General features: G+C 45.4%; 1 protein-coding gene across 1 annotated transcript; it reads left to right on the top strand.

Annotated features, from left to right (window-relative positions):
• The first annotated feature begins 107481 nt into the window (after positions 1-107481).
• Positions 107482-219118, top strand: LOC138540775 (vitellogenin-A2-like). Its single transcript, XM_069641709.1, has 35 exons — positions 107482-107521; positions 111354-111374; positions 112084-112235; positions 114054-114305; positions 114649-114810; positions 114906-115054; positions 116879-117029; positions 118386-118543; positions 118630-118795; positions 121704-121829; positions 122755-122973; positions 129959-130182; positions 130485-130582; positions 130922-131046; positions 137128-137229; positions 138217-138336; positions 138425-138614; positions 138747-138840; positions 142100-142285; positions 153982-154129; positions 155946-156171; positions 156305-156477; positions 156826-157278; positions 160054-160104; positions 164587-164712; positions 202187-202399; positions 202511-202653; positions 209762-209900; positions 209990-210125; positions 210504-210690; positions 212411-212499; positions 213904-214001; positions 214097-214256; positions 215552-215713; positions 218923-219118. The coding sequence occupies exons 1-35, from the start codon at positions 107482-107484 to the stop codon at positions 219036-219038; spliced, it is 5355 nt and encodes a 1784-aa protein (XP_069497810.1). The 3' UTR covers positions 219039-219118.
• Positions 219119-288358: the final 69240 nt, after the last annotated feature.

Below are 288358 nucleotides of genomic sequence, written 5' to 3'. Positions count from 1 at the left end.
AATATGAGCAGGGTTTGGTTAGAGTGGGACAAATGTGGAGGGAGGGTTCCTTTTTCACCAAGGAAGAATTAGCGGAAACGCAGGCCTTCACCATCAGGCCCCTTCCATACCTTCAGCTAAAGGGTGTGCTAACAGACCGCAAATGGAAAGATCACATACAGCGCCCCTTGACTGCATTTGAAAACATACTGAATAAACACACGGGCTCCAAGGGCATCATATCAAGCATGTATGAAGCACTCTTAGAGAGAGGACACCTCCCCGAGCCCAAAACCAAAGCTAAATGGGACAAGGAACTTGGGTGGGAGGACAACCAAGAGGGATGGGATGCCATTTACAAAGTGGTGTGGAAATCCTAAATAGTGATGCAATACAAGATGCACAACTGCAGGATATTAGTACAATGGCACCTTATTCCGCAACGTATGGCAAAAATGTATCATGGTGTTACCCCTTATTGTTGGCACGGATGCACACAAGTTTGCACATATTGGCATCAATGGTGGGCTTGCTCCCGGATCCAGCTGTTCTGGAAAGAAATCCTGGGGTGGATACACAACATCAAGGGTATACAAAGAGTCCTTACCCCCCTTTCTGGTTCTTTTCGGAGTGGAGGAAAATGAAGACAGATACACGCTCCTCCCACACATGCCAAGGAACCTTTTATTAGCCACCTGTGTCTGTGTGACAATAAAATGGAAAGCATATTCCCTCCCATCAAAGGCTGATTGGCTGAACAAAGCTAAAGAAATTTATGAAATGGAAAGCCTTACAGCCATTGTAAAAGAAACTAACACTTATATAGATCAACAATGGCTTCCGTTCCTCCAATTTCACAGGGAAAGACAGGCCATATGAGGAATATACTAACTCTCGAACAGCACTAACTTTTCTGTCCACGCCACGTTCTTAATTGAGTGCATTACAAAACAAACCCCAGTGACAGAAGATTGGCCCCAGCTCATCTTGGTAAAGCATAACACCAAACGCTAAGATAAGAGACTGATCCACCACTATATATCACCACCTTGAAATGCCAACGCTCTCCATTGATGATGCAGCCACATATCTCTGATGCGGTTCTGATTCCAGCATATTCAGCAACTTGATCACTGACTTTTGCAAAAAGGCCCAGGAAGGAAAAGGGAGGGGGTGCGGGTATGGGAAATAGGCTTTCTGTCCTCTTTATCTTTCTCTTCTATACTTGTTTCTTTCTGAATAATCTTTCTCAGTCCTACCTTTATCTCTATGTCAAAGCTCTATGGAGGACTGGGTTTCTATTTTTCGTCTACTCACTTTTTGAAAATTAGAAAATGTTCTCTATGTGATCGCATTGGTCAATATGTAAAGTGTTTTGGTTGACTTTTTCGCTTAGGCCGGTTGGCCGATGTAACTCTTGGTCGCAATATAAATATATATAAAAAAAAATAATAAATAAAACCTACCGCAGAAAAGTCATCCTAGAAGCCCTTGTAGACAGTGCTCTATAAGCGTGAAGCGGAAATTGTTTATAGTAATTTTGAAGAGACCACTAAAAATATTAATTGGTAAATTGCAAGCACTACTTCGAAACAAACGCAACTTGAGCATAGATACCTTTGGCCACATCTGATACAGGTGAGTGGAGTCCCACCACCAACACAGAGCCATACTTCAACAAAGAATCATACAAACAACAACAAACTAACCAAATTGCCTTACATTGGAGTGGACGAGGATAGGAAAAAATACACAATACCATAATGGAAGAGGAAACACTGCTTTCAGAAATATCCCCATCAAACTTAGATGTCACTCTCCAATCCACCAGACCAACACGTCTCAACTACAAATGGCCTTGCACATCAATATGCAACGTTCGCTAATGCTAATCAAAAATGTGCCACAATTCCTCAATCGGTATGTCAAAGGCAAAGACAAAAGAAAAATGAAAATACTACAAACTATGGACTCCTGTCCAGTGCGCAACTACACTGGAATACGAGGACATTCCTTAGCCTGTATTTCTGAACCAGCTTGCAAAAGCACCTTGCACCATATTCAAATGTTAGCAACCCACAATTCAAAGAAGTAGAAGGAGGGCACTACGTAATGTTTCTGTTCCTTGATCGATCTCAATTCACTTAAATTTGTTAGCGAAGTTTTAACCTGGGGCTACCAGTATTTGTATTTGTATTTATTTATTTGTATTGAGCATCGGGGCCCTAGGGCAGCTGAGCGCATATCTTGCATACATGTTATACATACATTGACATTGTACATAATGATATTTACAAATTACAGTTTACACTATTGTCTGGCGGCAGTCATGTGAAGGTCCTATGGCATAAGGACCAAAAAATCATAAACAAAGAAAAATCGAGTTTGTCCACTCTATTAAGACTAGTGCTCTCAGTTTGCCCTAAAGGAAGGGATTGTACGCTTTCGCACTGTTAGTTCTGTATATACGTAGAAATTCAAATTATACTGTATCATTTTCTCAAACAAATGTTTATTTCACATCTTCTGATGTTTCTTTGCTCCTGAATATTTTACTTCATATTCGATGAGGACAGGCATAAAAATACTGGTTAGAATATTTGTACATTTTGCCAATGCATTTCGGTTATTGAAACCTTCATCAGGGCCGTACAACGACTTAATTATGCCCAATAATTCACTATGTCAGATCAATAAATCAGCATGTTGTAAGGAAGATCATTCAACAGTGATTACAAGAAGAAACACATGAAAACACACATACCGGTTCCAAGTTGTGTCACATTGTTCCAACGGTAAAGTTATAGTTGAGAAAAAAGAAAAATAGAAAAGAAACCATTTTCTAAAATCAGTAATATGACTAGCATTGCAATCAGCGGTTAAACATTGAGGTAATCTGTTTAAAATGTACCTTGTGCTTCAAAGGATTCTCAGACTCGTGAAGGAAGAATCCAATCTGAGTAAATCTTCCTGTTAATGTTACGTAAAAAGTAATCAGAATACAGTCTATATTGTCAACACGCAGAAACCTCAAACATGAGATAAATGCTTACCATTACTCAGCAACTAAACGCTCTCTGCCGGTCAAACGCGTTTGCAGAGGCGCAAGCGCGAATGAAACAAGAAGTATTTATGCGTTGCCATGGAGATCCCAAGGCGTCGCGTGTAAACACGTACGCCTTGGGTCCCACCTCCGTGCGAGCACGGGAGGTGGGATTGTCGCCATGACAATGCTGTGCACTGTCACAGTGAAACTTAGCATTTGTTAAACGAATACCGACCATTATGAAAATGTTACTGAGAACAGAACGCATGCGTTTTCAAAGGCAGTATTTAGTGCTGCAATGGAGATCCAAAGGCGTCGCGTGGGCACACGTACGCCTTGGGTCCCACCTACGTGCGGAGCATGGGAGGTCAGATTATCGCCATGACAACGCAGTGCATTGCTAAAGGGAAACTAAGCCATTGTTAAACGGATACCAACCAATATAGAAATGTTAGTGAGGACAGAACGGATGCAGTGCGTCATCGTATTAACTCGTGATGACTGTAGTATTAGAAAAACCCAATGATTATGCTAATAATGGATGATGTTAAAACGAATGCTAGGTAATTGAAGTGGGTAACATGAAGATGTCTGGGTATGGGTATATTAAGTACCCAAATGTCTAATAAACGGATAGTGGAAGATGGTATATCCATAAGAGGAATCTTAATTGAAGGAAAGATGTAAGTGCTCATCAACATCTATAATAGTAATACTTGTGATGGAAATGTATAGGAAACGCACGCAATGATCTGGTCAAAGGAATCCGTACTTTTGCGACAGATCGTGGTGCGGTATTCGCAGTCAGTGACTTTTATTTCCACATCCAGAAAATGTATGATTTTGTTCGAGTATTCATGTGTGTATCGCAATAATCTTCAATAAAGATTAAGTTTCCATCAACCAAGTCTTATTAAGAATCTCCCCTACAGCCAAATGTTAAGGGTGAAAAGAATAGTCACCGCGTACTTAACCAAAGCAAAACAAACAGAGTTCAAAGACCTCTTGGATGACATATCCTCTGAAAAACACTGGCACACAAATTGTACAACTTCGTCATTAAAATGCTGTCCAATAGATAATGTTGCAGCTACGAAGCCGCTGACTGCTTAACCGGCACAGCCTTATATGGGAAATCTGACAACATAGTGTGGCTAAGCCTTGGGCCTGCTGTATCCAGAAGAAGAGTACTTAAATCATACAAATACATACAAACAATAGCCAAAAGCGATCCCAACAGCCAGGACATTTTGACGAAAAAACGTATTGGACACATACTACCCAAACAGAAGTTGTGTTTTACAAGCCTTGCGCTTCTACCAGGTAGCCCAAAACTTCTCATACAATAACAACATTACACCAAATGAGAAAAAAGGTAGATACAGAGTGGAAAGTTGTGAAGGCATCCTGTGAGACTTACCAAATGCAGCCTAATTAATCATATGAAGTTGTCCTTAAAAAATCCTCAACACAAAGAACTGTACTACATGGCTCTACTGCAGCTTTTCAAACCATGGGGAAAAGAAGATTTACTAGCCACCTACACCTCCTATGAAGATGCTTTCAAAGCCACTGAAAGTACAATTACAGATGAAAACTTTGCATGCTACAAAACCATATTGGACAGTGAACGCCAACAAGAAGAACAACTTCAAGTACAACTAACTGTAGACACTTCTGAGAGCAGTGACCATTCGCAAACAGGCAGCCAAGAACCACTTGGAGAGCCACTCATAGCATATGAGGCCAAATTACCCATGACAGAGGTAACCACCACTATGCTTCTTTATGAGCACTCTACAGAAGAGCTGGAAGTACTTCAATCCCAACTAAAGGATGAACAGCGTACCATTTTTGCAGAAGTCAGTAAACCCACTGAAAATGGTATACAGCACGAAAGTAAAACTTGCACCTGTGACAGCTATGCTGTATTTAAGTGGTGAATCTGGGTCAGGTAAAACATTCTTAATAACATTTATCAGTAAATACCTCCAACAATTAACAATCAACAACCTTTCTGCAGTTATAACCGCCCCCAGGTTTGGCTGCCTACAACATAGGTGGAGTCACTCTACACCGATTGCTACTCCTTCCAGTAGAACACCAAAACAAATTAGAGCACTATAAACTTTCAGCAGAATTTGCTATGGAGCGACGCAGAGTTTTGAAACAAATGAAAATGCTCCTAATAGATGAGGTGAGCATGGTCTCCAACCTAATGTTGGCTTTGATTCACCTCAGATTGCAAGAGGTACTCAAAACAGACTACGAAGAACTCTTTGGAGGAAAACATATCATTGTTTTCGGAGTTCTCCTTCAATTGACACCAGTCAAAGGTGAACCTATCTTCAAAACCTTAGGACACAAACAGTGCCGTAAAAGTCTTGGAAGCATTGGGAATGTAAATATTTGGCACCATTTCCAATACAGAGAACTAACTCAAAACATGCATCAGTCTGCAGACCTCACCTATACAGTCTACCCTCAATAGTAGATGCATCCATGAGCTATACGGGCATGTACTACTGATATCCTGGAACAATTAGCTCAGATGAATGTCAGCTGTATGGCCTTAATGCCAACTCTACCAAGCTGTGCACAATTTAATGCAACAATGCTGCAAAAAGAAAAACAACCACTAGTGCAAATTCATGCCACAGACAAACTGGACGTACACAGTATGACAATACCTATGTGTCAACAAGGCAGAGCACAACTACAAAACTTGTAGAACTCCATCTCCAACAACAGTGCTGGAATGGTGAAATTCACTTTAAACCGACAAGAAGATCCACAGGAATGTCTAATGTACTTACTAGAAATACTGGAAAGAAAAAACATACTTATATATGAAATCTTTCACATTTCCTACATGTGGAAACATACATGCACTCTTTGCAACTATGTCATTCAAAGCAAGTCCCTAACAAATTCTTTGTGTATGTATCAATACCTAACTGTGACTCCATTCCATTTCAGCAACTGGTGCAAAATGTAAACCACACCATGTGGTGTACGTCGTGCAATTCTGATATTCGGTCGATGCTACATATACACTCACATAGACAATATGTGATATTAATGCTCTTAAGATACAATGCCGACGGTACCAAAAACAACTGCAAACGTACTGCCTTCACACACGGACAGATATCACTTGGCAAAAAAACTTCACGACTGAAGCCATAATCTACCACACAGGGGACTCCATCAATGGAGGCCACTATACTGCATACATTAGAAATCAATCGTCATGGTGGGAATGCAATGATACTTCCATCTGTCCAAAGCACAGACTACCTGCAAATCTTTCAAATGCCTACTTAATATTCTTGAAGCCAGAATGTACTCATTGATGTACAAACCTACTCTACCTTACTCCCCAGCACCAACCAGTACCTTTGCAAGTGGACACAAAATGTTTTTCCTTCAAAACTATCGACCTGAAGCAACGTACCACACTGGAAGCATTGACGAAATGCACTACAGTGTGTGTTGGACAATTTTATCCCTAATGAACCCAAGGAGCACAGTCACACAAACAGTACGTGTACACAAAGCACAGTATCAGTATTTTCCACTGGATACTTGGACGGGAAAGTGCTAAGTATGAGGGTTCAAACCTATCCTCAGTAACCTCTAAAATCACCACTTAGGCAAATCAGTCACCAGCTCCTAGAGAATAGTCATACAACTCCAACACATATGGATGTATCACCATGTAAATCTATAATTGGACAGTACCACTTCAACATGTACACAAATTTTCAAGTAACCACAGGAATGAACAAGCTTCTCTACATACCCTTTATGAACGGGACACTGTAAACAGTTAGAATATGCCACGTGGTATCTAACTGCAACCTGAATACGAAAATGTTATTTGCAGCATCACTACTACCCAACTCAACCTTCAACAACTACTGTGCTACAAACATAGCGTCAAACACTTCCAAAGTATGAGAAGTTACAGTACGCCAACAGGTACGTAACTACCATCAGAATTCTGCACTAGCACAGAACTATGTCATAATACTTGAAAACCACCAGCAGCAACCAAGCGCATAAACAAACAGTGGTACAAAAAGGAAGCCGGTAAACATTTACAAATTACCACCTGCTATAGAACGCCACCCATCCTACCAACATGTATAGTTCAGATATCGTACACCATTACATTTCCTCCTACGTCAAGAGTAGACCTTAAAAAGTTTGGTAATCACTCCAAATGTCACTATCATTCATTGTGCACCATAGCAGCAATGAAATTTCAAAGTTTTTTTTTGAATCCAACATGGATTTTTTTTTCACAGACCCAATGATTATGCAAAGAACCACAGGAACTGCCCTGATTGCACAGTCCCTTGGTTCAAAGCATAGTACTTAGGAAGTACTAGTTATGAGGGTCCACAAAATAAAGAAATGTTTGCTATGTAGTGGACTGCAAACTAACAAAATACCTGCGCTAACATATTCTGTTCTCTTTTCCCACAGATAATGCAGCAAACAGTATAACTCCATACACAAAACAGAGTGCACGCCTTCCTCAATCCAAACAGTAAGTCTGCAACGATTGCTATTATACTTCTCTACAATATCCACAGTGCAATAAGTGCACTTATTTCTGCTATACACATACCAATACCACCATTTACAATGCACACCTATATTACACTATGCAGCTTGTGCCTACACCCCACACACTTCACTACACCCTGTACATTGTAGGGCCTCCAGCCATACACTAAACATTGTACACCCTGCCCACTATTGCCGCTGCACTGCAGAACTATACATACACACATCTATCCACGTACCACTAACCCCAAACAACACAGCCACCTATCCCTTAGCCACTACAGTTGACATTGGCTGCTATTTCTTCCACAGAATACATAATCTGTTTCCTGCGTACACTGGTCAGCTAAGCCTATCATAAGTGCATACACTGAATTAACAACACTACAGTAACATACCCTACAATCTGCACAATCACCACAATACATCTTCATGCATTGCTGCAATACATCTTCCGTAACTGTCGTAAATGCTGCAACATTTGGCTCCTTGCTTTCCACCGGCAAGGTCTAGGCCATTAGTTCATTTTCATTGTTATGTACACCATTTCCAAGAAACGTATCCAACCCATCTTTCACTACAGCGCATAGATCATAGCTCCCCAGCCACATTGCAACCCCTTCTTACTGCTTAACCTTTTAAACTTCTGTTTCCCTTTTTTATTGTGTAAAGGAAATACCATTTAAAGCCCTAACCTGCCTCATAATGTTAGATAAACATTCACACTAACTGCTTTCCTAACCTGAGCAGTAGCCCCAAACAAGGTCATGTGGCACGACACCACACTGCGTACGATGGACCACCCACCCACGTCTTCTGAAGTAGCGAACACAGTCTGACATCACCCACCATTGCCTCGTAACACACTGCACATATAACTGGTCCTTACCCACTGTAAAAGCACATTTTATATATTTTGCCATCTGTGCATTCACGGCACCATTTGTAGGTCACCATTATATCCATTTGTACGTAGCACTGCCTTCACCGTAATGACACTACCAACATCCGTAAATACATGCTACAATCGAAACACGTTGCCGGCTGATTCCTTTTTTTTTTCCTGCATCATCGCCAGAAATCGAAACCTAACATACCTCTCCTTCAACAAGACATGCGCTCAATATAAAACAGACTTGAGTGGAGAAGAATTCTAGAAAAAAAAATACATAACTTACACTGCAGTTCCTCCGTCCATGTGCCCCAAAGATAGTCTGCAACAATCACATACGCCGTACACTGCAATTTCACACCCACTCAATAGAAGCATGGAATTTACCAAAATGATATAAGTACACCTTTACATCACACGTGTATTACGGTTAACATTTAATAACGTGCTCCTCAGTATGCACATTTAAGAATGTACCTTACTGCTCACTTTCTCTCTGTACATTACACATACCTTTGTGACGGCAGTAAATAAACGCTGTTACACTGCCATGTGTCCACCATCCTAGTAAATTGCAACTGTCATTGTACTTTCTTTTGCTGCCATTCTTCCCCATCCCTTCCAAATGAAGACATACAAGGCAAGTCGAACATGGAACTAAAGCACCAAACCTTCTGCACACTCGTACACTGCTATATTCCCTGTTCTGCCCTTGGTATGCCCTTTCACACAATTACTACGTCTACGCACCCTCACTGTACTGAACGGTATAATGGCCACAGGTGCATGCAGCGGTCAACCGGCACACAAACATCACCAGCTCATATTTCATTGACACTCTTCTTGCCAAAGCAGCTCCTCCATTCTCCAGAAATCTGAGGTGACACCCATTTGGTTTCTTGTTGTATTACTTTCTTTTCAGACACACAGACACATTGTGCCATGGGTCCAACTGAACTCGCTACCACTGTCAACTTTTGTGAAAAGGAAACACATGAAAACAGCCTCTAGTCCCAAACGGTTTCAACACATTTTCTTGTGTGCAGCCATGCAATCACAGTATTACCTACAAACCAGAGACCAAGGCAGTGGGTTAACATATGACGCTATGCACTAACGCACAGTTCATGGTCCATCAGGAAGGCAGCCATTCCCACATGATCCTTCCCGCAAAGTTGTGTCCTGTTCGCTGCAACTAATACCTGCTACTTACATCGACTCTCATTCCTTTTTTTACTCAGATATCTTGCACCTTACTGCGCGTGCCACTCCTTCCACATCCAATAGACGGCTGGTGGACCAACCATTGGAAGATTACCATACGTAATTTCTATTCCATCATTATTATCTGGGCCAACTGATATGGCCCGGTATGTTCACTTGGGCTTCCTGCTATACGAACCAACCTGCAAACATTTAATATGTAAGGCATCCCAGAGGCACCAGATGCTACCTTCTCTACCTTTCAAAGAAATTATATTCTTCCACACGGGCCACCAAGCACCACTATGTACTCCTTTTCCCACTTTGCTAGACGAGAACAGAAGTACAGAATTGCACAGACGGCATTGGTCACTGGATTTTGTTTGCAAAATAAAAGAGCGGTGAATGCACCAACTGGCATGTTGTTGGTTACATTCTGTGGAAAAATAAAGCAATTCCAACCATTCACTGTATTCTTACTAAAGTATGGAATGTTCTGGAACCGTATACTCTGTGTGTGCATGTCCACTTTTGCTTTTGTTTATGTTGTTCCTTTCCAGAGCTAGGTGCTCACATGACAGAGTGTGTTACGCTTGGCATGCACATAAAATAAATAGTTGGAGTGCACGCCATGAAGATCGACTGTCCACAAGTAAAGTCACTGACAGCAGTGACTGCTGCGATGGTGCATGCGGCACACAGGCATAGCTAACGGAAGCGATGCATACATTAAAATTTCACATGCTAAAAGCTCCAACCACGTACGTTACCCATCTCAACAAGTACGCCAAATAAAGGTAACAGTCAAATGGCCTGCCATCCTGTATATGGCTGGACTTAACAACGATCATGATGTTGTCGGCTGCAAATGTATGTGTGTTGGACTGTACATTATCCATACTTTACATGTGTAATGCTTATTAACTCTTGTCATGTCGCCCTACCTTCCTTCACTCTCAGAGTACAGGGTATTATGAAAGGTATACCATACTGTACATTAATTGTGGCATCTCAGTTTGTGAATGGCAACAAGTCCAATGACGTACACCATATTGAAGTGCACTCTGCACGCCGCTTCTACTGGTGTGCCAACTGCAAAATTTCTTCCACAACCATGCTGTGACAGTGAGCACCCATAGGAGACATACATATTTCCAACCGTGTGCGCTGGAGTTACATATCGGTATAAGAACTGACCCAAAGAATGCAACATTCTGAAACCTACTTCCGAACAATGTCCACATTGTTATGTTAAAGGCCCGTAGCCATTCATACACGGCATAGGCGCTTGCCACTCCCAACACAACATGGTATACCGATTACAAAAATCTCTATATCATCTGCAATACACTCCCCATCCCCAATAGCCTCTGAAGGTGTCGCCTGTGCACATACCCCACTACGCTTTATATGTTAGTATCTGCGTGCATGGTCCATGTTGCAAACGTTATGCAGTAAAACAATCCTTTCATGTTCCACTTTCTTACTACACTCCCTGAAGCAAGGCTCCGTTCACGGCCACACCACTCCTAACGTAAATGCTGTCTTATCTCACCAATGTTCCTTTACGAACTGCACCATATCCTCCACAGTGATTCTGCAAAGGTGAGGACCTTAGGACACTTACATAGTTACATGTGTATTGTATGGCACAAGGTATACTTATAATAACTTATGCAAATGACCTAAGGCAAAGTAAAACTACTCTTTGTACATATGTCTGCAAACCACATACCATTATCACAGTACTCCCATACATAGCAGCATTGCGTTGGGTGTTTGTAAGGAACAGCCTACTCCTTCCTTCGCCACACCCACTGCAAAGCAACAGACACATGCATGGAAACATGTGACCACTTACTTTTTCTGTCCACAGGTACATATCGGTACAGTAATGAACCCAATCAAGACAACTGTATGTTACCTACTTCCAACCAGTGCCCACCCTGTTATGTCCAAGGGCCATGCACACAAGCCAGTATGGGTTTTTCAGGCACAACACAGCACTCTGACTGCAAATATCCTCATAGTGTCTCCAATGCACTCCCCATCCCCAATGGAGTCTACCTGCACTCACCAAAAAATGATAGTCACTCTACAACTGCCCACTGATAAAGTATATGTGAGTACCTCAGTACAAAATCCTTCCATGTGCCAATATCTGACTGCCCTCCCTAATGCAAAGCTGTGCCCAAGGCCTAGGTTCTTGGGTACATAAGCGAAGGCCTACGGCCTCCATTCATGCACCCAATAGCCTACTCTTTGAACACACCCAGTAAAATGCAATAGAGGCCTGCATGGTACCATGTGGTCACGTACCTTTCCTGACTACCGGTATGTATGGGTACACTAACAAACTCACACAATGCTACATTCTCCAAACTACTTCCAACCAGTGGCCAGCATGGAAACATCTGACCACTTACCTTTTCTGTCCACAAGTATATATCGGTACAGTAATGAACCCAATCAAGGCAACTTTTTATTACCTACTTCCAACCAGTGCCCACCCTTTTATGTCCAAGGGCCCCAGCCATGCACACAAGCCAGTATGGGTTTTGCAGACACAATACTACATAGCACTCCGACTGCAAATATCCTCATATTGTCTCCAAAGCACTCCCCATCCCCAATGGAGTCTCCATGAACTCACCAAAAAATGATAATCGCCTCTTCAACTGCCCACCAATAAAGTATATGTGAGTACCTGCATACAAATTCCTTCCATGTGCCAATGTCTGACTGCCCTCCCTAAAGCAAGATTGTGCCCAAGCCCTAGGCTCTTGGGTACACAGGCGGCCCATGCACCCAATTGCCTAGTCCTACTACACACCCACTGGAAGGCAATAGAGGCATGCATGGTAACATTTCCCAGGGTGCTTTCCTGCCTACAAGTACATACAGCTACACTAACGGACCCAAACAATGCAACATTCTCACGCCTACTTCCAACCAGTGCCCACACTGTTACGGCCAAGAGCCGTAGCAATGCCACAAGGCAGTAGGGCCTTTGCAGGCACAACACAACACAACATAGTACACTGACTGTAAATCTCCTCATATTATCTCCAATGCACTCCCCATCCCCTATACAGTCTGCCTACACTGACCAACATATGATAGTCCCCTGTGCAGCTAACCACCAATGCAGTGTATATCAGTAGCTGCAGGAATGGTCCATATTGCAACAGTGTGCTGCCAAACAATCCTTCCATTTCTCCATGTCGTTATGGCCTCCCATACAGCAATGGAGTGAGCAAACTCGGCCACATAGTGTTAGGAAAGATTTCATATTTGAATGTAATTTTCCCTCCATGTGTTAACTCCCAAAATTTTTGCTGCTGTTTTGCACCCTGATCTAAACTTTGCCAGAGAAGCACAAACCTCTGCCGCACTCCTCTGGGCTTTCATTCAATTCTTATGGGGAAACTGACATGCCCTTAAAACAGTCAGTACTGGGAGACTTAGCTTCCCTTAGTCCTTTCCTCATGTTGCAGCTTTTGTGCAACATGTAACAAGAGTGCAATGTAGCTTACTTTACCACACTCTTGGGTCTCTAGTCATTCCAAAGGCCCTAGAAACTCTCGCTGGACTTATCATGAACTGTGCAGATGTATCACGGACAGGACTGGTGGCAGCTATCGTTTATCCTATGTTTTGAACCCTGAGCTGGGGGGAAATCCACCGAAAATTTGCACTATTACCGCCGGCGGGAAATCCGCCGGCAGTAAGAGTGCGAAAATTCCCCATTGAGCCCAATGGGGAATGGGGCATTCCCGAATGGGCTCAATGGGGAATGGGGAATGACATTACCGCCGAACTCGTGATCCGGCGTTATTAGCGACATTATAGACTGGCTGAATACATTTGAGTATGCATGAGAAGTTCAACAAGTTGACAATGCTGATAAAATTGCCTGGTTACTTAGCAGACTGCCCCATTCTGGCTGCAGTGCCATTATGGAAATGTAGAAAGCTGAGAGAGCTGATTTTGCAATGTTGAAGCAAACTCTCATTTTAAAGTTTGGAAAGACTCCTGCCCAATACTTTAAAAGATTCAGAGAGTATAAGAAAAAAGAAGGTGGTACTTGGGTAGGTTATGTAACTGAATCCTTAAAAAACTTGACTGGCTGGGTCGAAGGTTATAAGGTTTCTACCTTTGAAGGTATGATAAGTCTTGTCAAGATAGATCCTAAGAAGCTAGCCATTGCAGCAGATGTATGGGTGTCACATCGAGTGTCCCATAAGGACAGGACTCATCCTGGCAAGCAGGAGGAAGGGAAAAAGTCCAAAGATAAGGAGGGTGGGGAAACTGATAAATCATCTTCCCAAAAGGGCCACAAAAAGAAAAATAAGGGTAAGACACAAGAGAACTCACAGGGTAATGGAGGTCCGCCTCGAAAACAGAACTCTGATTATAATAAGCCTCCCTATGTGAACAGACCCAATGGATCTTGTTTTGCTTGTGGAGCAACTGACCACGTGAAGGGGGATCCCAGATGTAAGGTCAAAACCTTGGGGGTCCACTCTGCTAATCTGGCCTCCTCTTCCTACGAGGAAGAAGAGATTTCCAGAGCATCCTTCTCCTCAGACTCCTTCCCCAGTGGTATAGAAGCTGAGGTAGTTTTGGGGTTCCTGGGAGCCTAAGTCTCAGAGGCTTATGCTAGGATTCCAGATAACACCAAGCACTACTTTAAGGACAGTGTGCTGATCAATGGAGTAGATACTCGAGCTCTTAGGGATAGTGAGTGCAGTTGGACTGTAGTGGATTCTACCTTGGTAGACCCAGAGGAAGTTGCCAGAGCTACTCTGATGCCCACTAAGTTGGCTGACGGCCCACCTCTCATGTTCCCAGTAATACCTGTAAATCTTACTATCAATGGTACAGCAGTCAGGATTCCAGTGAGCATCCAGAGGAGTGTCCCAGGAAAGGTCTTTTTGGGCAATAATCTCAGAGCTTTAGGGCTTGTGGGAGATACTGCTGACAGACCCTGCACAAGGTTTCAAACAAGGGCAGTACTGGCCAAGACCAATGTCCTGCCCCAGCCAAAGGGGAAACCCAAGGCTAAAGGAGTCAGAAAACCAAAAAGCGGGAAAGAGAATATTCCCCCTAACTCGCCTACCACTGAGGTGGAGGTAGTTGGTCAATCACCCGGACCTGACGAGAAGGTGGTGATGCCTGAAGTATTTGACCCCAATGACCATCCTGAACTAAACGATTTGTTAGTAGAGGTGGTCCTGACAGGGAAGAATTCAGTAAAGGCCAATGTGAGTGCCCATCTCTGGAAGGCCTAAGGAGACAGGCCTGTTCCCAGCTTGAGGGTGAACCTCCTGGGAAGCATCAGATTTATTTGGAAGGTGGGATCCTGTATAGTGAGCCTACAGAGTCTACAGAAGGAGACCATAGGAGGTTGGTGGTTCCTCTTGCTGTACGACCCTTCCTCCTGCAGCTGGCGCATGAACTGCCCCTTGCTGGTCACCATGGTATTAAGAGGACCAAGGAAAGGTTATCCATGCACTTCTACTGGCCCAAGATGGGGGTGCAAGTAGAAAGTCACTGCAGGAGTTGTGCCTCCTGCCAGTTATCTGGTAAAAGTGGCTCAACAATCCAAGCTCCATTGGTACCACTCCCAGTTGTGGGGGTACCATTTGAGAGGGTAGGGATTGACATTGTTGGTCCCCTGGACCCCAAACATCCTCAGGCAAAAGGTTTATCCTGGTGCTGGTCGACCACGACACCAGGTATCCTGAGGCCATCCCATTGAAAAATTTTACTGCCAAGTCAGTCACTAAAGCTTTACTTGGCATCTTTACTAGGGTTGGCTTCCCTAAAGAAGTTGTGTCCGACAGAGGCAGAAACCTTATGTCTATGTATATGCAGGCTATGTGGAAAGAATGTGGGGTCACCTATAAGTTCTCTTCCGCATACCACCCCCAGACCAATGGTCTGGTGGAACGGTTTAACAAAACCTTGAAAAGTATGATTGGGGCTCTTGAAGAACCTCAGAGAAGAAAATGGGATCTTCTTTTACCATGCTTACTGTTTGCCTACCGAGAGGTACCACAAGAAGGTGTTGCCTTCGGCCCCTTTGAACTTCTGTTTGGTCACCCTGTACGGGGACCCTTAGCCATAGTCAAAGAGGGATGGAAGATGCCCACTTCCCCTATCACTACCAATGTAGTAGACTATGGGCCTCATCACGACTTTGGTGGTAACCCTTAAATCCGGCGGTAGCGCTATTACCGCCGGATTTAAGGGTCCGCCAAAGCAGGACTTCGGCGGATTTCTCCCCAGCTCTGAGCTGGGGGGAAATCCGCTGAAAATTCGCGCTAGTACCGCCGGCGGGAAATCCACCGGCGGTATTAGCGCAAAATTTCCCCATTGAGCCCAATGGGGAATGGGGCATTCCCGAATGGGCTCAATGGGGAATGGGGATTGACATTACCGCCGAACTTGTGATCCGGCGCTATTAGCGCCGGGGAGTTTGGCGGTAGGGCTAATACCGCCCGCGCTAATAGCGTTACCATTACCGCCCAAGTCGTGATGAGGCCCAATGTGTTAGGGCTCAGAAAAAGGATGGTACTCCTGATGGGTCTGGCTAGTGACAGGTTGAAGGCAGGACAAGCTCTGGTGAAACATTGGTATGACCAGAATGCTTCACTCATCAACTTCACACCTGGTCAGCAAGTCCTGATCATGAATCCCATAAGGCCTAGAGCTTTACAGGATAAGTGGTCAGGCCCTTACAAAGTGGTGGAGCCCCTGGGTGAGGTCAACTATGTAGTGGACCTTGGAAGGTCTGGACAGGCTCCAAAAGTATTCCATATACATAGGCTGAAGGCTTTCATCCTAAGAGTTGAAATCGCAGCACTGCAATTGGCTTCAGATATTGAGGAAGAGGAGTCTGAACCTCTCCCTGACCTTTTTCAATCAAAGCAGTCCTTCAGATAGCTCCTTTGAGGGTGTCCGAGTGGCCCCTCACCTGACTTCTGATCATCAGGCTGAGGTGAAAAGTTTGCTTAGGCAATTTTCCAACCTGTTTTCACAGTCCCCTGGTTTGACACCTTGGTGCATACATAACATAGACACAGGAGACAGTTTACCTACCAAAAGTAGGGGATACAGAATGTCAGACAAAGTACAGTCTTACATTAAGACGGAGGTCAACAAAATGTTGGATCTTGGGGTGATTGAACCCTCTAGTAGTCCTTGGTCCAGCCCTGTGGTTTTGGTTCCAAACACAGGTACTTCTGAATTGAGGTTCTGTGAGCATTACAGGGCACTTAATGCTGTCACCAAGACAGATGCACACCCCTTGCCTCAAACAGATGAGCTGGTGGATACCTTGGGTGCCTCCAAGTACCTTAGCATGTTTGACCTCACTGCAGGTTATTGGCAAATAGCCCTTGCAGAACATACCAAGGAGAAGACAGCGTTCTCAACTCCAGAGGGTCTTTACCAGTTCAGGGTAATGCCTTTTGGGTTGAAGAATGCACCTGCCACTTTCCAGAGGCTTGTGAATCATGTGTTGAATGGGTTGGATGAATTCTGTCTTGCATATCTGGATGATATAGCAGTTTTCAGTGCCACCTGGGAAGACCATGTGAAACACCTTGGGATTGTGTTACAGGCTCTTCATAAGGCCCACTTGACCATAAAGGCCAGTAAATGCCAGATTGGACAAGGCTCAGTGGTTTACCTTGGACATGAAGTAGGTGGAGGGAGGATAAATCCTCTACCCAGTAAAGTACAAGCAGTACAAGACTGGCCTACCCCCACTACACAGACCCAAGTGAGAGCCTTCTTAGGACTCACTGGCCCTCATTACGACCCTGGCGGAGGTCCATGGTGCAATTTGCACCATGGACCATGGCGCAGAGCTGCCAACTCCGCCATGGGGGTTGGCGGACTTACCACCCCATTCCGACCTTGGCGGGGCGGTAAGTCCCCAATCCCCATTTACCCTTCCCCATTCCCATTTTTGCCCCATAGGGTATAATGGGAGTGGGGAAGGCGTTAATTACGCCACCGTAAATTACGGTGGCGTAATTAACAACAGGTCCCGTAGCGCCATGGATTTTTCCGCCCGGAAAAACCAGGCGTGAAAACCGCCATGGCGCTACGGGAACTCGTAGTAAAGCGGAAGGGTACGCCATGCATTACGCTGGCGTAATACCCCTTCCGCCAGGGTCGTAATGAGGGCCACTGGGTATTACAGACATTTCATGGCAGACTATGGCCCCATAGCTGCCCCTCTGACTGCTCTCACCACTCCAAACAAACTAAAGAAGGTAACTTGGACTGAAGAGTGTGAGAAGGCCTTCAATAGCTTAAAAGACTCCTTGTGCCAGGCCCCTGTTCTCAGGGCCCCTGATTACCAAAGAACTTTTATTGTGCAGACAGATGCCTCTGACACTGGCATAGGAGCTGTACTATCACAAGTAGATGAGAAGGGTAAGGAACACCCTATTGGCTTCATTAGTCGCCATCTTAAGGACAGAGAGCTCAGATGGTCCACAGTAGAGAAAGAATGTTTCTCTGTTGTGTGGGCCATACGGAAGCTGAGGCCCTACCTCTATGGGAACCACTTCACTGTGCAAACTGACTATAAGCCCTTAAAGTGGCTAATGAACTTGGAGGGAGAGAATCCAAAGTTGCTTAGGTGGTCCATAAGTCTGCAAGGCTTTGACTTCACTATTGAGCATAGGCCAGGTGTCCAACATAGCAGTGCAGATGGGTTGTCCAGAATGTTTAACCGACCTGAACAAGAAACTCATCCAGGGGTGGATTAGTTCCCCCTGTCCTTAGTCTGGGAGGGGCGAGTGTTAGGAAAGATTTCATTTTTGAATGTAATTTTCCCTCCATGTGTCAACCCCCAAACGTTTTGCTGCTGTTTTACACCATGATCTAAACTTTTCCAGAGAAGCGCAGCCCTCCACCGCACTCCTCTGGGCTTTCGCTCTGTTCTTATGGGGAAACTGACATGCCCTTAAAACAGTCAGTACTGGGAGACTTCGTTTCCCTTAGTCCTTTCCTCATGTTGCAGCTTTTGTGCAACATATAACAAGAGTGCAATATAACTTACTTTACCGCACTCTTGGGTCCCTAATCATTCCAAAAGCCCTAGAAACTCTCGCTGGACTTATCATGAACTGTGCAGATGTGTCACAGACAGGATTAGTGGCAGCTATCGTTTATCTTATGTTTTGAACCCTTTTTTGCCATGTTATCCGCGCTTACCGCGTTTGGCACAAACAAGTGGCCTGGCTCCAAAATGCCCATGCCACGTGGTTCTTTGTCCTGTCCTTTGGCCATATTGCCCCTTCACCTTCCCCCAGGTCGAGCCGACCTGGGTCAGTCCTTATTTGGTCATGCACTTTCCCGCAAAACCCAAAGCTTTCGCGGGCTTCTGCATGCCTTGTGTGTGCCTCCAGGATGTGGGCTGGGATGTCTGTTCCCAATACACATCCTGGGTGCCAGAGAGTCTGGCGTGTCCTGAATGCCTGGGACCACTGTGGTCCGTTATTGGTCCACGTATGGAGTGAGTGTTTGTCAGCAGATCTCCCATTGGGTCCTCTCCATTTTGGCGCAAAGGGAACTTTGGATAAGAGGAGGCCGAAAACATCACTACCATGTCGATCTCCTGAGTTCACACCGAACAAGAGATAAGAAGCCAAGTATCCTGCAACAAGAAGCCGAGTCGAGGAACCGTTGGTGACCCGCTGGAAGGTTTGGCACCCTGAGCCCGCTGTCGTCCTGCGAGACCCCTCTGCATCTGATCGTCCTAGAAGGTCTGCGAAGGCGTTTTGACCCATTGGAATAGTGGGACCAACTATTCTCGGCACCTTCATCAAACCCCGCTAGTAAGCCTCTTCGGAAGTATCCCTAGGCCAACCAGTGGGCTGACCAGCTTACATGGGACGTTTGCTCTGTCACCGCCACCATTTTGGGGAAGCTCTCGAAACTTGGCCTACTGCTAACTCTGTGTCCACGGCACTCTCACACCGAATTTCGTACACTTGGCATTCCCAGGTCTGAAGTGAGACGAGTGCACCCAGACCAGAGCAAACGTGGTTGCCGTGTTGCCCTGCTGTGGTAACGACCTGTGCACGTTCACTGCATCTGTGACCCCCTCGACCCTGAATCCTGCTACCGCCGAATCTACACGGTGTCGAGACATCCTGCCTGTCGCATCCGAATCTGCCAGCATCGTGAACTGAACTGGCGAAGTCTGGGTCTGCCTGCGCCAGAGACCGGTGAGTAGTCCATACCCCAACCGGTGGACCCTAGCGCAGGAACCCATTTCTTTTCTACCGCTGTTGCGAAAGAGCGGAACCATCCCGCACTCTCACCCTGCCTCTGCCCACAAGCGGAGGTCTTGTTTGAGTAGTAGGGACTTGTTCTTCATCGCTTCATCCACCTTCCGGAACTGTCAGAGACCCTTGAAGAGACCCTATTTCTTCCACTGGCACAAGCGCGTGCATGTACTATTGAGCATAAGGCTCATCTCTTTGTGGAGCTTGGACTGCCTCTTAGTTAGGTGAATTTCTGATGTCGAACTGGGTCTAATGATTACTTGCACTGCCTGTTTTCCTCCCCATCTAGGTGGTCTACATATTTCGTGCTCCTAACTCCTTAGACCCCTCGGTCTTGTATATATATCGTATTGATTGTGATGTGTTGTTTTACTTTAGTTTTATTGTGATTCTTTGCTATGGTCGATGTTACAACGGCCTTGTAATAAATGTGTCTATATTTTTTATATAACACCTGTCTGGAGTAATTTGCAAGTGTACTCGCTTTGTGTGCTCATTGAGGTATTTCAGTCACCCTCACCCCTCTTGAGACTTAGTCTTGACCGCCGCCATCGCTACCCTGATTGGTCTGGATTTTCCAGAGGTTACCCTGTTCCAAGAAACTAGGCTGGCCTTCTGAACCTCTGCCCCTCCAGGTCAGAGTTCAGAAATTCGTCTTAACACATACCTAACCTCTAAGTGCCTCACTGCTCTCCCATGCATGGAGGCATTACATTGTGCGTGTGGTGCCCAAGCCCTAGGCTCTTTCTACATGTCATACCCATGCAGTAAAAAGGCAACGCCTTACCCACAAACACTACAAGCCAAGTCAGACAAGCATGGGCACATTTTACCACAAACCCACCACCGTAAAACAACGCAAACGCACTAAGTCAACATAACCACCGGCAGCCGTAGCATACAACACAAAACATTGCTAATATCTTCGTTTCGCCCTCGTTCACCCAGCCAATCTTGCAAACCATGTTTTCCAATGCCTTTCGGCGCGCCACTATCCTCCGATACACCATGGCAGCGTTTCCCAAAAGCACGGCATACCACAGGCCAATGAGACCGGTCCCCATTCAGTCTATGGAGAAAAGAAAATGTGGGACTCCCCGATAACTTTGCCCCCCTGCACGAAACTTCACCCAACTTGGCGAAGAAATTCAGGTCCAGCCATATACCTTTTTTGCAAAGTTTGGTGAGGATTCCTCCAGGGGGAGCAAAGTTATGAGCTGCCAAAAAAGTGCTCTTCCTATGAGTTTAGCAACTTAACCATAACTACACCACTGCTACCGCAGGCCGTGTAATATATATATATGTACCTAAGAGGGGCCTACCATCGTGTGTCCATAAAGAAAGTGATGAGGGGAAAAACACCTTTCACAGAAAATATGGCCTCATGCCCTTTGGGTTAGGCAACGAGCTGGCAGAGATCCAATATTTCATTAACAAAGTGATTCTAGAACTCCTCGACATCTGACATCTGTGCAATTGTTTATATTGACAACATCTTAATCTATTCAGCGTCTCCCATTGAACATACCAGACACATGACAACGGTCCTAGAAAAACTGGAAACATTTTCCTTCCATGTAACCGAGGTCGAGTTCCTAGGATTTATCCTATTACTGTAAGGGATTAAGATGGACTGGGGAAAGGTAGACCCGATATTACAATGGCCAGCTCCCTCCTCCGTCAAGATGGTTCAAAGCTTTTGGGGCTTTGTCCGTTTCTATCAGCATTTCATTCCACAGTATTGAGACATCATGCATCCCATCACATCCCATCACATCCATGTTCCGGGGTCTTTCCAGTGTAATGAACAGGCTCAGCACGCATTTCTTACTCTAAGGCAGAGGTACACCTCTAACCCGGTTTTTCAACATCTAAATCCGGAATTCCCTTACGTAGTCGAGAACAAGGCCTCACAAGTTGCTATGGTAGCTGCTTTGTACCAAAGAAACTCCACCAGACTCTGGCATAACATTCCATTGGCTTTTGGTCAGCAGAAATGAACTATGCTATAACCAACAAAGAAAGACTGGCAATTGAGGCAGCATTCAAAGAGTGGCAGCACTACTTCATCAGCGCCAGACACCCTATTACTGTCCCCATGGACCATCGAAACCTACAATACCTGAAAACCACTTGCACCCAATGTGCCAGACAATTAAGATAGGCACTGCTTTTAGCAGAATATGATTTCACCATCTCTTAACGGCCTGGGGTCCGGAAAGGCAAAGCAGACTCTCTATCCCAGTTAGGACGGGGAAACGAAGGAGCGGAAAGAGACTTTGCTGTACCAGAACCCATGCCGAACATCCCAATCCACAAGATCACGGGAACAATAGATGCACCATCAGATCGGGCCACGCAACTACACGATTCCAGTCGATAAGCCTTTACACCAGAAGAATTGCACATGTGGGCTACCATACACTCTGAGAGGGAAATCAAAAATGGGCTACCCTACCATTGCAAATGGCTGTACATACCTAGACCTGCAACACGTACACAAAAATTGCAAAACTACTACGGCTCGCTTCTAGGCAGACATTTGGGAATGACAAAGACCATGGAGAAAATCCAATTGCATTATTGGTGTACCACACTACAAGAAGATGTGACACAATATGTAAACACATGCCATGTGTGTGCACAACACAAGACACCAAAGAAAGACCACAGGGGCTTCTCCAACCACTACTGATCCCTCCCGCTCCATGGCTCACAACATCACTAGAATTCCTCAGGAATCTACCACCTTGCCATGGTTTCAACACCATTCTGGTTGTGGTTGACATTCTGTCAAAAATTACGCACTTCATACAGCTCAAAGGGTAAGTAAATGCTACTACATTAGCGCACACCTTTTTACAACAGGTGGTCAAACACCACTGTTTCCCATCTGCAGTCATTTCTGACAGAGGGAGTCAATTTGTTTCGCGTTTCCGGAATTTTCTTTGCGCATTCGCCCAAATAGATATGATATGGCATTTATAACGTGCCCATACACAAGTGTTTCAAGGCGCGACGATGCAAGGGAAGGGAAACAGAGGGAAGAAAGAGACAGTGATCCTACTAGGCCAGGTGACATTCAGATTGCGCAAGTGCAGGGGAGGTGGAAAGGGGAAAAGTGCAGGGGAAGAGCGGGGGGCAGTGCCGTGCATAGGATAACAGTAAAATAAATAAGACAATAAATAATTAATAAATAATGTGTGGCCAGCTGGTGGCAAGTGCATGGGTAAGTGCAGACATCAGGTGTCAAGTGCTAGTAGGGGCTGTAGGGATACAGAAACAGTCCCTGAGTGCAAGGGATGAGCAGGCGGGCAGTGCAGGTGTGCAGCTCGTGGGGAGGAGACCTGGGCCCAAGATCAGAGGGTAGCCAGGTAAACCAGTGCAGTTTCAGATTCAGCCAGGAGATCAGCAGGGGAGAGGAGGAGCGAAAGTAGAAGCAAAGAAGAAGGTCTTGAGGTGCTTCCGGAACCGGAGATGGTTCTCCTCAAGTTTCAGAGAGGCAGGGAGGCTGTTCCAGAGGGAGGCCCTAGCAGGAGAAAGAGATCTACCACCAGCTTGCTGCTTGGAGAAGCAACTAACCCTGTGGGAGTTGGAGGCCCCATGAGTGAAGAGCCAGAGAAGGAAGATATTTAGAAAGAGAGAGTTGAAGGTATTAAGGCCCCAGAAGGCCTTGTGGACAATGCAGAGGGTTTTGAACGTAATCCGCGCCGCCACTGGGATTTTGTGCAGAGATTTTAGCCCTGGAGAGATACGATCCCTGGGCTTGAGGCCAAGGACAAGTCTTGCAGTCCTGTTTTGAATGAGTTGCAGAGGGCGGAGAGTAGAGGCAGGCAGATTTAGAAACAGGCTATTGCAGTAGTCCAGCCTAGAGAGAACCAGAGCTCTGGAGACAGTGAGCTTCTGGGGGAAGAAGAGGAAAGGAAGAATACCTTTGAGGAGGTGCAGCTGGTAATGTGACTTCTTAGAGACAGGAAAGGAGGGCGCAGGTGTGCCGATGAGGAGAATCTCGGTCTTACTGACATTAAGGCAGAGATCATTGGCGCAACACCACTCCTGGATGGCGGACAGACAGTTAGAGATGAGAGAGGGAGAAGAAGTGGCAGAAGGGAGCCTGAAAATGAGCTGAGTGTCATCCGCATAGCACTGAAATTTGGGGCAAAGAGCGGCCATGCAGTGGGCAAGAAGTGCCAGGTATTGGTTGAACAGCCATGGAGAGGGATTACACACCTGGGGAACACCATAGGTAGAGATAGAGGTAGAGGAGAGGAAGGACCAAAGTTGGACCTGGGAGAGGAAGGAGGTCAGCCAAGCCAGGGCCGGATCAGTGATACCCAGGTTATCACGGAGACGGTTAAGCAGGATGGCATGGTTGACCGTGTCAAAGGCAGACGAGAGATCAAGTAGGATGAGGACACAGGGGGTGTTGGAATCAAGGTTAGAGAGCAGGTCTTCACAGATGTTCAGGAGAGCAGTTTCATGCTTCTGGTAGCTCTGAAGCCAGACTGATGGTCATGGAGACAACTAACAGATTCAGAGTGAAGGTTGAGCTGCGAGATGACCAGCTTTTCCAGGAGTTTGCCTAGGAAAGGAGTGATGGAGATAGGATGATAGTTAGCATGACAGGAAGGGTCGACAGAGGGTTTATTTAGAAGAGGTTGTACAAGGGAATGATTCAGGGGTGATGGGAAGACTCCAGTGGTGAAGGAATGGTTGCAGAAATCAGCCAGAGCAGGAGCCAGGGTGTCAATTTGGTCCTTGATGGTTTTGGAGGAACAGGGCTGAACCTGTTTTGATGAGACTTTCATAGATCGGACTTGTCTAGAAATCTCTTCTAAGGAGAACAGGGAAAAGGCAGATAAGGAGGGAGGAGAGGTGGCGAAGAAGGGCCAGAGGAAGAGCATGGAGGAGAGGGAGGAGGGGAGAGGAAGAGAGAGAGGACAGGATGTCCTGAGTTTTGGAGATGAAATGAGACGCCAGGGCAGTGCAGAGGGCCTGGGAGGGGACAGAAGAGGTAGAGACTGCACCAGGATTGGCTAGCTCCTTGCAGAGTTTAAAGAGTTCAGACAAGTTGTTAGATGCCGCATAGACGCTGCCTGGCTATGGGCTCTCTTCTTGGTGCGATGGAGAGCCGGTACTGCCTTTGAAGTAGGCGGCAGGCCAGTATGTCAGAGGGTGTACCGGAAGGACGCCATTTTCTCTCAGCCACCCTGCACTTGCATTTAAGGGTGACCAAGTTGCACTTGGCTTCGGGCTTCAAGCGGATCCTCATGACAGGGGCAAGAACATCGAGAATATCAGAGTGGAGCATGGAAAGGGCTGTGTCAGGATGTGAGTCAGGCAAGAGGGAAGGGGGGGGTGAGAAGGTGGCGGCAAAAGCCTCAACTGACACACGCTTCATGGGTCGGATAACCGAGAAGGTAGGTGGCAGCGCTGGAGTTGGCTTGGCTTGAGGGGTAGAGAGGGTGAGATGGGAGGAAAGGAGAAAGTGATCACTCCAGGAGAGAGGAGTGGTGAGAGGGATCGAAAGGGGAAGGTCTGAAGAGATCAGCACATCCATAGTGTGCCCTGCAAAGTGAGTCGGGCCAGAGGGGAGAATAGAGAGAGAGTTGCAGAGGTCACGAAAGAAGCCAGTGGGAGAACAGGAAGCATCCAGGTGGATGTTGAAGTCTCCAAAAAGGAGGAGTTGAGTGGTTGAGACCAGGAGGGAAGAGGAGGGAAGAGGAGAGGTCCGCCCACTCAGAGAGGAAGGAGGAGGTCTGACCAGGTTGCCGATAGATGGTAGCCAAAGTAAGGGAATGGCTAGGAGAGAGAGAGAGCCTGGAGACAAGGCATTCAAAAGAGGAGTAAGCCTGTATAGGAATGACAGAGGCAAGGATCCACTCAGGGAAGATCAGGGCTACACCCCCTCTGGAGCGGTTGGATCTGGGCGTGGAGAGGATCTTTAGCCATCAGGGTGGAGAGTGTCAAAGCTGATGACAGAGCTGGCCGTGAACCATGTCTCAGTGAGAGCGAGGACATTGAGGTCAAGTTCCTCCAGGAGGCGGCAGATGTCAGAGGAGTGTTTGACAGCTGAGCGAGAGTTGATAGTGGCAATATGCAGAAGTTTGCCATCCTTGAAAGACTTCTGGGGAGGGGTACAAATCAGTAGTATGCCCTGCAGAGGTGTACAAAAAGCCAGAGGTGGGGCAGAAGAGCAACGAGAGGGCAAGGTAGCCAAGGAGGAGACATCAGAGGTAGGCAAGGAAGCCATGGAGGGCAGAGAGGGGACAGCAGGAGAAGAAAGGGAATTGATGAGGCACAAGAATGGTTGTCTGTCCAAAAGCCACCATCCTCAAACCAATGGGCAGACAAAAAAGACTAACCAAACCCTAGAACATTACTACCACTGTATGTTCACACGCACAGACCAAGATTGTCCAGACCTGCTTTGGATAGCAGAGTATAGATATGACAATACAACCGACAGCTCCACTGGTTAAACACCGATAGGTTTCCTCCATGGAAGACAACCACGCACCTCTGGGTACGATTCACCAGAGTCCCTCGAAATACCCACTGTACATAACTTGCAAGAGACCATCCATCACACTATGCAACTGGCCATCAATCATCTACAACTAGCCAATGATACGTACAAACAATTTAAATATCAAAACAGAGAGCCTGTGCCTGCATATCAAGGTGGTGACCGAGTATGGTTAGCTACAAAACGCATTTGGCTAAACGGCCCCAGAAAATACCATCCACAATACATTTATTAATTAAATTTGTGTAGCACATAACGCAGGTCCAGAAGGATAGTGGCGCTTAGACAAGGCAAACAACGGGCAGCAAACCAGGAGGTCAGATCAAGACAAAGGTTAGGTAGCACAGGATTTTAGGAGAGCAGGGCAGTTTTCAGCCTTTGCTTGAAAGTAGCAGGAGAGGGACATGATCTCAGGTCCAACGGTAATGCATTCCAGATCTTAGGAGCTGCGCAAGGAAACTATCTCTGATCCACACTGGAGAGTCTCGTCTGCAGTATTTCCAGGAGGCAGGCATTATTTGACCACAAAGCTCTGTGGGCAGGAAACAATGAAATGCATTTAGACAGATATTTAGGCACCTGCCAGTATAAACAGTTGTGCATAATGCAGTACACATGAAAAGAGATCCTGCTACAAATGGGGAGCCATTGTAAGGCTTTCCTGGCTGCAGTGACATGGTCTGTTCTCTGTAATCCCTCAACAATTCAAACAGAATTATTTTGCATAATCTGCAAGTCGGTAAATTTGCATTTAGAAATACCAAGCAATAGACTGGAACAATAATCCAGCAATTTCAGGTGATACAAGGTGCTGGAAACAAGGCTGATAACTTGTGCTTTCATAGTAAGCTCTTGGTCTAGTGTGACTCAAAGAGTCTTGACCTTAGACTGGGTATAAATACTACAGCCTTCATTTTGAAATAGCCATATATAAGCTAACGTAGTTGTGGAGTAGTGCCCAGAACCATGAGTTCTCTTTTGGAGTTGTTGAGTGCAAGCTGTTTAGCTTGCATCCATGTTTGAAATCGATCATAGGTGGAGTTCAGAGTGGTGGAGTCAGTGACATAATTCCCTGTGAGGGGGACAAGGCCTTGCGTGTCGTCTGCAAAATGTGCATATATAATGCCTGCTTCATCCAATTGTTCAAACAAAGGAAGCACGGAGATGTTAAAAAGTGTAGGTGACACAAGAGCCCTGGAAAACCTCACATGTTACAATGAACTCTTCTGCCGGAGCATCCTTAAAGAAAACCATGGCCTTATGATCTGCCAAAAAGGATTTTAACCACTCAGTGGCTGCTGAGAAGAAATGCACTGCACTACATAGTCTATCCGCCAGTATGGGCCCCATAGGCCTCTACACCATCAACAATCTTGTCAGGCCTGTAGCAGTCAAATTAGAACTGCCCGCCACATTACATATTCACCCAGTGTTCCACTTGTCACTGCTAAAACCGGTTTACCCTGGAACCCGCACCACCCAACAAAGCCACAACCCCTACAGGTCGAAAACAATGAGCTGCAATATGAATTATGACAAATCCTAGATTACAAAAGGGTGGGTCACACCAAACATGATCTAATGTACTGGAAGGAGTATGGGGCCCTGGAGAGGTCTTGGGAACCAGCCGCAAACATCCACAGCCACGATCGGTAGCTTGTTAGCACAGGGACCACCTTAGAAAACGCCAGCCGGGATCTTCGGGAGAGACCTTAGGGGGGAGTGCTGTCATGATCACCGCTCGTTATGGGGGTTGGACCAGTTGGCTATTGAATAAAGATCAATCTAAGATGGCCGCCAAGTAGAGAATGACCCATTCACCTAAGATGGCCTCCACCCGGGACATCATTCTTTAACTATGGTTTAAGTTTCACACACCTTGCATGGGCCCAGGGCTATATAAACCCCACCCTGGGCGAATGCCAGTGCTTATAGATGGTTTTAGTGTCTCAGTAACAAAAGCGCTGGTTGTGCGCCAAACGCTTACCATTCTTCATGCCAGTTACTTCTCCTGAATCTCCAGATCGGCTCCTCGGATCTCATTGTTGCCAGTGAACATTTGCTGCGTACAGCACCTGAAAAGACAAGAAAGCAGAGGTCAGTGCGATAAGCATGCTGCGTGTACCAAGACATTACCTGAGAAGGGCGCAATGATCCTTCCTTGAATCTCATGGCATTCAGCAACCATTTGTCCCGATACCTGATTAGCATCGCAAATGGCAACGACGCACTACGCACTACACAGGCCCTGAACTTGATGAGACACTGCATGTCTACAAGACAAGCACTTTGATAGCGCAGCTTGAGACAAAAATGCCCTGTACTCCTTAAGTCACTGCACGCCTACAAGACAAGCTCTCTGATCACTCATTGAGAGAGCACTCATCTGGATGTCAGCATTTTGGGTTAAAGTATCTTGCCACATCCATACCAAAAGAACAAAAGAAGGACACTTAGAAAGAGGAACACAGTTCAAACCACAAAGTGCAATAAACAAACCACGCATGAAGAAAAGAATACAGTTAACAACACGGACAAGACCAAAATCTGCCGGGAGCTAGCCAACCCTTCCGCAGTCTTGTACTTCCCTCTTCCTTCCCAGGCCCTCTGCAATGCACTGGCCACACACTTTGCCACCAAAACTCAGGGGATCCTGAACACCATTGTTACTCACACACCTAATCCATCCCACACCCCGATGCCTCCCTTGGCCATTCCCCCTCCCACTTCTGCCTTCTCCTTCTTCACCCCTGTCGTTGTCTGCTCCATGAAGGCTTCTTACAGACAAGGTCCCCCCTGTTCGGCCAGAACTTTCAAGGACAAAATTGGCTCTCTTGCCCCTGCACTAGCTGATGTCTGCAACCACTCTTTCGCCACTGGCTCATTCCCTTCCTCCCCCAAGAATTCCATTGTGCGCCCACTATTGAAAAAGCCTTCAGCAGACCCTACATGTCCTTCCAACTACCACCCCATTTCAATCACCGCCTTCCCTGGGAAATTGCTGGAGAAGCTGGCCTTGTCCCAACTCAACTCGCACACTGAACTTGTCTTTGGTCTCCACAATCATCAATCTGTATTCCGAGCATCCAGAGGCACGGAAACTGCTCTTCTGAACACCCAGGAAGAACTGCTTGCATCTCTGGACTCCAACTCCCCAGCTGTCCTCATTCTAATTGATCTTCTGCCTTTGACACTGTCAACCATTGCACCTTCATACAAAAGCTCCATGACACCCCTGGTATCTTGGAACGGGCACTGGAATGGCTGAATTCTTTTCCTAATTGACTGCTTCCCCATGTCATCCTGGGCACTTTCTCCTCTCCTACTTCTCCACCGGTGGTGTCCCCTAGGGATCTATCCTCCCCACCTGGCTCCTTAATATCTACCTTGGACTGCTGGCATGCCTCATCTCCTCCTTCTCCCCCAAATTCCTTTGCTATGCAGATGATGCCCAACTCTTTTTCAAACTTCCTTCTGACTCACTCGCACCTTCCTTCATCCCTGAATGCCTGCCTGCCATCCAGGACTGGTACTCTTCCAATGATTTCTGCCTCAATGCCAGCAAAACTGAGATCCTTCTGATTGGGACCCCTGCTCCCTCCTTCTTCCCATCTCTCTGGCCTCCCACCTTGGGCTCTCCCCCTGCTCCTTCTTCTGAAGCCAGAAACCTAGGAGTCATCTTTGACTCCTCTTTACCCTTCCTCTCTCACACACAGGATATTGCCAAGAAGTCCTACTTCCAACTCTTCCTTCTCAAAGGAATTGTCCCATTTCTTACTTTCCCCAGAAGCTCAATGTTTCCTGATTCCTGGTTCTCTCTAGGCTTGCACTCTGTGACCCCTTCAGCTAATCCAGAATAGAGTAGCAAGATTTATCCTTGACCTTAAACCCAGGGACCACAGCTCTCCTTCCCTAATAAGCCTCCAGTGGCTCACGGTTGCTGAACGGATGAAATGCAAATCCCTCTGCATCATCCACTAGGCTATCTGAGGCTGGGGACCACTTTATCTGCAACTCTCTCTCACCAAATACACTGCTTCTAGACCTGTTCGCTCCTCTGGCACCAACTCTCTGTGTATAAAGCGTTTAGCTAAACAGAGGGCAGGAGTCCCCCGTCTTTCCTCAGCTCGATCCCTCCTCTGGAACAGCATCTCCCTCCCACTGCGTCTTGGACATGACCTGCTCAAGTTCCAAACACCATAAGACTCCTTCCCTTCTTCCTTCCTCTGCTCCTCTGCTAATCCCACAGTTGCTTTGATTTGTGTCTTGGACCCTTATGCATCATCTGCGACTCTGACCATTCACACTCAATCTCGCCAGCTTCTGTCTTTCTTCAGAACTTGCCTCGGCAAATCCTCAGCACTGTAGATTTGCACTTTCCACCCAACTCGGCTCCTGGCCGCATAGCACTTACCTTACCTTGCACTTCATCTGCGGATCACCCTTGAGCACGGACACAACAGCACCTACCCCATTGCCCTCTTCCTTCTTGCACTTGCACTTTCTGAATACTCACAAGGCATAGTATGTTTGGCCATCCTTTCCTCTTCTATATTTTGTGTGGTTGTATTTAATTGTATTCTATCCCATGTTCCCTCCCAGCTGCCCTGTGGGTGCTTTGAAACAGAATATATTTCCTGTATTAGCACCTAAGAAGCAAACAATAAATAAATAAATAAAAAGTGTGCAGTAATTAAAGCACAAAAGAAGTGAAGAGATTTTGCCGGCCACAGTTGCACTGGATTAGCATTGCCAGTAATGTGACTGGCAAATTCTCCAGGGCATCAGTATTTCCATGGTGATTCCAACCCCCAATGGGAACCTTTGGGTAGACATGTAGGGGAATAGTGCATGCATATACTAAAGTAGTTCCTTCTTCCATTAGGGGATCATGTTGACAGAAGCCAACCCACGGGCAATCCTCTTCGATCCCAACCCAACTCCCTCTTGCTCTAATTCTGCATTACGCGGTTACAGCTCATTGTGGTATGGGACAAATCCACTAGAGAACCATACATTGGTAGTGGGACCAAGCCTGATTTGCATATGTTTTTCACTTTCTGTAATGGCTTGGCATGCAAAAGACGATTGTCTGGAGGGTTGCCCAGAGTAATTTCCAGAGGTTCAAGATCAATTCTAAACCTTCTAGCAATCACCCCTTTGTTTTAGCTGTAACCCCTGAGTGAGACAGGTATGCCCAGACCCAAGCTACTACTCACTGATGACAGCCAATAAGGCCAAATCATGTCTGGGGATGTTTGTGGTCTCATGCAGAAGCAATGAGACCTAGCAGTTTGGGCTAGACTGCCCCTTCAGGGGTGGAACCAAGGCATATTTCCATATGGTCTTTCCCATTCTGTAACAGCTTAGCAGCTGAAGAAAGATGGTCTAGGGCGCGCCCAGAGCAATTGGCTGAGGTTCAAGATTAATCCATAACCTTCAGCCATTACCTCTTTGTTTTAGCTGTGTCCCCCCGAGTGGGACGGGTATGCCCAGACGTGGGTCCTGTGCCTGCTAGGACTAGAGACTCAAGCTACTACTCGTTGATGATGCCCAGTAAGGCTGAAACATGTCTGGGGATGCTTGTGATCTTGTGCAGAAGGGATGTGACCAAGCAATTCGGGCTGGACGGTCCTTTGGGGGTGGAACCAAGCCTGATTTGCATATGGTCTTTCCCTTTGTTTAATGGCTTGGCAGGCAAAGAACAATGGTCTGGAGGGTTGCTTAGGGCAATTGCCAGATGGTCAAGATTAATTCGAAACCTTCCAGCCGTCATCCCTCATTGTTTTTGCTGTGTCACCCCAATGTGGGACGGGTATACCCAGACATGTGTATCGTGTCTGCTGGGCCTAGAGACACAAGCTACTCCTCACTGATGACACCCAATGAGGCTGAAACATGTCTTGGGATCTTTGTGGTCTTGTGAAGAAGGGATGTGACCTGGCAGTTCGGGCAGGATGGCCCCTTTGGGGGTGCGACCGAGCCTGATTTGCATATGGTCTTTCCCCTTCTGTAATGGCTTGGCAGGTGAAGAACGATGGTCTGGAGGGTTGCCCAGAACAACTGCCAGAGGTTCAAGATTAATTTGAAACCTTCCAGCCATCACCTGTTTGTTTTTGCTGAACCAGCCAATTAGTCAGACTAAAATAATACTCATAATAATAATCATAAGAAAAATAATAATAACAATAATAATTCAAAGAATAAAAATAACAGCATTTGTTCTTTACATTGCACTTTACTTAGATGATGCACTCCTTTAATTTCCCCTTTTCCTTTGATTGTGTGCAGCTCTGCCTCCACACCAAAAATCATTTATAATTATTTTGCAACCCTTGAAGACTGCTCTTTTTTATTTAGACCCTCACCTTTTCTACAGCTGTCGCTGCATGAGTGGCAGCAACAGCTTCCATAAAATCTTTGCTCGCATTACGCTCCCCCTTTGCTCCTTTGGACTGCATTTAAGTGATCAAGGGTGTCTTATGCTGCACTGAATACCAAGCAAATGGCTCTTCTTGTGGAGAGTAGGTGGCTGACTGCTTTCCTCAGCTGGCTCCCTCCTATGGAACATCCTCCCACTGCCTCTATGCCTTCAGCCGGACTTCCTTAAATTCTGTAAGCTGCTCAAGACTTTCCTCTTTACCTCCTTCCCTTATTCGCTTCTCTGCTAATCCCACTGTTGCTGTGATTGGTGTCCGAGCTGAAAGGGGCCCCTAGTGTACCCTGACATCTATGGAAACAAGGCGAGTCACCACACACGATAGATACGCCAGACACAAGGTTGTATTCCCAAAGCTAGGGTTTATTGCAAAGCAAAAGTCTCAGTTGGCCAACTCGGTCTCACGCGCCGCGACGTGTATCTCTAGACCTCGAGGGACGCAAGAGAGTGAATTACGTACATCAGTTACATATATACAAAATGCATATCAAGCAATCAGCTATGACATGTTTAACACCCCCCTTTTATTGGGTTTCTTTGAACTTGGTGTGATGATGGACATCTCCGACAACTATGACACCTTCAAACATCTATTCTAGTAACAATTTGCAATCTGTGAGTGCGAAGGCATCTTTCAGTTGTTGAATAGAACACAGCGCTTCTGTTCTCGGAAGCGAGCTACATACGGGGGGGAAGAGTTGCATTCTGGACCTTGCTATGTATTAGGTGCTATTTGTGTCCTGGGAGCTGACACGCTCTAGCGGGCTCAGCAAAGGGGGGCCGTAAGAAAAGCATAATTCAAGCCTTTAGCGGTATTATTCTACCATATTCTACCACATATAACCAGACTGGCTGGCAGCTGCGAAATGATTAAATGCCCTGCAGCTCTGCTTCAAGGCTACATTCGGGAGAGAGCCGGGCATTCTTCCTGGCGCTGCCTATGTTTATGTTTCAACAAACTCTTGTTATCCTCTCGGCCCTGCGGCCTTGTCCTTTTCACATACAGACAACAATGTTTTACAGTCGAGCAGTGTAAGCGGAAAATATACTGTGAAGCAATAGGAACAGAAAGCAATGAGCAATGGTTAGAAAACAAAATGGCGATTCTTGTTACATCAAAATGGCCGTTCATTGGCAAACTCGAAAACCTATATTCTGTCATATCGTGTATGAGACGGTTGGCCCATGGCCACCAAAATACGTTTGCGGTCACAAAGTAGAGGTATCCATTTTTCTAGACAGACAAAACCTCCCTTGGCCGTATGCCAAATGTCTCATCTATTTATTGAAACCTCCTCTAGTGATGATGAGTCTGAAGTACTTATGTCTGAATTTTGCATGCTATCGTAGACATCATCGTCTTCATCAATATCTATTGCCATCATCTCTTTTACTGCTCTCATCTCATTTGGGTCTGGGTCAGTTCGATCATGAGGTTGTTTTTTCTTTGTCATCATATGCATACATCCTTCCGTACATCCCTCAGTTACCTCAGCGCAAACTATGGGTAGACAATGTATACAACAACAGCACGTCAGGAATATTCCAAACACCACTACTAATATTGAGATCAACTTCCATCCCCGAGAACGTAGTATTCCCCAAAACCAAGATCCTATTCCCCAGCTCCCTTCTCCAGTAGGGAGTTCAGAGCTTAGGACGTGCATTTTCTTTATTGCTTCAAAGATCGTGGGGGAATAGTCATCGACATAAACGCAACACGCTGATCCCACTATTTTGAAAATTCCCCCACGATCAACCAGGATCACATCGAGAGCCATTCTATTTTGCAGCGTCATTAACCTGATTCCTCTTTCTTCCAACGTCATGTTAAATAGTATATCTGTTGTTGTGTTTATTGTATTTTTTAGGATTCTGGACAGTTGCCTTATATTATAGGAGTTCACTATCTGCCCTAAGAATGGAATGAATGATTTTGCTACATCAGTTGCTATTAAAACACCCTTGTCAGTCCTTTTGACTCTGGTTCTGGATAATCTGGCCAGGGCTGCTGTTTCTAAGAGGACTACTCCTGGGAACAGTAGCCCTAGGTAACATGTACCTCCCCAGTTTCTGGGCAACCAAGGATATGCTCTCTCTCCACATATAAAATAAACTGGATCACCTACATATACTGGTTCTATTTCCCATTTTAATACCACTGTATTCATGCAACCAGTATATGTTCCGACTGAAAAAGAGCCTTTCTTTTTTAGACGAAAAGGGACAGTTCTTGGGCTATAATTCACCGTGTAAGATGGGGGAATTGCATCTTTGTCCCCTTCTGTTCTTACACGAAACGGCATTACAGATGTTTTTTCTGGTGGGGACAATCTATCTCGTCTATTTTGTCGTGTTATCTTTCGTGTACTTTTCCTCGTGGGCTCTGGGGCTATTACTTGTGCTTTATGGAAAATGGAACAACCCACCGGCTTCATTATTATTTCCTCAAACTCATTCATGTTGGTTCTGTCTAATTGACCCGTATTACTCTCATTCCATTTCCCATAGAAAATTGCACCTAAAGATGCACTACATGCAGAACTTAATGGTAGTGGCTGCACATACCACCATATTCCTTTCCCAGCATGCTGTGGTAAATGGGCACATACCCAGCAATTTGATTTCTTCAGAATTGCATGTGTCATGTTCATGATCAATAGCAAAGTGTTATTTCCAAAACCTTCCCTGTGTCTTTCTTCCATTGGGGGCAGGGTATACCTGAACCGGGCTTTCAGTAGTGGATATATTCATTATTGGTAAAAACATTTCTATTAGGGCTGTCGATATTGGTGCTACCACGCTCATAAAGCACATTATTATTGTCAGTACCAGCATACAATTTGTTTTACCATGCATTTTTCTTAAGCTTACAGTCTTTATAATTGACTCATTCTCAAGAGTGGTGGTGCAGGAGGAGGCTGGAACCGGTCCCGGCATGTTTCTCGTCGTCCTTCTTCTTTCTTATCACAGTTCGTTGTGGATATCTCTCTTCGTCGCGCTTGCTCTGATGTTAATAAGTTCAATGGAATTGTCACAGTTCAGTTCTGCCTGTCCTTTTTTTGCCTGGATTCGATTATTCATTTTTTGGCAAGATCACTTGTCCTTCCTTATACTACTCAGAGGACCTTTGATCAGTTATCTCATCACCTTAGTATCATGTGCGCCCAGCTTGTCTGTTCTGGTTCAGGACACATGTACTTTTTATGATCGCACCGAGGAGCCGCGAGTCTTGAATTGTCCGACTTGCACAATTCTCACACTTCTCTCCTCTACACCTCTGGTTCCTTCTCCGTCCATGAGCTGAACCAGAGGTTGAGATAAACACCAAAAAGAACTGCGGATCACTTTGTCTTCCGAGGCCGCAAGTTGTATCACCTTGCTCCTGGTATTGTATGATCCGTGAACAGTGCACTTCCAGACTCAGGCTCAAAGTCAGCCTGTGGCGCTACTGCAGGTGCTGGTGTGCGCCGCGCCGCGCCAATGATGCAGATCTGTTCTTTGTTGTGCTGGTAAGTGCTGGTGGGCGCCAAAGGGGTACACAATTTATTTCTGCCGGTATTTGCAAGGCAGATTTTGTGTCGGCCAGCAGTGATGTCGATTCTGCTGGGCAACGTTGGGGCACTCTTTGCCCTTCCCCCTCTTTGGCAATCGTCTCAGGCTTTGTTTCGAGTTTCACTTCTCGTTTTGGCAGATTAGGCGGCTGCTTACTGGCAACAGTTTCTTTCGTTTCTGGGACCGCTGTCTCTTTCCGGTCATCAGTGTCAGGCAAGTCTTTCAGTGCAGTTGGAATCTTCTTGGCATGGGTGGCATGGATCCACGACTTCCTTCCATCCACCCGTATTGCCGTCTGTGTTGCCAAGAGTACTTGATAGGGCCCGCGCCACCTGGGTGCTAATGATGACTGTCTTTCAAAATTCTTTAGCAGCACCCAGTCTCCTGGCTCCAGCACGTGCCCCGGACCGGTGTATCTCACTGGTAATGCCTCCTGCACCTGCTTATGAATCAAACGCAATTTCTGCATTAAAAGGCCACAATAAGTACTAAGCACAGGATTTTCTATCTCACTAAGTTGTTTTGGCTGTGGTGCGCACCATACATTTGCCAGCCTCCCATCATGATCTCGTACGGGGAGAGCCCAGTTTTAGCTTGTACAGACGTACGCATGCATAATAGTGCTATCGGTAATGCATCCACCCAACTCAACTTGCTTCCCCCACAAATCTTGCTAATCTTTGATTTAAGAATCCTGTTGTGCCTCTCCACAAGACCGGCAGAACACGGATGCCTTGAACTATGGAATCTCTTATAATCTGAAGACCAGCACATATCCGTAATACCACTGCGCCCACAAAATGTGGTCCATTATCAGACCATAGGACACGGGGCAAGCCAAATCTGGAAAAGTACTCCTTCAACATTATTTTTGCCGTGTACATTGCTGTGCAGTCCTTCAAGGGATATGCCTCCACCCACTTACTGAATGCACAGATCACCACCAAGACGTATTTTAAGTTTTGGCACCTCTCCATCTCTATGAAATCAAAATGAATCACCTCAAATGGCATGGAGGGCGGGCCAAAACTGCCTGTTGGAGTCAATGTTCCCTTCCCTACATTGTGTTGCAAACACGTGATACAGTTCTGCACCAACCTCTCTCCATTCTTTTTTATGTTTACATTCTGCCAACCTGTAGAAAGGTGCCGTATTATTTTCTTCGCACAGATGTGCGTATGGCTGTGGGCCATTGTGACCATTGCAGTCACGTACGAATTTGGCAACATCCAGTTTCTAGTTCCCTTGTCCACCCAACAACCCTCCATATCCAACTCAGCAGATCCCTCTGCCCACCCCTGTATTTCATCGGGCGTAGCTTCGGCCTGCATTTCTTTGACAGTGGCATTTTCTATCATACAGGGTACTTCCTCCGTCTCTACCGTCATCAATTTGGTATTCAAATCAGTGGCAGTTTGTTTCGCAATTCTGTCTGCAAACGCGTTTCCCTCTCCTACTTTGCATGTTACCTTTTTATATGCCTCGCACACTATTGCTAGGCGCTTTGGAAACGTGAGTGCAGACAGCAATCGTACAATCAAAGGGCCATGTTGAATTCTGGCACCATGTGATGTCAAAAACCCTCTCTCAGCCCAGAGTCGACCAAAGTTATGAACCACTCCAAAAGCATACTATCAGTATATATATTCACATTCAAATTTTCAGAAATCTCGCAGGCTCTGGTTAATGCTATTATTTCTGTGACTTGTGCTGAATTATAGGGAATTCTTTTGCTTTCTACAACGCTCTCTAGGGTAGTGATAGCATATGCGGCAGTTGTCGTGCTATCTGGTAATTTAAAACATGAGCCATGACAAAATAACTCTCCATCTGGCTCTTTCTGTAGGATATCACTTAAATCAACTCTCCCCTTGGTTTCTTCCTCAGTGACCATTAAACAATCGTGGGGGGGTGATTCATCCTTCCCAATTTCTTTTATGGTTGGTGGCATTAATTCTACTGGATTCAAAGTGCTACACCTCATATTTTGAATATGGGACTCGAACAAGATAATCTCATATCTTGTCAATCTAGCAGAGGTGAGGTGTTGCGTCTGTGTCCTATTTAATAGAACGTCTATGGCATGTGGCACCATCAAAATTAAAGTGTGCCCCAATACCATCCCTTCCGTTTGTTTCACTGATGCAGCAGCCGCTGTGACAGATCGCAAACATCGTGGTAGTGCGCGTGAGACAGGGTCCAGCGCAGAAGAAAAATAGCCGCACGGCCTATTTCTTCCACCTTGTTCCTGTGTCAAAACCACCAATTCACATCTTTCACTTTCACACACAAATAGTCTAAACATGTTCTCATAATTCGGCGTACCCAAAACTGGAGCCCAGCATAATGCAGTTTTCAATCCATCAAATGCTTTCTGACATTCCTCATCCCACTGCAAAGGCATAACCGCATCCTTTCTAGTTAAATTCACCAGCTGCTTCACAATTAACGCAAAATTACCAATCCATTGTCGGCAATATGAAGCCATGCCTATTATGGCTCTGACTCCTTTTTGTGTCTTTGGAATAGGCATACAAGAAATACTTTCTATGCGTTCTGACGTTAGTCTTCTCCCTCCTTTCGAAAGTAGGTAGCCCAAATAGGCCACCTCCTTTCGATTATATTGACATTTCTTCAAACTAGCTTTATGGCCATGTGCCGCTAGGTGTGACAGTAGTAATATAGTGCTTTCTTTACAAATCTCCTCTGTGTCTGCAGCTAGCAATAGATTGTCTATGTATTGCAAGAGTACACACCCCACGGGTAATTCCAGCATGTCTAGCTGCTCTTTTAATGCTCTACTGTAAATACTTGGACTTTCCGTGTAACCTTGTGGAAATCCGCGTAAATGTAAATGATCGTCCTCCTAATGTGAACGCAAACAAATATCTGCTGTCCTTGTCCACTGGAATACTGAAGAACGTGTTTTTCAAATCTGCTACACTAAAGTATTCTGCTGAAACAGGTATCATTGTCAATATTGTAGTGATGTCTGGCACTAGAGGAAATTGTGGATCTACTACCTTATTCAATGCGCGCAAATCATTTATGAAACGGTATGGTACCTCATTGCCCCTTTTTAATAAACCGGAAGAATCAGGCTGTTGCATATACTGCCTGTAATTTCCTCGATTACCCCTAATTTCACCAAATCTGTAAAAATACTTTTCAATCCTTTCTCACCTTCAGCCGAAATTCTGTATTGGGGTATTCGCGGTAGGGTAACACCTTCTTTCAAAATGATCTTTACTGGATCTATCTTTAAACATCCTACATCATTGTCATGCATTGCCCATATACTGGTTGGTACTTTACTTAGTTCCCCTGGTAACGCTTCAGACATGAATTCTGACAAAGGGGCATCGTGTGGCCAAATCGTTAGGAACACTCCGTCTGCCGTGCAATGTATAACGGAACCTAGATTTTTCAACAAGTTTAATCCCAACAAGTTCTCCCCACAATTTTCTGTTAAAAGGAAAGGACAATGTTCAGTAAACGGTCCTATGGTAACTGGGACTGGTTTGGACACTGGGTTTATGACTGGTGTACCTGCGAACCCTGCGGAAATATTCTTTTGCCCTGACAGTGGTATATCCGGAACCAAGTGATGGTCTATTGAACACTTCTGTGCTCCTGTATCTACAAGAAAGCGGTGCTCCTCATTCCCGACTCTCATTTCTACGTAGGGTCCTCTCTGATTCACGGGAATAGACACTGGTTCCGACCCCTGTCCTGGGCGATCCTATTGGGGAAATAACACATCGTCCGATGTGTAATCATTACTATTACTGTAATATGTGTTTGGCTGTGTATCGAAAACGTTCCCACTCTTCTCTCTATTTCCCCCACTCTGGTTTCCATACTGCTGATTTTGCTGTCCCTGACTCTGGTTTGGGGCATTTCGGTTTTGGCCTTGGTTTTGATTACCTCCGTTATTGTGATGCTGCTGCATACTATTCCTATTTGTTCCATTCGCTCCTGGGTGTCCTCTATGCTGTCTCCTCTGACCAGACCCATTTCTATTCTGTAGATGCGGACATTGCGCTCACCAATGTGACATTGCGCTCACCAATGTCCTTCCTCCTTACAATACGCACACTGATTCGGTCCCACTATTCCCCCATGCATATTCGAATTACTCCTTCCTTGTGCGTTCCCTCTCCCTCTATTATGTCCTACTACTTGCTGCATTAATACCCGTGTTTTCAGATTTACCCTATCACTCTCTTCTTTTTCTTTTCCCGCAGTCACTCTGCGCTCATAATATTGAGCCATATGTAATACTTCGCCCAACGTTTTTGCTTGCCATGCACTCTCTGATGTCATTATTAGATCCTGAATTGGAAGTCTTAACCCCCTCACATATTTGTCAACAAATAATCTCTTTCCCGCTTCCGAGCCCACATCCTGCCCACTGAAGTCTGTGAATACTTCTTCAAATCTATTAAAATAATCTGTAGCCAACTCATCCTTGCCTTGTACACATGCAGTCAATTTGTCCCATTGAATTCTTTTCTCTGGGACAATTTCTTTTAACTTCTGCACTATACGTGCTGGTAATGCCAGCAGGTTCGCTCCTGGTGTCCCTCCAACCGCTTTATTCCTGTCTTCTATTATCAAGTCCGCCCATGTGGCGCCAAAGGCCGTTGTGTCATCTACCTTCCTTATTTGTTTCCATATGTCTGCTGGCAGGATCACCGGGAATATTAGGTCTATATCACCCATGGTAAGCACGGATGATTGTAGGCAGGACTCTACTTCCTGGTAACACCCTGCAGGATTCTTTCTTATATCAGGAATCGACATGCACATATTGGGCGGTTTAATGGGCTGGTGTTACCTGTGCCGCTGCACCACCCACTGCGAGAACCTCCACTTTGGACACAAAGGTAGGTGGGACCTCTCTCATAGGAAATGCCCCACTTATCGTCCCCCCCTCTCTTAGATGTAACAATATTCCCAGATCCAACGATAGGGCTGTTTCTCCTGTCCCTCGCTCTAGTGCTCTTCTATATACTGCCATTATTTCGGGCGGGCTGGCCTTATCGTTTTTTATATCTTTTTCTAATAAATGTTCAGTCATTTACTGTAGTGCTTTTCTTTTCATGGGCATGGAATATTCATCAAATATCTCGTATATCTCCATTGTGGGAATACTGGGATCCGACATCCATCTAAACGCTTCTCGTATACATTCTTTTAATTTGTCGCCCCTTTGCACTGACGACATTGAATGTCGTCGTTGTATATATGGCTCTACAGTTTCCTTCCTATTTCTCCCGATATCCCTACTCCTGTACCCAGGTGTAGCAAACATTTCGGCATAATGATATGATATGATATGATATGATAGGTTATTTATAACGCGCTTAATACCCAGAGGTTTCTAAGCGCGGACCCAGGGATCGAACCCATGTTGCTCCGTGTCATCTTGCTTCCAAGGCAAGCACGTTGCCGTTGAGCTATCCTCCTGGGACATTATCTAATTCATCTTTAAGTTCAAAATGTCCATATACATGTTCTCTCACTTCTTCATCCCTCTCCCTACAGCGTGCTAATGCATTCAAATCTAACAATCGCTGCAGTGGTAATTTCCCAATTAACTGTTTCCATTTCCCCACCAAATATTCACCCATGCATTCCAACACTACCTGTCTTTCGTTGCTTCTTCTGAAGTCATATATCAAAGCCAATGTTGTCGTCCCATCATTCCCGTCTATATACATCTCTGCCTGTTGCTGCAATTCCACCTTCCTTTCTTTGCTGATTGCGCTGCGAGTTGCCTTCGTGCATCCCCGTTGGTCAGTCTCGCCTCTTGCCCCCGTGGTTTCAACTTCAACCCCGGGAGGAACGGACGGTACTGAGTCTGTGTCTGAAGCGGGAGGTGCGGATGGGACAATGGGAACAGGGAGTGTCTGTTGTGGGCCTGGTTGGCTAATAGGAAGTGTTACGCGCGCGGTCTGTGGCTGTGGGAGGGCTTGAGCTACCGGAGGGGGAGCTTGAGCTGCGGGCGGGGTCTGGGCAATAGCTACTGATGTGTCTGGTCTTACTTCTGATCTTGGGCCTTGTTTTGTATGGGTCAATATATTTTCTATCAATTCATCTGCTATATGTAATTCCCGTTGTAGATCTTTTCTATATTCAACTGGTCTCGCCTACCTGCCCTTCTTAGACTCTCAGTCCACTACTCCTCTTCTTTCTCGTCCGCTACTTCACCTTTTGATTTATGCCTGCACGCATGCTTCGCTCTGCTTTTAAATCGGAGCATTGCTTCCTTTCTCCAGTCTTTAATAGTCTCAAATGCTGCAGGACGTGCTTTCTTTCTTATCAACACCCTTTCCAGGTTGTCTATCCTTGCTATCTCAAAACTACCATTAATCGGCCACTGATGGTCTTGTTGCTTTCTGGTTTGCCTATGCCAAGTCTCACAGAATATTATCGCACCCACTCCATACTTCACATACATCTCATACGCCGGCGTTCCCCCAGGTGGTACAATTTGGCCATCTTCCAAAGACTGTCTACCACAGCGGAAAAAACATGCTAAGGTGGACAATACCCCAGGCATGTTTCAACCTTCCCCCTGGTTAATCAACCTTATCTAGGGCGTTTGATTTTGCAAAGTCAACTCTCAACCAATATCAGGATTACTTTGAATCGGGGAATGACTCACCTGATAAATCAAGTCGTCTGTATACTGACGCACTAAAGGACGTTGTGTCTGCGTTTCTTGGCTTCCGCCTCATTTCGGGACCCTTGCCTCCTTGTTATCTAGCCAAGCATGTCGATCAGGGATCAGATGTGTGCAGATCTGCAAAGGAGTCTCTCATCACTTTTACAGGGCGCACCGAACACCTCTTGATCCCGGCTCGATCGTCCCGTCCTCGCCGTTCTCCGCCATACTCAATTACAACGTTATGCGATGGAACAAGTGGGGGAGGGTCCCTATTCGGGCGCCATCTTGAAAGGGGGCCCTAGGGGACCCTGACATCTATGGAAACAAGGCGAGTCACCACACACGATAGATACGCCAGACACAAGGTTGTATTCCCAAAGCTAGGGTTTATTGCAAAGCAAAGTCTCAGTTGGCCAACTCGGTCTCACGCCCTGCGACGTGAATCTCTAGACCTCGAGGGACGCAAGAGAGTGAATTACGTACATCAGTTACATATATACAAAATGCATATCAAACAATCAGCTATGACATGTTTAACACCCCCCTTTTATTGGGTTTCTTTGAACTTGGTGTGATGATGGACATCTCCGACAACTATGACACCTTCAAACATCTATTCTAGTAACAATTTGCAATCTGTGAGTGCGAAGGCATCTTTCAGTTGTTGAATAGAACACAGCGCTTCTGTTCTTGGAAGCGAGCTACATACGGGGGGGAAGAGTTGCATTCCGGACCTTGCTATCTATTAGGTGCTATTCGTGTCCTGGGAGCCGACACGCTCTAGCGGGCTCAGCAAAGTAGGGCCGTAAGAAAAGCATAATTCAAGCCTTTAGCGGTATTATTCTACCATATTCTACCATATAACGAGACTTGCTGGCAGCTGCTAAATGATTAAATGCCCTGCAGCTCTGCTTCAAGGCTACATTTGGGAGGGAGCTGGGCATTCTTCCTGGCGCTGCCTACGTTTGTGTTTCAACAAACTCTTATTATCCTCTCGGCCCTGCGGCCTTGTCCTTTTCACATACAGACAACAATGTTTTACAGTCGAGCAGTGTAAGCGGAAAATATACTGCAAAGCAATAGGAACAGAAAGCAATGAGCAATGGTTAGAAAACAAAATGGCGATTCTTGTTACATCAAAATGGCCGTTCATTGGCAAACTCGAAAACCTATATTCTGTCATATCGTGTCTGAGACGGTTGGCCCACGGCCACCAAAATACGTTTGCGGTCACAAAGTAGAGGTATCCATTTTTCTAGACTGACAGAGCCCTTATGCATCCTGAGGGCCCCTGACCTCCCGCACCCAATCTGCCCAGCTCCTGTTTTCCATCAGCAGTTGCCTTGGCACTCTCTCAACTGTGGGGTCTCGCACTTACTCTTAACGTGGCCCCTGGCCATGTAGCACTCAAAAACTCAAGCACTTCATCTGTGGTTCACCCATGAGCCCTGACTTCCCCAGCACTTACAACCTCTTCTCTCTTTCTTGCTGCACTTGCACATTCTGAATAGTCACAGGGCATGGTAGGTTTGTCCTTCCTTCCTTTTCCCTCAACTGCTCTTATTGAATATCGTGTTTGTAATGTATTCACTCTCTTGTTACCTCCCCCATCCTGTGGGTGCTTTAAAACTATATTTTACTTGCTGTATAAGCTCCTAACATGCAAACAATACATAAATAAACAAAGAAGTGTGACACATCACCCTCAGTGCAAACCAACAAGCATGTCAGCACTTCAAATCAAGACAATAAGGATTCTGCATAGTAGAACTTTTGCTGATGGGTAGTGATCTTGTGGCACTTAAAGTCAGGACAGTGATGTCAAGTGCCACCATTACTGGTGGTTCAAGTTGAAAACCACTTGCCCACACCAGCATCCTTCCCTACTTAGTCAGGCAAGGTTTTGCCTCCTCTACTAGCTGCCACACAACAGTGACTCTCCCAGAAATACCACAAAATAGCAGTTCCCCACTGAACAACCCCCTGATCGACTAGTCCTCATTCATTCATTGATGTACGCATTTATTTAGTTATAACAACATTCATGATGAGTAAATATATGCAAATAGAGCATAAAACAAACAGTACAATTAAGTGTGTTCTCTGTCTGTCTGCAAGCACGAGTGCCAGTCAAATCTGTTCATAATCAAATAAAGTGAATGTCACTTAACAACACTAAACATCAGGGGCAGGCAACATACAGCTCAGCGGATGCAACTCCCTAAGGAATGATAGGAGTTATGAGCTAAACATTGGGTGACTTCCAGTTTGAGTAAAGCAGATGTTCACGTTGGCAGAACAACTACAGATGGGAAGATACACCTGGAGGATCTCATTGAGGAATGTGATTGGTTACCCCTTATGTAGGACTAACTATAGGATATACACAACAATTGACATTGAGATAGAGACAGGGTATTGACAGGGGTAGCTGCTGAAAGGTAACCTAATAATCTGTCAGTGTAATATAAAAACAAATTTATTGTGTAACAAAATACAGGAGAAATTCAATTAATTTTTTAAAAACACATACAGGTATAGTAATTATAAAATACTGACAATAATCCGGTATAGTGCAACCATTTGCATCAGTGAAATGGAAATCATATGTGCACACAGTTGTCGATTTTTTCAAAACTTAGTAGAGGTTCCCTACATAAATGTATACCAACACAATAGTCAAACAGAAGTTGTGTACTCTCTTCAGTTTTTGCCTGTGCAACAATCCACAAGTTACAGTCTCAACATGTTTCTGTTCTTTTATACTCAATATGGAACATTCGTCAGGAGATTTCACCAAATTTGCTTCCTAGCCCTGCTGTGGTTATGATTGCCCAGCTGGTGTGTATCTTTAAAATTAGCTTGGCCTGTCAATATAGAAACTAATGAAATAGAGTAAGCTATCATGGCTTGAATTCCATTTATGTTCTGACATTGAACACTGAACTATAGTCAAAGGGTGATTACCTTGGCTGGTTCTTGTGGGGGCTTACAACGCTGGTTGTAGTTGTAGGAGGACTGTTTCATAGTCATGTGGTGCCTGTTGCAAGAAAGCACAAAAAGATGCTTATATATCGCTTTTCTAGTGCTTCTCTCTCTACCCTGCTGCGGCGAGAAGGACACAAACATTCGATTTCCATGTGTGTGGTACATTACAACCACCTGCAATGCGGATGTAGAGTTTAATAGTATGGGTAGCTTCTCCGGGGGGCTTGGTGTATTAGGTCTTTGTAGTGCTAGTACAGGTTTGTGGCCTTCAGTCCTGTCAATCTATACTGGAAGTCCATGATGTAAAACATCATCTTTTTAGTCACTCGAAAGTAGATACCTTATGTTTGGAAAGCTGAGTACTGCAATTACTATGGACATATGGAGTAACATTGATTATTGTTACCTTGTTAATGCTGTGGCAGCATTCAGTCCTGTAGCCAAAATGTGCCCGCTCCAAGGTATAGAGCGTGGTTTGCCTGTTCGTGCTCCGGTATATGATCAACGCTGTGGAGATGTAATTAAACCGGACTCAGTGAAACTGTATTGAAAGGTCGCCACATATGATGTTGAGCGTATGGCTTAGGCGTTCAAAGTTTATTCATTACCTCAAGTTCCATAAATGCAGCGGTTGAGTCGTAATCTTGATCGCAAGGTGCTGCATGGATCAGCTGTCTCTTGCTCCAGGATTCGTGTCTCCTTTAGCTGTCAGAGTGGCGAGGTGGCAGCAGAGCCACTGTACTTCTACTCGTAGACTCTACCTGGCCGGTTGTCTAGGTGATGGAAATGCAGACCGGCGTGTTAGTCCGTTGTTGACGGTCCAGTGCAGTGTGTTTCACAGAGCGCCATGTTGAAATTGTGTATTCTTGCTTGTAGAGCTGGAGATGGCATGGTATGGTCTGGGAAGGGATGATTCTTTTGCTGGCAACGTTGCGAGCAACCAGTCATGCCCCTATTAGTCTTGACAATCTAACTTGGATAGTGGCATGCGCGAGGACATGGGGCTCCAATGGATCAGTCCATAGTTGATGCTAGCGTCTAGGGCACTTATCGGAGCATTATGTACAGATATTGGTTACAAGCTCCTATTGCCTTAGGAATTTAGGTTGTTCCCTCAACAAGGGGTCTGTACCCCCTCTGTGCTAAATGTTTTGCAGATAAAAAATCTTTGTGGATAAAAAATAAAAAAATTTTGCTGAGAAACACGCCCCTTTTGGAGGGATGTTTATAATTATGCCTCCTGTGTTGTGTAGCAAAAAGTTCAAGTGAGTTATCTTTTTATTTTGTGCCTTTCAATGGATTCATTCAGTCCTCTGATGTCACTTTTCATGGTGAAAATCATTACTTGCTCCCTCTTGAATAACCTTTCTTCAAGTTGGACTGAGTTCTCACCTTTCAGTACTAGTAGTACAGTTCATGTTAACTCTTCGTGACCATGATTCTTCATTGTAAACATTTTTCAGCAATGTTATTGATATTGATATTTTATTTCTATCGTGCTCGTACACAAATGTTTCAAAGCGCGACAAGACAAGGGACGGGAACAGGGGAGAACAAAACAGCGATATTACTAGGCCCAGTGATATTAAGAATGCGCAAGTGCACGGGAGAGGGGGAGGGGAAAAGTGCATGGAAGAGGGAAGGAGTCAAAAGTGCGAAGCAGAGAAGAAACAGATAAATAATAATAAATAAATAAATAATAAAGGCAACAAACAGTGGTAGTGCAGTTAGCAATTTGCAAGTGCTAGGTTTAAGGCAGCAGACAGAGTAGGTCTGATAAGTGCAGGAAGAAAAAGGGGGGGAGGTATGGGTACAGATACAGATCCCAGTACAAGGGGTGGGCCGGAGGCAGTGCAGAGGGTGGCCAGGTGCACAGTGCCAAGAGAGAACAGATCAGCAGGGGAGAGGGAGGCTAAAGACAAGAGGAAGGTCTTGAGGTGCTTCCGGAACCAAAGATTGTTCTCCTCAAGTTTTGGAGTGGCAGGGAGGCTGTTCCAGAGGGAGGCCCCAGCCGAAGACAGAGATCTACCCCCAGCTAATTTCTTTGAAAAACGACTGACCCTGAGGGAGTTAGAGGTAGAGATCGAGAGGGGAGTTATTTGCAGAGGGATAGCTAAAGGTATTTTGGACCCAGGCCCTAGAAAGCCTTGTGGACAATGCAGAGGGTTTTGAATGTAATCCTTGCATCCACTGGGAGCCAATGGAGAGATTTCAGAGCTGGAGAGATACGATCCCAGGGCTTGAGGCCAAGGACAAATCTTGCAGTCCTGTTCTGGATTAGTTGCAGAGGGCGGAGAGTAGAGGCAGGTAGATTTAGAAAGAGGCTGTTACAATAGTCCAACCTAGAGAGAACCAGAGCTTGGGATACCATGAGCTTCTGGGGGAAGGAGAGGAAAGGCAGAGTACCTCTGAGGAAGTGCAGTAGGAAGTTTGACTTTTTAGAGACCTCAGCGATGTGGGCAGAGAAGGAAAGGGTGGAGTCAAAAATGACCCTGAGGTTCTTCGCCTCACAGGTAGGGGTAGGAGGAGGGCCAAGGGAAGCCAGCCAGAGAGTCAGGGGAAAGTATGGTGAAGGTGTGCCGATGAGGAGGATCTCAGTCTTGCTAGCATTCAGACAAAGATCATTGGTGGCACACCAATGTTGCTTTGTCTGTTTTATTGTGCAAACCGCTGCAGTGTTCAATAATCAGAGTTTTTATTTTTCTGTGTGTTTTGCCAACGTATGGTAGGCCTCATGAGGTAGATGACGTGGTCAGTGTTACAATTCAAAAAGCTCTTCTGTTGCCATTTTCTATTGGTGCCTATATCTATCTCTTTGCTCCTACTGGTCAGTTTGCATACTCCACAGTTGGCACAGGGATGTGTCCAATTGTGGGTTCCAAAACCCATAATGCGGTAATGCTCTGTGTGGGGGTGATGTTGGTTCTTAATTTGCTGCTGCTCACACTATTTCCAATCGACGTGCTTTCCTTATACGCAAAATTTGGTGGCTGGATCAGGTTCTTAGTTGTTTTCAAAAATGTTCCAATGTTTTAGAATGATGTTCCTTATTCTGAGACTTTGATTTGTGAAAGTGTTGACACACACTATTCTATCTTCTTTGGATTTCTCATTATTTGTTTCAAGCAGTGCTTCTCTGTTGTTATTGAAGGCCTGTTTTTCAGCCTTTTTAACCTCTTTTTCTTAGTTTGAACTTTTTGCTACACAACACACGAGGCATATTCATAAACATCCCTCCCTCCAAAAGGGGTGTGTTTCTCAGCAAATTATTTTTTATCCACAATGATTTTGTATCTACAAAACATTTAGCACAGAGGGGGTCCATACCCCTTATTGAGGGAACACCCTAAATTGCTAAGGCAATAGGAGCTTGTATCCAATATCTATACATAATTTTCTGATAAGTGCCCTTCACGCTAGCATCAACTATGGACTGATCCATTGGAGACAAAAAAATAAAGTTCCCGTATGTGGTGACTCCCGTCCTCTGCACTCTGTAAAAGGCTCACATAAGAGTCCTAGTCATTTGGGAAATGTTTTATAAGGGATTTCTACTTTCTTTTGTCAAAGAGAGGGATTTTTACATTTGTTTTGAATAAGCAATGTTAAACATGAACATACAAGTAATAATGCATATCCATATGACTTCAAATACACAAGCTATTTTATCAATCTTCAATCTTTTATTGTTGGCCCAACGCGTTTCGTGAGTAATCACTTCCTCAGGGGCAAATCACAACTAGTTTTCACATATTAATATCTGCATGAAGAATTTTTAAATAATACCAATTAGTATACATCTGTATTAATGCTTTGCATACAATATTTTAAAAAAGGAAAATATATTCAGGGTAATTCATAGATTTCAGCTCAGAGGCAGCGCACACGAGCAGCGCAGAGAGCTAGCGTGCGCCAGCCGTGTGCGATAAACAGCATTCTGGCGCACAGCGTATTCATGGAATATCAAAGCCATTTTGAGCGCTGGCGCAGAGAACATCCCAGAGTGCCAATTATGTCCCCAGGAATGCCCCTTGCGCAAGGATAAGGCATTGAAATCCCCAATACAGCGCAAAGGGCCGCGCTAACCCTGGATCAGCAAACAGGGCCGCTACACTGCAATCGCACGAGCGGGAACGTGTATTACTGGGGTGTGCTGGAATTATCACACATGATAGGGCTTGTGCGAGCGGGGTATGTGTATTTGTGTGGTGCGTGGGAAGTTTCACACACGATAGGCCATAGGCGAGCGGGGTACGTGTATTTGTGGGGTGGGCAGGCAGTTTCACACGCAATAGGCCTTGGGCGAGTGGGGTACGTGTATTTCTGGTGTGCGCGGGAAGTTTCACACGCGATAGGCCTTGGGCAAGTGGGGTACGTGTATTTCTGGGGTGCGCAGGAAGTTTCACACGCAATAGGCCTTGGCCGAGTGGGGTACGTGTATTTGTGGGGTGCGCGGGAAGTTTCACACGCAATAGGCCTTGGGCGAGTGGGGTACATGTATTTCTGGGTTGCGCTGGAATCATCACATGCCATAGGCCTTGGGTGAGCGGGGTACATGTATTTGTGGGGTGCGCGGGAAGTTTCACACGCGATAGGGCTTGTGCGAGCGGGGTAAGTGTATTTCTGGGGTGCGCAGGCAGTGTCACACGCGATAGGGCTTGTGCACGCGGGGTACGTGTATTTTGGTTTGTGCAGGAAGTTTCACATGTGATAGGGCATGGGCAAGCAGGGTATGTGTATTTGTGGGGTGCGCAGAAAGTTTCACACGCGATAGGCCTTGGGCGAGCGGGGTACATGTATTTCTGGGGTGCGCAGGAATCATCACACGCGATAGGCCTTGGGCGAGTGGGGTACGTGTATTTCTGGAGTGCGCAGGAAGTTTCACACGCGATAGGCCTTGGGCAAGCGGGGTACGTGTATTTGTGGGGTGCGCAGGAAGTTTCACACCTGATAGGACTTGGGCCAGCGGGGTACCTGTATTTTGGGGGTGCGTGGAGTTCCACATGCGATTTCGCTGGGCGAGCAGGGTACGTGTATTCCTGGCGTGCCCCAATGCGAATTGGCAGTGTGTGTCCTCCCAGGTGAGCCCTCTCCCTCCTCCCCAGGGCCTGCAGGCAGCCCACAACACAGGGGACTACCCTGGACCCCTGGCCATGCCCCGCAGGCAGCCCATCCACCCTGGCCATGCCCCCCAGCCAGCCCACATGTCACCATGCACAAGTGAACACCGACACATGTCTCCCTGCAACCCCACCCACCCAGCAGTGACGGGTACCTGCCAGCAGGCCCCGACTCATGTCCCCCTGCACCCCCACCTACCCAGCAGTGAGGTGCACCTGCCAGCAGGCCCCGACTCATGTCCCCCACCCACTCACCGACCCAGCAGTGATGGGCACCTGCCAGCAGGCCCCGACCCATGTCCCCCAGCACCCACTCACCCACCCAGCAGTGACGGGCACCTGCCAGCAGGCCCCGACTCATGTCCCCCTGGACCCTCACCCACCCAGCAGTGACGGGCACCAGCCAGCAGGCCCCGACTCATGTTCCCCTGCACCCACTCACCCACCCAGCAGTGATGGGCACCTACCAGCAGGCCTGACTCATGTCCCCCCCACCAGCACCTCATGACGATCCACAATCATGGGCCTTATGGCCACCCAAACCACACCCCAAGCCACCCCAGTCCAAACACACAACCAGGTATGACATCCACCCCACAATGAAATCCCCATCGCATGATACATCCCAAATGGCAAGTATGCACATCAACATATTTCCGTCTCACCCACACAATGGGTGCATGTGATTGAGAAAACACACATTGTGACATGCATGAAACCAAAGAGAGAATACCACACATTGAAGTAGGAAATAAAAATGTACTAAGCACAAAAGCAAGGGAATGAAATGAAACACACAAAAAGGGAAATAAATAATGAAAAGCTGCATGTCCAAAATATAAACCAAAAATGCATGATAGCAAAATCCAAAGCAATCCAAAAGCACGTGTCCAAAGTGTCAGTCCGGCAAAACAAATCCAAAGTGCAAAAACAATAAAAACCATTGATCCATGGAAAAAAAATAATAAGAAGCCAAATCCATTGTCGAACTATTTACAAAGTACAAATCCAGGGTCCATGTGCCCAATCATTGAAATGAAACCTATAAAAAAAAACATACCTAATGAAGAATTATATACAAAAATGTGGAGCATTGTCCAAGCGCCCGAAAATAAATAAAAACAGAAAGGAAACCTAACACTAACTAACTATATACAATGGTGGCAGGCAAGTCCTACGGCTCACTCTGTGATGTCCCGGGCCAGGGCATCATCGAACTCCGTGTCAATGTCCCAGAGGCGGGCCTCTGCCCTGGCCCCGAGGTCTCGCAGGAATGCAGTCATGGCCTGTTCCAACTCCCTGCGAGTTGCCCCGAGGCACTCAGCCCGCCTCAACGCCTGGCGCATGGAGAACTCTGCCCTGACCATGGTGAGCCACGCCTCTTCCACCTGCCGCCGCTCCGCATCTATCCGCTGGCCCAACCGCTGCCACACGGAAGACACTCCCATTCCAGGGTCCTCCTGCCCTCTGGCCAATGCCTGACCCTCTGATGTTGATGGCCCCGAGCCATCATCGCTCCCACCTTGAGCCTGCTCCTGCTGCTATCCATGTGCCCTGTCCAATGATGCCTGCACATCCTCCATCTGCTGGTCTCCAGTTGGTGGGGTGTCCACCCCTGTTGGACCTCCGACTCCTGACTGTGGCAGGGATGGAATCTCCACCAAGCTGGCTGTGTTGGTCGGGCCAGGTCCACAGGGGGCCCTGGTGGAATCTGGGCCGGAAGACAGCAGGGAGAACGACTGGCACATAGTCTCCACAGAGGAGGAGAGGGCCACCAGAGTGTTTGACACGTGTAGGAACCCTTAGACCATGGCCCCTCCCAACTGTGCCACGTTCCCACGCAGCTCTTCGTGATGGCGTGCGTGGTCCCCCCAGGAAGCATGCACGTCATCACGAATGACACACATGCGCAATGCGACACCAATCAGGACGGACCCCATACGGTCATGGGACTCCTCGTCCGCAGGTAGTGGAGTGCCAAATGACGTGGGCCTCCCCCCTACCTGCGGACAGGCCTGAGATGGGGCATACCTGCTGGTGCATGGTGGTGCAGTCACAGGGTCAGGGACAGCGACTTGCACAGGCCCCTCTGTGGTGACCTGTGCTGCCTCCTGCCCCTGGCCCTGGACTGCACCACTTGTACCAGTGGTACTACCCCCACACGGCCCCATGTGCGGCTCAGTAGCAGCCTCCTCCTCCTCTGTGGAGACCACCAACCTGGATGTCTCTGCACCGTCTTCCGCCATTGCAAGCCCCTGTGGGGGCTCACCCGGCCCTTCCGCTACAGCCGTAGTGGCAGACGCGGCACCAGTCCCCTCACTCCCGGATGATGGCAATTCCTGGGAGGGTGGCTGGGCCTTGCGTCGCCGCCCGATGGAGGCATCCCCGCCGCTTTGCTCCAGAGTGTTGTCTCCGCCCTCTTCTTCACTCGACGCTGCGTAGAGGGAAACATAGAACACAAGCATCAGGGTACTGTACAATAGTCCCCTAGACAGGAAGCAATAACACATGAGTGGTACTGTCAAACGTCACTTCCATCCTGTCCCTCCAGAACACATGAGTCAATGCAGGCAACACACATGCAGAAACAGTCACAGCGCATGCAATCAACATCAGCATCCACGTACAAGGGCCTCTATTGACATAAAGGTTTGGCTTCAAACTCACATGCATCATGGCTCATACTGATCCCATGCACACACATCACCGGAGGGTCATGCATCAGGGCTCGTACACCACAGACACAGTGGATACAAGGGTGACTAGACTGCATAAGTGAATCAACACATCGTCAGGGACATGTCTCATGCATCCATGGTGTTTCAAAGTCACACACGCTTCTCAGACACACAGACTTGTACACCATACATGTATATGAGAGCAGCACCCATCTCTCACCCCCCATCCATGTCCAAGAACAGAGACAGGCATGCATTCATGTGTGCATTCCGCATGCTGCTCCCCATGTTGCATTGGAACACATACACCATCCATGTGGTTCACGCATTACTGGTCTCACATGCATTATCATGATGTCCCTGCACACACACATCCATACAATGGCTATGTAACACATACAGGCAAGTAGCTGACTACCAGCACACTGCAACATGCCCTGTTTCACACAGCAATGCATGGCCACTTACCGCTCGACTCCAGACGGGTCTTCATTTGAAGGATCTGGACGTGGAGCGCTGGGCTTATGCGTTCCAGGACCCTCATCTGAATGTTGGTCAGGCTGACCCAGCACCCCTCTGCATCCTCTGCCTTCAAGATGCGCCGGGCCTTGTTGAGGGTCCTGGACCTGAAGTCCTCCCAGCGCTTCCGGACGTGCTTGATATCGCGGGTTGCCACCCCCTCTGCGTTGATGGCAACCAGATCCTCTCTCGTCCTTTCTTGTCGACGCGCGATGGTGTGAAGAGAGCATCATAATGCCCCAGAACTTGCTCCACCAGGATACCAACTTCCTTGTCACTGAAGCTGGTAGCCCTCTGCCTCTCTGGCTGGGGGTTGCCAGTGGCCTCTGATGGTATTTCCCCTGACATGGCAACCCCGAGGCAGGTGTGGGTGGGCAACTGGGTCCTGGGGCTGGGCTGTGGAGTGATGGTATCCCAGTCGGGAGTCATCTGTTCCAGCAGGGGTGGACACAGCAACTGGACCCCTGCAGATGACTGATGTGCAGGCAGCAAATAGCAGGGCACATGGGCAGCAGGCAGGCAGGCAGCAGCAGATGGCAGGTGGGAGCGTGCTCGGGGCTCTGGGGGGCAGGAAAACGGCCTTTTGGGCAGGAGCATGGTCTTCCGTGTGTTGTCGCGTGGCCTACTTGATACAGAGTGATTTGGCATGTGAAAAAAGTGCACATCAGCGTGTAATTAGAGGAAAGACGTTACGCGCACGGGCATTTCCCACAACACGGGTACATGTTCATTGTACACGTGAAAAAACTGCACGTCTGGGTGTCACTGCGTGTAATTGGAGGAAAGGCCGTTAGCGCGTACGCACGTAAGTGAGTGATGCGGCACGTGTGGGCTGGCTTAAAAGGTATGCATAGGACGCTATTTTCTTGTATGTGCTTTTTGTGGAGAGCAAGCGGGTGATTCTTGTACTTCTTGTCAGTTCACACGCGATTACTTAACAACGGTTCCAGTTCGTACTCCCTGTTTACTCAGACAGCGCTCAATTCTTCTTTTGGCGGGGGTGTTGCACGCACGTCTTTTTCACGTTTTTTTCCAGGCAGATGGTGAGTCGCGCACGTATTTAACAAATGTGGTTGCCCCCGTGTGCGCGTACCCCTTCACAGGTAATTGTAGGCTGCATGTATCACACGTACACTTATTTTTGTGTTTCTGGGTGCCACAGCGTAGTGCGGGTTCATTTTTCCACGCACGTGGTCTACCAGGGGTTGCGTGCATGTTTAATTTGGTTTTCGGGGTGCCTGTGCATTCCGTGACCCGTCATCTTCCCCCATGGGTCACAGACAGCCTTGCTAGAGCACTAGGGTATGAATTCCATCTAGTACCCTACCACTTTCACCCCAATTGCCCAGGACAATTGTTTACTGCCACTCCCATACGCGCAACAACATCAGTGCCATGGTTGGGAGGCGAGCAAGCAGTAAGGGACGCAAAGGTGCTGAGCTCAAGGAGGTGGGCGCGGTAGGGGACGTGGCCAGGATGTGCAGGGTGGGCGAAGAGGCCAGTGTGCGGAGGACCTATGTCCCCCCCCAATGGTTGGGGGAAATGTAGCTGACACCATCCCAGCTCAGCCCTTGTTAAACTGGCCCATATTGTCAACTGAACCGGCACAGGATGACTCCCAGGCTGACTTCCGTGTCACCGAGTCTAAGCCACGTGTGGCGGTGAAAGTTGCTGTCACCAGGCCAAGTGGATCTGGGGCAGCAATATCATCTGCTGCCCCAAGTAGCCAGGGTGAGGAGGCTGCAGGGACAGCTGCAGCTCAATCCACCCCAGCTCTGAGTCTCCCAGCCGGGACAGTGTCGGTCCAAGTCCATCACACTGAGGTTGGTCCTGCCAACATCACCCTGCAGCCAATGCCTGCACCGAGACCTTTGGTCATTCTGCCTTTGAAAACTTCCAGTACCCAGTCCAGCTGTGCTTCTGCCCCTACCAACCAGAGCGGCGTAAGCCACTCAGGATCCGCACCACCTTCCAAGAAGAAGAAGGGTGCTCTTGCACTACTGGCTGGGACCCCAGACATGGCTACACACTCTGGCACGTCAAGAAAGCCTAGCTTCAATGACGCCGAACTAGATGCACTTGTGGCCTATGTGTTGGCACATAGCCGCGAAATGGTGGTGACTGCAGGGTGCAAGACTACGCCTGCTCAACGTAGGGCCCACTGGAAGACCATCGATCTCCGTACCATCATCCTGCAGAACCAAACCTTCCAGACCTGCATGCTAGCTGCCATGGAGGACCATACGAGGGCTTTGCGTGGGCTGCCTCCCATATCACGGCCACCTCCTGATGTAGCAGCAGAGGGTGATGACAGCGATGGCAGTTCTCCCACTGTAGCATAGCCATGCAGGCCATTAGCCCATGGAGGTTTTTATTTCTCAACATCCATGCATGTGGGTGTTGGGGTGCACCCTGTACCTCATCCCTCCTGGGTGGCCTTCCCCCCGTTCCACACATGGCCATTTTTGATTTTTTCTTTTTCTTTTTTAATTTTTTTTTACAGTGTGTTGCTTTTTGTGGCTCCATTGGGCATCCACTGTGTATTCCAGCTGGGCACATGCAGGCTTGTCCTATCTTTGGGTTAGATGCTTGGTTTCCTCACACACACACCCCTCCTGCTTCCCCTTTCCATGGGCTTGCAAAGGGTGTGACCAAGTGACAGTAACTTACACAGTGACATTGGGCTCCCATGAGTTGTGTGGGCAGTCTGTAGTCAAAACTGTATGCAGTACACTGACACATTTACCTGACAGCAACACTCTGCAGTTGGAAGGGGTCAATGTGCTGCCTTAGTCAGTTTGTGAGACTTGCACTACTTTAATTTTGTCCTGTCATATATTGCCACGGTTTCTTCCTGTACTGATTTATTGTGTTGCTGGTAAATATTTGTTCATGTGTGCTGTTTCTTATTGATTACTGAGAGCGTATTGTCTGTGGCCTGTTTACATTAGGGACAGTGCACTTTGTGACACTTGTGTCATGTGTTGTGCATTCATTTGATTGCTTTCACATTGCATGCCATGCCATGGTGTGTTGGGTAGCTGAGATGGGGAGAGGTTGGGTGACATGGCACTATTTTGATGTGATTTTTTGCAAGGGAGTAGTCATTCCTGCTGCATGAATGTGTGTCTTTTTGGGACACAGCATTGGGTGTCTTTAAGTAGGTAGGGATTCACACAATGTACACTTCCAGGTGAACAATCTCAGGTTGGTATGGTTGTGACAGTTGACTGTCCCTTTTGTCATCATCATTGATTGTCAGCTGGTATGTGCCAGGCCTGTGTGCACTCCGCAGGGGTGGGATTTTAGGTGAAGTAATTTGCCACAAGCTGGGTACGGGCTGCCTCACCACGTGCCCTTTCACCTCCCATGCGCAGCGGCCGTGCATGTGGTTGGGGATGTGGGGGCACCACCATGTCCACCGGCACCCCCCGGCGGGTTGCAACGTTGTGCAGGACAGTGCTGCCACTATGATCCTGCACACTACTGGGGGTACGTATAGCAGCTGCCCACCAGAGCAGTCAAGGGAGCGAAAGCGTGACTTGAGCACTCCAAATGTGCCCTCCACTTTGCCCCGGGTTGCAATATGGGCTGTGTTGTATCTTACCTCGGGTGGTGTGGTGGGGTTCCGAATTGGCATCATCATGTAGGTGCTCAGAGGGTAGGCACTGTCCCCTGGGGAGGTGATGATGGTTATCATTAGTGGGGTTGTGACATTACTCAGTATTGGACATGCATGCATGTGCAGAGGCATTTATACTCACCAATCAGCCATGTGTCGCCATGCCACCCAGCTTCCAGGTACCAGTTTAGGGGTGACATTCTGAAAATGAAACAATCATGGCTTGACCCTGGATGGTTGGCATATAATGAAGTGATGATTCCCTTGGCATCACATACTGCCTGCACGTTGATTGAATGCCAGTGCTTGCCGTTTTGATAGATGTGCTCAGTCGCCGTGGGAGGACGCAGAGCCACATGGGTGCAATCAATGGCACCTAGCACTTTGGGGCAGTGTGCCACCCCGTAAAAGTCCAGGACCACGCCCTGCCTTTCTGCAGGTGTTCTGGGCATGTATATGTGCCTGCGGACTGAGGGGCGTGCAGTCATGATGGCCAACACCTGGTGTAGGCAGCATGACTGCGTGGCCTGTGACACACCCCCCACTATGGCACTTGTCTGCTGAAATGAACCTGTAGCCAAGAAGTGCAGTACATTGAGCACCTTTTCCAAGGGGCTCAGTGCTTGCGAGCACAGGGTGGGTGATGTGAGGTCATCCTCCCACTCACTCACCAGGTTGAGGATTATTTGTGGTGGAAACCTGTACCTCCCATACACCTGGTCATCAGGCATCCCAAAAAGGCTGGTCCTGGGTAAAAAAATGCGGGGCCTGGCTATCCTCTTCCTCCTCCTGCAGTGTCCCACGACCACTGCTGCGAGGAATGCTATATTCATTGTAGCGTCTGAGCTTGTTTGTTGTTTGCGTGCACTTTTATGCTGCGCAGGGCTGCTTACGCCTGCTTCCTGCTGGCGTATGTGTTTCCGGATTAGCGTGTCGTTTTTGGCGCACGCCTTTCCTCTGTTTGATTCCATGAATACGTGTTGTTGGCACGCATGTGGGCGTTGCGAGCATTTACCTCCTGTACTTCCCCCGTAACGCCCACATTTTCACGCGTTGTTCCCCATTCCGCGTGTTACGCCCCGTGTTCCACCCACTTTTGTTGTGTGCGCTGCGCTATGTGCACTTTCCCTGTGTGCCTAGCGCACGCTGTTTAATGACGTGTGCGCCCGCGTGTGCCACCCACGATTTTAAGCACATCCCAGGATTTACACGTGCACTGAATTCCATGAATCGATGTGCGCGGCTTTGGCACACATGCGCTGCGATTTTCACGCTTGTGCTGCGATTTTCATGCTTGCGCTCCCCTTTTCGGTGCACATATATTCCATGAATTGGCCCGATTGTGTACATATTATTAATAAACATATCATCATGTCAACACAATTCATGTCCGTATTTCCTTATGGTTTTTCAAAAAAATAACCCATATAGTTGGTTTGATCATCAAAGGATAATCACTGTCAGCCTGCTTACTGACTAGTTAATAACATTCGTCACTACCTCTATATGAATGGTATTATGGGGTAGAGGAAATGGTCCCCAGATGTTGGTTAGCAATACAGTCATAAGGGTTCCCAATATAATAGCATAGTTGCTATATCCGATGCGTGTTGAAGATAGTAACAGCTTACCGAGAGTACTATTATGGATCAATAAGGAGTCTTCCAATTGAAAATACTGAAGATGATGTCACTCAATTGTGGCTAATTCACTTCAGGCAAGTATTGGAATAGAACATCCCTAAATAAAAAAATTACATGGGATATGTTCAAATGTCAAGATTATTCAATGCTGTGAAGGTAAAATGTAAGAGCATAAACACTTACCCACAGTCAATATACACATGTAGCTATGAAGGGAATAGCTATCCGAAACCAAGATGTCCAGGAAGATAAAGTCGATTCTAGTCAGTCGTTTTAGTAAAAAAAAAATTAAATTTAACATTAACTGTATATAGAATCATTCGGATACATGATTACATGGGAGTGCAGATTGATTCTCTTTCTTTCTGATCCATTGGAGACCCATGTCTTCACGGACGCCACTATCCAAGCCATGTTGTCAGGACTAATAGTGGCATGACTGGTTGCTCGCAACGTTGCCAGCAAAAGAATTATCCCTTCGCAGAGCATACCATGCCATCTCCGGCTCTACGAGCAAGAATACACTATTCCAACATGGTGCTCTGTAAAACTCAATATCACTGGACCGTCGACAACGGACTAACATGCCGGTCTGTATTCCGATCACCTAGGCATCCCGCCAGGTAGCGTCGATGAGTAGAAGTACAGTGGCTGCTGCCTACTCGCCACACTGACAACTAAAGGATACATGAATCCTGGAGCAAGGGACAGCTGATCCATACAGCAGGTCGCGATCGTGATTACGACTCAATCGTTGGATCTATGGAATTTTAGGTAATGAATAATCTTTGAACGCCTATGCCATATGCTCAACATCATGAGTGGCAAACTTTCAGTACAGATTCACTGAGTCTGGTTTTTTTAGCCGGTAAGATAGCACAGCGAGTAGAGTGCTCATTTTGACATCCGAACAGAGCCTGCCGACGCAGGTTCGAATCCCGGTAGGGCCACCTCAGCCTTTCATCCTTCCGAGGTCGATAAATGAGCACCACACACTGTGGGTAATAATAAGCAGCGCTCAGATACCTGAGGGTTTGTAGTACTATATAAATGCTAAATTATTATGATTATTATTATTATTAATTACTTTTCCACAGCGTTGATCATATACCGAAACCAAGATGTCTACCAGCCGTTAAGGATTGGACCCGCAAAGGGACCTTGGAGGTATTTACTGTACTGCAATTTGCGGTACCGTAACTACCGCCTTGCCCATTTCCATTGAGCCCTATGGGGGCAAAAATGGGAATGGGGAAGGGCCAATGGTGAATGGGGAATTACCGCCCCACCAACCTTGGAATGGGGCAGTAATTCCGCCATTCACCATGGCGCAATCGGTAAAATACCGGCGGCAAGCATGGCGATACTAGCGCCATGGTTACCGCCTGGGTCGTAATGACCCCCCATATGTCTGTAGTAATTGCAGTACTCGGCTTTCCAAACATAAGGTATCTACTTTCGAATGACTACAAGATCCTATTCCATGTTTTACATCATGGACTTCCAGTATAGATTGACGGGACTGAAGCCCACTAGCCTGTACTAGCACTACAAAGACCTAATACACCAAACCCCTGGGAGAAGCATACTATTAAGCTCTACATCCCCATTGCAGGTAGGTGTAATGTACCACACACGTGGAAATTGAATGTTTGTGTCCTTTTTGCAGTAGCAAGGTAGAGAGACACTGCACTAGAAAAGAGATATAAAAAACCCTTTTTATGCTTTCTTGCAACAGGCACCACAGGACTACAGAACAGTCCTCTTAAAACTATAACCAGAGTTCTACGCCCCCACAAGAACCAGCCAAGGTAATCCCCCTTTGACTAAGGTTCAGTGTTCAATCTTAGAACCTAAATAGATTTCAAGCCATGATAGCTCACTCTATTTCATTTGTTTTCTATATTGACAGGACAAGATCATTTTAAATATACAAGCCAGCTGGGCAATCATAACTACAGCAGCGTTAGGAAACACATTTGGTGAAATCTCCTGAAGAATGTTGCATATTGAGTATAAAAGAACAGAAACATGTTGAGACTGGAAATGCTACATAGATGATGTGTTTTTGGTTTGGACGGGTACAGTAGATGGTCTGTTGGGCTTTGTAAACCACTTGAATAACAATGATTGGGGTATCTCATTTACACATGAATTCAGTGCCAGCAGTATTAACTTTTTAGATCTAACTATCACTTTGGTAGACAATTCAATTGTCACTAAAACATTTCGCAAGGCAACCTCAGTCAACACAATCTTACAGGCCTCTAGTTGTCATAGAAAATCTGTTTTCAAGAATATACCGAAAGGTGAATTTATTCGAGCTCGCAGGAATTGTTCAAATGATATGGACTTCCTACAAGAATGTGCATTCTTACGTGAGAAATTCCAAACAAGAGGTTATGACCGCAGTATAGTAACTCAAACTCAACAAACTTCACATAACATGAAGAGGGTGGATCTACTCACCCCTAAAATTAGACACAACTCTACTCATATGAATAAATTGAAATTTATTACAAGGTATGACACAGATAGCTCAAAGCTGTACAAAATTGTTCGACGCCACTGGCACTTATTATAGCTAGACCATGAGATCTCACCATGGTTGGATGAAACCCCTAATTTTATTTACAGCAAAGCAAGCAACCTCAAAAACATCCTGTCACCTTCATTTATGTCTAACCGTCAACTGGCCATAAACTGGCTCTCTCAGAGAGCTAACCACGGTTTCAACAAATGTGGAAGATGTTCAATGTGTTGCTATGCACTCGAGACTTCAAATATTGACTTCGGTAAACTTGGAATGTTCAAAGTGAATTCTTTCATTAATTGTAATACAAAATTCTGTGTCTATTGCATTCTATACCTATGTGGAAAATACTACATTGGTAGTACTATCAGACCTCTCAAAATGAGAATACGCGAACATCTATCTACTATTCCAAATCAGGAGTCTAAATATCCACTTGCCAAGCACTGGCAAAAATCCCATCAGCTTGATGACAAGTCACAGATCAAATTTGTGGGCATGGCCAAAGTGTCCGTACCACAAGGTGGAGGTAACCTTACCCTCAAATTGAGACTATTGGAAGCACAGTTAATTTGTCAATATCGAACCGTATCCAATGGCCTCAACAGCGATCATGAACTATCTGTGTTTCTCTGAAGTCTGTGCGTATTCCCTACATCAGACTAGTATGGGGCTCCATACACACTTATAGATACTTGATGATGGGAACTATCCAGTATTTACCATACTGATCACTTCTAATCAAACTATGGCTTGACCATTGTTTAGTGTAATTTTCCTACTTCTATTGGGTTGCAAGTACGTAGCATCGAGAATTGGGGAACATTGGGACCACTAATCATGGCCATTTATATCTTCCTTATTCGTTAATCAGGTTAATCACTGGCACTGGCCAGATTTATTAGGTCTCTCTAAGGTGACTTATAACCAATTTTTTTGGACCTATAACAAGACTTCATTGCTAACACTTCGTGTGAACATTGCCGGGTACTATTCAAATATAGTCCCTTTCCCCGAATTACACTTCGGCGGCATCCCCTTGTACATGGAATTTGTCCCTTAATTTAACTTTAATGATATTACTGGTTCCTGAACTTTAACTTAGCCGCACACCCGTGCATATAGAATAGGTCTTGGGCCTACACCCAACATGGCCACCACGAGCTCACGTTGTAGCTCTAGTTGTTCACATGGCGCTGGCCGCATTGTAAATACGAGCTCAGACATCACGCGCGAGGCTCTATCTCATCAGTCGGGTGGAAACGTCGGTAAGTGCAGGTCTTTCGTGTCGACCCCTACGGACTATTCGCCCTGGGGCTATGCGCATGTGACCGTCTCGCCTTCGCGAGTGTCAATCATTTGACTAATTAGATACTTCCTCTCCTCTCTCCCCCTCTCTCCCCCTCTACCCGATGCCGCGTGCCTGCTCCATTCTTACTCCATTATATTCCAATGGGTCCGCCTGACAGCCACATTTGGATACGCACATGCGTTTATATAGGTATGCTTTTACAATTTATATACTATCCTTTCTCATGTGCTATTTAATTCTTCATATGCTAAGCGGCTAACGTAGTTTTCTTCTGCTTGCAGCGGAGCCGCAATTGCAAATTTATTGGATATCTATCTACCATACATAAAGGTAAGAATAGATGCAAGTTAATTTGGGTAAACTTGCTTTAGGCAAGTAATTTAATTTTGACAAACTTATGAAAGCCAACCAATTAGGGCTTTTACAAACATCCAAATTGTCCACTGAAATACAAACACCTTGTGTCTCTTGTTCTTTGTTTTTCCCCACGCATTAGAACTAGTGCCAAGCCTTCTCAGGTAAAACTAATTTCCTATTAACTGTAATGCAGTTAGACACAAGTGTGACGAGCTTTGTATTTATGGGGCCGTTCCCATCATTCATGTACATTTATCTCGTTTTTTCCTTTTAACACATGGCATTGATTCAACGGTTCAATTAACTTCAATGATCAATGGACTATATATCCTTTCATGTTTAATTTTATTGTGCCATGTTATATTATTATACTCTGCAATGTTAATCAATTTGCCATACCTTGTTGGGAAATTTTGTGACGTTTATTGTATATGCCACCCTAATGCTTACTGTATGGTCTTTGGTTCTGTCTCATGTTCAATTGTTGCTCATCCTAACACTTTGATTGTCAAAAATGTACAAAATATGTTCATAATTTTGCAGCCTTGGAAGAAGAGCTTTTGCTCGAAACACGTGTCGGCTGTTGTTTGAATTGCATTAAATTACACCCAACTGAGCACTTTAATTTTTTGGTTGTGTGCGCAATCCTTGGGAGCAAAACAACCCTTATCATATCCCCTATATCTAATAAATAAAGTACGGATCGAGTCGTATAAGTGCTAACACGCTCGTAATTAGAGGTGGAAAAAAATAATGATAAATAGCTGTGTAGATTGATATTAATATCGATGCTGTAAATAGTCATAAAATGACTGATGAGCTCGAATCTGTGAGTAGAAAAATAACACAGAAAAATAACTTTTGTTGTCAAGTCAACAGGGTAAAGAATACCGTGGCCATGAATTAGTCTACAAATAGCAGCGCATAACATCTCAGTCCACAATTGGTGGATAACAGTGGTTATAGTTATACAGGATGTAGGAAAAATAACCATAGACCTAACATACCACATGGATAACATAATATAACAGTCCCAATCCGACATATGCATTTGTTGAATGGTAAACAAAAATCACGAAAGGTATTTAAAAGTACATTCAATTGACAAGGTAACGGAAATGAAAGATTAAAACAAGATAATTTACAAATAATTTTTTGGCTCCCATCTCGGGGTCCATATTTAAGTTGTTCCTCAGATTACAGACCAACACAAGAATAGTGGTACAACCTTCAGATTTGTGTTATTCATTAAAAAATGAAGCATTCCCTATTAAACAAATCCAAATCATAAAAAACAATTCAATGTGAAATCTTCATTTAGACTCCAGGGCTGCAAAGAACTCAATTTATCAATCCAGTAAGCCTCTCTTTGTAGTAGGAGTGATTGATAGTCTCCTCCTCTTGTGGGTCTTTTCACAACTTCAAGTATCTGAAATTTGAATTGGGCAATTTGATGTTTCTGCAAGTTGAAGTGGCGAGCTACTGGTGAGTATTGGTTGTTACATCTTATATTCGACTTATGTTCAGTCAATCTTGACTTGATCAGTCTTTTCGTCTGTCCTACATACGCTTTACCACAGGGGCACTTCACCATATATATGACTCCCGATGAAAGGCACGTGGAGTAGTCTCTTAGTTTGATCTTTTGACAGTTCCTAGGGTGAGTCACTACATTGCCTTTATTTACACTATTACAGTGTGTACACCCTAGGCAGGGGAAGGTACCCAGTTTTTTGGTGGTTAGAAAAAGTAGTTTCTCTTTTGGCATTTTCTCAGCTTTCACCAACTTGTCTCTTATATTTGTGCCCCTTTTAAAACACATCATTGGTGGTGTGGGGAACAATTCCAGTAGAGTTTGATCATTATGAAGAATATTCCAATGTTTTTTTATGCTTCTTGTGATTTGAAAACTCTGCCTTGAAAATATTGATATGTATAAAAGTGGGGTATCTTTCACATTAGATTTGGGTTTTAATAAATCTATACGTGAAATCTCTGAGGCTCTGTTTTTTGCCACTTCCAAAGTTTCTGGTGGGTAACCCTTGTTTTGAAATTTATCAACAAGGTTTGTGCATTCCTTGTCTAGATCTTCTGGGTCTGAAATTATCCTTTTAAGGCGTAGGATTTGACTGTATGGTAAACTTTGGAGCATCGCCCTTTGGTGGAAGCTTGAATAATGAAGCAATTTGTTTACATCAGTTGGTTTGTGATATACAGACGTGACAATCTTATTGTTAACAATACTCAGGTTAACATCCAGAAAGTGTAGGTATGGGTTACCTATCTCAATGGTGAATTTGATTCTGGGATGTACTAAGTTAAGTTATTCAAATAACTGGTCTAAGTCATCTCTTGTGCCACACCAGAATCAGAAAATGTCATCAATGAACCACTTCCAGGTTAAAATGTAAGATGCCCATATGGGGTGTTCCAATACATGCTTACTTTCAAACTGGAACATGAAAGTATTGGTGTAAATGGGCGCCATCGATGATCCCATCGAGGTACCCGAGGTTTGTAAAAAGTATTTGCCCTGATGTCTGAAATAGCTATCATATAGAATCAAGTTTAGTAGCTCCGAAATGAACTGTGGATTACCACCTGAACTATTGAGTAGCAGCCATTCAACAGAATCTATACCTTCACTATGAGGTATTGAGGTATAAAGACTGCAAACATCAAGGCTAAATAGTAAGCAGTCTTCACTGATAGCTGAAAAATCTTTCAGTCCATTTAAAAAGTATGTTGTATCTTTTAAATAGGTAGATGATGCCTGTATGAGTGGTTGTAGTAGTCTGTCAATATAGACTGCCAGCGGGTCAAAGACACTCTCTGTCCCGGCAACAATCGGTCTGAGAGGTGGATTTTGTTTGTCCTTGTGAATTTTAGGGAGTCCATAGAAGATCGTTGTGATCGGGTGGGCATTGGTGAAGTATTGATATGTTTTGTCATTAATCCATTCGTTCTCTTTTGCTTTTAGCAGAGTATTCTTAAACAGATCTCTGATTTCTGGTAATGGGTCCTATCTAGTGTGGAATAGGTGTCAGTGTCGCTGAGAAGTTCAATACATCTTTTCACATAGAAGGATGTATCCATGATTACGACTGCCCCACCCTTGTCAGCTGGTTTGATGGTAATGTCTTCACTTTTAGCCAGGTCATCTATTAGATATAATTAAAACATTTTGATGTTGATGGGTGTTTTTCTTCTGTAAGTAATTCTACTTAGATCTTGTAAGACACTCTTCTCAAATAAATTCAGAATTCAATTTTGTACATGTGGTTCAAATGTACCCTTGGGACGTATTTATAACAAATCATCTAGAGATAATTTTGGTTCCATTTCTGGTTGTGAATCGAAGAAAGTCTTTAGTCTTAGTTTCCTCATCAATCTGTGTAGACAGATTTTTTTCTTGGAATAATGAGGTATTGCATGTTGGAACAAAAGATAATCCTTTGTTAAGTATGCTAAGTTGTTCTGCTGAGAGAATCTTGCTAGAAATGTTAACCACTAAATTGTTGTCCTTTATTTGTTTTTATTTTTTGTTTGTGGCTTTCTTCCCTCTACTGGTCTTTCTCTTATGCCTAAAAAAGCCCCAGTTGAGGTATTGGGTTCGGTATCTTTATTAGTTAGAGATGTTGACGCCCCTGATCTATTGGTGTCTTCCGGTTGCTCACACTCACTGCCGGGATCTGACGGAGGCCTCTGAATTGGTTCTCCAACACTGCTATCGCTGCTGTTACCCGAGTTTGCGGAGTCAGTATTTTGTTGTCTGTTACAATTGAAAATACGCTGTTGGTAATATTCTTGCCAGTTTAAACTATATCATTGAGATAATCAAAAGTATCTCTCTTAAATTTTCTCAATTTCCTTTGTTCTATTTCAGTCTTATAATTTGCCAATTTCAAATTGATGTCATCAACACCCACCACCAAAATAGACTTCGTCTTGCCATATGTTATGTTCTGCCTTAGAAGAAGCAAGATCTCATATCTGCTCTTTCATTGTGTCTTGAATCAGGTCCCAATCCGCAACTGAATAAAACAAAAGTCACTATGACTACAATGTTGTTGAGCGTGAGAGGCAATCTGGACATTAAATCCCCTAACATTGAACCTGTTGGAAAGTTCACCTATGCTCCTCACCCCCTATCATAGCCATACAAACTATAGGAGTTAACGTACTGCATCAGCAGCTAATTCCTCCGGGTGGCTAGTCTCACCCATCATACAACTAAAAAAGTCCAGCATAGCAAAGGCTACCCTCAACTACTGGTGTCTCTTTGTCAGAACTATGCCTTCTCTCACATTGTTCCAATACAACCATTTCTCTTAGTCTCACATGAACTACATTGTGCTACTCCACATGAACTTCTAGATCTAAGCTAGTTAGTTAATTGAAATCCATGCCAATAGACCACCTCTTGTTCTGCGTTTCAGAGGGAGGTTTTCAGACCCGCCTATGAAAATAGATCAAGCTTTATGAATGGGCACCATAACCTATGTTTCTTGGAAGGTTGCCATGTCTGCCACTGAGCCTGTCTCACCTGCTATAATCCGGCTTGTGGTCTATAGAGTAACCTGACGATGCGACTACTTATCATTCACCCAAACAATACTGTGAATAGTAGGTTCAACAAGGGCGTATGACAGTGTAGCATCAGACAAATGGCATGAATAAGTCCCCTAGGAGGCCCCATTCTACCCTTTCTTAGCTCAAACCTGAGCGACTTATGCAGAAATTGATGGGCAAATAAGAGAAGGAGGGGGATAAGGCCTTTTGCAGGGGAGGATGTATCCCAGAAATAAATGTTGCTGGTAAATAAAAATCATTGCTATTTAGCTGAACCCCAACCCACCCAGTGATCACCCCTTGCTGATATCTTTAAACGGAGGTCAATGTTTTTAAAGCAGAAGATGATATTGTGTGTGTCCAAATGTTGTGGGTCTAGTCCTTAATAGCAGTTGCTTGCCATAAGACTGGCCATAGCTAGCCTGCTTTGGAGAGTCAGCGCAATCACCTCTGGATATAATAGCCAAACTAGTTGCTACCTATTTGTAGGTTTCTTAGCTGTGCCCCACTCCCATCTGCACTATAGAAGGCAAGTGTTTACTTTTAGTGATAATACACACACTCAGAAAATACCAATAGTACTTGGCCAGGAGGTCATGGAACTCTTTATCAACAGGGCTGACTCCCTAAAGACAATAAAGCCCCTTACCTTCCATCTTGCCCTATATTAACCAGATGCTGGTCTGCTTGTTATGCATCCACATCACCACCACTTGGTTTACGCGTTCCCAGCATATATTTTTGACCGATCCAGCTGGGGAATGTCAGTTCTTATTGGTTGACAGTCACCGCCAAGAGCTCTAAGTTCATCGAACCCCAGGTCGACCATTGGAAGACTAAGTAAGCAGTGTGTACAGAGGTTATTTTAAAAATCAGAAGAACTGCCTGTCCAGGTTCTCCACTCTCTACACTGATATTGTTAACTCAAAGGTAACATTTTTTCAAGAGTACATCCATCAATCCTTCTAATAGCAAAACACGGAGTGGTCAAAAATCGCCCCTGTTGCGTGAGCTGGTTGCTGTCAAAGTGGTAAAATGGCAGTCAGTGTCTGTTTCCCAATGGTCTTTGCTATGGGATCATCATGGACTGCAGAAGCTTGCACCATTTTCAGCAGTTCCAAAAATCTTCTCTCAGCTATGTGAGATCAGACCATGCGGGTAAGTTTTGGGGTAAAGGTTACAAAGCTTATCTATTTTTGTTAACAAATATCTATTTATATCCTTTGGTCATTACAATTCACCAAAAGGAGGTGAACATATTTTCCCCAGATTCACAGAAACTGCTAGCCACAGGAGGCATTGAGCAAACAGCCTGTGGCATCCATCAGTGCAAGCATGTGGAGGCTTATTCATAAATGGGCTCTGAATGCAGGAGGCTTATTCACAAATGGGATCTGCAAGCAGATGAAGGGCTGGGCTGAGCCTGACCCACTTGTTGGTCTTAATTGTTAAGGGTGTTGCGCCAGGTATAAGAATGACTCAGACACAGGTCTAATGACTTTGGGCTCCAGGCACGCACTAACTGCGGCAAGGTCACGCCCCTGTATTTATCTTCCATGCAATGGCTTAACGCTGCCACCGCACAGTGACGTGGCTATATCACATTCCTCCTTTTTCATAGGAAACAATACAAAACCTTTTTCCACATTGGAAGCAATTTAGAACACCTTGCATAGTGATTGTAAACATAGATTCGAGACTGGCTTGGCCAATGTGGGCAACAGAGCACAATATGGCTTCATACAAGTGAGTTTACATTATCTTTCAAACAGTGCATTTCTCTGAGCATCCGGCTTAGTGTCCGGATGATACGAGTCTATTACTCAGACATTATATAGTCTTCAAAACGTGTCGGGCGCCTCTGATTTTTCGGACTAGTATATCAGCCTCCTCTGCCCTCTCCCCTTACCCGGTCACTTACCCGGGTTGGGGCCTCACACTTCCAGGTGTCCTCAGGTGCCTCATTTCTTTCGGGGCTCGGGGTCGGTGGACTCTCCCTTACCTCAGCTGGTTTTTCCCCATTTTCTCCCACCCCTTTGAAGAAACAGGAATTGCATATCACTGACCCCATGGGGCAGGGTTCATATGCAAGGGTAAGTTTCCCCTTGGGATGTCTATTTTTGACAAGTACTGTGTCTCCTACCGCTAGGTCGGGTGGTCTCAGGTGTCTCTGTAGGTTCTCTCTTTCATTGTGTGCCTTTCGGTCTTCCAAGACTCTTTCATCGCTGATGATCCACAGGCCCCATCTCCGGGATGAGACCATGAGGGCATCTTTGAAATAAAGCTTCAGCTGGTGCTACACCCATGGTACTGTGCGGTGTGGACCGGTACTCTCGCAGGAACTGTTATAATGTCCTCTTGAGAGGGTTCCCTTGACCTTGGGCAGTGGCCAATACTTTATTTAACATGTGCATGAAGAGTTATGCCTCCCCATTAGCACGCAGCCAGGCTGGTGTTATCCACTGATGGGTGATCCCACACTCTCTTATGAATTTGGCAAAACATTCCCCTTAGACCATTATCTGAACAGAGGGTCAGATAGCACAGCGAATAGAGTGCTCGATTGTTTATCTGTATGAGGCAGGTTCAAATCCCGGCAGGGCCAAACTCAGTCTTCCATCCTTCCGAGGTTGATAAATGAGCACCACACACCGTGAGTAATACTAAGCAGCTCTCAGATGCCTGATTGTTCGTAGCGATATGTAAATGCAAATTATTATTATTAGATGATCCTTGGAAAGCCATGCATTGCAAAAATCTTCTCCATTATCTGCGCCACCTGTTCAAACGCTGTGGAATCCACCAGTTCCACTTATGGATACCGGGTCCAGTGATCTATCATCAAAAGAAAGTGTGTCCCATGACCAGTGGAGCCAAAGTCCACGTGCACCACATCCCATGGTTGAGCACTGTGAGGCATAGATTCAATTTGCGGTTCTCTGTTGGCAGGTGCTGCAGCCTAGCACCACACGCATTTGCTGATGAACTTGTTGACACTCCCCTGTAGGTTGGGGAACCAAACCTTCAGGCATAAACTCAACTTCGTTTTTGAGGCCCCTTGATGCCCATTATGTGCCAGTTTGATCACCCTGTTCACCAACGCCAGCGGGATTACCAGCTTGCTTCCTCTTAACAGGAGTCCTTTTTGACGAGACTTCATGGCATAATTTCCATAGTTGTTCCAGTTCCCGCTGGGCTCCCTGCACCCTCCTATGTAGGTTTGTCAATACGGATTTCTAGTCACCATTGGCCATGGCAGTCTTCACCAGGTCAAACCATTCATCACAGTTTGACGCCTCCACTAGCTCTTGGATCGACAGCGCCACTGGTATTGCTGCCTCAATAACCACCTGGACGTGGTCTTCTGCTACAAGTTGTTCTGTGCTTTCCCCGTCCCCAATCTCTGGGGTGTTGTGAAAGGTAATCTGCGAGATTGTGAGACCCAGGCCTGTACACCAACTGTACCCCATATTCCATCAGCGCAAGCATCCATTGCTCAGTCCTCGAAGCGGTTTCGATGATGAGCCTGCCATAATTGGCAGTAGTGGCTTGTGGTCTGTTACTACTGTGACTAGTTTGACCAAGATATAAATGCGAAAGTGACAGCACCAGGAGAAAGGAGTAGAGTGGGCACAGCTTGTTCTTGATAATATTAAAAAATTAGAATCGTATCAAAAGTAAACATTGTTGATGGGAGCACATCCTGTTGCCTTGGCACAAGGTTACTGAATATAGATCCAAAAGAAGGAAACAGACCTAAATCTGTTCCTGAGTGTACTCACTTCACTCTCCCTCCGGAGTTGTTGGTGTATCTCGAATTGTTCTAGCTATAATAAGTAGACACACGTTTTAATTAATTTCAAAATATGGTAATATTTTACTTTAATTACTTCTTCATTAGTATATGCCTGACTTATCAGTGCCCAAATCAGTTTTGCCAATACATTTCGGACATAACTCCATCATCAGGGCTTTTAGGCACTATCCAACCATCATCATAAATCAATATCCCACATGTTAAAGGTACATGTAATCATAATGGACCGATAATCAACATATCATAAAGTGTTAAATAATATGAACATTCACATGCAGAAAATAGGAAGCATGGTGAAATCCAAACCAACGAAAAATTAAGAAATAAATGCCATTTGCACATACCAGCCATTCACCATCATAATTTGTTGTCGAAATCCAATCAGTAAGACGAGCATGGGAAAATAAAGAAAATAAAGCATGTTTAGCCAAATGCGTCTCTAAACACTCTTTCGTGCTCTTAAGTTCGTTAAAACACAAGTATATGATACATATTGAAAGTACCTGAAAGATTTGTCACTGAAAGTGACTCCAAGTACTTCTCTTTGTGGCATCAATGTCCTAGACTGATAAACCAAAAATCTCAGTCACATCTACATAATCACTTAAACTCTCAGTGCATACATAAATATGTGTGTGTATAATGGATGTGCCCACCTGTTTACTTAACTACTTGACTATCTGTTCTTATCAGCTCTAGTCCTCAGAACATCTTCCTGCATGGACGTACGCTAGCTCAAAAGAGCCGGCGTCCTCTGCATCTAAACTTAAGTGACACTACTCCCTTCCTGGTATATCGCGCATGCGCACTTGCAGCGTGGGCATAGTGAGTCATAACAGCAAAACTCCAGGCCGATTGGATCGACTCTTCCATTAAAAATGTATCTTTCCACCTACAACTGTGTGTAAATTGTTTGTGTTATTTGTGTTATTGTCTGTTGATGTAAGTCAATTAACAATATTTGTGTGTATGAGCCATCCCGTTATGTGTCTCCATGTCGTTGTTGATATAGGTAAGCGTACAACCCTTGTGCACTTGCGCATTCGGGACTACGTTCTAATTTCACATCTAACTGTAAAAGCAGTGGTTCTCTCTTGTTTGTACTGCATTACCCACTTGGGGAATAGTTCCAGTTTCACAGCTAGCTGTAACAGCAATAGCTCTTTCTTGTTTACTGTAATAAGTTTCTAAATAACAGTGTAAGGTTACGTTTACAAGGAAATAGTGTCTTCCAAAAATAACCTGCATTTATTACTCTGCTGACACATCTGCATGATAGAAAATCATACGGTTTGCAGCACGCCGTATTGGATGTTCTAACTGCCAAGGCAGGAGCAAGGCAATGCTGTTGACATTGCCTCACGTCCCACATTGAGCCCTAAGACTCTCATGTGCGACGTTCTCCCAGTCCCTGGTCTGTGTGTATATGTTTGTAATGGAATTAATCTGTGGTGATGCTATCACACCATCCCTAATGGTGTATGTTTAGATTCAATAATTATACTTAGATGACAAACATTATATAAATTGCCTGATGCGCATCTACTATCAATAGCCGGCTGATGTTCATTCCATTGAAATTGTAATTACACACATCAACAGGTTTTGCAATATACAACAATCACACAAAGACGTCACATTCTGTAATGTCCATTCCGTTTCTCTTGTACAGGTAGATTTGTTCTCGCTTGCCCATAGAGATCTCGCATAGAGTTTCACAATATATCGTCAGTCAAGCCATTCTTTACTGAATTTCTACATAGCCACAAAAGCATATGTAGTTGATCTCTTCGTTGATGCCTCCTGGTTTCAAAGAGTCAAGTCGGTCAATCCAATAGGTTTCTTGTTGATTCAAGCGTCTGCCTAGATCTTCGTGTGTGTTCCGTTGTCTGATAACTTCAAGAACTTGAATCCTTATTTGAGTGATGTTTTGTTTCAAATTGTTCCAATGTCTAGCTACTGCAGAGTTCAGGTTGCTGGTGCGAATACAAGGTCTGTGCTTGTTCCATCATTGTTTCCCTGGTCTCTTGGATTGGCCGACATAGTGTATGCCGCAAGGACACTTAATGGCGTATATGATGTTTGGCGTATCACAAGTTGCATAACTTTTGAGATGTATTTTCTCCCCTTTGCGTGGGCGATTGATTGTGTCACCTTTTGTTATAAAATTGCAATTGCTACAATGTAAGCATGGGAAAGTTCCCTTCCTGGTGGTTTCTGGTTTCTTTGTTGGTGGTCTGGTCTTGACCAATCTGTCTCTCAAGTTTGCACTTCTTTTTTTATGCAAATATCGGGATATCCTTAAAGAGATGCTCAACCCTCGAATCATTCATCAATGTACACCAGTTTATTTTAATAGCAGACTTAATTGTGTTACTTTGTAAGGAGTAGCAGGAGACATAGACCATGGGCGATGCAGTGGTATCCTTAGTACTCATTCTGTCTGTAGTAGATTCCAAGCGCTCCTTGGCTGCTGTTATTTCTGCAGGTTTGTATCCTCGTGCTTCAAACCTTTTCCCCAAGTTTTCAATTTCCTTTTCGTAGGCTGCCACATCGTTCACTATACGTTTGACTCTCATCATCTGACTGTAAGGTACATTTTTAATCAAACTTGGCTGATGAAAGCTTATATGATGGAGTAGGTAATTACGATCTGTCTCCTTCCTATAAATGCATGTCAGGTAACTTCCTTTGTGTACATGAATGGCAACATCTAAGAAGTGTATGTCTGATCTTGAACTTTCGTATGTGAATTGAATCCGACGTCAATGGCATTCAAATATGTGAAAAAATCTTGTAGGGATTCCGATGTGCCAGTCCAGATCCCAAAAATATTGTCTATGTACCTTACCCACATAGAGATATAGTTCCTCCACACAGCATGATCTAAAATGTGTTCCTTTTCAAATGTTTACATAAAGCTGTTTGCCCCCATTGATGTTCATGATCATATCCAAAGACCAAGGGAATGAAACCGCCATCCCATGGCCAACGGAAATGGGAACCGCACCAACACCATCTAAGGTAGTAAAGAATCTGGGAGTTCTGATGGACAACACCCTAACCTTAGAACCACAAATAAACGCAACAGTGAAGCCCCAGAACCGACAGGGAAGCTCCTGCAGTACCGGGACGGATGACACCAGATAGACTGAAACACATGGAGATGGAGTCAACTACCCAAGACAATCCCACCAACAACCTCACCCCCCCTTAGTCGCCACCAGGTACCAAAGTGTCAGGGTTTGTCTGTGAAAAATATCTATCGAAAGGTCACTTATTGGAGGCCTGAAATTACTTTTCTTTCTAAATTCTTGCAAGGCTTCTGGGCCTTGATCCATGTTGTCAGGGGCATCCAATTCCTCGAAATACACCTCTAGTTTCAGTTTTCTAATTAATTTAAAGAGATCTATTTTGGTTTCAAACAAAGTTGTTTTGTGTGTTGGTACAAAACTAAGTCCTGTAGCAAGTAAATCTCTGCTTGATTAAGTACTCTTGATGATAGATTGATGCCTAGGTTTTCATCTGTCTCATTACTCTGGTCTCCGCTCTTGCGTTTCCTCTTTCCCCATCTCGTCCTTTTCCTCCTTCAGCTCGTCCTAAAGAAAATTGTGCCGTTGTCATTGGTTCTCTCTCGGAGGTCGACGCTGTTTGTTTCATATGTTCTTCGGGTTTGTAAGAGGATTCAATTCAACACTACAGCTAAGTCAATGCCTAGTCTGGGATACTGAATGGAAACCCTTATTGATATATCTTTATGTCCAGTTCATGCGTTCTGGATGACTACCCCTATATAACACCCCTCTATTGGAATCCCCCTGACCCCACTGAGCCAAGAAGTAGTTCTGTTTTGCAAGTTAAAAGGTTTAATTGATAATTTAAACAATAGATATATATATCACACTTTAGAATAAATTAATAATTGAATAGCACACTTAATTTGAGATGATAAAGATTAAGAACGGAGAATCTGGCACTAGCACACCTCTTTATAATCGCTAAGGAGTTGACATGAAATAGATAAGATAACAAAAATACTTTATGGTTTCAAATGGATGCAAGATGGAATGAAAATGCAGTACAGAAAATATGCGTTCAACAAAACAATGTAATCACTTTTCTCTGGCAATCCCCTCCCCCTTTGTGCAATGCAAGGAAATGGAAGGGAAGCACACAGTTCTCAGAAATGCAATCAAATGTAATTCAGTTCACCCCAGCAAGCTTAGATTACAGATCGGAGTTTTAAACACAGGCCCAAAATGCTTTTTATATGTGCTGGCAATGAAGTGAAAAATATGCTAAAATGCTTTTAATTTCCTCTAGAGGTTCAGGGTGAGTGAAATATACTTGGGATGAGTTCAGGCTCACTTTAGCAAGGATCTAGGATGTAACTAGCAGGTTAAACGAATTTTTGGCAACTGAAAGCAAGAAAACTGCTGTTTTCACACGTTGAGAAATTTGCAAATCGCGGTAAAATTCGCGAGTGCGTCTTTCACGATTACGGCAAAACTATAGGGGGTAGGAATGCGGTTCTAGGTTCGTAGGAAAGCCACGATTCTAAGCTTTCTGAAGAAAGTTACTGCAAGTCTCTAGGACAACGGTCACGGAGATATGAGCGATTAAATAAAGGTAGTTTTTCGGATTTGGAATTTTAAAGTTCAAAAAGACAAATGACAGCTAGCAACTAGAAATGACAGGTGACAGCTTTACAAATGACAGGTGACAGTTAGGAGGCAGTTCTACTTAGATTAAATAGATTGAATTATATTATTTTAACTAAGAGATTGGTTCTGCACAGTTCTGCTATGTACTCACAATATATTTAGAAATAGAATGGGCCTCGCCACGGATCTGGTCAGGTTTTAGACTGGACTCTGGTCTGGTCTGGTCTCTGCACTTCACAGTGATCTGGGTCAGCTCTCTCTCTAGCCTCTCTGGATTCTGGAGATTGATGGATTTAAAGTCTGGATCTTTCTCGCAGAGCGTCCCGCAGCAGATGGAAATGAATGTCCCTATCTGTCCTGTCTGTCTGCTTTTATCTGTTTTTAAAATGGGTGTGTGTGAGCAGCATCACTAGCCAGCCCCTCTCCACTTGTCATTGGCCAAGCTTTCATTTCTCCCCTGATTGTGGGAGCTAAGTTGTGTCAGAGTGATGTCATTTTACAGCCTGCAGAAAGTCCACTCCTCCTGTCAACTTGCACACAAATCTAGATTTGAACCAAATACATATTTGCAGAGGTACATATTGTTTTAAAATCATATGCACCCCTCACATATCACAGGAGGTATCCCCTGTTCAAACTCTGCTCTTCCTGGGGGCTTGCATTCAGAAATGGCATATATTTCACTTTTTAACTGATTTTGCAATGTCGGACATTAACCCAAATTTACACACATGTGCGCAAGGAGTATGGACATTAGTTGATGAAGTGTCAGATTTTTCACATGCACACATTTTGAGTAATATCCTCTTTTCCGCTAAAACCCCCCTGAACATACCACCGGGTCCTAACACGTCTTAAAATGTGGGCAGAAAAATCACAAGAATTATGGTATCATTTAAATAATTTTCACAAGTCCGCTCTATGAATGATCCATCTTTTTAGAGTTAGGTTCTGGCCCCAAAGGGGTGTGGTTTCCCCCCAGCACAAGGTTGAATTTCTGGTTTTTCCAGTTCTGCCAAGCCAGCTTGCTCTCACAGGCAGTGCTCCTCCCCTGTCCTTCCAGGAGGAAGCTCCATTTACGACTCCCGCCAATAAAACATTTGCCTGAGTCAGGACAGGGCTTTGTTCAGAGCTCCTGTATTCTGTGGGGCTCCCCTTAATTCAATTATCAGAGAGATGGCATATCCTTAGTGTGGCCAGCAAAAGGCAGATAGGACTGGGAACCCAGCTGTGACTCAAGTTTCACTCCTGATGGGGGGTAGTTGCCAGGCAAAATTGGAATCTCTTTAAGCCAGTTTGTAGCTACATGTCATTTCTGTTCCCCAGTTTTCTGCATTCAAATAAAACTAAACATTTTTACATATGCAGCTAGAATGATGATTCTAAGTTTAAAACTATGACATTTAAACAATTGAAACCTATGTGACACTCAAAAGTAGGTCACTCAGTCAATTTAAACATTTAGATTTTTAGTGTCTTTCAGTCCAAATTTACTTAAACTGCTGAAATCCACAGCTCAGCCAGTCTTGTTATAAACCTTCAAGTCACTTCAGAAATAACCTTACATTGTATCCACCTCTCAGTAAGTCTTTCTTTGGCCTGCTTTGGGTTCATTTATTCAGTTTTATACAAAAAGTAAAATCTGGTGTTGTTTTAAAACGCCGGCTTTCTGATAGTGGTGAGTACTGGTACTGCACCCCTTTTTGGGATTTAAGAAAATGAATTCCCAACAGTTATGGTTTTGCTTTTGGCAATCAGCATTGCCACTCCCAATGGTTTCAGACTACTGTGTGGGTAGTCCAATGGTGGTTTTAGGCAATGTCCTTCTGTGCCCATAACATCGGCAAAAATGAGTGGCAGCCAATTCTTCATGCATTTCCCTGTGCATTTTCTGGGAAGCTCTGGCCATCATGATGTTTTCCATGTCAGTACTGCACAGTTTTGAGGTAGGGCTTGGATGCGTGGATAAAAACATCCAACAAGCCCCCCTCTTGCGATGGCCATTCTATTTCACTAATGGTCCAATGGTGGTTTTAGGCAATGTCCTTCTGTGCCCATAACATCGGCAAAAATGAGTGGCAGCCAATTCTTCATGCATTTCCCTGTGCATTTTCTGGGAAGCTCTGGCCATCATGATGTTTTCCATGTCAGTACTGCACAGTTTTGAGGTAGGGCTTGGATGCGTGGATAAAAACATCCAACAAGCCCCCCTCTTGCGATGGCCATTCTATTTCACTAATGGGACTCGCAAGACCTGGGATGTTTCCTCATCTTCTTCCAATAGATGGCACAGTTCAGCATCTTTTTCTCCATCCGGTCGGATCGATCGGTTCTCCTCGCCGGTCCTGATGGGAAGATTGGGCGGTACCCCGGGCCCGTTGCGTCTCTGCTCCCGGTCTCCGGATCGTCCTCCTTGGCACGTCTCCCAGTTTTCTTTCTCCTAGGACGACAAAGGAAGAGCGGCAATACCTATTCATAGACATTTTTCCACCACTGTTGAGATAGTGGGGCAGCATATGCATTTCATCATAACGAAACATTACATTCTTATTTTGAAAAAAAAACAGTATAACTAAGAGACAGTTTCATGCAAATCACAATATTTTAGAGACTAGATGTGGTATGTTTTATGGTTGGAACTGAATTAGTCTGAGACAGTACCCGCTAGGATTCCAGAGGATTCCTCCAGTTGTTGCAGAGTGTGCCTGGGATGGAAACATTTCAACTGGTTTATGTGGACCCACTTGTCTTCCCCCGCTGCCAAAGGACCTTTGGGGATGTGGATTTTGTAAGCCACAGGGGAGATTTTGTCTATAATCTCAAAGGGTCCCTTCCATGTAGGCAAGAATTTCCGCTGTTTTGCCTGGTTTCTTTGGAAGTTGTATAGATAGACCCGGTCCCCCACCTGATATTCCTTCCTGGAAGTCTTCAGGTCATAGTGGGTCTTCATGCTATCAGCCGATCTTTCTAGATTCCGCTGAGCGTAAGCAAAAGCATGTTGGAGGTGTTTCCTTAAATTCTCCACATACTCATGAGTAGTGGAGGCATTTATCAGTGTCTGCTCTTGGGTCCTATAGAGCAAATGCTGCGGAAGCACCATCTTGCGCCCAGTCATCAACTCAAATGGTGACATTTTGGTCGCAGATGAAGGGGTAGATCTGATGGCCATTAGGACCAGAGGTAATCGGATATCCCAACTTGGCCCAGAATCTGCCACAAACTTCTTTAATATGCTCACAATGGTTCGGTTATATCTCTCTACTGCCCCAGAAGAAGCTGGCCGGTAAGCAATATGCAACTTCCTTTTGACCCCCAGTATCTCCCACATCTTTGTCATTACTTCACTGGTGAAGTGGCTACCTCTGTCTGACTCAATCCTTTGAGGTAGACCAAAACGGGAAAAGATGTGGTTAATCATCAAGGCAGCTGCCGTTTCTGCCTTGCAATTTGGGGCTGGGAGACATTCCACCCACTTGGTAAACAAGCATGTCACAGTCAACATGTACTTATTCCCCCTAGCAGAGCGAATCACGGGGCCTACAAAGTCAATTTGTAAATCTGACCATGGCAGTGTCATCCCCCTCTTTTGGAGAGGCGCGCGGTGTGTGAGGGACGTCAGCTGAAATTGCGCACACACAAGACACCCCTTCAAGTATTGGTCGAGGTCCTGCCCCATGTGTGGCCAGTATGCAACCTCTCTTAAGATTTCCAATGTTGTGTGAAACCCCCTATGACCGGCGGTGGCCGCATCATGGGCGTGACTTAACATCAGGCTTCGGAATGAGGTAGGAACCACCCACTGATCGTGGCCCGCTTTGGATTTCCTTACCAGCAAACCGTCTTGGATTCGGAACATTTTTGGACATTTCATCAACACTCTTAGGTCCTCTTTCCCAATGTAATCGGTATCCGTCAGGGGAAAGTTCTCAGGGTCCTCAAGGTGTTGGTAAAACTTACCAATAATTGGATCCCCCTTCTGAGCTGTAATCAAATCAGCATCAGGGGTCTCCTCACTCCATTGTGCAATTGAAAGGTCGTTGTGAGCATTTGTCTGGGACCAAGTGATAGCAGTGACCTGGATTTCCCCCAACAGGGACTCAATCTCAATTAGATCCCCTTGGATGGCCCCGGTTTTGGCCAGCTGATCAGCTAAGTCATTTCCAGCTTTGTCTGGTCCCTCTACTTTGGAATGACCCTGGATCTTTTTCCAATAGATGGTCATCTCATTCGAGGTGACCAGATCATCAATGTTTTGGATCAACTTCCCATGTTTCAAGGGTTTGTTGTTAGCACACAACATGCCTCTGGTATTCCAATTAACCAGGTGCTCCGCGAACCCGTTCCGTACATAATCCGAATCTGTGATTATGACCAGTTCGTGGAGTTGATGCTGGACAGCAGCGAGGATGGCCTGATGCACAGCCATCAATTCTGCCACCTGACTACTTCGGGGACCAATTTTGTATCCAGCGGAGGGTTCTGGGGACTCATTCACCCATGCATTCCCTACGCCGGCCACCAGTTCTTTCTCCCCGTTGTTGTCAACATGGTAAGAGCATCCATCCGCATAGACAGTGGGCATTCCCTCACACTTGTCCTCTTCAAAGACTTTGTGTGGGGAATTAAGGTATGCCTCCGTGTTGTCCTTGATTTTTAGACTTTCGTCCTCGAGACAGTTTTCTCTGGCACAATCATGCAAGTCAGCCAGGCCTTGCGCGAGGGGACTCTTCTTGTTTTGGCCATATCTGACCTCCCCAGGAAAGCCTTGCATTGACAGAATCCAGGAAGTAATTCGGGAATTACTCACATTTGCGGCCCGGATTCTGTCACTTTGGAGATATTGCAGAGGCTGGTGTGGAGTCTCCACTATGATGTGTTCCCCTGGATAAACGGGCGGTAATTCTTCAATGCCCACACCGTTGCCAGGAGTGCCTTCTCACAATCGTTGAATTTTTCCTCCACAGAGGATAAAGTTTTGCTCGCATAGGAGATTACTTTATTGACCTTGTCATGCTTTTGGTATAATACGGCCGTCAAGCACGTATTAGAGAACCCCGTCTCCAGGAAGAACTCCTTGTTTCTGACAGGGTAAGCTAGGCAAGGCGCTATTGAGCGGCTTCTTTTGAGTTGTCTTACTGCCTCGGCTTGTTCTGGACCCCATTCCCACTTGACCCCCCCCTTCAAGAGATGAATCAGGGGTCTGGTGATCTCTGCGTAGCCCTCAATGAACTTTCTGCTGTAATTAGTCAGTCCAAGGAGACTCCTTAGTTCCCGCAGAGTTGTGGGGTCTTTCAGTTTCTGAAGTGCTTCCAATTTCTTTTCCTGGGGACAGAGGCCATGAGGAGTAATCTCATGCCCCAAGAAATTAACACGGGTTTAACACCACTGTGCTTTCTGAAAGGAAAGTTTTGCTCCGGCGGCCCTCAACTGGGTCAGAACATAACGGATCTCCGCTTTGTTCCTTCACAGATGAACTTTTGATGAGGACATCATCTACATAAGCCAGGTTACCCCTCGCACCCAGGTCGGGCATGGCCTTATGTAGGAAAATGTTGAACTCATTACCGGAGTTAAGGTATCCGAAGGGAGTCCGGGTCCATGTGTACTGCTGGCCCCCAAAGGTAAAAGCCAGTTTGTATTGGTCCTCCCTGCTGACAGGCACGGTCCAGTATCCATTGGTCAGGTCTATTGCAGTGAATACCTGTGACCCCTGAATCTGGGCCAGCCCTTGGTCAATGTAGGGAAGAGGCCATCGGGAAGTATGGACCCGTTTGTTGAGCTCCCTAAGGCCAGCGCAGAGTCTCCACTGGCCGTTTGGCTTTAATATTCCCAGCACCGGATTATTGAAGGTGCTGTGAACTGGACGGATTATTCCCCGGGACTCAAGGTTCTTAATTATTTCAGTAAGGGACTCCATTGATGCGAGAGGCAAGCGATATTGCTTCACAAACACAGGAGGCATGCCAGGGTCCGTGGGGATTGTTGTTGTGTGGATGTCAGTGCGACCACAGTCATATGAGTCTACCGCAAAGAGATCTTGGAAATCCAAGAAAACTTGTTTCAACTTTTGCTTTTGTTCTGGAGTCACACAGGCATCAGCTAGGTTGACTCTCTCTTCCACCATCTGCCTGAAGCCTGGAAAGACTTCTGGTTTGGCTATTTCAGCGGCCTCCTCCAGCTGGGTGGAGAAGTCCCTGGTCAGAGTGCTGATTTGGACTGGAGGCTTCAGGTGGGAAAGGCAGCCCTCATGGACCTGGAAAATCACCTCATCCCTCCTGAAGTCACAAGTCACATCTTCCTTACCATAAGGGCAAGAAGTGTACACCAGGAAGTTCCCCCCATGCCGGGTAAAAATCCTGTCTGGTGTTGTATTGTCGTCACTGTCACTGTCAAAGCAATCCTTGGGGATTGGCCCTAACAGTTCATTACCTAAATCTATGGAAAAATGTCGGTCATCGACCGCCATTCCAATAATGGTGCCTGCGGCTAGAGTAATACTCTTTAAGTCGCTGTTATCCACCTCTATTGGAATGGTGTCATGTTCTATGTTGACTAATGGTGTTGGGTTTACCCCTAACCCTTGCTTTTGGAGAGAAGCGTTTAGATGTATGTAAGCATCAGGGTTTTTCAAATGTTGTCCTCTTTTAACTTTCACTTCCAGGGAGAATTGTCGGGTCCTTTCTGGGATGGCGACTTCCTCTTTAATCTGAATTTCAACTGCATAAGGTAGCAATTGAGCTGACCTAAATGCTTTTTCTGGATCATCAAAGCCCATGGGATTATCCGCTAATCGGGACCAAGCTTTGAAGTTTATTAGGTCCAAACTAATGGCAAAGCGATTGAGAATGTCACTGCCTAAGTAAAAGGCGGCAGTGACGTCTCCCACGACCCAACAATTATGGACTATGCTCTTGTTGCCAATAGAGATTTTGAGCATACACCTGCTTGGCAGGAGATGTTTGGAATTAGGTGCTTCCAGGTCCATTTCCCATTTGTCTATCAGTTTGAATGTGGGAATGGCTGGATCTTTTGGGAGTTGGCGGAACATGGCTTCGCTGATGAAGCTCTTACCGTTGTTCACACACACTCGAGCGAGAACAGAGTCCTTCCCATCATTTAATTGGACAGGGATGAACAACTGTTCTCCAATTTGCTGAATATCAGCCAGGCTCTGAGCTGATTTCACATCTTTCTGGACTATAGGAGTGGGAGTTTCTGATTGTGGATTAGTATAGAATCTCAGAGTGTTTCCTTCCAGCGTGGAGTACCACCTTTAACTGGAAGGAAGGTTGATTTTCAGAAATAGAGAGGACCCTCCATCACCAGTCTGTTGTCCTACTGCTATTACTGTCACGTCTGGAATTTGGCTATTCTGGAAGTGAAATTCTACTTGGTCAGGTTTTTGTTCAACCATGTGGCAGGTGCCGTTTAAACTAACATGGTTGACACTCTGTTTTAATTTTATTGGTCGGCTAGTCTGGGTCCAGAGGACCTTGTTTACGCAATCTATTAGGGGTGACAACCTCCTCAGGAGGTCATTCCCCAGTAAACAAGGGGTGCCCTCTGGAGTCACAACTATGACCGGGTGTTTCAACTTGTGTCGCCCAATTTTAATGTCCAAGTCTGCAGTCCCCTCAACGGGAATTTCCTTCCCGTCAAAGTTCTGCAGTTGTCCAGGAAGAGAGGTGAGAGGAATTTGGTAATTCCCTCCCCTTCCTGCATTCAGTTCATCAAAGGCCCTTCTGGACAGAAGGGTAGCTTGAGATCCCGTGTCCACCAGTGCCAAAATTGTACCCTGCCCCTGTACTTGTACCGGGGCATAGTATCTTCCCTCCTTCTCCTCAAGGGGGCACAGATAATGCACATTTTTGGACAACTGGTGGGCTAACTTTCTGGTTTTGGACATCGCTAGCGAAGAGTTTTGGGCAGAATTCTGTGGAGAGCCTTGGGAATCTGAAAGAAAAAGTTGGCAACTGGAGATCAGAGCCATTGTGGGTTCCCCTGGCTCCGGTTCCGGGCCGCCCCCCCCTTTTTGGAGGCAGTCATCAGGATGGGTTTGAACCAGGGGATTTTCTTGCTGTTGGTTCTGGGATGAGATGGTGGGCGGCGGTAGCTCAGTCTCCACATCTCCCCAGTCTGGATTTGCATCCCTAGGGACCCATTTTTCTTTGGGAGGAGTTCCCCCCTCTCTGAAGGAGAAGATCCTTTTCCCAGGATCCTCTGAGGATCCCTCTCCCTCAAATTGGAAGATCTGTACCTCCTCCTCAAACTGAGTCTGTTTGGGTCTTTTGTTTCTCCTAGGAGCCAGACTTTCAGGGGCAGGAGATTTTGTTTCCGGTTCCTGGGTTTCCAGGGGCTGTTTACAAGTGAGGAAGGAAGCTTCCTCCAAGGCTTTACACCCCCCTTCCCTTTGTGCCTCCTCCCTGGGAACCGGTGAGTTATCGGGGTGCTGCCCCCGTCATTGCTCTGGAGCACCAGGTCCAGAGTTGGGTGCGTTCTGCGCCGGCAAGCCCATCTGAGGGTTCTGCTGAGCCCTCAGTATGTGACCCAGATCCCGCGCCATGTTTTGAACCTGGCGCTCTAACTGGGAAACCCGCTCAGGCTGATACGGGGCCCTGTTTTCTCCCCTGGGCTGATCCCGGGAAGGGTAGCTGTCCCTCCTCTGGTAATACCCCTGGTTGGGAAGATTTGGATACCCCTCCACCCTTGGCCTCCCCTCTCCCGGATTCGGTGGTCTGGGCTCAGGGAATTGGGGAAAGAAGGGTGGAGGATTTTGGGGCTGGAAGTTGGGTGGATACCTGGGGAAGAAGTTCTGCCCAGGGTTTGGAGAATTTCTGCCCTCCAATGGGAAGTTGGGAGGGAAGTTCCCTGGGCTAGGTGCTTGGCTGGATCCCCCCCCTTGGGCTGGAGGAGTCCACACATAACCCAGGATGGGTCGATTTCCCTTGTAACGGGGACTTACATAGTCAGGAGAGCGAGGGACCCCATTTGTGGGACTACCTCCTTGACTCCCTGTTTGTGACTGGCCCGAGGACCTTCTGGGCCTAGCATTATTAGGTGCAGGTAGGTTTTTAGGCCCCCCCATCTCCAAATCCAAAACGGGGGCAACCTTTACCTCTGCCACCTTGGCAGCAGCAGGGGTGCTGTTAGTTTTGGGGTTTTTGGGCTGTTTTCTGTTTTCCACCGGTTTCTGCACCTCGTAGATGCGGGTGGCTTGTTCAATGACCCATTCTAAAGATCTTTTCTCATGAAAATCTCTCACGAGCTGGGTCATTATGTATTTGGGCAAGGCATGGAAAAACGTATTAATAAATTCTCTGCTATCCGTGCGCACCCTTCTGGTGGTCTGCGCAAAGGCACGTTTCAGTTCTTGCACAAACTCTTGTGTGGCCTGATCCTCCCCACACTGCAAATTGTAGGCTGCCTTGCGAGCCTCTTGGGGATTTCTGTGAACAGAAAAATGTTTTAATATGGCCGCCCTATAGGTGGACCACCTGGAATGATTTTGGTCCTCCAGCCCTGCAAAGAAACTGGAGTACTCTGGGGAGAATGTCCACTTTACATATTGGATACAGCTTTGGCTGTCCTTCAAATGAAAAGTCTCCATGATTTGCTCATAGAGCTCCAAGTGTTCCCAAACAGAGTACTTGGCGTTCTTTTGATAAGGCGTGATGACACTCCTGATTGCCTTAATCTGTTTCAATGGGTCCTTAAGCAAGGCCCTTTTTGTCTTATTGGCCCTTTTGGTCCGGGTAACCCTGGTCCATTCATCTTCTGACTCAGAGGCACTGCTCCCAGAGGTTCCCGTCTGTTCTTCCAGGTTTTCCCGGATTCTGCGAGCCTGGAAATGGCTGGCAGAATGTGGGGACCTGGTCTCCTGTGTCCTGTACCGCTCAGAGGAGTCTTCAGATCCCTCCTTGCTGCCAGGATTTGATGGGTACCACCCCCACTGACCTAACTGGGCAGAGGTTTTCAGGATGCCCTTAATAGGCCTACTCTCCTGGGGTTCCCCACTAAATTTCACTGTGCTTGGGTGCCCATACCCGGATGCCCGCCCCTCCATTCCTGGGTGGTACTGGCCTATGAGCCCCATGCTTCTGGCTGGATAGTAATCTGCCATCCCTGTGGCCCTGTGCTCATGTGCGCCAGGGGACATTGGGGTGGCAGAGTCCAGGGACTGAGAGAAATAAAGGCCTCTGGTACTAGGGCTCCTGGGGTTATGCTCAGGAGTTTCTCTTTCCCAGCGAACCTCATCTCTATCCGCCCCTGCTCCCTGTTGCAATGCAAGAGCCTGTGCCTTCAGTTCCTCAGTTAAGGCCTTACTAGACTCTATCAGTCTCCCTTGCATCACTACCTGTTGTTGGAGCCTATCATTGTGCTGGCAGAGAGCCTCATTCTCTCTCTGCGTTTCCTGATTGGTCCTGGAGCACTGGGCCAGTCTTTGCTGCAGGAGGGTTACCTCCTGAGCTGTGTCCCTATTGGCCTGCTCCTTTCTTGCCAGAGCATCCTCCACCTTCTTGGTGTGCTCTAACAAGTTATGGTGTTCTTTTTGGAGGTCACCCAGTCCCTGGAGGGCCAGGTGATTTTCTTCCATTTTCCTTTTTAAGTGGCAGACTTCCTGGCCTAAGGTATCCCTTTCCCGACTAAGAGCCTGCATCTGTGCCGCCAGGTCGTCCCTTTGCCTTTGGAAGGCACCAGCTTTCTGGCGCTCCTGGTCAAATTCTGCCTGGGTATCCAGGTCTTTCAAAATCAGTTTATTGCTCTCTGCCTTCTCCCTATCTAGGTGGCTTTGCAGGGTGACTACCTGCTCAGCACATGCCCTATTGAAGTCTAACTGTTGCTCCAGCTTTTTCTGGCTCTGCAGTAGGGAGTCCAAACCTTCTTGGTACTCCTTCTGCAAGGCCAGAAATCTGGTATCCTGGTCAGCCTTTTCCTGTTGCAGGATGTCCATATCCCTCTTTATTTTAATGATGTGCTGTCTACTCTCATTTTCTGACTCCTGGCTCCCCTGCAGCCTCTGCTCAGAAGAGACCAGGTCAGATTGGACCTTCTCTAACGCCATCTGTCACTTATTCACCAGATCTTGGCTTTCAGTACATTTATCCTGCATGTCTCCCATATATAGGTACAGGTATGCGGCTATCCTAACCATCTTGTCTTGTTCATCCTTAGCTTTATGAGCCATGTATAGTTCACTCAGGGCCACATGTAGGGGACCCTGATCTCCCCATATATCTGACCCTGTTTCAGTGACCTGTTGCGTGATGGCCTGCAACCAGACCATGCGGTCCTGGTGAGTCCACTCACCTCTCACAAATAACTTATGCAAGAAGTGCTCTCTGGCTATTTTCATGTCTACTAAGGTCGTCATTCTAGAGATTGGTCTCTGTCCTGACTTACAGAAATTAGTATTTTATTTTTGCAAAACAGACCTTTTTCTTAGAGCGTTCCTTTGAGGAGTGCTTTACAGCATAACACAGCGTGTGATCCGACCGGATATGTGTATCTGGTCAGCTGGCACGCTGTATTAATCTGCACAAGTGATAGATCTAATCCAAACATCCCGGACGAACCCCCAATTTGTAAGAGGATTCAATTCAACACTACAGCTAAGTCAATGCCTAGTCTGGGATACTGAATGGAAACCCTTATTGATATATCTTTATGTCCAGTTCATGCGTTCTGGATGACTACCCCTATATAACACCCCTCTATTGGAATCCCCCTGACCCCACTGAGCCAAGAAGTAGTTCTGTTTTGCAAGTTAAAAGGTTTAATTGATAATTTAAACAATAGATATATATATCACACTTTAGAATAAATTAATAATTGAATAGCACACTTAATCTGAGATGATAAAGATTAACAATGGAGAATCTGGCACTAGCACACCTCTTTATAATCGCTAAGGAGTTGACATGAAATGGATAAGATAACAACAATACTTTATGGTTTCAAATGGATGCAAGGTGGAATGAAAATGCAGTACAGAAAATATGCGTTCAACAAAACAATGTAATCACTTTTCTCTGGCAATCCCCTCCCCCCTTTATGCAATGCAAGGAAATGGAAGGAAAGCACACAGTTCTCAGAAATGCAATCAAATGTAATTCAGTTCACCCCAGCAAGCTTAGATTACAGATCAGAGTTTTAAACACAGGCCCAAAATGCTTTTTATATGTGCTGGCAATGAAGTGAAAAATATGCTAAAATGCTTTTAATTCCCTCTAGAGGTTCAGGGTGAGTGAAATATACTTGGGATGAGTTCAGGCTCACTTTAGCAAGGATCTAGGATGTAACTAGCAGGTTAAACGAATTTTTGGCAACTGAAAGCAAGAAAACTGCTGTTTCACACGTTGAGAAATTTGCAAATCGCGGTAAAATTCGCGAGTGCGTCTTTCGCGATTACGGCAAAACTATAGAATGCGGTTCTAGGTTTGTAGGGAAGCCACGATTCTAAGCTTTCTGAGGAAAGTTACTGCAAGTCTCTAGGACAAACGGTCACGGAGATATGAGCGATTAAATAAAGGTAGTTTTTCGGATTTGGAATTTTAAAGTTCAAAAAGACAAATGACAGCTAGCAACTAGAAATGACAGGTGACAGCTTTAAAAATGACAGGTGACAGTTAGGAGGCAGTTCTACTTAGATTAAATAGATTGAATTATATTATTTTAACTAAGAGATTGGTTCTGCACAGTTCTGCTATGTACTCACAATATATTTGGAAATAGAATGGGCCTCGCCACGGATCTGGTCAGGTTTTAGACTGGACTCTGGTCTGGTCTCTGCACTTCACAGTGATCTGGGTCAGCTCTCTCTCTAGCCTCTCTGGATTCTGGAGATTGATGGATTTAAAGTCTGGCTCTTTCTCGCAGAGCGTCCCGCAGCAGATGGAAATGAATGTCCCTATCTGTCCTGTCTGTCTGCTTTTATCTGTTTTTAAAATGGGTGTGTGTGAGCAGCATCACTAGCCAGCCCCTCTCCACTTGTCATTGGCCAAGCTTTCATTTCTCCCCTGATTGGGGGAGCTAAGTTGTGTCAGAGTGATGTCATTTTACAGCCTGCAGAAAGTCCACTCCTCCTGTCAACTTGCACACAAATCTAGATTTGAACCAAATACATATTTGCAGAGGTACATATTGTTTTAAAATCATATGCACCCCTCACATATCACAGGAGGTATCCCCTGTTCAAACTCTGCTCTTCCTGGGGGCTTGCATTCAGAAATGGCACATATTTCACTTTTTAACTGATTTTGCAATGTCGGACATTAACCCAAATTTACACACATGTGCGCAAGGAGTATGGACATTAGTTGATGAAGTGTCAGATTTTTCACATGCACACATTTTGAGTAATATCCTCTTTTCCGCTAAAACCCCCCTGAACATACCACCGGGTCCTAACACGTCTTAAAATGTGGGCAGAAAAATCACAAGAATTATGGTATCATTTAAATAATTTTCACAAGTCCGCTCTATGAATGATCCATCTTTTTAGAGTTAGGTTCTGGCCCCAAAGGGGTGTGGTTTCCCCCCAGCACAAGGTTGTATTTCTGGTTTTTCCAGTTCTGCCAAGCCAGCTTGCTCTCACAGGCAGTGCTCCTCCCCTGTCCTTCCAGGAGGAAGCTCCATTTACGACTCCCGCCAATAAAACATTTGCCTGAGTCAGGACAGGGCTTTGTTCAGAGCTCCTGTATTCTGTGGGGCTCCCCTTAATTCAATTATCAGAGAGATGGCATATCCTTAGTGTGGCCAGCAAAAGGCAGATAGGCCTGGGAACACAGCTGTGACTCAAGTTTCACTCCTGATGGGGGGTAGTTGCCAGGCAAAATTGGAATCTCTTTAAGCCAGTTTTTAGCTACATGTCATTTCTGTTCCCCAGTTTTCTGCATTCAAATAAAACTAAACATTTTTACATATGCAGCTAGAATGCTGATTCTAAGTTTAAAACTATGACATTTAAACAATTGAAACCTATGTGACACTCAAAAGTAGGTCACTCAGTCAATTTAAACATTTAGATTTTTAGTGTCGTTCAGTCCAAATTTACTTAAACTGCTGAAATCCACAGCTCAGCCAGTCTTGTTATAAACCTTCAAGTCACTTCAGAAATAACCTTACATTGTATCCACCTCTCAGTAAGTCTTTCTTTGGCCTGCTTTGGGTTCATTTATTCAGTTTTATACAAAAAGTAAAATCTGGTGTTGTTTTAAAACGCCGGCTTTCTGATAGTGGTGAGTACTGGTACTGCACCCCTTTTTGGGATTTAAGAAAATGAATTCCCAACAGTTATGGGTTTGCTTTTGGCAATCAGCATTGCCACTCCCAATTGTTTCAGACTACTGTGTGGGTAGTCCAATGGTGGTTTTAGGCAGTGTCCTTCTGTGCCCATAACATCGGCAAAAATGAGTGGCAGCCTATTCTTCATGCATTTCCCTGTGCATTTTCTGGGAAGCTCTGGCCATCATGATGTTTTCCATGTCAGTACTGCACAGTTTTGAGGTAGGGCTTGGATGCGTGGATAAAAACATCCCACAGGTTGAGTTCTGTCCTTGGCTGGTCCCTGTTTGTCTCTGAAGTCCTCGGAGTCTGTACTAGAGGTATTATCAGTACTTCCTTGATGGGGTTTCCCCTGAAATGGAGTAGCAAACTTGTCCATTAGAGTGTAGACCTCTCCGTTCAAATAATCATAGGTGTCTCTTCAAAAGTTTCTCACCTTTTTAGCTTCAATCTCAATTCTATATGATTCAAAATTTTGATCTGACAGAATCACATCTAGTTCTTCTTTCCCCAGTAGTTCTTGTAATTCTTTCTCTATCTCTCCTATTTCTTCATTGAGGCTTGTGACATTTTTAGTGAGTTCTTGTATAGTTAATAATATCAGGTCCAGAGAGCATTTGTTGAGAATTGCTTCCCATCTGCGTACAAAGTCTTTGTTCTCTTTACATAGGGTTGACAGTGACAGTAGCCCCACAAGAGTTTCAGCACTTCCCTTTCAATTTGGAAATACTGCTGCTCTTTGCTGGACAGCGCTTTACTTGTATATGCTACTGGTCTCACCTGTCCCTGCAAGTCCCTGCAAGTCCAGCTGTGACAGGACCGCCCCAATTCCACTGGACTAGCATCCACCAAAATTTCGGATTCCTTTTGTGGGTGGAAAAAAGCCATAGTCCCACTTATGGTGAGGGCCTGCTTAATATTTTCAAAAGCTTGTTCCTCTCTCTCGGCCCATTCTCATGTGTTGTCTTTCCTGGTGAGCCGCCAGAGGGGTTCATATATGGTCGCCAAATTCGGGATGAAACGCCCACAATAAGTAACCATTCCCAGAAATCTTCTGATCTGTGACACGGTTCCTGGTGGACTTGCTTCCTGAATGTAATTAATCTTTTGTGAGTCGGGCGATATGCCTCTTTCATTAAAGACAAAACCGAAAAGTTCTACGCGCTATTTTAAAAACTTGCATTTCTCCCTGTGGTGTATGAGCACTCTGCCTGGGAGCCGCTGCCACTAGGAAAGTAAGAAAATGGCGGTTTGCCTCTTAACGCGAGTTGCAACTGGCAGGCGTTGAGAGGAATCCCTGCGACCGCCCGCCGACACGGCGCAGACTTGAATTCCTTCCCCCTGCCCAGGCACTGTCCTTGTCCCCAGTGTTTAGGGTGTTGCGCTATGTGTGGAGCCCCGGTACTTAGGCCTTACCCCCCCCCCCGGTATAAGAACCACTCGGACACAGGTCTAATGCCTTTGGGCTCCAGGCACGCACCAGATGCTGCGCGGGCATGCCCCTTTGTTTATCTTCCGTGCGACGGCTTAACGCTGCCACCGCACGGTCACATGACTACATAACATACACTGCTTATTTACTTTACTTGCAGACACATTAAACATAAATTATATGCTATGATATGTCATTTATAAGGCTTCTGTACAGAAGTGTTTCTAGGCGCAACAAGACAAGGGATGGAAGACAGAGGGAGGACAAGACAACAGTTTTACTAGGCCTTGTGTCATTCAGATCATGCAAGTGCGGCAATGCAAAGTGCAGGGGGAAAGGAGAGCGGGAAGTGCCAGGGAGACTGGGGGGGTGTAATCAGGCCAGCAATGCTCTGAGTAAGTTCAGCCAGGGCGGTGCGGCACTGGGTAAGTGCAAGGAGACAGGGCAACCCCTAATAGGATATTGCATAGATTTAACATTGGAGATAAAGCATATTTATTTTATTTTTATTTAATTTATTTATTTGATGAACAAATAGAAATCCTGGCATTTCATTTTAGAACATACATATATGTTAACTATGATGCATCATTAAGGGAGTTCTTACTAAAAAAGTAAGCGCTGAAGTATCACCACATGGCTTTGGATTTTGAGAACATTGCTGCTGGTACAGGCATGCCTGATTAGATAACATATGTTTGTTTTATGACTCATGTAGTGGGAGGGTTAGCCCTGCACAAACGTTGGCAGAAGGTGTGCATGTATCCTAGGCATGAGTGTTTCTATTCAGACATGCCTGGCAGTCAAGTGTTTCAAATGTCTTCTATCAGCATTGTGCAATTCCATGGGTCAGGCCTGCCATGTGCCAGACCAGGCATAAGGTGAGCATATCCCGAGCACCTTCCGTTCAGACTAAGGGACATATACTGGGATGTGCTTTTAGCATCGCTAAAATGCCTGGCACAAGCACTTTTTGCGTGGGGGGCAACTGCATACACAAATGTGTGCACATATAGGTTTTGTTGTTGTGAACAGGCTCTCACTCAAAAAAGTATCCTCTTCCCTACCTGTGTGCAGACATGGCGGATGCAGGTAGAAAACTTGTTTTATGAATTGGGGCTATTGTTTCTGTATCAGAAAAACTTCTCTGGAGTACCTGAGACCCTTAGAAAGACGTCTCTGAGAAGTAGGACGATTCGACTTCCTTTACATGCAGTATGTAGAAATTGCAAGCATCAAGAAGGGAATTTCTGGTTGAAGAGACTCGTTTTTTCAGAGAGACCCTTGTAGTCAAATAACCCCTCATTAAACCCTGAGTTGTAAAACCATTTCTCGTATGCTCAATTTTTAAGGGCACACGTTAATAGGCTGGAGAGTTGGCAGTCTTGTGAAAACATTAAGACGTTTTCCCTGTTATATATGTATACTGTGGGATAATAAGGTGCATACACAATGACTTAATGAACATACAATAAATATGCAACAAAACTGTAACTATCATTTACTAATGAGTAACTAAACAAAGTTAAAACAATCACTCATTCTGTACGGAATGGCCCCAGACCCAGTAGCGATATGTCCTTTACTCAATCATTAGTAATTAGTTTGGAATTACTAAAGTGTTGTTAAACATTTGATTAATTAGTCAATTATGTGCTCATTAGTAACCTGTTCTTAGACTTTTCTTGAATAATAATCATGTATTCATTAATGCCTTGTTACTGTACCTGATTATAAAAGGGCTATCGCAAATACAAACTGCACGCTTTCCTTTGAGTCTTGCCAGGTCTAACTGCTAGCTGCAGTTTGCATTCCCCTTTTGTCACCTTCAAACATGTCAGTGAACCATTGGTTGCAATGAATCTTCATACTGAGGGAGTGGCACAAGCAGGTGCTTTCCATCTATTTTCAATTCATACCATAAAGCTACTGATCGGAGTTTCACATTTCTATTAAGTTGTTAGTAAGCGTTTTTTTTTGTTTAACATAGTGATTTGTAGTTATACGTGTTGGATAATTTAACATGAGGTGTCATTATAGGTTAATTTTTTGATGTCATTTCACATAAGGTGTGATTGTGGATGTATACTTTCAAGTCATTTAATATAAGGTGTATATTATTCTTATTGTTGTAAATGGTTACGTGTGTTTTTAGAATATATTGCATGCTTGCTATGTTTGTTGTTGGTGTCTGCTGTAAAGATATTCCTGCGTGCAAACATTACTTTTTTACTTATTATTTGTGAGGATGAGTTAGGTTTCCAACAATGTTGGTTGTAATGTCATGCATAATGTTTTATTGTCCACTGCAATGAGTATAGACCGTTTAATATGTATTGTTTTTTTATTTCTCCAAAAGAGAATGTATTAAACGTTTGGAGTTTACAATGTGTCCACATATGTTATAATACATTCTATAATATTAGTGCTATTGTCTAGTTGTAATTATTTTACAGTTAAGGTATGCTACATGTTTGGAATTGAAAACAAGTTTACGCATATGTATTATTTTTACATCCAAATTCATGTTTTGCATTTTTTGGTTACCTATTTTGATGGTCTGTGTTGTTGGAAGCCTTTATTTTATATTGCACAATGTGGCTGAAGCATCAACAGAGTCAAGGACCTTTACCGTTTGTGGTTTGCATGATATTTGCACTTCTTGGGCAGTATGTTTGAAGTTTGAAGTTTAGTTTATATGTAAAGCGCACCAAGCCCATGGGCAACCGGGCGCATAATCTTAAATACAAGTTACAGCAGAGTATACACGAAGGGCCAGATTTACAGGTAATACATAAATACACAATACAAGTTATAAGCAATACAGTGTGGCATATATAAACAGATAAGATATATTACAGGTAAGGAACAGGCTAGCTTTGGCTAGCTTATGCTTTCTGGGTGAACAGCCAATCTTTGGCGTTGTTCTTGAACATTAGGAACTAAGGTTCAGTTCTTATGTGGGTTGGCAGAGTATTCCACAGTTTGGAAGCTAAGACAGGGAAGCTCACACCACCCGCTTTTTGGAGTTTGAATCTAGGAAAGGTTAGACTGTGAATTTGGGCTGATCTGGTGGGACGGGAAGAGGAGTGAAGTGCAAGACGCGATGTGAGGTAAGGTGAGGCATCGTTGTTCAGGCATTTGTGGGTCAAGGCTAGCGTTTTTAAGGCAATTCATTGTTTTACCGGGAGCCAATGTAGGTCAAATCTAAATGTGGAGATATGGGACCGTCTAGGGATATTAAGAGCTGCCCTTATGGTATTATTTTGAATAGTTTGAAGTTTATTGAGGTTAGACTGACTAGGCCTGGATGACCAAATAAACATCATTCAATGCTTTAGTATCGGCTGTGTAGTCACCAGTAATGGGAATGCGTATCTGGTTGTATCTGCGTAGTTGGTGTAAGATACACCCAGATAGTCAAGCACATTGAAGAGGGGCTTGGTGAATACATTGTACAATGTAGGCGATACACAAGAGCCTTGAGGGATGCCGCAGAGGATGGGAGAGGGGTCAGCCGATGCTGAGGGTGAGAATACCCACATAGATCTGTTGCTGAGGAACGAGTAGATCCAGGCATTAGCAGAGTCAGAAAAGTAGGCAGCGGATTTGAGATGTTGGCAAAGTATTTGGTGGTTGACCAAATCAAATGCCACAGAAAGGTCGAGAAGGAGGAGTAGAGCAAGCTTCTTGTTGTCCTTTAGTGTCTCCATCTGAGTTTTCATATCAATCAGGGCTGATTCGGTGCCGTGTTTGGGTCAGAAGCCTGATTGTCTTAGCCCCAGGAGTTTGTTAGACTCGAGGTAGTCTTAGATCTGCAGGTACCCTGCGCGATCAAGAATCTTAAGCAGGAACGGGACCGTAGTGATGGGTCTGAAGTTGGTCGGGATATTAGGGTCAAGGGACGGTTTTTTGAGTAGTGGGATTACCCACGCATTCTTGAGGTTGTCAGGGACTATACTCGTTTTGAAGGGGGCATTTATGAACAATGTGATGAACGGGGCAAGGTGGTGTGAAGCTTCCTTAATGATAGGAGCTGGGCAAGGGTCACCTTGGCAGTTGGACGGTTTGAGGTTGTTTATGATTCCCTCTACTTCAGGGATGGTAAGAGTTGGCTTGGTGTTGGGAGCTGGGTGTGGATGTGAACAGTGGTTGGTCCAGCTGTAATGACTTTTGTTTATTTCTGATTTTAGTTCGGAGGATGGCAATTTTACCCAGGAGTGCTGTCTGGATATTAGTGCACCAGTTGCTATCTTTGGGGCAAGAGTCGGGGGGGGCTGCAGGTGACTCGAGTTCCTTTAGAATTTTGAATAATTCTTTAGTATTTGATTGTGCTGACACAATACGGTTATTATATGAGTCTTTTTTGGCCTGGAGTAGAGCTTCTTTATAGTTGAGGGTGGCTAATAAGAGGCTGTCCTTGTGTGTGTCAGAAGGGTGACTTTTCCAGCGTGACTCTGCATTACATTTCTCTTTGTGTAGCACTCTAAACTGCGGTGTGAACCACGAGTTAAGGTGTGCGTGTTGTTTGGGTCTTCTAAGTTTGAGTGGGGCGATGGAGTTTATGGCTGTAAGAACTGACTGGTTATAAATGTTGGCTAAGATAATAGGGTCAGAGCAGGAGTCAGTGGATTTCTTGAGTGTGGGGAGGATGAGAGGGAGTAGCTTTTCAGTAGTTATGATCTTTTTGTTTCTGGTGAGGGTGGCTGGGGCGACAGGAGGCGCTGGTAGTGAGGCTGCTTCAGTGCTGAAGGTGATGATGTGGTGATTCGACCAAACGCAGGGGACGTTAGAAAGTAGGCGGATGTTGCAGTTGGTGTCACTGAGCCAGTCTAAGGCTCGCCCTTTGTTGTGGGTAGGTTCTTGTATGTGGTGAGAAAAACCTAGATCTGTTAAGGTGTTGGCAAGATCAAGTGCCGCAGGGTCATTGGGGTCTTGGTAACCTAAATTAAGGTCACCGAGGATAATGGTTTGAGAGTTTGTTTTCACTTTCTCAAGTACTAGAGCGGTGATGTCATCCACGAAGGAAGTGGGTGGACCAGATGGTCTGTAAATTAAATGGATAGTGGCCGTTTGGTTGGCCGATAATGTGAGTTTGACCGAGAGTAGCTCTGCGGTTTCCATCTTAGTGCTCGGTAGAGTTCTAAGTCCTAGTGAGTTTTTGTAGATTAATGCAATTCCTCCACCTCTGGCGGTATGGTCACATCTGGTGATGGCATAATTCGGTGGGATAGCCAGTGAGAGGGCTGGGCCGGAGGCGGGGTGCAACCAGGTCTCAGAGATGGCGATGAAGTCAAGCTCCTGAGTCTTGATGAGATCCGCAATGTCCAGGGCGTGGGCTGCTAGAGACCATGCGTTGATCATGGCGGCCTTGATCAGGCCGACGTTGCTAGGCCTTGCCTTAATCAGACTGGTGTTACCTGGGGCGGCAAGGTTAGTCTGAGGGCCTTGGGGCATAGGTGAGGTAAGGGTTTGTGGGAGCATGCTAGACTTCGTGGTTTTCAGAGATGCGTTAGGGTACATGGGGTGACCCTTCTTACCCATAATTCTAGAGCTTAGTCTTAGGTTTCTTAAGGCGGTAGCGCAAGGTTGATTGGGTGTAGGTTTTTTAGTGAAGTGGTCGAGCCATAGGGCCAGTGCATTAAGGTAGATATGAGGATGCTGGGGAACAGTGCTAGAGCAGGTGTCAGCAAGTCTGCAGTTAGGAGCCATGGTTGCAGTATACAGAGTGGTGGGTGCCAATGTGCTGGGGGGGTGATAAGTAAGGCACGCAGGTGGATAGCCACAGTACAAAGAGTACTCTTAATAGTTGGAGGAGGAGGTTTTGGGCAGGTCATTGTGGTAACATGATACCAGAGTAGGGTGGAGTAGGGCACCAGACCAATGTAACGGTCACTAAGTGGACTAAGTGGAGTGCAGCAGGCTAAGAACGGTAAGCTCAATAGGCTATTCAGTACGGTGTGCACTAGCATTAACAACGAATGTCAGTCACATCAGGGTAAGACAAAGCAAAATGCAGCACAGCTAGATTTGAGTGTCAAACACCTCAGGGTGAAACAGTGCCAAGGCAGCACAGCTAAGATCTAATGTCAGGCACAGCAGTGTAAAGCATTGCAAAGTGCAGCGCAGCTAGATTCGAGTGTCAGGCACAACAAGGTAAAACATTGCAAAATGCAGCGCAGCTAGATTCGAATGGCAGGCACATCAGGGCAGGCGGTGCATAATACAGCAGGCTAAGGCTAAGGCGAATGGCTAAGGGGAATGTTAGGCACAACAAGGCAAAACATTGCAAAATGCAGCGCAGCTAGATTCGAATGGCAGGCACATCAGGACAGGCAGTGCATAATACAGCAGGCTAAGTCCGGTTGTTAGATCAATAGGCTAGGCAGTGCGGAGTACGGCCAGAGTAAATGTCAGTTGTGCGAGTGCATCAGGATAGTCAATGCAATGCGCAGAAACCACAAAGATCATGGGCATAGTATTGGTATGGGTAACGATGTATTGTTCTGGGTGGATGGGATGAGGACTTGCAGCTTTAGTGGGTGGCGAGAGGATGCGGTAGCAACCTGGGAAGGGCTGGGCTGCTGAGGAATGAGTGATAGCGGGTCGCAGGATCACGTGGAGTTATAGAACGTTATAGCAAGGTAAATAGGGTGGCATTACCTGGCGCAGAAAAGGTGCAAGCAGGAACACAGCTAGGTGTACATTCTGCAACTGTTTGAGTATAAGGACGTCGCCTGGCGCCGGATGCGCTCGGTCAGCTCAGTCAGAGCCGATGCCTTCTTTCCTCGCATTACTTCCACTGCTGGCGACCGCCTGTCGGCAATTGCTATTGGCTTTTGAATCAGGGCAGTAGCCAATCGGATGGCGGCTAGAGGCCTGGTGAAGCTAGGCAAAGGTGAAGACACGTCATTCCAGGGGCGGTGGCCATCTTAGGACATGGGAACACCACGAGTGCCCCAATGGCAGATTGTTCGAAAAAGGGGGCTGATGCGCCCTCGCTCTAAATAGGAGCGTGAATGTGCACAAAAGTGAGGTGATGCAGTATATGCGTTCCGGTCATAAATGCGAGGCAAATTTTAATGCAGGGCACGGAGGGGCTTGGGACAGCTGATAGTGAGTCCCAGAGCTTACCTCATTTCCAGTGTGGGTCGATGGGGTGCTGCTCCTGCAGTACACCGCAGCGCTGGGGAGCTCCTGCACCTGAAGGCAAGGGAAGGCTAGTGATCAGCTCAGTCAGAGCCGATGCCTTCTTTCCTCGCCTTACTTCCACTGCCAGCTTCCACCTGTCAGCAATTGCTATTGGCTTATGAATCCGGGCAGCAGTCAATCGGGTGGCGGCTAGAGGCCTGGTGAAGCCAGACAAAGGTGAAGACACGTCGATGCAGGGGCGACGGCCATCTTAGGACATGGGAACACCATGAGTGTCCCAATGGCAGATTGTTCGAAAAAGGGGGCTGATGCGCCCTCGCTCTGAATAGGAGTGTGAATGTGCACAAAAGTGAGGTGATGCAGTATATGCGTTCCGGTTATAAATGCGAGGCAAATTTTAATGCAGGGCACGGAGGGGCTTGGGACAGCTGATAGTGAGTCCCAGAGCTTACCTCACTTCCAGTGTGGGTCGATGGGGTGCTGCTCCTGCAGTACACCGCAGCGCTGGGGAGCTCCTGCTCCTGAAGGCAAGGGAAGGCTAGTTATCGACACACTAACATTGGTCAACTAACATACTAACATTGGTCAATTTTACTACTGTGATAGCATTGTAGCACTGTACTATTTCTTTTATATTGTGATTGCACGTATCCTGAGGAGTGCGCACATATACCTCAAGATAGCCACCATGCAATTTTAAGGCAGTTGTTAGGGATATCCACCAGCCAAGACTGCTCTTACTGTGGGCCATAATAAGGTGTAGTACTGTTGCCCAATCCACTGGATTTGTAATTGGTTATTTGTAACAAGTTTAATACCCAGGGGGTTTCTAAGCGCAGACCCGGGGATCGTACCTGTGTTGCTCCGCATCATCTTGCTTCCAAGGAGAGCACGTTGCCCTTGAGCTATCCTCCCAAGACCAGTTGCTCACTTTTTGGTCCATATTGCTGACCTTCCGTTCAGTGCCTCTTGATTATTTGATCCTTAAATTGTGCCCCTTTCTCTCAATTCCCCATGCTCCTCTCATCCGTACTTCAATCAGGTCTTTTCTTGCGGGCCGCCTTTCATCCCTCCTACATCACCCCCATTCTGGGACCTGCAGTCGGCATTGGGGAGGCTGTTGGTCATGTCACCAGGCGCTGCCACTCAGTATGCTTCGCCCACCACCATTTTTTGCACCTTCCAGGCAGTTACTTAAGGACTCCAGGCAACTCCAGGAACATAGCATTGAGGATGCCGCTTGTCACGTGACCAGCCCTTGCCGCTTAGTTGCTCTGCCCACCACCAATTTTTGATTCTTCCAGACAGCTACTTAAGGACTCCAGGCAGCTCCAGGAACACAGCATTAAGGAGGCTGCTGGTCACGTGACTAAACACTGCCACTCAGTTGCTCATCCCACACCCAGTTTTCACTCCTTCCAGGCAGATTCTTAAAGACTCCAGGTCTGCTCCAAGCAGACAGCATCGGGAAGGCTGCTGGTCATGTCACCAGTCACTTTCACTCAGTTGCTCCGCTCGTCACCGTTGTTCGTACTTTACAGGCAGCTACTTAAGGACTCCAGGTCAGCTGCAGGTAGACAACATTGAAGAGGATGCTGGTAACGTGACCAGGCCGTTCCTCTCATTTGCTCCACCCACTACCATTTTTGCATCGTCATGACAACTATTTAAGGACTTCAGGCAGGCAGTTTTGAACTCAAGGTCAGCTCCAGACCAACATTGAGCAGGATGCTTGTTACGTGACTAGGCCCTGTCCTTCAGTTGCTTCGCCCAGCATCATTTTTTGTGCTTTCCAGCCAGCTTCTTACATACTGCAGGCACGCTCCAAGCATTGAGGAGGCTGCTGGTCACATGACAAGGAACTACCAATACGTTGCTCTGCTCACCACCAGTTTTTGCACCTTACAAGCAGCTACGCATGGAATCCAGGCCAGCTCCAAGCACACAGCATTGAGGAGGCTGCATGCCCCGCCACTCAGTAGCTGCTCGCACCATCATTTTTAAACCTTGCAGGCAGCTACTTAAGCACTACAAATGTGAGCTCTGCCATTAGAAACATGGCAAACATGCACCACCCTCTCAAGGATTTCCAGATAGGCATCCCCACCATCACTAGCACCTGGTTCTCAGATCCAGGCGGCCAATAGGAAGAAAAGATTCAAAGGAGAGGTTGCTCTCATTCACTCTGATAAATACCCAATCATTACCCTCTACAACATCCAAAAAGCATGTCTTGAAACAATAATTTGCCAATGTGATATCAACCCCAACCTGTCCATTACATGGCAAATGGTATACTGTTCTTGGTTACATCCCTATCTTTCTTCTGGGTGGTCCGGTTTATTAACACCTATGCTTACTAACTCTAACAAGATTCTAATAATGGGCTTGATTCTGCCCTAACTAAAAATGCCCATCAAGTCAGGTGCACTGTGATGATGATCCATCCTCCCAGAAATGAACCACAAGAAATTTGGGACACACATGGCAGTTAGCGTAGTTTGACCAGTACTAACATGCCTTTCAAACTCAATTTAGAGTTTATTCTGGCCAGATGCAGAGGAAAAAGAAAACCTTTTTGCCAAACTGGGCATCTTAAAAAAAAAACAGTTCTTCTGAGTTGTTTAAAGGATGCTGGCATAGACACAATTGTAACTAATGTGCATGGTTAACTATAATAAGGACTCAGATAGCTCATCGTCCTTCCCTTCTTTCAATGGAATATCCCCAGACAACACTGTGAAACTAATAAAGATCCATCAACCTGTCTAGGGAACAATGGTTTCTCTTCCCAGCTGCATTACATAAGAAGACTCTCCCCTCATTGGCCTGAAGCATAGATAGTATATGTAATGCCTGGACCATGACTGACATACTTCCTCAGTACTTCAACAAAGCTACCCTAAGCCCTTTCTCAAGAAAACATCATTCGATGTCAACAACACTGGCAACTACTAAAAAAACTTGAGCATTCAGTTCATGTCTTAAGTACCAGGGAATATGAAGGCACGGCCCTGTACGCTCACGCCAGAAAAAATACACCCGCTAGGGAAAAAAGGGCAAGAGATTTCTTGCAAGGCTAACAAGATTTAATCGCACAAAATAAGGGTGCAGGAAAAGAACTATGCTGCTTGAGAATGTTCTGCTGAAAATTAGTACAAGCAGAAGCTTACAGGGCATCACATCATCATCACTTTACAATAGAAACCTGCTTCGCTGTTTGGTGAGAGCCCATACATGAGCCTGTTCTATAGGGGATGCCAGGCTGCGATTGGTCCCAGCATCTTCCGTCCGTCTTCCATCAGGTGGGGTCAGCTGGGCTCATCTCTCCAGGGAATGAAGGTCATGCTCCTCGTAAGTTGCTATTACAGAGTTACTATTGCACAATAATGCTACTCTATCATTATGGCAGGCACCTGGGAAACTCAGGGACTGGCACAGGGGGAGAAACACGATCATGCTGACCCACACATTCTTTACTCAGTTCATATTGCACTGTCCTCACCCAAGGCTTCTATCCTTGCTTTGGACTATCATTTATTCCTCCCTGTACCTTGTACTACAAAGTGTGTCATTATGGGATAAGGTGAAATGGTTGTGTTTGTTTCAGATATTTTATGACCACTGATTTTATGGTTGGTGGTCTGAGGTCATTTCAGGATAATAAGTAATTACAACAGTTAAGGAACAAAGGGGAGCTTCTATGGGAATTAGCTGTGCGGGTCCTTCTACCATCAGCGCTTGGGCCTGCTCAGGTCTTTCCATCCAGCCGCTGTTTACTGCACGACCATGCAGGACTGAGTGTGTCTACCATACTACAAAATGGCGTCTCTTTATATGCGCGCCGTAATATACAATTCATGCAATATTGTGTTTGTTCAGGGTTTCTTAGCATGGCCCTCTTGCCCCTGGTATATTGCACATCTATCTATGGGACTCGCCTCACTCTCAATCGCCTATGGGGGTGCGAAAGGTTCATTTCCTTCCCAACAAATATTATCAACTAACAGAATACAGGTGTCACAAGGCGTGCTGCGTGAGAAACACCCAGCGTTCAGACCCCTTAAAAACACAGAAACTATCCTAACACTCATGAGTACAGTTATTCTAAAAGCACCTGATTCTGATACCCCCACAATGCCTATTCATTCCTGCAGACTTCACAACAGCTTACAACAGATGTACCCCCCATCCTTATTGTGGAACAGCCTACATGCATGGGTATCAGATGCCATAGATTAAGCCAGCTTTATCAGAGAGCAATCTACCCATGTGAATGGAGGTGAAGTCAGATGTCAACCTACGACCCTCAGGATAGGGGTCACTCACGGGTCCAGCCTTTCATCTTGGTTGTTTGATGCTCACATCAAACTATGCTCCAAGAAATTCCAATGCAATGTAAATGATTCTAAATAGCTTTTAATTCGGATGCAAACCACTCCTCCAACCAGAAAAGTTGGCAACTGCCTCAGGCCTTGCACGAGTGGAAGACATACAATAGTGTTTGTCTAATTTCGATTAAAATGGAAATCCTCCTTTTTGTTACCCCCCTGATGGGGTACACATGGCTATAGTTCCTGCGGACCCATCTAAGAACCTTAAAACCATTGACATCATTTTTGATTCTGACATGTCATTCACCACCCCCAAGCTGATGAGGTTTCCTTCAAGGCACATTTAAACTCCACATGTTTCCAAAACTCACGCCTTATCTTCAGATGGCACAGACAATCAAGCTGACCAGAGCTCTGGCCATATCAAATCTGTATTACTGTAACAGTGTGTATAAAGGCCTCAACAAATTCCAAAGTGACCGACTAAGTCCACTCAAAAAAGCAAGCAGTAGGAATGCTACTGGTCTTCAGAATTCATGATTCCATCACCCTTGGTCTCAGGACCCTACACTGGCTCCCAATATAATACCAAATTCTTATCAACGTTCAACATGTGACCCACCAGGACTTCTATAATAAGGTTTTAAGAACTGAAAATACCTTCTTAAGCCCAACCCTAAAAGCAGGAGCTATTGGAAGCCAGGAGTGAACTGTCTAGGATCAAGAGACAGCTACATGCTGAAAGAAGCGTTAAGGTAAACACACATAATAACTGCAAAGATCTATCATAAGCCCTTAGAACGGAACCTAGCTGTCACAGATTCAAGAGTATTCTGATTACTTTACAATGACAACTGTACCCTAGAATTGTCCTGTATTCCATGCCCTTCCTGTTTAAAAAAAACCTTCTCAGAACTTCAGTCTGGTGCACCGGTCACAGATGCCGTCAAACCTTCTCACTGCACCTATGATCTGAGTAGGTTGCATTTATGCTGTATTTGGCCTCTTAATAAATAATGTTGTACTTGACTTGAGTTGTATTCTGATTGAGTATCACATTCCCCACTTCCAAAGGATTCTTTCCATTTTATTATCCACCTCCACACCACACGCCTTTTCCTTCTTGCACTTTGAAACACATTGTTGTTATTTGGTACATTATAAAACAACAGCAAAAGAAAAGAAATTCACCAAAAAATAAGTAGTGCCTTTGAAGAGGTTGGTGAAATGTATTAAGAATGAAACATGCCAATGGTGGATGCCTAAAATACTGCTGAAGGAAGACTCAAATCTTGGTGAAATTGGTTTGATAACTTTTTTATTAGCAACTTAACACAGGAACACACAAACACCCATGACAATTCACAATTTACAATCCTGATCATGCATTACCCTCCACCCCAGTGCAGAAACGTACACAGACTTTCAAATCCATTGCATCCTGTATGTTCGAGAAAAGAATAGATGGTGTCATCATAGAGGTTTTCACAAAGCGATCAAACTCTGGACTCGCCGGAGTAACTACCGACATCTCCTAAAGATGCCAGAACAGCCGCGCTTTCGCTTTCTAAATAAAGTCCAACACTCTTATCATCATTCTGTTTGAGGTCAGGTTAGCTTGCACTGAGCTTGACATTGGCTGCGTGTGTGAACTTTCATAAACAAAAGCTGAGTCTGCATCTAGCAAGCGTGTGGGTAAAATCTCCTCTGTGCCAAAGAGGACCTCCATTTTACCAGCATGCATAGATGCAATTCAAAATGAACCTCTCAAACTACAGCAGGCCAGTGTACAGTACATAAGCCCTATTCTTCTTAAATAAGTACAGTTCTTTGCTTTTTAGTCTGCGCTCCTTTCACACATAACACCTATATTCTCATGGCTCCTCATTTCACCCAGCTGTATTTTTCTTCTACAAGACAACACGCAATGTTTTGTTTGTGCTGAAAATGTCAGCTGCACATTTGTGTGAAGAATCATAACTGTCACATGGATCAATATATGGTGGTGCAAATAATAGCTGGAAGTTAAATGTACTTAATGGCTGCAGGGAACATGTGACGATGAAGCTATTAGATTATTATGAATCTGTCGGTCCTAATACAATGAATGCACATACTTGAATTACTGCATATGTTTGTATGTGGAGCTGGGAAATTGATATATGAAGGCGCAGCATTAGGTTAGCTCATGGCCCAGGATAGGAAATAAGCATCCAGAGAGAACGCAGGGTGGCTTTTCAACAGAGCTAAGTAGTTATTGGAACAAACAACACTAGGCTTTCTATTTAGTGATCTGATGATTCCTGACATGCCATTTAATTTCTTTGTGCTTCAAATAGTATGTGCGTGAAATTCAACAAAAAGATGTTAAATCCGTACACCTCCTGAAATGTATGTCCCTGCCCAATCTCTCCAGTACGTTTGTGCATTCGGGCCCGACTTCATATCAACCCCCAACACACACACAAACACGTACGCACACATACACACGCACACTATACTACTCTAAGGTCAACACCCATGTCGGAGAAGCTAGAATACATGTTTTATCATATTGTTGCCCCGTGGAGTTAGTTCTGCGCTTTATCTGATACCCACAGTAAACCATATTGCTGCTTAATAAGGAAACTAACGACTATAAGAGTTTCTCTTCAGTCTTTATATAAAGATGTATACATTCTTGTGCACAGTTGTTGCTGCTGTTTTCTAGGTTTTTCTTTGTTGTCTATTGAGTTATTGCATCTTGAACATATTGTTAAGTTAAATCCTACACAAAGTTGCCATTTTGTTAACTGCTGCTGCCGATAAATACTCTACTCGTGCTTACAGAATAACTTAAGGTCCTTGAAAGGACCCATGTAAAATCGCTGACCTGGGAATAACGCTTGGTTCTTGGATGGCCTGGCACACATTTGCACAATTCCCTGGAATCATCCCAGGGTGATAGGATCTCTCAGGCTGAGTCAGAATGACCAGAGCAAAGTTATCACGACCTGTCCTGCGGCTGCAGTCGAACCTGCCAAAAACACGGTTACTACTTTTCCATAAAATAGAGCAGATTTAATGTAAAATAATGCAACAAAGTCCTCTCTTAGTTTTATCAACGTGGATACCATCGCAGATAAGACAATATTTGCACATCCTGATAAGAAATTTAGCACTTGCCAAAATAACGAATGCAAGTTGCCCTTCTTCCACTATAAAAGATGCAGCACATCCCCTGGACGGCATTCGCCGCCACCATGAGGGGAATCATACTAGCACTTCTGCTTACCCTTGTGGGTAAGTTGGCTCTTCTTTTCTCTAAAGTTTCTGCCCTTTGTATTTGACTGAGGAGTTCACATAGTAGACTTATTGGGTATTTCTCGTGATTTGGCAAGTCAAATTTGGGTGTGTTTTTCATTTTACTTTGGCCCTCAATTGTAACCTGCTAGACTAGTGACTGTTCCATACCGCTGTACTTGCATATTGCTCCCACTGCCTCCTCTCTCTACTTGCCCATGGCGCTATCTGTTCTCCTATCTAATCCAACTGCTTCTCTATCAACTATCCTTCCCTTCTCACTAAGACTGGTAAGAGGAAATTTAAAAAGTATATCTTGGCCTCCAACCCAGGTCTCCCCATCGCTGATACATATTCCAGCGCCTCTTCCAGACACACCCTCAATGAAATCCTCTTTGTCATTCCTTTGCCAGATCTCTGGACCCCTCATATGATCTTGGTGCTCTGTCCTGTGTCCTCCTCTCCCATTAATGGTGGCACCTGCTGGGAAGTCCTCATGGATTCCTTTGACTCCTCCAGAGTCATCATCAATGTCTACCTAAATGGCACTGTCATGGTGCAAGGCCCTCAGGCCAATCTCCTCCTCTTTGATAAGCGGTTCCCTCACCTCATCAACTTCCTCTCATCTCCAACTGTCCTCTACTCTCCTTCCTTGGCTACCTTGCCCTCTTTTCCTTCCTCCTCTGCCCAATCTCAAGCTCCCTCCACTACTCTCCCCGGAAGGTCTTTCAGGCTGGCAACCTTCTTCATCTTGCCTCAGTCACGAGCTTTGACACTCTCCTCCATGATGGCTACAAGATCCTCTCCACCCCCATCTCCACCCGGCCCAGAGGGGGTGTAGCCCTAATCTTCCCTGAGTGGATTTCTGCCTCTATCATCCCCACTCAGACTTACTCCTCTTTCGAATGTCTTGTCTGCAGACTCTCTCTCCTAGCCTCTCTCTTACTGTTGCTGCTCTCCACCGGCCCCCTGGTCAAATCACCTATTTTCTCTCTGAATGGTCATAACTCTCCTCCTCCCTCCTGGCCTCAACCAGTCCACTCCTCCTCCTTGGTGACCTCAACATCCATCTTGATTATCCCAGTTCTTCATCTGCGCTCTTTCATGACATCTGCAATTCACTCTACCTCTCTACCCTCCCCTCTGGCCCGACTCACTCTGCTGGTCACACACTTGATGTCTTGATCTCCTCTGGCCTCCCTCTCTCTACTCACCTCACCACTCCTCTCTCCTGGATTGATCACTGCCTCCTCTCCTCTCATTTTTCCATCTCCTCCCCTCAAGCCAAGTCTACCCCAAATTTGCCACCTACCTTCTCGGACATCCGGCCCATGAAGCGTGTGTTAGTCGAGGCTTTCGCTGCAACCTACTCCGCCCCTCCTCCACACCGGGCTGACTCACACCCTGACACAGCCCTGTCTCTGCTCTACTCCTCTATTTCTGCTACTCTTGATGCTCTTGCCCCTGTCATGAGGATCTGTTTGAAGTCCAAAGCCAAGTGCAATTCTTGGTCTGACTCTGACCCTGCTACACTTAAATGTAATTGTAGGGTGGCTGAGAGAAAATGGAGGGCTTCTTGTTCATCTTGTGACAAACTGGCCTGCCGCCTGTCTGTCCGCATCAAGAAGAGAGTCCACATTCAAGCCTGCATCTCTGCAGCATCTAACACCTTGGCCGAACTCTTTAAAATCGTTAAGGAGCTGGCCAACCTGCTGCATTCTCCACACCTCCTCTTTCCTCCCAGGCTCTTTGCAATGCACTTGCCTCTCACTTTATCTCTAAAACGCAGGACATCTTGTCCTCTCCTCCGCTCCCTTCCTCTCCCCTCTCCTTCTCTGCTTGCTGACCCTCCTTCAGCTACCCTCCCTTCCTCTTTCTCCTCCTTTCCTCTTTTCTCCCCTGATGAGGTCGCTAGACAAGTCCGATCTATGAAAGCCTCATCAAAACAGGTCCATCCCTGTTCCTCTAAAACCATAGAGGACCACATTGATACCCTTGCTCTGGCCCTTGCCAATTTCTGCAACCTTTCCTTTGCCTCTAGATCTTTCCGCTGTCCTCTGAAGCACTCGTTTGTGCATTCTATCCTCAAGTGACCCACAGCTGATCCTTCTTGTCCGACTATCACCCAATTTCCATTACTCCCTTTTTGAGTAAGCTCCTGGAAAAGCTAGCCATCTCTCAGCTTAAACTTCATTCCGATTCTGTTGGCTCTCTCCATGACCACCAATCTGGCTTCAGAGCTGCCAGAAGCACGAAAACTGCTCTCCTGAACATCTGTGAATATCTGCTCTCCAACCTTGACTCTAACATTCCCTCTGTCCTCATCCTACTCTCCTCTGCTTTCGATCCATTCAACCATGCAACCCTGCTCAATCGTCTCTGTGACAACCTGGGTACACCGATCAGGCTCTGGCCTGGCTGACCTATTTCCTCTCTGATCGACCCTTCCAGGTACAACTTGGGTCCTTCCTATCTTCTATCTCCCTTTCCACCTGTGGTGTTCCCCAGGGGTCTAACCTCTCGCTCTGGCTTTTCAACCAAAACCTGGCAACTCTCGCCTACTGCATTTCCATTTTCTGCTCAAATTTCCAGTGCTATTCTGATGACACTCAACTCTGATTGCCTAATCACCATTCAAAATATGTGTGCTGCCAACGATCTTTGTCTAAATGCCAACAAGACTGAAATCCTCCTTATTGGTTCACCTTCACCGTCCTTTCCCCTCTCTCTCTGGCCGGCCTCCCTTAGCCCTCCTCCTACCCCTACCTGCGAGGCTAAGAACCTCAGGGTCATCTTTGACTCCACACTTTTCTTCTCCGTACACATACCTGACATCTCTAAAAAGTCAAACTTCTTACTGCACCTCCTTAGAGTTACTCTGCCTTTTCTCTCCTTCTCTCGGAAGCTCACTGTCTCCCATGCTCTGGTTCTCTCTAGGTTGGACTATTGTAACAGCCTCTTTCTAAATCTACCTGCCTCCACCCTCCGCCCTTTACAACTAATCCAGAACAGGACTGTGAGACTTGTCCTTGGCCCCACACCCCCTGCATTGTCCACCAGGCTTTCTGGGTCCTGGGTCCAAAGTGCCTTCAACTATCCCTCAGTAAATACCTCCCCTCTCGAGCCCTTTGCTCCTCTACTTCTAACTCCCTCAGGGTCAGTCCTTTTTCAAAGAAAAAAGCTGGGGGTAGACCTCTGTCTTCGGCTGGGGCCTCCCTTTAGAACAGCCTCCCTGCCTCCCTGAAACTTGAGGAGAGCCACCTGCAGTTCCAGAAGCACCTCAAGACCTTCCTCTTTGCTTCTGCCTTTACCCCTCTTCTCCCCTGCTGATCTGCTTTCTCTCTCTCGGCACCGTGCACCTGGCCAACCTCTATCCTTCAGGCTCAGGTACCTGCTCACCCTGCCACCTTCCTGCACTGTCTCCAAGCCACCCCTTGCAGTGGGGTCTGTATCTGTACCCATACAGTCCCCACCCACTTTTCTTCTTCACTTATCAGATACACCCTATCTGACTAACCTAGCACTTTGCCACTTGCTGGCTGCGCTACCACTGTTTATTGCCTTTATTTATTCATTTTATTTAACATTTTATTATTTATTCTGTTCTCTCCTCTGCTCCAAACTTTCAACTTCTCCCCTTTCCATGCACTTTCCCCCTTTCCTTCCCCATGCACTTGGCGTTCTCAATGTCACGGGGCCTAGTAAGATCGTTATTTTTGTTCTCCCCTGTTCCCCTCCCTTTGCCTGGTCGCGCTCTGAAACACTTGTGTACGAGTGTGATATAAATAAAATATTATTTCATTTAATTTCTCTTTGTTCTCTCCCCCCACAGGCAGCGAGCAGTACAACTATGGTAAGTACTTCTTCGAATATAAGTGCACAAAGTACAATTGTTTGTGGTGTCATTGAATATGTTATGTTATGGTATGTTATGTTACTGGGATTTATACCACACCCTGCTGCCATATTTATGGTCTCCAGGTATGGCAGATCTGAAAAAGGAGGATGGGTTAGGTTAGTGGGAAGAGAGGGAAATTGTAAGATAGCTTTGCTGATGTGTTTGTGCGTGCAGATCGGGGGCTGAGCTCTGTGTGTGGGCCTGTTCTTGGGTGGTCTAGGTGCCACATAAAGGCATTTGTCCCCAGGTGGGAGCCTGGTGGGGCCATGCTTCTAGGATGCACTAGTCAGGGCTTTGGCATGTAAATTGTTGTAAAGGTGTGGGGAACTGCAATTTTGCAATTTGGTGTCAAAAGAAAAGGATTTTCAAAGTGATATGATATGATAGGTTATTTATAAAGTGCTTCATACCCAGAGGTTTCCAAGTGCAGCCCCGGGGATCGATCTTTTGCTCCTTGTCGTCTTGCTTCCAAGACCAGCACCTTGCCCCTGAGCTATCCTCCCATACCATGTTTGATGTGTAAGTGGCATAGTTGTCTGCATATGCAGTGCTTGAGCGTGGGAGATGAGTGTTCGTCTCCTTCGCCCAGGTCCCTCCTCCCAGTTGATGATCAATGCCAGGTGAACGGGTCACATCAGTATTTGTTCCTCTGTCCAACCTCCAGAACCTGTCCTCAGTGAAAGCAAAACCTATCAGTACAACTACGAGGCCCTGATTCTGAATGGACTCCCCGAAAGCGGCCTGGCCAGAGCTGGGGTGAAAATCAACTGCAAGGTGGAGATCAGCGGGTTTGCACAGAAGTCTTATCTCCTCAAGGTGAGGAACGCCAGGTGAAATGCATGGTGTTCAAATAAAATATGTTCCCCACAAGTCAAAGCATGTTTGTATGAAAGTAAGGCAAGTGTGGAGGCTCTGTGAACAGTTGCCAGCAGAAATTATGTTTCTATTAATTATAATTCAATTATATTATATTATATTGTATTATAATTATTTTGTTTAAGTTATTCTTATTTAGCTTCACACTAAGCATCTCCCAAAAATGTCTTCTTTGGTGAAATGATGCTTCATTGACCTCCGACTCAAACATGATTTATGATTAATGAAATATTTGATTCACTATCGAATAATGGCACTCTTTTGGAATCACTTTGGCAAAGCACAGCTGGGCAGAGGGTCTTCAGAGAAACAGTTTGAGAGATTTCCATCGGTACACCACAATATAAACTATTTTTGGGAGAATAGGGTGTTTTGTCATGTTATTATGATACAAAACATGAAGAGGAAAACATGAATTTAAAAATATTTTTGGTGAAACAATAAATAGTACATCTGGTTTTGGGAAAATCTGCTATTTCGGGAACAGATCAGTCTTTATTGCGTGAAACTAAAGAAAGAGGATTTGATCATGCGCTGTATAAATATACATTCCATAGGTATAGTGGAACTCCTTGTTCATGTTCCAATGGCACATCTATCCTTTTTTTTAATATAATCATATTGTGTGTCTTGTGTTTCAACACATCTTTAGAAGAGTGTAATATATTTATATTTTCGAATACACTTCAGATTTTGGTGATGCTGGCACCTATAGACTGCCTTAAAGACTCGAAGGTTGGTCGGATTACTGAACTCAGGCAATTCGATCCACATCTTGACTTTGGGGGAGCTACTCCTCTCCACCTGAGTAAGTCCATCTTGTGCTCAACAAAGGGAGAGATTCCAATTGTCTCCTAAGTGTGTACTAAATCTGGGTCTGTGCTTTATCAGTTCTGACTGGAGAGTGCCTTGGCATGCTTCTCAGGGGGCAACCAGACCCCCATACATTCCCTCGACCACTGAACAAGCCTACAGCACACTCATACAGAAAACAAGGGAGAGCCTGAGACCAATGAAAAGATTGAAGAAAAAATCCTACTCAACAGTTAAGCGTCTACAACATTTTGCGCTCCATATGTTGTGACTATAATTCCCATAATACTTCACCACTGGTTAGGAAATAATCCACCCTGATCAGATTAGGGTTCAGCAAAGCTTACAGAGGAGATGTTTATAAGAACTGCCAAGCCACCCAGCAATCAGGATGGTTGAACACAGCAATATTTTAAAATACAACTACATAGAACATGTAGAGATATTCCTTGTAATACATTTTTGGTATCATAATGATGTGTGAGGATTTAATTGACATGTCGTTGCAAATCGTTGGCTTCAGTCCTGCCACTTAATCCCTCTTCCAGAAGCCATTACATGTCTTACATTCAGATGCAGTAGTTTGCATCACTGTTGCTACATCATCAGTGACTAACTCAAGCTCTGACATGGAATGAGGTGTATAATTATAATAATGGATAGAGAATTCAGTTGGATTTAATAATGTATCTACAAATGATCAGTTAAATGTGTTTATTTGATGCCAATATATATGCATCTCAATTATAAAAGTTCTGTAAACAGGAACTAAATACTCTTATGGAATTAACACACTTTATACCAAAGGCATGTCCTGTGTGTCTGAAGCTGAACATTAACAATCCCCACATTGGTGTATTTGCAGGGTATCTACCTTCCTGATTCCAGTGTCTTCATGTTCATGGTTATACGTGAAACATTAAGCAAAGTTATGTATTTTTCCAGATCATATCTCCGGAAATCAAGGAGTACAATGGAATCTGGCCCAAGGATCCGTTCACCAGATCATCAAAGCTCACACAGGCACTCGCAGCTCAGCTTAGCCGACCTGTGAAGTTTGAGTACAGCAATGGACACGTCAGGAACATATATGCCTCAGACGCGGTCTCTGAAACTGTGGTCAACATCTACCGAGGGATCTTGAACTTGCTGCAGGTCACCATGAAGAAGACCCAAAACGTCTATGACCTACAGGAGGTTGGTTTCAATTATTAACAAGGCATAGTTTAAAACAAAGGTGCTCTCTCACCAGTTATGCAGCATACAAGCAAGGTTTTATATTCTCTTAAACCCGTTCCCTTTTAGCAATGAAATCCCTTATCCAAAATGCACATGCTCTGCACCTCATACAGCAACTAACCCTCTGCTTATTTCAAGTAAGGCTCTTGGGCTGTAACACACTGCTTTCCACTTGCAGGCATTAAATGCTTCACAGTTCGTACATGTCAATACAACCTTTGTGTGTTCTATAGGGGATTGGTACCCAAAAGAAAAAGTAAGCAAATATAAAGTTTAACTCTTCCTATGTTGGTGTCAACAGACTGGTATCACGGGTGTCTGCCACACAAGGTATGTCATCCAGGAGGACAAGAGGGCGGTTCTAATCATTGTCATTAAATCCAGGGATCTGAACAACTGCCAGGATAAAGTGGTGAAGAACATCGGCATGGCCTACATGGAGAAATGTGCTGCTTGTCAGCAGGTATGACCACATTAAATCTCTGTAAATAAAATAGAGACTTGCATGCAATGCAACCACTCACAGTAATGACTTTCTACCTATTCTTGCATATTTAGACTGCAAAGAACCTAAGACGGGCAGCTACATACACCTACAAAATGAAGCACAGAGACGGTGGTGCTCTAATCACTGAAGCTACCGCACGGCAGGTGTATCAGTTCTCCCCATTCTATGAACTCTGTGGGGCTGGGGTGATGGAAGCCAGGTGGGTCTCTTTCATATGAATAAGGCATGTACCCCAACCTAATATGTATGTGACTATTATTCAAGGTCCGTATTATATAACAAGTCAACTTCCATCTGAGTAAATGATGTTTTTTTGGAAATCCCTCTTGAATTATACGCACCCGGCACGCGCGGCGCAACGGGAATACTGCATGGTGATTGGCTCATTTGCGAGCCATACCACATGGTATTCCCTTTTACGCCGTGCGTGCCGGCTACTCTATTCCCGGCGAGGGGCGTGGCAGCCCCTCAGCCAGGCAATCCCCGCTCCGAGCCTCCCCATGGCTGGAGGCTTCCTTCGTCCCCCGCCGGGGATTCAGGTAAGAAAGTTTTTTTTCCTCCCTCCTCCCACCTCCCACCCCACCCGACTTACCTTCTATCCTGCGATCTCCGGCGGGGGACGGTTGCTCTGTTCCAGAGAATGTTCGTATTACATTGAGTCTTTATGTTTGTATTATCATACAACTTTGGACATAATTAGACATGCAGCTACTACCGAAGATCACAACTGCTTTTGGTTCCTTGGTTTGTGTGTCTATGTGGTGGGTATTTTGTCATTTCACTGAGCAAGAAGCCCCTATTGTATCCTCATCTTCACACGCTTTTCCATGTAACTGTAAAACATGCCCAGACATGTAACACTAACAATTCCATGTCGCCCATTGCCATCATGTTTGTAACTCAGCCCAGAGTTCCACTCTATGACAGAAATGTGTTCCTGTATGGCAGCACTTTCCAAGCTGAATGGCAGGTAATTCCAACTTCAGTAATCAATTAATTAGGTTATCGATTTTGGTTCAAATCTGAGTCAGTAGAACCATGTTGCTACACTGTTTATTGCAGCCAATTCCATCTACACATGAGGACATTTTTTTTTTACTATTTTACTTTTGCAGATTTTAGAATTGTTTTTTGTTCTCAAATTTTGGTGATATCTCATGTAGACTGTCGTTGCCTGTCAGCAACCCTACTGAGATTCTAGCATACTATCGCTCGATTAATCATGGAAAATAGGAGGATTCCCACTTTGCCACCTTCTATGTCAATTCAACTGCCTCCACATTCGGAACATTAGTTTCTCAAAGATGGGTGCGTTGTTTTAAGAGTACTTCATCTTGGCTCTCCCTCAAACGGAAGCTACAGGTTGACACTTTGGACTTGGGTGGAACCCAGAGAGAAGTTTATTCTGGGCTCCATGACCTTTAAAGGATAGGCTCTAGGACATTCGAGGCACAGAGAGCGCCGCATGGAAACCCAGGTTATGTAATTAGCTAACACGCACTCTCAGAGAACATACATCATGGCTAATTGTTTGTGAAAGCATTGGCATGCTAATCTGAGCTATGCTGTGGGCTTGTGTTCAGAGGTGGGGATGATGCATTTTTCCCTGGTTTTCTGGTGATATAATCTACATTGAGGATGAAGATTTTAATTTGCTAGAATTCTGCCCTGTATTGTTTTGTAACACATGCTCAGTGGATTAAAAAGTTACGTTATTGCTCTGCCTACAGCCCCCAGAGGTCAGGAAGAGTAGGGTGTGACTTCAAGTTTAATGAAATAATTCCAAAATATGAACAAGACCAGTAGAAATAGAAAGTGACCTTGCACCAGCACATTTATATGTTGGTGATGGAGTCACTGGTGTGCTGAAAGAGGACCTTATGAATCCAAGGAGAATATAAAATTGCATGGATGTAGATGAAAATGGACCAAATTGACACACATAGCCCATACTCGAGTTAGAAAAATGTAAATAAATACAATTGTTGGGGATTTCATGCATATTTGCTCTCTTTCTTTACAGACAAGTGCTCACCTTTGTTGAGACCAAAAGCAATCGAGTCAGCACCCCACAGACAGAGCTGCAGAACCGGGGAGGCCTCCAATACCAATTTGCTTCTGAAATTCTTCAGATGCCCTTTCACTTGCTGAAGACCAGGAGTCCTGAGACACAGGTGGGCCATGCACAAAACATTGTTGTGCACATTAACTCTAGTGTGGCACGCATAGGTTTCCTTTTGAAGTTAACACAATGCATAGTCAGATTTGCACAGGGTGGATGAGAGCATTTATACTGATTCAGATGAATAGCATGTTGGCACCACTTGCCTGGTAAATGGACCCTATTTGGGGGTTTGAGAATGATATGGCTTCCCTAGCTTTTGCCCTTAGGGTGTTGCCCTAAGCGACCACATAGAATTGCCTTATTGTAAAGATCCAGTTGCTCATTCCTTTGATATGATTCCTTCCAAACTTATCAGATCATGAATGCAGATCTACTCTGGTTTAGTCATGTCGTTGAGTGGTTTCAGTTTGCATTGGAGGCCCATTTTATTATCTCAATAATGATTCTATATATTCTACAATATAGAGCAGTGCATCATATGCGCAATCATTTAATATTTTTTATTTGAATAATAGTTTCAATTGGGAGTATCTCAATACAAGTTACAAAAATGCTCAATACTCTACTGAAGGGATCAGAAAAACAGATCACCCTTACTGGCCACCACTCTACATGCAGCAGACATGACTAGCGGGAAAAGGAACATTAGTAGAGAGTCCGATCTGTGTGTGCGCACCCTTGTTATCCGAGTTTAGTTTCACCATGAAGGGGAGTAATGTTCCAATCTATTTTTGATTTTCTGGAAAGCTTTATGACAAGTCACATCTGACTGCAAAACGTTGACCACTCTCCTCCAAACATTGCCAATTGGTAGACTGGTATATCTCCCTCTAGAACCACAAATAACCATAGTAATGACGACATAAATTACCAAATAAATCTGCTGTGTGGCTGCCCCACATCAATTCCCAAGAAAAAGCAATGTACTTCATGGGGTCCAACAGGGATTACAACTTTGTAAATGTCCTAGGACTCTCAGAGCAAAAAAACCTTACACACGATACAAAAGACCTGAAGATGCTCTGCAAGCCTATTGGCATGAGAAACTCTGGTAATCAAGCAAACCGAGACTTAGGAAAATTCAACTGGTTTCCATTCAAGCAAACAGTTATGTACAGATATCACAAATATGCTTAGACTCTTTTATGCTAAGGGAACTGCCTATTTCTCAGGAAAATCCCACAGATCAGCCCACTCCGCTCTGTCTCAACACATGCTAAATGTCCAACAGACCTCTTCTGAAAAACCATTAAGATCATCCTCTGTCCTTAACCATTTAACAACCAGGACCTCATTCGCTCAGCATCATTGTAGTCATGAGCCTTTGCACAGTGTCGTCTGTGCCCTCCACCAAAGGAAGACATTTGTATAACGTGTCATGATTTGTAATATGTTTTTGCTGCAGGCAGCAGAAACCCTGCAACACTTAGTGCAGAATAACCAACAACAGGTACACGCAGATGCACCAGCCATATTTCTGAAGCTCGTCCAGATTCTGCGCCCCGCCACCTATGAGAATATCCAGGCTATTTGGAAGCAGTTTCAAGACAGATCTCAGTACAGGTAATCTGTTCTCACAGTATCACACATGTCTTTTGTCATACTTCTAATTTGTTCATATGATTCAAGTTTGTGTATGCTGATTGCAGGCGCTGGCTGCTGAATGCAATCCCAGCGGTAGGAACCTTTGATTCATTGAAGGCTATCAAGCAACTCACCCGCAACCAGGACTTGAGCCCACGTGAAGCAGCCCAGGCTATAACTCTCGCCATGCAGTTCACCAAGGCTGACCACCAAACATTACAAGTAGCTGTGGTGAGTAATGATGCAGTGGCTGTTTAAGAACCTTTATATCTGGTGGCAATACTTGCATGCTTCCTATAATCAGGGCAGCAGCACATTGCACAGGCATGAAATGTAAACATAGCTCAATGAATGATCACACACAAAATCCCCAATTATGGAGCACAGCCAAGTATGCATTCGGGTTCATAGTCAGTATAGCTGTCTAAGAGGCTCATCTGACCATTATTCCACCAAGCATTGCTTCCATATTGCCATTATATTTGCCTATTATCCTAAATGACCAGAATCATCCCCCCTTTTTAACAGCTCTTTAGCTATTGTAATAAAAATATTTTTTAAAGAAATATCAGTCATTAGTGATAATAAGGTTGGTAAATAACTCTGCCAGATAAGATAAAGGTGACCACAGCTTCACCTAAAACACTAGCCCAAAAGCTCATTGGGCCTCATTACACGGTAGGCGGTAAGGGTTTACCGGTACCGGTAAGGCCACCAGTACCGGTAAACCCTTACCGCCTTACTACGAGTTCCCTTTGCGAGACCCGACCTTAACGGCTGGTTTTACCAGCCGTTAAAGTAGGGTGCCGCAAAGGGACCTTGGTGCTAAGTACGGTACCGCAATTTGCGGTACCGTAATTAGCGCCTTCCCCGTTCCCATTATGCCCTATGGGGGCAAAAATGGGAATGGGGAAGTGCCTTGGTGAATGGGGAATTACCGCCCCCGCTCACTTTGGAGTAGGGCGGTAATTCCGCCATCCACCAAGGCGGACACGGTAAAATACCGGCGCCTACCGTGTAATGAGGCCCATTGTCTTCATTTTTTTGCAGTGATAACCCGACTAGGAAACCTTGAAACTTTATTTACAATATAATTGTGCGTACAGTTTAGGTCGGGCATTGCTGAATAGTGAAATACAGTCAGGTTTTCAGAAAGACCAATACAATATTCAAATGATCGCAATTGAAATTATTTATAATTATATTTTTCCTTAGAGATATTTATTCTGCATATATAACAATCTGACTGAATTGTACTGTTCGGTAAACCAGGGATCTGTAACCTTTGGCTCTCTAGATGTTTTGGACTACAACTCCATTCACCGCTGGCCAGTTTAGTTAATGGTGAGGGATGATGAAAGTCGCAGTCCAAAACATGTATAGAGCCACAGGTTGCAGAACCCAGAGCCTGTCATTAGGAGGAATTCGCTCCAATGTGTACTGGGGTGCTTCTCAGAGGTCAACTGAAATCACTTGATGCCTTGGCCAACAGTGATTCCATGGACGGAAGGTTCCAATTATAGCAGCCCATTGACGTTGTGCACCACAGTCAATGTTAATTCTAATTAGTACCCGGCGAGGGCGCAATCAGAATGAAAGAGCCATTCTGATTGGCCCTCACCGAGTCTATTACCAGGCCGGGAATCCCTCTGTCGGGATTCCACGGCCTTTGTCCCCCGGAGGGGGCGTGGCAGCCCCTCAGCCAATGAGGAGGGTCGAAGCCGGGCCATCCCCGCTCCAAGCCTCCCCGCGGCTGAGAGGTTGCCTTCGCCCCGCAACGGGGATTCGGGTAACTTATTTATTTATTTTTTTATTCCCTTCCCTCTGTCCCACCCTCCCCCCACAACTTACCTTCTTGTTCCTACGTCCCCGGCGGGGGACGAGGGAAGCCTCCAGCTGTGTGGATACTCGAAGCGGGGCCATCCCCGCTCCGCGCCTCCACATGGCTGGAGGCTTCCCACGTCCCCCGCCGGCGACGCAGGTACCTATTTATTTATTTATTTATTTATTTGTTCCCCGTCCCACTCCCGCCCTCCCAACCCCACCTACTTTCTTTTTGATCCTGTCTCGGGAGCGGACGCTCTGGGAACAAGTGTTCCCAGCACGTCCGCTCCCGATGGCCGCCATGGAAAGGGAAAACGGACACCGCTTTCCCTTTCCATGGTGGCCATTTTCTTGGCTGTTTTTTTTTTTGTTTTTTTTTTCTGTCCCGAAATGCTGCAGCATTTCGGGACAGAAAAAAAAGCTTTTAGTGCCCCGGTCACGCACATAATGCGGGCCGGGGTACTAATAGCAATATGACCCTCGCGGTGGGGGCATTACCGACTCAGGTAATGCCCGGGGCCTTTGTTAATGCCCTCGCTTCCCTCGGGCCTATAACTATGGGCCCCGGGGCATTAGCTTAGTCGGTAATGCCCCCGCCGCTCGGGTCATATTGCTTTATTATTAACTTAATAGGTCCTTTATTAAAAGAACACTTGTTGCAATTATTCACATTGTAGTCATATTAAAATGGAAGGACAGAGAATAGATGAAGAAGCAACATGAAGATTATGCACCTCAGGTCTAGCCCCAAGGACTTCCTGTATGGGCCGGGAGCATAATTCAGGGGCAATGCATTTGTCTTGGAAGCAAGACTATGAAGAGTAACACATGTTCGAGTCCCAGCTCTGCGTTTAGAGACTGGAATCCATTTTAAAAGAAATTATTGATTAATGAGTTGCTTTCAAAATTTGATGTGATTACAACTTGCAAAACAAGACTAGGGACAGTGGCCTGTGGGAGAACAACTTGCCTACGGCTTGACATCATGTTTACACATTGATGCTAATAAAAAGCATCAAAATAATGATGTCTGATCAGAGTCCCCCATCAGTGTATGTGCTTTGTACTGGGCTTCAACAAATGTTCATGATTCCCCTGAATTCCTATACCACATTGCTACATTTCTAATGACTGGTTGCTATTTTGGAAATCTACCGAAAATCACCCTTCGGTGTGATTTCATTAATACTGTGACCTTAGGACCCAATATGCATTGGTAATTTGAGGATAATTGTGGATCTTTCTATATATGAATATGTCATGAAATATAGGAGATATCTGTTTCATGGGTTTGTCCCCCTACATATTCCTGCAGGATTTGTTGACTGTTGCAGAACATCAGAAATCCCCCGTCGTGCGCAAGGCTGCAATCCTCGGGTACGGATCCATGGTGAACAAGTACTGCGGGGCGCACTCCTCCAGTCCTGAAACAGCCCTTGCAGTGAGTATTTTTCCATACTTTGACATATTAGCTGCTTGTTTGTGCTAAATAATATCCAATGGATGAAGTTTCGTGTATTTTTGCAATTTGACAATGCCTTTTTTGAAGGCATTTCATGGTCTGACGTTGGTTTTTGAGATAGCAAAATGCCCTAAAACCACAGTGCGCGTGGGGGTTTCTATTCAGCAGGGTGATGTCAGATGCAGGTGGTATTCATTTCTGAGGCGACGAAGATGGAAGAGGCACTAATGGCCATGTGCATGTAATGATTCTAAGCAATTACATGTGCATACAATTTTATAAAGATTGAAGAGCAGTTGCAAAATACCTTCATGACTGACTGTACATTTCAGTTGGGTCACCAATGTATTCTAATGGTAAAATAATTACGTAGCTACTATTTAGCAATAGTTTATTAAGATGATGTAGCCTACATTTAGCTAAATAACCAAGCATATTTGTGAATCTATCTTTTGGATAAAATATGCTTAGTATTGCATTTTTAAAAAAGCCTGAGGTGTGATCATAGTATATGTGCTGAAGTAACAAGACGTTTGACTGGATGCAAAGCATTTGTGATGCCTGTATTTTCCTATTTGCAAGAGGAGAAAGAGTAATGCAAAATGTGATCAAGTGAAATGTGTGCAGAGGTAATAGTGAAAAGACAGATAGAGAAAGAGATGTAATAAGAGAAGTTAATAGAGAAAAAGATGGTGAGGGACATACAGAAAAGGAGAGATGGTTTGTGGATAATGTGAGATGACACGTGTGTGAAAAAGACAGAGATTTAGAGGTTTAGAGAGACAGGCAGACAAAGATAAGTGTGAGAAAGAGAGCTCGGCTGTCAAAACTTCGGAAGGAGAAATGAGAGATGGAAAACAGAAAGAGGAGGCAAGCATGGGAATAACCATTTGCTCCTTTTCAGCCCCTGCATGACCTGGCAGCGGAGGCGGCCAACAATGCCCATCAGGAGGACATGGCACTGGCCCTGAAGGCTCTTGGGAATGCAGGACAACCCGCCAGCATCAAGCGCATCCAGAAGTTCTTGCCCGGGTTCTCTGCCAGTGCTTTCCAGCTGCCAGTCAGGATCCAGTCGGATGCAGTGATGGCCCTGAGGAACATCGCGCAGGAGGACCCCAGGAGGGTAAGAGGCAACTGGCAGCAAACACAGGCTATGCACACGTGTAATACTGTTTAACAGGGAACTTGAATGAGGACCTTCACCAGTGGAGTACTCGCATCAAGTATTATAGCGTGTCCATGTTGAGGGGAGGTGATGAATGCCCATGCATTGCTTTTACACCCAGTTTGATTACATTTTCTGGTTTACCATTTGTGCTTCTTTTATGGTCAGTCATTCAGTATTCAGGGAATGGGAGCCAGTTAGGCTTCCTTGATGGATATTCCTAATTTACTCCAAATATGTATGTCCACACATGAACATTCAAACGTTTTACACAGCATTTGAGGATATTCCTGACCATCTAATGTGCATGGGAAAGGTGAGGAGCATAGTTGTTCACAGGCAGCGGTGAAGGAGACATTGGATAAGGTCTTCTTTCATTAGATCGGTTCTGATAACGTTTTATCATTTAAAGAGATGATGTGGTATGCAAGAAAGAAATGCAAAATTAAGAGATAGTTGGGCACACTTTATTCCATAAATACAAGAATTTCTTAACAAAAATGTTTCGGGGAACAAGCTATCTTTACTAGGATAAGAACATGTTTAATGGTCCAAAAGGAAAACCACAATATGGCCCTAGGATAAGCGTGCATTATAGAAGACTCATAAAACTTTATGGCGCGGAATAAACGTTCATGGGTCTGAGTGTTAGTATTGCTCTATCTAGTAATTCCTCTGCTATAATGACAGTTTTGTTAAGATGATCTGTTAAAAAAATAATACCTGGGTGAATTATTTCCGTACCTTAATGGAGCATTGACTTTAGTAGTCCTGCAATCCAGCCAATTAAGTCCATCATGGGGAATAACGTCAGAGGGAAGGCCACATGCAGATAGCTCCAGTGCCAGAAATGCTGCAAGAATACGGCTGCCCCAGAGCCTGGAGGAGTGGAGGCCTGGCCAAATGCGAGAGTGTGAATGCATGGGAGGGCAACTCGGGTTTGGGGGTTTGAGGCATGGCCAAAGAGAGAGAGGAACTGGGTTGAGGGCACAACGGGAGTGCAGGGGGATCCCTCGAATGTGATCAGAGGCTCATGGCAGGGCTGGCTGCATTATGCCTAACTTTGAAAGTGAATGTTATTAGCGCTCCTGTAGGAAGGCGAAGGTATTGATGGACACAATCCACATGAAAATAAGTGTAAAACCAATCTGAAAATAAGTTTAAAACCAAAATAAAAAATGAATGCTACTTTTTCTTAAAAAACAAAAAAATGTACAGCAATAGGTTTGTCCACTACAGACCTTTAGCCTTTCTTTTGGAGAAATGTTCTCCTTACAGTCACTGGTCACTGAAGTCTCAATGCTCTCTGTTGGGTTTGGTTGGTTATTGCTTGTGATAAAGAAGACTTGGGATGAATACAATTTTACGGATGTGTGTGTAGGCATTGACAGCGACAGAAGATTCATAGGAAGAATGATGCAGGAGGACTCTCTCTTTACAATTTGTTTCATGCGTGAGGTTCTCCCAAGTTGGTGACTGTTGAAAAAATATCCAGGGGAAGTACTAATGACCTCATTCACCTCAGTAGGTGGTTATGGTGAATCTGCTTGATGATGAGGAGGATTGTAGCAGGCTACAAAGTAGGCTACAAAACCCTGATATTTTTTTATTTTTTATTTTTTTATTTTATTTAAGCATTTATCATAAATTAATTTTAAAAAAATTGCTTGACATTTCCATCGTCTTTCTCATCATCAAGTCACAAACATTTTACAGCTCATTGTTCATCCTAATTCTTTCCATGTTCTTAGTTATCCTATGTTTTGCTATTGTGTCCAGGTGCAATTTATGATGGTTCACAGGCCTTCGGGGTTGGCTTGCTTGGCAAATTTTCCTGTGTTTCAATTAAGAACAGCCTAGGCCTCTGACCGTTTTTTTATTGAGTACTATGTACATGGCATCCCACCATGTGTTGGAGTCCAAACCACATGTTATTGGCAAATTGGGTAGGAGAGTCCTTTCTCTTTCAGATTTGAGTTGTTTACAAAACATCGTCAAATGTTGCAATGATTCCTCTTCTTCATTACAAAGACGACATATATTATTTTCCACTATGCTGTATTTCTTTAAGATCTGGCGAGTTCTTAGAATGTTCAATCTGAAGCGGAGTAGAGTGTCCCTGTGTTTCAAATGTTCACTCTTATTTAGATAGTTTAGGAGTGTTTTTGGAAAGTTCAGTAGTTAGCTTGAGAGTGAGTGAGATTTTGCTTTCATGCGTATCTCTTCTGTTTGGGCCCAGTCTACTGCTAAGAGAGCTTCTTTCACTTTTTTGGGTTATTATGCAACCGTTCCATACAAATGCTGATGTTCTCCATTATTTCTTGGCATTTGTGTCTCCAGATACTTAACAGACCAGACTTTGTGTTTGAAGTTTGTGCCTTTAGCACCTTATATTGGGCGGGGCAGTCACTAAGTTCTGCTTTTTTATAGGTTGTCAGCAGTCTCCACGCCACTTGTACATGTAGAGTGTTTGTGTCTTATTACTCTGCTTGGGACACAGTTCGGCAGCCTTAGCGTTCTTTTTCCAGAATCTGGATTGCAAACGGTCCCAAGTTTCCCATGGCATTCTCAAACAGCATTCTCCCCCATAGGTAATTGTGGGTGTGACTTTTCGGTTGTAAAAGTCAATTAAGCATTGTATCGAGAACTTTCCAAATTTTTTCTTCATTATCAATGCTTGGGCGATATGTTGGTCCATTTTTAGCTCCAGATTCAGTTTCCATGGCCTGTCACCACCGTCTGCACTAATCATTGCTCCTAGATATTTCAGGTTGTTGGATAATTTGATGGATGTGTCATTTAACCTCCATTGAAATCCTATCTTTCTTTTTGTCTTCAGTCTCCTGAAAATTAGGATTTCTGAGTCGTGTCTTGGTCCGGGTAGTCTGAATGGGGACTTACCGGGTCATTCCAACCATTCTGAAAACCATTCCCCAATCGCAAAACCAGCCAGCCTTAGTTGGACCCGCTTAGGGACCTCGGAATGCGGCGGTAGGGGGTTAACGGCACCGGTATCCTTACCGGTGCCTTTAACCCCTTACCGCCGGCCTCGCAATGAGGCCCAATATCTTATTTTTGTTTACCTCTCTGGAAGATCACCACTTTCCAGACTTTGATTATTCACATTTTCTCCTTGCTAGATTAGTCTAAGATATTGGGCTATTACCACAGTGGGGGTCGTTCCGAGTTTGGAGGTAGCCATAGTGCTATCCGGGTCTGATCTGGCTGAATGGGGACTTACCGGCTCATTCCAACCGTGGAGGACCCGGTAAGTCCCCATTCAGTAAACCATTCCCCATTCCCATTTGAGCCCCCATAGGGCTCAATGGTGAAGGCGCTAATAACGGTACAGCAAATTGCGGTACTGTTATTAGCTCAAAGGTCCCTTAACGGGAACCGCAGAGAACGGGTGGTCAGACCACCCGTTCCTGCTGGGACCTGCTAAGGGACCTCGGAATAGGGCAGTAAGGGTTTACCGGCACCAGCATCCCTACCGGTGCCCGTAAACCCTTACCGCCCAACTCGGAATGACCCCCAGTGTCTATCTGTCTCAAGACTCCTGGGAATGAGACACCATACCAGCTTTGACCCCAGTACTAGACTTAAAGAAAATGATAAGGGGCCTCATTACGAGTATGGAGGTAGCCATGCCCTTAATAAGGGCTTAGCTGCCTCCATACCGGGTCCCAGTACCGGGTTCCTTCAATGAGGAATAACCGGGTCATTCCGACATTGGAGGACCCGGTAATTCCTCCTTGAAGGAACCCATCTCCATTCCCATTTGAGCCCCCATAGGGCTCAATGGGAATGGGGAGGGAGCTAATAACGGTGCTATTAATAACGGCCCGTTATTAGCTCCCTGTTCCCATCGCGGGACCCGCTAAGGACGCCTGGTTTTACCAGGCGTCCTTACCGGTCCCGCAAAGGGAACCTCGTAATGGGGTGTCCCGTAATGAAGGGTGCCGGTCCCGTACCGGCACCCTTCATTATGGGAGTGCCTAGGTTATAATGATGCCCAATGTGTTTAACTGGAACAGACCTGTGGCCTGTGACCTGTGGCCAACTGCAAGAAAGTGTTTCTGTTCACAAGTGATGCCAAACCCTTCACATATTCTATAAAATAACTTCTCAGAATGATAGCTCATGCCTGCAAAAGTGTTGATGATAACCCGATGACATGAAAGCACTGTTGCACGGTAACATAGGGCCCACTGCACTTTTGTTCTTTGTTTTGACAGGAAGTGGTATGCTTTGGGTCAGGGCATGAGGCTGGAGGAGTTGGATAGCTCTGTGTAAAATGTGAGCAGGTTGAAGTGGGAGGATGTGTGTGGTTTGGGTGGGGAAGCGGGCCCACCCATTTTCAGAGAGGTGAGAGGGGATGAACACGAGCTCTATGAGCTCTTGTGGGGTCCTTTGGATGGGGAGGTCAGAGAGTGGACATAAAAACAGAGGCCACTACCCACATTTGAAGGGCAGTGAGGAGTGCTGGGGCCGACCGTCCAGAAGTGTGCACACAGCAGTGATCTCACCTACTCTGTAAACTCCAATTGGCATCAGTTAAATAGAACTGTGCGTTGGATCGACCAGGGGTTGAACGTGGTGATCAAACATGGGTGGGTATGGGGTAGAAACCCTCCATTATACCGGGCCACAAAGTTAGGTATGAGTGATAGTTGGACTGAATCAATTGTTGCTGTTGCAGGGCATTCTAAATCGAATGACTGGAATCGAAAAATTAGGTAAATTACATGGGAACATTTGAAATCTGTGAGAGGGTACCTGAGAGGGTTATCCTCACACTGAATATGAAAAAATGACATTTGTAACAAACACATAGGGCATCATTCCGAGGTTGGAGGTAGTCATGGCACTATTAGAGCCATGACTACCTCCAATACCGGTACCGCGTCGGCCCTCGTTCAATGGGGACTTAACGGTGTAGTCCGACCTTTGCAGGACCGGTAAGTCCCCATTGAAAAAGCCATTCCCCATTCCTATTTCAGCCCCCATAGGGCTCAATGGGAAGGGGGAAGGCACTCATAACGGTACCGCAAATTGCGATACCGTTATTAGCTCTGAAGTCCCTTAACGGGCCCCGTCCATAACGCCTGGTAAGGGACCCGCTAAGGGACCTCGGAATAGGGCGCAAAGGGATTACTGGCACTGATGTTCTTAATGGTACCCAGTATCCCTTTGCGTCCACCTCGTAATGAGGCGATTCAATATTTTACTTTTGTTCACCTACTTGAATGATGCAGGTTTCAAGCCTCTGGAACAAGAATCAGGAATCAGACTAAAATCAACTCAGGGTAGCATTATTAATGCATTGTCACAATTTCGGTATTTGTGGTTTACTCTTACCGTGTACAGAAAACTCAAGCTTGTCACATGGTTAGGGCTTTAGGGCTTTCAGTCACATGTGCCTAAACAAAATACTGCAGCAGAAAAGGGAAATATATTATACAATACTTATGTGAAATGACATTTCATGTGGTTCAACAACGGCCATGTTATCCAGCAATCCTATAAATTAAGTATTTCGCCCTTCATTTAAATCAAGCCAACCTTTCTAATAAAGAAACATCGGCATTCCAATGTTCCTCACACTGTAATTCTTTGTGACTTAATTTAAATTTAAATTTTAAATAATATAGTGCAGATCAATACAGCATTAGAAGGAACATATCATTTGGGGGAAGACCACAATACGGGCATTCTATGATGTTGCACAGGGCACCATGAAATGTGGTTCCCTGAAAAGAAGTCTGCCCGTTCTGTGGTACAACATGGAATGCTTCCTGTTGCGGCATACATTCTTGCAACTGTCCTGTAAAAAGTATTTCAAAACAGTAATTACTTTACTCTGTTGCTTTCCTAAGTGCTCAATAAATATCCCCAAAAAAGCAAGTCAATAAATAAATAAATAAATGTACTTGTAGCTTCTATGCATGGACTTCTCGAGCAAATCAGTGGTCATTGAAGAATATATACTTGTTTGTCAGGTTAACTGCTTTTCCCGCACATCCAGCCACAGGTGCATTTCTAAAAAGAAAATGAACCCATGTCTTTACTGCTGTGAGGTTCATCTGTAATTTAGCCTCCAAAATGGGCATAGCACACCATGTCAACACAAAAACTGCACATGTCAATCATTCACTGACTTAATGTTATGTTATGTTATGTTATGTTAATTTGCATTTATATAGCGCCTTATGTACCATTGGTATGTTCTCAAGGCGCTGGTAGGTTGAACGCCCTCGGGAATCGAAGTTCAAGTCAGTAGAGAGAATAGAGAGAGTAAAAGGTGCGTGTGAGCACCGGATATGTGTGCAGCTGGTGTGGCATTCGTGTGATAGCTGCTTTTTAGTGGTAGATGAGATGGTTGAGAGATCAAGAGTATGTGTTCGATCTGGCAGGTTTTATCTAGACCGATTCTGGCTGCGTTTGGCCTGAGGAGGCCGCCTTGGTTGGGTGGTGCGTATCCAGCAGTGTTTAGTGAGAGTGATGGGGAGTATGAGGCAGCTGATGGTATGAGAACAGCTATACCGAATGGTGTCATAGTGTCGCTGTGTTCTAGTTGAGTGGTGGTGTAAGAAGAGAGTAAGCGTGGAGATGTGATATGGTGGTTTACCTTAGGTGTTTGGGATTGGCCCACTCCAATAGATCTATGTACTCATCCGTTCCATGTACTCCGACTGTTCCATGCATTACGACCGTTTCAAGCACTCAAAGCCGTTCTTTTCCATGCTCTTTCAAATGTACCATGCATTCCAGGCATCAAATACGAATGGTTACAGTGAACCTAGATCTGGGCACTAGAATGCTTAAATCACTTGCTCCTTTTGTTCGATGTAGGGATAGTGCTGTTATGATCAGTGCCTTGACATGTCTTCGAGGTTCACAGAGGTGATGCAAGCAATAGACAAATCCTTTCTCTCTTCAGGTGCAGGAGATTCTGCTCCAGGTCTTCATGGACCGCAGGGTTCGCACTCAAGTCCGAATGATGGCCTCAGTGGTCCTGTTTGAAACCAAGCCTGGTCCGGCCCTAGTGACAACCATCGCCAACATAGCCTCAAAGGAGAGCAAAGTGAACCTGCAGCTTGCAAGCTTTGTGTATTCTCACATGAAGGCCTTGTCCAAAAGCCGAGTCCCATCCCTCCACCAGGTGTAAGTTTCAAAGCACGTGTTTATGATATAGATTATTCAAGTATTTTGCTAGCACTACCATTTCCGCTTGTGCTTCTCCATAAGCATATCCGGCTGTTGAATATTTGATTAATCAGTTTGGTTTCCTCTGCCAATGGGTTGAATGTATTTTGTATTTCTATCTTATTGAGCATTAGATATGGCCCTTACCCAGACTTGTACATTCGATAGGTGTGTGTGACTGTTTTAACAAAATGGAGTTGTACATAGAATTGTATATGTTAGCATGCATTACTGATGAGATTCAACTTAATTTCACTCAGGGCTGCTGCCTGCAGTGTTGCCATTAAGATGCTGAACCCGGCCCTTGACAGAATGAGCTATCGCTACAGCAAAGCTCTGCATATGGATTCATTCAGATGTAAGTACATATTGTGTAGATCTTGAGCTCGCAATGCAGGGGTTTTTGTGAACTTCACCAAGGAATCCTTCTGTTAATAGTCACGTACCAGGACGACTGTCATTTTGCAGGCATTGTTGTCCTGATGCAATGAGATACATTGGTTGCCTGTGCCTTTCACAATGTTTGCATTTTTTATTGCAGGTTATCTTTTTATATATTTTATGGAATTTGAAAGTGTTTGATGACAAACTGTACCAACCTGTTTGCCTCTTTGTGATCTAATGTAGGATGCCTACAATGAGGCAAGTGATATTTTGGTGCCTTTTTTCTAAAAATAATCTATCACTGTTATTCCAGATATGCTCATGGCCGGATTGTCCACAGACACCTTCATCATGAACAGCGCAAACACCATGTTTCCCGTTTTGGTGCTTTCTAAGATGCGAGGGTACTTCACTGGCTCGGAGACTGATATTCTAGAGGTAAATACTATGCATGGCTTATGGTATGGTATTGTTTATTTATACAACGCCTATACACAGAAAAGTGTTTCAAAGCGCTCAAGGAGGGCAGGAACACAGGGAAAAAACAACAGTCACTCAGAGCCCTTGAAATATGAGACTATAATAGCTTGCACAGCCAGAGTAAATGCATAAAATACATTTAACAGTATGGGATGTAGCAAATAGGCCTGACAGCGATTCTGCAATTTTAACAGTACAAATTAGGAGTGAAGACGGGAGAAACAGGCAGACGATCTTCAGGCGTGGTGCGTACGGATCAAGCAAGTGCACAGAAGGTCACAGGGAGGGGAGGGTGAAGTGCACCCGGTCGGTTGAGACTGGGGTAATTGCAGAGAGAACCACACTCTTGGGTTCATTTCTCAGTGCGTTGAATATGGGTAGGGTGAAGGGCCATGAGGCAAGTGCGAGAGAGGACTGGCAGGGGTGCCGGGGACCAGTGAGACTCTGAGGTAGACCAGGTGGCCAGTCAGCATGTTGTACGAATAGGAGGGAGAGAGGGAAAGGACAGAGCCCTAGGTTAGCAGGGTAGAGAGAGAGAAAGGGAAGAGGAGACTAGGAAGGTCTCGAGGAGTTTCCGGAATTTCTAGAGATCCGGCTCAAGACAAAGGGCGGCAGGGAGGCTATTCCAGAACAAGGCATTAGCTGAGGTTAAGGATCTCTCACCAAGTCTCTGCTTGGAGAACCAGCTCACTCGCAGAAGGTTGGAGGTAGATGAGCGGAGGGCTCATGAGGGACAGTATTTAGGTAGGCAGCATTGAAGGTAGTTGGGTCCCAGGCCCCAGAAAGCCTTGTGGACAATGCAAAGGGTCTTGAATTTGATCCTTGCAGCCACAGGAAGCAAGTGGAGGGATTTCAGCGCCGGAATGATGCGGTTCCTAAGCTTGCGGTCAAAAATAAGTCTTGCAGTTCTGTTCTGGATGAGTTGAAGAGGGTGCAGGACAGAAGAAAGGAGGTTGAGGAAGAGACTGTTGCAATAGTCCAGCCTGGTGAAAACCAGGGCTCTGGAGACAGTGAGCCTCTGGGGGAAAGTGAGAAAGGGTAGAGTACCTCTGAGGAGGTGTAGCTGATAGTTAGACTTTTTAGAGATGCCTGAAATGTGAGTGGAGAAGGAGAGGGTGGAATCAAAGATGACCCCAAGGTTTCTTGCTTTGCAGGTGGGTGCAGGTACGGGGCCAAGGGTGGCTCGGCCAGAGGGAAAGTGGGAAAGCGGGAACAGGGTTCCCAATACGAACAATCTCATTCTTAGTGCCTTTGAGGCAGAGGTTGTTTGCAGCACACCATGACTGAATAGCGGACAGCCAGTCAGATATGAGCGAGGAGGAGGAGGCAGCTGAGGGTTGCCTGAAAGATAGTTGTGTGTCATCCGCACAGCACTGGAAGTTAGGGGTGAAGGTGGCAATCAAAGGGCAGCCATATAGACATTGAAGAACCAGGGGGATAGGTTAGAACCCTGGGGAGCAGCACAGGTTGAGAGGGTGATAGTGGCATGAAAGGCTTCAAGTTCCGCCTGGGATGGGCGGTCGGAGAAGAAGGAGGTTAACCACGCCAGTGCCTGACTTGTGATTCCCAGGGTGTCACGGAGACGTGCAATCAGGATGTTGTGGTTAAACGTGTCGAAGGCAGAGGAGAGGCCAAGAAGAATTAGGATAGATGAGGTATTAGAGTCAAGATTTGGGAGCAGGTCTTCACAGTTGTTCAGAAGAGCACTTTCCGTGCCTCTGGATGCTCTAAAGCCAGATTCATGGTCGTGGAAGCAACCAAGAGATTCAGTGTGTAGGGTCAGTTGAGAGATAGCCGGTTTCTCCGGGAGTTTGCCCAGGAAGGGAGTGATGGAGATAGGGTGGTAGTTTGCCAGAATGGAGGGGTTGGCAGCATTTTTTTTAGCTGAGGGTGCACAAGGGAGTGCTTCAGTGCAGTTGGGAAAACTCCAGTGGAGAAGGTGAGATTGCAGAGATCAGCTAAGGCTGGGGTGAGGAAGTCGATATTGTCTTTAATGGTTTTTGAGGGGTAGTGTTCCACCTGTTTAGATGAAGACCTCATAGATGTGACCTGTCTGGTAACCTCGTCCGGTGTGACAGGTGAGAGAGAGGAGAGGGTAAGTGGAGTGGGGGGCCAAGGGAGGCTCCAGTGTTGCTGTATGCTGTGGTGTTTAAGGGATGGTGGAAAGGATGACTTGGGTTTTTGTGGTGAAGTGTGTAGCCCTGGCCAAAGGTCCTGGGTGGGTGTGGCAGAAGAGTTGCAGGATTGGCTAGCTCTTTGCAGACTGTGAAGAGTTTGGCCGTGTTGTTTGATGCTGCGGAGATGCAGGCTTGAATAAAGACTCTTTTCTTGGTGCGGATGCAGAGTCGAAAATGCCTTTGAAGGATGCGGCAGGCCAGTTTGTCAGATAGTTCGCCCAACGCATTCCATTTCCGCTCAGCTGCCCTACACTTGCGTTTAAGGGCAGCCAGGTCAGAGTCGTACCAAGAGTTGCACTTTTTGGAAGGCTTCAGTTGGACCCTCATGACAGGGGCAAGAGTGTGAAGGGTGTTGGCGATAGAGAGATTGAGGTTAGCAAGGGCTCTGTCAGGGTGTAATTTAGCCGAGGGAGTAGGTGGAGGAGAATAGGAGGAGGCAAAAGCAGCCACTGTCACTTTTTTCATGGGTCTGGTAACTTTGAAGCCCAGTGGACCTGCTGGATGTATTGCTGCAAGAGGAGAGGAGAGCTTTAGGTGTGTATAGAGTAGAGAGTGGTCAGCCCAAGAAAGGGAGGTAGTGGGAGGGATAGAGAGAGGGATGTCAGTAGAGATGAGAGCTCCAAGGTGTGGCCTGTGGTGTGCCAGAGGGAAGGATAGAAAGGGCGAAAAAGTTGCAAAGGTTGCGGAAAGGACCTGAGGAGTCAGGAGAGTCCAGATGGATGTTCAGATCACCCATCAGGAGGTGTTGAGAGGAGGAGGAGAGTAAGGAGGAGACCAGAGGAGTCAGGAGAGTCCAGATGGATGTTCAGATCACCCATCAGGAGGTGTTGAGAGGAGGAGGAGAGTAAGGAGGAGACCAGGGCAGCCCATTCCAAGAGGAAGAGAGAGGACTGACCTGGTGGCCGATAGAAGGTGGCCATAATGAGAGAAGATTTTGGGGATAGTAAGAGTCTGCAAACTAGGCACTCGAAGGAGGAGTGGGCCTGAGCAGGGATGATGGACACAGGTATCCTCTCCACCTGACATCTTAGGCCTGGGCGCAGAGTGGTTTTTGTAGCCTTCCGGGAGGCGTTTGTCAAAGCCTGTAATGGAGCTCACCTTGAAGTCTCAGTGATGGCCAGGGCATCGAGATCCATGAGTTCGAGGAGGTTACAGATGTAAGTCGAGTGTTTGACAGCAGAGCTAGTGTTGATAGTGGCAATGTGGAACAGCTTGCCATCTTTGAGGGTCTTCCTCGGGAGGGCACAGGGGACGGCGGTCCCCCCAGAGGGTGGCAAGTGGGCCAGGGGGATTAGTGGAGGATGGTGGGGGAGCCAAGGCCGTCAAGGTAGCTGGGACAGTGTGGCAAGGCAGGGGAGCCTGTACAGAGGAGGGAGAAGGCACAGAAGGCAATGGAGCCTGTGCAGAGGAGGAGGAAGACACAGAAGGCAAGGGAGCCTGTGCAGGGGAGGAAGAAGGCACAGAAGGCAAGGGAGCCTGGACCGAGGGAGAGGTGAGGTTAGAGAGGCGAGGGAGGAGCCTGTCGAAGAGAAGAAGGTTGGGTTGAGGACCCTGAACCATGATGGTTCCATTGAGATAAACACTAATGATGACGCTGGAAATGGGGAAGAGGTCAAGGTGAACCTCACAGCGAGTGCCATTATTAAAGGGAGAAGAAGTGATAGGAGAAAGTCGACCATGTCGTCAGTGATAGTGTCTGTGGCAGAAGCCGTGACATAGGTGTCTGCAATAGGAAGGCCTGGGCTGGAGGCCAGAGTGTCCTTCTTAAGTTTCTTCCGGACAGATTTAGTGATAGGAGAAGGATAGGAGATATTAAAGCAGTTGGTGAGGATAGGAGATAGAGATAGCGACATGGTTGGCTGCAGTGAAGGGTGGGAGACACGTACCAGTCAGAAGAACAGATGCACTTGGAGATAGGGAGAGGTAGGGGGCACAAGCAGTGGTCAAAGTGTACAAAAAGAAGTAGTGGAATTATGTTCCCCGCAGGACTGCCTCTGCTCTCCACAAACACCATTTCCATGCCCCCTCCCAGACACAATCCAAACCCCCAAACACACCTGCCGTTTCAACTTCTTCCTAAACTTTTTTTTTAAAGCTAAACCATTCCCAGAACATTTTCTTTTTAGAATAAAAGTATAGGAACAGTAAGGCTTAAAAAATAAAAGTAGAGGAGCACCGCTCCCAACCGCTCCCTCCCACTTCAACCACTGGGCACAAGGGAGGAGGGGGGAGACAGAGGGATGCGTGCCAGCTTGTGAGGAACACAGCAGCTACAAGGCACCACTAAATTTGATGTTCAGCAGGACAGGAGAAATACATACAGCAACTGACCAGGCAAAATTCGATTTTCAGCAGGACAGGAGGAATACATGCAGCTACTGGGCAGGCTAAACACGATTTTCAGGAGGACAAGTTAGTATAAATCCAGTAGAGGTGACGTGAGGGTTGAACAGTTCCATACATGTGAAGGAAGGGATCGAGAGGATAGATAGGGAACTGACCTTCAAAGAAATGTTAGGTGGTCCAATGTTTCAGTGTTTCCAAAGAACATGGAGTTTTCCTCAGCCTCCATGTGCACGTTGGGGTCGGGAGAGGACCCACAGACCCAGCCAGGCAACATACAGGGAGCAGACAGGGCCTTCGAAAGTGGGCCTTTGAAGGGGTGGGCCTGCCGGTCCACTATAGGCTAATAAGGGTTGTAGGTGGCCAATTGCAGTCAGGAGGCAGAGGCTGGTGACTGCAGTGTGTGCCTTTCATAGATAGGAACAATCGTCTGCCATTTTTAAGAAGCCACTAGGCAGCAGAGAAGGCCTCTTCATGTGGTACTGGCCTCGGTAGTGAGCTCGCGGACATCAAGCAGGATGTTGTTAAACAAGGAAAGCTTGCAGGATATTTAAAAAAAATGATCCGGGTATCCTTTTTTTTCTTGGTTTTTTCAAAATTTGACAAAAGCACAAATTTCAGCAAACGCATTTTTTTTTCAATATATTTCTGCCTGGGTCCTCCTACCTCATTTGCAGATGCAATGCACGTTCAACAGGTGCCCATCTGTAGGGCTGCAGTCAGGAGTCAGCCAACACGGGCTCCAAAAAGAGGGAAATGCAAGGGCAGAGATTTTCATTCAGGAAGTGGGCCTTTGAAGGGGTGGGCCGGATAAAAGCCTGCCGGTCCACCATAGGCCAATAAGGATTGCAGGTGGCCAATGGCAGGCAGGAGGCAGATGGTGGGGACTGCAGTGTGGGCCTTTCATAGACAGGAAAAAGCAGCAGCTATTTGTAAGAAGCCATGAGGCAGCAGAGAAGGCCTCCTCATATGGCACTGGCCTCAGTAGTGAGCTTGGCAGGCCACAGGCAGGATGTTGTTAAACAAGGAAAGGTTGCAGGATAAAAAGAAATTATCCGGGTATCCTTTTTGTTCTTTTTAGTTTTTAAATTTGACAAAAGCACACATTTCAGCAAACACATTTTCTTTTTTCCATATATTTCTGCCTGGGCCCTCCTACCTCATTTGCAGATGTGATGCACGGGCCAACAGGTGCCTATCTGTAGTTGTTGTCAGGGCTGCAGTCAGGAGTCAGCCAACATGGGCTCCAAAAAGAGGAAAAAATCGTATTAATCACCCAGTTCTATACCAAGACATATATTTCCTGAGCATGAATCAATAGCAGTTGATTAAACTAAACCATTGCAAGCTAAAGTGATGTCTCACCCAAGAAAGCCCAATGTCGTACTCACATGACCACACCTCCTTCGCACCTAAATATAAAATGGACCAACTTCTCAAGTATGCCTAATGGTGATCAATGATGGTCTGATCATTAAGAGATTAATTTAAAATCTTGCATTTTAATATTTGTCAACAGGTCGGTCTGCAGGCAGAAGGCCTGGAAGAAACTTTGAGGAAACAAAATATTCCATTCGCAGAATATCCGATGCGCAAGAAGATCTCTCAGATTGCAAAGACGGTGAGCTTTTGCAGCACATTTGTTGAATTTATTGTTTATATAAATAGATAATAATGACAGTAAGTCCATGAATGACTATAGCTCTTTACCCTGTGCGCTCCTCGCTCAGTCCCTATTCCATCAGGGGAGGGCAGCAGCGATGAAACCCATTTCTGCAAATATTGACCACTGACTGAGAATATCAGCAAAGGGAAGTTCTCCTGTGATCCCCTCTTAAACTCTCAAAATGGCTGCCATCTAGATGAATATTCTCATTCCTCCACAACCAAAAAAAAATCAAACGGCTTCATTTAGCCACCATTACAAACTACAGAACTATTTTCCACTTTTCATAAACAAAAATCGACTCACAAAAAAGATGCAATCCCTATTTTGTTGATGGGAATTGAAACACTATTTACATGTATAACAATGACATATTTACATGTACACCTTGGCAAAGAATATCTTGTAGGAGGGACGTTATTTTATCAAAATTTCATTATTATTTGGTGTGTTCCTGTTCTGAGTTTTTTATTATTATCCTTCGTGTGTGTTGATTTTCTCAAATTGTGAACTGATAATATCCACAAACATTGAATGCCATATTGATAAGTCAAGATAATCGGATATTTCAGGAATACAACCAATCATTATTTAACATAAAGATGACAAATTGCAATCACCAGCCACACCTGGTAAGAATCACATTTTCGCAAGGGAACTACATTGGCCGAGACCTTAATTCTGCCCCCTTATAAACCCTGCCTTGTGCCTTTGTTTCCCAATTAAGCCAATCAGGCACCAGAGTTTTGCTGGTGAAAGTAGGATAGTGCAGTGAAGACCTACAACCACTTCTCTAACATGAGGCCCACAAGAGAACGCCCTGCCCATCTCTCTGCTTTCCCCAAACTTAGATAAATTGCCTAGCACTCTGTAACCTTCTTACTTAAAACATGTTTTCTCTTCATCCATAACTGAAAGGTACTTCTTACTTCCTTTCCACAGCTGATGGGCTATAAAGGACTACCATCAGATGTCCCACTCATAGCAGCACGTTTCAGGCTATTAGGCCAGGAGGTCGCCTTCACCGATATTAACAAGGAATCCATTCAAAGTGCAATCAAGGTAAACTCTGCCCTATTCCACCCTTTGATTGCTGCCTATGCCAGGCTCCCTCACTCACTGAGCCCACTGATTCTTTGTCCGTTCACAGGCTCTCAATGAACCCATAGCAAGACACAGCATGGTGAAAACTGTCATAAACAAGCTTCTCAACAGTGTCACAGCACAATATGCCCAACCAGTGCTGGCAGCTGAAGTTCGGCAGGTGGTTCCCACCTGCGTTGGTCTGCCCATGGAATTCAGCATATATGTCGCTGCTGTGGCCAATGCTGCTATAAACAGTAGGTTTTCATTATATCCTTAATTATTATTAAAGGTGCCTTCATCGTAAGTTCTTATCAATTATGAGGTGGACCATGAATCATATCAAGTTCCTAGTTTTCAATGTATTTACTAACGTTTGTCTTTCACAGCTGACATGAAGGCGACCCCCTCTCCATCCTCGGATTTCAGTGTTGCTCAGCTTCTGCAGTCTAACATTCAGTTTCATGCTGATATCGCTGTCAGGTCAGTTACAATATACACATTTTTTTTGCTTGTTTTCCAATCTAGAGACAATGACAACCATTAGATGATGAGGACATTGCTAGAGTTAGGAATGAGAAAATATCTAAATTGCAGAGGGTTGTGCTACATATCCCGGCTGATCCAAGGACTTAGCTTTAACCACTTAAGAACCGTGCCTTTTCTTCTACATGTGGGCTTTCCCTAGATGACATGCTGAAACATAGCGTTACAGCTATTGACTTTAAAGGGGTGTTTATTTCTTTTTATGTTAGAGGAAACTTTCTTCTGCTTGATGAGATTTTAAAAGATTTTAAAAGACGTTTCTTTCATAGACAAAAATCATAAAGTTCCTCAAACCAAGGGCATGAACCCTTTGTGTCAGCTGTCTAGCTGGTACCTCTGTCCTTGTTGATGAAGGAGTCAAAGCAAAGGTATGAATCCTTGTCTCAGCTGTCTCCCTGGTACCTCTGTCCTTTGATAAAGAAGGAGTCAAAGCAAGGGCATGAACCCTTTGTCTCAGCTAACACCCAAGTACCTCTCTCCTCAATGCCTAAGGAGTCAAAGCAAGGGCATGAACCCTTTGACTCAGCTATCACCCAAGTACCTCTCTCCTCAATGCCTAAGGAGTCAAAGCAAGGGCATGAACCCTTTGTCTGAGCTGTCACCCTGGTACCCCTGTCCTTGTGGGAGGAGACTAAGCAAGGGCATGAATCCTTTGACCCAGCTTCCACCCTGGACCTCTGCCCTTGATGATGGAGTCAAAGCAAGGATATGAACCCTTTTGCGCCAGCTGCCACCTCTTTCCTTGATGACTCCATGGGCTAATAGCCTTATAGACATTGGTAGGAGTCATGATCGCTTTTGATAATGATGCGTCCTCAACTTATAGCCTGATTCCTTGCAACAACCTGGGGGTGGGTCATTTTACAAAAATCATGACCCATTCCTTGTTCTGGTGAGGTTGCTGAGGAGTAACAGTCTGAATTAAAACATGATTTCTGGATGGCATCTGGTTCTTTTTTGCTCATTTTGTAAAAGAGATGTATTTTCTGTTAATAATATCAATGATAATGACAACTGTTTGTTAAGTAAGTGGCCATTTTCTGGGAATGACCTACAATGTCTGGAAAACAGTGGAGAAGAGGTGATGAATAGTTTCTGATAATGTCTGGTATCTTGACATCGTGAACAATGCTGGCCGCATCACAGACGGGTTCTTGTGAAGACGATGCATACCACAAAACCAGACCACTGTATCCAGAATTGCAGACAAAAAGTAGGGAATAAAGCTTAGGTACCAGACCAAAATCCAATGGTGGCCATTTCAGAGATGTCTTCAACATGTAGGTTTGACCGAATGCTCCAGACACGAGGCAACATCACAGTGGATGACAAGTGGCGCTAACAATAAAAATGTAAAAGCGACTATGAATGCCGGGTGTTCATAGGTCAAATCACAGAAGCATACAAATCAACATTGATGTTCCCAGGCACCTGTTAATTGTGCATGACACAAGGCATGAGAAACATTTTGTGTTCCCACATGGATAACTCTGGGATGTGAAACTGAGGCTCCCAGTCATGTACTTCACAGCCATTGGTTGCGTTGGTAACCTCTCATAGGGCTGAAGGTTACTGCTAAAATCACATCAGTGTGGATGGGACAATGCTGAATGGTTTTATATATCTGCACCTGCCCTCTGAGGTGTGGGCTAAAAGGGCTCATGAGGGTGAGGACCCTCCTAGAATGCTCCCACTCTTTTGACGACCTTCTGCATTGAATATCATGACATTTCTAAAGTGAAATCTAGATCTATCATCAAAATGTCTCGCCTTAGGCACACCATCCTTAATGTGTTGGTCTGTCCTCTCTGCATGCCGAATGGAACTCCTAAAGTCAGTCAATGACTATCTGCTGGAGGCATGCCCTTATCAGTTAGCAAAGCATTAGGGTGAAAGTGTTTCACAGGAAGCTCAGTTAATCTGGAAAGACCTTCCGTCGGATATTGGTAAAGCCATCATTTTTGCAGGTTATAAAATCTCTTTTACAGTGAATACGATTATGTGTGCACCGTGCACTGGTTTCAAGCTTTTTAAGGTCAGTGTACTGGCAGCACATGGATGACATACAGAGATAGGCCGCAATTAAGTAAGCAGGGCAGAATAAACATTCAGAAAACAGCAGCATTGCTTTCAGGACAATATACCATGGGTGCATAAACTGACTGGTAAAACGCCCCACTCAGTGTTAACTTGATTTGGCAGGCCCACTCCACTCTCAGACGTGTATTGCCATTAGCAACATGGTGGGTTTGTGGCAAAAAGAGGACATTGCTTAAAAAAAAGAAAAGGTCATGTGGCCATGGTCGATGAGCTGTGTGTTGCACACAAAGTTCTGTTGACAGATGTGAGAGTGAAAAAAGACTTTTGCCATTCGGCTTAAAGCAACAGTCCAATGCCAAAACTAAAAAAGCATTGGGGGGTCCTAGTTGGGTAATGGATGCTGACTTGCTGCTCCTCGGACACACACTATTAAAACTATTTGCAAATATGAGGTTGGCAAGTCATAGCTTTGCAAAGGCTGCCCCGGAGCTTGAAAAGCAAAGAAGGACAGTGGGCCAGAGAAGGGAAGAGATCTTGTAAGGCGAGTGCAGGGACCATTTTATAGTGGGAAAGAAAGACATGTAAGTTAAAGCATGACCCACCAGACGAGGTCCAAGCAAGAAAGAATTCCGCAACAAGGAAATTCATGGTGAGAGGCAGTGAAGAAAGGGCACGTTTAACAATGTGGATTGGCAAACGTTCAGTGGCTTCTGGGGCAGGGGAAATCATTTTTCAGTCACTGAACACACGGAGATACAAGATCCAATTACCTCTGGGATCGAAGGCAGGGCATGCAGGCATCGATCACCAGTTACAGGTCACAGTGAAGTGGGCATTGATCACCAGTTACAGCTCACGTTCTTTGCAATGTGATAGATACAAGTCTTTGTTTCTGGTGATCATAAATCCAATTCCAAACATCTGTTTGGAAAAAGACTGTATAGCTATTAGAATTTAAAGGGGGCAACACTATGAGTTTTAAAAACATTTCTGTTTGGTCCGACTCCGGAATATCACAAGTTTGAAATGCAGGCTCAGAATCTCACCAGCTGTGGATATGATTGTTCTGATGAATCAGAGACAATTCAAGGGACATATTGTAATATCACCAATTTTCCATGCAGCATATGATAAGTGCCTTTGTTGTCTATTTTAGCATGAATAAACACACAGTGGCAATGATGGGGATCAACACCCACCTCATCCAGGCTGGAATCGAGTTTCATGCCAAGGTCCGTACCAAGCTTCCAATGAAATTTTCAGCCAAGATCGACATGAAAGCCCAAAACATCAAGATTGAGACCACACCATGTCAGCAGGAGAATGAACTCTTTGCTATAAGGTAACATCTTCATTTCTTTTTTAGGAAATATAAAGTTATTTGTACTTGATTTACTTGGGTAAATTGCATTGTTGAAAATGGAACACAATTAACATATACAATTAGAACCAGTGATAGGAATACATACATGGTTTCACAATTATCATATGTACTCCCTTACAATGCTTTCATATGGTAGATATTTAATGTGGATGCAGCTAAAGTATTCTTTCATTAATAGCAGTAGCAGAAATATTTAAGATAATTTGTAACATTTTAAGAGAATCAACATAAATATATGGCCAATCAAAAAGAGTCCCCAACTATTAGTTTTCCTCTACAAAAGTGCACTCTTGATCTCACTGTCCTTCATCCCTTGCCTTTTTCAACAAGCTTCATTGAAGCAGATCCTAGCAGCCATTTTAACTCTGGCCTGGAATCCTGTATTGCCAAGGTGCTTGTCCCATTTCCTGTCCCGATAATTCTCATAATTTGAAAGTGGCTGTGACGGCAAGCCAAGCAATCAATCTTGAAATCCATCTTCCATCATGATAACATCATTGCCCAAGTAAAGTCTAGTTAGGCCTCAACAAGATGTATCCTTTCTTTTCAAGATGATGGTGAACCTATATAACAGCCAACTCCAACTTTCCACAGCCGAGGGATCAACAGATGACTCGAAAACATATACAAGTTGATTTTTTTTCTTTTGCACCAAACAGAACAATGATTAGGTTTTGACTGAATCAATGGGATGTGGTTTTGGGATTTCAGAAATCATTTGGGCTTTCATTAGGTCATGGGCCTCAGTCCTTCCTTCTCTCCCTTAGATCACAGTCACTGGTATTCGTAGTGTCCATCCCTTCTTTCTTAGCCTTCACTGTATCGTGTTTGGCTGTTTTTAATGATGTCTGGATCTTTTCTTTTGAAAACCCTTAGAGAGATGTTCCGGGACAGCATATAACTGGTTTCTCTTATTTGTAAATGTTCAATCTGTCTGTGTGATCATAGATAGATGGGACCTTCTCATTTACCCAAATTAGCCACTTTATTTTGTATACCACGGCTCATTTGTAACTCCTGATTTGTTGATTATTAATTTCATACTTCTACACAACCTTTTAATGCATTATATGTTTTCATATCCATGACAGCGAGGAGTTTAACAGGATCACAAGTGATCCTGTTTATTATATTACGTTACAGAACAATATTTAAGATGTAATGCATGGAACATTGGATTATAAAACGTGCACATATTATTGGTATTGTAGGTCAAATGTAATGTAATAACATATCGTAATAAATTCATTAATCATTATTCTTATTAAGTTATAGTTGATAGATGATGCCAGTCAGCACACTGTGTGAAAGGCCAGTCTCAGCAGTACGTCAACTGCCACTAAAACAATTAAACAACAATTAATGGCCTCCATGTGAAATCCGTTGTGAGAGTGAAAATATAGCACTTCCCACTTGGTGTTATGGAGCGGACCCTCAGCAATGGTGATTTGAATGTGTGAGGTGAGTTCTGACTTCTGACAGCTTTTGGGGAATGTGGCAGCCCGGAGACCAGAGCAGGCACTGAGGCCCACGACCCTGCGGCGGCAACAACGTATTGTCAAGATTGCGCTGCAGTGCCTTCAGTTGAGCCTGCCGGGGACACCCATACACAGACAGCCATGAAGTAGGCTGACTTGCAGTCAGAAGCAAAGATACGTTTGAGGCATCGATTGCGGAATGACCAGCTTGCCCTCCTCCCCACCAGACCAGATCACTGTGAGTTTGCAGCACCAGGTGAGGGTTTCATGCCTTCCTCCTGTGCAGAGCATTTTCCCGGGAGGGGCTAGCAGCGCGCAACGTGAAAGAACTCTCCTAGAGCGCTGAAGCTTAGAGCGGTAACACTGGCTCCTTCCCCCCGCACCTCCCTGGGGCACCAATATCCAGCAGCATCACTCTGTTGCCTGTTATGAGCATGAGCCTGGTAGTCAGACAGATAAACACATTTGAGGCATCAATCACAGAACGACCCGCCAGACTTTTACCCCACCGGACCAGACCACAGTGAGTTTGCAGTGCCAGGTGGGGTGCACCTACCTTTCTCCTATGCAGACCGCTTTCCCCGGGAGGGACCGGCACCGCGCGACATGAAGGATCTCTCCTGGAACCCTGAGGCGTAGAGCAGTAACACAGACTCCTCCCCCCGCTCACCTCCTGTGGCACCAATATCCTGCAGCGCTACTCCATCACCTGCCATGAGCCAGAGACATCTGGGGCCTTTTGGTTCCTGCACCCCCGCACCACAGACACATGGAACTCTGCCCTTCTCCCCCTGACTTCTTCTTAGGCCGGGCTCCCCTTGCAGTGGAAGACTTCACGGAGTCCCATTGAGGGACTACCTCTTCATCTGCTGCCCCCAGCTGGAATCATCTACTGTTGAGCTCTGCAGCTAAATGCCTGCTGGACCACGCGGTGACGTGACTTCCTACTACTCCCCCCACAGGCACCTGATAAGGGATAATCCACCTGAAGGACCTCAGCAGATCATAAGCAAAGGTAACTCCAGGAAAGTGGGATCCCACATCGTGGAACGTTATCATGTCTAAACACTGTAAGGCCCAAAAGAATGTGGACATTTCTAATATGTTGCTCCCGGCGGAGAAAAGAAAGAAACCAGAATTGGCAAAGTCCCCAGGTTGAGCTCCGGTTGGCCCCACTGGGCAAATGGCCAGCAAGGAGGACATTCCATCCTTTATGCTTGACATCCAAGCAGAGTTCTGCAGTTGCATGGCTGAACTTTCTACCAAATTAGAGCACACCAATCAGAGGGTGGTGGAAATGGAACAAAGACTTGGGGACGTGGAGGAACAAGACCAGGACCACGAAACCACTCTTCTGGAGGTTCAACGGAAAATCAGAACCCTGGAGGACAGGAATTAAATCCTGGAATATGAACAAGAGGACATGGAGAACAGGACTCGAAGAAATAATCTACGGATTAGAGGAGTGCCCTCATCAGTCCAAGATCAAGATTTGACAGAGTATGTAGGGGATTTGTTTCAATCTCTCCTGCCACATATCGACAAACCACTGCTTTTACTGTAGCGCACACACAGATTGCGTACTCGCAGGGGGTTTGAGTCGGAATATCCACTGGACGTGATTGCCCAAGTCCACTTTTACACGACAAAGCAAGAGATCCTGCTGGTGGGTCACGCCCGGGACAAGCTCAATTTTCAGGGCTCCACCTGTAGATTTTCCAGGACCTAGCGAACGGCATGATACAGAAACACAGAGCTCTCCAGCCTCTAACTCTTTTCTTGCGGGACCAGAAGATCAGGTATCGTTGGCTGTTTCCGACTTCAATACAGTTCACATTTAAGGGGGTGTCCCGGTTGATTTCATGCCTGGAGGATGCAGAGGGGATCCTGAATGAAACCACCTCCCCGGACAAGGGGGGTGACTCCCCGCCGGGCATTGTAGTGGAAGCCAAGGACCTCCAACCAAAATCATGAGTCGCAATTCAGGAAAACCTCTCCCACACACTTGATCCAGAAAGATGCTGTTGCTGAAGGGATCCACTAGTCTCTCATTGGTATTTAAAGTGCTGGCAATTGGCGCCGAGGGAGTGACGATCAGCACAGAGCTTAAAATTGGCTTCACACGGCCAACGCCTGACCTCAAGGGGGATGTCATTTGAAGATCCTTGGGGTGCTTTGCCTGATGTTTTTGGAAACCTTAAGTTCTGGAGTTCACTGTTGGGAATCTATATTTTGTTGCTTTCTGTTTGCACAGTTAAAACCTCGGTTGGAGCAGGATATCAGAAATCCCCTTATTTTGGATGATGGCTAAAACCCACCTAATAACCCACCCCGCCCCACTTCCGGTTGTGGAAGAGGAAAGTCCGACAGTACCTCACCAGAACTTGAACTTTGTTTCGCTAAATGTAAAAGGTTTGAACTCTCCAGTAAAACAAAAATCTATCCTGAGGCGGTTGAAGGATTTAGAGGGAACAGTGACTTTTTTGCAGGAAACCCATCTTCTCCTGGTAGACTACACGCCTCCGGAGCAGAGACTTTCCTAAGCAAGTCTTAGCCTCTGGGGGGGTCTAAAACAGGGGGTTGGGGGACAGCGATCCTGATGGCAAGAGTCATCCAGTTTGAAGAGTTGGACATTATTAGAGGCCCTGGAGTCCGGTATATTGGAGTGAAAGGTAGTCTTTTGGGTCAATTATACTCACTGATTTCGATCTGTGCACCCTAATGAAGGACAAGAACATTTCTTTAGGGAACTAGAGTCAATCTCCCCCCCTTTCTAGAGGGCCAGATTGTTATCCTAACAAGGACAAAACGCATGCTCCCTTCTCCAAAGATTTCAAAATCGCCCTGAGCATCCTCCATTTCTTCAAATCCCTGGGAGTGGTGGACGCCTGGAGAGTATTACACCCAGAAGAGCGGGACTTCACTTTTTTCTCACCGGTCCATCGTTCCTCCTCCTGTATAGATCTGATCTTGGCGTCAACCAAGCTTATGCCATTCATTGGTAAAGTGGCTATTGCCCCCGGGTTCTCTCAGACCATGACCGGGTCGTTCTGCATGTTAGAGCCTGGGATCCAGCCCCTCCTCACAAACCGCAATGGCGCCTTTATGACCCAATCTTAAACGATATGGCCTCGAGGGATGGGGTGGCGAAAGCAATAAAGGACTATTTTCGGGAGAAACCCACTGAACTGATGTCCCCAGCTATGATGTGGGACGCTATGAAAGCACTTGTCATGGGAGTCTTAATAGCTCTATCTATCACAAACAGAAAAAACAAACCCAAGCCCAACTTGAACAAAAGATTTCAGAGATTGCGGGTAAATATAAGACGGATTGGTCCCCTAAACTCCACTCAGCCCTTCGCATGGCCCGTAATAAATTAGAGGCTGTATACGCTGAAGAGATGGCTCAGTCTCTGATGTCTATTAAACAGAGATACTATGCTAAAGGCAATAAAGCCAACCAACTCTTAGCAAGAAAATTGGCCCATTCTAGAAAATGTGACATTATCATAGGGCTTAAAGATCAAAAAGGGGTACCTCAATATGGGGAACAGATTAAACTATAATTAGCAAAAGCCCACCTGCTGGAGACAATGTCAGCTTGGGTTAGATCAACCTTGACCCAAAGAAGGTACATTGAGGAAGCTGTCCTGCCTTGCCTGTCCTGGGAGGAGGAGGAGCTAGAGGCCCCAATTCAGCAGGAAGAGGTGGAGGTGGTAATAAGATCCTTGAAGTCTAGAGCTCCTAGCCCTGACGGATTTTTACAAAAATGGTATCAACTCTTTAGTAGCCAACTGCTCCCTCCTTTAACAGCCCTCTTTAATTCCTTCAGAGAGGTGAGTAGTGTGGCTATCTCTATGCAAACACTTGTGTATAGGCACGTTATAAATGCCATATCATATCATATCCTATCTACCACAATATTTTTATTAAAACCCGGTAAGGATCCGAGGGATTGAGCCTCCTATAGGCCAATTTCTCTGTTGAATATTGATGCGAATATTTAATCGAAAGTATTGGCAAACCGCTTAGCCCAACTGCTCCCACACTGATCAATGCAGACCAAACAGGTTTTGTCTTGGGAAGAAAGACAGGGAATAACAATAGACGAGCTCTGAACCTGATAGAGACTGCCACCATGAACCATGGAAAATTAGCTGTTTTAGCCCTAGATGGCACTAAGGACTTTGACAAGGTGGACTGGTCCTTTATGCACTTAACTTTAGAGGCCTTTTGTTCTGGACCCTGGTTTAGAAGGATGATCGCAGCCAACTATACCTCCTTGAATATCTTACTCTAGGTTAACTGGGAACAATCATCCCCGATCCCTGTCATGTGCGGAACACGACAGGGCTGGCCCCTCTACCCCCGTTGTTCGTCTTAATCATGGAACTGCTGGCACAACGTATACATAGTAACGTATCAATCCAAGGGGTCATGATTCAGGATTCTCCTCACAAGGTATCCCTATATGCTGATGATGTATTACTCTCTATTACTAATATTCAAGAACTCCCATCTTTTGGTCAAGTAGCAGGCTTCTCAATAAAGTGGTGGCCTTGGGGTTAGGGATATCCCGACAGGATACCTCTTCTCTTTAATCCCTCTGCCCAATACGCTGGGATACCAAATCCATCGAATATCTGGGAGTTCGGCTCATGGCTTCCCAGAAGGACCTCTTTGTAGCTAACTTCCCCCCCTCATCAAATCGCTAGAAAAGGACCTAGAGAGATGGGCAGGCCAAAAGATTTCATTGATCGGCCGAATCACAGCAGTTAAAATGAACTAACTTCCTCAGCTCCTCTATTTTTATTCATCCCTCCCGGTGAAAATCCGGAAAAACGTATTGGACCATCTCCAATCTAAACTCTTGGGATTTATATGGCAGGGTAAGAAATCTAGGATCCCTAAAAGGGTGATGATGGGCGGTTCCCGATTGGGGGGATTGGGGTGCCCGACGTACATAAATATGCAGAAGCGGCACAGATATCGCACTTGTTAACGTGGATGTCCCTTTCTCCCTCACCGAAATAGGCCGAGATCAAACTCTCTCTCCCCCTTTATTTTCTGCCCTTTCTCCCCCATGCTACACGAAAACAATGGCAGAATCTGATCTCGTCAACAAAGGTCACTCTGAGGTCATGGGACGAGGCTTTGAAACAGAAAAAGATTCCTAGAGGCATGGGCCCATTGTCTGCAATCTTTGGCAAAGCTGCCTTTTCGCCGGGTATGCCCTCAGAAGCTATTGGGAGCTGGAGGCGAGGAGGTCTTCAAACGCTAACACAGCTATTCGAAGAACGCCAACCTCGCTCATTTGAGACGTTCCAACTCTCGGAAGCAAACAGGTTCTCATATGCTCATCTGCGCCATTGTATCACACACTCAGAGAAAATGCAAAAGGCTACACAAACTCTGAGCCCACTTGAATTAACGGCCTTGGAAGGTCTAGGGACAAAAAGGGGCTCCAAACTATATAAACTCCTGAGGGTAGATCTGCTGGCTTCTCATCCTGAACACAAGAGCCGATGGGGGACTTGGGCCACCGGATGGAGGATCAATCGTGGTTAGATATTTGGGCCAGGGGATACTCTTCCTCCAGATGCGTGACCAACAATGAGTGTGCCTTAAAACTGCTATTTCGCTGGCATTATCCCCCAGTACAGATACATCACTTCCAGGCTTCGACACTTCCCTCTTGCTGGCGAAACTGTGGGGCGCTAGGCTCTTATTTGTATTTGTATTTATTTAGTGTTTATATAGCGCCTTAATCCAAAGCGCTTTTACATAGCAAATTTATAAAAACAGTACAGAGTTGAGAAAGTGAAAATTGACATTAGATACACAGAATCAGCCTTGCTGGCTCATGTGTAATTTCAATGCTTTGCGAAATAAAGAGCAAGAGGTGATAGAACGAATAAAGAGAGGAAGAATGTGGTAGGACTGCCCTCTGATCTATTTCTTTTGGGAAACCATTGTGGTGATAATAGAATCTATCACTGGCAGCAAACTCCCGATTTGTCCCAAAACTATGCACTTGGGGGCCCGCTGTGAGGAGATGTACCCTACATCTGGGGTTCGGGCGAAATTACTGATGCATTTGTGGTTGGCTGCACACAATACAATCGCCCACCGCTGGAAGTCTGCAGAAGGCCCTGACCTCTCTTTATGGTGGATTGAAGTATGGGATGTGCTGGTGGCGCAGAAGGTTACGGCAGTGAAGGATGGAAAGATCCACCAATTTCTGTCCATATGGGCTCCCCTACATGACTAAACACCCAGCGTTGACGTTTGAACCCCGTCTAACTAAACTTTATTTGTACCTGGTGGAAACTATGTAACATTTGAATCTCTGGGGTAAGCGCACTATGCGGGCGGTGCAGGGTCTTTGGGGGGATCACTTCTTTTTGTGTACTGTCAATCCAATTAAGCACAAACAGAATGATTTATGTTGAATGCTGTCACTTTTATGCAATGGCCTTTATGTCATGTCATTTGTTGTCTTTTCCATGCTCCAAACGTTTGATAAAAATAAAATATTTTTTTTAAAAACTTTTAAAAGTGTGTTTTATCCAACCAAACATGATAGTCAAAGAGGTGCATAGGAAAATCGAACTTTGGGACTGCGGAAGGAATTTCACCCCTGTCTACACTGAAGTCCTACAGTTTTATTACCGAGAGGTTGTATACATATAGGTGACCCAAAAGGTATCTTACTATCTGCCCTTCTAAGAACCTTCGTAGGTTCTTACTTCTACTGCGGCTGAATAGGTTACCAGTTCTGGAGATATTGGGAAGATCCATAAATATCCTGAGGGACCAACGTATCTGCCGACTTTGTAAACATCATCAAGCCATAGAAACACAAAAACATGTGCTAACCGAGTGTCCAGCTATGGGCTCGCACTTTACGACGTACTTGGGGGAGTACGTGCATGAGCTTCGCTCCATTCGCACTGATGACTTTTAGCGAAGATGCTGCAATACGCAGAATAAAAAGCTGCAGACTACCTTATACAGACTGTGGTTGATCGCCTCTAAGCTACTGGATAATGAATTATTTTCGGAGCCGGGAAAGGTTTGCACTGCATCTGAATTAGTATGATGCTCTAGATATGAAAGCAGAGTATTAGGGTTGCTGGATGTATTGAGTTATGAGGTTGATTTAGAATCTGTTTGCTGTCATAGGTACGAAAGCAGTATATTAGCATTGCTGGAAGCATTCAATTATAAGGCTGAGAGGGGAATTGAATGTTAAAATACTAACTAATCAAATAAGTAATTTGTAAAGCTTGTTATGGTTATGGTATTTATTTGTGATTTTATGTATGATTTATAGATGATTCTATGAAATTTTATGAAATTTTGTTAACATGATATGTGTTTTGTTTGTAATTTTATATTTTTGATGTTATGTGTAAAGTTTTATACTGGAACACATTAAATAAAATAAATAAAGATACCTTTTTTTTTTTAGACTAACTGAAAGTATTCTGCTGAGATGATAGTTCTATTAGCTTTCGAAGCCCCAGATGCTCCTTAATCATATGGTGGCTGGACAATAAATGAGAAACAAAGAGCAACATACACAGAGCTGGACATCACTTTTACATGGAGAAAAGACAAAGGATTTTCCCACTTTAACCTCCATTAGCTGCGGGAAAACATATACAAGGAATTCAGTCTTGAAAAGCCCATTATCTCAAGGGCCATACATTGGAAACAAAGAAGACATTTTCTCAAACATAGGGAGGCCATTGTCCTCGCTGAGAAATTACATTTCAACCAGCTGTGTGTATTTATTTCTTTGTTACTCATTATCTGACCACCATATGATTTAGAAGTTTCATTTTAGCATAATGCTTTCATTTAGTCCAATAAAGGTAATCAAAACTTGGATTTAGCTTGAATTTAAAATGGCCCCAAACTAAATCTCTGCCCAAAATAAAGTTAGAATATTCAAATTGACCATTCTGACCAGATTTGCAGTAACACAACATATATAAACCTCTTGAATAAATTGCAGCTTTGAGAAAAAAAGTAAAGCAGAAGAGCAACTTTAGACCAAAGAGTGTCTGCTAGTGAGGTTGATTATTTTAATGCCCTGTATCTCAGGGGTTTGTTGAAGTCAGAAAACACATTGCAAGCACTGTAGAAAGGATTCAAATTGACCGGTGTACACCCATTACCGGTCCTGACTCAAGACCATTGTAAATACAGGATCCATGAAGGGGAATGCAACATAACACATTGCCACCTGCTGAAATTAATGCGTCATTATTGGCCTGCCCTATGTTTGAAATGAAATGAGGTAAATCTCTAAAGGTTATCTACAAGGGTGAATCATTCTTTATATTCTGTCCCATTATAAGTCAGAGAGTCGTAACACTCCTTTTCAATCGAGGAAAAGAGCTGAATAATATATGGTTTAACTTGAACCTCTGCTTTATAATATGCCTGAAGTGTATGCCACTTGCACTTGGAAACCTCTGGGTTGCAGCGCTACACACACCAAATAAGACACATAGGGCCTCATTAGGACCCAGGCGGACTTCGCGGTGCTAAATGCACCGCGAAGCATGGCGGAAAGCCGCCGATAGCGCCATGGGGGTTGGCGGATTTACCGCCCCATTCCGACCTCGGCGGAGCGGTAAATCCCCAATCCCCATTCTGCCCTTCCCCATTCCCATTTTTGCCCCATAGGGTATAATGGGAGTGGGGAAGGAGTTAATTACGCCACCGTAAAATACGGTGGCGTAATTAACAACGAGGTCCCGTAGCGCCATGGTTTTCTCCGCCTGGTAAAACCAGGCGGAAAAGGCCGCCATGGCGCTACGGGAACTCGTAGTATGGCGGAGAGGTACGCCATGCACTACGCTGGCGTAACACCCTCTCCGCCAGGGTCCTAATGAGGCCCATAGACAGAGCTTGCTTGGTAAAACATTCCTACTAGACTGTTTAAAAGTAAAGAAGCTGTGAATTCATGGTGTACTGCTATCACCCCTAGTCAAAGGTTAGAATTAATGGTAAATATTGGTTGTATTTGAAAAAAACTGCCTTTTTAACACCTGTCTGATTATTGGCCAGGTGGTGCATGATGCATGCACTATTCCTAAGAATATCGCCAGATTATGAGGTCAAATACTATATGGGGAATCCTGCAATTTTTATCTCCACCTAATAAGAATGGAAGAGAGCCAGAGATTTCACAACTTTTCTTTCCTGAAATGAAGGGTGCATTATGGCATCCCTTCAAATTCATGAATAAATAAAAATCGAAAAACTGGCCGTAAGAGTTCCACACCTTCTCTCCACCTCTGCCATATAATGCAGACCAAGGTTCAATAGTGACCCTTCGGTGAATTAAAAAGAAATTCACAGTATTGTCATGACCTGCTACTGTACACAATCAATTCCCATCTGCAAAATGAGGGAACAAATATTTAAAACAAAGTATTTAAAGATGCATGCAAGTATTCATAAATGTCACATGTACTTTTTATGAAAATCTGAATTTGTTACGTCCCCATTGGCACATTTCTCATAATGAGGGGATTACGGGTATACTGTATGCAGTAATTCCTGGAAAAATAAACAATACACATAAAGAGGGCCTATGATTCAGTAATCAATTCATGTAATTTGTAATGCTGGTAGATCTGGTGCTAAACGCACTGTGGAAAACAATGTGGAACACATACTACATAAAATCAAATGAATAATTTGATATTTGAATGTGTGTTCAAGCAGCCTGCTATAACACACTAGTGTGCAGCATGCTGTACAAACATGCATAATGTATATGTATGCATCCCAAACTAACAGCTGCACATAGGACTCAATTGAAGGTTACTTGAAGCTGAATACATGTAAATCAGTAAGGATTTAACTTAACGTTCAATCCCCCTTCTTAGTGTAACGTCTTAAAGAAGAATGCTGACACTAGAACTTGTCAATCCTTCAGTCATACACATATTCAAGACATTGAGGATAATCATGTTCACACTTATATAACAATCCTTGCTGATGACAATAATGAGAGAATTGTGGGACAATCCTTGCAGACACTGTGCAAACATTATACATAGACCCTAATGAAACTGTATAGCTGGTACATGAAATGAGGAGAATGTATGAAACCAGACAGAATATCAGTATTCCTATTTGGTATTCCCAGGTCGCAGGTGTTTGCTGTTACACGGAATGTAGAAGACTTGGATACAGCTAAAAAGACGCCCGTTTTGACCCAAGGGGCAGTGCCAAACATCCTCAAGAAACATTTTGAGACAACTGGAAAGTCCTCAGCGGAAGCTGCCAGCATGATGGTAAGATGTTAATGTTAATGTTAAAGGTCATTTGTACCGCGCACTATCACCACCGGAGTGGTCCCCTGGCGCTCTGGCGGCTCTGAAAGGGGGAGGGAGGGGTGGGTTAGTGGGTGGAGGCTGGAAAAGTGCAAGATTGCAGTGATGTGCTGTTGGCAGCCTCAGCCCGGTGGTTCCGTCGGCTGGGCCTGGGGTGTATGCGGCCGGTAGTCGTCGTGTGCTGATGTGCGAGTCTATGTGTGTTTTTGTTTTGTTGTTGCAGTGTAGTGAAGTTCGTGCGGTTTGCTGTGCTGGAGGTTTGTGGTTGTGTTTGGTTTGGAGTTTGAGAGGTGTATGCAGAGAAGGAAGTTGTTAGTGGTATTGGTTAGTTGGCATCTCTATCCTGGATTGAGCCGGTTGGGCTCGTGTAATCTTACACGACGGGATGCTTGTACACCCTGTGCCTCAGGAGGTACGTGCTCGTTTTTTTTTTTTTTCTCCATTCGAGGCCGTTTGAGGATTTAGCTGTCCCCTCCGCCCGCTCCCTTAATAACTTTGCATGCTCCTCACCCCCCCACATGACTAGCGCAGCTGCTAGTGTCCATACTTCCGTTTGTGTGGTGATTAGTTGTGTCTTGTCCGTTCCACAGCTCGTGGTACCTAGTTGTGGCTGTACGGGTGATGGGGGATGGTGAGGGTTGGCTGGAGTCGTTGCCTCCGTCTCCCTGGGTCTCGCAGGTGGACCCCTGTGTCAAGGTCCTTTTTGTTGAGTCATTTGTCTTATTGTTGTTTCGGTTTTAGTCTCTGGTTTTGAAGATGGGCTTAGAATTGCCGTAGTCCTATCCTTAATGCCTAAATGAGACAGTATATTTTACAGAAGTCATCTTAATTCAGTATGTAACACATGAAATAAATGTAACCATGAGGTATTGTGCATTTTCTTTCCTTTACTTTAAAACTGCAGTTAAGATTAGGGTTACCAGAAGAATGTAGCACAAGCAACTCAGATGTTCAAATGCAGATAACCAGATTCAAAGACACGAATTGTGTATCTGAGGAGAGTAATACAAATAAACGGTCTACTGTATTATCCACATTCTAGTAGGATTGAGGGAATGCTTGTGGGTTACACTGGGAACAGGTTTCATATCTTTACAATAAAACTGAATAAAAAAACGAAATGAAATCAAACAGGTGTAACGAAGAAAACAGGAGATAATGAATTTGAACAGCGCAATAAATGAAAAAATGTAAACATTACACAGAAAGACTAATAGAGCTGGTTGATGAAAACAGGAGATAATGAATTTGACCAGCGCAATCAATAAAAAAAAGAAACATGACACAGAAAGACTAATACAGTTGGTTGAAATAACTTGAAGTGAAACACTGATGATAGAGACTCCAGAGGAAGAGAGTTTTTGTGAACACTGTCAGTCACTCTTGAGCAATTGTCAAATACACCAGACAGAGAAGTTACAAATGTCTTCATGTTGTGCTCAGTCATATTAAAACCTGTGCATTGGGTTAAATTCTAATAATATGTAACAGGCTAAGCTCAAATGTGATTACCCTAATCTAGTTGTCATATATTGTTGAATGTACGTGCATGCATGCCCACACATGCGTGCATGAATATGCACACACACAAACACACATCAAACTCCAGCTCAAAGCAGACAGACAGGGACATAAGTAGGTGGATGGAAATACAGATAGATAGATAGAAAGAAAGATAGATAGATAGATAGATAGATAGATAGATAGATAGATAGATAGATAGATTTTACACATGGCAATATAATCGATAAAACAATATTGTGTTTATTTGAATCAGGAGGTATCATCCGAACTTATGTCCAAGAAGTACGCCTACTCTGAGGAACAAAGGGGTCGCCACTCTACTGCAGGAAGTTCACACTCATATCAAAACTGTGCCAAAGCCAAAGATTTTGGAATGCAAATCTGCCTCCAGTACAAATCACAAACAGCTGCCTTCCTCAAAAATGCACCTCTCTACAAATTGATTGGGGAGAACGAGGCTAAGATCATCATAAAACCAGGTACAAATATTGATAGCAATAGAGCAGCATTTCTTTATTGTGTCTTTTTCCTAATAGAATGTTGACCTCAAATGATAACTAAACAGCAAGTAAATATTGCATGATATGACATGTGGCATTATGTTGTTTGCAGCTCATGCAGATGCAGCAATTGAAAAGCTAATGCTGGAGGTCCAGGCTGGACCAAAAGCAGCATCAAAAATAATCACCATGGTTACCGTGGAGGAGAATCAAGAAGAGGAACTTGAAGACTCAGTGGTTCAAATGAAACTGAAGAAGATTCTTGGAATAGATGAGGAATATACGGTAAAATAATCAGATGCATATCTCTAAAGTACAGCAATTGTGTTTCTATTTGCATTAATTAATGTCTGATGTTTTCCTTCTTAATTCAGTTAATGTCACTTTATTGCTTGGGGGACATTGAAGCGCTATTCTATTGACACATTTGTTTTACGAGCATTGCTACTGCACATTTGGTCATATTTACCAATCTGTGTGGTATACTACATATAATTTTGGTTTTTAACACCACTTGATGTGAATTATTCCAAGTATTGCAGCACCCTGTACACTTTTTGTAATAAGCGGTAGGGACAGAGTTAAGAAAAAAAGGTAAGAGGCTTTCCATTTATATTAAAATTCTGTTTTTAGGTCAGAAATAGAAGTCTGGTCAAAGAACAAAAGAAAGGACATAAGACAAAGCAAAGGAAACCCGCGGACTCCCGGCACAGTACACCAAATGTGGCTGAGGCTGCAAAGGATCGGAAGCATCGACCCTCGTCTAGTTCATCCAGCTCTTCCTCTTCTTCATCCTCATCCTCATCTTCTAGCAGCAGCCAGCAACACCGAGGACGCGGCTGCAGTAGCAGCAGCAGTAGCAGTAGCAGTAGCAGCAGCAGTAGCAGCAGTAGCAGTAGCAATAGAAACTCACAGAGACATAAGAGAGGCAGCAGCAGTAGTAGTAGAAGGAAAGGCAGCAACAGAGACCAACAAACTGCTCGCCATGGAAAGCAACAGCAGCACCAGCAGGACCGTAAGAAGCAATGGAGCATTAGCAGTCCCAGCAGCAGTAGCAGCAGCAGCAACGAGTCTATCAGGAAAAGGGTAATGTGTTTTTGTCTCATGTTCTGAATGAGTTCTGTAAGTGCTAAGGATGAGAATGTTCATCCTAAATCCCCATAACAGTTCGCTGCAGGCTCCACCCACTCCTGCAGTTACGTTTAACAAGGCATATTGAAATCATCATCACAAAGGTCTGACAGTTTCCATATCAATATATTGAGAGATTTTGAAGGAACCTGCATAAATTGATCATATTACTATTTAGATATTTTTGATCACTTTAAAACGCTACTCTTGGGTGGGTTCCAGTAACAATGGCTCTCATTTCGAGTATGTCGGTAGTCATGGCGCAAATAGCGCAAATAGCGTCATGACTACCTCCCATACCGGTACCAACTCCGACTTGGTTCAATGGGGACTTACCGGTGTAGTCCGACCTTTGTGAGACCGGTAAATCCCCATTGAAAAATCCATTCCCCATTCCCATTTGAGCCCCCATAGGGCTCAATGGGAATGGGGAAGTAGCTAATAACGGTACCGCAACTTGCGGTACCGTTATTAGCTCTGAAGGTCCTTAACGGGTCCCGTCCATAACGTCTGGTCAGACCAGGCGTTAAACGAGGGACCCGCTAAGGGACCTCGGAATAGGGCGCAAAGGGTTTACTGGCACCGGTGTCCTTACCGGTGCCAGTAATCCCTTTGCGCCCAACTCGGAATGAGGCCCAATGTCTTTAAGGGGTGGAATGAACGTGTTGAGGGACGATATGGAGGGATTGAGAAGAAAGGAAGAAAACTAAGCAGAACTCTTTGAAATTGGATCTTGAGCACAGCAGGTTTATGAACTCCTCCCAATTTGCTGCTCAACCCCGAAAGCATGTGCTTTCCTTTGCCACCCTGGCTGGCCTTCAGAAGGATTCTAGAATCTCCTGATTGACAGAATCCTAATCAGCTCAATGTACATTAAAGGACAACATTTTAGCTTTACATCACCCTGCACTGATAAAAAAGATCTAACTTGATCAATGTTGATGTGGAGACAACACAAAGGTAATTGGTCTAAACACTTGCCCCAAAGCTTGCCTAAGCCACAGGATGCTGGTGTATTACCATTACTATTTCTCTAAATGTAGACAATGTTCCACATACAGTTGTGGCCATAGGCTCTGACAAGCAGACAACGCATTGCACCCTTTGACCAAACGTAAATCATGCAGGTTCCATCATATACAACCTGCTCCCAAGGCAAAAGCTGGGCTGGGCAATGAGACTATGGGCCTCATTCCGACTCAGGCGTTAAGGGGTTTACGGCGCCGTAAACGGCGACGACCCTTAACGCCTGATTACAAGGTTCCCTTTGCGGGATGGCTGTTTAACGCCTGCTTTTTGCAGGCGTTAAAAGCCATGGCGCAAAGGGACCTTGGCGATAATTACGGCACCGTAATTTACGGTGCCGTAATTATCGCCTTTCCCCATTACCATTATGCCCTATGGGGCAAAAATGGGAATGGGGAAGGGGCCATTGGTGAATGGGAAATTACCGCCCCACTCACCTTGGAATGGGGCGGTAATTCCGCCATCCACCATGGCGGAATTGCAACCTTAGCGGCATGGACCATGTTGCTAATAGCACCATGGTCCTCCGCCAAGGTTGTAATGAGGGCCTATGTCCCTCACACATCCAAGCATTGGATGCAACCACCACTAGATATGTGTTGTCTTCTGTTACCCACATAAGTGGAGAGCTGGGGTCAGCTTTCCACCCGTGTATGTTCAGGGTCTGCGTCTCACAGGGGCCTGCCACCTGAAATGCAAGTTTTACATTGTCCCCCTCCATATATGGAAACACTCATGCTCTGCATAACTGTTCATATCCCTGGCAGTGCAAGGCTGCTGACTGCTGTGCTCATTCCAGAAGGCAGACCAGAGGTCCTGCCAGGGCAGATGTGTCAGAGGGAGCAAGTTGCATAGGGCATCTATACTTAAATGAGGGGTGCGTTCCGAGGTGGGCTTCCCATACTCCAGTCACTCCCAGCTTTTGAGCATGGGCCATTCCTTTTCAGGAATTCTCCTGGCTTGTGTGCATTGTTAGCAAATGGGGCAATACCACAAATGCTGTTAATGTGCTCTACCACACACATCACAGAGAATAATGAGTCGTTTATGGTAATGTGACGTCACGTGTGCGCGGCTTGGGAAAAAAAGGCTACCCTTAAAGAATCGGACGGATGCCATTCCTCTGAAGCAGATCCTAATGCAGCAGCAAGCACAGGTCTCGACCAGTCAGTAACTTCTTTTTGCAACTTATTTTTGGATTGCATCTGGATATGTGGCTTCTTTTGCAGTCATCGCATAATTATAAAAACACAAGGGAGAGTAGATTATACATTGCAAACAACTCTGGGGATTAATTAGAACTTAAGTTTCTACAGAAATGTCCTGACACAATGGTTATGTCATTTAGTGCTTATCGAGGCACTGTTTGATATCACAGTGACGTCTGGTGCATTTTGGGGCCAGTGAGAAGGCTTCATTCTCTATAGTATTAGATTTCTCATTGACTCACGGTTTACCTCAATTAATGCAGAACCTTTTTCAAATGAGTTTTAATTACAATCAGTGTAAGGGAACTCAGTCCTTCTGCCTAAATATCATTACCCATATGAACAGGTCTCCAGATCTATACCCCTCAATCCCCTTCTGGCTGCAGGTTAGACATTTTAATGCTTAGTATAGTATACCTTTTATCTTAACGACTAATAAACCAGATTCCAGAATGGTCTACACAAAATAAATGTAGTTTTCATTTTCCTTATTTAGGCAAACCCTGAACTTTATGAGCTGCGCTTCAACCCAACAAACAGACAATTGGTATGTAATATTTTTATTGATTTTCAGTGAATATCAGGTGTAATCTTGGCTAAGCACTTTGGGATTGCTAAGAAAATAATTCAGTCCTCACATGTGTAACCTGAGGCCATGTTCCTGTTACGGTAAATGAACCAGGGCAAATACATTCCCCAAAGAGCACTCATCCAGGGAGTCATATTGACTCTCTAAGGCCCCACCCATGGCATGGGAAAATACCTCCTGGGTGTGTCGCCAGTTTCATTATTAAAGGTTTCGGAAGGGCCACGCAGCACTCCCTCTCCCATGGCAGGATCTTGCATGATCCCAGTAAGACAGATGCTATTAGGTACTGCACGCGCTCAGAATTAGAACAGTAGGTGCCCTCTGACAGACTGGACAGCAGAAGAGCGGGGGAGATGACCACTGGATGTAGATTTTGCAATCTCTCATCTGCATATACTTATTTATTTACAGAGAGGAAGGAATGCATGTTCTGTCAAGGAGGTGTCCATGGGCAGACATCGTGAGATTATCACGACCATATTGTTGGCTTATTCATTAAATACAAAATGCCTTTTAGATTTTATCCTGTCTGAATATAATTTTAAAATTAAGGAATACATTTTTAAATACGAATGAAAACATTTGGCAAAGGTTTGACAGGGCTGAGAAACAAGTCTGAATATCAATTTCAATGGCAGTGTGCTCACACAGGAGGGCCTGCAATCACAGAGTAGCATTCTGTGGCGTATCATGGGGGTCTGCAATCACAGAGTAGCATTCTGTGGCGTATCAGGAGGGTCTGCAATCGCAGAGTAGCATTCTGTGGCGTATCAGGAGGGTCTGCAATCGCAGAGTAGCATTCTGTGGCGTATCAGGAGGGTCTGCAATCGCAGAGTAGCATTCTGTGGCGTATCAGGAGGGTCTGCAATCGCAGAGTAGCATTCTGCGGCGTATCATGGGGGTCTGCAATCGCAGTGTAGCATTCTGTGGCGTATCAGGAGGGTCTGCAATCGCAGAGTAGCATTCTGTGGCGTATAAGGAGGGTCTGCAATCGCAGAGTAGCATTCTGTGGCATATCAGGAGGGTCTGCAATCGCAGTGTAGCATTCTGTGGCGTATCAGGAGGGTCTGCAATCGCAGAGTAGCATTCTGCGGCGTATCAGGAGGGTCTGCAATCGCAGTGTAGCATTCTGTGGCGTATCAGGAGGGTCAGCAATCGCAGAGTAGCATTCTGTGGCATATCAGGAGGGTCTGCAATCGCAGTGTAGCATTCTGTGGCATATCAGGAGGGTCTGCATAATGGTATAGCTCTCTATGGCGTACCATGGGGGTCTGCAATCACAGAGTAGCATTCTGTGGCGTATCAGGAGGGTCTGCAATCGCAGAGTAGCATTCTGTGGCGTATCAGGGGGGTCTGCAATCGCAGTGTAGCATTCAGTGGCATATCAGGAGGGTCTGCATAATGGTATAGCTCTCTATGGCGTACCATGAGGGTCTGCAATCTTGGTGTAACTGTGTGGCATATCTTGAGGGTCTGCAATCATGGTGTAACTCTAGCGTATCAAGAGGATCTGCAATCATGGTATATCTCTGTGGCATATTAGGAGCGTCTGCAATCATGGCACAGATCTCTGTGGCATATCAGGAGCATCTGCAATCATGGTATATTCTCTGTGGTGTATCGTGAGGGTCTGCAATCATGGTGTAACTCTCTGTGGCGTATCAACAGGTCCTGCAATCAGCGTTTAGCTCTGTGGCATATCAGGAGCATCTACAATCGTGGTATAGCTATATGTGGTGTTTGGAGCATCTGCAATCATGGTATAGTCTCTGAGGTGTATCACGAGGATCTGCAATCATGGTGTAGCTCTCTGTGGCCTATCTAGATGGTCTGCAATCATGGTGTAACTCTCTTTAGCGTATCAAGAGGATCTGCAATCATGGTATATCTCTGTGGCATATTAGGAGCGTCTGCAATCATGGTATATCTCTGTGGTGTATCATGAGAGTCTGCAATCATGGTGTAACTCTCTGTGGCGTATCAACAGGTCCTGCAATCAGCGTTTAGCTCTGTGGCATATCAGGAGCATCTACAATCGTGGTATAGCTATATGTGGTGTTTGGAGCATCTGCAATCATGGTATAGTCTCTGAGGTGTATCACGAGGATCTGCAATCATGGTGTAGCTCTCTGTGGCTTATCAAGATGGTCTGCAATCATGGTATAACTCTGTGTCCTATCGGGAGGGTCTGCATAATGGTATAGCTTTCAATGACGTACCATGAGCGTCTGCAATCATGGTGTAACTCTGTAGCATATCATGAGGGTCTGCAATCATGGTGTAACTTTCTGTGGCATATGAAGAGGGTCTGCAATCATGGTACTGCTCTCTGTGGCGTATCTGGAGCGTCTGCAATCATGGTATATTTATTCTCTGTGGTGTATCATGAGGATCTGCAATCATGGTGTAACTCTCTGTGGCGTATCAACAGGTCCTGCAATCAGCGTTTAGCTCTGTGGCATATTAGGAGCATCTACAATCGTGGTATAGCTATATGTGGTGTTTGGAGCATCTGCAATCATGGTATAGTCTCTGAGGTGTATCATGAGGATCTGCAATCATGGTGTAACTCTCTGTGGCTTATCAAGATGGTCTGCAATCATTGTATAACTCTGTGTCCTATCGGGAGGGTCTGCATAATGGTATAGCTTTCAATGACGTACCATGAGCGTCTGCAATCATGGTGTAACTCTGTAGCATATCATGAGGGTCTGCAATCATGGTGTAACTTTCTGTGGCATATGAAGAGGGTCTGCAATCATGGTACTGCTCTCTGTGGCGTATCTGGAGCGTCTGCAATCATGGTATATTTATTCTCTGTGGTGTATCATGAGGATCTGCAATCATGGTGTAACTCTCTGTGGCGTATCAACAGGTCCTGCAATCAGCGTTTAGCTCTGTGGCATATTAGGAGCATCTACAATCGTGGTATAGCTATATGTGGTGTTTGGAGCATCTGCAATCATGGTATAGTCTCTGAGGTGTATCATGAGGATCTGCAATCATGGTGTAACTCTCTGTGGCTTATCAAGATGGTCTGCAATCATTGTATAACTCTGTGTCCTATCGGGAGGGTCTGCATAATGGTATAGCTTTCAATGACGTACCATGAGCGTCTGCAATCATGGTGTAACTCTGTAGCATATCATGAGGGTCTGCAATCATGGTGTAACTTTCTGTGGCATATGAAGAGGGTCTGCAATCATGGTACTGCTCTCTGTGGCGTATCTGGAGCGTCTGCAATCATGGTATATTTATTCTCTGTGGTGTATCATGAGGATCTGCAATCATGGTGTAACTCTCTGTGGCGTATCAACAGGTCCTGCAATCAGCGTTTAGCTCTGTGGCATATTAGGAGCATCTACAATCGTGGTATAGCTATATGTGGTGTTTGGAGCATCTGCAATCATGGTATAGTCTCTGAGGTGTATCATGAGGATCTGCAATCATGGTGTAACTCTCTGTGGCTTATCAAGATGGTCTGCAATCATTGTATAACTCTGTGTCCTATCGGGAGGGTCTGCATAATGGTATAGCTTTCAATGACGTACCATGAGCGTCTGCAATCATGGTGTAACTCTGTAGCATATCATGAGGGTCTGCAATCATGGTGTAACTTTCTGTGGCATATGAAGAGGGTCTGCAATCATGGTACTGCTCTCTGTGGCGTATCTGGAGCGTCTGCAATCATGGTATATTCTCTGTGGCATATCACGAGGGTCTGACATCAAGGTATAGCTCTATGTTGCATATCAGTTTCGTCTGCAATCATGGTGTAACTCCCTGTGGCATATCAGGACAGTCTGTAATCATGGTATTGCTCTCTGTGGCATACCATGAGCGTCTGCAGTCGTGGTATAACTCCTGTGCCATACCATGAATGTCTGCCCTCATGGTAAAGGTCTCTGTGGCACATCAGGAGCGTCTGCAAGCATGGTATAGATCTCTGTGGCTTATCATAGGCGAAATATCCATTTGCATAGCCGTCATGTGCAACCCACAAGGACAGTCAAGCATGGAAATAACCAATTCTGCTCCGAACAAGACTACCAGCAGCCACCCCAGACGAGTGTGGCTAGTTTGTTGGGCATCATTAGTGAGGTGGCTTGTTTACTCTGGTTTATTTATGCACCAATTCTTTTGTTTTTGGACCCAGCTATTGCCCATGTTTCTAGTTGGCTATAACTTGAGCACAGCTAGCAGGACTGTGTAACACCAATTAGGCTCTGCCAGATGCCCATAATGTGAAACATTTTTTTTCCCCAAAACCTTACTTTACTAAGTAAAGACAACGTTTGTGTATGTTGTAGGTCCTGCCATCTCTTAACACCAGTGGCATGCTTACATATTGAAGGTTATCTATACACATTCGGTATCATTGTTTGCCTTTATGTCATCTGCCCTTGGCCATTTTCACAAGAAATCCTTGAAATATTACAGAATCCGAACAGGAGAGCCACAGGACAAGGGTCTTCCTCTGAGACCAGCTCCAGCTCTTCCAGCAGCAGCAGCTCCAGCAGCAGCAGCAGGAGGAAAGACACTGATGCCAGGAGATCCCGCCAGAGGGTGAGTGCTTTGTCCAATAATAGTGAAGAAGGGACCTTTTTAGCATGTCTGTATTTTGGTTTGTATTATTGCATTTATCTATTTGAAGAACAGGGATGTCAATTCCAATCAGAAATGACTTTTACCATAACACATTTACAGACAGCAGAGACATTCCATTGAAGAGTGCTTGAACGATATCATATTTATTATTTTATTTATTGTTTATTTATATAGCGCTTATACACAGGTGAAGTGCTTCAAAGAGCTTCAAGGTGGGAAGGGAACAAGGGAATACAGTTATCATTCTTAGACCTTAAAGATTCCGAATGATCTAAACAGAAAAACTAGCATACTAGACCTGACAACATTTCTCCTAGTGCAAGTGCATGAAGTGGTACAGTTGAGACCAAGCACAGGAGGGGGGGACGGAAAACGGTGGGGCGCAGGGGGAACAGGGCAGATCAACTAACTGGTCCTAGTATATTCAGGTCATGCATACGTACAGATGGTGGTGCAGAGATGGGGGAGGAGGGTGCAGGGGCAAACAAAGAGTCCGATCCAGCAGGCCCCTAGGTTAAGTGCAGAGAGGTTGCCCCGCTCAAAGAGCGTAAACTGAAAGTGCAGTAATGTTGAATAAAGTGCAGCAGCCTGGAGGCAAGTGCAAAGACTGGCGGACAGCCTGGGACCTGTAGGCTCTGGAGATGAACCAGGCAACCAGTAAGCAAAACTGAACAGAGTAAGGGAGGAGAAACAGGGTGGATAGAAAAGAAAGGAGGTTATCAGGGGAGAGGGAGAGAGAAGGAGGAAGACAAAAGGAAGGGCTTGAGGAGTTTTCGGAAATGAAGGTGCTCCAGCTCAAGACGGAGAGCGGCAGGATGACTGTTCCAGAGGGAAGCACCTGCAGAGGATGAAGATCTACTCCCAAATCTCTGTTTGTGAAATCGGCTCACCAGCCGAGAGTCGGAGGAGGACGAGCAGAGGACTCTAGAGGGAGAGTATTTAGGAAGAGAGTGTTGTAGATAGTGGGGGCCCCGGCCCCAGAAAGCCTTGTGGATTATGCAGAGGGTCTTGAACTTGATCCTTGCAGCCACTGGGAGCCACTGGAGGGATTCCAGCACCAGAGAGATGTGGTCCTAGTGCTTGAGGCCAAGGATACGTCTTGCGTTTTTGTTCTGGATGAGTTGTAGAGGATGGAGAGTAGGAAGATTGAGAAAGAGGCTGTTGCAATTGTCCAGCCTAGAGGGAACCAGGGCTCTTGAGGTGATGGGCCTCTGGAGGAAAGTGAGAAAAGAAGAATACCTCTGAGGATGTGCAGTTGGTAGTTGGACTTTTTGGAGATGTCTGAGATGGGAGAAGAGAAGGAGAGAATGGAGTCAAAGAGGACACCAGGATTTTTGCCTCATTGCTGGGTGAGGGGACAGGGCACAAGGGAGGCAGGCCAGTGAGAACGTGGGAATGAGGGAGCAGGGGTCCCCATGAGGGAGATGGAGAAACAGATGGAGTAGATGGGGAAGACAGAAAGTGCCATAGTGATCGGCAGGGTGTGGTACACTTAACCGGGCAGAGCAATTGAGGTACAAGAGAGGAGATAGGAGCAAGTGCACAGGGAGATAGAGAAAGTTTGAGGTAAAGCTAGAGATCCAGTGGGCCAACGGAGCCATGTAGATATTGAAGAACCAGGGGGAAAGGTTATCTCCCTGGGGTACACCACAAGTAGAGAACAGAAAGGGCCCGAGTTCCACCTGGGAGCGCCGGTCAGAGAGAAAGGAGGTGAGCTACGCTAGGGCCTAATAAGTGATGCCCAGGGTATCACATAGACCGGTGATCAGGACGTTGTAGTTTACCATATCAAAAGCAGAGGAGTGGTCGAGGAGAATGAGGACAGAGGGAGAGCTGGAGTCAAGATTTGAGAGCAGTCTTCACAGGTTTTCAGAAGAACAGTTTCCATGCCTCTGGATGCTCTAAAGTCTGACAACCAACAGATTCAGTATGGGGGGGTAAATTGAGTGATAGCCAGCTTCTCCAGAAGTTTCCCTAGGAAAGGGTGACAGAGATCGGGTGATAGTTTGTAGGAATGGATGGGTCAGCGGAGGGTTTTTTGAGCAGAGGGTGCACAAAGGAGTGCTTGAGAGGAGAGGGGAAATTTTAGTGGCAAAAGAGAGGTTGCCAAGGCTGAAGCGAGAGTGTCAGTATTGTCCTTGATGGTTTTGGAGGGGCAGAGGTCCACCTGTTTGGAAGAGGGTTTCATAGACCAGACTAGTCTAGAGACCTCATCAAGTGTGACAGGGGAAAGGGAGGAGAGAAGAGGGGGAGGGGTGGGTGCAGCGGAGGGGGGCCCAAGATATGTTGATGCAAGCAGGGGGAGCAGAAGAGAGAGAGGACTGTATGTCTTGTGTTTTGATGGTGAAGTGTGTGGCCAGGGCCGAGCAAATGGCCTTGGTAGGTTATGTTATGTTAGGTGTATTTGTTAAGCGCACATTCGCCAGAGGCATCATGGCACTGTGAGGGAGAGAGGCCAGTATACACAGCAGCAGTAGCCCTAAAACAGATACGTTTTCAAAGCCTTTCTAAATGTGAGGTGGTTTTCCAGATTTTTCAGATGCAGCGGCATGCCATTCCATTGTCAGGGTGCAGCCACAGAGAAAGCCCAACCACCACAGTGCAAGCGCTGAAACACAGGGACTGCAAGTAAGCCAGCTGTTGCTGAACGTAATGATCGTGTAGGGAGGTAGCGCGTAAACTTGGTACACAGGTATTCTTGGGCCTACATGGCATGATGAACCAAACACAAGGTTTTAAAAACAATGTGCTAGGCAACTTTCAGCCAGGAGATATGTGAGCACCATATGGAGAGCCAGTGGGGACCCGGGCAGCTATATTCTGTTACCGTTGGAGCCGCTGAATACGTCCCTTTGGTTTTGATAAATAGAAGGAATTACAATAGTCGTGATGACTAGGTACAAGGGTGGCCACAACAGGAGGATGGAGATGGACAGGAATTAATGGGAGAACCTTCCTAAAAATGTGTAAATGTAAACTCCTGGGACTCCATGGAGAGAGTGGCTGAGATTATTACCCCCAGGTTCCTCCCCTTATCAGTCTGGGACTGGGAGGGTACCCAAAGAGGAAGGCCTGGGTAGGTGTGGTAGAGGATGCAGCTGCGGTAGGGTTGACCAGTTCCTTGCAGACTTTGAAGAGTTTGGCCGTGTTGTTAGATGCTGCAGAGATGCAGGCTTGAATATAGACTCTTTTCTTGGAGCGGAAACAAAGTCTATATTGCCTTTGAAGACAGCGGCAGGCCAGTTTGTCAGAGGGTGCACCTGAAGATCCCCATTTCCATTCCGCTGCTCTGCACTTGCATTTAAGGGCAGCCACATCAGGGTCGTACCAAGAGTAGCACTTTTTGGCAGGCTTCAGTCAGACCCTCATGACAGGGGCAAGGATGTCAGGAGCGTTAGATATGGAACATTGAAAGTTGGAGAGGGCTGTGTCAGGGTGGGAGTCAGCTGCAGGAGTAGAAGGAGGAGAGTATGTGGAGGCAAAGGTAGCCGCTGACACTCTTTTCATGGGTCGGATGACTTTGAAGGCAGGAGGTGGTGTAGGGTGTGCTATTGCCAAAGGAGAAGAGATCTTCAAGTGAGAAGAGAGAAGAGAATGATCAGTCCATGAGAGTGAAGTAGTGAGATGAATAGAGAGTGGGATGTCTGTGGTGATGAGAGCATCCAACGTGTGGCCAGCAGTGTGCGTTGGACCAGATGGTAGTATGGAAAGAGAAAGGAAGTCACATAGGTTTCAGAAAGGTCCTGAAGAGTCAGGAGAGTCAAGATCGATGTTAATATCCCCCAGAAGCAGGAGTTGGCAAGAGGAGGAGAGGAAAGAAGAGGCCAGGTCAGCCCATCCTGAGAGGAAGAGGGTGGACTGGCCTGCAGCCGATAAAAGGTGGCCAGAGTAAGAGAGGCGACAGGTGAGAGAATCTGCAGACCAGGCATTCAACACATAGAACTGAGTGGGAATAATGGAAACAGGGATCCAATCAGGAAAGATCAAGGCTACTCCACCTCCTGGCCTGTTCGGCCTGGACACAGAGAGGATCTTGTAACCTTCAGGGAGGAGTGTGTCAAAACCTTTGACAGAGCTGTCCTTAAACCATGTCTCATTAAGAGCAAGACCATCAAGGTTCATGAATTTCAGGAGGTGGCAGATGTTAGAGGAGTGCTTGACAGTAGAGCGAGAGTTCAGTGCGGTGACATGGAGCAGGTTGCCATTTTTGAAGGACTTACGTGGGGGGGATGCAGGAGACATATGCCCCCCCGCAAGCGGCAAGTGTGCTTGAGAGATAGAGGAAGGCGGAGGCAAGGGTGCTCCAGATGCAGTGGCTGTGGGTGGACATGGCAACAGGGTAGAGGGGGCTGACGAGGTTGTCAGTGTAGTGTGAGTAGGCAAGGGAGCCTGTACAGTTGAGAGCGACAATGGGGCAGTTGTGAGGTTGGTAGGAGGTGAGGATGCCAGGGTGGGCATAGTTGGCAAGGGAGCCTGGGCGGCCGTAGTGGCATGTGGCAAGGGAGCCCGTGAAGAGGAAAGAGGAAAGTTGATAAGCCGAGGAACTTGTACCAGGATGGTACCATTTCAATAGGCTTTCCTGATGGCACTGGAGGTGGAAGAGGAGGCAAGAAAGGCGTCCCAGCGGGTGCCACCATTCATGTGTGAGCAAGAGTAAGGAGAAAGAAAAGCGGCCATATGGGGAGTCCATAAGTCAGGAGAAGAAACGACAAAGAGGATGTCGGTGAGAGTCTCTGTGGCAGAAGCACTGACATAGGTGTCAAGGATGGGAAGGCTAGGGATGGATGCAAGTATGTCCTTCTTGAGATTCTTCCCGTAAGACTTAGTGAGAGGTGAAGGATAGGAGATGGAGAAACAGGTAGAGTAGATGGGGAAGATAGAAAGTGCCATAGTGATGGGCAGGGTGTGGTACACTTAACCAGGCAGAGCAATTGAGGTACGAGAAAGGAGATAAGAGCAAGTGCACAGGGAGCCACAGACAGGATGGGGAAGAGACAATGTGAGATGACGAGGGAAGGAAACAGATAGCAGACTAGACAGAGAACAGAGGGGGTAAACCTATCAACACATTCTCATGAAAAGCAGGATGTTAGTGCAGCTAAAAAATTATTTTAAACACCCGCAAGACGATCTGGATGTGCACACAGCTAAATTCGATTGTAAACTGCACCAAGACAATCAGGATGTGCAAAGAGGTAAATTCGATTTATAAATCTATCATAAAGAGGAGAACTAGTGGTGAGCCCTTTTATGAGGGTGTAAAAAATGGGACATATACCACAGACAAAACAGTGTTTTCAAAATATATATATATATTACACGTGCCACAGTCTTGTAGTTATGGTTAAGTTGCTAAACCCATCGAAGACCACTTTTTGGGCGGCTTATAACTTTGCTCCCCGTGGACGAATTTGGATAAAACCCAAAAGTTGGGTGAGGTTTCGCGGAGGGGGGCAAAGTTATAGGGGGGTCCCAGATGGTTTTTTTTTCTCAGACTGAATGGGCAAAAACTTTGCGCACGCCTACAGCCCAAACTGCTGGATGGATTTTAACCAAATTTGCGGCAGGAGCGGGGGCTTTGGTTCCGAAAGCGTGCTTTTGTGTGTTTGTGGAAATCCTAACAGTACTTCTGTTGCAAAGAACGGAAATGTACGTCTCCAAAAATTAGTGATATCTGGCTCCGCTGACCCATTTCACTGTTCGCTCTGCGGACAAAAGTCTCATTGGCTTGCAGTACGCCATGATGTTGGCCAGCACTGGACGCGGCCGGTGGTTGGCTGGAGGGAAGCGTGCTGTGCGTCAACATTTCGGGGAAATGCCGCCATGGTGTATCGGAGGACAGTGCGGCACCAGAAGGGCCTGGAAAACATACTTTATGCCATGTGGTGGTGGAAATAAGAGATGGAAAGTGTGGGGGAGTGACAAGTGGTTCATCTGATATATCACATTAGGTGGAAGAAGACGGTGGTGTGCCTGCAGTATTTGTGCGTATTGCGCAAATTCGTGAGGTACAGGCGAGAACCTTGTGTGGTGAATGCATGCAGCCTGAGTTACGGCACAATAGCTGGTGCGGTGACCTCTTTCCGTGATGACTGATTGCAGATCAATGGCAGAAGGGGAGTGCACTGCACATGACATGAAAATTTCAACATACAGTCTACTATGGTGTGTTGCGTGCAGTAAGGCCAAAGCCCCTTCGATGCATGGGTGGTGCCCTTGCACCGACATATATGTGCCCTGGTTGCAAGTAGGTTTCACATTGTTGCCTTGTGTGTGTGGTTTGTCAACGTTGCATACACTGTTGGTTCCATGGGTGTGGGGATTGTTAGAACATCCTACAGTGTGTAGTCCATGGCCGGACCTGATGGAGTGAACAGACCTGAAGTGTACCCACTGGGTGCAGTGTTGAAGTACTGTGTGCATAGTGGATAGGGTTAAACTCCATAATTTATAGTCTTGGGTACTGTCCATTGCGCAGAGTGCTGACTAGTGTACTGCACCATGAAGTATTGTTTTGGTGCACTTAATAGAGTGCTGGGAACAGGGCCACTGTTGTGAAGATTTTGTGGGTGGGTTGGCAGTATTACAATGCTATGTGAATAGAAGTGGGTAAGGGTGGCGGACACAGTGGTATGTTTGTGGATTCTGCTAACTGTTACATGTGTGCATGCATCGCTGTATTATGGTGCAGGGGTTGGGTAGAAGTGTCACTGCCTATGTTACATTTGTGGATTGTGGTACCTGGCCACATGTTCACCTGCATGGCTCTGTTATGTTGTGCTGGGTGTGGGCAAGTCCTACACTGTTGGCTGCAAGGCGAAAGGCCATAGGCCGTAGGCCATGCACCCAAGATCCCAGGCCTTCACCACAGCCACCACAACATAATGCAGCCATGCAGTTTTAACTCTGCATCTCTCAGAGGGTGGTGACCTTTAAAGAATGAATGTGGAGGACATTTTAGATGTGGTAGAACAGCCGAATTGAGCTGACAGGCATACATTACCATGTGGTGTAGGTTATTGCACGTGTTGCACATTAGGGAGCCACATGTGACCATTTGCGTTTGCTATGGTTTGCCCTTTATAACACCTTTCCGATGTTACGTTTGTGGATTGTGGTACGTGGCCAGATGTTCACATTCATGGCTCTAATATGTTGTGCTGAGTGTGGGTAAGGCCTACACTCTTGGGTGTATGGCTAAAGGCCATAGGCCATAGGCCATGCACCAAAGAGTCTAGGCCTTGACGATAGGCACCACAACATAATGCAGCCATGCAGGTTTAATTCTGCATCTCTCCGACAGTGGTGACCTTTAAAGAATGGTTGTGGAAGACATTTTAGACTTGGTAGAACACCCAAAGTGAGGTGATATGCGTACATTACCATATGGTGTAGGCCATTGCACGTGTTGCACATTAGGGAGCCACATGTGAGCATTTGCGTTTGCTATGGTTTGCCCCTTATAAAACCCTTGCTGTAGGAAGTGCTTTAAGATATAACACCATGAAAGGAAGTCATCAGCATCACACATTTAAAATATGGACAATATACACAGCCACCCACATACCGTTCACCACAACCAACGCAACTTCATGCAGCCATGCATACAAACATGTGGCCAGGATGAAAGTTGGCAAACTCAATTGCAGTTGGGGAGAGCATTGCACATGACATGAGCATTTAAACATAGGGTGTACTACAGAGTGCTGTGTGCGGTGAGGCCCTAGTATCTTGGATGCATGGCTGGAGCCCTTGCACCAACAACTATGTGGGCTGCTTGAAAGTAGGTTTGACATTGTTGTGTTCTGTGTGTGGTTTATGAGCATTGCATACATTGTTGGTTCCATGGCTGTGGTGATTGTTAGCACATCCTACAGTTTTAGTCCATGGCTGGACTTTATGGCATGAACACTCCTGCAGTGTGTCCACTGAGTGCTGTGTTGAAATACTATGTGTAGAGAAGTGGATAGGGTTGAACTGGATATTTTATGTGCTTGAGTAGTGTGCATTGTGCAGATTACGGACTACTGTACTGCACTTTGAAGTATTGGTTCTTTGCACATACTGGAGTGCTGGGAGGAAAATAAATATTGCTGCCTCCACTTAGTAGTGATGGGTGCCCTTCTGGGTGAATATGTATGCTGAAAGCGTGAATACTTTTGGAGAACTTTTAACGGGAGGTGCTTTCAAATCAAACAAGACGTGTACGCTGAGTGTGTAATGGTACATATGGAGTGCTGTACAGAAATGAGAGTGTTTGATGCAGTGGTCTTGAATGTGATTGCTGCATGCCTGTGTGACTATTTGATAGTACCTAATGAGGGAATGCTGCAAAAAGAATAGTGGAAAGGGAAGAAGGACTGTCCCTGCTTTACTGGGGTGCGGCCCTTGATGTAGTTGGGAAAGTGCACGTGCCACATTCTGCCCTTCTAAGCATGGTGGGCATGGAAATGGGGATTATCCAATGAGGTGTCGAGGGTGTGCTTCACAGGAAGGGCCGGTACTATTTTTTCCCAATGCTCTGTGTGGTGAGGTTGGCAGAGATGGAGAGAAACAGAGTGCTGATCGTGGGCGATACCTTTGTGCAAGATCTGCACAGGTATGCCGTGCAAAGACGCATTGCTGTTAATTTTAAGTTGGAAGGAGTGGAGGCTTTCTGGTGCACTCTCTATGAGTGCAGTTTCGGCTTTATAGTTGACCTTTGCAGATGTGTGGCCTCAGATGGTACAGTTGATTTTGTCGTGGTGCATTATGGAGCTCAACATTTGTGGTAAATGTCATGTGGGCATTTGCCCCATCACCTAAAGAAGTTGATGAAAGCAGTGATGCAGATTTTTCCCACTGCCAAGGTGGTTTTCTCAAGCATACCACCAAGAGGAGCATGGGACCATGCCGTTGTCATTTGTCCCCAGCCAGAGGTCAGAAGGTGTCTTATAAACAGAAACATGTGTCACTTTATGTGCACTGCTGGGATGTTCTGCACCGACTAGGACATCATTGATGATCGAAATTTGCACTGGTTCCATGCAAATGGCATGTCTTTGACCGCCATTAGCAATGCTGTGTTGTATTACACTGTGCAAAAAGTGTTGAAGTGAATCCTGTAAAAATGTAAGGAGCATAAGAAAACAGAAACTGAGATAAAGAGCAAAAACAAGCACGGTTCTGTGCAAGCACGTAAAAAATATTATTTTTTTTTTAAAGGCTCTTTTCAGAGCCAACACTACAAACAAAATCCCCTACCCTGGTTTAAATGTATTCCCCCACTCCTGGGGATGTGGATGAATCTGGTTGCAGAAGTCTTGGATAGTGTCACAGAACTTTCTACTGGAGGTGCTTCCGAATCATCTGAGATCTGCACTCTGAATGTTAAACGGTACATATGGAGTGCTGTATAGAAATGATAGTGGTGGGTGCAGAGGTGTTGGATGTGATTGGTGCATGCATGTGTGAATATTTCACAGTACCCACTGAGGGAGTGCTGGACAAGAAATAGTGGAAAGGGAAAAAGGACTGCGCCTGCTTTACTGGAGCGCCGTCATCGCGGTACTTGGGGAAGTGAACGTGCCACAGTCTGCACTTCTCAGCATGCTGGCCCATGAGAATGGGACTGTGGGGATTATCCAATCAGGTAATGAGGGTGTGGTTCACAGGAAGGGGCGGTAATACTGTTTTTCATTACTGTGTACAGTGAGGTGGGCTGACATGGAGGGACGCACTGTGTTGATTTTGAGTGATGCCTTTGTGGTAGATCTGCACAGGTATGCCCAGGAAAGAGATTTTGATGGTGATTTTGGTTTGGAAGGAGTGGAAGCATTGTGGTGCGCTCTCGATGTCCGCAGTTTCAGCGTTATCCTCGCACTTTGCAGAGAAGTGGCCAGTTTTACTACTGTTCATGTTGTCATCATGCATTATGGCGGCATGCATTTGGGTTACATAGCTTGTTCACGTTTGTTCCATCAACTAAAGACATTGATGAATGCAGTGAAGAGGCTTTTTCCCACTGCCCAGGTGGTTTTCTCAGCCATACCATTAAGAAGAGTATGGGACTATCCTAATGTATGTTGTTCCCAGCCAGAGACTGGAAGGGGTCTCATCAACAGAAGCATATGTGATTTTTTGTCTGCTCGTGGGATGTTCTTCTGCAACAATGACATAATTAATTCTCGAAATGCAGAGTTTTTCCATGTAAATGCCCTTTCTTTGTCCAGCATTGGTGATGTTCTTTTGTTTGCCCATCCAGAGGAGATGTTGAAAAGTTTACTGTAAGAATGTGAGGAGGAGAAGAAAACAGAAAAACCTATAAAAACCGAAAATAAAGGTCTTTCTCTAGAAGCATAAAATAAAGCCTCTTTTCAGCACAACCACTTAAGACGAAATCACCTACCCTTGTTGTAATTTATTCCCCCACGCCCGCACCCAGCACAAAAGCCACACCCGAAGCTTTTGAGGAGGGAGAGCATTGAAATGGGACTGTGGAGGCTAAGGGATTGCGCAATAACATTTCTGGGTGTGGTGTCTACGCAGAGGAATGTTGTAGAGAACTGATAGTGTTACATGGAGAGCTCTTTAATGTGATTGGTGGATGTATGTGTGACTGTTTAACAGTACCCAATGAGGGCGTGCTGGAAAGAAGATAGTGAAAAGGGTAGAAGGACTGTTCCTGCTTTACTGGGACGCGGCCCTCGCGATACTTGGGAAAGCGCATGTGCCACATACTACCGTTTTCAGCATGCTGCCCATGGGAATGGGACAGTGGGGATAATTGGTACTGAGGGTGTGGTTCACAGAAAGGGGCGTTAATACTTTTCTACATTACTGTGCGTAGTGAGCCGGCCTGGCATGGTTGTCATTACTTGCAAAGGTAATGTAGCATAGCAGAATTGGTCTGAAATCAATTACAGCTCAAAGCTATGTGGCCCGCTACTCTGTTCTGAAAAGCTACAAACAGAATGCAGAGCAGCTCTGGGGTGTGGCCTTTTGTAGGGCTGCTGTGGAGACCTTGCAACCGGAAAAGAGGCCTACATCATTCAACCAAATACATACATGTGCAATGGCACATTGTGGGGTGTTTGTAAGCGTGTACTTTCCCATTAACACTCCGTAGATTGCAAAACATTGCACCTTTCCGCTGTCCAATGGTCCGGATCGTGTCCGCGAATTAAGAGCGTGGGTGTCTATAATGCGCTGAAAGCCTGTGGGCATCAGGACGCAGTGACCTTAAACGAGAAGACAGGGACGTACTTTGACAAGAAATATTCAGGGCCTCTTCATTCTATATAGCGTTTACTTGAAAAGGTGTGTCTTGAGGTGCTTCCTAAGAGTTCTGTAGTTCTAGGCGGCGAGCCTGTGGCAGGTTGTTCCACTGCTGTGCAGCCCGCACTGGAAAGGCTCTCCCAGCACCCGTCACTCACCCAGCACTGAGGGCACCTGTAGCCTGCCAGGAGCTTCAGACCGCAGTGACCGATTGGGTATGTATCTTATGAACGTATTCTTAAGATAGGCCGGTGCACCTGTGTACTAGCGTCATGGTTTTGAAGAGAATCCTATCCTCAATCCTGGGCCAATGTAGTGCCCTCCTTCCCTCAGATACGTGATCTCTTCTGTTGATCACTTTAATGATGCGTACTGCATTGTTCTCCATTATCTGACATCAATGCCTTTCTTAGTGGCCCCCTGCATCAGTGAGTTACCATAGTCCACATGGGACACGATAATGGCCCTAACAATAGTGGCAGAGTTCTTCTCACTTAGGAGGGGACGGATGGCTCTCAAGAGGTGAAGGTAATAAGAGTTGTTTTTATGTAAGTAATTCACCTGACCTTCATCACCCAAGGATGCCTCTATCATCATCATATAGGTTTTAACATGAGCGGCTACCTTAATGCGCGAGTCTTTAATGAAAAAGGACTCATATTCTGCTCCTAACTTGGCTCTTTCTTGGCAAGAGCCAAATATCATCAGCTCAGTCTTTTTGCTATTTAGGCACATCCAGTTGCCCTCCATCCACTTTTCAATTATGCCATATATTGCAGAGAGTTTGGCTGTGTCTGATTGATAGTTTCCCTCTAGCTCCAGCACCAGCTGTGTATCGTCGGCGTTACTGGTGAAATATATACGCCAACGGTTTCTAGTAGCTCACACAGACATTTCATATAGAGATTAAAAAGTAGTGGGGATAGGCTAGCTCCCTGTGGAACCCCAGCACTTATTTATTTATTTATTTATTTGTTTATGGTTTATATAAACCTTTACAAAATAGAACATCAAGACAAAAAAAGGAAATTACATTTCAAAATCAAGTAAAAACATATCGTACATTTGATACATAGTTGAAGCAAACAGACATTATAAACACCTTCAGATAAAATTTTACAATTCAAGATCACAAGATAAAAACAAACAAATAACAATTAAATCATGAAAACAATAATAATTACAAAACGGATCAGAAACAATTCATATAAAGTCGATCCTGTAGACCTTAAAAGAATTCTTAAAATTCCCAAAATATGTCAGTTTGTTTAAGCCGATATTTCTTATTTATATATAAGGTTTGAACATAAGATGAAAATTCATTATAATAGTTTAAGATAAATCACAGACATTTTTTAAAAACGCCAAAATTCTCAATTTTAAAACAGTCGATGTATTATGTCTGATTTGATACCATAAGGATTCTGTATCAACTGCATGAAGATACATAACAAATTGTTCGAAATATAAAATCCTTTGTTTTAAAAGAGTTGGACATTGTAGTAGTATGTGCTTCAAAGGTTCTTCGGTCCTTTCTACCTTACAGTATTTGCACCACATCCATTCACCGTTCAATAGGTTCCATCTTTTTAAAATATTATTTGTTTTCAAGATATCAAAACGGAACCTCATAAAAGAGTTTCTAAAATTCCGAGAAGGGTATTTCACTAAATAATTCTCAAGCACGGGATAAAATTTCCAAAAAGAGTGTATCTGATTAAGGGTTTTAGATTGCCGGACCGAGTCCAAAGTCTTTTGCCAATCATTACTTTGAAGTATAAGTTTCACTTTTTGCGGTTTACTTATCAACATCTCTATAGTTACTCCTATATTCAATAGTGACTCATCAATTACAGATTTTAAATTCACACGAAACAGGGTTAGATCAGTCTTTTGCTGCAATCGTATATAGAGATGAGCTATCATTCATCAAACATTTCCTCCATAACAACATTTTTCTCCATATAATAATTGAATGTAAGGATTGCAGACCAAATTCATATCTAATTGCATGAATGGGAACGCCTTTAGGGATGAAAAATAACACACCTTTCCACATATCTCTTTTGATTTTTTTCATGAAATCAGAGCTTTCAGGTTCGTAAAATTCTAGACCATATGTAAGTTTAGGGATGCCCGAAATAGTATAAAAGCGTTTCAATGGTGTTGCAGTGAATCTGCCATATTTGGCGTCAATTTTTGACATCTGACGCTTTATTATTTCTGCTTTAACTTCTAGCTGTTTTTTAATTATTGGCATCATACTATTTGCTATAAAATGGTATCCTAGATATTTCAGAACCGGTTGACTTTTTAATCGTTTCCCCTCACAACACCATGTTGAGGAAGATTGTTTTTTATTAGGTTTTCCCATTCTTATAATAATCGTTTTCTCTGCGTTAATTTTTAGGTGTAAGCCAGCAGTAAAACACAAAAGCATTGATCAATTTTTGCAGACCGATTTTAGTCCGATCTAGTAATAAAAAATCATCAGCATATGCCACCCACTCTATTGCCGTTTCACCTAGTTTTGGTGGAACCAAACCTTTACCCGATATTGCTTTGGCAGCCTTAGAGACATAAAGGTTAAATAAAATGGCGGCTAACTTACAGCCTTGTCTCAGCCCATTAGGGATAGGTATTTCGGAAGAGAGGCGCCATGCAGAGTTGAGTCTTACCTTGATCTTGGTGTTAGTGTATAACTCAATAATCATCTCTAATAAATGTTTAGGAATTGAAAGATCTATAAGGATTGACCATAAAATATGCCTGTCAACACAATCGAACGCTTTAGAAAGGTCCATTGAGGCCACAAATATTAATAGCCCGAGTTCTTAGCCGTTTTTGATTGGAGGCTTTTTAAAATCAGGCCTCCACAGTCCGTACCTACATTATTGCTAAATCCTATTTGTTTAGCATCCAATATGTTGTTACTAGTAGCCCAACCATCTAGTTCTTCCAAAACAATGGATGTAAAAATGTTATATTCAGGATCAGAGATTGCTATTGGTCTGTAGCTTCCAGGGGCATATCTAGGACCATGTGTCATGCACCAGCCCTGGAAGTTCATGCATAGATGGAAATACCACTAACATGGTTCTGATAGTTCCAGGTTGACGGTCTAGTTTTTATCCAACATGGCCGCTGGAACCTATAAACAACAATGCACTCTGGCGCTCGGCGCGTTGTATCAACTTTGTTACGTGCGCTGCCAGTTCTTTCTCTAAGGCGACTTGCAGTTCAGAACCTCTTCTCTGTTTAACCTCTCCTACTCTCCTTTCTGTATGTTTTTCCCCTTTATCTCCTCACGTGGGTGTCTACAGGTTAAGGTAAGGTAACGGTTGGTTCTGTTTCGCTGTTCGTTCGTACACGTAGCGCTAACCACCTTTTGTGTCTGCCGCTATTTCCATTTAAGTGTCTATCTCGGCTATCTCTCTCAGCCTTTCTCTCTATATTTACTGCCTTCCTGAGTATTGGAAGTCTTTACATTTTTCTATTTCTTTCTCGCTACCTTCTATCTTTTATTCTTAGCTGTTTCTTTCTTTCTTTGCTGGTGTTGCGGTTCCTTTTCCGTTTTTTTTGTGAGAACAACTGAAGTCTGTTTTCCTCTATTCAGCCCCTCCTTAATCTAATCGGAGGAATCTTTGGAGACTTTTCTGGTACCCTTCCCAAAGGACAATTGAAAGGTACTACCAAACACTCACCACATCTGAAGACGGACGGTTAACATCTCTCTCTTTTTGCCTTTGGGCTTTTTCCCAGCACGAAGGCATGCTCCTCGGGTTTCCCCAAGATCTGTAAAACATCCAGATCAAGGTGGCCACCGATGGAGCGCGTTCTTACTTACGTCAGAAAAAGGAGAAGAGGCCAGTGGAAAGCATAAGAACCAGGAAGAAGACAGAAGCATTAAAGTTGGAGGAGATACAAGAAGACACAGGTGAGGAGGAGATAGGGGAAGAGGAGTCAAGTTTTGACACCATGTTTAAAAATGGGAATCAATATCGCCAATCTCCATGAGTTCGGTATTTGATTGGTTACAAGAATATTATTAAACAACACATGCAAGATGTCGCCCCATAACAGTAGATTTATTTTTAATATTTGGTTAGATAAATTATTAGGACCTGGTGCTGCCGATTTTTTTGAGTTAATAATAATTTTCGTAACATTGTTCGGAGATATATCCATTGTCCACGTGGATTTTATTGTACGAGTTTTTCTGACATCATAATTGACCTAGCCGTACATTTTTACAAAGTGGGATTTCCAATTTCGTTCGCCAATCGAAGTCAGTAGTATCTCTTTTTGCAAGAACCGGGTCCCATTAATCATCTGCCAAAAGGTAGAAATGTCTTTTCCTTTTATAGCCGCTAACATATTTTCTCCATCCGTTTGGTCTCTTGCTACTCTATTAGCTATTAGCCAGTTCTTGTAATGCTGTTTAGTGGTTCTTAACATTTTCTCTCTTTCACTTCCAATTTCTGTTGTTTTTATAATATCTCGTATGTCTCGTTTTAGCTGTTTTTTACGTGTTAGAATATCAAGGTTAAAGGAATGTGCGTGGTTAGAGGAAGTCTTTATCAATTTCTTCTTACCACATGCCAAGATTGCCACATTACTAATATAGTTTGAAAAGGAGGCTGGTGTATAATAATATTGACATTCTTCGTAAGACATATTCTTTTGATGTTTTAGTAGGACAGATGTAAATCTCTTAGTGTTAGCATACGACCAACGTATCCGAGAACCATTTGCATTTACAATCAAGCCAGGATTATAAAATACATCATCATCCGGTTTATTGGTGTGCATTATGTAAATCGACAAGAGATTATGATCGCTGGTTATCATTACTTCTACCTTTAAATTAGATATGTATGCATCCAAACCATCGGAGACAAAAAAATAATCTACTATTGAACTATGTCCTCTCGCATTCCAGGTTTGAGTGTGGTTTGGTAGTAGCACTAGTCCCATGACCTCAGCAAAGTTCATCCAAATAGCCCCCCTCAGTTTTGCGTTATCATTCCAAATTTTGGGTTGCTTAGAAGCCACATCTATAGTACACATCAGTGAATCAATTTCGTTGTTATCAATATTACAATCTGCATTTAAGTCGCCAGCCATCATAATCAATCCATTGACTTTCACTTCACGCCATGCATCAATTTTAGCAGTAATCTCTGATAGTTCTTTAGTTAGCTGAGACACACCAAATTTCAGCGGATTCCAATATATGTTTACAATGCACATATCGAACAGACTGCTTCCTACTTTGATTGTACAAGTTACTGCAAGAAAACATTTCAAGTTCAACCATGTCTCGACATTTCGAGCTTCAAGCGTGTGTTTACAAGCAGTCAACAAACCTCCCATGGGCCTCCCTTTCAATCCTTTATTTGCATTTAATTGCCAGATGTCATAATCTTCCCAGGTAAAATCTGATGTTGCCCATGTTTCTTGCAACAAAATCAACTCAAAGGATGATAACAAGTCTGTAACCACAGTATGGCTTAATAGATGAGCATGACCTCTAGAATTCCAGGAGGCAATTGAGGTTTTGTTAAGAATGCTAAAGCGGTACAGTCAACGCCTGCAATGATGAAATAGCATCTTTAAGAGCCAAAGTCAAGCCTCTCCACTCTTGTTTTTCACTACCAAAGCCTTCAGTATTATTTATATGTGTTTTGGTTTATTCATTACTAGAATTCCTCCCTGCATAATTTGGTGTTTTCGGAATATCTTGTTTAGACTCAATGTATGAGTATGGATAAATGTCGAATCCTTTGAATTGCAGGGTCTCAGCTTCTTTCAGCAAAGTGTCTCTAACCAGTGGAGACGGAATTACTAGACGAACATAATCTAATCTTTGTTTATGAAGAAAATCTATCAGCACTATATCATGCGAAGAAACCAATGTCAGCGAAGGAATCGTAGAGAATAGAGAAAGAATGTATGGACGATTTAATGAAATTTGTTTGCTTTCGGGAAACAGTGTTGTCATTATTAGGCTAGGTATCTCCCTTAAGGCAGGATTTTTTAACTCATATCTGTTGTTAGCCCAGCCTGCATTTTAGTGTTCCTTTTGTGTTTGCCTTCCTGATTCATAATTTGTTTTATTTCCAAAGGAAAGGTGTTTCTTATTGTTGAGTTGATCGTCTAGTATCTTTTTGACAATCATTGCGATTTCATCTTGTTTGACTACACGTTCATTCTCCACACCCTTGTCATTTCCAATAATATCCTGTTCCGCTTTATAGGGGGGGTGATAAGACCATGTCCAACATTAGTAGTCTGATCGCAAGACTGACCTTCAATTGTCTCCACCTCATCTATATGTCTTTCAGATGAAGGCGGGCAATCTATGCTACCCAGGTCATCAGACAGATTGCTAAAATTGTTCTCTTTAACAACCACTTGCTCAACTTCTTCTTGAAGAGTATTAGCAGCTATGTGAGGTTGTTTTAATTGCAAGGTGGCAACATGGCCACTTGATGATTTTGCCAGAGTGGGCTTGGTGTTAGGATTGTGTACGTTCTTTGGTTTGGACATTGTTTCTCCAGATTTATTTTTGTTTTCATTACATATACCTGCTGCATTTGCTTTAAATATTTCAAATATGACAACTAGACCGGTTTTTAACGATGATAGTTGTGAGGCGATTTCTACTATCTCTAATTTGTTTTTTAACGTTTTTTCGGCTTCACTATACTCATTTTGAGTTGTCGTTTCAACTAAATCTATGACAGTTCCCGTTCCTGACACTTCATTTGCTCTATAGTTGTCCTTCTCGTTAAGTATCTCAATAGTACCAACTGAGTCTTGTCTTTCTTCATCTATTATGTTTTTAAAGTTCACATCTCTTAGATATTTCCGCAATGTTTTACTTAGATTTTTCTTTTGATTTGTAATTTTAAGTAGTGTTTGTTGTTTTTTCTTCTCTTTTTTTGACAATTTTAACTTAGATATTATATCTAGAGGGTGTGAGATAGCTACATTACTCAAGTTGTCATCTAGAGTAGTTTTCACCATTGTTTCTGGTTTGGCAACACTAGCCTCATTCTGTGAGTCTTCTATGGTAAGAGCCTCAACAACAAGAGCCTTTCCTGTGTCAACAGTTTGAAATTTTTCGGTAATTACGGTTCCAGGCTTAACAATATTATTCTTGTTTAGAACTGATAATATTTTACTAGTGTTCTTGTGAAGTAGCTCATTAAGGCTCGCAGGTACCTGATTTATGGAAGTATTTATTTGATTCAATATATCAGTGTGTTTTCTTAGTTCATTCAGCAGTAATCTATTGAATATTCCTAGCAAGGTGCATACATCAGTATTATTGGAGTTGTCCAACGCGAACCCTTCAGCAATCATTTCTTCCCCTTTATCAGTGCAGTCTACATTTCCTTTGCATTGAAATATCTCTAGGTTTGCAGTTTTAAAGATGGTGGGAGTGTCGTCCAAAGATTGATTTACTAGTTCGGATTCAATTTGGGTTGTGGCTATTTCGCCCCAGAAAGATTTCAAAATATCCTTCTGAGGGTGAATTACAACCTCTTCCGCAAATAAGAATTGCGACGATTCGTTACCTTGCACAACATTATTTTCCGGGTCGTTGTTTAGCTTGAGCTGATTTGAGCATGCCTGTGCGCACAGCAGTAACTCATCCTCATCCTCACAAGGAGGGGGTAGGGGGACGGCTGCTGCACGTGCAAGGCTAGCCTGCCGAGTTGAGACTGCATTAAAGAATTCAGCTCGCGGATCTTTCAACATACAACTAGGTTTCATTTTTTTGCCTTTCATTTTAAGCCACAAACCACCAGAATGTCAAATGTCTCCAACAGAACTCTTACCTCTGTGTACTTTTAGTTTGTTCAATTACCCAAAAGAATACTCCAACAAGGTATTAATGTCAGGGCTAACGAAGCTATAGGTTATCCGTACCTCGCACCGTGCACTGTTCACAGTTAACAGTAAACAGTGCTTGCTGGTGCTTCCGTGGTGTGCGCGCTGGTGCGCTGCACTACGGGTAGATGTAGGGATCGGGCGGGGACACTCAGGGGCGGGATCAAATGACACTTACTGTGGATAGAGAAACAATGATTTAGACGAAGCTAAAGTAGTTCATAGTACACATCAAGACAGTACATAAGAGTCTGTGATGTTAAAGTCCGTAATGCTATAGAGTCCGTGAGAAAAAAAGAGAAACAGCAAGCAATCTCCTCCAGGCAGCTCGTGTGTTACAGCCAAAGACTTCCTCCTGCTCACAGTGCAGATCGCGGGCTTGCCGCAGCATACGAGGAGGGCTCATACGGGCTCAAACAGCTTCAACAAAGTAGTGAGAGTCTACCGCCAGTAAACAGTGCTTGCTGGTGCTTCCGTGGTGCGCGCGCTGGTGCGCTGCACTATGGGTAGATGTAGGGATCGGGCGGGGACACTCAGGGGCGGGATCAAATGACGCTTACTCCAGGCAGCTCGTGTGTTACAGCCAAAGACTTCCTCCTGCTCACAGTGCAGATCGTGGGCTTGCCGCAGCATACGAGGAGGGCTCATACGGGCTCAAAAAGCTTCAACAAAGTAGTGAGAGTCTACCGCCAGTAAACGGTGCTTGCTGGTGCTTCCGTGGTGCGCGCCAGCACTTATATGGGCTGCCTTAGAGAACTCTCCCCAATGGACTCTTGCTTCCTCGGGCTGCCAAAAAAGATGTAAGCCAGGCCAGTGCCGCCTTGGAGCATCCTGCCATTTTTTCCAGGACCTGCTGTAGTAGTTGGTGGTCCACCAGATCAAAGGCTGCACTTAGATCCAGGAGCATTAACATCCCTGTCTTGCCCAGGAGCATTAACATCCCTGTCTTGCCCTTGTCAAGAATGGATAGCATACACGTCTGCAAATCAAGCAAAGCAGTCTCCGTGCTATGTGCCGCACGGAAACCCGACTGCTGCTCGTGCAGAATGTTGTTAGCTTCAACATGTAATTGAAGTTTATTTGTTTCTATGTTATCCATGATTTTCAGGAAAAAGTTGGTATTGGTTATTGGGCGCAAATTGTCAGGGTCCGTAGGATCTAAGCCAGGTTTCTTGACCAGGGGCGTGATGGTAACTTTCTTGATGCATTGGGGTACTGTGCCATCTTGAAAGGAAGCATTAATTATTTTTGTCAGGACTGGGGTGTACAGGTCCTTGTTTTCGAAGATTATTTTTGGGGAATTACATTTTCTGTGCACGAGGAGGGTTTCATATTCGTTAACACTTTAATCATCTCTTCTTCTGTGATGGGTTCAAAGTTAAAACTAACTGGTTCTTTCTGTCTCAGTTCTGCAGCTATAGATGAAGAGACCTCCTTGGAAACCTCCCTAGCTGAGATAATAGACTCTCTAGCTTTCTGTATTTTATCAGAAAAAAGCCCTTTGCACCAATTCACAGTCCTCCTCCGATGGAACATGTGGGAGGAGAGCACTTGAGGTTTTTCTACCAAGTGAAGAATGATAAAGAGTTTACTATTGAGTTTGGTGTGGCTTCTTTCAGCTCGTCATAATAATTAGATTTAGCCTCTCTAATACTCATTCTATATTTTGCATAAACGCAATTCCAATGTTCTTTATTGACTGCCGACAGATCTTTTTGCCAGATCCTTTTCAGTCTTCTTTTCTCAACTTGAGCTCACAAAGCTTACTGTGGAACCAGTAAGTGCTGACGTCGCAAATGTTCTCGAGTGGGACGGCTGTCCGCAGGACGCGTGTTGGGCAGAATACTTTGTGCACATGTACATAGGTGTCCTATGCATACCGTTGAGATCTCTGGACTGATTAATAGTGCGACACAAATGCGCTGATCCTATTGGGACAAGCTGGGTCTTTGTAGGGTATAGCAGGTGGGATGTTTATTTGTAAAGCTACCTGTAGGACGTGGGTGGGAGCCTCGAACTACTTAAAGTTTGTCACAAGTTTCTTTGCATATGCTGGATAGGGGCAGTGTTACCAGGAGACAGAGGAAGAGATACGCATGTGCGTACTTGGGTGTTAGTCTTAGCAGTGCACGGTGGTGGCGTGAGTTATGGTTGCTTAGCTTACCATAACTGGCGAATTTCTGAGGTTTTTCCTGTAACCATAATGTGCCTGTAACAATGTTTTCCATTGAATTTCATAGGTTTTTACTGGTGCAACTTAACCATAACATCCCTTTAACAATGATTTTTCACTGAATATATGTATATATATATACACAAATTGACATTATTATGTGACAACGGAGGGACTGTTTGGGTCAGGTATGGAGTATCCCTCTTTAACATGTAAGTGAACTTTAAGCCAATTATTGAAAAGTTGCTCTGGCCTCCATTGTAATGAGCAGTGGGTTTCAGTGGAGCGGGGTGAATAAGGAAAAAGGGTGAAAGCAAAAGGAGTCTGGCTTTGTGGGGCTGTTTTAGTTCCTAGATGTATTGCTGTATAGCATAATTGAATCATCTCCCCGACCCCTCACAAAATGCTTTCAAGGTCTTGACATGCGATAGAGTACCATAAACTTTTGGTATATGTAGGTTAGATTTCACAGATGTGTCCTGCAGCCATATAGAGGTGAAAGGCTGTGGGCTGAGTACCTTTAGAAAGCTACTGAACTCTGAGGTATCTGCATAAATATGAAAACATATGGTCTGGGGTACTTTATCTCTTTATTTAAATCTGCCTTTGATGAATAAAGGAAAGGTTTTTCAGTAGAATTAGCCAATTTTAAATTACATATACATGCAGGGTTTGACTGGCCCATAGGGAACTCTGGAGATTTACCGGAAGGCCTCTGCACCCTGGGAGTCGTGTGTGTGATAACCTATGTTATTTCCAAATATTCCCATAGGAAATGGGTTGGGCTTGCTGAAACTGTGTAATATGGGGCCACTTTCAGAATTATTCCCACTCCACCCCTGCATACATGAGTGTTTTTCACAGTTCTTATGGCCATTCTGTTTATCATTTGCCTTGTCTTTGGAAATTTGCATTTGTTTTATTATGTCCATTTTTGTTTAATTTAAACATGGCAGACTTGGACCAATCTTGGGAGGAAAACAGATAATTTCCACCAATGATTGGCTTCTGTCACATCTCCTAATTGGGTTATGCAATTGATTTAGTCTTGCTCAAAGTCACAAAGTTTGGGTTAGAATAGCACACTGACACGATAGGCAACTACTCTCATGTAAACGCCCTAGACATGAACATGAACAAAACCATGTGTTTCAACTCCAAAAGAGTATTAAAACAAATATGGTTATGCAAGAATGTCAATACCTGGAATTAATGCTACATGACCATTAAATCAGTTCCAAAATACTGCAACCAAGCTATTGGCAGCACTGCAATGCTGCATAGCCAACAAGGAGTTAACTCCTTACAGCCTCTGCATTGCATATAAACAATAGATATGTCATGCTATTTCATACGGGGCCTAATTGTGGAGTGGTTTCAGTGATGTCTGGCTTGACAAGCTATTATAGAGGTCTACATTGGGAATGCCGAAAAGGGTGCCAATGCTCTATGCAATAGCTCACTGGGATATAACCTTCTTGGCCATTCTAGCGAACCATAAAGAATGTCACACAGCTTATTATAATAAGAACTTCTATGGCCTCTTCACTGCTGACAATGTTGAAGGACAACTTGAGTGCTCGAAACCACATCATGCACAAATAAGGAAAATTAAGAATTATTGCTCCCAAAATGTCTTTGATTAAACTCAGAGTTATCTTTGATTCTGCAGATACAAGATATGGAAATTAAAATCAGGGAAATAGATCAGCAGTGGAATCATACATATCTGAAGACTAAAGATTAGCTCAAAAATATGTAAATGTTTTTCCTAACAAAGTAGAACCCCAAACCATGCCTTATGCTTTTCCAAATCTGGGAAATTGTAGGCAATTTGTCATTCTAGCTGGACCTCCTTGACACATGAGTGGTTTTGGGGAATGGGTAAGGTATTCCCTTCCTGACAAAATATGCAGACTGTCGTGAAAAGAATAGAATAGCAAAAGACAAACACTTGATAATGTAACAAGTTTGGACACAGGAAGAGGGTTTCACTTTGGCAGATTCAGTGATTCAATGTCTTTGGACTTTGGAAGAACTAGCACTTCTTTGGGCAAGATCTCTGGAATGGTATGAGATCTCTTTGCTGCTAGCTGCATGTGGGTTCAGGACAAGTAATTATAAAAAAAAAACTGTCTAATGATATGCAATCATGGTGCTCAGGGTGCTTTTCGAGTAATGTGTTTACTTAAATTGGTTTGATATATACCATTACATACTTAAAAATAATCTCAAAAGTTTGTGTTCAAGTGTGTGAATTTTTTGTTTTCCATATTGTTTAAAGTGTGTGACTTTAGAAATGTCCAATGGGTTTGGCTGCTGGACGGGTACAGCCTGTTCCTGGCATTACACTTATGCTGTTATGTATTTGTGACAAATATCAAGGAAAGACCCAACATAATCCTGAGGCAATGAAAATGCATGCCGCAAATATAAATGTGATTCACTGTATTACAGTAACAATGCATGATGACCATAAGAATTCTACAAACATTGATGTGATTAATATATTATTGGGAAACTATATTTGAACTCCATTAATCAATTTTCCAAATTTTCCATCCCATTTTGTTGAAAAGGAACAATTCCAAAAGCCATTGTGTGATGAAACAATTTCTAACATAAACAACTTCTGATTGACACAAAAAGCTCTTAATTTTGATGATATTTTATTTGAAAGCTGCATTTACTGTTTTTTTTTTTAATTCTGGGAACCCATTTTGAATCCTTTTTTTATTTTAAAAGGAACAATTCCAAATGTATTTTGTGATGAAAACATTTCTAACAAATGCAACTTCTGATTGGCACAAAAAACTTTAGTTTTGATTATATCTTGTTTGCATAGCTATATCTATTGAACATTGGCACGTGTTTCAACGTCTGGGAGGTGAAAGAATCCTTGGTCGCAGAAATCATTCATGTCCATTTATGCTCTAGTTGCAGCTCAGTATCACTTCCAGTGCATTCCTCCCTTGTCTTCATCAGGGTTCCAGTTAGGTTTAGTAAATCCTCCAGTAAAATTAAGTTGCAAAGGATTCAAACACAAATTGTCACTAATATGAACTTGAAATATTAGTGTCCATCCTCAATTACACAAAATTCATTACCTATAGTACATGTATTATAAGAAAAACCTGAAAGATTGATTTGCTGTGTTAACGCTAGGCCCTCATTACAAGTTTGCCGGTCAGAGAAAAATGCTGGTAAAAGAGACCAGAACTTTTCCTGGACCAGCAAGCTACAGGTTTGCCAGTGGGTGTTCCTTGATTTACCTCAAGTTAAGAGCTGGAGTTAAAACAGGCACCCACTGGCAAGAAAGAGCTGGTATTTACAGCACTGGTATTACTGGTGCCGGAAATACTGGCAATCCCCTCCTTGGATTCCTATGGGACTTTCTACCACCTGTAATATCCCTGTAATTCCTGGATATCAGGAGGCGGAAACGGCAGGTCAGTTTTCTGGTATCCCAGGGGAATTACCGACAGGATACCGGCAAACTTGTTACATGGGTCATAGTCTCAATTCTCAAACATAATGAACAGACTCCTCAATGCATCTGATGTTTTTTAAGTAAATGTGCCAAGTTCTTTCTTTAGACACAAGCAACATCAGTGAAAACATGAACAAACCTAAACACATTTTTTTACAATTGTGTCAACGATCCAATTACATTAGTGTTATCCTCATATTGGATCACCACTACTGAGTTTAATCCCAACACATATCCCAAATGTGCAACTTTATATTGAACATTATGAAGCAGAACGCACTCTCAATCTATTATAAAGTATCTCAGTTGTTCAAATAGTCACCTCTTAGTACCAGATGACTCACAAATAATGTGCCTATAGCAACACATTAGATTCAGAGAGTACTTTTGAAAAGAATTGGAAATATTGCCAAAAAAGGTTTTCCTTGAAAGAACATATTTCTTTATTACACTAAACTAATTAAATTTGTGAAGCAGCAAAAATGTGAAAGTATGTGCAGAGAGCAGCAGCTTGATGCCACAGCGACAAGGTGACTATGTTGCTAGTGTGGCCCTTCAAGGGTTAGAGTAGGAGAGATGCAGCCTACTAATTCGGAATCAAGGCCTTCTAGTTCACTTTCCTGATATTGGAGCATTGGATTGGCGGTCGAGTGAGGAGAAATATTTCTAGAACCATTGTTCATTGGCAGGTGCAGCGTGTTTTCAGGGGTCCAAGTATTAGTGTCACAGTGACCATTAGAATTTTCCACTGGAATATATCCTAGTTTGTCACAGTGTGTACCTCTGTAAGTGTGAGGTGTTTTGTGCCTGCATTTTGTTAATCACTGGTAATGTTTTATTGCAAGTAAATGGTCCGACCCAATTCTTTTTACTACTGGGCTCTAGTATTACAACTCGCTTGTGTATAAGAACATTAAAGACAGTGGAACAGTGCTTTCAAGTATTTTAAATGTTAAATGTTAAAAGTATTTGTACCGCACATTGTCACCAACGGAATTGGTCCCCAGGAGCTCTGGTGGATCTGTAAACGATAAGGTGGGATGGGTTAGTAAGGTGAAGAGGGAGTAAGATAGTGAGAGGAGTGGTGTTATGTTGGTAGTTTCAACTCGGTATACACCGGGTGCTGAGCTTTGGTGCGGGTATTGGATCGGTGTCAGTCCGCGTGTGCTGTTGCTCCGGCTTATGTGTTGTTGCAGTGTTGTGAGGACATTTGATCAACAGTTTCTTGTGGTAACCTCCCACAGTGAAGAGAGATGTCACTTTTTAAACTCTCTCTGGTTTGTGTATTGTTGTCCTGAGTTGAAGGCACTTTAATGGGTTTGTGAAAGCAGTGAGTCTAGTGTGGTGCCCCTCCAGTGCTATTTAGCATACTGCAAATATGGGGGAAAAGGCCTGAATCATGCATGAATTCAAGCTGCGGGCATTCATAACTTAGGGAGGATAATGTTACTTTCATTGATTTAAATTAAGCACGCATTTTATATGTGGAAATATAGCAGAACTCTTGAAGGAGTACTTGATCTGACTTTTTTTTTCATTGGATCTGCATAGATTTTAACGTGAATTGTAGATAATCGCTGAGATATGAATATTATGAGTGAGGGAGGATGGATGTTGTTCAGCTCTTTAACATATGGAACAAACTACTATCACAAAGGATCAGTACAAGGCACCTTAACAGACCTCAGTGCCTTGTATGTTAAGACAGGCTTTTACGATTACATTCGGGGTAAATGGGAAAAGCTTGCAACTAGTGAGACTCAGAGGAGGGGCCTTACAGCATGGGACCTAAAATGTATTCTGGCTCCCATGTCGTTGTAGTTGACATGTCAAAGTGCTTGAGGCAGGAACTGATGGATCCACTCAAACAGGGGTCAAAATATCTTGTGTTGTTGGCATGTGCTGGCAGTAGAGTGTTCATAGATAAAACTTTGATTGGTTGCCGACATACTATACATGTCCTACATCAATATCGTTTAGAAAATGACCTGATCATTAGTCAGTAGTAAATAGAAAATGACTGCTTCTTGTAAGGCTAACAGTGGACTTAACAACATGGGCCTTATCATGACCTTTAATCGGGCAAAGACCACATTAATGGTACAAATAAAAGACTTTTGCTCAGTTGGTTGATCTGATACGATAAACTTGACAAATGCAAAATAACAGTTTTTCAAAACAAGATGATGTATAATGTCAACAATATCTGGATATGGTGTGAGGTAGTTTTGTGGTGAGTGTTACCTGTTTGCCATTATTTCGAAGATGTGCAGGCGCTCTTTTCAGCGACCTCTCTAATATAATGATGTGATGCCACGTTTGAAGCCAGATTTAAATGTTGTGCCAATTGAGAAAGAAAATACTGTGAGATATTACAGGGCATGGAAGAAAGTTCAGCATTTGATAAAATCAGTCTTTTGCACTTCAATGTAGGCCTTAGACTCTGACAAGCTTAAAAGGCGGCTTCCTATATTCAGCATTTAGGCATATTCACACGTTCAGGGGAAGAAATTAGGTAATATGGTGGAGAACAGTCAGTAGAGGGTTTAATTCTTGTAGTACTGTAACAATGGTCCAGATCCTTTTGGGCTTAATCCTATTGGTACATTTTGCAAATAAGGTGTGGAACAGGACCAGCGATCTGGAAGCAGTAGCATTTCTAGGGAGAGATACCCAACACCATTACTCAGACTGCCATTACAGTACGACAGAAGGAAATGTGTTAAACTGGGTCTATTGGCATCAAGTGTGGCAGTCCTTCGTTTAATTGAACTTTCCTTAATAAGGTTGATACAAGCAAAAAGGAAAATGTTTGGTGCAAATTGAACTACAGAAAATATTATCTATCAGGGCAAAGGCTATTGCATTGAAGGGATATTAATAATTTTGCAATACTTTGGAATATTTGGTGGGATACTTAAAGGAGAGTTCCGGGACTTTTTTTTTATTGTCCCTACGGGTCGGCCATGTGTTTGTAAGCATAAATCGGTAGATCGTAGGAAACTTTCCTATGGACCTTACCCGACTTTTCGCCCATTATCGCACTCGAAATCAGCCTCCATTTTGTGATAATCCTATCATTTCGCCGCATCGACCTGGCTCACCTGCCTTTGCGGCACTAAATCAAATCCCCCGCCCCTGAAACAGACTTTATCAAAACATTCATATTCCCCGCCTCTATCCGTGACGTGACTGAGTTGCGTAGGCAAACGCGCCCAGGCGTCTTCTACGCGACTCCACACAGACCCCGGAAATCAACACAGATCAGCTCACAATACAGCGCGCCACAATTCGGAATATGAAACTGTACTTTGAAATCAAACCGCAAGATTGTAAATGTGGTAAAGTACATTTATTTGACATCAAATGTTTAGAGAATATTCAGCGATTTGCATTTTTATTTGCTCTCGATCCAAATTAGTTCGTCTTAAGGGAAGCGATGTTCGTGTGCAGTACACAGGGTGTTGGTTTACGATAAAAATAAGCTCTTCGGTCGCACTGATAATCGCATGGCTGTTCCAACAACGAGGCACTAGGCCACCACAACGGTAGGTATGTTGCATCTAACCGTTAGTACCGCGTAAGGGCATACTTGTACTTGGCGATCGTCCCATAAAATGGTCAGGGTGGTAACGTTGTTCACGCGGAGAAGCAACTGGCGGCTGTAGAAGCCGTCCGCCGGTGTCTGGTACTCGTGACACAGACAGTAGTGAATGATGTACCTAAAAACATAAAAAATGAAATTAGTCTCACCATCAGATCCTTATTAAAATTATTCATTTCATAGCGAGGACAGCGCTACTGGGTGTACACAAGTGTTTAAAGGCGTGGCGAGGCATGGAGGGGGGGGGAGTGGAGTACAAGGTAAGTAGCATAAAATAATAAATAAATAGGGCCAGCTGGTGGCAAGTGCAAGGTAAGTGCAGAACAAGTGCTGGGAAGGGGGGGCTGTAGGATACTGAGACAGTCCCCCAGTGCAGGGGTTGACAGGGAGGCAGTGCAGGTGGAGAGTGGAAGGGCCCAGGACCGAGGTCGCAGACAGTGGACCAGTTGTAGCAGGGGAGAGGGAGAGAGAAAGCAGAAGCAAAGAGGAAGGTTTTGAGGTGCTTCAGTAAAAGCAGATGTTTCTCCTCAAGATAGTGCGCGGTAGAAAACAATATGCCACATAGAACGAACAAGTACAACTGAACCCGTCTTTAAAGCCACTGTATAGTAATGAAATTGCGGTATAAACTCATCAAAAGTTACTTACATTATATTTGCATTTTCCATTGTGTCTCTGTGTAGGGCAGACCCGAAACACCACTCCTTCTTTGCCGACGTTACTTCTTCTAATGAACGTGGCTCATCGTTTCGTTTCTGAAATTTTATTCATTATCTTTTCTTAGTCTTTCAGGATGGTCCCGGCCTGTCAAGGTCAAATCACAATAGAACCTTATATTGGGTCGTGGGCCGTTCCGCCACCCGAGCAAAACATCAAAGCAGCTGACCTTCACTTTGAGCGAGCACACATTTCTAGTTAGCTGCAGTTAGTTTTAGGGACATCTTGTCTGCGTGCCTTTTTTTTTATTGTCCCTATGGGTCGGCCATGTGTTTGTAATACGGAAACATTCTATAATTTTTGTAAAAATGATTTATATTACTGTTTGGTTTAATTGCAATGGGCCTGCAACATGAGGAGACTCGAGAGAACAGACAATCAAATTACAATCATTTAAACCGTGATGTGTATTTCTCAATGAGCTCTGCTTTAGGTGGACATGGAACAGAGGCAATGTTGGGTGGCAATGCAGTTGTCCCCTGCATAGGTTCGTTCACCACTCCATGTATGTGCCTATCGAGGACATCTACGATAAGTCTCTCAATAAACTCATATTGCATATCCTCAAACACTGGTTTGATCACCCATTGTTTACTTCTTTTAGTGAAGGCCTTATTGTAGCGAAGCGTCCCTAAAGTTCCGGTCGTCCTACTTTGTTGACGGCCAACATTATGGTTATGTGCCAAGACCGCTAGAAGAGTCCGATTTATCATGCCTTCCATGCCAAAATGCAATCTTTTGGGCCTGTACTTTAGGCACATATTGTGGAACACCTCCAAATCTCCTGTGTGGCAGAATTCCGTGAGTCCCCTCAAATCTCTTGTTATAGTTTTATCAAATACAATCTTTTCAATGGCCTTGTGAGTGGGTGATGAAGGAATCAACCACTTCTTCTTCCGTGCCTCCTCTGTGGACAAATGGCCATGTTCACATTTGTGGAAATGCTCATTTGTCGACCATCGATGTACGTTGCTACAGTGCAACATTACTGACCGCCATTTTTCCAGTAGAATTTCCAACGACCCTTCACATGTTTTTGAGCTCCACCAAAGATGGTTGCTGATTGACTTGGACCACTGTGAAATACCTTGCATATCTTTTTTTTTTCCTGCAGCCGACAATTTTTTATTGATTGTTTTTGCAAGATGCCATACGTCAAATTGGTGATTTATATTTTTGTACTCTTCTCTCATTGTCTTGGCAATTGAAACGTGTCTGTCCGTGGCTATCAGGTCGATCACCATTCCCCGCGATTGTAGTTCTTGCAATGATGCTACAAAGCCAACTTTCTCCATGGCCACTGAGGATGTACTTTGTGACACCTGCACGACCACCGAACTCACAATTTTCTTACTTTCCATGTCCTGAAAGTGGTAGGTGCAGTACTTGGCTGAAAATCCTGGGCTGTCGCACTGTCCATCACCGGCTAGCCTGAAGCGTTTGCCCGCGAATGTACTTTCCATTGACATTTTTTCCATTCTCCAAGCTTCGCTGATGGCTGGAAATAGATAATCGGTTTGGTATTTGTAGAACTGACTTTTCGCAATGAAATGGATTCCCACAAACTGAAAGAAATACTGTAACTTTTTAAAACTTGAACCACTAAAAAGTGCGGCCGCTGCACAAAGTAGATTGCCTGCTGGCAGTTGCCCCAGCATGGGTTGTGCAGACCATGCGAACGGATGATATTGTGTACAGGTGGCATGTATTTTAAGGTTAGTGCCTCGAATTGCACGAGTCACATTAATCAATGGCTCCCCACATACTTCCCCACCAACCCAATGCCCACATTTCATCATCATAATAATATCCATCAAACAGCTATCGAATACAATGAATTTGGCCTCTTTCCTTATACTGTCACTCTGCATCCCAGCTGGTTCGGCCTGTAACGTTGAGGACATGTCACTCGCATGAAAGGTACAATCTCTGATATCGTCTTCCGCTATGCTGAGTGATATTGATGGTGTTTCATTGTCGTCCACTTCATTCTCTTCCATTGCAACATCTGTTCCTTGTCCGGAGATGGGAGAAAAAAACAATGTCTTCAACTTTCGCGCGCTCTTATTTTTTGCGGGTGTGGATTCTGTGAATTGATCTCCGACTGCATCCAAACTACCAGGAGGACATTCACTATCAATGGCTGGTGGTGGTATAGCTCCGTTGTCAATCACTTCATATTCTTCCCATTGGCACGATGCATCTCCAGTCTCAAGTCCCTGCCAAAAGGTTTGACAAGCAACATCTCTCGTTCGCTTCACTGTCTGTGTAGATCTAGTTCTTACACCCACTCGCAACTAGAGGACAGATTAGAAAAGGGATGTTCAGTTTAAACACAACTTACAGTATTGAACTATTGACAGTGAAAGACAACATAATATAGTGAACAGGACACTAACCTTCTTTTGCTTTCTTTTCTTTGAAACTTTCTTGCCTCGAACTTCAACATCTGGATGCTGTTGCTCCGACTCGTGTGTGCATGTCTCCACTTCCTCTCGCGCTGCAACGACTATATTTTCATGATAAGCACATCCATCACTCACTGAGGCTCCATCGACTCCCTGAAACATAGAACTTTCATTAGTATGTATAATAATATTGAAAACACAAAATGTACTTGGGGACCAATACCCATACGTACATCTCAATAACAAAACACGAATGAACGCATTGTGTAGAACATTCAAACGACAATAGTTCACGCATTGTTGATCTAGTTAGATTGAACTGTCAAGATCCATACCTCGGGCTCCGCATAGACTTCCATTGATGATATTATTGAAGATGACGCTTCAGCAACTCCCTGAAACACAGTAATTGCATTAGTATGGTTTTCTATTTTGTTTAAAAGAACATAAACTTTCTGCAGGCGTCAACGGCTCATCTAAATAGACATGCACAAATGATCAGTTGTCTAAAATAAATAATGGATATCTAAATATGATTCGATTTGCTCCATCGTTGGAAGTGTCACCACCCAGAGATCTGCATCAACTACTAGGGGTGATGTTCTTGTTGAAGAAGCTCCGTCAGCTCCCTGAAACATAGTACTTGCGTTAATAAAGAAGGAAGTATAGCGGATGTAATCACGTCATTTGATCTCGCATGATTGATCTGTCAGTATCCATACCTCGAAATGCATAAGAACATCAAGGGACGCTGTAACTGCGGTGCACACTTCTGCAAGCTGTTGCGCCGACCCGTAACTGCATGCTCCCCCTTCTTCTTGGACTAATGCTCCATCGACTCCCTGAAACATAGGACTTTCATTAGTAATGAACACAATATTGAAAAAAGAAGACACATAGGAGGGCGACGACAGAAGGACATACCAATGGCTAAAAACGAAAGAAACATTGTGTGTAACAATCACGCTACAAGAATGCAAGATCTGATGATCTCCATCGATGGAACTGTCCGGAAACGTACCTCGAGCATCTGAGTGACATCTACGGTTGTCGTCAATGCGTTGGACTCCTCAGCATCTCCCTGAAAGACAGTACTTGCATTATTTTGGATAACAATAATTATAACTGAAAACAAAGACTAGAGGACGAGTACTGTGGTGTACCATTAGGTAAAATAATTACACGATCAATTAAAACTATTGATTTACATGCCTAAAACAAGTCAGTGTCAGAATAGCTAAGTAAGATTACCCGATAGGCGCTTGAAGTGGCTGATGACTGCAATAACGACACGGATGGAGAATCTTCCGCCTTCATATTGAGTGGATACATAAATGGGGAAATTATTGTTAGCTAATGCTACACACTACCGCAATGCCGAGAGATAAATACGTAAACTTGACTCACCAGTGGAGGGATGTGGACGAATAGAGTGGGAATAGCGGTTGAGAGCAATTTTCGCCTCGCTCGCGGTGTTTTCTTCTTTATTAGCAATGATGTGGAGTACATGTCTGGGCTAAAGTGCCTGCTGCAGATGCGGTATCGATCACCCCTCTTGTCCGCAAAGACTTCTAGGACTCTACTTTCTATCTCAGAGGCTGGATATCCGCAATATCGGACCCATTCTCTTATCTGATCTATTGTCTTAGGGAAAACATGCATTATAGTACCTTCAGATTTGTTATGGGTCTTCGAAGGGCAACCGCCAATGGAACAGGCAGGCATTATGGAAAGTTCTGAAAAGTAAAGATCAACAATTCTCTATGAATACCAATGTGTTAAAACATTAAATGACACATAAAAGGTTCAATGCAAGGTCCGTTTTGGTTCTTGGAACTATACACGTTATTCACATGCGGATAAGTATTTCAATAACTTTCAAAAAATAGAAAAAGTAATTTGACTAAACTCAGAACATGTGACTAGTTCCTTGCATGTACTGTCGAGAACGAAAAGAAAACATGGATGCAATTTGATGACTACTAGCAAATAGATATAAATTAAAAAATTGGGCGCAAAATGATTATGGTACATGGACTTACCTTGACGAACAAACAGTTGGATGCAGGGATCAGAGTAGTTTCTTGTCGTAGAACAGGGACCAGTTCACAGGTTGCAAACTGACGAGTTTGCTCAAAGTGGTCACGGAAGTTCACAGAGACGAAGAGCAGATAACCAGCACCTTCACGGGTTGACTAGCAAAGCGCAAAGAAGTTCTCATTAGAAATATGAAGTGGGTTATAAAGAATTCGAAACAGGGGTGTGTTTGTGAATGAATGACGTGTATATGTCGTGGCATTATGCGGTTTGCAGGGGGCCGTCCAGCGTGTGGGGGGATGCTTGGCAGGAGACACGGGGTCTGGAGGTAGACATGGGAACAACAACCCATGCTCTATAGACTACTTTGAAGTGTACATGGTCTTTGGCACCTCTTGGCCTTTATCGCTCCCTGACAGCTCCACTTGCCAGCACAAGTACCCCGGTGCGAACTGCCTTTGATAGGGCGGGGGGTGGATTGGGGCGGTGGTCGTGCAGACAAGACACAGGAAGACTCGTGAATGGAGACACACTTATGTGGATTGCAGGGGGCCGTCCAGCGTGAGGGGGGATGCTTGGCAGGAGACACGGGGTCTGGAGGTAGACATGGGAACAACAACCCATGCTCTATAGACCACTTTGAAGTGTACATGGTCTTTGGCACCTCTTGGCCTTTATCGCTCCCTGACAGCTCCACTTGCCAGCACAAGTACCCCGGTGCGAACTGCCTTTGATAGGGCGGGGGGTGGATTGGGGCGGTGGTCGTGCAGACAAGACACAGGAAGACTCGTGAATGGAGACACACTTATGTGGATTGCAGGGGGCCGTCCAGCGTGAGGGGGGATGCTTGGCAGGAGACACGGGGTCTGGAGGTAGACATGGGAACAACAACCCATGCTCTATAGACCACTTTGAAGTGTACATGGTCTTTGGCACCTCTTGGCCTTTATCGCTCCCTGACAGCTCCACTTGCCAGCACAAGTACCCCGGTGCGAACTGCCTTTGATAGGGCGGGGGTGGATTGGGGCGGTGGTCGTGCAGACAAGACCCGTTTGCCGCAGGGCCTCACCAAGGAGAGGCCATCTAACTGAATGTAAGAGGATGGCTGCAGGATCTACTACATGGAAGGCAGGGGGGTGAGTTTATAAATACCTCACCCTCCCAGGAGAATATATGGGGGTCATCTCTGTACCCGGTGCCCAAAAAGAGGATTTATTATGATCAACCATATTTATTATTTACCTATAACCATGTTTTGTATCAATAAAATCCAACAGCTTTTTATTGCCAACGCTTGATGCCAACCCACAAAATAATATATGTATGACTGCTGCATATATGGGTTCAACGGTTATGTGGATTGAAGGTGTGCGGCCAGCGTGAGGGAGGATGCTGGCCGGAGACATGTGGTGTGACAAGACAAGGCACTGGAAGGCTATTCAACGGAGACACACTAGATTCATTTAAAAAATCAAAACAACCATTGTTAAAATATATGTTGGGCTTTATTTTAGATTTTAATTAAACATAAATAATAAACATTACACATTGTAAAGTTGAGGTTGCAGCACATCGAGGGAAAATCCGCGGTATTGTCCACTGTCACTGGGGAAATGTTGTCTAATGGCAAGTACCGCACAGGCAGGTATTACTCTCCGAACGCGGTGTCCGAGCCTCCCGTGAAGCCACCAAGTGAAGCAACGATAGGCCACCAGCCTGTACCACCTGTGAAAAAAAAAGATGCAAACTGTATTAAACTGACCAAACTTTCTTATCAATGTCGATTCAGGTAACACATGTCATTTTTCTTAGAAAAAAATTATATCTAGAAAATGCACTATATGGAACCAATTTACATGCGTTCGAATGATATGTAAATGTAATTTTATATGTGGGAGATGACCATGAAATAGTGGTGGCATCACTGACATCACAAACAGAGTATACTTACTCGTTACTCGGATTACGCGGACGAACAGTGCCACGAAGTTCGTGCATAAGCACCATCATCATCCTCAACACTGTCCGTGAGAGGCAGGCTTCCCTGAACTCTGGCAGCTCGGTGATGCATTGCGGACTTTGCTCGCCTTCCTGCAGACTTTGCTCGCTTTCCGAAATGTAGGCCAAGCACCCGGAATTTTCACGGCAGCAGCAGTTCTCCTCCTCAGTTGGCATTAGCTCGCACCGATTGCACGTGCACCAGGTGGAGACGCCGTCCATGCGACATGGTCCAGGCTCTTCATCCGTTGACTGGTCCTCCCAACTGCCATCCGAATCCCCATCGTTTTCGCGTGCTTGCCTTTCCAGTAGTTCCTCCTCGGTGTACTCGGGCTCGTACATATACGGCATTATTGTGGCCATTGTGCGGTAAAGATAGTAAAATAATTTACAGAGATGGTACAGGTGTTCACACGGGCTACAAGCGGCGAAGGTAGCTGACCAGAGCACTGAAAGGAGTCACAGAATACTCAAAGTAACACAGAGAGAGTAATGGAATCGAAAATCTGCTGCTGTATGTTGTGAAACGGTCTGTTTATACTTATTGGGGAAAGAGGCGTCCTGCCATTTCCATGGCAACACGTCAATAGCTGAGGCGCAGCGATTGTTGACACGAGACGTGCTTGAAATGGGCAGTACGCGTCTGCTGATGTCAGGCTCAGGGGCGGGGGATTTGATTTAGTGCCGCAAAGGCAGGTGAGCCAGGTCGATGCGGCGAAATGATAGGATTATCACAAAATGGAGGCTGATTTCGAGTGCGATAATGGGCGAAAAGTCGGGTAAGGTCCATAGGAAAGTTTCCTACGATCTACCGATTTATGCTTACAAACACATGGCCGACCCGTAGGGACAATAAAAAAAAAGTCCCGGAACTCTCCTTTAAATCAGCAAATTATCTTATTTATTTTGCTATTCAATATTTACATTAAGTGTAAACATTTGTTTTCACTTGCTTTTTTAAAAAGGGAATACCTACCTGATTTTATATGCTAATGTCTATGAAAGTTTCTCTTTTTATAATAGACGCATCCTTCTATGTTTTTAACATGTTAAGAAAGACTAAAGGCCTGATTCACAGAAGCCTTTTATAATGGTAAACTCCTATAGGAAAACGCTCTGTGAATCAGGCCCTAAATGGATTTGAGCTGAGTAGTGAGAGACCCAATTAAGTGAGAACTTGTTAAAAAAATGAAAATTGTAGTTATCCATCATTAAGCATTGTATATACTACATGTAAATAATCCATCAAATATACACATGTTTAAACAGACAGTAGGCACACTTTAATCATGACAAAGGGCCTCATTACAACTCAGGCGTTAAGGGTTAACGCCGTCGTTAACCCTTGACGCCTGATTCTGATTTTAACGGCTGCTTTTAGCTAAAATCCATGGCGCTAAACCGCCTTGGTGCTAATTACGCCACCGTAATTTACAGTGGCGTAATTAGTGCCTTCCCCACTCCCATTATGCCCTATGGGCCAAAAATGGGAATGGGAAGGGTAAATGGGAAATGGGGATTTACCTCCCCACTCACCTTGGAATGGGGCGGTAAATCCGCCACACACCATGGTGTAAACATAGTTTACACCATGGTGGTAAAGTTGGCGTACTTACCGCCTGGGTCGTATAGACCCACAAAATGTACATAAAAGGCATCTAAGAAGACATATTGGGACGATGGATAGAGGGTGAAAGAAGAGAGTGTTTTTTAGCCTTAGGATTAATAAAGCGCAAAGGTGGTGCCGTTGAATTTGCCACATGGCCAGACCAGCCAAACGAGCCAGTGCAGAGTGTTGTGGAGCATCCATTTTCATTGCCTCCTTCATGTTTGTTTCCTCACTTTAGCCTGCATTTATGGGAGACAAGCAGCCCCCGGTGTTGGCAATTACTGCTCAGGCTGTGAGAAATGACAACAAGAAGCAGGGGTACCAGGTGATCATATATGCCGACTACCATGCCTCCAAACCCCAGATCCAGGCCTACGTGGTGGAAATCGCTAGCGCCAGTAGGTGGCGAGCCTGCGCTAATGCTGTTGTGGTCAACTCTCATGAGGCTCAGGTGAGGCAGAAAGGGAAGGTCTGGCAGAAACAAAAGTCATGGACAGGAGTCAAATGTCACCCCTTTTATAGTTTCAATTTACTGAATTGTGCTTTTTACCTTATCATTTAGGCTTATCTGAAATGGGGCCAGAATTGCCAGGACTACAAAATAGCTGCAAAGGCTGAAACTGGTCACTTCGGCAGTCAGCCAGGCCTGAGGGTGAAAGTAGAGTGGCCAAGAATCCCTTCCAAACTGAAATCAGCTGGAAAATGGTAACATGTTTTCATGAATGAGCTTATTGTTATCCAGTTTAAATATGCATATTGACCTCACAACATTGACTACAAGGTAGTGGGGTGAAAATACAGACTCACAAACATGTGGACATACAGGAAATATAGATAGCAGTTTTCTACAGTGCGGTGTTGGGATGCGAGTAACCATGTAAAGAGGTGATAGGCAGCAGGCAGCCAATCTACGGGTACAAGCGGTTTCTTGCATCCTGTGAAAGAGGTGGAGGCTGAAGTCCACGCTGAGTTATTGTGTAGGTTTGGCATTAATGATTTTGAGGGGTGTCATACAAAAGAAATGCCATTTAATCGTAGATATTCCTTAGCAGATATGTATGTAGTCTTCATTGTCATAGTGTTCATTTTTGCAAAGCATCTTATTTTAGGTCAATACTTCCATGAAGTAGTTAACCATGTGCTTAGGACTCTCTAAATACAGATGTGTTTACTTGGTTCTAAAAGAGAGAAATCGAATCTACAAACCAGGTCTGCATAGTCCAAACTATACTTAGATAACTAAAACAATCACAAGTGTCTACCATATGTTGTGTTCATTACAGTTAGCTCCATTTCCTGTTATAGCTGCTCTAGCTTTGAGCCTACATGCTTGCCAAGTAATTCGTGCTCGTTCAGGAACATTACATTTCCAAAGGAAAGAGTTAATCTATTGCTATCGATCCTATAAGTTAAACTGTGTATACCTGAGAAGTATTATTATTATTATTATTATTTTTGATTGTGTTTTTTGGTTAGAAAGAATCACATACTTAAGCACAAATACATTGTAAAAAAGAAATGAAAATACAATAAAAACAACTTATTAATACATAACACTGCAATAAACAGTTCTCAAATTGATACACTTATATAATACCTTGGAAAAGAAAGATAAATGGAAGTGGTGAAGAGCAAAAAGGAAGAGACCACTGTCCTGCTTCCTAATTTCCATAGAAAACTTAGTCCAGGAAAATAATGAATGCCTCTCCCAACTTTTTTAGTGCCTCCTTCCATATATGGTATGCGGCACTGGTGATCACCAGTGAGGTGGCCCCTATCAGTGCGCTCCAAAATTGCTCTCCCTGCAAATTATCTGTTTGCAGTAGTAAGGCATGGTAGCCCTTGTGGTATTGCTCGGTTAGGTTGGGGCACTGTGTCAGTAAATGTCTGGTTGTCTCGACCACTGTTTTACATAATCTGCAGTACCTCTTGTCGTAAGGGACCTTACTCATGCCTGTGTATATTCGTAAATTGGCAGTATGTTAAAACGCAGATAACTCACGAATCTCTGCAGGTCTCTACTAAAAAGTCTTCCTTACATAGGTGCAGGGTTTATTATGCAGAAAGCCCTGGCTGCTGTACTCCGCATGTCTTTTTTCTCCACAAGGTGAGCGATGGTACATGCTGTATCCCAAACTTGTGTTTTCATTCTCAGCTTGTTAGGCACGTCAGAGCCGATCATACTGACAGGGCCGAGCTGATTTCCACCTCCAAGTTGATGTTACTAAAATTCCCATGTTGCGTTGTCTTTAGTGCCAGCAGGAATGAGTTGGAACATGAAGCTCGAAAGCTTTCGGAGAAATGTCTTGCAAGTGTTTGACCGTTGTTAAGGGCAGTAGTCAGGGCAATATACAGTCTGAAGCATTTCACACACCAGTTAGCTCTTAATGACTGCAATCCCAATTCTAAACAGAAGGCCTCCTGGGACTGAGCTGGGGACCGAATGCCCGAATGTAATTATCTGAGTTTTAGTGGCATTAATGACAAGTTTATTGGCGATGGCGTAACTCTAGAGGGCTGGTGTCCAATCTGAGTACAGTCCATAAGGTCAGTATCATCCCCATACATCAGCCATGGGGAGGGCACAGTTCCGATCCGAGGTAGAAAGTGGCGAATCTCCCTCAGAGTTTCGTCCAAATCAGCGATATATAAATTGTATAGCAATGGCACCAAATGGGCACCCCTGCTTGAGCCTGACATTTGCTGTGCACTTAGATGAGATGTCACCCTCCTAATTCACCCTAGTGTCCTGGTATAAAGCCTTGATGAGCCATGAGAGAGAGGGGTCGAGGCCCCAACAACACCGTTTTTTCCAGAGTAGAGGCCGAGAGATTGTGTTGAATGCCTTGCAGAATCCACATAGCACAGGTACAGTTTCCTTTGGCTAGTAGGTGTTTCTGCTGCAAAGTATTGCAGAACACAAGTATTGAGCACTGTGCTATGGGACTTTCGAAAGCTAGTTTAGAATTTATTTAGTCAGCAGCTTGATTCAGCGCAAGTATTCAGCCTCCTCAAAAGCAAAGAAGCAAAAATCTTAGAGCAAGAATCCAGCATGGCCAGTAGCCTAAAGTTGGTTGGGTCTTGTGGATCACCCTTCTTATGGACAGGGATCAATACAGATTTGATCCAGCTGCTTGCTAGTGAGCAAGTGTGTATAATATCTGTGAACCAGCACTCCAAAACCCAAGACCAATAATCTGGATTCAATTTATATGAAATGTTGGGGACTGCGTCGGGGCCTGCAGCCCTGAGACAATGCAGTTGCATGATAATTCCCCTAACTTCCAATGTGTCGAAATCCATTTTAGTTTGCCATTCACAGGCTTAACCAGCAGCTCACTCTGCACTTTGTCATTGTAGTAGAGGGTTGTAATGTAAATCAGCCATGATGACTCAGCAATTGGGTTTAGTTCTTTGGCTGTGTGTCCAGCCATACGTCCTCGGTAGTGTGCCCAGAATTTCCCACTGCCACTGCTGTGTAGGAGCTTGAACATAACATTACAGTTGGTGCTCAGCAAGGAGTTTCTACCCAATTTTTATATTTGGAGGTGATCAGAGTGGTCACGGCTTTCTGCTCTGCATGAGTCATATCAATGGTTCTTTTTATAGCCGCCTGACCCCTGTGATATTTTTTTTTCCTATCATGGATAGCCACGTCAAATAGACCCCATGCTGATCGCTTCCTGGAGGTGGTCCGGCATCATACTTTTGTGAAGCTAGGAGCAGGACCATGGCTTTACTCATGACCCATTTGTAATATGCCAGCAAATTAACCATCCATTCATGCCCAAGCTGCGCATAGGCATCTAGTCTTAACATATTGCATTGGACCATGTGAGTCTATTGCCTTGACTGTTTACTCGGATTCCCCAGCATTTACACATCCCTCTGGGCCGGCATGTTGCTCCCGAACTGCATGTCCACCTCAAGAGCTTGTGATGCTTGGGTGTATTAAAGACGTATGAAATTTCACTACAGAGATACCAAAATCCATGATTTATGAATACGTAATCCAAACATAAGTGCGATTTACCATTTGACCAGGTTGTTTGTAATGGTGCATCACCTCCCCCCTTGGTGTTGAGGCAAATTAGGTTGTGGGTTCTCAAACAGTTGCCGCAACCTGATGTTGTATGTCTGGTTGCGGGACAGGGTTTATTCTGGATAACTATACAGTGTTTCATGATTTAGCTTGTCCTCATTGTGTAATTCATACTCAATGGTCTAATTAAAATCCCCAGCAACCATAATATACCCAGTGCGATACAGTTCAAACCAATGATATAGAATGGTATCCACTTTGCTCCTCAGGGATTGTGTGACTTCAGCCCCAGAGGATCACAGACATGTCTATGATGAGTATTTTAAAAGTCTCACAGTCCGGAGCATGAATAATGGCCGGTAATAGGTAGGCAGAGTCAATGCCTGTAATAAAAGCGGTTAGTGTATAGATGAATCTAACACCAATGGCCAGACCTCCCTTCGGGCGCCCCCTAAGGCCACCTTTAGGAGGTTTACATGAGATACTATATCCGTCAATGACAAAATTGTCTAACAACCAAGTCTCCTGCAACAGAAAAAGATTGCTAGTCCGCAACAATGACAAGCCAGCTGGGCTGGACAGAAAGGAATTGAATCCACGATATCCAATTTCCACACCTGTTTGTGGCAGGTCAAAGGAGTCTATCAGGGGTCCATTTGTCAACAACCCTATGTGTGGCAGCGTTGGGTGTGACAGTAGACAAGGCAGCCAATAAACTAGACCTTTTGGTGGCAAGAGGGCCGTGAGGCTTTGTTTATGGGGCGCCAGTTAGAGATTCCAGCACTGCTTCCTCTTTGTCTGCATATATAGATTGCTTTCTGCATACCATTCGCTGGAAGCCCATTTTCCTCAAAGCCAGGTGGTAAGTGCTCAGCAAGGTTGTCACAACCGGTGAGGCAAGTTCCATTACAACCCAGTTTGTGGGGCTGTCTACTTTCGGAAGTTCCATGTGAGCAATATCTTCGCTTTGGATGTTTCTGAGATCGGGGATGTTCTGGAATAAGTTCATGATATAGCCACAGTTTATAAATGGCCTAGATGCTCTGGGATTTATTTCTTCCAGTTGTATCCATTTGCCCAAAGATAAGTCAGCATGGTCATATGAGTTCCTTTCGCAGCCTCCTGAGTTGTGCTTCTGTCTGATGATGTATATTGGAATCAATTACTGGTCTCTCATCGTTGTGAGTCGTATTGCTGACAGGACAGATGTTAAGTCCTTTGTAGCCTGCTATCGTTTGGGAGTCGATTTAGGTATTCATGTTGTTCATGTTATTCTTAGGTGTCGTCTTGCATGGTTTTGCAGTAGTGTTTGGCGCACATGAACTTTCCAACCTGCGCAGGGTCGGCTTCATGGCAATGTGTGATTCAACAGTCAAAAATGAGGCAGTTAGGGCAAAGTACTCACCCGATCTTTTGGTAGCCAGGGGAGCCAAAGTCAATCCTAATCCGTCTTGGTCAACCACGGCTAACCACTCCTCGCACCATTCTCTGCCCTGGACTCTGCGTGGCAAGTGAAGGTAAATACAAAGATCCAGGCAGGCACACAGCAGGGTTCCTCCTCCAAAGCAGCAGCAATGCAAACCAGACTTTCTGCAGCAGCGAGGCACCATGGCTAACTACTCTTCGCACCACTCTCCGCGCTGTGTTCGGCGCAGCAATGCAACTGAAGTTAAATACAAATATCCTGGCAGGCACACAGCAGGGCTCCTCCTCCAAAGCAGCAGCAATGGAAAGCAGACTTTGTCCAGCAGCGAGGCACCACGGCTAACCCCTCCTTGCACCACTCTACGTGTTCATTAAGCATTATCTGTCAGTATTTCTTAGGTACTGTATAGATAGTTCTCGTTTCAAAAACAGTCACAAGGCATACATTTGATGTTTCCTATGATGGAAGATATAAATTGAGAAATTAAATGAAGAAAAGCAGTCTTTTACACATTGTCCACAATGAACTCACGACCTGCGGGACCTCATAAGGAAGTTCCCACAGCACTGTAGAGAGACTGAGGACCTGCGGGAGGTAGCACCGAGCCTTAATTAAACATTAGTGTTTGGAGGGAATGTCACAGATGGTTGGTTTTGATGAGAAAACAGTGACCTATCTAAAGACATCAGGCAATTAAAGCACTGTTACCTGATGATGAGGGCATGGAATCCTTTGCAGGGGAAATGCGATACAGTACATCACCAACAGAGCGGGAGAGGCTTGCTGTAACAGATTGCATAAAGGAGTTGCCATCAACAATACTTCGGCCTCACTGAAAAGGCACCCACTGGTGTAATTGGAGTCTGTAAATACTGTGTCCCCACTCTTCGTTATGTAGCATTGTATGGCTTGATTTTGGTTCTTTGACAGAAATCCAATAAATCTCAAACCAAACACCTGGGGACATTCTCCCCTTTCCAGAATATGGTCATGGACATTTAAAGCCGTATCAGACTTAAATCCACAAAAGCCCCACCTCACTCCAAAGGAAAATAAGGTTAGCAACAGACCATATTTGATACAGCACCTTACTGAAACCCAAAGCAGAACGCTTCTAATAATCACAGAAGGTTTTCCAGGAGTATTTGTCTGCAATGGTGCACCTCACGAAGAAAGCACCTAATCCATCTTCTTCATTACTACACTGGAGGCTGAACTAATCTCTAATCATGATTATAAAGTCCATTTATTTTGGGAGCTTGCTACATATGACTCATATTTTCTTCACCTACCAAAGGAGAATGCACAAGTGCATGAAAACGTCAGTGCAGGGGCATTGAGCGTAGGCAACAATAGACCTCTGTGTGGTTCTGCAAGTGCAGCCAGAGGATAATTCTTCTAAAATGGGTTTTCATGGACATTATTCCATATAAATGTGCTGCCGTGCTACTTGGACAGAGGCATGCGGTTGTAATTGTGGATACCCACTTTACTGAAGAACTGTAAAGAATTCCACCTGCACTGGCCATCTCATGCATGAATCTAATCATCAGAAAGAGGATTCAAGCGTCCAGCCAGTGATGGTCAACGCCCAGACTCTAACTTTTACATCTCTTTTCACTGCGATATTACTAGAGGTTGCATAAGCATGTTTCTAGAAGGATTTTAGATTTATTTGGGGAAGGACCACCTAAATCAATATGAAATATTCATGTCAGATCATCTTAAAGACTATGCCTGGCACACGTCTCCATGTAAATAGGATATATTCATACCACCCACAAGCTAATTCCAGAGCAATCATGAGAAGAAACCATTGCTCCTGTAAAACTAACCAACACTCATCATAGAATCAGTGGTAGAAGTGTAACAAAAAAAGTAGTGGAACGATGGTCTCAGCAAGGGAGAGGGTAGGTGGAAGCATAGTGCAACCTGTAACACGTTGTTGAGGCTGCGGCATTGCATTGCAATAGTCTGAGTGACTAGTTACTAAGGTTCCTATTACAACTTTAAAATAGCACAGGGACATGAATGGAGAAATCCTCTATATAGAATGGTGAATATGGCCGTAAAATGTGGAGGAATGGTAATCCGAAAGAAAAAGTAGTGGAACACTGCTCCCAACAGTTCCTGCTCACTTCGATCCCTGCATAGAAGGAAATACAAACTAAACCCACCCTCGTCATAGAAGAGAAACAGGCATGAGTGGGTGACTGCATTTAAAGAACAAGTGATCAAACACTGGCAACTACTCATAGTGTTAACCCACTGTACTGTCTAGATTCAGATGCGTGGAAATGTGATGCGTCCACCTAAAAACTGATGTATCTTTTTCCTTGTTCCAGGGCTGCTCAGTTTATTCCAGGTGCTGCATACATGGCAGGATTCTCTGAAAAGTTACAGAAAAATCCCTCTAAACAAGCAAAGGTCATCCTCTCATTAAGCTCTTCAAGAACCATTGATGTAGTTCTCCAGATGCCAAAGGTAAATATGGCAGCCAATGTCAGTAGCAGAGTCTCTTCCTGGAACACATTAGGATCCGGATTGAATACCTTGTTTCTTTTTGTTGGCAGCGTGCACTGTATTACAGATCCATCCAGCTCCCACTGGCAATCCCGGCTGGCCGACCTATCCAGGTCTCCAGCAGTCAGTCCCCCAGCTGGAATATTTTTGCTGAAGCCCCAGACTTCCTCTTGGACAATCTGAGAGGTAAACATCAAGCAAGTGGTCGAATGTACATGCTCTGTTAATTTAAACAACAAAATCCTACTCTCAGACATAAAATCACCACACTCTGAAGCCTGTCTCATTATATGAACCAGCAATCCTCATTGGGTGGACGACATTAATGCATGACTTCACAGAGTCATAGATTAATTACTGTAGAGTGCACAAACGTGAAAGGACAATCTAAGAAATAATTAATACAATCAGGCAGATTTTCAAAATATTGAACCATTGTACACAAACTAGCAAGTAAGTAAATCTTGGGAATGGAATATTTGATGCTGACAATTTATCACAATGCTTAAATGCCCCACTTTCAATGTATGTTGTGATACATAAAGCCCTTGAAATGTTCCTTAGGTCACTGCACAGTTACTAAAAACAGGATCACCACATTCAATGAAGTTGCATTTAATTACTCAATGCCTGAGAGTTGCTACCACGTCCTGGCCAAAGACTGCAGCCCTGCGCTCAACTTCCTGGTGATGATGAAGACTTCGGAAGTGTCCCCTGACAAGAAGGCCATCAATGTCAAACTCGGCAGCCAGTGAGTATTTCTAATCTTCTGAACAATTTGACCCTATATCCTAAGGGTGGTCTTCTATTTTTCTTTATCGAAGATCAGCAAAAATTGAAAGATGTGTCCTGCATTGGGACATTTTTGATAATGTCATATTAGCATATTTTTTATTACATTGTTTTTCTAATAACAATGAAAGGTTATCAACTTTTCATGCACCAATGCATGTGCATGACTGTTGTTGGCTGGTACATTGCTGACAGGTATTTGTCTTAAGGCCTAGTCAGCAACCCATGGATGGAATGGCATTTCAGCAGAATCCCATCTTAATCAATAGAAGAGAGGGAGAGGGATATTCATGAAGGCACATTGACCTATCGGATAGAGGGAACACTTTCTAAGGGTTGTAAAATTGAGCACATAAGAAGTCCATGTTGTGTCCTTTTAGGACTTTCACTATGTCGAATGTGGCACTTTAAATAAAAGTAATAAACACACATAAGAACACACACGTTTCTAAGTTAAGTGATACAAAAAGCTGAACATTGGGAGCAGAAATAAAGCATGAACAAACTAATAGATAAAGCAGTGTTAAAAGTTGTTCAGTAGACTCTCCAACCTCAAATATGACATCAACATCAAATGTACTGTGAACGACAAGGCTTCATTCTCATTTGCAGCGCTGTCGGAGGAGTTCCAGCCTACGAATCATATATCTATGCCAATTAAACCTACGTAATATATCTTGTCTAACGGCCAGCAAATGCATTGCTGATTTGTACTCAGTTAAACCAATACTGTAGATTCAAGTGCAAAGCACTCTTCAGCCTGTGTCTGTATACAAATGAATTCCAGCTGTCTCCATCAACCATGTAGGATTTGATGATCTAACATCCTTTTTGACCCGCTACAAAACTATGCATAAAAGTGTTGCATGTCCTTGAAGCTGCCCTACCATAATTCCCATGCGGGGGGTGGGGGAGAACCCTAACCAGTGGAACTAAGTAATGGCTGAAAAACATGATGGACCACTGTGTACAAAAAAGTACAAAACAATAGGTGGTAAGGAAAATTGGAACTAGTAAATTGCTTTTCTCATAAGAGAAAGTGACAGTACAATAGGGAATGCAACATGTAGACAAAATATAATCCACTGCACTTTTGTTAATCCTTAATATCAAAATTTGAAAAGCAAATCTGAACAGACAATAATGAAACCTGGAAAAATGACCTACCATCTACTCTTAACATATGTGTATATTTACTTTCTTTATATGTTGGTTCCAAGGTAATGATAATGAAAAACATCCTTGTGCATCCTTTTGGCTCCTAAACTTTCTTCCGACCTAGGCATCTAGAGCAGACCCCACACTGATCCCCCATCTCTACAGACACGTGGTGTCCCTGTAGGGATGCAATGGAGGGGGGGGTGCAGGGAGTCTAAAACTTACACAAAAGTCAGACCAAAGGACAGCACCCTACCTCCAGCCAGACAACCTCAGGATTGGACAACATCTGCCTTCCCATGTGAGGGAGTATTGAGGAAAAGCACTGCCATGTGGCACCATTACCATTGTGTCTATTAATTACAAAATGTTTTAAACTGCTATATTTGGGATTTCTGTACCTGAAGCTTTATTGACTAAGTAGAAAAATGTGTTATCGTTCTCGTGGGAGATCACACGAAGATTTTGGGAAAGCTCCTTGAAATACATGACCATGATCCTATTTTCTTTCCCCTCTTAAGTGATATTTACATGTCTCCATCTGCTGACTCCCTGGAGCTGGTGATTAATGGCATTAAAGTGACCAGCCTGCCATACCAAACACATTCTGGTGAGTAACTGGGTTTCCTTCATGTAATGAGAGGATCTATGTGATTACATTGAGTTTTTTGTGCAGTAGACGATTTTCGACAAATGATTTCTTTCTTATATGACATTTCACCACAAATGTATGTGGGGGTAGACCCCCACAACTCCAACACTCATTCCCCACCTTTATTATTACTCTAACCCACCACCCCAGAATATATTTGGGGCGAAATTCTTCAAAAGACATTCAACAAATTAGCCTGCGGCAAAATCTAACTTGATGGCATCTACCAATACATGATCGGAGACTTCTAGGATTCCCGTTTTTCTCTATACAGAGAATCAAACTATTTAAATTGACTATTAGAAGTGTCTAGCATGCACATGCACTTTATTGTACGTTTTCTGCAATACATACCTTCATTACCAAATAAAATAATTCATTGGTTACTCAATGGACAGTACAGGTGTCATTTTACCAACATAAAAAGCATTTTTTAAGTATCTAATGTTGGCAAATGGTTACGGTCCAATCAATGACCCACCTCCATATACTGTGGGTTTACTCATAATTTTGGAGGATAACTTAATCATTCACACCTATTGTATTCTTTGTATACATAGACAGATGTTTATATTTGATCTTGTTCTCATTACAAGGGGAATCATCTCACTCATCCCTGAGAAATTCTGGTTATTGCTATTGAGGATTTGTAAATCCCACATTAGTAATTGGTCTCATAGTGCTCCTACTGCTTGGAGGATTAGTCTGTTGAAAGGAGCTATGGAAATATGCACATATTATTCAAATGATTACAGAAGAGATGACACAACTTGTTTTCTTAATAGGGACCAAACACTGTAGATGTGTTTCAATGTAATTGAGTAGAATCTGTCATGATCCAGGTCCCTTGTTTTGAGGTGTGAGGGCTCTATTACCACACAGTATGAAGGTAGAGATTCTCATCAGCCAGGATGAGTCAACACTCCCATATTAAGTCTTCTAGAGACTGCATAAGGAATGTAAATTAGACTTTAACCAGTGGGAGCCGATCACGTGGTTATTTACAAGCATCTTCCATCGCAGAGAGACTTTGATGGTCACAGTCGGTCTTTCACCCACTGAATGATATGAATTATATGCTTGCATTCTAAAATTGGAGCACAGTGATCTTCATTGAAGTCACTTACTGTAATTTCTAAGCAGTCTTGTCATGAGTTGTCACTCAAGAGTGTATAGGCCTGATTTACAAAGCATTTTTCCATGTGGTTTTCCCCATTGAAAAACATGTTTGTAAATCAGGCCCCCTGTCGGCTGATGAATCTTTAGTGCTGCTCTGAGGTTTGCAGACATTGCAATACAAAGCAAGACCATGTACCGTGTTCTATTCAGCATTAACAGCACATACCTATCGTTTCATTACAGACCCTCACCTGTTGATTGCAAAGGAGGCTGATGGGCTGTCTCTGAGGGCCCCAGACTTCGGCATTGAGAAGCTCTACTTCGACGGAATAACATGCCAGGTACACCAGCCATTTTCTACTCATGCCTCATCAGCAATGTTTACATTATTGCATGTACTTACATCCGGATTTTCTATTGCTCTGTCCTTGTAAAGGTGGGAACATCCTTGTGGATGAAGGGAAAGACATGTGGTGTTTGCGGCCATCACGACGACGAGACCGAACAGGAATACCAAATGCCAGATGGATTAGTGGCTAAAGATGAGGAGAGCTTCGCCCACTCCTGGATTCCTGCAGAAGACTCCTGCTCAAGAGGTAACACAGTGCTGCTTTTTTTTGTATTTACTATTTTATTAGTTTTACAAACATAAACGAAAAACACATCTTAATAGCATCAGTTCAATAAACACAAAAACAATACGAACTAATATCACAGATACATCACAGTAGATTTAAAGTCAATAGGCAAACTATAGGGATCAAGACAAACTTTTCAAGCAAAAAGATCTAGGAACATACCCCAAATATCCTCATATAAATTCATCTTTTTGCTTCTGTAGATAATAATTCTCTCCATCCTGGCCACCTGTCTAAGGTCATTAGATGCCCTGTAAAACCAACATCTTTGAGATCAGCCACCAATTATCGTCGCCCAGAATCACACTTACATAGTCAAATTCTACATCAAGCATGAGAACCTCATTCATTTTCAATAACACCTTCCTCCAGGAAGAGCTCAGTTCATAGCATTCCCAAATCAAATGTTCAAATGTTCCTTTAGAATGTCTGCATATCCAGCACGCTTCTGAATCAAGAAGACCCCTTTCATGAAGCCTTTCAGGTGTCCAAAAGACCCTGTTCAATATCTTTATCTGACGACTTCTTTCACCCAGATTAAGAGATGTTAACGCCACATTATTACAAATGTTTAGCCACCTATTTTCGCTCATCTCAGATTCTACTGTACCTGACCATTTGTCCAAAAGTTCCAAATGTGGCTACTTGTATTGATTGAACTGTTTGTACACTCCTGAAGTCATGTGGCCTTCTGATTTGTAGTCCTTCAGCCAGGTTTGCTACCCAGTGTCAGCAGTAAGAGTTTCTTCATTAAGGCCTTCTTTAGTTTTCTGTAATCCCCCTGAGTGCAATCCTGGAGGTCTTTACTTGTACGCAATTGTTTGAAATTAAGCAATCTTTGACAGTGCTGCTTTTTTCAGAGAATAATTTGTTATCGCAGTGGTACAAGCTCCCCTGAACCATATGTATGTGTAGAGGAGAGGAAACATGAATTGTCGTAGGTACTTACGTAATAAAAGTTATAAAAGGCTGTCGATAAAGGGTAGATTTCTGGGCACAAAAAATCTATTTAATGAGCTTTAACTCAAGTAGCTATGTCGAGTGTTCCCCTAAAATATATCCGTATTCAGGCCGTTTTGAGCTGTGCCCACTTTTGCCATCAGTTATGTACATATACATCAGATAAAAACAATATTTATATCGATAACATAAACATGAAATATTGAAAGATCGGGCACTTAGTTATACCTAGGATCACACTTCTTGCTATTAACAGATGCAATCTAAAATAATCTCTTGATATCATTTCACAGTTTGTAAACTGCAGCGCACACTCGTGAAGCTTGAAAAGTTCATTCTCATCGAAGGAGAACCTTCCAAGTGCTTCTCAATTAACCCTGTTCTACGTTGTGTGAAGGGATGTTCGCCAACCAGGACTACTCCAGTTACTGTTGGCTTTCACTGTCTAAACACTGGTGAGTTTACAAAATGGCTGCTTTGGGAGCGTGCCCTGTCACATGGTGATGGTATTGAGAACACTTGTATGTCACATTCTGACAAGGGAGGTGTGTAGCGCATGACAATACTATAATATCATGATGTGTTATAAATAAATAAATATAGGCCTCTGATATGCCTTCCTCTTACATATGTTCATAATGGGCCACCATTTGCAGTGACTTAATTTCATCACATTAATTCTACCGCTATCTGTCACCTCTCTCCCCCTAGTAAATTTACAGGGCACCTGGCAGGGTCCTGATATACCCAGGTGGGTACAAGTATAAGTATCAAAGAATCAGGATGAGAGATTCCAAAAGCAGCTTCGTGGTTTTGAACATACAATTTTATTTCAAAACTATCTCTCCCCTGCTGGTAAAACATCAGGTTTACCAGCCACAGGGGGTTCTGACATGTTTCAGATTGTACACTCTCCTATTGGACAAAATCTTTTACTTTTTATAGTTTTCATTATGTGTGGTGTGAGTTCAATGTAGCTTGTCATGCAAGATGTGAGACCTTTCAACCATGTAATGTTGCCCTATGCCTGGACTGGCCAATAGGGAAACAGAGTAATGCCCAAAGCTCAGGAGCAGCATGGCAATGTGTGCCAGTTGTGTTGATCAACGTTTAATGAGTTACTTCACCTAGAATTGTTATACCATTGTTATTGAGCAAATATCCTTCAACATTCATAATTCACAACACGTTGTTACCAACCACCCTCCTCTGCCACTACTCAAACAGTCTGCTGCAAAAGAAATAAATTGTGACTCTGAGCCACTTTCTCACGATTCCCTGAGCCAATGTCATACCCCAGTCCACTAATGTCAGTGATCTGCATCCTGTGCCTATCCCGATGGTTTGGACTAATAAGTAATGCTGGTATCTCTCATCATTTACTCTGATGGCCAGGTATGATTGGATTTGTGATGCTCCTTGCCTATCACATAACCGAATTTAGAAAAATAATCTGCTGCAGCAGAAATAGGACGGCTTTTCTCGGGGGACATACAAATGTATTGGCACTTCATATGGTTATCTCCACTTCATAGTCTATTGTTGACCCCTTTCATCTTTATGTACATATTTCTGTTTTGTATAACTAAATCCCCCGATCCTAGTAGGTTGGAACAGTGGAGCGTACAGAGCCTCATTCACAAGACATTTTTCAAATCAAGTGACACTCCACCACAAAAGATTCTGCGCATTTGACAAAGGGCATTTAAGGACCCATCCCGCGTTTTGCACAATTGCTTAAGGCAGAGGATTGTGTTGAGCATTTCTAAACATTTAAAAAGTGCATCCTAAATTCACAAATGGAAAGTGCTTTGAAATGAGCAAAAAATAAAAGGGTTTTAGTGTTCTGTTTGAAAATGGAGCCACGTCTGGCAATGAGTGAGAGGTGCTTTTGTGGCCCTTTAGTGCAGTTTTTGTAAATGGGGCAGCAGCAGAAAGAACGTTTATTGCTCTTCCACTTGCATTTGCGTCTTTCAACCAGTGATAGAAGTGTTTTATTTCATTTGAAAATAAGAAGCGCATTAAGGCCCCATCCCTGTGTAATGAACTCCAGGACAGCCAATAACGCACTCGTGTCAGGAGTGTGCTTCTGATACCAATGCATGCAAACTGTCAAGACAGATAATGAGGTGACCTGCACATTGCCAAACATCTGGGATCTAAATCAAGTGCATCCTTTGTCCTATTTTTAGAGGTTGTGTGGGCAAATCTCGAGCCGATAAAAGTGAGTGGGTGGGGGGGCCTCTGTTGAACAGCCGTGGAATGTAGACACAGGCACTGGTAACTCTCTCGAGCCATAAATATCCCCCAGCATTCTGAGTCCCAATTCGATTTTACAAGACAACGTATCTGATATACGGTCATCCGAGAGGTTTGGCAACATTCCGTGGTTTGTCAGTAGAAAATTGGAGCCGGGAAACCAGAGATCGAGCCACAGTCGACCGACATCCTTTGGAGCTGAGAGGACCCCAGGCCATCTTAACAAGCACAGGAGGGAAGATGGACACTACGCAATGAAATCTGTGGTGGCCTGCAAGCGTTGGAAGATTGGCACTGTTCAACAGTATGGGCAAACCACTGAGATGGCCCTACCCGAGATGAAGTGACAGTCCCCATGTGGCTAGGGCTCGACCGAGGTGACTGACATCCGAGGCAGAGCTGCTCAAATGCAACCAACAGCACTGAGTAAGTGTATGGGCGGAACAGACCATGCATTCTCAGTCAGCACATATTGAAACAGTAAGAGTCGGAGGGGGCCCCCTCCCTCAGCAACGCTAGTGACTTGTACACTGTGGCCGTTGTTAAAACAGTAACGGAACTAAAGACACAGCTCTCTAAATATATGTTGGAACATTTCCCACAAGTTTCAGGAGAACTGGAGCACTCCCGTGGGGGCAAACTCAGGAGCCATTGAGGCTATATATACAGATGGTTGTGGGAGTGTGACTGAAGGGAGGCCTGGGTTGGTTTACTAGCCCTACCCACAAGGACACAATACTTCTGTGGTATATTATAAATTTGAGACCTGCTCAGAACAGTAGCAGACTCAGACGGTAAACAGCAGCATAGTTTTGAGGAAGCGGGCCAGGACACAAATGGGGGTCTATTGACACTCTGGCCTGCCCCTACTGAATCCTAGGGACACAAATTCTGAGAGCAGATCGAAATTGGGCACTACCTGTGAAATACTGGCGGTAGTGTGCTATTGTGGACTTGTTTCTCTTGCCCCTCTTCCTCCATCTCACGGTCTTTTGTGACTATGGCAAAGGAAAAGGGGACAAAGGCACTAACTACATCAGAGCAAGATGCAACATTTTGCAACAGGGCCCTGCGGGGCCACTCAATCCTCCTCAAAGATAATCTCCATCTCCGAAGACACGTCACAAGACCCACATGTCTCGTAGAGTGACATAATGGGTGCCATCCAAGAATCTTGCACATCAATGGAGGAGAGTGTAGACGGCCTATCTTCAGAGATTTGTTAGCAATATGACAATGATGGGGTTGGAATTTGCAACTTGCACACATCTAACAATTCCTTTGACAGGCTTCTGCCACAAGCTATACATTTAACTGCATTTCATAGTGCATTATTTCAAACTTAGGATAGTTACAACATCAAAACCAACCTACTTTTTCCCCACCCCTCTTTTCTTTCTAACAGATGCTTCACTGGATCTTGCTGATGGACAGGCGAAACTTGACAAGGCCGAAGATATTGTTGAGACAATTGATGCCCACACGGCATGCTCCTGTGGAGCTCAGCAGTGCGCGGCTTGAAACAACCACATAGTTCTTCAGAAATCTGTCATATTATAATTGCTCTTAAAATTATTTGATTTTACTAAATTTAAGGATGAAAATACACCTGTAAATATCAAATTTTTCAATAAAACCTTTGTTCATTCAAAAAGTCATCAATTGTTTAGATTTACTTTCATTTAATAAGACATGATTTTGTTACTTAACATGATTGTATCGTTCTTTGCCATCCACTCTTATTGTGCATAGGTAAAGCATAATGAAATACTGCAAGCGGTAACATGAAATAGAGCTTGGGCCAAATAGACAATGATGCTTAGGGTGACCACCTCACTTCAGTAAGTTTGTTCTGGACCCATCAGCAGCATAACATCATGCTAAAACCCAGTATGAAATGTGGCATGTGGGAACCCGCAAATGTCCCACGATTCTCTCGGAAGGTCTGGAGACATAATGAATGGTCCAGCTCACTTCCTGCTCCCCTGTGGGTTATGCTTGTCTCCATAGTGTGAAACAGGGCCGATTCATACCGGGAGATGGCAGGACAACGGGTGCTGTAGCTATTGAGAGCATTGCATTTTCCTTGTGTGTGTTTGATTTTTAATTCATGTGTGTGGCATTGTATTGTGTACTGTGCTTGTTTTGTGAAATTCATTTGCCTTAACTTTCCCACTTGCAAAAAAAAGAATAAAACTCTTTGTGAACACATGTTGTTATGCCCTTACAGATCACAGCCTTTTAATCTCTTTCCTTTCCACCTCCCCAAAAACAGAAAAGTACAAACACACTATGAAACCCTTTTTGCTACAAACTGAAAGGAAATATTTCCCTTAGTGTCCCCCCAACAATTTTTTTGGACCAAGTGAATATTTCTGTGAGCATCTCACCTTGAGATAAGGAGGAGGGGAAGCAGCTGGAGGTGGCACACAAGCAGGCAGAGGTAGTGGGGAAGCAGGGGATTGGGCAGGATAAGGCAGAGAGGAAAGGGCAGCAGGAGGTGGAACATGAAGAGTCATAAATTGAAGGTCAGCAGTAGGGAAACATGAAGAGGTGGATGAGGGGCTGTGGGTAGTACAAAAATTGGTGGAAGAGGAGTAGAAGGATGCAAGGCAGGAGGAGGCAGATGAGGGATGGATGGAAGTGGGTGAGTGGCAGAAGAATTAGGGGAAGCAGGAGGTGAAACAGTAGGTTGATGCAGAGCAGGAGCAGGGCAACAATATGGGTCAGGGAGAAAGAGGGGCATGCAAGAAACTGACAACTGCTGGTGATTCCAGTCTTGTTAAGGGACGAGCAGCACCAGGGGACATGACATACTAAAGGGTCCTCCACTTCAAGTCATTCTCCACCATGAAACAGAGCTCAGTGGTGTGAGGAAGAGGCCCAACCACAGTCAGGGGCACCAGCTGCAGCTATCATCCCTGCGCTGATTCAGTTGACTCAGTTGGCTCTGTTCCCACTGTGTCCTTTCTGTACTACTGTAACCCTCGACATTTACAAAAGGCTGAGCATAGGGGCCAGTGGCTGTTTTCATGAAGACCCAGGGTGAGCTAGGGAACCATCACATGGATCCCTGGCAAAACTCCATTGATGTCTATGGGGGAAGGTACCAGCCTCAGACTCTTGTAAACCTTATTGATAGCTGTGAAAGGAAGGTCCAGCAGTAGATCCTGCGAAACTCCATTTTAAACCATGGGAGAAAATTCCAGGATCAAGCCTGGGATAGACCCATTAGTAACTCTGGGGAGAGGTTGCCACTTTAGGCTCTTGAGGGCAGTTCTAGCCGTCCTTCATTACCCATAAGGAGGGGGCCCATACATGAGAAATAGAGCCCCCAGCTTAGTATACAAATGGGGGCCTGTCCCGTTATGGGCTCCGAGCTGCAGCCTGCAGACACAAAAAGAGACAATGGGGATTCAATATTTTCTCAACTCTGCTACCAATTAGAAAAAACAAGCTTAGACAGTGATTGTTATCCATTTTGTCATCCAGCAATGGTACTATAGAAAACAGAACTTCAAAACAGAGTTCTAGTTACTTGCAATTCTTTGGTGGATTTACCTGGGAAATTTGCAAACAAAGTAAACAGATAACTGTAGTCTGCAGGACCGATATGGGTACAATATTTACACAGTCAACAATTGAGAAAACTCTCAGAGCGTTTTTCAGGAACCACGCTGATACATAGTATCCTCAGCATTGTTCCCTAAGCAATTCAATGTTATCGGAGTTACACAGAGGAAATTCTCCTGCAACTAAATCTTTTTGAGACAAAAAGGTTTCCCTTGCTCATCTGGGGTCTTCTCAACTAGTGTTGCACAAGCGGAGAGAACAAAGGGCTTTGGAGAGTGGAAGACAGTCTCACAGTGAATCTCAGAGGAAGAAGATAACAACATCTAGGCCATTGGGACATCGAAAATGATGGAAGGAAATAAAATAACCTCACACCCATGCCCTCACAGACCACATGACTGCGGCAACATGAGCCAGACCCACACTAGGCCAACCCATCCCACCCAGGTGCAACAGATGGCCCTAGGCTTCACCATAAGGGATGGGGGACTATATAAAAGGAGAGCTGGCCAGACTCCTTTTGTAAAGTGTTGGAGTAGGAGCAGGGTAGGAGTGTTTAGAGCAGAGCAGCTAGCAGTAGGCATATTAAGGAGCATGGAGATTAAAGGAGGTAGTTGGTGGATGGGAGGAGAAGGTTGTTTTGGGTGAGGAGGCGGGTTTCCATCTAAGAACAAGCCTAAGAACAAGTTATTGGTAGGGATGGGCTTATCATCTGAGTGAAAAGGCTTATCAAACAGTTTGGTAGGGTGGCAGAGAGTTACTGTCTGAACAGGTATTGTTGGGAGGAGGAAGGTTAACACAGGGTTGGACAGTGGAGACCAAAACCCTTCACTGGTGCACAGCTGGCAAAGATAACATCCTTGTCGGGGGCATGAATACAAGTAGCCCTATTGCCCAGACCCCGCCCATAGCTCAAGCTCCCCCTCCGGTAGCTCAAGCCCTCCCGCAGCCACAGACCGTGCGCATAACACTTCCTATTAGCCAATCAGGCCCACAACAGACACTCCCTGTTCCCATTGTCCCATCCGCACCTCCCGCCTCAGGCACAGACTCGGTACTGTCCGGTCCTCCCGGGGTTGAAGTTGAAACTGTGGGTGCAAGAGGCGGGACTGACCAACGGGGGTGCACGAGGGTAACCCGCAGCGCAATCAGCAAAGAACGGAAGGTGGAATTGCAGCAACAGGCAGAGATGTATATAGACGGGAATGATGGGACGGCAGCAGTGGCTTCGATATATGACTTCCGTAGAAGCAACGAAAGACAGGTAGTGTTGGATTGCATGGGTGAATATTTGGTGGAGAGATGGAAACAGCTAATTGGGAAATTACCACCGCAGCGATTGTTAGATTTGAATGCATTAGCACGCTGTAGGAGAGGGATAAAGAAGTGAGAGAACATGTATATAGACTTTTTGAGCTTAAAGATGAATTGGATAATGATTATGCCGAAATGTTTGCTACACCTGGGTACAGGAGTAGGGATATCGGGAGAAATAGGAAGGAAATTGTAGAGCCATATATACAACGACGACATTCAATGTCATCAGTAGAAAGGGGCGATAAGTTAAAAGTATGTATACGAGAAGCGTTTAGATGGATGTCGGATCCTAGTATCCCCACAATGGAGATACACGAGATATTTGATGAATATTCCATGCCCATGAAAAGAAAAGCACTGCAGTCGATGGCTGAACATTTATTAGACAAAGATATAAAAAACGATAAGGCCAGCCCACCCGAAATCATGGCAGTATATAGAAGAGCACTAGAGCGAGGGACAGGAGAAACAGCCCTATCATTGGATCTGGGAATATTGTTACATCTAAGAGAAGGGGAGGGCGGTAAGTGGGGCATTTCCTATGAGAGAGGTCCCACCTACCTTTGTGCCCAAAGTGGAGGTTTCTGCAGTGGGCTGTGCAGCAGCGCAGGTGATACCAGCCCATTACACCGCCCAATATGTGCATGTCCCCTTTTCCAGACAGGAGGTGAACAACATAAAGCAGACGATTCCTGATATAAGAAAGAATCCCGCAGGGTTTTACAAAGAAGTAGAATCCTGCCTACAATCATCCGTGCTTACCATGGCTGATATAGACCTAATATTCCAGGTGATCCTGCCAGCAGACATATGGAAACAAATAAGGAAGGTAGATGACCCAACAGCCTTTGGCACCACATGGGCGGACTTGATAATAGAAGATAGAAATAAAGCGGTCGGAGGGACACCAGGAGCGAACCTGGTGGCATTACCAGCACGTATAGTGCAGAAGTTAAAAGAAATTGTCCCAGAGAAAATAATTCAATGGGACAAATTGACTGCATGTGTACAAAGCAAGGATGAGTTGGCTACAGATTATTTTAATAGATTTGAAGAAGTATTCACAGACTTCAGTGGGCAGGATGTGGGTTCGGAAGCAGGAAAGAGGTTATTTGTTGACAAATATGTGAGGGGGTTAAAACTTCCAATTCAGGATCTAATAATGACATCAGAGAGTGCATGGCAAGCAAAAATGTTGGGCGAAGTATTGCATATGGCCCAATATTATGAGCGCAGAGTGACTGCAGGAAAAGAAAAAGAAGAGAGCGATAGGGTAAATCTAAAGACACGAGTATTAATGCAGCAAGTAGTGGGACATAATAGAGGGCGAGGGAACACACAAGGAAGGAGTAATTCGAATATGCATGGGGGAACAGTGGGACCGAATCAGTGTGCATATTGTAAAGAGGAAGGACATTGGCGACCGCAATGTCCGCATCTACAGAATAGAAATGGGTCTGATCAGAGGAGACAGCATAGAGGACACCCAGGAGCAAATGGACCAAATAGTAATAGTATGCAGCAGCATCATAATAATGGAGGTAATCAAAACCAAGGACAAAACCAAAATGCCCCAAACCAGAGTCAGGGACAGCAAAATCAACAATATGGAAATCAGAGTGGGGGAAATAGAGGGAAGAGTGGAAATGTTTTCGATACACAGCCAAACACGTATTACAGTAATAGTAATGATTACACATCGGACGATGTGTTATTTCCCCAATAGGACATCCCAGGACAGGGGTCGGAACCAGTGTCTATTCCCGTGAATCAGAGAGGACCCTACGTAGAAATGAGAGTCGGGAATGAGGAGCACCGCTTTCTTGTAGATACAGGAGCACAGAAATGTTCAATAGACCATCACTTGGTGCCAGATATACCACTGTCAGGGCGAAAGAATATTTCCGTAGGGTTCGCAGGTACACCAGTCATAAACCCAGTGTCCAAACCAGTCCCAGTTACCATAGGACCATTTACTGAACATTGGGCCTCATTACACGGTAGGCGGTGGACCAAGGTGCTATTAGCACCTTGCTCCATGCCGGTAAAATACCGGCACCGCCTTGGCGGAAAGGGGATTTACCGCCCCATTCCAAGGTTGGAGGGGCGGTAAATCCCCTTTCCGCCATTGCCCTTCCCCATTCCCATTTCTGCCCCATAGGGCTCTATAGAAATGGGGAAGGCGCTAATTACGGCACCGCAATTTTGCGGTGCCGTAATTAGCTCCGAGGTCCCTTAGCGGGTTGGATATTAACGCCTGCAAGAAGCAGGCGTTAAATCCTCCAACCCGCAAAGGGACCTCGTAGTACGGCGGTAAGGGTTAACGGTCACCGTTGCCATTAACGGTGACCGTTAACCCTTACCGCCGTCCGTGTAATGAGGCCCATTGTCCTTTCCTTCTAACAGAAAATTGTGGAGAAAATTTGTTGGGATTAAACTTGTTGAAAAAAGTAGGTTCTGTTATACATTGCACGGCAGACGGAGTGTTTCTAACGATATGGCCACACGATGCCCCTGTGTCAGAATTCATGTCCGAAGCGTTACCAGGGGAACTAAGTAAAGTACCAACCTGTATATGGGCAATGCATGGCAACGATGTAGGATGTTTAAAGATAGAGCCAGTAAAGATTATTTTGAAAGAAGGTGTAACCCTACCGCGAATACCTCAATACAAAATTTCGGTTGAAGGTGAGAAAGGATTGAAGAGTATTGTTACAGATTTGGTGAAATTAGGGGTAATCGAGGAAATCGCAGGCTGTACATGCAACAGCCCGATTCTTCCGCTTTATAAAAAAGAAGGTAATGAGGTACCATACCATTTCATAATTGATCTACGCGTATTGAATAAGGTAGTAGATACGCGATTTCCTCTAGTACCAGACGTCACTACACTATTAACAATGATACCTGTTTCAGCAGAATATTTTAGTGTAGTAGATTTGAAAAACACATTCTTTAGTATTCCAGTGGACAAGGACAGTAGATTTTTTTTGCGTTCACATTAGGAGGACGATCATTTACATTTACGCGGATTCCGCAAGGTTACACGGAAAGTCCAACAGGCCGATTCATGGAATAATTAGCGCGGCGCAAGTAGGCAAAAACGTGCGATTCGCAGTGGAATAGCGAAAATCGCAGTGCAAGTGCGAAAATCGCGCGAAAAGCAGCGCACATCGATTCATGGAAGTCCGTGCACGAGAAAACCAGCGGATGTGCGATAAAAAAGTGCGCGGCGCACGTTGGCGCACAGGCCATCAAACAGCGTGCGCCAGGTCACAGCGAAAATCGCACAGGCCAGAGCGAAAATCGCACATAGCGCGGCGCACGCAACAAAAGTAGGCGGCACACGGGGCGTACCACTCGGAATGGGGAACAACTTGCCAAAATGTGGGCGTCACGGGGGAAGCACAGGGTACAAGTGCGCGGAACGCCCACACGCTCGCCTACAACACGTATTCATGGAATAGAATAGGGCAAAAAAGCGCACGCTCAAACCAGCGCACAGGCACAAACACGACCGCCACAAGAAAGCAGGCGGTAGCGTCTCTGCGCCTGGAAGAAATGTGCGCCAAAAGGTGCACCAACAAATAGCACCTATATACAGCCATGATGAATGCCCAATACTGTGGCCCTCCAGGACAAATGACGTGCAAAGGGGTACCCACAAACACAGACACGTGCTGACAGAAAAAAAACGTGTGCGTGTATACCGGGGTGCGCGGGAAGTCTCACACGCGAATTGGCCGGGTATGTGGATTACTGGGGTGCGCTGGAAGTTCCACACGCGATTAGGCAGGGTACGTGGATTACAGGGGTATGCGGGAAGTTCCACACGCGAATTGGCCGGGTACGTGGATTACAGGGGTGCGCGGGAAGTTCCACACGCGATTAGGCAGGGTACGTGGATTACAGGGGTGCGCGGGAAGTTCCACACACGATTAGGCAGGGTACGTGGATTGCAGGGGTGCGCGGGAAGTTCCACATGCGATTAGGCAGGGTACGTGGATTTCAGGGGTGCGCGGAAGTTCCACACGCGATTAGTCAGGGTACGTGGATTACAGGGGTGCGCGGGAAGTTCCACACGCGATTTGGCCGGGTACGTGGATTTCAGGGGTGCGCGGGAAGTTCCACACGCGATTTGGCCGGGTACGTGGATTTCAGGGGTGCGCGGGAAGTTCCACACGCGATTAGTCAGGGTACGTGGATTACAGGGGTGCGCAGGAAGTTCCACACGCGATTTGGCCGGGTACGTGGATTTCAGGGGTGCGCGGGAAGTTCCACACGCGATTAGGCAGTGTACGTGGATTGCAGGGGTGCACGGGAAGTTCCACACGCGATTTGGCCGTGTACGTGGATTTCAGGGGTGCGCGGGAAGTACGACACGCGATTTGTCAGGGTACGTGGATTTCAGGGGTGCGCGGGAAGTTCCACACGCGATTTGGCCGGGTACGTGGATTTCAGGGGTGCGCGGGAAGTTCCACACGCGATTAGGCAGGGTACGTGGATTGCAGGGGTGCGCGGGAAGTTCCACACGCGATTTGGCCGTGTACGTGGATTTCAGGGGTGCGCGGGAAGTACCACACGTGATTTGTCAGGGTACGTGGATTTCAGGGGTGCGCAGGAAGTTCCACACGCGATTTGGCCGTGTACGTGGATTTCAGGGGTGCGCGGGAAGTACCACACGCGATTTGGCCGGGTATGTGGATTGCAGGGGTGCGCGGGAAGTTCCACACGCGATTTGGCCATGTACGTGGATTTCAGGGGTGCGCGGGAAGTACCACACGCGATTTGTCAGGGTACGTGGATTTCAGGGGTGCGCGGGAAGTTCCACACGCGATTTGGCCGGGTACGTGGATTTCAGGGGTGCGCGGGAAGTTCCACACGCGATTAGGCAGGGTACGTGGATTGCAGGGGTGAGCGGGAAGTTCCACACGCGATTAGGCTGTGTGCTCCCAGGTATTACCTGTACACCAACCACGGCCCCTGCAGGCAGCACACACCACAGGGGACTACCCTGCACACCTGCTCATGTCACCCACCACCCCCACCCCCCAGCCACCAGGGGCACCCTCCACCAGGCCCCCACCCATGTCTCCGACCACCCCCACCCCCCAGCAGTGCAGGGGCATCCTCCACCAGGCCCCCACCCATGTCTCCCACCACCCCCACCCCCCAGCCACCAGGGGCACCCTCCACCAGGCCCCCACCCATGTCACCCACCACCCCCACCCCCCAGCAGTGCAGGGGCATCCTCCACCAGGCCCCCACCCATGTCTCCCACCACCCCCACCCCCCAGCCACCAGGGGCAGCCTCCACCAGGCCCCCATCCATGTCACCCACCACCCCCACCCCCCAGCAGTGCAGGGGCATCCCCCACCAGGCCCCCACCCATGTCTCCCACCACCCCACCCCCCAGCCACCAGGGACAGCCTCCACCAGGTCCCCACCCATGTCTCCCACCACCCCCACCCCCCCAGCCACCAGGGGCACCCTCCACCAGGCCCCCACCCATGTCTCCCACCACCCCCACCCCCCAGCAGTGCAGGGGCATCCTCCACCAGGCCCCCACTCATGTCTCCCACCACCCCCACCCCCCAGCCACCAGGGGCACCCTCCACCAGGCCCCCACCCATGTCTCCCACCACCCCCACCCCCCAGCCACCAGGGGCAGCCTCCACCAGGCCCCCATCCATGTCACCCACCACCCCCACCCCCCAGCAGTGCAGGGGCATCCCCCACCAGGCCCCCACCCATGTCTCCCACCACCCCCACCCCCCAGCCACCAGGGACAGCCTCCACCAGGTCCCCACCCATGTCTCCCACCACCCCCACCCCCCCAGCCACCAGGGGCACCCTCCACCAGGCCCCCACCCATGTCTCCCACCACCCCCACCCCCCAGCAGTGCAGGGGCATCCTCCACCAGGCCCCCACTCATGTCTCCCACCACCCCCACCCCCCAGCCACCAGGGGCACCCTCCACCAGGCCCCCACCCATGTCTCCCACCACCCCCACCCCCCAGCAGTGCAGGGGCAGCCTCCACCAGGCCCCCACTCATGTCTCCCACCACCCCCACCCCCCAGCCACCAGGGGCACCCTCCACCAGGCCCCCACCCATGTCTCCCACCACCCCCACCCCCCAGCAGTGCAGGGGCAGCCTCCACCAGGCCCCCACTCATGTCTCCCACCACCCCCACCCCCCAGCCACCAGGGGCACCCTCCACCAGGCCCCCACCCATGTCTCCCACCACCCCCACCCCCCAGCAGTGCAGGGGCAGCCTCCACCAGGCCCCCACTCATGTCTCCCACCACCCCCACCCCCCAGCCACCAGGGGCACCCTCCACCAGGCCCCCACTCATGTCTCCTACCACCCCCACCCCCCAGCACTGTGGGGCACCTGCCAGCAGGCCCCCACCCATGTCCAACCCATGTCTCCCACCACCCCCACCCCCCAGCAGTGCAGGGGCATCCTTCACCAGGCCCCCACCCATGTCACCCACCACCCCCACCCCCCAGCCACCAGGGGCACCCTCCACCAGGCCCCCACCCATGTCTCCCACCACCCCCACCTCCCAGCAGTGCAGGGGCATCCTCCACCAGGCCCCCACTCATGTCTCCCACCACCCCCACCCCCCAGCCACCAGGGGCACCCTCCACCAGGCCCCCACCCATGTCTCCCACCACCCCCACCCCCCAGCAGTGCAGGGGCAGCCTCCACCAGGCCCCCACCCATGTCTCCCACCACCCCCACCCCCCAGCCACCAGGGGCACCCTCCACCAGGCCCCCACCCATGTCACCCACCACCCCCACCCCCCAGCAGTGCAGGGGCATCCTCCACCAGGCCCCCACCCATGTCACCCACCACCCCCACCCCCCAGCCACCAGGGGCACCCTCCACCAGGCCCCCACCCATGTCACCCACCACCCCCGCCCCCAGCAGTGCAGGGGCATCCTCCACCAGGCCCCCACCCATGTCACCCACCACCCCCACCCCCCAGCAGTGCAGGGGCATCCTCCACCAGGCCCCCACCCATGTCACCCACCACCCCCACCCCCCAGCAGTGCAGGGGCAGCCTCCACCAGGCACCCACACATGTCCCCCTGACCCCAGGTCCTGACGATACTCAATCATGGCAGTAATGGGCAGCATACCCAGCACAAACACCCAGGCAAGGATTGCATCCACCCACATAGTGAATACAATTACATGATACAACCCCAATGGCAAGTCTGTAAATGAACACATGTCCGTCACACACACATACACAATGGGTGCAAGTGAATGTCAAAACCCATATCATGACATGTATGAAACCAATGAGAAAATACCACAAGTGAAAGTTAAAAAAACATGTATTAAAGATGAAAAATAAGTAAACAAATCAAACATACAACACAATAAATGGTCCATGTCCGAGAACAAATGTAAAAATAAAAAAAACAAAGTAATCCAAAAACAAATGTTGTCCAAAGCAATATCATGTGGAAGGAAAATAATGAAAAACCATTTCCTCATGGTGAACACAATAATTAATGAAAAAAATGTTTCTTCAAAAAGCAAACTATATACACGAATATTCCAGGGTCCATGAGCCCAACACCATAAATGAAACCTACTACTACCTAATGAAAATAATATATACAAAAAAGTGGCCATTGTCCGAGCGGTCCAAAAAAATAAAAATTAATAAAGGAAACCTAACACTTACTAACTAAATAACTATATACAAAGGCAGCGGGCAAGTCCTGCGGCTCACTCGTTGATGTTGCTGGCCAGGGCATCATCGAACTCCATGTCGATGTCCTGGAGGCGGGACTCTGTCCTGGCCCTGAGGTCTCGCAGGGATAACCCCATGTCCAGCTCAAACTCCCTGCGAGCTTCCTCGAGGCACTCAGCCCGCCTCAACGCCCGACGCATGGAGAACTCCGCCCTGACCATGGTGAGCCGCTCCTCTTCCGCCCGCTGCCGCTCCGCACCTATCCGCTGGACCAACTGCTCCCACACGGAAGACACCACCATCCCAGGGTTGCCCTGCCCTCCGGCCGATGCCTGCCCCTCTGATCTTGAAGGCCCCGAGCCTGCTGCTGCCTCCGACGCCACTGCCTCTGCCAGCACGACGGCATGCAGGCTGATGGAATCCACCGACGCCGTCGTGCACGTGCCCTGCCTGATGATGCTGTCACATCTTCCATCTGCTGGGGTCCAGTTGCTGTGTTGTCCACCCCTGCTGGACCTCCGACTCCTAACTGTGGCAGGGATGGGATCCCCACCCAGCTGGCTGCATTGGTCGGGGCAGGTCCACAGGGGGCCCTGGTGGCATCTGGGCCGGAAGACGGCAAGGAGAACGACTGGTGTATAGCCTGCACAGAGGAGGAGAGGGCCGCCAGATTGGACAACACATGCAGGAAACCCCCGAACATGGCCGATCCCAATTGGGCCACGTCGGCACGGTGCACTTCGTGATGACGTGCGTGCTCCTCCCGGGAAGCACGCACGGCATCACGAATCACAGCCGTGCGCATCGCGACCCCAATCAGGACCTTCTCCACACGGCCAGGGGTTCCCACGTCCGCAGGTGGAGGGGAGTCAGGTGACATGGACATCCCCTCTACCTGCGGACGGGCCTGGGACGTGGCATCCCTGCTGGTGCATGGTGGTGCACTCACAGGGTCAGGGACAGCGACATGCACAGGCCCCTCCACGGTGACCTGTGCTGCCTCCTGCCCCTGGCCCTGGACTGCACCACTTGCACCAGCAGGGATGCCCCACCAGGCCCCATGTGTGCCCCAGTGGCGGCCTCCTCCTCCTCTGTGCAAACCACCAACCTGGATGGCTCCTCACCGTCTCCCACCGTAGCAGGCCCCTGTGGGGGCTCACCCACCCCTTCCGCTGCAGCCGTGGGGGCATCCCCGCCGCCTTGCTCCACAGCGCCGTCTCCGCCCTCTTCTTCACTAGCCGCTGCGTAGAGGGAGACAAAGAACACAAGCATCAGGGCACTGTACAATGGTCCCCTAGACAGGAAGCAATAGCAGATGAGCACCACTGTCAAAGTACACTTCCATCATGTCCCTCCACAACACATGGGTCAGTCCAGGCAAAACACACACAGTAACAGGCATGGTGCATGCCATGGACATTTCCATGCATGTCCAATGGACTCTTGAAACATTCAATGATATGTAACTCACATGCATCATGGCTCATGCCTATCACATGCACACACTTCACCTCAGTCACATCCATCTGGCCCCAAACACACCAAACACAGCGGATACAAGGGTAATTTGGCTGCTTCACTGAATCTGTGCATTGTCACACACATGTGTCATGCATCCATGGCATGCACAAGTCACAGACACGCAGGTCAGGCACACAGACATGGCTACCATATATGTACCTGGCATCAGCACCCATCCCTCACCCCCACCCATGTCCAGGTACAGAGACTGGCATGCTCTCATGTTCAAAATCTGCATAGGGCTCCCCATGCGGCATTTGAACACATGCAACAACCATGTGGGTCACACATCACTGGTCGCACATGCATTACCATGATGTCCCTGCACACATACATGCATACATGGCCTATGGCACACATACAGGCAAGTATCATAGAACCAGCACACCGCAACATGCCCTGTCTCACACAGTAATGCTTGGACACTTACCGCTCAACTCCAGACGGGCCTCCCTCTCAAGGATTTGGGCGTGGAGCGCTCGGCGTACGCGTTCCAGGACCCTCATCTGGATGGAACTCATGCGGCCCCGGCCCCCCTCCACGAGGCGCCGGGCCTTCACAAGGGTCCTGGACCTCAAGTCCTCCCAGCGCTTCTTGATCTTCAGGACGTTGCGGGTTGCCACCCCCTCCGCGTTGATGGCAACCACACAGTCGGCCCAGATCCTCTCCCGTCCTTCCTTGCTGGCGCGGGACGATCCAAAGAGGGCATCATACTGCCCCAGGACATGCTCCACCAGGACACCAACTTCGGTGGCAGTGAAGCTGGTGCCCCTCTGCCCCTCTGGCCTGGGGTTGCCACTGGTGCCAGATGTGGAAGTGCCCGACATGGCAACCCCAGAGGCAGGTGTGGGTGGGCAACTGGGTCCTGGGGCTGGGCTGTGGAGCGATGTAATCCCAGTCGGGAGTCTTCAGTTCCAGCAGGGGTGGACACAGCAACTGGACCCCTGCAGATGGCTGATGTGCAGGCACCAAATGGCAGGGCACGGTGGCAGCAGGCAGGCAGGCAGGCAGCAGCAGATGGCACGTGGGAGGCTGCTCGGGGCACTGGGGGGGCAGTAACTCGGCCTTCTGGGCAGGAGCGTGGTCTTCCGTGTGTTTTCGCGTGGCCAGCTTGATACGGAGTGATTTGGCACGTGAAAATTCTGCACGTCAGCGTGAAATCCGAGGAAAGGCCCTTAGCGCGATTCTATTGGACCAGAGTCCCTCAGCGCGTAAGCGCGTCTGTGACGTGACCCGCACGGGTGTTCCCCACTCAGCACGTGATGACGGAGCACACGTGGAAATACTGCACGTCAGAGTGTCATCGCGTGTAATTGGACAAAAGTGCGCGTACACGCGATTGGCCTATGTACGTGTATTTCATGGGTGCGCGGCCACTTACACACGCAAATACGTCAGCGCACCTGTATCCCGTGGTGCGTGGGAATTTCCACACGCTATTGGACTGGGAACTGGATTCCAGGGGTGCGCGGGTCACACGCTCGCCTAGAACACGCGCAAAGCATAAATTTGCGCACTTTAACAATAACAAGCTCAGACGCCAGGATGAACATACCATTCCTAGCAGCAGTGGCAGTGGGCTACCAAAGGAGGAGGAGGAGGATAGTCAGGGCCAGAATATTCACACCCAGAACCAGCCTTTTCGGGATGCCTGATGACCAGGTGTATGGGAGGTACAGGTTTCCACCACACATAATACTGGACCTGGTGAGTGAGTGGGAGGATGACCTCACATCACCCACCCTGTGCTCCCAAGCACTCAGCCCCCTGGAGAAGGTCCTCAATGTACTGCACTTCTTAGCCACTGGATCATTTCAGCGGACAAGTGCCTACACCAGGTCTTGAACATCATCACTGCACGCCCATCAGTCCGCAGGCACATATACCTGCCCAGAACACCTGCAGAAAGGCATGCTGCCGCCCTGGATTTTTACGGTGTGGCACGATTCCCCAAAGTGCTAGGTGCCATCGACTGCACCCATGTGGTTCTACGTCCCCACAGGGCATCTGAGCACATCTATAGGAACCGCAAGCACTGGCATTCCATCAACGTGCAGGTAGCATGTAATGCCAAGGGAATCATCACCTCAGTATATGCCAACTATCCCGGGTCCACCCACGACAGCTTCATTTACCGAATGTCCACCCTAAGCCGGGACCTAGAAGCTGGGCGGCATGGCGATACATGGCTGCTTGGTGAGTATGTATGCCACTGCACATGCATGCATGTTGAATACTGAGCAAGGTCACAACCCCACCAATGATACCAATCACCACCTCCACAGGGGACAGTGCCTACCCTCTCAGCCCCCACATGATGACGCCAATTCGGAACCCCACCACGCCACCCGAGGTAAGATATAACACAGCCCACATTACGACCCGGGGCATAGTGGAGCGCACATTCGGAGTGCTAAAGTCACACTTTCGCTCCCTTGACCGTTCTGGCGGGCAGCTGTTATACGCTCCCCCAGTAGTGTGCAGTATCATAGTGGCAGCATGTGTCCTGCACAACGTTGCAACACGCCGGGGCCTGGCCGTGGACATGGTGGTGGCCCCACATCCCCAACCACATGCACAGCCGCTGCGCATGGGAGGGGAAAGGGCACGGGGGGAGGCAGCCCGTACACAGCTAGTGGCTAATTACTTCACATAGAAATCACACCCCTGTGGAGTGCACACTGCCCTGGCACATTCCATCTGACAATCAATGATGACTCAACCTGACACTGATCCTGAATGTCTGGAGAATGAACCATGAATACCATATCAGCCTGAGATTGTTCACCTGGAAGTGTCACAATGTGTGCATCCCTACCCACACAGACACCACCAATGCAGTTTTGTGAAGTTACACATTCAAGCAGCTAAAATGAATACCCACTTGCAAAATGCAACAAGAGGACAGTGCCATGTCAGCCAACCCAACCCCAGCACCGCCACACGACACACCGTGCCATGTCATGCTATTTGCAGGTAAACAAAGTAATCCCCACAACATGACACTAGTGTCACTATGTACAGTGTCCCTATTAGAAACCTGCAACACCTGAAATGCTCACAGCAATGCCGGACCAACAACATACTTGAGCACGTACTATCATTAACATGACATCACAAATGTTACATATTAGTAGTCTCACCACCTGGAAATGCCTGCACTCCCACCACTACCAACTGTGCAGTGTTGGCGCCATGTAGAGTTGTAGGTGCACTGCTGCCAACATGGACCCCATCTCCAGACTAGAGGTCCTTGTGTAGACATGAGGAAGGGACCTGCAAATTGGGAGGTAGACACAGAAGATGAGTTACACATCAATGCAACATGCAGTGTACAACACAACAGCAATATGCACTAGGAATGTATACACAGTATTGACTACAGACTGCCCACACAGCTCATGGGAGTCCAACGTCACTGTGTAATTCACTGTCACTTGGGCACACCCTTTGCAAGCCCATGGAAACGGGAAGCAGGAGGGGTGTGTGTGACTTAAACCCAAGCATCTGAACCAAATACATTACAAGCCTGCATGTGCCCAGCCACAATGCAGCATATGCCCACAGGAACCACGGAAGCCAACAAATCGTCCCAAAAAAATAGGGAATAAAATAAATAAAAATAAAAATAAGAAACAATCAAAAATGGCCATTGATGGGCCCGGGGGGGTTGGGGAGGCCACCCAGGAGGTCCGAGGACAGGATGCACACCAGAACCCACCTGCGTGGATCCTGGGAAAATAAAACACCTCCATGGGCTCATGGCCCACACGGCTACCCTATTGTGGGAGTATCACTGCTGTCGATATTATCACCCTGTGCAGCTGCATCCGGAGGTGGTTGCACTATGGGAGGCAGCCCACGCAAGGCCCTAGTCTGCTCCTCCATGGCTGCAAGCATGCGGGTGTGGTAGGTCTGGTTCTGGAGGATGAGTGTGCAGAGGTCCCCATGCAACAACTCACGGGATGCCCGGACCTCCGCCCTCGTTGCCTGCATCTCAGCTGAGAGCGTACGGGTGAGACGCTCCAGCTGCTGTTCTGTCCTTTGGTGTGTTGAAGCATCAAGCTCAACAAGAGTCGTCCTGAGGTGAAGGAGCTCCTGCCTCAGTGCTTCCCTGTGGCCCTGGGACTCAATGGAGATGGCCTCCTGCAGAGTCGCCAGTGCCGCCCGCCTGTCCCTGTTGGACCCCAACATGTCCTCCCTGTGTGACTGGCAGATGGAGTTGGTTGCCTGCTCTAGTCGCTCCATCAGCCTTTCTGGGGGGACAATGGAAGTGGCCACCCTATCCATGGCCTGAGCCATCATCTCGGATGATGCAGCCTGTTGGGTTGCCATACCGTAAATGGATTGCTCCCATGCGGTATTGCCAGGTGGCGTACGGCCACCACGTCGGCGGGCACCACACCTGTCTGGGGCAAGGCGAACTGCGCCTTGCTGTGCCGGCACTGCCTGAGGCTGCAGGACTGCATTCCCCCTCTGATCTGCTGGCCCAGGAACAGGATCAGATGTCGCGGAGTGTGACCCTGCATCCGTAACCACCAAAGGCGTAGCTGCCAACACTGACATCCCCATGGAGGGTTCTGACCCTGGTGCAGGTGGGTGAGACAGCACAGAATCCCTCCCTGGAACACTCACCTGCGACGGCACGTAGGTCTCATCCGAATCAACACCTGAGTACAGCTCGGGGGAGGTGCAGCCAGAGACACCCCTTGAGAGCACGACCTGCAGCACTTGTGGGTTCTCCCCCACCACCACACCACGTCCCTCACTGGTGGTTGGTTGGCCCTCGGACCCCTCCTGGGTCTGCACCATCTCCACAACCCCAGCAGTATCAGGTGCGTCTTCCCCTGCAAAGACATAAAAACAAAGAAATGGAAACAGGCATTAGCACCATGGCACACAATGAGGGCTGAGAAGCAAGAGAACCAGTACTTGATTGACACATGTCCCACATGACTAAAACCCTCCCATGCATGCACCCTCACTGCGTATGAAGTGCAGGCAAATGGCACACACTGATGACACCAAGATGGAAGATGAACACATTTTCTGCATGCTGCCTGGCAGTGGCATCACACATTGGCCTGTGATTGCCAGGTGAAACACACATGCCATCACACAGATGGCATGTACCATTGCTATTGAGTGAAGATGGAGAGGAGGGCAGCACCTATTCATTCAGTCCAGTTCCCGCATGTAATCGCTTTTCTAATTCTAACAGGTCAGATTTTTCACCTGGAGCTGCCAGTCTGAAATGGTCCAATTGCACAGGGACATGTGTGTACAAATGATATCCAGGTAACAAAGTCACTCCACTTTACCATAGCCATGTCAGACATGTGACTAGTGGACAGCGACATGCCTGGTAAAAGTGGGGGAATGCAAACAATCTGACTGAATGAACAGTGAAAAATAAGCAACTATGTTGTGGCAAGGTGACACTTCAAGGGCAACTGGCGTGCAGTTGGGCTAGATGTCTACTGTTGGCAGAAGGGATACTGCTATGGCCAAATGCAGCTGCGCAGGAAGTATTGCATGAAGCACATGGCTGACCCATACGACTCAGGCGCACACACTCTCACCTGGCACACAAACAGAAGCCCTCACACACACACCATGCACATGGATGACACACACATGCATGTGCACTCACCGGACAATGCCTCGTAATCAGCCAGATCTCCCACGCCTTGGATCTGTTCCTCTGTGACGTAGGTCCCAGCGACTGACTCATGTGGAGTGAGTTCCATGTCTACTACTGGAGACCCACCTCCAGTCACTAGAGTTGCGGCATGACTTGAGGCCAGCTTACTCTTTGCCCTGCGCTTTAGGTCATTCCAGCGCTTATAGCAATCATTGGCTGTGCGCCTCACGATTCCAAGGGCACTTACGATGTCCGCAACGGTCTGCCAGTGTGCCTGGCGTTGTGCAGGTGTGGTCTTGGATCCTGCAACAATGACCATCTCGTTGTCATGTCCGGACACATACTCGACAAGTGCATTCAGTTCGTCATCCGTGAAGCTGGGCTTCCTGGACGGGCCGGACTGTGTAGCCGTGTCTGGGGCATCAGCCTGTGCCGGACGAGCACTCTTCCTCTTCCGCTTGGAAGGTGGTGGTGATCCTGAGTGTCCTGCGCCGCTCTGGACACTAGGGGCAGGAGCCCTGGTGGACTCTGTATCAGGAGTGTGGGATTGCACACTCAGCATGGGAGTTGGTGCAGGCATTGGCTCTAGTGTGATGGTGTCATGGGGAATGTCAGCAGCATGGACTAGGACCGACACTCTCCTGGCTGGGTGTGTGAGGGCTGGGGTGGATGGAGCCGCAGCTGCCCCTGCAGCCTCTCCGCCCTGCCTCCTTGGTGCAGCAGATGACCTTGCTGGCCCAGATGCACGTGGCATGGTGACATCAACGTGCACCAGCGCACGTGTCATAGGCCTGCTGACCTGGAAGTCAGCCATGGAGTCAGCCAGATCTGGTGCCACAATGGGCTGGTCCAACAAGGGCTGAGCATGGATGGTGTCAGCCACATCAGCCTCAACGGGAGGGGGGGGGATTATGGGTGCCCTTGACTGGTCCTCCACACATGGGGGGACTGGCTCACCCTGCAAGTAACGACCACGTCCCCTACCGGATCCACCACGGCCACCACTTGTGGCTCTTCCACCTTTGCCACCCTTACGGAATCCTCGCCTCCCAGCCATGGCACTGATGTAAATGTGCGTATGGGAGTGGCTGTAAACTATTGTCCTGGGCAATTGGGGGTCAAAGGGGTTGGGTACCAGATGGTAATTGTACCCTAGTGCTCTTGCAAGGCTGATTGTAACCCCTGGGGAAAGATGACGGGTCACGCTACGCACAGGAGCCCCAAAAAAGGGAGATGACGTGCACGCAACCCCTCCTAGACCACGTGTGCAGAAAGAAAAACCTGCACTACGCTGTGGCACCCAGTAACACAAGAATGAACGTATGCGTGTCACACGCAGCCTAGAATGACCTCTGAAGGGGTAGGCTACACACGGGGCAAGCACAGATGTTAGATAGGTGCGTGACTCACCGTCTGCCTGGTAAACGAGCGTGTAAAAGGAGCACGTTTGGTTGGCAACACCCCCGCCAAAAGAAGATTTGTACGCTGTCTGAGGAGACAGGACAACAGTAGAAGGGAACACTGTTTGAGGGAACAGGCCCAGGTAAACCAGTAAAAGCGAAAAAAGAGAAAAAGCTGTCAGAGGTAACAGGGAATACGAACTTGAAACGCTGTGAAGTAAATCGCGTGTGAAACGACAAGAAGTACAGAATTCACCCACTCGCTCTCCACGAAAAGCACGTACAAGGAAAACGTGTTCTACACGTACCTTTTATACAGGCCCACACGTCCAGCGTCACTTACGCGGCGTGTACGCGCTAGGGCCATTTCCACCAATTACATGCTTTGTCACTTCTGCGTGTAGGGCCATTTCCACCAATTACACGCTTTGTCACTTCTGCGTGTAGGGCCATTTCCACCAATCACACGCTTTGTCACTTCTGCGTGTAGGGCCATTTCCACCAATCACACGCGATTACACTCTGACGTGCAGTTTTTCCACGTGTGCTCTGTCATCACGTGCTGTGTGGGAAACACCCGTGCGGGTCACGTCACAGACGCGCTTACACGCTGAGGGCCTTTCCTCGGTTTTCACGCTGACGTGCAGGATTTTCACGTGCCAATTCACTCCGTACCAAGCTCGCCACGCGTACGCACACGGAATACCACGCTCCTGCCCGGAAGGCCGAACTACTGCCCCCCAGAGCCCCGAGCACGCTCCCACCTGCTGCTGCCTGACTGCCTGCTGCCCCTGCACTGCTGGGGGGTGGGGGTGGTGGGAGACATGGGTGGGGGCCTGGTGGAGGGTGCCCCTGGTGGCTGGGGTGGTGGGTGACATGGGTGGGGGCCTGGTGGAGGATGCCCCTGCACTGCTGGGGGGTGGGGGTGGTGGGAGACATGGGTGGGGGCCTGGTGGAGGGTGCCCCTGGTGGCTGGGGGGTGGGGGTGGTGGGAGACATGAGTGGGGGCCTGGTGGAGGCTGCCCCTGCACTGCTGGGGGGTGGGGGTGGTGGGAGACATGGGTGGGGGCCTGGTGGAGGGTGCCCCTGGTGGCTGGGGGGGTGGGGGTGGTGGGAGACATGGGTGGGGGCCTGGTGGAGGGTGCCCCTGGTGGCTGGGGGGTGGGGGTGGTGGGAGACATGAGTGGGGGCCTGGTGGAGGGTGCCCCTGGTGGCTGGGGGGTGGGGGTGGTGGGAGACATGAGTGGGGGCCTGGTGGAGGGTGCCCCTGGTGGCTGGGGGGTGGGGGTGGTGGGAGACATGAGTGGGGGCCTGGTGGAGGCTACCCCTGCACTGCTGGGGGGTGGGGGTGGTGGGAGACATGGGTGGGGGCCTGGTGGAGGGTGCCCCTGGTGGCTGGGGGGGTGGGGGTGGTGGGAGAAATGGGTGGGGGCCTGGTGGAGGGTGCCCCTGGTGGCTGGGGGGTGGGGGTGGTGGGAGACATGAGTGGGGGCCTGGTGGAGGCTGCCCCTGCACTGCTGGGGGGTGGGGGTGGTGGGAGACATGGGTGGGGGCCTGGTGGAGGGTGCCCCTGGTGGCTGGGGGGTGGGGGTGGTGGGAGACATGAGTGGGGGCCTGGTGGAGGATGCCCCTGCACTGCTGGGGGGTGGGGGTGGTGGGAGACATGGGTGGGGGCCTGGTGGAGGGTGCCCCTGGTGGCTGGGGGGTGGGGGTGGTGGGTGACATGGGTGGGGGCCTGGTGGAGGATGCCCCTGCACTGCTGGGGGGTGGGGGTGGTGGGAGACATGGGTTGGACATGGGTGGGGGCCTGCTGGCAGGTGCCCCACAGTGCTGGGGGGTGGGGGTGGTAGGAGACATGAGTGGGGGCCTGGTGGAGGGTGCCCCTGGTGGCTGGGGGGTGGGGGTGGTGGGAGACATGAGTGGGGGCCTGGTGGAGGCTGCCCCTGCACTGCTGGGGGGTGGGGGTGGTGGGAGACATGGGTGGGGGCCTGGTGGAGGGTGCCCCTGGTGGCTGGGGGGTGGGGGTGGTGGGAGACATGAGTGGGGGCCTGGTGGAGGCTGCCCCTGCACTGCTGGGGGGTGGGGGTGGTGGGAGACATGGGTGGGGGCCTGGTGGAGGGTGCCCCTGGTGGCTGGGGGGGTGGTGGGAGACATGGGTTGGGGCCTGGTGGAGGGTGCCCCTGGTGGCTGGGGGGTGGGGGTGGTGGGAGACATGAGTGGGGGCCTGGTGGAGGCTGCCCCTGCACTGCTGGGGGGTGGGGGTGGTGGGAGACATGGGTGGGGGCCTGGTGGAGGGTGCCCCTGGTGGCTGGGGGGTGGGGGTGGTGGGAGACATGAGTGGGGGCCTGGTGGAGGCTGCCCCTGCACTGCTGGGGGGTGGGGGTGGTGGGAGACATGGGTGGGGGCCTGGTGGAGGGTGCCCCTGGTGGCTGGGGGGTGGGGGTGGTGTGTAACGCTCACCTGATTCCCGTAGAGGCGCCGGTCTTGACTGGGCGTATACCGTATCTTCAAAGGTGATGTGTACCACACGGCTGGCTCTTTGGGCTGGACCTCTGTGCACTGTATGTCTGACTCGAAGGGTAAGATGTCTGCAGATAGAAAATATGGGATTAATGAACTGGGTTATTAAATGTCTCTCTCTTCTTCCCTCTCTCTTCTCCTGTAGAACCCCGAAGGTTAACGCTCTCACCTTAGGTAAGTGAACGCCGTGCTCTCCATCTGCCTCGGGGCAGGGTGCTGTAACCAGTTTCTTCACTGGATAAGGGGAGCAGGCCTCTTGACTTCAGAGGACTGCTGTCCGTCGTTTACTGCACGAACGGTAAGTTTCGAGTACTTCTAATGTCTTTAAAGTCTTTAGTAATGATGTCTCTTGTTTTGCAGGGTTCCGGCGATGGTGGATGACGGGCTGAAGTGAGTTGAAGATGGAGCCCGTGTGATGAATAGAAGCGCCTGGAAGCACGTAAGTAAGCGCTTGTTGCCTGCTTCACGATGCGCTCTAACTGTCTTTTTATTTTGCAGGTACAAGTTTGGAGCGGCTGCAGGGTGCCGGAATACCCACTGGGTTAGATGTGGAAGGGAGTAATGGCACGTGAGTATTAAAGTTCCCCAATGTCTTTAAACGCACCTTGTTTTGTCTTTCAGATGCGGGATGCAGCGCCGAAGGCCTCCGGAGCGTGCGAAGAGTTGGTAAGCTTTTGTCTTTCAGATGCCGGAATGCAGTGTGAAGACCTCCGGAGCGCACGAAGAGTAGGTAAGCCTTTGTCTTGCAGATGTCGGAATGCAGCGCGAGGCGTTGGTGACAGCCGATGGACCAGGTTAGTGAAGAGCTGTCACTGAAGACCGTAATGCTAACCTGTTCTTTCTTGTCTTTATAGGTGTTGCTGAAGACTGGATTCAGGATGGTAAGCCTTTTTCCTTAGGCCCAGGATCAGATGCAGAAGACACAATGAGCGTTCTGCTGCAGAGGATGCAGAATAACGCAAAGCAAGATTCATCCATCGGGTGTGGTTTAAATAGCCTCCTGTAGTGCTTAGGTGTCTCCTTCCACAGCCACGCCTAGGTAAGAAAAGAGTTCCTGCTTTCCAGAAGAGTTCCAGTGTTCTGAACCTAGGGAGTGGCTCCTGCCCCACCCAACAGGAAAAGTAGTTCCAAACAGAAGAGGATCAGAGGCTCAACTGGCAGGCAAGTAAGCAGCATGGTCTGCTGCAGGTAAGTCCACCCAAGCATTATGAGCCCGGCGCTTCCAGCGCTGGGACTGGGCATATTTATGAGCCTGGTGCCACTGGCGCCAGGACTGGGTCCAAAAGGTCCCAATTGGGACTGGTTGGCACTCGGAACCTGGGTTATGGATCTGCTTCCAAGGGAGTTGGGAAAACCCTGACCTTTTGGAAGCAGAGATCATGACAGTACCCCCCCCTCAAGGCCCCTCCCAAACCGGGCTTCTCCGGGGGTTTTGGCTTGTCAGGAAATGTTCGGTGAAATCTTTTGATTAGGCGAGGAGCGTGGACATATTCAGCAGGTTCCCAGGATCTCTCTTGGGGGCCGTAGCCTTTCCAGTCAATTAGGTAAAATAGTTTAGATTTGGAGAGCTTGGAGTCCAGAATGCTTTTGACTTCAAACTCGAGTTCTCCATCAATTAGGATAGGTTTTGGAGATTTAGTTAGTCGGGTTTGAGGTTGCACGGGTTTTAATAGAGAGACGTGGAAGACCGGATGTATCTTCATGTGCGGGGGCAAGTCCAACTTGACCGCTACTGGGTTTACTATGGTAGTGATGGAATAGGGACCAAGGTATCTTGGGTTGAATGTGCGTGGCCCTTTTAGAGGTAGATATTTGGTGGATAACCAGACTTGATCCCCTACTTGATATTGAGGGGCTTCCTTCCGATGTTGATCTGCTCCTTTCTTGTATTGTTCTTTAGCCCTTTGAAGGTGAGAAACAGCTTCCTTAAAGGCTTGGGTGATTGTAGAATGCAGGTAGTCTACTGCTGGTGTTTCAAGATCTTGGAGAGGATCCAACTCCGAGGTTCGAGGGTGACTGCCGTACAAAAGAAAAAACGGGGTTTTCCCAGTTCCCGAATGGACAGAGTTATTGTAGGCATATTCGGCTATCCAAAGGATGTCTTTCCAAGTTTTTTCAGTTTGTTGCAGCATGCAGCGTAAATACTGTTCCAGAGTTTGATTGGTCCTCTCGGTTTGTCCGTCGGTCTGAGGGTGGTGACTGGTCGATAGTCTCACATCAATTTGAGCCGACCGACAGCAACTTCGCCAAAAATGAGAAATAAATTGACTACCTCGATCCGAAATTAGAACCGAAGGAAAACCGTGCAGTCGGACGATGTTTTGGAGAAACTCTCGGGCCAGAGTTGCTGCTGTTGGCAAGCCTTTGAGCGGAATGAAATGCGCCATCTTGGAGAATAAGTCCACGATTACTAGAATCGTATTGTATCCGGAGCATGAAGGTAGATCGGTGATGAAGTCCATAGAAAGCGTATGCCAAGGGCGAGGTGGGATGTCAATAGGGCGTAAGAGGCCTGCTGGTCTTTCCTTTTGACTCTTGTTTTGGGCGCATACTCCACAGGACATTATAAAGTCTCTGATATCTTTTTTCCAAGACGGCCACCAGAAGTAGCGCTTGATCTTTTCTGAGGTCTTGGCTATACCGGGATGTCCTTCCATTAAAGAATCGTGATAACAAGAGATTACTTTTTTCTGTAAATCTGTGCTGGGTAGGTATAATCGTTCTTGGAAATACAATAAGTTGTCCTTTACTGCAAAGTCCTTTCCCTGCAGATGCCAATTCTGTATGTCTGCTGGAGTTACAAGTTGCCTGGCTTTATCCTTAACTTCCTCTATGGATTGTGAGGCGATTACACCCAGAATTCTTTGTTCGGGAATGATTGGTACAGGTTTAGGGTTGATCAAGTGTTCTTCCACTCCCATCCGAGAAAGGGCATCAGCTTTACCGTTTTTTGTACCAGGTCGATAGGTAATTATGAAGTCAAACTCGGCAAAGAATAATGCCCAACGGAGTTGTCTAGAGGATTGGGCTTTTGCGCTTTTCAAATATTGCAGGTTTCGGTGATCCGTAATCACAGTCACGGTGTGTCGGGCCCCCAGCAGATAATGCCGCCAAGCCTTAAAGGCAGACTTGATAGCCAGAAGTTCCTTGTCAGTAATCGTGTAATTGATTTCAGGAGGCGAGAATTTGCGGGACCAAAATGCCACGGGATGCAACTGATTGGTTATCGGGTCCTTTTGTGATAGAACTGCCCCCATGGCAAGGCTTGAAGCATCAGTTTCCACGATGTAGGGGAGTTCGGGGCGAGGGTGTTTTAAGATTGGTGCAGAGATAAATTTAGTCTTTAAATCCTGGAAAGCTTGTTCCGCCTCGGTAGACCATTCAAAACGTTTGTTTTTCTTTAACAAGGCAGTGATGGCTGGACTATTCGAGAGAATTCGGGGATAAACCTGCGGTAAAAGTTAGCGAAGCCTAACATGCTTTGCACACCTTTTACGGAGGATGGTGATGGCCATTTGAGAACTGCATCGACCTTCTTTGAATCCATACGCACTCCGCCAGGTGATAATATGAATCCCAAGAATTCAACTTCAGTCACGTTGAAAACACATTTTTCCAACTTAGCGAAAAGTTTGTGTTGACGCAATCTTTCGAGGACCATTTTCACGTGTTTCCGATGTTCAGATTCCAATGAAGAATAAACGAGGATGTCGTCAATGTAAACAACAACACACACATCTATGAGCTCTCTGAGGACATCGTTCATAAAATATTGAAAGGCGGCCAGGGCATTGCAAAGTCCGAAGGGCATGACCTGATATTCAAAGAGCCGATACTTGGTGCGGAAGGCCGTCTTCCATTCATCGCCCTCTTTTACTCGTACCAAGTGGTAAGCTCCTCTAAGATCCAGCTTTGTATATATGCATGCTTTTCTGACTTGGTCCAGGAGTTCAGGGATCAAAGGTAACGGATATCTATTCTTAACGGTGATCTGGTTCAGGGAGCGATAATCTATACAAGTTCTAAGGTCTCCTTCCTTTTTTGGAACGAAGAACAAAGCTGAAGAAGCAGGGGACTTGGAAGGACAAATAAACCCATTTGCCAGGTATTGATCCAGGTATTGTCGAAGGTGAAGGTTCTCAGGCTCGGTGAGGGCATAAATTCTACTACAAGGAGGAGTAGATCCAGGTATCAGGTCTATCTGGCAGTCATAAGACCTGTGAGGAGGTAGAGAGTTAGCCTGGTCCTTCCGGAAAACATCTTGGTATTCTAGGTATTCGGGAGGTAACTGGGGAGTCTCTGAAGAAATTGCTGCCAGTGCAACACCAGGTGGAGGGTGACAAGTAGAGACACATTCTGGAAACTGGACCGTTCTTGCTCGCCAATCGATCAGAGGATTGTGTTTCTCTAACCAAGGTATTCCTAGAATAATCTGAAACTGAGGGGCCTTGATCACATCGAACACGATCTTCTCATGGTGTCCATCTTGACTTACTAGCGTCACTTCTTGAGTCGTATGCGTTACTGGCCTGGAGGCTATCTCGGTACCATCCACCGTAGTAATGACGTCCTTTACAGCCTTGGGACAAAGAGTTAGATTCATCTTCAAAACCATTTCATGATCCACATAATTGCCGATGGCACCGCTGTCGACGTAAGCTTCAATTGCATGTAATCGATCCGGATTATCAGGGCTAATGAGGACCATAGGTATCACGAAATGCGAGGTCACGGAACTGGTTTTCAAGCTCGGCAAGAGGACCTCTATTCTTGTCGGGCGAGGTCGTTTCCCTGCTCAGAGTTTGTAACTTTGGTAACTGCAGCTCCTACTGCCTTCTTGGCAGATTTCACCGGACAGTCTCGAAGAAAGTGCCCTGAGTTTCCGCAATAGAGGCATAATTGCAACTGTTTTCTCCTTTCCCGCTCCTTTTGTGCTAGAGGACCTTTCAGACCCCCTATTTGCATGGGTTCCCCGGAGTCTACTCCTTTGGAAGGAGTTGGCGGTTTGGAAAATACTCGAGCATCAAACTTGGAACGATCGGCCTTCCTGTTCTGCAGTCTGTGATCTATTTGAACGACTAAGTCTATATAGTCCGAACAATCTTGTGGGGGATTCACTACTTGGGCTAACACATCTTTGAGCTCTCCACATAGACCTCTATAAAACAGCGTAATCCTTTTGTCCTCAGGCCATTGAGTTTCCACTATCAGTCTGTTGAAAGACGCAATATAAGCTAAAAGGTCTTGATTACCTTGTCGCAACCAAATGAAGCTCATTGTCCAAGGCCTGCCCCTGTGAATGTCTTGCGAACAGTTTTTCCATACTGAGCTGAAAAGCTTGAAAATCATGGAGGACCGGATCATCTTGATTTACTAAAGGGATCGACCAGTCTGCCGCATTGCCACTAAGGTACGAAAGCACGAAAGCTACTTTAGCTTGATCAGTTGGAAAGGCTGCTGGCCGGCATAAGAAATGCAACAGGCACTGATTGATAAATACTGCAAACCTCTTTGGGTCACCAGAAAATCGTTCGGGCGGAGCCAGAGGTACATTCCCAGGTAGGTTGATCTGCACCGGATTCATAGAGGATGTAGAAGGAAGATTTCCCCCAGATGCGGGTAACGGGGTCTGTCCGGCTTGTGACTGTAGCAATTGTCTAGCGAGATCATCTGTTCGCTCCTTGGAAATAATCAGTTCCCTTCTTAGAGCGTTCGTTTCCTGACGGGCTGCATGCACTTCTGCCCTTAGTTCCCCAAGTAACTGGGCTAGTTGGTCGGTATCTGAGGTTTCCATAGCGCCTGGACGGGAGTTTTGTGGTAGGCTTTGCGTTCTGTAACGCTCACCTGATTCCCGTAGAGGCGCCGGTCTTGACTGGGCGTATACCGTATCTTCAAAGGTGATGTGTACCACACGGCTGGCTCTTTGGGCTGGACCTCTGTGCACTGTATGTCTGACTCGAAGGGTAAGATGTCTGCAGATAGAAAATATGGGATTAATGAACTGGGTTATTAAATGTCTCTCTCTTCTTCCCTTTCTCTTCTCCTGTAGAACCCCGAAGGTTAACGCTCTCACCTTAGGTAAGTGAACGCCGTGCTCTCCATCTGCCTCGGGGCAGGGTGCTGTAACCAGTTTCTTCACTGGATAAGGGGAGCAGGCCTCTTGACTTCAGAGGACTGCTGTCCGTCGTTTACTGCACGAACGGTAAGTTTCGAGTACTTCTAATGTCTTTAAAGTCTTTAGTAATGATGTCTCTTGTTTTGCAGGGTTCCGGCGATGGTGGATGACGGGCTGAAGTGAGTTGAAGATGGAGCCCGTGTGATGAATAGAAGTGCCTGGAAGCACGTAAGTAAGCGCTTGTTGCCTGCTTCACGATGCGCTCTAACTGTCTTTTTATTTTGCAGGTACAAGTTCGGAGCGGCTGCAGGGTGCCGGAATACCCACTGGGTTAGATGTGGAAAGGAGTAATGGCACGTGAGTATTAAAGTTCCCCAATGTCTTTAAACGCACCTTGTTTTGTCTTTCAGATGCGGGATGCAGCGCCGAAGGCCTCCGGAGCGTGCGAAGAGTTGGTAAACTTTTGTCTTTCAGATGCCGGAATGCAGTGTGAAGACCTCCGGAGCGCACGAAGAGTAGGTAAGCCTTTGTCTTGCAGATGTCGGAATGCAGCGCGAGGCGTTGGTGACAGCCGATGGACCAGGTTAGTGAAGAGCTGTCACTGAAGACCGTAATGCTAACCTGTTCTTTCTTGTCTTTATAGGTGTTGCTGAAGACTGGATTCAGGATGGTAAGCCTTTTTCCTTAGGCCCAGGATCAGATGCAGAAGACACGATGAGCGTTCTGCTGCAGAGGATGCAGAATAACGCAAAGCAAGATTCATCCATCGGGTGTGGTTTAAATAGCCTCCTGTAGTGCTTAGGTGTCTCCTTCCACAGCCACGCCTAGGTAAGAAAAGAGTTCCTGCTTTCCAGAAGAGTTCCAGTGTTCTGAACCTACGGAGTGGCTCTTGCCCCACCCAACAGGAAAAGTAGTTCCAAACAGAAGAGGATCAGAGGCTCAACTGGCAGGCAAGTAAGCAGCATGGTCTGCTGCAGGTAAGTCCACCCAAGCATTATGAGCCCGGCGCTTCCAGCGCTGGGACTGGGCATATTTATGAGCCTGGTGACACTGGCGCCAGGACTGGGTCCAAAAGGTCCCAATTGGGACTGGTTGGCACTCGGAACCTGGGTTATGGATCTGCTTCCAAGGGAGTTGGGAAAACCCTGACCTTTTGGAAGCAGAGATCATGACATGGTGGGAGACATGAGTGGGGGCCTGGTGGAGGATGCCCCTGCACTGCAGGGGGGTGGGGGTGGTGGGAGACATGGGTGGGGGCCTGGTGGAGGGTGCCCCTGGTGGCTGGGGGGGTGGGGGTGGTGGGAGACATGGGTGGGGGCCTGGTGGAGGGTGCCCCTGGTGGCTGGGGGGGTGGGGGTGGTGGGAGACATGAGTGGGGGCCTGGTGGAGGGTGCCCCTGGTGGCTGGGGGGTGGGGGTGGTGGGAGACATGAGTGGGGGCCTGGTGGAGGCTGCCCCTGGTGGCTGGGGGGTGGGGGTGGTGGGAGACATGAGTCGGGCATGAGTGGGGGCCTGGTGGAGGGTGCCCCTGGTGGCTGGGGGGGTGGGGGTGGTGGGAGACATGAGTGGGGGCCTGGTGGAGGGTGCCCCTGGTGGCTGGCGGGTGGGGGTGGTGGGAGACATGAGTGGGGGCCTGGTGGAGGCTGCCCCTGCACTGCTGGGGGGTGGGGGTGGTGGGAGACATGGGTGGGGGCCTGGTGGAGGCTGCCCCTGCACTGCTGGGGGGTGGGGGTGCAGGGGGACATGAGCAGGTGTGCAGGGTAGTCCCCTGTTTTGTGGGCTGCCTGCAGGGGCCGTCGAGGGTGTACAGGGAACACCTGTGAGGACCCACCCAGCCTAATCGCGTGTGTAACTTCCCACGCACCCCTGTAATACACGTACCAAGCCAAATCGCGTGTGAGAATTCCCGCGCACCCCTGAAATACATGTACCCTGCTGAAATCGCGTGTAAAACTTCACGCGCACCCCTGAAATGCATGCGCCCAGGCTATTCGCGTGTGGTACTTCCCGCGCACCCCTGAAATACACGCGCCCAGGCTATTCGCGTGTGGAACTTCCCGCGCACCCCTGAAATACACATACCCTGCTGAAATCGCATGTAAGACTTCACGCGTACCTACCCCTGTAATACACGTTCCCTGGACAATCGCGTGTTGAACTTCCCGTACCCCTGTAATACACGTACCCTGGACAATCGCGTGTTGAACTTCCCGCGTACCCCTGTAATACACGTACCCTGGCTAATCGCGTGTAAAACTTCCCGCGTACTCCTGATATGAAGGTTGCCCGCTTTGCGTTCCTTGTTTGGCAGCCCTGTAAACTGGTCCAGGGTTAGCGCAGCCCTTTGCGATGATTTAGCGATGTTGATGGCTTTTCCTTGCGCGAGGGCGTTCTTGGGGGCGTTACTGGCGCTGCTGCAGGCTCGCTGCGATACTCTGCGCCACGGCTGGTTTGGCAGCATGAAATCCATGAATACGCTGTGCGCGGAAATCGGTTTTAGCGCACGTGCCTGGCGCACACAATCGCACGCGGACACTCTGCGCCAGCCGCTTGCGACACTTTTCTGCGAAATTCTATGAATTACCCTGCAAGTATTTACAGTAGAGCATTAAAAGAGCTGCTAGACATGCTGGAATTAGCCATGGGTTGTGCACTTTTGCAATACATAGACAATCTATTGCTAGCTGCAAACACAGAGGAGATTTGTAAAGAAAGCACTGTATTACTACTGTCACACCTACCGGCACATGGCCATAAAGCTAGTTTGAAGAAATTTCAGTTTAATCGAAAGGAGGTGGCCTATTTGGGCTACCTACTTTCGAAAGGAGGGAGAAGACTAACGCCAGAACACATAGAAAGTATTTCTTGTATGCCTATTCCAATGACACAAAAAGGAGTCAGAGCCATAATAGGCATGGCTTCATATTGCCGACAATGGATTGGTAATTTTGCGTTAATTGTGAAATCATTAATGAATTTAACTAGAAAGGATGCGGTTACGCCTTTGCAATGGGATGAGGAAAGTCGGAAAGCATTTGATGGATTGAAAACTGCATTATGCTCGGCTCCAGTTTTGGGTACGCCGAACTATGAGAACATTTTTAGACTATTTGTGTGTGAAAGTGAAGGATGTGCATTGGCGGTTTTGACACAGGAACAAGGTGGAAGAAATAGGCCGTGCGGCTATTTTTCTTCTGCGCTGGACACTGTAGCGCGCTCACTACCACGATGTTTTGCGATCTGTTACGGCGGCTGCTGCGTCAGTGAAACAAACGGAAGGAATGGTATTGGGGCACACTTTAATTCTGATGGTGCCACATGCCATAGACGTTCTATTAAATAGGACACAGACGCAACACCTTACCTCTGCAGGATTGACAAGATATGAGATTATCTTGTTCGCGCCCCATATCCAAATTATGAGGTGTAGCGCTTTGATTCCTGCAGAATTAATGCCACTAACCATAAAAGAAATTGGGGAGAATGAATCACCCCCCACGATTGCTTAATGGTCACTGAGGAAGAAACCAAGGGAAGAGTTGATTTAAGTGATATTCCACAGAAAGAGCCGGATGGAGAGTTATTTTGTGACGGCTCATGTTTTAAATTACCAGATGGCACGACAACTGCCGCATACACTATCACTACTCTAGAGTGTTTTGTAGAAAGTAAAAGAATTCCCTATAATTCCGCACAAGCCGCGGAAATAATAGCATTGTCCAGAGCCTGCGAGATTTCTGAAAATTTGAATGTGAATATATATACTGATAGTCAGTATGCTTTTGGAGTGGTTCATAATTTTGGTCGACTGTGAGCTGAGAGAGGGTTTCTGACATCACATGGTGCCATAATACAACATGGCTCTTTGATTGTACGATTGCTGTCTGCACTCACGTTTCCAAAGGGCCTAGCAATAGTGAAATGCGAGGCACATAAAAAAGTAACATGCAAAGTAAGAGAGGGAAACGCGTTTGCAGACAGAATTGCAAAACAAACTGCCACTGATTTGAATACCAGAATGATGACGGTTCAGACAGAGGAAGTACGATGTATGATAGAAGATGGAGTTGCCACTGTTAAAGAAATGCAGGCCGAGGCTATGGCTGATGAAATACAGAGGTGGGCAGAGGGATCTGCTGAGCTGGTTCTGGAGGGTTGTTGGGTGGACAAGGGAACTAGAAACTGGATGTTGCCAAATTCGTATGTGACTGCAATGGTCACAATGGCCCACAGCCCTACGCACATCTGTGCGAAGAATATAATACAGCACCTTTCTACAGTTTGGCAGAATGTAAACATAAAAAAGAATGCAGAGAGGTTGGTGCAGAACTGTATCACGTTTATGCAACACAATGTAGGGAAGGGAACGGTGATTCCAACGGGCAGTTTTGGCCCGCCCTCCATGCCATTTGAGGTAATTCATTTTGATTTCATAGAGATGGAGAGGTGCCAAAACTTAAAATACGTCTTGGTGGTGATCTGTGCATTCAGTAAGTGGGTGGAGGCAAATCCTTTGAAAGACTGCACAGCAATGAGTACGGCAAAAGTAATGTTGAAGGAGTACTTTTCCAGATTTGGCTTGCCCCGAGTCCTATGGTCTGATAATGGATCGCATTTTGTGGGTGTAGTGGTATTACAGATATGTGCTGGTCTCCAGATTGATAAGAGATTCCATGGTTCAAGGCATCCGAGTTCTGCCGGTCTTGTGGAGAGGCACAACGGGATTCTTAAATCAAAGATTAGCAAGATTTGTGCGGGAAGCAAGTTGAGTTGGGTGGATGCATTACCAATAGCACTATTATGCATGTGTACGTCTGTACAGGCTAACACTGGGCTCTCCCCATACGAGATCGTAATGGGGAGGCCGGCAAATATTTGGTGCGCACCTCAGCCAAAGCGACTAAGTGAGATAGAACATCCTGTGCTTAGTACTTATTGTGGTCTTTTAATGAAGAAATTGCGTTTGATTCATCAGCAGGTGCAGGAGGCATTACCAGTGAGATACACCGGTCCTGGGCACGTGCTGGAGCCAGGAGACTGGGGCTGCTAAAGAACTTTGAAAGGAAGTCATCATTAGCACCCAGGTGGCGCGGGCCCCATCAAGTACTTTTGACAACGCAGACAGCAATACGGGTGGATGGAAGGAAGTCGTGGATCCATGCCACCCATGCCAAGAAGATTCCAACTGCACTCAAAGACTTGCCTCACACTGATGACCGGAAAGAGACAGCGGTCCCAGAAACGAAAGAAACTGTTGCCAGTGAGCAGCCACCTAATTTGCCAAAACGGGAAGTGAAATTCGAAACAAAGCCTGAGACGACTGCTAAAGAGGGGGAAGGGCAAAGAGTGCCCCAACGTTGCCCAGCAGAATCGACATTACTGCTGGCCGACACAAAATCTGCCTTGCAAATACCAACAGAAACAAATCGCGTACCCCTTTGGCGCCCATCAGCACTTGCCAGCACAACAAAGAACGGATCTGCATCATTGGCGCGGCACTCACCAGCACCTGCAGTAGCGCCACAGGCTGACTTCAAGCCTGAATCTGGAAGTGCACCGGCACTGTTCACGGATAATACGATACCAGGAGCAAAACGATACAACCTGCGGCCTCGGAAGACAAAGTGATCCGCAGTTCTTTTTGTTGTTTATGTCAAACCTCTGGTTCAGCTCATGGACGGAGAAGGAACCAGAGGTGTAGAGGAGAGAAGCGTGAGAATTGTGCAAGTCGGACAATTCAAGACTCGTGGCTCCTCGGTGCGATCATAAAAAGTACATGTGTCCGGAACCAGAGCGGACAAGCTGGGCGCACATGGTACTATGGCAAGTGAGATAACTGATTAACAGTACATGTGTCCGGAACCAGAGCAGACAAGCTGGGCGCACATGATACTAAGGCGATAAGATAACTGATTGAAGGTCCTCTGAGCATTATAAGAGGGGACAAGTGATCTCGCCGAAAAACGAATAATCGAATCCAGGCTAAAAAAAAAAGACAGGCAGAACTGAACTGTGACAATTCTATTGAACCTATTAACATCAGAGCAAGCGCGACGAAGAGAGATATCCACAACGAACTGTGATAAAAAAGAAGAAGGACGGCGATAAATATTCCGGGACCGGTTCCAGCCTCCTCCTGCACCACCACCGCTGAGAATGAGTCAATAATAAAGACTATAAGCTTAAGAAAAACACATGCTAAAACAAATTGTATGCTGGTACTAATGATAATAATGTGCTTTATGAGCGTGGTAGCACCAATATCGACAGCCCTAATATTATGGTGGGTAGAAACAATACACCCATTAGAAATGTTTTTACCAATAAGTAATATATCCACTACTGAAAGCCCGGTTCAGGTAATCACTACCCCCAATGGAAGAAAAACACAGGGAAGGTTTTGGAAATAACACCTTATTGTTGATAATGAACATGACACATGCAATCCTGAAGAAAACAAACTGCTGGGTATGTGCCCATTTACCACAGCATGCCGGGAAAGGAATAGGGTGGTATGTGCAGCCATTACCATTAAGTTCTGCATGTAGTGCATCTTTAGGTGCAATGTTCTATGGGAAATGGAATGAGAGTAATACAGGTCAATTAGACAGAACCAACATGAATGAGTTTGAGGAGATAATAATGAAGCCTGTGGGTTGTTCCATTTTCCATAAAGCACAATAGCCCCAGAGCCTTTGAGGAAAAATACACGAAAGATAACACGACAAAATAGACGAGATAGATTGTCCCTCCAGAAAAAACATCTGTAATGACATTTCGTGTAAGAACAGAAGGGGACAAAGATGCAATTCCCCCATCTTACACGGTGAATTATAGCCCAAGAACTGTCCCTTTTTGTCTAAAAAAGAAAGGCTCTTTTTCAGTCGGAACATATGCTGGTTGTATGAATACAGTGGTACTAAAATGGGAAATAGAAACAGTATACGTAGGTGATCCAGTTTATTTTATATGCGGAGAGAAAGCATACCCTTGGTTGCCCAGAAACTGGGGAGGTACATGTTACCTAGGGCTACTGTTCCCAGGAGTATTCCTCTTAGAAACAGCAGCCATGGCCAGAATATCCAGAACTAGAGTCAAGAGGACTGACAAAGGTGTTTTAATAGCAACTGATGTAGTGAAATCATTCATTCCATTCTTAGAACAGATAGTAAACTCCTATACTATAAGGCAACTGTCCAGAATCCTAAAGAATACAATAAACACAACAACAGATATATTATTTAACATGACGTTGGAAGAAAGAGGAATCAGGTTAATGATGCTGCAAAATAGAATGGCTCTCGATGTGATCCTGGTTGATCGTGGGGGAATTTGCAAAATAGTGGGATCAGCATGTTGCGTTTATGTCGATGACTATTCCCCCACGATCTTCGAAGCAATAAGGAAAATGCACGTCCTAAGCTCTGAATTCCGAACTGGAGAAGGGAGCTGGGGAATAGGATCTTGGTTTTGGGGAATACTACGATCTTGGGGATGGAAGTTGATCTCAATATTAGTAGTGGTGTTTGGAATATTCCTAACGTGCTGTTGTTGTATACATTGTTTACCCATAGTTTGCGCTGAGGTAACTTAGGGATGTACGGAAGGATGCATGCATATGATAACAAAGAAAAAACAACCTCATGATCGAACTGACCCAGACCCAAATGAGATGAGAGCAGTAAAAGAGTTGATGGCAATAGATATTGATGAAGACAATGATGTTCACGATAGCATGCAAGACTCAGACATAAGTACTTCAGATTCATCATCACTAGAGGAGATTTCAATAAATAGATGAGACGTTTGGCATACGGCCAAAGGAGGGTTTGTCAGTCTAGAAATACGGATACCTGTACTTTGAGACCGCAAACGCATTTTGGTGGCCGTGGGCCAACCGTCTCATGCACGACATGACAAAATATAGGTTTTCGAGTTTGCCAATGAATGGCCATTTTGATGTAACAAGAATCGCCATTTTGTTTTCTAACCATTGCGCATTGCTTTCTGTTCCTAATGCTTCACAGTATATTTTCCGCTTACACTGCTCGACTGTGAAACATTGTTGTCTGTATGTGAAAAGGACAAGGCCGCAGGGCCGTGAGGATAACAAGAGTTTGCTGAAACTCAAACGTAGGCAGCACCAGGAAGAATGCCCGGCTCCCTCCCGAATGTAGCCTTGAAGCAGAGCTGCAGGGCATCTAATCATTTCACAGCTGCCAGCCAGTCTCGTTATATGGTAGAATATGTTAGAATAATACCGCTGAAGGCTTGAATTATGCTTTTCTTACGGCCCCCCTTTGCTGAGCCCGCTAGAGCATGTCGGCTCCCAGGACGCGAATAGCACCTGATAGATAGCAAGGTCCGGAATGCAACTCCCCCCGTATGTAGTTCGCTTCCAAGAACAGAAGCGCTGTGTTCTATTCAACAACTGAAAGATGCCTTCGCACTCACAAATTGCAAATTGTTACTAGAATAGATGTTTGAAGGTGTCATAGTGGTTGGAGAGGTCCATCATCACACCAAGTTCAAAGAAACCCAATAAAGGGGGGTGTTAAACATGTCATAGCTGATTGTTTGATATGCATTTTGTATATATGTAACTGATGTACGTAATTCACTCTCTTGCGTCCCTCGAGGTCTAGAGATACACGTCGCGGGGTGTGAGACCGAGTTGGCCAACTGAGACTTTTGCTTTGCAATAAAACCCTAGCTTTGGGAATACAACCTCATGTCTGGCATCTCTATCGTATGTGGTGACTCGCCTTGTTTCCATAGACGTCAGGGTCCCCTAGGGGCCCCTTTCACAAGAAGGAGGTTGGAGGGAAGAGTAAACCCTTACCCCTACCAAGTAGGAAGGTTCCAGTGGACAAGAATGCTCCAGATCAAAATTCATAAATCATCAGGGTTTGGAGCAGCATCCAGATTAAGTAAGTAATTCAGTCAGAATACATGCACCAGAGAGTGCACACATCAAATGGGTAATTGCTTATTTTCACGAAGATGACAGTGCCAAGAAATGCACATTGTATTAGTACGTAGTTACTTACTAATGTATCATGCTTCTGAAACTTTAGTTTGTTGCATCACTCTTTCTACTTCTTCCATGATGAGCTGAACATCAGTTTCAAAAATTGGCTTGCCTAGGATATTTTGCCTTCCTACTGCAAAATCTTGACTGCCCTTGAGAGTCTATTTTGCCAATTCAACTGCCAAAAGTTCTTCTTTATATAGTTATTTTTCCAGTCAATCTAAGTGCATCTTACATTTTGTAAATCTAATTAACTCTTTTTTAGCAAAATATGATTGTTAAATTGTTTGAAAACTTCCAAGCAAATCGCTCACTGCATGCCATAGGAAGAACAACTGCAAAAGGCAATAATAAAATAATTCCTTTTTCTCTGCAGATTGTGGTTGGTATGACTTGGCTTTTCATGTCGCACTAGACAACCAGTACATCCATGTACTTTTAACTGTCTTCTGTCATTGTTTTTTTCAATATTTTGATATGCATATCATTCTGCTGATTCATATAAACAAAGATCCTCCAATTCTACAGACCGAAATGGATAATAGGTATCAATCAAGTTGGTTTTCAGAATCTCTGTACTATTGGGTACTCTTTCAGCTAACTGCTGAATTTCACTGAAACGCTTCAGTACCCGATTTGTAGCAGTAGCAGGGCCAAGAGTTAACCATAGTACATTATTGCTACATCCATATAGAAGCAAACTAGTTATCCGATCTGCAGCTTCATAGTTTCCACACTCTCTACGTTAGAGCTTCTTCAGACATAATCTTAGATGTTTCTGACTGACATTTTTCACTGATAAGTCTTCCCATAATTCAGCTGCATTACTCTTCTTTTGTTTTTTTTGTTTATTGATGTACAGTTTATTACAAACCATCATCAAAACTTCATAAAACATCTCACAAATCGATTTTTGTAAACTAAACCAAATACCCATCACTAACCTCCAAGCCCCTCCAACTTAAACATTCATACCCTCTCCCCGAACACTTTGGGATTCCACAACCATTTCATTTATAGAGTAGAAACTTATTTCAAAAACGTTACCAGTGAACAAATTGCTATAAAGTCTTCACCACTTATCAAAAGATTCCAAAATGTTTCTGCCTCTTGGCTTTGCCTATCTATAATCCAATTACCCATGTAGCTGTTTCTTATGTCCGTCAATCCTGGGCAGAACACCATGCTATGTTGTAATGTCTCCAGATAGGAGTACATTTAAAAAAATCTACAAGTCAGATCATTCACTTTTTTGTAGACCATCAGGATTTCTTTTGTCAGATGTATGTTAAGACTGAATCTTAGATACTGATCCTGATACTATGTACATGGAAAAGTGTCAAATATCTTGGTAAGCAACCAAGCGCCTTACATTTGTTCCATAGGGCAGACTGCAAGTGATGGCAATTTCTATCATCCATTGTATGAATCCAGTCTTGTTGCCAACTTTCAAAGAAAATCTTTTCAGGATTAGTCAACAACAATTTCTGGTTTACCTCCAAGGATTCCAATATCGCCCGGCAACAGGACACCCATTGCTCTATCTAGGCCATGCTTATCCATCTCTTCATTTAGGATTAAGAAAGGTGGTGCAGGTACAGATATAATGCATTTACGAAACAGCCTTCTACACCGTTCTTGAATACATCGAGATCAAGGCCAGCTCGTATCTGATCACTGATGTCACAATCAGGTTTGGCAATCACAAAATATTCCTCCCAAAACTGCCCTCCTTGAAGCCCACACTTTGGCCCACCCTCCACTGCATAGATCAAAGCAGGATTGACCTTAGATTTACAGAAAGCCAGCACCGGCTTTATTGAAAATTTGCCAAACCTTCTATTAATTAAAATTCCCTGAGATATCAAAGTTTTGGTTTTCCTCTTTAGAGCTAGCATTCGAGGGCCATCATCACTTCTCGAGTTATTGTGGGTGCCCAAATAAGCCATTGCTGGGACTTCATTAGCAGAACTCTTTCCAAGTACTATTTGAAGCCCAATCTTCTTCTTTTATTTCCTGGATCAAACCCTAAAATGTTGGTTTTTGAAGGGTTTATCTCTAATCCCATTCTTGTTTGTATATTCCAATAAACCCTCCAAACTCCTTTTAGGCCTATTGGGGTTTGATCTATCCAAACAAGAAAATCAGCAAAAAGAAGTCTTGCTCACTTTTGATCACCCAACTTAGGCGGAAAGACCTTGACTCTGTCCAACATTTCAGACAAGTCAGAGATGAACAAGTTAAATAGATTAGCAGCAAGTGGGCAGCCCTGTTTCAAACCCAGCTGCGTGTAGGTAAGTCTCATCAGAGGCCCCTGTGCATTGAGCCTAATCTGCACATTGGTGGCTGCATACAATGATCTGGTTGCTGCAAATAGATCAACAGGACATTTACATTCATCCATCTTAGGCCATAACAGCTGTCTATCTACACTATGGAAGGCCTTTTTAAGATCTATTGATGCCATATACATTTTTGCACCTTCTCTAATGGCCAGCCTTTTAAGATATTTAACAAATAAAGGTTCAGATCAGTTGCCACCTCTTTTGTAAACCCTGTTTGACAGGGATCGCATCTCTTGATGTTTGAGATCCATTTTTGCAGATGGCCCAACAACAGCCCTCCAAATAATTTACCCAATACGTCAAGGAGGCCAATTGGCAGTGGCTGATAGTTAGATGGATCCGCCGTATCACCCCTCTTATGTATGGGCACAATGATTGCAGAAAGCAAAGAAGCCGGAACTGATTCTAGCAGCACGACTTGATTGAAAAGAACGTAAATAAAGGCCACCCACTTCTTAGGCGCTGCTTTAATCATCAAATTAGTTAGGCCATCAGGCCCTGGAGATCTAGAAGGACTCGCTTTTTAAATTAATATTTCCAAATCCAACTTGTCAAAAGAAATGGACCATATCCTTCTACCCGTGGGCGATATTGCAATGTTACTGGCTTGGCAAGAAGTTTCTCATAGTAGTCTGTCCAAGTAGTTTCAGTTAGCATATTTGCCATAGGTACCTATGACTTGCTGATGTATTTATTTGTCAATTGTGGATATGGCATTCTTTCTCTTCAAAGTAAGCATCATCACTTCAGCGTCTTGCTGCCACAGAATCGCCTCATAAGAGGCCAACCAATTTTTAAACCTTTTCTTTCTTTTTCTCACTAAGAAATGGCAACGATCATCTTTTAATCAACCGAGGAACCTAATGTCTTTACGTAACCATTTTTTCTCAATGAGAACACTTTCATTAAAAATGTGTCTCTGCTTTACCCTTATTTTGGTCTTTTTTGCCTGTAGTAGTGAACTCCAAAAGAAAGGGTACATAGTCTACAACATTTTCCGTTCCATCTGTTTAGTGACATTTTTAGATAGGACTTCGATATCCTGTGGCTTCCACCATGCTCGATTTCCACCATTCGTAGCTATGATGTTATGCTGCCATTTTTCCTCCCATTTCTCATTGTATCGTCTCCATCTTAACCTCAAAAGAACATGATGACTCTTCTTTTTCGAGGTTGCTGATAATGATGTTATAATAAAAGAAAAGTCCATAGGCGCGCCTCTTTGAGAATGAACACAGCTACGTGACCTGTTCTTTGGGAAGGTACCCACTCAAGAGTCCCGAGCCACACTTTAGCTCACTGTACCTTTCACAGAAGGGAAATATCCATTTGCATATCAGTCTTTGTGTTAGGCAGCATTGCATGCAGTACCCTCTGGGACCAACACATACAATTAGGACTACAGGTGTAAGCAAAAACCAACCTTTAGTATACGTCTGTACTGCACAGTTTTGTCGTAGCGAGCTGAGCAGCCAGGCTTATCTCAAGAGGGAATGTGAGCAGTACACAAGGTAACACAGAGGTCTTACAATCACAGTGGTTCAAGTAGACACTTAATCTTTAAGGTCTCTTGGTAAAACACTTGTTAATTTATTACGCAATCATTTAGAAAACATTCACTAGAAGGAGGCAACTTAATATTACACACAAACACACTTCAATAGCAAACCAATAAGTTTCTGACCAAATTAGGCTCCCTTGAAACAGGAGCAAAATGGCATTTCAGTCACTTTCAATGGGAGTAAAAAGGCACAAGTTAGCAGAATAGATCACAAATACTTTCTTAGGCAGTGCAAATAGTTATAGTTCACTAAAGGACTCGATTCAGTTCAATTTATTTTGAAAAAAGTTTTAATTTTAAATTTTTTTAATTTAAAAAAAGCATTTACAGTTTTTTAGAGATATTTAGAATCTCTGGTAAAATTACAAATGTGTACAATTTTCTAAAATATTGGAATCTTAAAATCAATTGCCACATTTTATCATATAAAACCATTTGCAACATTTTATCCAGCGAGTGGCGCATTAAAACAGCATATCAAGACACAAGCAGTTCGAGTGAGCTCAAATTAAAGCTACATGTTCCGTGTCATCTAAATTCAACTCTAGGACGGAATTGAATAATAACAGTGCGGACAGCTTGCCGGTAATTAGTGAATATTCTAATCCAAAATACATCAATAGTCGGCATTCTATGGCTTTCGAATAATGTTTGAAAGTACTTGCATCGTAGCACATTCAACGCAGGGCAGACTGCAATTAGGTGTTTTCAAGTTTTCTCATATTCTGACAATTTGCAAAACCGATAAATATTCTCGTGCTTACTTAGTTGACCTTGTCTACATAAAATTTCTCTAGTATGCCATAGGTTAAGTCTGAATCAGAAAAAAGGTTTCTAAAATGAGGTGATGGAAATTTGAGCAAGTAGGCGGCCGTAAATCTTGCTTTTTTATATCAAAAAAGATCATTGTTATAATCTTTGTAAGTGGAACATTGTTCTAAGGTGTAAATCCAGTCAAGCTGATATAATTTCATTTGAACACGTTTGGGGTTTGTTACTAATAGATCGATAGTGATGTCTGCGTCCACCAAAAGATCAATAATTAAACTCCTCCATTTACCAGGAAAAGGATGAGTAGATTGTAACATATACATGGCCAATATGTGCGATAGATCAGAGCAATTTACAGATATCAAACATTTCCTTAGAAGTGAGCATAGTTTCCATACATATGAAACAAACAGAGAGAGGGCTCCTAACTCATACCGTATCAAAGGCGTGGGTATTGAGTTTGGGAGATTGAACATTGTACGCCAGAACTTGCCCTCTAACCGCTCCCAAAAGGCCCGCTCTCTAGGATGTTTTGTTTCAGATCCATATGTAATAATGGGTACAACTTTTTGACAGTAATATAGCAGAACTGGGGAGCATGTACATTTACCAAATTTGTATAACAACACTTTGGCTTGGGAAATTACTGTTTGAAGTTTATGCTTTAAATCATTGACATACGGAGCATCATTCATAGCATTTATATTACGGGGTAAAAGAGATGATCTCCTTCTGAAAAGTCCATATGGAAGTTTTATGTGGGCGACATTTCCTATTAACACATGATCTGGATTTTAGCTAAGTTGATGGACATATGATTGTCTTGTACATACTGCGATAGACCCTTAATCAGCTGTTGAAGGCCACACAGGGTTTTAGATAGTAAAATAAGGTCATCAGCATAAAGTATCCATACAATTTGGTGCTTCCCTAATTTGGGGGCATCTGAATTGATGTTAATGACATTAATGACATTTTTGCCCATGTCCAATATAAACAAATTGAAGATCGTGTCCGCCAGAATGCATCCTTGTTTCAACCCACGGGGTGTCGGTATTTTAGAGGTCAATTGCCCGGCTAAGGAGATTCTTATCTTGATTGAGGTATTTGTATGTAGAAGTATAATAGATTTAATTAATGAGCTAGGGCAGCCCATTTTTATTAGTTTATTGACTAGCAATAATCTATTGATGGAGTCGAAAGCTTCTCTAAAATCGACGAATGCTAAATATAAAGGTTGATTTTGATGTTCACATAAAGCTTTAATGGAGTTAATAGCTGTAATATTTATCGCCGTGCCTTTCTCTGGGACAAATCCCATATGGAATGTATCGAAGTTACCAGAGGATTCCATCCATGCAGCAGATCTCTCAAAATGAGTCGGGCAAAGATCTTTCCCGGTGTATCAAGAAGGGCGATTGGTCTGTAGTTTGATGGATTTTGTCTATTTCCCTTCTTGAACGCAGGGATGATAACGGAGAGAGACCAAGATGTAGGTAGTTTTTGGGTATAAATAATGTGGGTGAACAGTTGAAAAAGGAATTTAGCCCATGCCTCCGGGAATTGCTTCAACATATAGTTAGATATCCTATCTGGGCCAGGAGCCCATGATCGACTGGATTTATTGATAAAGAATAAAATGTCTGCTACCGAAAAATTTAAGTCAAAAGGACTTTGAAAATGCTGATTGGAGAGCAGGCATGATTCAGCTGGACTAGCATACAATTTTGAATAATGTATAATCCATTGTGCCTCTGAAACATCATTAATTTGTAGAGAAATCTGAGAATCAGCATTGGTCTTATTGATTAAGGCCCATATTTGGGCTGAGTTTTTCGATTCGATTTACTTCAACATACATTCGCCATCCCTTTGATACAGAATGTCTTGATGGGCTTTCATCCAGTTTTTGTGACTTGTCTTGAGTGATATAAGAGTTTGCCATTTTACCTGTAAAGGTAAGGCCAATGCGATCTTTTTTTGCGTCTATACCAGGATTTTTGGTACTGTACCTCTAAATCGAACACATAGCATGGAAAATATGTTTTCTTCCCTTTGTCATTGGAACTAAATAGCTGTAATAGATCACTATACTCAAAAGGAATATGTTTGTATGTATCACGCTCATGCGCAATTGAGGTTTGTAAGGCCCTGCCAAATTGTACTAGATTTCTCTCGGTCCAATGTAGTCTATTATGACCATTATTTAATACCATTGGGCATGTAATATTAGAGTTCTCGTTTTTTTTTGGGTGGCCCAGCAAATACCATTTTAGGTTCAATATCTCATGATCACTATCCTGAGAGGGGTTCACATGAAACGAGTTGACACCTGGGAACATTTCTCTGCTAACATATATGAAATCAATAATTGCTCATGAAAGACCTCTTTTCCAAGTGTTATGCGGGGGCATATCACCAGGGCATGAACCGTTTAACAGGATGAGATTTTTTGCCTCAATGAAAGAGTTCCATCGAATCAGTCTGCTATCGTTTAATTTAGAGGGAGGGTCCAGACAGTGCAAATTTAAATCTCCCGCCAGAATGATGTGGGGGTAAATAGGCAGCTTCATAATCTCCATCCATAATGCTTCCAAATCCCTGAAAAAAGCATGAGCTGATTTAGCAACCAGGTTCCAATATATATTTATAATCACATATCTGGATTCTCTTACTTTGATTGTAATTAAATGAATATATCGAGTTGGTGCAGACTGACGTTCCAGAACCATTTCAGTGCTTTTTTTAGGGCCATTAAAAGCCCAGACATAGGGCGGTCTTTCGCAGATCGTATGGCAGGATTAAATATAATGTCGAAGTTGTCCCATACTGGACGCTCTAAAAGCCCGGTCTCTTGGAATAAAATTATAGCGTGATGGATCAAACCGTTTGTTACATTCCTCAATAAGTGAGCATGGCCTCTGGTGTTCCATCTTATCAAAGACATAAGCATAGGGATGTGTTGTGAGATTAGTTATGTGTGCGGGAAGGCACGTTGTGATTCTAGTTGAAATATTTGTGTCATTGGGTAAGTTATATCGTCAGGTCTCCGACTTGATAAGTACATTTGTCCTTTATTGATTTGAGGAATACATTTAGAGGATTGAGTTGTCTCGTCAATGAGCATTTCAAACCCCAGCTCATTTATTTCTTTTTTAGCAATCCATAAAGTGTTTAACACAACTCGGGATGACACCCAGATGTGGTGCAATGGATAGATCTTTATCTGAAATAAATTCAATCTGGGCAATGTCCAAGCATTGTATATCTTCCAATGAGGGAATGTCGGCCAATATGGCAAGTATGCTACTTTGGTTTAGATCGTACTTAGCATATGGTGGGTATCTGCATCGAATGATTAGGGAGTGCAGTAAAGGCCATTTGGGTCAACTTTTTGGGCCCTTTGCTGATATGGACTGGGACTTATTTGGTAGTTGGGAGGGTGTTCCAAGAGGATCATTATGTTGATTAGATTGCATCTCTAGCATTAATGGTAGTCCTAGAGGTTGCCTACATGGCTCATTCGTTTGTAGTTGGTCACATGGGTGTTGCCTACATGGCTCATTCCTTTGTAGTTGGTCACAGGGGTGTTCGGCCCCAGGCCTTACATGAGGCAGAGATTTATTGTATAAATTTAGCATACATTGTTCTACAGCAATTTGTATTGAATGTTCTAGGGAAGGATATGTTATAGCCAAAGATTGTTGATTGTCGACACATGTTTTTGGAATAAAATCGCTTGTATTAGAGGATTTCACGATTTTATTCAATATTGGCTGCGCAATGACCTTCGGCAAAGGTAGTCTAATATTCGCTAGATTTTTATCAGTTTGCACTATTAGGTTGTTTTTGTCCTGAAATTTGTCTTAAGGAGTATCCCCGATAGGGAGCAACAGAGGCCTTTGCATGGACATATAATGGTTGATCTGCTTTCGATCTCGATCTCCTTTCTAATTTCACTGCATCTGGCTTCATTATTATTTGTTATTTGTGAGGAGCGACGCATCCGAAGGAAAGGAGACCCCAGGATGTATATCCACTGATTTAGCCTGTTCAGCCACCTCCACCAATGCATCTAATGGGGCATATGCTGCTATCGCATCACCATTATGCAATTATGAACAGCTTCTGCTGCCATGGTGGAGTTTTTCCTGGGTAAGGAAAGAGCCTTTAGGAAAGACCTAGTGGCTGGTTGTGCAGTCTTAGGGGCAGATTTACAATTTTTAGATTTTTTCTCAGGTTTAGAGGGTTTCTTTTTTTGTAATGCTTCTTGAGATTTGGCACTTTTGATAGAGAAAATATTAAATGCTTGTATTGGATCCCCAGAGACTATCGTGGAGGACCCGACCGTTTTAAGTTTGGGTGGGACGCTTCCATTCGGTATTTTTTCGTTTTGAGTAACTAAAGGGTCGGCATATATTACTTCTGAGAAGGAAGGTAGGGGGTTAACATTCTCGGATTTAGGTTTCATGTTAGTGCAAAAGGGCAGTGTGGGAGGAGCGGTCAGGATAACAATCAATTCTTTTTGAGTTTTTAAGCTATTATCAATAAATTGAATAAGGGTTTGCCATCTCATTAATTTCGCAATCTGTGTGTCCTGCGACTGCTGTTTTTGATCTAAAGTTTCAAATAACTTGAAAAGAGAAGAGATAGCCAAATTCATAGCATGTAACATTGTCTCAATCAAAATAGAAGGGGAAATATTTGGGGTCAATTTCGGCAGGTTATGAGACCCTGCTGGTATTGAGGAAACTCTTCGGGGGTAAGAGCTGTGAATGAAGAAGCCAAACTAGCAGCATTTTCCGAGTAGATAAAGGAGACTTCAGGTAAATTCAATGAATTGCCTCTCTCTTCCCCTTCCAAAAAAGATGAGTTTGAGATCAATTCAATTACCGCCTGTCTTGAAGGACTAGTTTGTAAAACAGATGCATCTTGTGTTTTCCCGTTCATGTTAACATCTGCTATAACATGAGGCACTAGAGCCACTTGGGCTCCAATAACATCAGCTGGGTCAGCGGTATCCTTACAGCCTAGGTGCACAGCAGGGTTTAAATTCACTTTCTCGGGAGGTGATATAGTGGTGTCTCCCACTTTACCTTTCATTGCAGGCGTGTCTTGATTTGCTTTCGGTAGCGGTACCTCACAGCCCTTAATAAGGGTATTGTCAGAGACTCCAAAGGGATTTTTTAAAACCGGTTCCTGTACACAATTTGTAAATTTAAAACAGGATTCGGAAATGTTTCCTGTAAAATCACAGCATGGGGGTTTGGAATCATTAAAAAAAAAGGTTTTATATTTGCCGCTCTGGAAGAGCTTTGTGGGGTTTGAGCCATAGAACACGCTGCATTAGCTGGGCCACATCTACACGGCATGGTGTCCATTTGTTTATGCTTGTGTCGATCACCGGGACATGGTGTTAGACCTAGAGGCATCGAACTTTTCAACGAGTACATGTCTGCTCGCAAGAGAGGTTTAAGTAATAGAATTTAAATAGGGATACCAAATACAACCGTTACATTAATTTTATCTTAAATAGATTAACCAGGAGCAACGCCCCCACACTATCTCTGCGAACCCTAAGCAAGTATTCCAAATTATTTAAATAATAAAATAACAACTTACAAACTGTCAGCGCAAAAGTTGCTTTATGGGCTGGGGCTGCGCACAAGCAGCAAACAGCCAAACAGCACCTTAGTAAGCAGCTTGTGAAGTTGCGAGTGAAGCGCGCGCTGAGCGCAGGACCCTGAGTAATAAGGGTTTGAATTCTGGGAAAATGGGTGGGCTTTTAGGCAGACTCGCGCCACAACAAACCTAAAAAAAGTAGTAAAGGAAATTTTGCTAAAGCTAACATTAAATAACATGGATTCCAGCGTCTCAGGCAGCAAGGACCACAGCCAACAGCACCTTAGTAAGCAGCTTGTGAAGCTGCGAGTGAAGCGTGCACTGAAGGGCAGGACCCCGGGTAATAAGGGTTGGAAACTTGGGAAGTGGGCGGGAGCAGAGGTGGACTCGCGCAACAACAAACCAAGTAGAAGTCTTTCCAAAGGCAGCAATTCCAACACAGTTCCAATTCAATAAGCCTAGGCCAAAGTCAATGGTCTAGTGTGTTGGATAGGAAAGAGCAGTTCTTGAAGTAAACTGTAAAGTCTTTGCCAAAGTTCTCAGAAGTAGTTTGTACGAAAAAGAATCATGTGTTGGGTGACAAGCTGATTAGGCTTGCAAGTTTGGAAAGTTCTATGAACCTTCACAGCGAGAGAAGTGTTCTCTCAATCGGGTTGGCACAGTACCTTAGTATAAAGCAAAGGATGCAGCTGAAGACGTTGGTTCCTGGCAGTTCCTGCAGATCTCACTGTTCCTGAGCCTCAGTCATGGGGACAAGAGGGAGGACGTCAGGGGACTCCTGCATTGCACAGGATTGTCCGAAAACGCGGATAAAATGGAGTCACTTCAGTTCGAGTAGCTGTTCATCAAGCACACAAGCTGGTGTCCTTCCTCCTAGTTAATCCTAACCAGCTCCGAGAATGGTATCCAGGTGTCTTACGAGTTGATTGGTCCCACCAACTCAAAGGAAGAAGTCGTCCCTGTAGGGGCCTCTCTGTCGAGGTGAGTATGGCAATTCAGACCTGCAGCAGGGCTTCACCGGGCAAACCAACGGTCCAGGAGTTGCAGCAGTCGTCCTCTTCCAGCTCGTCTTCGGTTCTTTTGTTCCAGTGGTCGACTCTGTTTACAGTTTTCTCCCATTCATTCCAGCCTAGCTGCCACTCGCCCAGCAGGGTGGCTGTCCTTGCCGGACAGTCAGTCAGCCAATCACACAAGAGTGCATTTGGGTCTCCTAGGAGACGAAGCACAGGGAGTTTCTGGCACCTCGCAAACTTCCTGCCCACCCCAGACACTCAGACGCCAGAGGCGGTCTTCAATCCTGAAGCCCGCCAAAGGCATAGAAACAAAGGGACCAAAACGTGTTTGGCGCACAGAGACAGTAGAAGGACCTTGCCAATAAGAAATGGCGAAAAAAGAAGACCGGCACCCATTTAAACAAAGGGGCTTAAGGCGCCATCTTGAAATACATGACTCCCGCGATTTTTAGCTACCAGTGTTCGCGGTCGGGAAACATCATGGTAGTTCGTTGTAAAACCACTGCCACCAGCCATTTCGATAGAAAAGGGTAGCATTTGACTGCTACATGAGTATTTTAGACACAGGGGATACTAGGTAACCCCTACAGCACACTATAGGAAGATAGTGTGTGCTGGGTCTAGGAATTTAAAAAGACTAGCAAAGTCAATTTAACTTTACTTTCTCTGGGAAACAGTAGTTCATCCCAGAGAAGGTATTTAAACCTTTGGAAAGTCTAAAAAGACATCTCTGTGTCACTGCACTGAGAGTGCTGTGTGACACACATGAAAGCATGCCTATGACGTTATCTTAAAACTCCATAATCAAAAAACACAAGAGTAAAACACACATCAAAATACATGAAAGATTGGGAAAAAGGCTCACACCCTGTCCAGGTAAAAAAAAATCATACATGAAAGAGTGGGAAAAAGGAACACACCCTGTCTAGGTAAAAAAATCAAGTCCTCAAAATCCAGCAAAGTTGCTGGGGTCTCTAAGGTGAAGGGAATTAGCACATTTTTGACAATTATCCCTAACACTTTGTCCCGCCCACATGGGCAGTCCAGCACCGAAATGCCATGGTAATTCCCTTCTGAACAAGAGTACGAACAGCAAGTAGTGTAAAGAGTGTAGTACTTCTCCTTACTTTTATATTTTCTCTGACAGTACTTGCTACATGAGTGCCTTTGAAATCTTTCCACCTTGTTCCATAGATCAGCATTCACAAGCTGAACAGGAATGGAACAAGTAACACATTTTTCTATAAACTCCATCACAAAGGCATCACTTTCTTTGCCAAACTGTGGAGCACCTTTAATGCACAACAGCATATGTATATTTGGAGGTACTCTGTCCTCCTGAAGAAATGTTCCACAGGACCAAGTGGACCATTCTCTTTATTACTTATAAAGTGTAATGTGGATGCTAGTGTTCTGCAGTGTCTGCTCTGCAATGCACCTTTAACGGATTTACACAGAAGCATTTTGGTGTCTTCAAAAGCTCTGCAGGTGGTGAAAGCGTAGCAAAAGTGGATGCTAGTGTTCTGCACTGTATGCTCTGCTCTGCACCTTTAACGGATTTACCCAGAAGTATTTTGGTGTCTTCAAAAGCTCTGCAGGTGTCGAAAGCGTAGCAAAAGTGGATGCTAAAGTGTTCTGCAGTGTTCTTCAGGGGTGAGCTGGGGCATCTGTGCATTGCGGTTGAGGCAGTCTACTGGGACTTGCCGCTTTGCATCGTCGTGACCATCCCCGCCTCCCCTGGACTTACAGATATCACATCACAGCACTCGTGGTGGGTGTGAGAAGGTAAGACGCTGTTAACCCCGTTACAGTTATGGCAGGACTGCATGAATGACAAACCACTCTAGCGTGCAAGTTTCCTGCGAGACAAGGGAAAATGTGACACGCCAACCACAATCGTACCATATATATTGTGTTGGGGAGTCAGACGGCAGGCGCAGCAGCATGAGCAGGTGGGCTTGCGAGCCTGGCTACTTCTCCCCATCTCTCAGAGGTATTTAAGGCAAGGTGGGGGCTCCTCTTATCAAATGATGGACCCACGAAAAGGAAAAACAGCACCCAGCTGTAAAGAGGAGAATACTGGTGCTCTGACATTTGTCCAGCCGAGTGGGTTAGCGGGCCTGCGATCTCAGACCGTACCTCTCTCTGAAGGCCCGGCTCCTTGACAAAGCCTGTGAAAAAGAAGTACATTCCGCGCAGTGAAGCTCTGAAACCCAGCAAGCGTTTATGCAGTGCGTCACACTCCCCTAAAACTAGGAGCGGGGCACCGCGGGTTTATAAAGGTAATCTGATAAAGTGGGTCCCCTGCAGCAAAAAATCACCGGCCTATGGCACTGTACGCTGCTTTCTGGAAGTGCAGTGACGTTCGCCTCACAACCCGAATCTACACTTCCTCCGCCGTCTTTGGGCTCACTCCTTACTTTAGCGGTATCCACCACTGAAGCAAGTAACTCTCTTCTACGTTGCTCGGCAACCATGGACAATAATGGGTCTTGGCTTAAATTGTGCCATAATCTCCAAAATATATCGACTGCACATAGTCGGGCTCCACCTTCTGGTGTCCTGGATTCAAACATCTACTTAATTCCTGGTTTGGAAACATTGGGGTCTCCCACCCAGACTACCCACGCTTGCCATGAGGCTGAAGCGATGTCTTTAGCATTGGCGCAAATGTCAGAGGAGCTAGAGGAGGAATTCTCTACTCTCCACCAACAAAACACTTAAGGCAAAAATGTAAGCAGTACTGGCACTGTGTGCCAGCATCGCATCCGAACAGAGAGGCATGAAATTATTGTTGTGCAAATTAGCTGCCCCCCCCCCCCCCCAGTAAATTATGACAATTCTGTAACGCAGTTGGACAAACCAAGGCACCATATTTTGTCAACATGCAAAGAGGGGCCTGCTGGTCAGGGAGAAAAGTGTCCCGTGACTGTGGACAAAACCAATAACAAAGCACAGAAACTAGCCGACACCTTAAACATGTTGGCTATTTCAGAGAGAGACGCCATGGGTGCTCTCTGAAACGAGCTGTCCATGATTGACAGCCTAGCCATTCACGAGGACGAAAATCAAGAGAACTTGCCTGACATTGACAAGAGCTGGGGCAATAAGAAAAGAATAGCTTTCGTGAATTCTTTGCTTAGCTCTCCGTTTGCACGTTCAGACGATGTCATCGTCTCATCTCCTTTAGAGGGTCCTAGGCAAATCACCAGTGTACAGGGAGATAGTACCAGACGTCACACGGCCCCATGGATAAATGGCTCTGCTATGATGCTAACAAGGGCTCTATTCCTAACAACAAAATCTTGACCTTGCCCAGCACACTTCTCCCTAATGGACAATCAACTAAGAGGGATCCTAGATGGCCTTGTTCGACCGAGTTAGGGCCGCATGCTGAGGGTCGAGCGGATTCTGCTGCCTCACAAGATCTACATATCCAAGCTGATAACACAGCCCTACCCTAAGCGAACGCTCCATTTTTTGCCTTAATGGGGCGTATGGTAAAGATGGAAGAAATAGATACTAAAAGAAACAGTTAATTTTTTAATCGCTCAAATTTGCTTAATCTGTTTGGTTCCATGGCTTGTTTAGCCTGTATTACTCGTCATGACATTCTGATGCTTTAATTTCCCAAATGGGACTGTGCCTCAAACTGGGTATTTATTGAATTTCGCTCCCCAGTAATTGCCTCGCTGCTGTGGACTTATGCGCAAAACCTTTATAGGAGGGGCCTCAATCTTACCATTTCTAACTTAGCGGATAGTAAAAAATACCAACAGTAGTTAAAAGCCACCTGACCCTGGGAGAGGAGACAGTACCAATAGTGAATTTGATGCCCAATTTGTTGAAACATGATATTCGTTTGCAACACTCCACATCTCGGGCTGGCTGCCATCAAGGAAAAGCCTTGAGTACACAGTATACCAATTGACTTCGGCCATATGATGTGGCAACAAAATGGCTCTGCTGGGACACTCGTGGCTTTTGATACTTTCTTGTGCACCCGTTGGTAAAACATTTATAGAAGACTGTGATATCTTTGTCTTACAGGAGACCTGGGCTAAGAAAGCCTTTTATATCGACAGTTATAACATTCTGCACACAGCATCTAAAGGTCGTGCTAAGGGCAGATCTATTGGGGGGCTCGCCATCGGTGCTTCAGCCAAGCACACATTGAAATAATATACCATTGCTAGACCCTCTTTTTATGTTATGGCTATGACTAAGGATATTGTTGCCAACATTAAAGATACTCTAGCACGTTGGCAAGAATCCAACCCCTCGGGTGGGAGAACTATATATATATATATATATATATATATATATATATATATATATATATATATAATCGCTTTGTGGACTGTGGACCATAGATGGTTGAATTTGGCCTTGATCTATAATCTTGTCTGCCTCAATACAAAAGAACCCTATAATGCAAGCTTAATGGGCACATGGTCCAATGGCACCAGCTTTTCTAATTTGGACTATGTATTTGTAGACAGACATTATGCTGAACATTGCAGTGCCTTTACCTCTACTTTTAATACGGTCAGTGACCATGCAACCCTTCGATGGCCCTGCAGTGTTCCTTTTAACCATCGTCCTAAATTTATTCAGGACTCGGTTTTGGTCAGTGAGGCAGTTAAAAGTAATTGTCCTACTCTCGCACACTGGTTTCATCAACAATGTTGGGATGTTTCTAATATCATGGGTCTTCTAAGTAGCCAGCTGCACCTTTCTCGGAAGGTGACGGCCCATCCCTCTACACATGCTAATAACTTTGATATCATTGCCCACTGTAAGAAAAAGACCTATCGAAGAAATTTCAATAATATCAAGAAATCAGAAAATTATAGCCAGCAGGAAAAAATTAGACTAGTGGCCCTTTTATCAACTAGATATAAGAACTGGCGTAAGGGCCATAAATATTCAAAGAACAACGTTGATTGGACAGGTCTCGACCAACTCCTCCGTAGCAATGATGACTGAAAATTGTGGTCACTCTTTAGATCTTTTGCTAACAGAAAGACTCGAAATGAGAATAATCCCATCAATGTAGTAAATTGTACGGAAGCTATTTTGGCATTACGTAGTAAACCGGTTAACAGCCAGCCGCCCATTCCTTATAACTATAGTAAGGAATTTTATGAGGGATTTGAGATAGATGATGTGGGATTATTATCAAAGCCTTAAATGGCTCAAAAGCTCCAAACCAAGACATGATTGCCAATGTTATATTCCTGGGTTCTCTCACATTGTTCACCCAATCACTTTTTGCTGAGAAAGAACAAGAAATGCCACTGGTCCACGGATGCTGAAGAAGCCTTCCAGAAACTGAAACTAGCATTTACTACAGCACCGGTTCTTTGGCATCCCCGTCCAGACCTACCATACATAGTAGAAACAGATGCTTCAAACATAGCCATGGGAGCAGTGTTATCCCAAAGAGACCCGGAAACTGGACAGTTACATCCGTCGGGTTCTGGTCCCGCAAATTCTCGGCTCCCGAATTGAACTATGCAATCACGGATAAGGAACTACTGGCAATCAAGGCTTAATTTAAGGCGTGGAGACATTATCTCCTTGGGGCACGACACACGGTCACCATCATCACAGATCATCCTAACTTACAGTATTTAAAGACCGCCAAGGCACAATCCTCACGTCAACTTCGTTGGGCGCTCTTTTTCACAGAATACAACTTTATTATTACCTGTAGGCCTGGAGTGCGGAATGGAAAAGAAGACGCATTATCACGCATGAGTGAGGAAAAAGAGGCCTTTACAGCATCCAATCCTGTGGCCATCATTCCTGAAGAACAAATTAAAACCACAATCGCTGCCACCACGTGTTTAGATGACTTAAAAACCAGTTTACAGTCCCAGATGACTCAGGTAAAACAACAGGAATGGCTGTTAAAGGAAGACTGGTACACCATCGAAAACAATCTACCATATTTACAAGGACGGTTATATATCCAGGTCAAGAAACTGCAATCATCACAAACTACCATGATTCATTAGTGGAAGGACATCCTGGAATAGCCAAGACACAGGCTAAGGTAATACAAAACTATTGGTGGCCCACTCGGAGGAAAGACAATGCCCGATTTGTTACAACCTGTGGTGTATGTGCACAGCACAAATCTCAGAAAGACTCGAAATGAGAATAATCCCATCAATGTAGTAAATTGTACGGAAGCTATTTTGGCATTACGTAGTAAACCGGTTAACAGCCAGCCGCCCATTCCTTATAACTATAGTAAGGAATTTTATGAGGGATTTGAGATAGATGATGTGGGATTATTATCAAAGCCTTAAATGGCTCAAAAGCTCCAAACCAAGACATGATTGCCTGCTGGGTTACTACATCCGTTAATGATTCCACCAGCATCTTGGCATACACTTGGCATGGACTTTATCACGGATCTTCCCCCCTGCAATGGTTCTAACACCATCTTGGTCATTGTGGATTTATTCTCCAAAATGGCCCATTTCATCCCTCTGAAAGGACTACCAACTGCATCAACTCTCGTCACGGTGTTCTTGGAACAAATTGTCCGATTACATGGATTCCAATCAATATTAATATCGGATTGTGGAACTCAATCTGTTTCCGCCTTTTGGAGAAGGTGTTGTGCGATTGCCAAAATTGACCTCCAGTTGTCCACTAGCCACTAACCTCAAACCGATGGACAAACCGAACAAACCAATCAGACGATACTTTGGGTAGCCGAGTATGCCTACAACAATTCGGTTCATACAAGCACTGGACAAACTCCATTCTATCCTCTACACGGAAGACACACACGGACATCAGTGTTTGATCCACCAGATACATTGGAAATGCCAGCAATAACAACCTTGAACAAATCCATCACTCAAGTTCTTGAGGAAGCAACAGGACACTTGAACAAGGCCAAAGAAAGACAAAAACTGCTGACCGGCACAGAAAAGAAGCTCCCAATTACCAGATTGGAGATAAAGGGCCTCATTACACGGAAGGCGGTAGGGGGTTAATAGGGTCCGTAGAGCTGCCGACCCCGTTAACCCCCTACCGCTTCATTACGAGGTCTCCCCACGGGACCCTCTACGGATAGCTGGTAAAACCAGGCATCCTTAGTGGGTCCCGCGAGCAGACCAGGATGTAAATAAAGGGCCCGTCATTAACGGGCCCGTTGTTTGCATCCTCCCCATTCCCATTGAGCCCTATGTGGGCTCGAATGGGAATGGGGATGTACAGGGTCTGGGTTCCTGGAATGGGGAAATACTGGGCCCTCCAAAGTCAGAATGGCCCAGTATTTCCCCATTCCAGGAACCCAGACCTGGTACCCGGAATGGGGGTAGCCATGCCGCAAATAGCGGCATAGCTACCTCCAGGATCATGATGACCCCCAAAGCCTGGTCAGCATCTAGACACATGCCTTTGAAAGGACCACAGACCTTCCGTCTCAGATATCTGGGTCCCTATACTATCAAGACGATAATCAACCCTGCCGCCATGAAGTTGGAGTTACCATCGCACATGAAAATTCACCCGGTATTTCATGTCTCGCTCCTCAAACCCATGAAACCAAATGCAAGGATTGATTCTCTGCCAGAGCCCGAATTACTAAATGGGGAACCCGAATATGAAGTTAAGTCTATCTTGGATTCCAAGGTGGTTCGGTCTAAACTGTATTACCTAGTAGACTGGAAAGGATACGGGCCCCAAGACTGAACATGGGAACCCAGCAAATATGTTCATGCCCCTCGATTGGTTAGACAATTCCATCGTAATAACCCCACCAAACTGGAGCCGGGAGGAGGATCACCCTTGAGAGGGTCCTTGAGGGGGAATGCTGTCATGGCCACTTGCCCAGGATCACAGGAGCGGCACCATGAAGTGGCAGGGGCAGGGGGCATCATGGTTCATGCACGTCCCTTTGGGACGTTTATACATGGGAATCTTTCTCACACCTGTACGCTTCTTCCTGACACCGCGGCTCACCTGAAAACATCTTGGAGCGCAGACATCTTCTTCCTGGCACCGCGGCTCACCTGCAAACATCTCGGAGCGCAGACATCTTCTTCTTGGCAACGCGGCTCACCGGCAAACATCTCGCAACACAGACAGCATCATATAGGCACCGCAGCACGAAGCACTTCATCCGAACTCGCAGCACTTATAAAAGAAAGGCAAAAGACAAGGTTAGACACTTAACAGACATTATGTTAAGGGCACACTGCCATTAAAACCTTGCCCCTTCCCTAAAGCCATCACTCACCTGTTGCTGGACATCGCGGTCGCACCCATCTTCCGCTGAGTCGCGTTCTGCACCTACACAGCTGTTGTTAGGCCACATTTCCACCTATTTGGGAGAAAACAGAGAGGAACGTTATTCAGTGAAAAAAAACAACATTGAGAGCAATAACACCAAGACGTTGAGAGGAAGAAAAAAGAGGGAAAAGACAAGAGACATTGAGAGAAACAGAAAGAGGGGAAAAGACAAAAGACATTGAGAGAAAGCAGAAAGAGGCACTTAGTCGCAGCTTGACTGGACTATTACTCAGGAATTATGTGCCGGTACGTGCCCACAGAAATAGTACCTTGGGTCAAAGGGGTTGGGAGATACCACAGTCACCTATCAGCGCATTCACGTTTTCCCATATCCACGCAGGAGCAGTGCCACCGATTGTCGCCGCCCATAGCTGATCCGCAGGGGATGAAACCAGAAGGGGGTGATCTAACGCCAGGGAGGGCTGCAACCGTGCCCCAATGCCTCCGCAGTGACTAGGTGAGCGTAACATTCATTCACGGCTGGAGATGGAGAATGTGTATAGCTATATGGCTAGATTAAACAAAGAGGGCATCATTAATACTTTTCTTGACCTACTCAAAGAGTCTGTTCTTGAGTATTTATCCCATCTGGACATTGATTTGCATGACTTAATGAAAGTTCCCAAAAAAAATGAAAAATATTAATTACGACTTTATGGCAAACATCAAGCATTTAAGTGGTAAAAACATGTACCAGGCATATAGTACGCAAGGCTTTCGCTGAGACTCTCTCCCCACATACTTAACCAAATGATTGTTCTCTAACATACAGAGATTTATAGTGTATTTACGTTTTAATATCCTCCCGACCTATGAGCATACAGATAGATGGCATAACCTATCACGCAGCGAAAGACTGTAGAATTCGCAGTGCGCATGTTGAAACTTCACGTCATCTTCTAACTCAATCTCCGGCCCTTATACACTATTATAGGGCCAGCTATAGCGGCCTAATACTGAATATCTCATCCATAGAGGAAGATCAATTCTGGAATACGCTTTACTGTGCAGAGAGATTTATCATGACGGCAGCTGCCTATCATGTTTGGAAATTGGTCTATCAGCTAATAACCGGCTAAATGTAATATTAACTTGTGGCACACTTATTTATTTATTAACTTTATTACGTAAGAACAAGAACTTTTTTACTTTTTTAAACAGACAGAGTTATAATTAATTTAGGACTGTACCTGTATGTTTATACATAATGCTTGTTTTCATATAACCACTTTGAGAGTATTAATGGAATTTAATGTATTTAGTTGGCAAAAGGTTTGTCTTATAACTATACACTTTAATAAAGGGAACAATATATAAAGTGTAATATTGCTAAAAATCTGTGATGAAAGTATTGTAAAACACTTACAGGGTCCATATAACACAATTCTCCTGGTGTCATGTGTTCTATGTCTTCTTTTTGTGGATTACTTTCACAAATCCACACTTCAGGATCATCCAAACCATACTCAGTGCAACTTAAAGTCACAAACCAAGTTAGAGTGCCCACATTTCTGATCATGCGTCTAACATTTGAGTGTTGTGTATACCAATATTCCTTAGTTCCTCTCATTGTGGCAAGTACATTGGTAATTTTTCCTTCTAAAATGTCATTTGTTTCTTTTTACCTGCTTCAGCATCGCACATGCAGAAAATTTTGAAATCTAGTTCTTGTCTGAAGCATAACATAGACCCTCATTAGGACCCAGTCGTTAAGGGGTTTACGGCGCCGTAAACAGCGCCGACCCTTAACGCCTGATTCTAAGGTCCCTTTGCGGGATGGTGATTTTAACGCCTGCTTTTTGCAGGCGTTAAAACCCATTCCGCAAAGGGACCTTGGTGCTAATTACGCCACTGTAATTTACGGTGGCGTAATTAGCGCCTTTCCCCATTCCCATTATGCCCTATGGGGCAAAAATGGGAATGGGGAAGGGTAAAATGGGAAATGGGGATTTACCGCCCCACTCACCTTGGAATGGGGCGGTAAATCCGTCAACCACCATGGCGTAAACATAGTTTACGCCATGGTGGTAAGGGTACGACCCAGGCGGTAATTTACCGACCTGGGTCGTAATGAGGCCCATAGTGTTGTTGAAAATTGCACTTTCATACAATAGTTCAATAACATATTCAACATTGGTGTGGAATCAGGAATCTTCGGAATACATTTGTGTACAATGATATTCTGAAATAGAAATTGAAACAATCTGATCATACAATCCTCCTCCTTCTCCAGCAAGAAAAAGCATGTGGAAACAAGGAGTTTGTAAAGTTTTGTCCCAGACACTGATTAGTGCATATTGTGTTGCTTTCATTTGGTATAATTCTAGACTGTCGCCCATGACTTTGTGTGAGCGTAGAGGATGAATAATGTCATTTTCATACAAACTATTCCCTTCTGCAACAGTAAAACGCTGTTACTGACCTTCACTGGTTTTGCTTGTTGACTCAACATCAAGCATAGATAAGTCTGGTACAGTCAAACTGCCATTGCAGAAATCATTGTGCTCCAGTAGAAACGCTAAAGCATCTTTTACCTTTCCATTATCTATAAGCTGCTGCCAAATGTACTTAGCTTTATTTGTGACACCATGTACTAAAACAAACAAATAATCTGCAATGTCACGCTTCACTCTTAAAGTGTAGACATTGTCTTGCAAATTAAGAGGTAAAAAGACAACTTTGCCGATCACACCTTGCACTAATCATTATTGTTGTCAGTTTAGACATCTTTGTTTGCAATCTAACAATAACTTGGAAAGGGTGAACAGTTCGCAATGTAATCACTTTACACATGTACAATTTTAGAAGCACAACAGGAATATCAAACACTACCATGTCATTCAAAACGCTTTTAGGATGAATGCATTTTCTGTTATAAAACTGGGTGCATTTTCTTACAAACATATAGTGCCTCACTAGTGTCAAATCGTTCTTCTACAAACAAATGCAGGTAAAGGTCTTTCCAAACATCTTCTAGGCTGTGTTTACATTTCTCCTCAATGTACACTAGTTGTACTTGAGATGTATAGAAAGTTTGTTGACAAGACACGCAAACAATATAAGGCCTTTCACTAGAAGACAACTCAAACATTGAAATACTTTTTTATGCTGTTGAAAAATCAGATCCTTTGAAAGCATGGGATCATAATTTCCACTTCCTCTAAGTGATTCATCTACATGCACATAGGGCCAAATTCACAGAAGCGTTTTAAAATGGTAAACCCCCAATGGAAAACCCTCTGTGAATTAGGCCCATAATCTTTTAAATGCATTGTATTTATCATTTGAAGTGCATAAAGTAAGCTTTCTACAGTTCAAGCCATCAGTGTTTGATTTAAAAGTGCAAGGGACATACATGGTGCTTTACTCTGATATAATTTAACCAGAAAGTATCTCATTTTAGTATACTGTGCAACCAGCATCTGTATATGACAAAACTGACTCTTACATCTGCTTTTATCAAGACAAGCTAGAGAGTGACCCAGAAGTCCTGTTTTTTCATGAACTTCTCAATCATCTATTTTCTGCAGCATCTTTATCTGTCTTTGAATATTAGCATTTATGTGCAAAACTTGCAAAAACCTCTTTAAGACTTTACAAGAAAATGTATCAATATTGTTGTTTTCAGGTTTTATTTCAGAGCGTCCTAAACCTTCTACTTTTCTACTGACTGTTTTTAGGATGTCTTCTTTTCAGAAATCTCACCATTCTGAACTTCATAGCTATGTCCACTCTCATTAATAACATGGGTTACATTCCTTTCTTGAATTTATCTCTTTTCATTAAAAACATTTCTCTGTGAGAAGTGTGTTTCCACTCTCCGCCAAACACTTCACAAAAGTTGTCATGTGTAAGTACATGAACTGTTTGGATTCGTTCTGTAGAATGGCATGGTGACCTTAATTAACTTCTTAAGTGTGTTAAACACAAAAATGAACAATTTCATTTTCATATGAAAAGCATTTCTAATGATTCCTTCTGCTTTGTTCTTTTCCAAAATACACTCACAACATATCTAGATTTTGATTTCACACTTCTTCAAAGATTTGTGAAAACTCACGAGTGGAACATTTTTCTATATATGTATATGTTATTTCCTCTGTTTAGAACTTAAAGGATCTTTTGTTTGTTCCCTTGTAAAACATTTATTTTTTACTAACTCTAATGGTACTAATAAATGTTTTGTTTTCTCACTTTCACGTTCAATTGATTGGGTCAGTTCGCATATCTCCTAACTGAATTTGGACATTTTCAAAACTATTCTCACTAACAGGCATGGGTGTATTGTCATTAAAATCGATTTGTACAGAACTTGAAACGTGACTATTAACAATTGTACATTTAAAAATATGACTTCCCTGCGAACGATCCTTCCTCCTGGCACATTCTTCACACCTCTAGGTAGGCATCATTCAGCAATGCTGTAAAGAAACAAATATAATTCCTACATACATACAGGGCCTCCTTAGGGGTCTGTCGGTAACCCTGCCGGTGCTACCGGCGGGATGCCGATGGACCTGTACAAAATTACCGGTACCTGACTTCCTGGTGCCACCGGGCTATTACAAGTTCGGCGACGGGAAGTCAGGGACTGGTCATTTTGTTAATCCCCATTCCCATAGAGTCGCATATGACTCTATAGGAGTGGGGACACGGAAGTACCGGCACCGTTGTTAATGGTTCCTGTGCTTCCATGATGGCTTTGTCTACCGAGACCGATGTGCCCGTACCTGTAGTTTGCCGGTCTGGAAACAAGGATGCCTTTGAGTTTACCAGCATCCTTATTTCTGGAGTGGCAAACTCGGCATGAGGCCCACAGTCTTCTAAAATAAGGACAAAACAAAGATCAATTTACAATAAATACATAACAGTACAAAGTGTAAAGATAGCATGAGTGCGTAGAAATAAACATAACGGAAATACAGTCTGTGCATGGATGTAAAGAATTTGGGGGTTTAGTATGTAGGAATAAAAATAATGGGGTTGGGTAGGTGGGTGAGGGAAAACAGGGTGTTGATAGCATGTATGTGTATAAGTAGAAAAGGTAGTGATAGATTGAATGGGATTAACGAGTATAAGAGTAAGGTGCTAGAAGTAAGGTGAATGCAGATAGAATGCGCTCTGATGATAACAACCGTAGAAGTAGGGTAGGTATACAAAAAATGTAAATATGGTAAATGAATAGAGCTACAGCATGTGTGGCTAGGGTGGATACATAGGGGCACAGAGGTTGCAGTTAGAGTAACTGACACAAGAAAAGAATATCTGTAATGAGAGACGATGTAGCTAAAGTCGGTTTAAATATAGAGCATAGGGATACAAAACATTGCGGTAGGTTGAATGAAAGTAGATATGGTAGAGGTAGAGTGGGTGGGACTACAGGGGATCGAGGTAGGGTTTGTGTATGACGATACAGAAAATGGAAGTAAAATAGGTTGGGATACAAAGAATGTAAGAGAAGTGTATAGTGGAAGAAATAAGTGGGTGGTGATAAACAGTGGGTAGATATGTACGGTAAGTAGGGATTGGGAAGGACAGTGTATGGGAGGGAAGGTCTCTAGGACCCCCACCCCCTACACTTCCAACCTACGTGAGGCCTATGACTCGTAAGCAGCCATATATGCACATGGGCCCGGGATGCGGGATGGCTGCGGGTTGACGCATGGGGCTACACAGCTCATCCCATAGCATGATACAGACTCCATTTTGTGATACACCCAGACTCCATTTTGAACATAATAATCTAGGCCTCAGTGGCAAAAGCGGTCTGCAGGGCTGCCGCTCTCCCCCCTGACCGCGCACAGCAAGCCCAGCACTTCCCTCACCCTCCTCCCCTTGGCGGCTCAGCTGAAGGCCTGTTCTCACGGGAGACTAGGCACGAACAAGCTACATTACAAACACTGTATCTTTCACCTTTCGCAATACATCATTGACCTGACGATGACCGGGCAAAAGCTGGGGTCTGAGAAAAAAGCAAAGCTGCCTCTACAAAAGTTGTCCTGTCCTCTCGCAGACTCCCGCATCTATAATATACTTTGTGAATGACGCCCAACCCCGCTCCCCGTTTGAAGTGCCAGACACGTATGCTAAGCCTGTGTGCCACCCAGTTTCACCCATGATACTAAGCTATCTGCAAGGACAATAAATTAGTCTCAAGCTCACAAGAATGATTGTTCATATTGAAATAAAGCGGCCCTCTTCCATCCCAGATCACCCACACGTGAAGTTATAAAATATATAAATGTATTCGAACCTGCCATTAGTAATCAAGTATTATTGTTGCCGCACAATATTTTAGAGCAGTGTGTGATATCCATATGACCTCTATGATTTCCTAAACGTATACAGGTTTATAAGTAGACCAGCAAGTGTTGCAATATGTATGGGTTTTGTGAGGTAATGAGTGTTGAACATATTAATTGAGTGTCTTTTGAAGTGTTTGTTTATTCTTTGACCATTATGTTACACAAACCAGATTATAAACAGAATGTTGCAGACTCTTGTTTATGCTAATATATACCGCAACCTGTTTCTATCTAATTTTTTAATTATAGCTTTTCTTGTGTGTCTCGCACCCAGATGTAAAGCATTAGCCCTGTGAATGATGTGATGCTAACAAGATCCTTGTTGATAGAATTTATTTTGCAAACCTGGTACTCATGCAAGACAAAAACGGTTAACACACATAATGTTCATAAGCTTGCATGATCTTCAAAACATACATATATGTAATCCTACTGGCATGATCCCGTCTCTCATATATAATGATGTGCATGCAACCCTATAACGTAGACATGTGAGAAGCCACAGGGCCATCTCTCACTTCCCCTGCAGAGCCGTACACTCAGCCCTCTACCCTCTTCCCTCCTCAGGCTGGACTAACAACTGAAGGCCCTTGTTTTACTGATGTTGGAATAATACAGATGTACCTCCTCGTATTTCTCTGAACCCGCACACAGTATTTGCCTTCTCCCATTCCCCCTGACACACAATGCCACCATAAACCCACTTTGTACCTCCATGCTTCATTTGAAAGAATTACGTGCAGCAAGCCCCCATGTCCCACTGCCTTTTGATTTACCAGCCATGTGCCCCTCTGACCCGATAGTATTCTAGTTCACCCCAACCTCGACTGACCGTGGTGACAGTTTATTCACTCTTGTACTAACATACTATAAAGATGTCTACTACTAAATCTAACAAAGCAGAATGATAAAGGTATCCTGACACATGCCCCCTGATAAGGCACTCCGACTCATGAAGCCGCCCCTTTTTGAATGATGTTGTTTATGATGATGAATTAAGAGTATGTAGAGTTATGTTCTATTTCTCTTGTGATGTTAGATTAACAACTTGTAGGATTTATAGGACAATTTGAAGCAGAAGATTAACAATTAATGTGTATGTGTGGCCACAAGGGCAAAATGTTAGTGCAGCCAAGACATATCAACACGAACAGCTCCTGACCTGGTGCTCCACCCCGAAGAGCCCAGCTGACCCATGCACCCAACGCTAGCACCGGACCTACATATTACATAGTATCTAGTCTTCGCCACCCAATCCCCACGACTTATGTGCCCCCTATAGCTTACATGATTAATGACACGATTTTGTAATAAATGTGAATGTCTTACTGATGTTTGGCAGAGCGCTCTCGGAGTTTGCAGAGAGTGCTTGCCCTATATTGGTTTGGGTAAAACTTTTTAACTTCACCCGCATTTGGTCTTGGTCTCATTCCCTTCTGGCATGTGTCCATTATTGACTCTCATTGTGGAGTTTTTATGCCTTTTTGGGGATGCTCACTTTCAAGTGGTGACCCTGACGCGACTGCGTTCTTTTTGTTCCTTTTTGCACGAGACATCCCCGGCCACAGTGGAGATGCATGGCGTGCCCCCTCAAGAGAGCTGCCCCTACGGTAACCGGTAGGCTTATACCTGCGCACGCATAAGGGCGAGAGGGTACAGGTCCCACTTCACAGAACCCATAGTACCGCTCGCTGGAGCCGGGGGCAGCAATTGAGCGTGGACAGCGCCGCCTGGACGGACCGGGTCCGGAGGGTCTCGAATCAATACGGACACGTGATTATTAAGTGCGAGCAACATTAAAAGGAGCTGGATATAGACAATAGTATATGAGGTCAATGTAAGTTAAAGAGGTTCTTGGGGGTAAAATAGGTATTATTCTTATTCTTTCTTTTATCTTTTGCATATGGCCATTAGGATGAGTTAAGGAGATTACAAGGTGAAAAGGGAAGACGGGAACCTAGCTCCGAAAAAGGGGTGGAAGGCGGAGCCGCATAGTGCCATCTTGACTAGTACTGGGAATAAGTGAAAAACAGAAGACTTTAGTAGGAGTCTCATATAAGGAGAAGACTCGGAGTAGAATTTAGAAATGCTTTATTCTTTTTCCTCTTTCGAAAAATCTGTGGGAGGACATTCAGACAATCTAAGGGTTAAGGAGTGCAACGGGTTAAAATCAAAGATATCTTTTTGGATAAAGAGTAGTGTAGAAAAGAAAGGGAGGTATATGTTACATGTTGTATGTAAAGTGTTCTGTCAATCAATGTTATGTATTGAACTGGTTATATTTTTTCTGTGATCACAATGTTTTGGTAAAGTTGTTAAAATGACTGTGTAATGGTTTTATGAAAAGTAGTCATTGTAAGTGTGACCATTCAAAGATTAGGCACATGTGGTACACAAAAGTGGTATATTAGCGGTGGAATATCGCCATCATCAGCACTTTAAGTACATAACACCCACCCACTAAAACAGGGTATCAGAAGGTGTGAATGGGAGAGTCACGTGGGGGCGGAAACACCACTGGCCCATATTTGCCAGAACTTGCCAGGTTATACGGAGCGTATCACAAAATACCATGACCAATGGGTCACAGAATTAAAAGGGGAAGGCTACCACAGGTATTGCCCCAGGGAGTATCATTTGACAAAAGTGTGTTGGACATGGTGGCCACATGCTTATTTATGAAATATAAAGGAAAACAATTGGAAAATAGAAGAGAGATATTAGATCGATGGAGGTTGTTTGAAGAGGTGCCTCCAGTAAAAAGAAAGGAGCAAACAAAGGAACAGATTGTATCTCCCCTCGCAATAGAAAACAGCAAAAAAGGGAGCGAAGGAAAAGAAGGGCCAGTGGAGGTAACACAACTATATCCCCTTTTGAATAAACCAGTGCCCGCTGAGGGATACAGTGACCCAGTGTATGTGTCAAAACCCACCCCCCCCAACTGCACCACGACCAACAGCACCCCAACCATATGAGTGTCCAAGAACAATTGGTCAGGTCAGTACCCCGGCAATAGATATTGAAAAATTCACTGAAGAGTTAGACTCCAGGTTATCAATGGCCCAAAACGAGCTATCCAGATTAAGAGATATGTGTGAACAAAGTGGATCAAGTACTTCTAGCATCGATCAGACACAGAGGGCACAGACACCCGACAGGTCCATAGAAGAAGAATGGAAAAAGGGGGAGATACTATTCCGCATACAGGATGAGCCAACAAGAATAATCGAACTAGAGAAACACACGCCGGAGGGAGGCACAAGGGGAGAAGGCATGACCTCGGGAGGGGCGGAAGAGTTGTGGTGTGACATAGAGGAAGATGAGCTGAAAGGAAGAAGAATAGGGTTCGCAGCAGGATGGGTGAGGTTAGGTGAAACACCTCTAGGGAGGGAAATGGAAGAGGAATGGAATGGAAGACTAAGAAGTGGAGTGGGGAGAATGGCTGTCTTGGGAAAACAAGGAACAAAGGTGAGTACGGGGAAAGGAACAAAAGGAAGGTTACAGCTACCCCTGATACATCGGGGAGGAGGGAGGCCAAATTATATACCTTGGGCACAGATGTATAATGCCAATTTGTTAAAATTACTGCCCCCGCTGTCAGGGGGTGCAAGTAAATGGATGTATGTCTTTGAGAAACACACTGTAGGGGTCCCGTTGGCAGTAGGTGACATTAAAAGCTTGCTGGTGTCCGCCTTGCGTGATCAAGCTGACCGAGTTTGGGCGAAAGCAGGCTTCCCAGGTATTACATTGGATTGTGACCGACATGATGGTGCTTCTTTTAACACAGTAAGAGCACGAATTTGGGACGCATTGAGAGACACTTTCCCAGACACACCAGATTTACAGTCAGTAATGCAGTGCACATTGAATGATGAGGAAGATGCAATGGCTTTCATTTTACGGGTGCAGGAGATGTGGAGAGCGGAGACAGGCATAGCCTGGGATCAGTCAACCTCCCTGTTTTACTTTACAATAAAAAGAGGGCTCCCGAAGGAAGTTCAGAAAGCGCTCAATAAAATAGCTGAGATTGAAGCCAAAGGCTGGCCCGAGATACAAAGCGTTATAGTCCACCACTGCAAAAGGATCAAAGAAAGGGAAAAGGAAATAGCACAGAGAAGGTTGGCAGATGAGGCAAAATGAATACAGACACAACTGGTGAAGGCCACAGCAGCTGTAGCTGCACTCCCCACAGATATAGAACGAGAGGAAGAGGAGGGGTCAGCAGCAATACAAGCTAGAATGGCAGCTAATTGGACAGGAAACGGGCAGGAGCAGTGGAATGGTGAGGAGCAGTACGGAGGGCCACAGTGGCAAGGGTAGAGCACCCGTGGAGGAAGAGGTGGGTACAGAGGGCTAAGAGGTGGCGGTCCAGGGTACGGAGGGTATGGCGGGTACGAAGGTCCGGGTCCATGGGGAGGACAAGGGAATTGTTGGAATTGCGGAAGGTGGAGACATTTTTCAAGAGAGTGTAGAAGCAGACCCATGAATACTTATACAAATGGATATCAGTATGGTCACCCTCAACCAGGAAGCCCACATGGGCTGCCAATGGGCAGTGGAGGGAGAGGAGAACAACAGGATCAGAGCTACGCAGATGAATGCAGGGCACAGCCGCGTAATGTTCAGCAACACCCACAATGCCGCAAGCACATGGCAAACGTACAGGACAGCCCTTTCATCACAAAGGCAAATGGTGCATCTGCATCATTTTGTTGAATGACTGTGGTATCAAGAAATTTTTTTGACAATGCGGGAAAAACAAGGCATCCAGCATAGGACAGCCCACAGAGAGCACTTGCATGTCCAGTACTATCAACGACCCTCGATGCAGCAGAGGAACCATTGGTCGGTGAGGAGATGGGGAACAAATAATTCATCTTTATGGTAGATTCTGGAGCTGAAAAATCATGCCTACGAGAAGGCAGGTTTCCGCTATCTAATCGTAAATTGGAAATGCAGGGGTTCGCTGAGGCGGTGGTTGAAGTTCCTTACACAGAAGATTTGGATGTTACAATAGGGGGTAGACAGTACGAGCACCCTTATTGTACTATGAAGAATCACTGATTAACTTGCTGGGGAGAGACCTCCTCAACAAACTCAATATGACCATCTCATTCACTGAAAGAGGGCTAGTATGCTCGACCCCGGGGATCTGTCCATTGAGAGTGATGTTGGTAGTACACACACGAGCCACAGCACCGGAGGTACGCGGCATACAAGTTGATCCAGACATGTTCATTCAGGGGTTGAAAACACTAGCGCGAGTGGTCCCAGAATTAAAACGCCAAGAGTGGAGGGTACCTGGAAAATGTGTTTTGCCCCCTGTAGCACGCCCAGAAATAATGCCAGGAACCGTGATGTCCTTAGACTTGCATGCAGTGCAGGTGTCACTGCAAAGAATAGCTGTTATCGGAATGGGCATACATGGGTGTCAGTGGCGAACAGTGTTATGCATTAATGCTAACATCGCACTGCGAGATTTGTCAGATGAGGACCTTTTCAAAGATTCAGACAGCAATGGGGAAATATTAATGGAGATAGTGATTCCCTGCGATATTATGATACAAACAAGATAGGTGCCAGTACAGCTAATGGCAGTGGTGGGAGCACCCCCTTCTTTCTTCAACCATGACATTCAGCTGGTACCACACGAACTGTGGACCACCGGCCCACACGATGTAGGGCTGCTGCATGAGGTGACACCAGTAAAAATAAAACTCAAACTAGGAGCACTGCTGCCCCAAGTAAAACAGTACCCACTGTCCCGAGAAGCAGAAGAATGGATAAAAGAGACAATCCATGCACTGTTAGTGCAGGGAATAATAGTGCCCTCAAACTCACCATGTAATACTTGTATCTACCCCATCAAGAAAGCAAAGGGCGGGGCGTGGAGGATGATCCAGGACCTACGCCCCCTTAATAATGTCATACAGAAGGAATTTCCATTAGTTCCCATTCCTGCATCAATTCTGTGTAGTATACCAAAAGATGTATCATGTTTCATAGTGGTGGGCTTGAAGAATGCATTCTTCTCAGTGGCACTAGATCCAGAATCTCGATACTTG

This window comes from Ambystoma mexicanum, chromosome 1q (assembly GCF_040938575.1).
Source record: "Ambystoma mexicanum isolate Mex_15411 chromosome 1q, UKY_AmexF1_1, whole genome shotgun sequence".
In the NCBI taxonomy this organism is placed as follows: Eukaryota; Metazoa; Chordata; class Amphibia; order Caudata; family Ambystomatidae; genus Ambystoma; species Ambystoma mexicanum.
Note: the sequence above shows the minus strand (reverse complement) of the source record. Positions and strands in the feature narration are given on the sequence as shown.

Bases quoted from the DNA above. Each gene is read 5' to 3' on its own strand.
- LOC138540775 (XM_069641709.1), top strand. From the start codon at position 107,482: ATGAGGGGAATCATACTAGCACTTCTGCTTACCCTTGTGG. The intron at 117,030-118,385 runs GTGGGCCATGCA...TTTTTGCTGCAG, and splicing joins CCAGGAGTCCTGAGACACAG to GCAGCAGAAACCCTGCAACA. The intron at 160,105-164,586 runs GTATGTAATATT...GAAATATTACAG, and splicing joins ACCCAACAAACAGACAATTG to AATCCGAACAGGAGAGCCAC.